This window comes from Corythoichthys intestinalis, chromosome 9 (genome assembly GCF_030265065.1).
Source record: "Corythoichthys intestinalis isolate RoL2023-P3 chromosome 9, ASM3026506v1, whole genome shotgun sequence".
NCBI lineage: Eukaryota > Metazoa > Chordata > Actinopteri > Syngnathiformes > Syngnathidae > Corythoichthys > Corythoichthys intestinalis.
Window position 1 is genome coordinate 31,563,680 of NC_080403.1, and position 288,358 is coordinate 31,852,037.

A 288,358-nucleotide genomic window follows, 5' to 3' on the forward strand; every position below is an offset into this window, starting at 1 on the left:
CGATAAATATTTTCACGTGATTAATTTTAAAAAAAATAATCACCGCCCGTTAACGCGAGAAATTTGACAGCCCTACAGTTGACAAAACAAAATAAATGCATTCATTTGGGATGAAATCCATAACTGATGCTATAACAATCTAACGATATACTGGCAAGCGGGGTGGCCAGTGGGGTGACCAACCAATTTATTTCTGGCCACCCCCTGGTGGCGCCACTGCGTGCGCGCGGGTTAGAGTCCTGGTCAGAACGTCTTGAATGGATCGCGTCGTATGGCACGGCTCCAAAACTTTTTATTATACTATCAAAATTATTTTTTTTTGCAGGTGAAATGTCGCATTTGTACTTTGTATATGACTAACCTGTCATATACAAACAGTTGCCACCTCCTCAATGCTGAAGCATTATTGGGCCAAGCATGAGAATGAAGTTTCTGATAATCCCAAAATAAATACAGGTATAGAGCCATTCCTTTACTTTCCCACAGTGTTTTTTTGGTAATTTATTAGAAATCTATAATTAAGCTATAATTTATTTTTTGTCCACTTCAATTTCTTTCTGATAGGCTATGGTAACACTTTGATGATGAAGTGGGGAGTCAAGTAGGCAATGCAACTGTAGATGAAATTGCAAAAGTGCAACGATGCATGGCTGAGCCGAACATACCACGCAATGCCGATTTTCTTCAACACTGGAGGAGCCAATGGACATCTTATCCAAACCTCTTTCAACTGGAAATTCTTGTGCATGCTGGCATCGTTGGTTCCATGCGAGTGTGTTGTCCACAGCAGGCTTGTTTAAAAAAAAAAAAAAAAAAAAAAATGTAACCAACTAAATTTTAAACATTAAAAAAAAACTATGTTTTTGAAAAAAATGTTATCAGAACAAAAAGTCCACAAGAATCCTCATTCACCCATTCATTATTACTTACATTTTCACATTATAATATATGTTCACATAATTTAAAGATATGGAATAATGCAATATGAATGCAAAGACTTAAATGATTTGATTTTACATGCTATGTCATCAATTCAGTGTCAGTCTGTCAAGTGGGTTGCATGTAAGGATTTTTTATGTCCAGCATGTGTCATTATTCAATGACACAGTATCCACACTGTGTCAACACAGTGTGTCACTGTGTCGACATGCTTCATGAGGTCTCACGGACCCATCGCTACTAGAATCTGACAGGGAGGGCACAGAAGACAGGACCTGGGGCGAGAGCAAAGTAGTCGTGAGCCGGGAATCAGTGATATCATATAAAAAAGGCGAGAAGCAACTGATGGCGAAACCAGACGAGTTGATCGGGCGACGAGTGGCGGCGTCCACTGGCTTTTAAGGATGGTTGATTGCTATAGACCCTACCCACCGACGTCACAAAATCACGTGCTCGCTGTATGGTTCCGCCCCCTTGTCCGTCATTTTGTGTCTGTATTATCAATGGTCTCAATTGATCGAGCAATTTATAATGCATTTCATGGAAGACTCGGTGCTTTCGGATGCCGTAAACTCACTTGATGCGTTGCATAAAAGGCATTATGTGGAAAAGCTTCAGTTTATCCATTCGCCAGATCAATATTTGATGCCTAAATCGATGTTTTTCGACCCGCTGTCTCTGCCGTATTTGCCTGACATCTGCTAGCAACCCTGATATGTACAACTATCTTGTCCACACAAAATCAGCCTATTCTCACGAAAGTTTGAAAAACTTTAAGAGCTTGGAGGCTTATAAATACTTCGTTGCTGGTTGGGTGAAACAGGTCCTCGTCCACGAAAATTTGGCAGGAATCTATCTTGTGCTTGGAAAGGTGAGTTACGAAATTTTCAATTCAAAATCTTTTGTTATTGCTAACATCCACTGTCAAGTCTAATGTATTTCATGTCGTTTGTCAATGGAGTTAGGGCTTTTAATGTTTATATGGTTTAGCGATAGCACTCTCACTACATACATACATGTATGTTGTCGGCGATTAGCCTAGCAATCATCTTAATTGTGGTTGTCAGCCCAAAAACCTCTAAATATATATTAAATGCATCTTACCAGATATAAAATGACTACTACACAATCTGTGGTAATCGTTTGGAGACCAGTTTTCTCGTCGAATTGCAGCAGCCCATCTCGCTCTCTTCTCTCCGGGTCTCTCGGAATCCGGTAGAACTTCAAGTCTCTCCGTCTTCTCCGTCTATCTTCTCTGTTATTGCAACCGACCGCCACACACGCCTTCACCATTTTGATTATTAATGTTAACGAGCAGAAAAATACGTCGTAAATAGGAGGAATGTACGTAGCCGTAACAGGTAAACATGATGTGTTGACGGACAAGTGGGCGGCACCAGTCAGGAGGAAGGAGTTGTGACGTCACGTGGGTAGGGTCTATAGCCAGCACCTGTCGCCGCTCCACCTGTCTGTCGTCCAACCTGCAAATCATTAAAAACATGCACAGGGGAAGAGGCCGTAACATTTTCTCCCTCAACATAAGAAGGACAACAGAAAAATGTCATCGCTTGTAAATTAATTTTACGCATAAGTCTTAATCTTCGGGTTAGCGGGGATTTAATTAGTCGATGGAGTCTATTTTAACCACCATTGACTCGCGCTAGCTTAGCCACTGCAGGGCCCTGAAACTAACAAATATATGACAAACTGCATGGAATTTGTTCAAATCAACTCCAATGACTAAATTATACCCCCGCTAACGCAAAGATTAAGCCTATTGTCAAAAATTCTGAACTTCGGGTTAGGGTTAACAGCAAATCATTGCCAATGTAAAAAAATGCAAATCGACTGCACGATAATCAACAACACACAAATGTGCGAGCACAACCCGGAAGTACGCCGTGCACACATGCGGTCAACTCAGTCGGACTTTCAACACATCCCAATTAAGCTAAGAGAACACGTTACTGTACGGCATCAATGTACAACACGAATAGATGTTAACAATGCTTGCCAACTGCCCGCAGTAGCAACGGCAGAGCTACGAAACGGCCGTGCATGTAGCAGCTCCAACGTGTCACTGGAACCCTCCAGAATGAAGGAAAAATACGGCCATTCATGGATGCACACAAATCAACATTCCCCCAAATGAAGACTTAACTGTTAAATGTTGTCTATAAAAGTTGTAAAGCAATAAAACAACAAAAATGAACATATAGGGCTGTCAAAAGATTAAAATTTTTAATCGAGTTAATTACAGCTTAAAAATTAATTAATCGTAATTAATTGCAATTCAAACCATCTATAAAATATGCCATATTTTTCTGTAAATTATTGTTGGAATGGAAAGATAAGACACAATATGGATATATATATTCAACATACGGTACATAAGTACTGTATCTGTTTATTATAACAAATCAACAAGATGGCATTAACATTATTAACATTCTGTTAAAGCGATCCATGGATAGAAAGACTTGTAGTTTTTAAAAGATAAATGTTAGTACAAGTTATAGAAATTTTATATTAAAACCTCTCTTAATGTTTTCGTTTTAATAAAATTTGTAAAATTTTCAATCAAAAAATAAACTAGTGGCCCACCATTGTTGATGTCAATAATTACACAATGCTCATGGGTGCTTAAGCCCATAAAATCAGTCGCACCCAAGCGCCAGCAGAGGGCGACAAAACTCCAAAAAACACAGGTAACAAGTGGAGATTGCACTGTGCTGTCATTTTAATCTGTTTGAGCGGGGCATGTGCGTTAATTGCGTCAAATATTTTAACGTGATTAATTAAAAAAATTAATTACCGCCCGTTAACGTGATAATTTTGACAGCCCTAATTTCATAATGGGTCCAAATTATTTTTTTGAACAGATCATGTAACTACTATTTTAGAGGCGGTTCTTTGCTCAGCCAAAACTGTGCAGTACAGGCCAAAAGGCAACAAATTCCACTTATTTACCCTGATAAGGCATACCTATGAAGTGAAAACCTTTTCAGGTGTCTGCATCTTTAACCTCATTGAGAGAGTGGCAAAAGTGTGCAACAAAGTAATATGAGCAAAGGGTGGATACTTTGAAGTAGAATATAAAACCTGTTTCAGTTATATCGCTTTTTTTGCCAAGTACATAATCCCACATGTTCTTTCATAGTTTTGATATCTTCAGTGAGAATTTACAATGTAAATAGTAGTGAAAATATAGAAAACACACAAATCATGAGGTGTGTCCAAACATTTGACTTTTGTTTCAGGGTCATCAACATGTTTTCTCCCCCTCCCACAAAAGTCAAAATCTGCCTATGGTTACAAACTGTAACTCTAAAATGTACTTAAAGACTGGTTGCAAACTGCATATAGAAGTGCTGGCTGTCTTGTAACCTGTAGGCTTTGTTTCGAGTTTTGTCACGTTGTGCTGTAATTCTAAGTGGTTCCTTGAATTGGATGCAGAGTTTTTAGTGGTCGACAGTCTTTTTGAGCCAATGCAAAGTTTGCAATGCACGGAGATATTTTTGTAACCGTCACTGGACAAAAATGTAAAGTAATGGCTGTATTTCCAGCGAGAAAATGCAGCCGTTCGTGGTATCTCTCCTGCCTCTTTCCCTGTTCGCGTCCTGACGAGGTAGCAAGGCTAAGTTGGCCACAGCCTCACATAGCATGGCGTGAACCGCTTTTTCTTTTTTTTGGCCTCCGATTATGACATGTGATGTCACTCCCAAACTCAAGTACAACGTTACTATTCGAAATGTTGTTCGTGCATGACTACAGTATTCTTCATTCTACATACATTATGACTACATACATACATACACTATTAAACAGCATAGACACCATATTTTTCACATTTGCAGATTCACTTTCAAAAAACATTTTTATATGTGAATATGGATGATTTCTCGTGGCACACCAGACACTACGCCACGGCACACCGTGGTACACTGGTTGAAAAAAACTGCTCTGTAGTAGCAAAAAAGAAAGGAATTCTCAAATGGTTTGCACTGCGGTCATTACATCAATATATAGCCGTGTTTCTGTTCAAAACGGCAAAGAATGTGAAGTGTCAAAACTACATTGGACTGCCAGCAGCCATCTCGTAAATTTTATGAAGTGGTGCGTGGGCTTCCAGTGGCTTTTGGGAAAAATTGGATTGGGGTTGTGATCTGAGGCCCTGCTGTCTGTCAAGCCTGGAGGAGTTAGAGTGTGCTGGTCTCAAGGTGACTAATAGACTGCCCATTAAGGGGTCGGGGGGAGTGTGTATATTTAGTATCTTTGTAGCATAGCCTGTCAAGGTCAGACTTGCTAATGTCAGGAACTCAAAAAATTTTTTGGGAATTCCAAGACAATGATGTAGCCTGTCTGCGGTGGCAAAATTATTGTTTAAGACCTTTAAACACTTCAAAACCTAACATAGTCAATCCTACCTGAAATTGCTTGTACCCTAAACCTTTTTTCAAATAATATTTCTCTACTGCGTCATTCATATTATTACACAGTGTACTCCTGTCAGCCAGCTACTTCAACTAACAGGAGACATTTAATTTCATATGAAGGCATTGTTTGAATTTTAGCTCTCAACTGTGGCCAAAAGCAGATGAAATGATGCACTTCCTCAAAGCATTGAAATACTACATTATAACATATGATAGTGCTTGCCCTCATATCTGGAATCACATTGTGCTTTGGAACAGTGGAACTTTCTGTGTGCTTCCACGACTCTTTATGCCATGCACATGATGTCACTAACAACAGAGGAGCCAACCATGACAACATAATGTCACCAGTATGGTGCTGCTTAAATGTATATACAGTGCTTTTTGAACTACTTGGCTGTATGTTTTTTCTTTTTTTTCTTTTGTTTGTTTTTAAGAGGCAGAAAATTGAATAGATATTTTTTTAGGCCAGAGAATAAGCAAGGTGCCTTAAGCTGTATCTGTTTTTGTGGAAGACAAAGTAGTAGATTGTATCCAGCTCCTTGTTAGCTCATCCTTCCAAGTTGTGCACGTCCTTTTAAAAGGTTTGTTGTCATCACAATAAGACCAAACAAAAGTTATCTGTTTTCCATGATAACAGGCCAGACCAACGTTCAGTGTCCCCATAGAGTTGGAAGAATGACATCTTTCTAATCAACGCGGGCATCTTGATGGCAAGCGTTGAGCAGCACAAAACAAAACGTCTAACCAGTATGAACCATTTTAAAAACCCTTACCTCGTTGTCTCTGAAAATTGTTTTGAGTCTATTTTGGGGTTGGTAGCTGATAATAAAGACACAAAAACTTCACAGTAACATGTGGCAACATTGTAAAATCCTCTTTTCTGTACAACTTTAATATTTGAGAGCTTGTTTTTGATTAAACAGAGGTTAAGGAGACTTAAAGGGTATGAAAACACTAAGGGGCTGTGAGATATCAATAGAACATTTATGTGGCAAGATAACAAATATTAATTAAGATAACAAAAAAATAAATCGCATTCATGAGCAATTATCGAAAATAGATCGAAAATTAAGAGCATTTCCGAAAGTATTCCGGAAACAGCCGAATGGGGCAGAGACGTCATAACAAGGAAACACAGGGTCGAGGCAGGTGCCATCGTTGTTTATCGAAGAGAGAGTTGCGTTCGTGTTTTATCAAAAAATCGCTAAAATGGTTCAAAGCTGTCATGCTATGTGGTTTACAAATAGTCATTTGTCGCAATGTAGTACCCATGAGTTCCCGAACGCGAGAAAAAGAGCTGGACTACGCAGACTATGAGTAAAGTTCGTCAGTGCTAAGAGGGCTAATTTTGCAGACCCAGCCTCCGGCACGGTTTTGTTGGGTGCGCATTTTACACCTGAAAGCTATACGAACTATGGACAAATGAAATCAGGTTTTGCTAAGAAATTGCTGCTGAAAGCAGATGCGGTGCCCACCTACACGCGCAGCCACCTAAATGTCCCGAGATAACAAGAAAGAGGACGATGACTGGCTCTGATGAGACCACCCCACCACCCCAGGCAAAGCAAAGGAGGGAAATGGCCAGGGTGAGTACTCTTTTATAATAAAAAACATATCACGCATTGGATATAGGACTGGACACATGTATAAATTATCGCTCGTAAAATATATAGAACAAATCCTCTAATCCCATTCATATTTGTGTCGGTTGGCAGAGCGAAAACCGATGATAGTACATTAAATGATAATTATTCTATACATCACTTTATTTTGCAGTCACGGTGTTTCAGCTTCACAAAAAGAAATGCAAAACAAACCATTCGGTGTTTCTGTTGCCGCCGGTGTGTCATCAGTGTGATTGCTCCCCTCAATGATCGTTTTATTAGGCTGCATTGGCTTTCGTTTGGGGTTAAAATTGATAACCCAAAACACCAAAGAAAGGTTCATAACTCTCCTCGTCACCATTAGAAGAATGTTCGTTACTTCGGATTCGTCGCTGCAACTAGAAACAGAATTGTCCGCCATCATTGCCGCCATTCAGTACTAAGCACTGAGCCGGGTGTTTCTTAGTTGTGACGTCACGCACACAATATGCTAGATTTCCGGCATCTCGTGGACGGGTCGTTTTAGTTTGACAACCGACCTAATTTCTATCATTTTCTTGGTGTTGCGATGTGTGTAATTACACGAAGTGGCATGATATGAATTCAAAAAGCATGCGTTGATGGATAAATGATGGAATATTAGCATTTCCCCAGGTGTTGTCATACCCTTTAAAACGGTCCCCCTTTTTTTTCCAACTAAAATACAGACGTTACCATAAAATAATACATTTATCCACATTGAAAATCTCAAGGCCCAACCATCAAATGCCCAAATCTTTTTAAATCAACATGTTACAAGACAACCATTTACGACTGAGTATACATTTGCAAGATGATAATAGCATAAGCATAATAGCATACATTTATTAAAATTACTACCAGAACTTATTTTCATTTATGGTGTGGTGATTTTTATTCAATTCACTTCCATTCTGGCCCGTAGACTTTATAATTTACTGTATTGACATGACACATTTAACATTCACTGATATTGACCTTACCGTAGGGGGCCGTCACACACTCCATTTATTAGCAGTCGGTCACATGCAGCAATGTAACGCTGGAATTATGTTGAAAAAGAATGAAAGCTGTATTGCATACAAACAGAAAGGATTGTCTCAGGAGTGATTTGTTAGATGATTCAAGGTAATTATTATATTTTTCGTACCATGCGTGCATTTTGAAACGTGAGAAAAATCAATGGGAGAAATTAGCCACTCTGGCATTGGAATTATACTTCGCAATATTTACGTAAAATAACTGCTAACTGCCAGTTTTTTTTTGTTTTTGTTTTTTTTTGCTTTTAACCAAGAATCGAGACTGTTTACATCCACATCTACAAAGAATTCATGGATTTAAGCATTTATTTACAAGAATTTTCAACACGAAAAGCTCTTTATTGAACTAAGTTGGCCGCCCAAGTGACCTCACTAGCAGCACATTCAACATATTTACGTAAAATAAATACTAACTGCCCATTTTTTTTTCTTCTTTAATAGGAATCGAGACTGTTTTACGCCCATATCTATAAAGAATTCAGAGATTTAAACATTTTTTTACAAGAATTTTTAGCGGAAAAAGCTCTTTGTTGTACTAAGGGGGCCGCCACAGTGACTTAGCTAGCAGCACATTCGACATATTTATGTAATATATATATATATATATATATATATATATATATATATATATATATATATATATTTTTTTTTTGCTTTTAACCAAAAATCGAGACTGTTTATATCCATATCCATAAAGAATTAGGATTTAGAAGATTTAGGCATTAATTCACAAGAATTTTCAGCGGGAAAAAGTCTTTGTTGTACTAAAGGGGCCGCCACAGTGGCTTAACTAGCAGCACATTTGACATATTTACGTAAAATAAACACTTACTGCCCATTTTTTTCCCTTTTTAACAAAGAATTGAGACTGTTTTATATCCATATCTGTAAAGAATTCATAGATTTAAGCATTTATTCCCAAGAATTTTCAGCGAAAAAAAGTCATTGTTGTATTAAGGGGGCCGCCACAGTGACTTAACTAGCAGCACATTCGACATATTTACTTAAGATAAATACAAACATAAATAAATAAAAACTAAAAAAATTTAGTTACTATTTTGGGTAAAAACTTATGTATGTTAAATTTTGCTATTGATCCTGAAAATATAGGTGATTATCTCTGCATTCTGTGATTTTTGTGCATCCAATGTAAAATCAAAGAATTTTATAGCCATTTTAAGTTTTGTTATACTTAAAAAAAAATAATAATAATCAGGATTTTATAAGGGAAGGACTTTGAATTATTTTATGCCGCTGCTCATGGAGACCCATATATGCCAAGGGTAAGTGCCTGTTTTGGTTTTAGGTTGGTAGTAGCTTTGGTTTTGAAAATATTTGAATTTGAAGTTTTTGAAAATAGGGCCCCTACGGATTGGCCCTGTGTCATGTCAATATATTATGAAGTCTATGACTGGCCATACTGTATGTGTTCCCAGCAAGTGACTGTGCAAATGCGAACATGAACGGTTGCTTGTTGCAGAGTTCCTTTTTGTTGAAATATGAGGAGTATATGGAAATACAGTGGGGAGAACAAGTATTTGATACACTGCCAATTTTGCTGGTTTTCCCACTTGCAAGCCATGTAGAGGTCTGTAATTTACATTGCCAACTAGTAAATATTTCGGCTCTTAGTTCTTTTTTAAGAACCCCTCCTGTTCTCCACTCATTACCGGAAGTAACTGCACCTGTTTGAACTTGTTACCTGTATAAAAGACACCTATTCACATGTTCAAACAAACTCCAACCTCTCCACAATGGCCAAGACCAAAGAGCTGTGTAAGGACATTAGGGATAAAATAATAGACCTGCACAAGGCTGGGATAGGCTACAGGAAAATAAGCAAGCAGCTTGGAGAGAAGGTAACAACTGTTGGAGCGATTATTAGAAAATGGAAGAAGTTCAAGTTGACTGTCAATCTGCCTCGTTCTGGGGCTCCATGCAAGAGCTCACCTCGTGGTAGGGATGGGAATTGATACGATTTTTATGATTCCGATTCCATTATCGATATTGCTTAACGATTCGATTCTTTATCGATTCTCTTATCGATTCTAATTTCGGAAAAAAGAAGAACTAACATTTTGATTGGCATCAAGTTTGTTTAATCAGAAGTCACAACCTTACAAACTCACAATGAGGTCAAAAGAGGCCCAAAGCCTCAATGTTAACTGTGGTAATAAGAGGCAAATGCACAAGAATGTGTAACATTTTAGTGAAACATTTTTCTAATAGAAATAAAAAATATTGGTATATTTTGGCATATAGGTCGTTGTTCTGTCTTTGGCAATGTCCCCAAACTTTTTCCTGTGAGGGCCAAATATCTTTTCCCTTCTCTGATGAGAGGCCGTAGTCAGTTTGTAACAGAAAAAGTGTGACGATTGCAGGAGTGCGTAAATGTAAATAAATTATTATTTTTCAGAAAGCCACAATCAAATAACCCTCTGTGGATTCTTCACGGAACAAAAGTAAATAAAATAAAAATAATAATATAATAATAATAAATAATAATAGCACTATTAATTAAATAGATAATAATCAGATAACCCTCTCTGAGTTATTCACTGAAAAAGGCCAGGAAATAAATAACACTACTGATGGAGAAAAAAAAAAAATTCAAAATGCTCTCTGGAATTGTTCAGGGGGCCGGACCAAATATGGAGCCGCAGGCCGTAGTTTGGGGACCCCTGTTTTTATTTACCAGTATATTGAAATGCATGCCTTTTAGTTTTTATGGTGCTTTCATGCTCAAGTGGTGGCGCCCTTGCGCTTCCTCACATGAAGAAGAGCGCGCTCACGTGAAGAAGAGCGTGCTTACACCGAAGAATAAGAAATGCCGCATCTAAGCGAGTGAGCGAGTTAGTGAGAAAGGGAAACACTGCCACGAGCCTACGTTCTTTGTTAATGTTTGTAAAATATCTACAGAGCCAACACCTGTATGTATCATCTTCTTTGTTGTTGTTGTGTGTTTCCACTCGCGATCGGACACTTAAATCTAGTTGTGTAGTGGTTTAAACGATGTGCTAATGCTAGCGAACGCATGCTAACTGTTTGTTATTACTGTGTTAGCAGCTAATCATCGCTGATTTACGTTGATGCAAACCTGTTTGTTATTGGGGATGAAATTGATTTGTTTCATTTCTATTTTTAGTTTCAAGTGATGGTTGAATAAAGTCAGCAAATTATACCAACGTCTTCTGCATCGTCATTTGGGAGTTTAGCTAGCTGTATAGCCAGGACTGAGCCTTAGCGTCTCAGTGAGGACAGTGCAGTCTATTCCCTCCCGATGCAGTTATTTCCATCTCGCAATGACTGCAAGTCGCTTTGTTGTAATTTTTCCTCGTGAAGTGAAGACACACTTTCGAGCGTTCGAACCTACGTGCTGTCATTGTTATGTTTACGGCGGCAATGCTCGTGCTAAACTATCGTAACCTTTCATTTTCACCCTTTTTCCTGGTGAAGTGTAGCCAAACTTTGGAGCGAGTGGTTCTTGGCGCCATGCTAGTTTGATGCGTCTGGACAACAAGACACGTCACGACGCAATATGTGTCTTTAGGGATCGTTAAAGGGATCGTTAAGGCTTTTTCATTGTGATGTCGAGGCCTCGAAACACTCGGAACCGGTTCCGAATTGGAATCGGATTTCGATTCCCATCCCTACCTCGTGGGGCATCACTGATTGTAAGGAAGGTAAGGGATCAGCCCAGAACTACACGGCAGGACCTGGTCAATGAGCTGAAGAGAGCTGGAACCACAGTCTCGAAGAAAACCATCGGAAACACATTACGCCGTCATGGATTAAAATCCTACAGCGCACGCAAGGTCCCGCTGCTGAAGCCAGCGCATGTCCAGACACGTCTGAAGTTTGCCACTGACCATCTGGATGATCCAGAGGAGCAATGGGAGAAGGTCATGTGGTCGGATGAGACCAAAATTGAACTTTTTGGTCTAAACTCGGCTCGTCATGTTTGGAGGAAAAAGAAGGATGAGTACAACCCCAAGAACACCATCCCAACCATGAAACATGGAGGAGGAAACTTCCTTTTTTGGGGCTGCTTCTCTGCCAAGGGTACAGGACGTCTGCACCGTATTGAGGGGAGGATGGATGGGGCTATGTATCGGCAGATCTTGGCTGACAACCTCCTTCCTTCAGTGAGAGCCCTGAAGATGGGTCGTGGCTGGGTCTTCCAGCATGACAACGACCCAAAGCACACAGCCAAGGCAACTAAAGAGTGGCTCCGCAAGAAGCATCTTAAGGTCCTGGAGTGGCCAAGCCAGTCACCAGATCTTAACCCGATAGAAAATCTATGGAGGGAGCTGAAAGTCCTTGTTGCCCGGCAGCAGCCCCAAAACCTGAAGGCTCTGGAGAAGATCTGCATGGAGGAGTGGGCCAAAATCCCTGCTGCAGTGTGTGCAAACCTTGTCAAGAATTACAGGAAACGTTTGGTATCTGTAATAGCAAACAAAGGTTTCTGTACCAAATATTAAGTTCGATTTTTGTGATGTATCAAATACTTATTTCATGCAATTAAATGCAAATTTATTATTTAAAAATCATACAACGTGATTTTCTGTTTTTTGTATGAGATTCCGTCCCTCACAGTTGAAGAGAACTTATGATACAAATTACAGACCTCTACATGCTTTGCAAGTGGGAAAACCAGCAAAATCGGCAGTGTATCAAATACTTGTTCTCCCAACTGTAATTACGAGCAATGTGATTTATAAGATTTGAGATGAATTGCGCCAGCCTATTTTGATTCGTTAAATAACTTGTCTGAATGGTAGGTGCAAACCACGTGAAAAAGGGCCATTTTAAAAAGTGAGGAAAAAATATTCCAACAAATTGAATCCCAAGCAAGGTCAGATATACTGATTTAAATTTACCCAGCAAAAGTGGATGCAAATTGTTACCATATAGTTATTGATGCAAATTGTTTTCATACAGTTATTGATGAGAATCTACTGACTGTGACCTTTGACCTTCCTCCTTTACTTTTTCCAAGACGACAGCCCTCTCAAACTAACTTTGTGTGCTCTTTTCATCTACTGTACCTTTGGCTCAACCTGAAAAGGCTTTGAGACCTCCTCGCCACATGAGTGTATCCCTGCTTCACTGAGAAAAAAACTCACTTATTTCTGATCTCTTCAGCTGTCCCCCAGAGATTAGGTTTTCATCTCTATTCCCAATGAATTTATGAACAAAAACAAAAGACTCTTCAAAGCTGGCTGAGAAGATCTATAACTTGTCAGGGTAGAGGCTCTCATTCATATCACATGAGTATCTGCCTGGATGTGAAAAACACAAGGAGGTTTATATTCTGACCCAGAAGGAAAGGTTTTTGTACTGGTTATGTATAGGAATTGAATCCACAGACCCACTAGTCCATGGTCTATTGATTGACGTTATATAAAAACAAACAAACAAACAAAAAAACATAATAAAACCATATTAGTAACATGGCTTAAAGAGCTAAGAGGAACATCTTGTTAGTTATTACAATAATGATGCGTTACTCATCTTGTAGTGGTCACCAAAAGTCTGCCTGTTGATTCTTGAGGGATTAAAATACCATGCAGCAATTTGTTTATGTTGTCCTCTGTCCTAGTAACTGTCCAGCCTTCTGGGAGCTCAAGCCTTTACGGGACATAAAGCAACAATAGGTAACTTTTCAACCTTTATAAAGTATTTTCATAACATTTGTGATAATATGTCAACTGACAACTAGTTGACTGACACTTCTTTTATTTCTTGAGGGGGTCTGTATGGCTTTCACCGACACGAATTAACTTTGAGGAGGGTGGCAGGCACCTTGCCACACACAAAACCACCCCCCCACAAATGTGATGACCTCTTTATGGCATACGTCACTTCCCCCTTTCCTCATTCATTATAAAGACGGAAGTCCATGTGAACGCTTTTGCACGAATTCTATAAAGATGGCAAAGCAACAAAAGAGACAAAAAGTTTTGTCTCAGGAGGATAAAAGGAAGGCTACCATGACATACAGAATAAACATTGGCCTGGCTTTCACTCGCTGGTGTAAACCCAGCCCCCCTTCCCCTCAACCGAACTCATTACCACTGACAAGTTCGGGTGGGGTGGGTTTTGTAGCCACACTAAGCCACACGGTTGCTAACCATCATATGGTATTGTTAGGTGACCATATTTTGATTTACAAAAAAGAGGACACTCGGCCCGGCCTCGAGATACTTGGATTTTACTAGAAGTTCACTCAAAGATGGCTATATCACTTTAATATATTTAAAGTGTGCTTCCTCTGTCTGGATAGAAAAATTCAGTTTAATAAAAAAAAAAAAAAAAAAAAAAAGTCATATAGTACTGGACTGTCTCAGAAAATTAGAATACACAATATTCTAATTTTCTGAGACAGTCCTGTATATTGTTCTATGTAAAGGACGTCAGCCAAGGTCGGCCCCCCACATTTTTACCACGCCAAATCTGGTCCCCTTTGCAAAAAGTTTGGACACCCCTGCTTTAAATGGTGGATTAATGTACAGGACTGTCTCAGAAAATTAGAATATTGTGTATTCTAATTTTCTGAGACAGTCCAGTATATCTTATATAATATATACTGTAGATTTTTTTTTCTCAACAGGTTACATGTTACTCAACACACTTTATTCTTCCTAAAAAATAATCAAACAATAAAAAAGAAAAAAAAAGAAAAAAAAAAGAAAAAAAAAAAGAATTAGCCACAACTGGATTCACTACTTCATTACTTTTCATCCTTCACACAGCCGCTGGAAACAGAAATGTTGTTTAATCCATCTGCAGGTGACCGGGAGATTGATTTTTGATTGATTGATGATTTTACCACTATGCGGGTGTGAACACTATCGCTTTTGTTCACCGGCGTCGCTGAAATCAAACAAAACTGAAACTTACCAAGTGTAGCTTTAACATTTTGACTTATTTGACTACTGTTGCTACAAATGTTTTACTAGTTATTCTGGACCTACTGTTCAACTACCCATTTATTTTCAAGGATGTGGCTGTTGCGTTGTTGTTTTGTAACATTGTTTTGCTGCATTCGGTCAACTTTATGAACGATGACCAATTTATTATTATTACTTTTTTATTTTTTAGTTTTCTTCCCTACGTGAATGGTTATTTTAGTATATCGGAGGTTTGCAACCTGGGGGTGTTATACTATCAGCCAAAGTGTAAGAACGTCATATATAGATTAACTAGGGTTGCCAACCATCCCTTGAAAAACGGAATCGTTCCGTATTCAGAAACAAAAGTACGCATGTATGATGCTTGCCGACTACCCGCCATTGCAAAAGCAACGCTATGAAACGGGTACACATGTAGCAGCTCCAACCTATCGCTGGAACCCTTCAGAATGAAGGAAAAATACTCAGGTTCATTCATGGATGTGCGAAGGAATGTTGATCTGTGTGCATCCATGAATGAGCCCCTGTACTCGGCTCAAATGTGCTCCCGCACTGGCACACGCCTTTCTTAGTCCCAAAACACTTAGCACACGTGACTCAAGACCAAAACGGGAAGTAACTATGAGCGGTTACCATGGAAACAAATGTGTAGTCTGACCCTTTCTAACATGTTCTGTTCAAAATGCTCTTCGGACATGACTACAATGTACTTCATTCTACACACATTATGATGCAATAACAAAATAGTAATGCACAGACACTAAACAAACTAACTTTAATCAGATTACTGGTTTGGAAAAATGACTCCGTTACAGTAAAGCGTTTGTGAAAACACTGTTATCTAGTTGATACATAAAACAAAGCCAATGCTCCAAACCATCCCTTCAAATGGGAGGCAACAAAAAAGAAGGATTCTGATTATTAGCTGTTTCGGGATTGATACTATTCACGCTAGTCAAGAAATCGAGAAACTTTCAGGTTAATAAAAAAAACGATGTTTTGCTGCTTCAGGTTTTTCTTGTGCCAGTGGAAATTAGGTTCCTTTAATCCTGCTGCTTCAGAGCACTTCCTACCAGAATCTTCACGCTCTGCTTTGCACATTGTCATCTAGCAGATTAAGCATGGTAAGAAAAATAGCAGCTGGCATACTGTATCACTCTTGTTTTTCTTGGTGCGACCATACTATTGTCTCCGCTGAGTGGTGAGGCAAGGTCAGTGGAGTGTGCTGGTTCTGGTTTGGATGAACAGAGCTGGTATGTGTAGAATTTGCACAGTGGTTTCTATGCCTCAGCAGTGGCTTGACCTCACTCTGGGTCTCATTAAGCATCTCTTGGTCTGAGACAAGGAGGCATGGAGGGGGAGGCAGAGGAAATGAAAGAAGCAAAGTCACTGTTACCCACCATCCTTTCTCATTGTCACTAAGAATAATCTCAGAGTGCATGACTATGCCATGGATTTCTGTCAAAGAGACCTCTTAACCATGAAATCCTCATTTAAACAAAACCCAGGCTTTCTAATTAGCTATGAGAATGTCTGCTATTCTATCAGGGTGAGCATTTCCACTCACCGTCTAACACATGACAACACCTGGCTGAGACAAAACAGACGTTGTAGTCTTTTTTACTGCTATAGAATATTTAAAAGTCAAAACATTGCTTGCAACAGTATATGACTACACGTTCATCATTTGAGTTGAGACACATCCCAGCCAAATGTGGACAAAAGTCAGCGCTATGAACTTGATACCAGAATGTCTGGCGACCAGTCCACACATGTTACTAGAGGCAATGGCAGATTTAGTTGCCAGAAGAGTGCCATTGTAATTATGCCATATTTTTTCCATCATTTTCATGTCTTGCTAAGTTTTCTCATGGCCTAAAATAATGTGGTGACAGCCCGTATTGGTCCCAGACAATTAATGGTGGACTGCAATTCAGTCCGGTTTACCACAATTGCCAGTACTTTGCCTCGCAACCTTCCATGTTTTGAAATGATTACACAAGTTACTTATGTTCGGTCAAAGCCATCATGTTTTGTAGCATTCACCCTAACTTAATACAGGTGACTTGGTTTCTCATCAGCAATGAACTGCTTCTCCAATTTGTTTGGCATTTCAAACCTTTGTTGTTCCTTTTCTTGCCAGGATTTCGTTTTGTCCACGGCGGACTGAAATCCGGCCACCATGGAAGTCAGGAACATGGTACACACTGCTGGCCAAAAGTATTGGCACCCCTGAAATTCTGTCAGAAAATGCTCAATTTCTCCCATAAAATGATTGGAATTACAAATGCTTTGATAGAAATATCTTCATTTATTTTGCTTGCCATGAAAAAACACAAAAAGAGAATGAAAAAAAATTAAATCATTATGATTTTACACAAAACTCCAAAAATGGGCTAGACAAAAGTACTGGCACCCTCAGCCTGATACTTGGTAGCACAACCTTTAGACAAAATAACTGCGAACAATCGCTTCCGGTATCCATCAATGAGATTTTTGCAATGCTCTGCTGGACTTTTAGATCATTCTTCTTTGGCCAACTGCTCCAGGCCTCTGAGAAGTGTGCCTTCTCCAAACTGGCATTTTCAGATCGCTCCACAGGTGTTCTATGGGATTTAGGTCTGGACTCATTGCTGGCTACTTTAGAAGTCTCTAGTGCTATCTCTCAAACCATTTTCTAATGTTTTTTGAAGTGTGTTTAGGGTTATTGTCCTGCTGGAAGACCCATGACCTCTGAGGGAGACCCAGCTATCTCACTCTGGGCCCTACATTATGCTGCAAAATGTGTTGGTAGTCTTCAGACTTCATAATGCCATGCACACAGTCAAGCAGTTCAGTGCCAGAGGCAGCAAAGCAATCCCTAAACATCAGGGAACCTCCGCCATGTTTGACTGTGGGAACCGTGTTCTTTTCTTTGAAGGCCTCATTTTCCCCCTGTAAACTCTATGTTGATGCCTTTTCCTCAAAAAGCTCTACTTTTTGTCTCATCTGACCAGAGAACATTCTTCCAAACTCCAGCCTGACTTCTTCTGTCTCTGGGTCAGAAGTTGGCATCTTCCTGGGTAGCCTACCATTGAGTCCCTTTTCATTCAGACGCCGATGGATAGTACGGGTTGACACTGTTGTACCCTCGGACTGCAGGACAGCTTGAACTTGTTTGGATGTTAGTTCTTTCGTTGAAATCTCTCGTTAATTTTTCTTTTCAGTCCACATCTAGGGAGGTTAGCCACAGTGCCATGGGCTTTACAATTATTGATGACACTGCGCACGGTAGACACAGGAACATTAAGGTCTTTGAAGAGTGACATGTAGCCTTGAGATTACCCATACTTCCTCACAATTTTGCTTCTCACGTCCTCAGACAGTTCTTTGGTCTTCTTTCTTTTCTCCATGCTCAATGTGGTACACACAAGGACACAGGATAGAGATTGAGTCAACTTTAATCCATTTTAACTGGCTGCAAGTGTGATTTAGTTATTGCCAACACCTGTTATGTGACACAGGTAAGTAACAGGTGCTGTTAATTACACAAATTAGAGAAGCATCACATGATTTTTCAAAGGGTGCCAACACTTTTGTCTGGCCCATTTTTGGAGTTTTATGTAAAATGATAATCATCAATTTTTTTTTTGTCCATTCTCTTTTGTTTCTTCAGTGCAAGCAAAATAAATGAAGATATTACTACCAAAGCATTTGTAATAGCAATCATTTTCTGGGAGAAATTGAGCATTAACTGACAGAATTGCAGGGATGCCAATACTTTTGGCCAGGAGTGTAAATGTGTAAATGTAAATGTGTGCATTATATAAAATAAAAATAAAGGTAAATTAAAACTTTTTAGAAAGCATCGCTCAATCAGTTTATCCATGATTCTGAAAATAACCATCAAAAAGAACTAAATGGCTGGACGGAGTATATCAACTCAACTCAACTCTGAAATGCCCCTTATGACAATAATTTTTTTTTTCAAATTGGTGAATTTTATAATTACGGTTAGGTTTTGAGTTGGTTACCTCCTAGTGCAGGGGTGCTCAAGTCCAGTCCTCGAGAGCCCCTATCCAGCTTGTTTTCCATTTCTCCTTCCTGCAACACACCTGACTCAAATAATCAGGATCATTATCAGGCTCCTGATGCTCCTTGCTGATGAGCTGATCATTTGATTCAGGTGTGTTTAAGGAGGGAGGCATGGAAAACAAGCTGGATAGGGGCTCTCGAGGACCGGACTTGGGCACCCCTGTCCTAGTGTGTCAGTGTGATTGCCCATTGATTTCACCTATTCTGCCTGCTCCTGTATCCTCCAATCTGCATCCTCCTGTGCCACCCACCTGTTCCTCATTGCCAGTTTTTTTTCACTCCTTGTCGCGACATTTTCAATGTGCATGTCCACGTTCATGTCAGCGTTTTCCTCCAGTTCCTCGTGTATCTAGTCCCGCTTTGAAAGTAAGTTGATTTGTTCGCCTGATTTTTGTTTGTTAAGAGTATTTGGATCCCCTGGTCGTTTTGTTGGTACTTTGTTTTTTTTGTTGGCTTTAATTAAAACATTATTGTTATTAAACCGCTTTTTCTGCCTCACCTCTATATTCCTGCACTTGGGTCCATAAACCACCTGCCTGCCCGCATTCCCTGACACTTACAGGAATATTAACATCTTAATGAAAGAAATAGCATGATTAGAATAACACAAAAAAATCATAATGTATAGAATTCAGAAAATATTGTAATTTAGTTGACACGGTGAAAATGTGAATGGTTAAGTTGAGGACTGAAAAGTTTCTTTTTTTTTTTTTCTTTTTCTTTATACATCATCATTATATATAGACATTTTGTGATTAAACAAATATTTCCATCTGTTCATAGTAAGAAATGCAGAAATGGTTTCTTTTGGCAGGAGCCAGATGTCTTTTCAAAACACTTTTAATTAAGACTATCTCAGGACACTGTTGCCGGTCTAAGACTGTTGCATTTGGGTTGTGTGAGAATTATTGCTTTCACTTGATGATGTTCATTTTATTACAATAATATTATGCCTCTGAATCATGTATTTTTGGAATAATATTACAGCAAGATGAGGTAAGGTTTGCTGTCGACAAACAGGAAAGTCAAACTTATACATATTATAATGTAAAAATCAACACAATGTCCAAAAAGCAAAATTACCTTTTAAAAATTCCTCTTTTTTTTAATTATTTACAGTGATGACGCACTTAATTTTTGTTCAAATGTACATACGTATATAACATCATGAGTAAGTTTGTATTGCAATGTTGCTGCGTGTGTCACTCCTAGTCAACAGCCATGACCTCCTTTTTGCATTTGCAGGCCTCATCACCTTCATAATCATGATGAACAGTCTGTCTTGAGATATCAACTAAGGTTACTCCCAAAAAGTTCGATTTACACCAGAGGAAATCTTTGAATTTAGCGTTAGTATTGACAAATTTCAATGGGTTTTTAAGTATCTCAATGGCAAAGCGGCACATTGCTGAGCAAACACATGACATTGATTAATGCGCAGTAAGAATGGTTTTATGGGGTTCACTGTAATTCTACACCATAAGTTGGAGAGCATTAACTGTGCTTGTTTGACTTAAATAGAAATGAGGGATAGGGGAGCCTCACCTTTGCAAGCTTCCACTTCACCAGTTTGTTACGCTGCAGATCCCCTAAAATTTTCCTCCTGTCCTTACAAAAGTCATCCATTTCCACTCCATATCCCATAAGCCTGACTTTTATAAGTTGGAGTTAACTTTCTACACATTGCTATGCACAGAAACAAACGATACATTGTTTGGAAATCAGTAATGAGATGTGAGATGCACAGAATGTATTCAGGTGGTTAGGTACAGAGACCTGAAATATATGAGTGCTTTCCATATTAGAATCTTAATTGAACTCTCTAAAATTGTCTGTAGGAGTGAATTTGAGTGGTCGATTTGCCCATATTTGAGAAGTTTCCGCATGCAGACTACCTTTTGCATCTAAATGATCACCAATTCACTTTAACAGTGAAGTAAAATGGGATATTGAGTAACATATCCAATAAAAACAAGGTAATAACACTCTGACCTGATCCTGTGAGCAGTGGCAAGAGCTCATTAGGCTCCACATGAGGTAAGGTCTCACTATGACTCATAAAAAAAAAAACATGGCCACAGCTGTGGGCACTGGTTATATATACAGTGATGTTGTGCTAGGGTGCACGGAGACTCCTGGAGGGGTCTAATCTGGTTGACTTGGAGTTTTGTGTTGCCCTTACGCTGGCATAGAAAAGTACCATAACCATCGGGTAATTTGATTATTTTCATGGTGTATGAGCGAATGACTAGAAGGGGTATCGGCAGAGGTGGATAGTGTAGCCAAAAAATGTATTCAAGTAAGAGTAGTGCTATTTCAAAATAATATCACCTAATAATTATATTACATTAAAGAATGTTTTTTCTCAGTACAAAAGTATCTATATACTGTAAACGTTAGGGATGGGAATCGAAATCCGATTCCAATTCGGAACCGGTTCCGAGTGTTTCGAGGCCTCGACATCACAATGAAAAAGCCTTAACGATCCCTTTAACGATCCCTAAAGACGCATATTGCGTCGTGACGTGTCTTGTTGTCCAGACGCATCAAACTAGCATGGCGCCAAGAACCAGTCGCTCCAAAGTTTGGCTACACTTCACCAGGAAAAAGGGTGAAAATGAAAGGTTACGATAGTTTAGCACGAGCATTGCCGCCGTAAACATAACAATGACAGCACGTAGGTTTGAACGCTCGAAAGTGTGTCTTCACTTCACGAGGAAAAATTACAACAAAGCGACTTGCAGTCATTGCGAGATGGAAATAACTGCATCGGGAGGGAATAGACTGTCGGGAGGGAATAGACAGCACTGTCCTCACAGAGACACCTATACAGCTAGCTAAACTCCGAAATGACGATACAGAAGACGTTGGTATAATTTGCTGACTTTATTCAACCATCACTTGAAACTAAAAATAGAAATGAAACAAATCAATTTCGTCCCCAATAACAAACAGGTTTGCATCAACGTAAATCAGCGATGATTAGCTGCTAACACAGTAATAACAAACAGTTAGCATGCGTTCGCTAGCATTAGCACATCGTTTAAACCACTACACAACTAGATTTAAGTGTCCGATCGTGAGTGGAAACACACAATAACAACAAAGAAGATAATACATACAGGTGTTGGCGCTGTAGATATTTTACAAACATTAACAAAGAACGTAGGCTCGTGGCAGTGTTTCCCTTTCTCACTAACTCGCTCTCTCGCTTGGATGCGGCATTTCTTCTTCTTCGCATTAAGCGCGCTCTTCTTCACGTAAGCGCGCTCTTCTTCGCGTGAGGAAGCGCAAGGGCGCCACCACTTGAGCGTGAAAGCACCATAAAAACTAAAAGGCATGCATTTCAATATACTGGTAAATAAAAACAGGGGTCCCCAAACTACGGCCTGCGGCTCCATATTTGGTCCGGCCCCCTGAACAATTCCAGAGAGCATTTTGAATTTTTTTTGTTTTTTTTTCCTCCCTCAGTAGTGTTATTTATTTCCTGGCCTTTTTCAGTGAATAACTCAGAGAGTGTTATTTGATTATTATCTACTTAATTAATAGTGCTATTATTATTTATTATTATTATATTATATTATATTATTATTTTTATTTTATTTACTTTTGTTCCGTGAAGAATCCACAGAGGGTTATTTGATTGTGGCTTTCTGAAAAACAATGTTTTTTTTACATTTACGCACTCCTGCAATCGTCACACTTTTTCTGTTACAAACTGACCCCGGCCTCTCATCAGAGAAGGGAAAAGTTATTTGGCCCTCACAGGAAAAAGTTTGAGGACACTGCCAAAGGCAGAACAACGACCTATATGCCAAAATATACCAATATTTTTTATTTCTATTAGAAAAATGTTTCAGTAAAATGTTACACATTCTTGTGCATTTGCCACTTATTGCCACAGTTAACATTGAGGCTTTGGGCCTCTTTTGACCTCGTTGTGAGTTTGTAAGGTTGTGACTCCTGATTAAACAAACTTGATGCCAATCAAAATGTTTGTTCTTCTTTTTCCCGAAATTGGAATCGATAAGAGAATCGATAAAGAATCGAATCATTAAGCAATATCGATAATGGAATCGGAATCGTAAAAATCGTATCAATTCCCATCCCTAGTAAACGTATTATTTTACTGCACTATAACATAACCACATTAAGCCAAAGGAATACAAAAAAATAAAATAAAATAAAAAACAACAACATTGAATTCCGGCGAGAGAAAAAAATCTACAGAAATAAAGCATAATTTGTCCAAACAGCATAAGTGCCCTCTCGTGGAGAAAACATATTTCAGATTATGAAATTAAAAGGATCATATTTCCGTTTTTTTTTTCGTGGTCAAGCGATGCCAAATAAATACTGGGAGAGAGGTTAAAATCCGCGCTTTCGACAGCAGCGCTCTATGTCAAATACCAATTTTTTTTTTTTACGATGCTCTAAAGACGCCACATTATCGGCATGATCATAGAACGGCAAGCCTGGGTCTGATTGGTACACTTAAAGCAACACTAGGTAACTTTTCAACCCTTATAAAATATTTTCATAAAATTTGTTAGAATATGTCAACTGACAACCAGTTGAATGACACCTCTTTTATAGCTGTACCGGGTCTGTATTGCTTTCACCGGCACTAATTAACTTTGAGGAGGGTGGCAGGAACCCTGCCACATAAGAAAAACTACAAATGTGCTGACTGCTTCACGGCATATGTCACTTCCCTCTTTCCCCATTCATTATAACGATGGAAGTCGATGCCAATGCTTTTACGCAAATGCTGCAAAGATGGCAGAGCAACAAGAGACAAAAAGTTTTGTCTGAAGAGGAAAAAAAGAGAGGCCACCAGGATATACAGAATAACCATTACTTGCTGGCGTGACAAACCCCACATGCAAACCGAACAGTGAAGAGTTCGGGTGGGTTGTGGGGATGTGCTATACTAAGCCACACGGTTGCGAAACGTCATATGCTATTGTTTAGCCACAACTGGATTCATTACTATTCGTCCTTCACACAGCCGCTGTAAACAGAAATGTTTTTTAATCCATCTGCCGGCGACCGGGAGATTGATTTTTGATTCAGTGATAATTTCACGACACTGTTCCGGTGTGCACTAGTACTCATGAGAAGCGCAGCGCTGGTTCTCATGGGAAAACACTACTGCTTTTGTCGTCGGCGTTGCTAAAATCGACCAAACTGAAAAGTTGCAAAGTGTTTAAGTCAGGTGATTATTATTGCGACGCCTCATTGGTGAAACTAATAAAACTCTTGTCTAATATATAGACTAGAGAGGAAAAATGTAGCGACTAGTGTAGCCCAAAGTCGTGGAGCAGAAGTTTCCTCTTCATAAATTTACACAATTAAAAGTAAACATTATGGCTTAGTAAAACTACTCTTAGAAGTACATTTTTCTCAAAAAGTTACTCAAGTAAATGTAACGGAGTAAATGCAACACATTACTACCAACCAATTTGAGCTGGATCTTGCCGGAACAAGATCCGGCATTTCTTGTTTTTGGCCTCCCAGTGTTCTGGGACTTATTTGGGCAGATCTGGCACCTCTTGTGCATATAAAATAATAATAATATAAAAACGTTGAGGGAAAGAAGGAGAAGAGTCGTTGATGGCTTTCTCCACTTTTTTGTGGCAACAATCAGAAAACAATAAACAAAATAATAGCGGACTGCCGCCACATTCGACCGCAAACTTTTACGTCTCGGTCGTCTCCCCCTCGCTTCCTACTACTCACGGCTCTCCAGTTCCAGCGTCTCTTAAACAAATCGTGCATAGTCTCTTGTTTTGGGCTTTTTGTTGACAAAGGTATCAAACACGACGTGCTGACAACTTTGTTTCTTTATTAACACAAGGAGCTAACAGTACGAACACAGCTTGGGGATCTCGGCAGGCAGTGCCTCTCTATCGCACTCCCGCATCACGTGACCAAAATAACCATAACGTTGCGTGCACTTCAGGGTGCCTCGGAAAACATATAAGAATATTACATACAGTTACGGACATTACAGTATAAAATAAAATAATAATATGCATACATTTATTTACACAACAAATCCCAAGAATTGCATGTTGTTTATGAAAATTTAACGTAATTTGAAAGAGTTTGTTGATGCACTGAAAAGCCGGACCAACAAATCACGCCCCCGACATAAAAAAATAAAATTAAAAAATTGCGGCATCTGGGGAGCAAGCAGCCAGGATCAAACGGAATTTCAACATGCCAAAAAGACATTTACTGTCTTCAACTGTCTTTTTTCAAAAAGAAGGAAGATGGTTCAAAACGAGTCAGAAAAGCACAAAGAGAAGAAAGGGAAAAAAAGTCCCACAGCATGGCAAGTGGGCATTTGCGTTTTGTTTTCAGCACAATTTTCTGCATATGTTCCGGGACCTGTCCCCGTGTCGTCATCCTTGTGCTGTCATATGTACTTTGCGTTCCGGCACCTTACGATTAACAAATTAAGCACTGCTACCAACCCCTGGGTGTCGGACATCATGACCTTTGTATGCACTCATGCACGTGCACACTGACACACTACATAACTACATTCACTCATTGCTCAGAGACCACAATTTCAAAGCTTGAGTGTTAAATATTATGGTTTCCCGGTATAAAACACTCCAATACATGATGTGGACTAAAGAACGTAACATACGTATTAATCATCTGTTACTATAGATGTTCAGAATGTGTACAAACTTAGTCACAGGATGACGTGTGTACTGCAAATAAAGACTCAGTGGTATAAATTGGTCTTAAGTATGAACATCACATTAGTTTCGGCACCTGAATCATTATTTGATTTTTCATGAATAATCTGTGACCAAATTTATGGAGTGTGTCGAATTTATTATGTTTGTGTTTCGATGGATTTTTGGATAGTACAGATTTGCTTTAAGAATGAGAGATAATGATTGTTTGCTCTATTATACAATAACATATACATTATAATGAGGCACTGCTTTTTCTTTAGGCTGTATAAGTCGCAGTCCGTTTTGACTGACTTCTTGACGGTCATTCAGAGCCCACCATTCTATTAGCCAATCATAACCTGCCCACTTCAGTGAGACTCCCACTGTAGTACTGTATTTAAGGCTTTGTTTTGATGCAATATTTGTTGGATTGTAACTCATGCTTGATTAATACACTTCTGTTTGGAATTATATTCTATCGAAAACTAATTGCGAGTTCTCTATTCTGTCCTCCGTGATCTGTAGATTAAGGCAACACGTTCACCAACTCGTGATCTGTTACCAGTGGAATATAAAGTTTGAAGACTTTGTCAACCTAAAATTCAAAAGTAACTGCTACTGTGGATACCAGAATCTTCAAAGACATTTCCAATCTGATCTGTGAACATACACACCTTGTTTCTATAAGAGTATATAAATAAACTGTGTAGTGAATTTGAATGAACACTGCTCTCTTTTTAAATAGTTTAGATTATGCAAGTTATAAATCATTAATCATTTATTATATTTATATTAAAATGCTGTACTGCACTATAATAACAACGTTCAGTTAACTCATTAATTCTTGAAAAGAAAATTTTACACATGTTCTTTGTCTGTATTGTTTTTCGCTAATCCTGCCAAGTGCCACTTATCCCCTGCCCTAAATAACCAAGACATCCCATGAGGTTTGAATTCATCTGTGTTGCATCATGCCTTGGCATCTGGGACCATTTGTTTGTGGCATTTAAAGCTTTCCGATGAGCGGATGGAACCTGAGACTCAGTTATATTCCCATGAGTTCAGGATGTGCACCATCTCCCCTGCTCCACTATGCCGCTAAGCACAAACCATAGCAGATGTTATTGAGTGCGCATTTGTAAATATTTACTCAAGTGAGCAGTCTAAGGATAGAGATACTCAGTCAATGGGGATGCAGACAGAGCAGCGAATATTCTTCCCTAAATTAAACTTTATTTTTACCCCAAAACTCTCCAGTGTCCTCTCAAGACAAATGCCCTCTTTTTCCCAACATGACGTCCTGCTGGCAGCTGACGTGTCTCATAGGAGACAAGAATTTTTCATTTGTTTTTTTGCCTTCTTTCTAATGAAGATAAAACAGGCATGCTGACTCTAGCATGCTTGGATGCAAACCATTACCAGAGGTAATTACAAGATTAATCAGTAAAAAGAAATACCTTCAAGGCTTTTTTTCCCCTAAAAGTTGTCCAAGGTTAGAATGAAAATCTTGTCATGCCTGGATTGATTACATAACTGTTACATCCTGTTCTTGTTTGTGCTCACACTTGTTGTCTTATCTCACTCAACACACATTAGTAAACGTGATTTATCAACTGTGTCTCTAATACGCAATTACCTATTAATTAAGCTAGGACAAACACGAAATAATTTAAAAAAGATTTTTTTATCTAGTACTGTACAGAGATTGTGAGCGAACCCTTCTTTTAAACTCAACATCAGTGACATCTGTCTTCAAAAATGAATGCACAACAGAGATAAACTCTGAGGTCTTGTAGGAAGTCTTGGCAAAGTGACTCGTGTTCAGTGTTGTTAATCTTACTAAGTAGTTAATTACAGTTACAAATTACTTCTCCCAAAAAGTAATTGAGTTCGTAACTCAGTAAGAGTAATTAGTTACTCGGCAAAGTAACTGACGTTACTTTTCATGTTCTACACGTTATTTCATGATCCATTCTATAACGTCTTTCACATCAAATATGTTTATATTAACTGATTGAATTGAACTGTCTTTTTCACTCCGAAAAAAAAGAAAACGAAAACGGGTAACCCTTTTTACATTATTTAAAATTAGACCTATATAAGAGCGTAATGGTGTACAAACTTTAACTTTCAAATGCTGTGAGAAAGAAAGCCTTTTCCTGTTGTACTGAACCGTGACTTATGTGGACCGTCACAGCCCCAATATTTATTAATATATTTTTCAATATGCAGGTGAGGCTTGAATCTCTTCCCTCTTTTATCTTTACTCTAGTTGTTTTGATTAAAAAATAAAATAAATAAATAAACGGTTTATTTTAACGTCATTCAAGAAATGTTTAGGGCAAGTCACTATTTTTGGTAATAAAAAACAAAAAAAAATTATTATTACATTGTAGCATTTACAAGGACAACGACCACTTGGTGATGATAATGCATACTGAACAGGAAAACAGCCCGTTATTTTCAATTAATTGTAGCCACCTGAACGCCACGAACTGTATGTTAAAAGTTTCTCGAGCGTTTAACATGACGCTTGCCGCGCTAATTGCTAATGCTAGCGAGAACCCGAATGCTATGCTAACGCTTCGAGCCACCTAGCGTCGCGTTTGCAATGGCGTCACAACCCTGTTCCCTCCTCCCCCCTCCTGCTCTGCTCTGTCCTTGTCTCCCGCATCATTCAACCAAATTGTAGTAACAGGAGCCTTCACATCTTTAGTAACGGTAATGGCGTTCCAAACATAGGAAAAGAAATTAATTAGATTACTTACTACTGACAAAAATAATGCCGTTAATAACGCCGTTAAACTCTAACGACATTATTAACAACACTACTCGTGTTGACCATGGGAATCTGAGAGTGGTGGTTATCTGTTTCTCTATGTGGCCTGAAAAAGATTGACCAATCCAAGATTTAGACAGTTTTCCTGCTTGAAGCCAGCTTGATAGGCTTCAGCTACAGTACAAGTGGCCCTGAACAGCAAAAGTGATTTTAAAAAGAAAAATGGAAAGAAGAACTAATCAATATTTCGTTCCATTTACTAGACTAGAGCTTTGGGGGCTAAATGTCTCGATACCTAAAGTATATCCCGAATTTTTAAAATATGCTTTAAAACAGGGGTCCCCAACGACCGGGCCGCGGACCGGTACCGGTCCGTGGCACATTTGGTACCGGGCCGCACAGAAATAATAAATAATTTATTAATGACTGCATTCTGGCCGATTTACTTTGGCCTGTGCCGCTTAACACACCAATATCCCTGTCTACTCTAAATATAGAACTACAGGATAGGAGGTCATCATAGAAATGCATTGATTGGACTGTTAGTAGTACATCTTGTTTTGTATATCTATGTACGCTTGGCCTCGATAATAACGTATGACGTAGGGATGGTGCATCACATTTGTTCCCAGAAATGATTAGCCCCCACACTAAAATGACCGAAAAACAGACGTCTTTGGACAGCTTTTTTACGGGGAAAAGGGAACCTGACGGGCCAGAAGATGAGCCTACAACCTCGAAGAAAAATTTGTGACCCATATGTGAATAGACTGAGTGACTCGAGCATGTCTGTGCAACAGGAGTATCAGCTTGTAGAGATCGCAAATGACGGCGACCTTAAACGTACATTTGAGACAACAACTCTACCGAGGTTCTGGAATAAAGTCATTTCGGAATATCCTGACATCGCTAGGAGCGCACTAAAAACTGTGCTATAATTTCCAACATCATATCTTTGAGAAGCTAGCATCTCTCACTCTCCCATCTCGGGACCATCTCGTCACAACGAAACAAGCTCAGGCCTCCCACTGATTCAGCGGGTGAGTTGTATTTTCCCTGCACTTAACACGACGGGGCTAAAAACAAATGTTATTTTATATTTGCTGTATTTTTCTGCGGCACTTTGCCGGTGTTCTGACAAATTTGTCATTCGCGTAACGTTAAAAATGACCGCGAATGCAACGATTCCAAAGTACACACAACAAACTTTCTTTAAAGAAAGGAATATTAACTTACGTTTGCCATGTTAATTGCACACAACTGCTCGCAGCTCTCTAAGATAACGACTTCGCCGTGTCATTAAGCATTAACTTACGCCATTTTCGTGTTGCACATGTATGTTTATGATGTAAATAGTTTTTTAGCACCGTTGGATAACATTGAGAGTCCAACTGAATATAAAAGAGGGCTTTTCTCACCGCCACAAAAGCTTTGTGAGCAAAATTTTATAAGGGTTAAAAATTTGACAGGACACCGGTCCGTGAAAAAAAGACCCAAATCACACCGGTCCGTGGTGCAAAAAAGGTTGGGGACCCCTGCTTTAAAACATCATGCAATGTTCAACTAAATCTGCCCCAAAGAGGAGTGACTAATTGGTTATTCATTCACAGAAATATATAGCGCAGGCAAGCACGTTGGTCTTCTGTGTTGCAATAACAGCCCATGTATGATACAACATTTCTCATTAGCCTCAATCCCACAGCTGAAGGAATGGACTAAAAAAAGATAGCTGGCGTTCACTCTTTAATTGGTTCCTCTGGTACGCCACATTCCCTGCTTGGAGCACAGACCTGGGCCTTAAAACCAGGGCCTTGCTTGATAGTGGCATGCTGGGTCAGGGCGTGTGTTATATGGGAGTTATTGATTGTACTTCTGTAATGATAAATTCTCTTTGTGGAAGCCAGTTAGTGAGGTCTGCGGTCATGGACGGGGCTTCTCTCTGTGAAAGTATTCTTTGAATGTTTTGAATTGACCTCAGCCTCTGAGCCAGCACACATAATGCGGAAGGTCGTAAGAAGGGATACATTTCTATTTAAATACTGATATGTATGCATCCAGTTGGAAACTCTCAGGGCCTTCTAAGCCTTCAGAGAAGGACTAAAAATATTCTGGACCATTAAAAAAAATAGGTTTTACGAGTACTGTAATTTTTGCACTATGAGGCGCACATGACTTTAAGCCGCCACCCAACAAATTTGTCACGAAAACAGCATTTGTTTATAGCGGAAAACACAGACAAGACTGAAAAAGCAGTTTCTGCTCTTGCACTCCTCTTTAAAAGAAACTGCTGTATTTTAAGCGAAAAGAACTGTTGTGTTTGATAGAACAATATGTCTATATGCTGCCATAGCAGATTCATGGCTCATTAAACCCCCGATATTTTTAATTTGTCCGTTTTACCCTGAAAACCCCGTTTACAGACGTCGCGCAACCGCTTGTGTTTCAACCCAGCCATGAATCGAAAGTAATTTATTATATTTATTCTTGAAAATGTCTGTCGTTTTTAGCTTAGAATCATTAATTGATGTCTAATATTTCTTTTGAAAAAAATTTTTTTTTTAAATTATTCACTCGTATATTTTAAACTTTTAAACAAATGACGTGACAATGAAAAAAATGGTGTCGGGTAAAAGAGTAACGGATATCTACCTCATAACTATCACTTAATTGTATTTTTTTTTTGTTACAGTCGCATTTTTTCCCGACATGTTAGATGATAAATAATCGATCCAAACAAAGAAAAAAAAAAAAAAATGAAAAGGGTAAATATATGAAAAAGAAAATCTCGACCACTCTTCGATGTCTGCGATTTCTGCTTCGCGACGCTTGTTATATTACCATGTTTCACCCATAAAATCCCTAAAAAATCTAGCTGTGACCATTCACAGCTGTGTCTTGACACTCGGTTATACATGCTACATGGAGTTTTTGGATCGAAAAGGGGTAAGTACGCAATACAATCTCGTTAAAGTCATGGCGTCTGTAATTCTGTTCTCGTGTGCTCTCACCTTCAGATAAAGTTTTGCTGTTTAAATTTTTTTTTTTTTTTTTTTTAAATGCCCTCCTGTTCAAAATTTTTCTTCCCCCAGAAAATTGAGATTTTAAGCTTTCCTATGATGTATCACACATGCATATTGGACAATTTTGAAATTTGGCCAAATTGGGAGTTTCAGAGCGGAACTTCAAGTCACCTGAGTGTTTTCCGCCTTATAGATAAGCCACAGTTGTTCTCACTATATTATGGGACATTCACTCCAAAAGATATTTACCGGTAACACTTTATTGGACAGCAGCATCATACGACTGTCATAAGACTAAATGAACCACCATGAAGCTTTGAACCAATTGGCTGCAAAGCTTCATTGCTTCAAGAAGCTTAATTTGGCCATTACTGCTCCCTTGGGGGAGACAGTGAACCTCTGCTGGCACCTGTTGTCAAAACTGTTGTTATCCAACATGCCTCCTAGCATGCATTGCAGCGCTACAGATGTAAATAACAATCAAAATTCATTTTCTGTAATAATTATTTCTTCAGTTACTGTTACATTTGTTTTATTAATTGCTAGTTATGCACTTTATGTGACAGCGGCACCATAACACTGTCGTAATCGGCACCATAACACTGTCATAATTATGATATTACACTATCATGAGCATTAATGAATGCCTATAACAGATGTCATTCAGTGTTATCTGTCAAATGTTTTCACTTTTGAATGGATGTAAAACATCTGAGCTGGACAAAAATGGAGATAGTGACATAATTTGCCGGATGTTACTGAATGACATCTGTCATAATAATTCAGTAATGCCCAGGATAGTGTCATGTCATAATTATGACTGTCTTATTATGACAGTCTTATCAAGCTACTGTCAAATAAAGTATTACGTATCAACCTAAATAAATCAACAAATAAGCCGCAGGATTCAAAATGAAGGAAAAAAGTAGCGGCTTATAGTCCAAAAATTACGGTAATGCATATTATTTAATTTAAAAAAAAACAAACAATTTTATTCAATTCAATCATCAACACATTACCTCTTCACTATGTGTTACTGTGTTATCTGTGGTAACTTCATCACAAGGGACAAAATTGGTTACAAAAATATATATCCGTGTACAAAATTGTTTGAACTGATTTTTTAGTTGCCTACATTTTGGAATGAAGTAGCAAGACTTTTGGTCTTATTGAGGTTAGAATAGGGGTGGGATTAAATAATATTTCTTGGCATGACCGATTATAGTCATTTTTGAGCATTTTTGGATGAAAATACACCCACGGACCTCCAGGCATTGCACATTGCTCTTGCAGACGGCCGAGATGCAAAGACTGACAGGCGCAAAATCCCCAGGGTGTTCGGTGTTGTCCAGTTGTGACAATTAATGCGATTTATTAAATTGATACGTATACATATAAACAAAAACTATACATTGAAGGAGAATGGATTTTGTGTTGAAATAAGTGCTTTGAAAGGACAGCCAATTTGATGAGTTCAAACATTTTATCTAATCTTTCATATTTAATTTTATTTAGTAAATATACTGTATATGAATATGAAATTACTATATGAAATTACATTTTATAGATACAGTATGTAAATGTAAAGTACAGTATATAAAGTAAAGATACTGGTAATATAAAATAAGAAAAGTGTTTTTCGATAGTACACAAAACAGTTGAGAAGAACAGTTGAAAAGATGGATGGCTTATTAACGACCCACCTCCACAATGCACAGTTCGTCACTGTATACACTGTATATTTGTAAAATGTCTCCACAAAACATGCCAACATTTGTTTTTCAGGTCTTATTCAGTTGTACGGACAACATGATCTCTTCTGTGAAAGGTCTCCCCTCTCAATCCTCATGGCGTCTCTCATCTCTCTGGTCTTTGTTCCCTCACATGAATCCTCACTTAAGTGACGTGGGGTGCCCCTCATAGCTGTACATGTAGGCTAAGCCATTACCTCTCATGTTACACAGGGTGGGGACTACTCTGTGATGACCCAAGGGCAGATGCAAAACTATGCGTTCACTTGTGAGGGAGTTAGTCTATTATGTTCCAGTACTGGTCGTTTAAATACAGCAGAGAAAAAAGGAGTACACTCTTAATATTGGCTCTGTTTTAAGTGCCTTCTGGATTCAGTTATTCAGATTATATATCTGATATGGGTGGTTTTAAATCAATATTTTGCTATGTGTTACCATGTTAATCTAAGATGCCAAGGGCATTCAGAATAGGTTGTGCTGGCAATTTAAACTACATCAGCAATGGGGATATTTTCTTCAACCGATCAGTCATCAATGTCTTTAGCATTTTTCTGTCCTCTGATTGGTTCAGTGCAAAGCAGCCAATTTTTACAATATCAACCAATGAGTCAAGTTAAACAATTCTATATTATAGGATATTCATTGTGTTCATGCCTTGAAGAAAAAATCCTACCACAAGGTGTGTATAATATGGATGTCATTATCACTAACTTCCACTGCATAATAAATATGGCGGAAAACACTCAGGTGACTTGAAGTTCCGCTCTAAGACCCCCAATTTGGCCAAATTTCAAAATTGTCTGATATGCATGTGTGATACATCATAGGAAAGCTTAAAATCTCAATTTTCTGGGGGACGAAAAGTTTTTAACAGGAGGGCATTAATAAAAAAATAAACAAATAAAATATAACAGCAAAACCCTATCTGGAGGTGAGAGCACGCGAGAGCAGAATTACAGACGCCATGACTTTAATGAGATATTATCATGTACTTATCTTGTTTCGATCCAAAAACTCCATGAAGCATGTATCACCAAGTGTCAAGACACAACTGTGAATGGCCATAGCTGGATTTTTGGGGGATTTTATGGGTGAAACATGGCAATATAACAAGGGTCACGATGCAGAAATCGCAGACACCAAGGAGTGGTCGAGATTTTGTTTTTCATATATTTACCCTTTTAAACTTTTTTTTTCAATGTTTCTTTGTTTGGATTGATTATTTATCATCTAAAATATTGGGGAAAATGCAACAGTAATGAAAAAAAAAATACAAGGTAGGTAGATATCCGTGACTTTTTTACAGACGCCAATTTTTCATTGTGACATAATTTGTTTAAAAGTTTAAAATATGTGAGTGAATAATTTTTTAAAGTCTTTTTTTTTTTAAACTAAATGTTAGACATCAATTAATGATTCTAAGCTAAAATGACAGACATTTCGAATAATAAATACGATTACTTAAGCTCTTTTTATGGCTAGGTTAAAACAAAAGCGGTTGCGCGACGTCTGGAAACAGGGGTTTCCAGGGTAAAACAGACAAATTAAAATTAATTCGGGGGCTTATTGCACCATGAATCTGCTACGGCAGCATACAGACATATTGTTCTATCAAAGACAACAGTTGTTTTGGCTTTACATACAGCAGTTTCTTTTAAAGAGGAGTGCAAGAACAGAAACTGCTTTTTTCAGTCTTGTCTGCATTTTCCGCCTCATACGACACGAGTGCATGTGCATAAATCTTTATCTAAAACATTTAAAAATTCTCTTGCATGTTTTGGGGCTATTACATTTTAAAAAAGCCATTAGTTCATTAATTTCCTATTTTGAAAGGTGATTTGGAAATGTCATCTCGTCTCAGCTCATTCTTGTTGGGCCAAAATTGTGTATTTTTTCGTCTTGTGATTAGGGTCTATTGTCACACCTCTAGTGTTGAGGAAATAATATAAGACAGGGTTTATATTGGATGTCTTTGCAATGTGCAGGAATGTCACATATTGTTAGCCTAACAGCATATTGCCTTTGTCATATTTTTGACAAATTGAGATTTATGCATAATGTTATTCTCCTAACATTGCTGCATCATCTTGCCTTACTGCTTTTCTCCTAAGCAAATCAGAACTGTTGAAAAAGACTTTCTGCCTTAGTCATAAAAATGTCAATGTGTTTGCAATGCCCCACCCCCATTTCCCGATAACGTTAAAATATCCTTTGAGCAAATATGCTATTAGGCTAATGATATGAAATGTGTGTTTAATGAAAAGACCACACTAGAACCTGAGCAGGAAAGATATTTTCGCGCAATATCTTACAGCTCAAATATTATGTCACCTGTATTTTTATATGTATAATAATAATTGCAGAGAAAACATGCCATGAGTTATAAATGAGTCAGATGTAACTGCGATATTACTCACACAACAGATTTCAGAGCAAAAACCACACACATGTATAATTGTACTTGATATTTTTTAATTGCCCCAAGACCTCATCCTTGGATCAAGCTGATTTCTGATGAAAAGCAGATTTTGCAGAACAAACCAGAGTAAACTAAAGATGACATAGTATGTGTGAAATCCTGTGGGGCCAGATCACCCTTATGGCTGATATGTATTGAGGAGTTCACAGATAGATAACTGAGGGACTATGAGGTTACATACTTTTGTGTGTCCTGCTTGGTCAAAGAGAATCCACCGGGAAAAGATAAGATTCATATAATTCCAACAAAAAGCTTGTAACACATCATTCTCTTTTGGGAGATGAACAGTATCAGTAATGCCAAGGTCATGTCCTGAATGTGATAGTCAGCTATAGGCCATTGTCAACTCTAATTTCATCTGGATTTCCAAGACAAATGATATAAGTTAAATAAAAACTATGTATTTACTTAAGTTATACTGCTATTCTTAAATTTACTCGTAAACTAAACCGAGTCTTTGCCTTATCTCACCAGTTGTTTTCAAAGTGTTATTAGGACTAATTTGGCAATAAAAAAGATCAAAAAGACCATTTTTTAGTCCCCATGGTGAAATAGTCGACTTCAACATCAACAAAATCAGTTAATGACCGTTGAAATTTCACAAAGGTCTTGCTATGTTTGTTTAAATTGTTTATTATTCCTTCATCAGCCTTTCCTAATATTCAGATGTGCTCAATGGGGCATCAACCTAAGTAGAAAAGCCCAGTCTTCTCTTTCCCCATCCACAGACACATAGCGGAAAACACAGACAAGACTGAAAAGCACTTTCTGCTTTTGCACTCCTCTTTAAAAGAAAATGCTGTATTTTAAGACAAAACAACTGTTATGTTTGCTAGAACAATATGTCTATATGCTGCTGTAGCAGATTCATGGCACATTAAGCCCCTAACTATTTTTAGTTTGCCAGTTTTACCCTGAAAACCCCCGCTTACAGACGTCGCGCAGCCGCTTTTGTTTCAACGCAGCCATAAAACGAAGGTAATTAGTTATATTTATAATTCAAAATGTCTGTCATTTTTAGCTTAGAATCATTAATTGATGTCTAATATTTCGTTAAAAAAAAAACACACAACCTTAAAAAATTCTTCACTGGCATATTTTAAGCTTTTAAACAAATGTCACAATGAAAAAAATGGTGTCTGTAAAAAAGTCATGTATATTTAACTCATAACTATTGCTTAATTGTATTTTTTTGTTTGGTTCTGTCACATTTTTCCAGATATGTTAGATGATGAATAATCGATCCAAACAAAGAAAAATGGGATTTTTTTTTTTAAAAAAGGTAAATATATGAAAAACAAAATCTCGACCACTCCTTGATGTCTGCGATTTCTGCATCGTGACCCTTGTTATATTACCATGTTTCACCCATAAAATCCCCCCCAAATTCAGCTGTGACCATTCACAGCTGTGTCTTGACACTTGGTGATGCATGCTAAATGGAGTTTTTGGATCGAAACAAGGTCAGTACATGATAATATCTCGTTAAAGTCATGGCGTCTGTAATTCTGCTCTCGCGTGCTCTCAGCTCCAGATAGGGTTTTGCTGTTTAAAACATTTTTTTTTTTTTTAGAAAACGCCCTCCTGTTCAAAATTTTTCTTTCCCCAGATAACTGAGATTTTAAGCATTCCAATGATGTATCACACATGCATATCGGACAATTTTGAAAGTTGGCCAAATTGGGGGTCTCAGAGCGGAACTTCAAGTCACCTGAGTGTTTTCCGCCACATACTAATAGACACTGCAAGTCCTGGGTCTTCACTGAGGCCTCCTTCAAGTGAGACATGCACAGGAGACTTGACCAAGGAGGGGTATGAGAGGCATGCTAACAAGATGTACGTACCACCTAATTTGGAGACAGAGGATGTTTTTTTTTTGTTTTTTTTTTTGGGGGGGGGGGCTTAATCTGTATAAAAATGGGTTTCCTAGACAGCAAAAAATGTTTTTCAAAGCGAGTCTTTGTGTTGACATCACAATTTTGTAACACCTTTGTCATTGTTTTTGTGAGATCACGCAATATCTCTGCCTCGATGGACTTGTTTCAAGATTGGTGGTGAAAACGATGAGATTAATGAATCACACCTCATATCTTGGCTGATCTTTTTGTGTGGGGTCTGTCACAGATACAGTGATATGAAAAAGTATCTGAAACGTTTGGAATTTCTCACATTTCTGCATGAAATCACCATCAAATGTGATCTGATCTTTGTCAAAAGTCACACAGATGAACAAACAGTGTTTGCTTTAACTGAAACCACTCAAGCATTTATAGGTTTTCATATTTTAATGAGGATAGTATGCAAACAATGACAGAAAGGGGGAAAAAAGTAAGTGAACAATCACATTTAGTATTTTGTGGGGCCCCCCATTGGCAGCAATAACTTCAACCAGACGCTTCCTGTAGCTGCAGATCAGTCTGGCAATTCGATCAAGACTAATCTTGGCCCATTCTTCTCTACAAAACTGCTGTAGTTCAGTCAGATTCCTGGGATGTCTGGCATGAACCGCTGTCTTTATGTCATGCCACAGCATCTCAATTGGGTTCATGTCTGGGCTTTGACTTGGTCACTCCAGAATGTGTTTTTTGTTCTTCTGAAACCATTCTGAAGTTGATTTACTTCTGTTTTTTGGATCATTGTCTTGTTGCAGCATCCATCGTCTTTTTAGCTTCAACTGTCTGAATGACGGCCTCAGGTTTTTCTGCAAAACATCCTGATAAACTTTTGAATTTATTCTTCCATTAATAATTGCAAGTTGTCCAGCCCCTGAGGCAGCAAAACAGCCCCAAATCATGATGCTCCTTCCACCATGCTTCACGGTGGTGATGAGGTGTTGATGTTGGTGAGCTGTTCAATTTTTCCTCTACACATGACCTTGGGTGTTACTCCCAAACATTTCAACTTTGGTTTCATTTGTTCACAAAATATTTTGCCAAAACCTCTGTGGAGTGTCCAAGTGCTTTTTCGAGAACATTGAAGGAGCATTTTAGACAGCAGTGGCTTTCTCCGTGTAGTCCTCCCATGAACACCATTCTTGGCCATAGTTTTACAAATAGTTGATGTGTGCACAGAGATATTGGACTGTGCTAGTGATTTCTGTAAGTCTTTAGCAGACGTGCTTGGGTTCTTTTTTTTACCTTTCTGAGCATTCTGCGCTGTTGGCGTCTTCTTTGATGGACGGCCACTTCTTGGGAGAGATGCAACAGAGTCAAACTCTATCCATTTGTAGACAACTTCTCTGACTGTCGATGTGTGAATGTCCAGACTTTTAGAGAAGGCTTTGTATCCCTTCCCAGCCTTATACAAAACAGCAATCCTTGATCACAGGTCGTCAGACAGCTCTTTAGCTGAGCCATGATGCACATCAGACAATGCTTCTCATCAAGACATTTCTTACCAGGTGTGTGTTTTAATGTGGGCAGGGCAACTTTAAACCACTCATCAGTGATTGGGCACACACCTGACTTAAAATGTTTGGTAAAAATTGGTTTGCTCTTTAAGTACCTTTACGCAGAGGGTCCATTGACTTATTTTTACACCTTCTGTCATTGTTTGCACACTATGCTCATCAAAATAATAACATCTATAAATATTTGGGTGGTTTTAGTTAAAGCAGATACTGTATTTTCATCTGTGTGATTTTGACAAAGATTAAATCACATTTGATGGTGATTTTATGCAGAAATGTGAGAAATTGCAAAGGGTTCAGGTGCTTTTTCATACCAATGTATGATATTAAAAAAAAAAAAAAAAATCCTTCCACTAGCGAAAGGTTTAACGACAAACACATTATTTTATATTCTGTATTCGCATGTAGAGTCAATTTGATAAAATTTTTAACAAACATGAAAAAAAAAAATCCCCCAAAGTACAAAACAGTTTTTTAATAGTTCCATAAGCTCTCGATTAATGACATAGAAAATTCTGCATATCACCTCTGCACCAAGAAAAAAAAAAAAATTCTCCTGCTGGCAAGATTTTTTTAACTATTGTTGTGAAAAAAATGTTAAAAGGAATGCTGGTATGTTCATTCCACTGTAGTCTGGTTTTAAAAGGAGCAATCATAGCCATCTTCACTAAGTCAAATACCCCTATTTTCTATCGTAGCACAACAAAGGTTTAACCAGCAGCAGCTACTTGGTATTCCGTGTGGATAACTTGAGTGAAGACATCTGGGCCCACAGCAAGGAGGGGGTCTTTTCATATCATGGCATGGTTTTACATCTGTCTCCTTTTGTTTTGATGTCCAAAGATTAATTTGCACAAAAGACTGCTAGTCTTCAAAGCAATTAAGGCAGATAACATCAAGTCATGAAATGTTGTTGTTTGATGCCAGTTACAACGAGGGATGTGCCAGAAGTCTCCAGAGACGTACAAGTAATTAACAGAGTATGATAAGTCTAAACACTGTGTGACCACATGGGAAACACATTCAGACAGGGATCATATTAATTTACATGTAAAGGAGTCACAGCTATTTTACTTTAGAGTTTCAATTTTAATACCATTTTCAACTTTGTGCCTGATTGTTAATTTATTGTCTGCTTCACATTAGACTAACACCAAATAATAAACAATACCCAAAACATATATAACACAGTTTTCATAGATTCTAAAATGACAGTGACAATACAGAATTCTGCATAATTAACGATTACCATGTGAAATCCTTTCAGTGAAAAACATCCTATAAAAAAGAATAAAACCAAAATCTGTCAATCACTACAAGAAGAAAACATTGTTATATGATCCCACCGACCAGTCTCCTCATCAGACTTGCCTGGCATCACTCACACACTGACATAATGCTTTAGTGAACCATAAAGAAATCCCCAGCAATAAAGATCTACTCGAAACATATGTTTGCATTGTGCCTCTGGAGCCTTAATCACATAAACTGACAGCATTACAAGACCTGTGCAAGGAGAACACGAGCCAATGTTCAATTTTCCTTTAAAAAAAAAAAAACATTGGCCTGATTAACATGCTGTATTGCTGAAAGCCCAATCCAGCACCTAAATGTGACCCAGTGAGTGTATGTCATGTGTAATTGAAAAAGACAGCCAATATTGTTGACTGTTTTATGTATGAATCTGCATTGAAGTTTCTATTTACTGTACTTACAAACCAGCTGTGGATGTTTCATATAATAACAAGACAACTGCATTACAAAATTAATTGTTTCTGGAAGTAGTTTCTTAACCTGATAATTCTGTAAGTAGAGACGCGTTTTCCATGTAAGTGCCCTAACTGTTCCAAGCCCTCAGAAATTCAGACATAAATCTTTTATAAGGAATAAAAATGCATTAACACATGTAATACATGTTGCAATTAGATTATTGCGCAATAAACATAAAATCTGAGTTGTGCATAATGTAAAAAAATAACAATAGGCTAAAGAAAAAAAGTTAACACACTCATGTAAAGCTGTCGGAACGAGCGAATGAAAAGGATGCTAGGATACACACATACAGTAGCCAATTGGATGCCAGGAATGCTAGGCAATGGCAGAGCAGCTATAAGTATGTTATGTTCAGTAAACTCTGGGAGCTTCAAGTATGAGCCATACTGTATTTTTGCCTTTTGTATCCTGAAATTTCTTCCTTAACTAAGTAGTAAGTAGCTAAGTAGTGAACTAAGTAGTGAAGTAGTTTTGTGTGTGTTCACTGTATTTATTCAGATTTAGCATATATATATATAAGACATGTTTTCACTTTTTTTCCCCATAAACCTTAAGGCTTGGTCTTTTCTTGCTTTTATGGGAAGACACTTGTCTTAATATTGTGAAACTATAACAAACAAACAAACAAACAAACAAAAAACCATACACAAATTAAATTCTCAATATTCAACAAACTGCACAATACACTTATATACTAACTATAATATGGATAGCACACATGCTTGAGCTACTAGCCTTAAGCATTGGCTGGCCTCTACACCACAACAACTTAATACGTTTTGTACATATGACCCTTCACCACATGGTATACATACACGATTTATCTGGGGGCACACATACACAACACACCTTTATCCACTTTTTATCCTTCAAAAAAAGGCAGTTAGGATTATTCATAAAGCACCGTTCAGAGCGCACACAAATGAACTCTACATCAAGTCCAAGCTATTAAAATTTTATGACTTGATTAACTTCAAAACTGCTCAAATGATGTACAAAGCCCACGCAAACAGTCTCCCGCCTAACCTTCAAGCTCTATTCCAACTAAGGGAATCAAACTACGACCTAAGAGGAACCAGATTGTTTTCCTATCGGGCAACTAGGACAACATTAAAATCTTTCTCGATTACGAACATTGGGGCTCGCCTATGGAATACTGTACATGTGATGCAGCGCTTACGAGTATAAAATCATTGAGTTACTTCAAAAAGATGTACAAAGAAACTATACTAAATCGTTACATGGACCAAAATGAGACATAGCTGCACTGCACATACACATTAACAAATTGTTCCCACAACAAAAAGGTAAACAAAGGATGATTAAATGTCAGGGACAGAGACTAAGACATAACATTGCATGCTGAAGATATGCCCGCCAACAAAATTAGATCACTGATCTGCTATTGCAACGTGCGCGCTGTGTTTAACCTGCTGTGAGATGGAGCTCCTTGACTGGACACTTAGCTCATTGGACAAAATGTTTTCTACAATGATCAACCTATCCAATGAACCTACTCAAATTGACAATATTGCGAAATGCCATGGCAATCAATGACTTTTGGAAAGATATATGAGTAAAAAAATGGACTATGCAACACTAACATGCTAGACTGTGCATCCCGGGCTGTTGGGGGACGGGTATCGATAAACATATGCTTTTTTCCCATCTTCCTTTGTCTGTCATCGACTTTTCGGGCAAATTACTATATTCTGTGTCAATGTTTCTCTTTCTTGGCCAAACTATCCCACACTCTGTAACTGTCAATGATACTGATGACGATGACGATGACGATGACGATGACAATGACAATGACAATGACAATGACAATGACAATGACAATGACAATGACAATGACAATCAATTCATTCATTCATTCATTCATTCATTCATTCATTCATTCATTCATTCATTCATTCATACATACACTGCCCATCCATATGTTATTATCAACGTTAAATACTTACAGACGTATATTTCCGAGGCAGAAACGGAACAGAAAGCATTCACGAATGCCAATGCTACCTCTAGACACCGCACTGTGTAAGTGAATGAGCTTGTGAGCTAAACCATGACACAAAATAGATTCTGACCGACAGGTGGCAGCAATGCCCCACAAATGGTCAAGTGATTTCCCATACTGGTGCGTAAAGCCAGCACAATATATATATTTTATGTATATTATATTTTTTTAATTTAAAAATGTGTTTATGTATATTATATTTTTTTCATTCAAAAATGTTTTTAAGCATTTCAAACGTAATAATTATGGTAAGTTTTAAACATGTTACTGTCCCACCAAATTATTTTTAAACAAGGATAAAGCAGAAAAATGCTTGGCTTTATTAAATGCTTCATTGAGTGAGTCCACTCCAATCCGCCGAGCTGCTCACGTAAACACAATGACTTGCCGCAGCAACAGTTTAACAGGTTAAATGATGATTGACACATGCGGTGCTTTGATCTTGCCAGAGAACCGAACTTCTAACATTTAACGTCTTTCAATCATCGTTTACCTTAACAAGAAACTCCAGTGCACTCACTGTCTGACGAACAAAGAGCAGGGAGAGGAGGAAGAGAGGTAGGGAGAGTGAGACTACGTGATCGCTTGAGACAGCTCATCTGGATTTTTTTTTTTTCTTTTTTTTTTTTTAAGTGAAAAAAAAATCCGCGATGGACTGAGGGCGCGAAGTTTGAAGCGTGAAATAGCAAGGGATCACTGTATTTCTAAAACTGGAGTGCACATGCAATTTATTTTCAAAAAATGATGTAACTAATCCTTCTTAAATTTAAACTGATCACATTGTTTGCCCTGACGAAGTTATGCCCGTAACGATGTTGACATACATACTTTGAAGAATGGCAGTCTTTTTGCATCAATTCACAAAAATAGTGCCAGATTTTCTGACATTTGAATGGTTTGAAAATGTTATGTTACCCCAAAAATGCTATAATTTGAAATAAGTTTCAACTTGTTATGTTTCAAGTGGTTCTTCATGAAAATTTATTCAATTCTGTTGTCATTTTTCAGGGACAGGGGAGGGCTGACACCTATACCAGAAAGAGAGTGTTTTTCAGTGGTCAGAATTAAGGGAGTGAAAAAACTGTGCTGACATTTTACAAGTTGATTATAGAGGAAATATATTTTAATTAGGGATTTGTAATTGTTGAATGGTATTGATTGCAAAAATTCACTTTTACTTTTCACTTTATTAATACAACTCAAATACTCTGTGCTCACATTGTCAGTAAAGCCAACTATACAGCAAGCATACAGTAACACAGAATTAATTACCCTAAAAGAATGTGACCAAGTTCACAGTGAATCTAAAGCCAGAAATGTGCTTCAGGTCATCTTTACAACAGCAGAGAGTGCACGTCACGGTGATTCCCTGATGACAAGAGACAAAAAGGACCAACTCATTTAAATGCTCGGTCAGGCCTTCCCATCAGGGCAGTTTTTCCACCCGCGCCGTCACTGCGGCTCAACCTTTTCTCCTACATGACCTGTTAAAAAAAAAAAAAAAAAACACTCAGTTGAATTTATGCTGGGATAGAGCTTTTGGACATCTAACTCAAAAAATTCATTGCATCTTGTTACCTTCCTTTTTTTCATGCATCATTGAACTGGAATACAGAGTGTCTGTTGTAGGATACCAGGACACTTAAAATCACGTTGTGTTGCGCAAACAGTGTTCTTCTACATCTGTTTTGGATTTCTAGAGTGTGGTAGGCAGACAAATGCTTTTTCTATAGCTCAAGATTTAATGGGGATATGGCGATTTAAAGGACTGCGCAAAAAAGATTACTCAGAGTGAAGAAAGAGCTTACAGGATCTACATATTGGAAATTTAACAAAAGCATTCAACTATCTGATGATTTCCAATTAAATTGAGTATTATGTATTTCTGGTACACTAGAATGTAAATTTTAATATAAACTGTCTTCTAAACAGAAGTGGGTTGAGTAGCCAATAATTTTACTCAAGTAAGAGTAGCATTACATCAAAATATTACACAAGTAAAAGTAGTCATCCAAAAAATGTACTCAAGTACAAGTAAAAAAGTGGCAAAAGAAAATTCAAGTAATAAGTAACACTGTGAGTAGCTGCTTAAGTTTATTATTATTTTTTTTTAACAATAGTATTTTTATAGTATTTTTTTTTCTTATCACAAAGATACCTATATGAACTGTTATTATTATACTGTACACATTACATAACCACATTGAGCCAACCCCCCCCCCCTAAAAAAACCCCCAAAAAACATTGAATTCCAGCGAGAGAAAAACAGCTACAGAAATTAAAGCATTATTCGTCCAACGAACATGAGTGCCCTCCAGTGGAGAAAGAATAGTTCCTGTTATGAAACTAAAACGATCATATCTCTGGTTTTCCATGGTCAATCTGTGCCAGATAAAAACTGGGAGAGAGATTAAAATCCGTGCTTTCGAGTCATGTTGATGGTGCCGCTCTATGTCAAATACTTTAAAGAGGCCAAGGGATTGAACAGGCCGGCGTGATCATAGAACGGCAAGCTTGAGTCTGATTGGTATAATGGAGTCATGTGATTATTGTTGCGACATCTTAGTGGTGAAATTGGTAGAGTTGCTCTTGTCATTGTTGGCAAAAAAAAAATGAAATAAATCTAATTCGTAGAATAAAGAGGAAAAACGTAACGACTAGTGTAGTCCAAAGTAGCCGAGTAAAGCCTAATATATGCTTCTGCGTTGCGGTGAGGGAGTACCAACGGCTTAGACCCTACGTCGTCAACGAGCATTCAAAGTTCTGCGTCAGAGCGTCTTGCTCTGTAATTCACCGCCAAGCCACTAGAGGGGTGTTGCATTGTGTTTGTGCGGTTTTGGAGGACTTTTGACGAATTCCTTGAGTTTTCTTTGGGTTAGACAAGAATGGCAAAGGAGATGGAACGCTTGAATATGGATCTTCAGCTCATTAACATTGAAAAACAAATACTGATCATAAAAATGACGCAGAAGACGGTTGCAGAGGTGGTCTGTCCAACTCTTGATGCTGCACAGAGACTAGCAGTCACATTACGAATTCTAGCATCGGGTGGACGCCAGCAAGCTGTGGCGGCTAGCTACAAACTGGCGTAGACCAATGTGTCCACCGTTTTGTCTGATTTCTTTGCCGTGTCCTACAACCAGCCAGTGGGAAGCCATAGCAGATTTCTGGCTGCTATGAAACTTCCCAAACTGCATTGGAAGCCTTGATAGTAAATACGTTATCATAAAACCACTGAGGCACTCTTAATCAGTGATGATGTATCAAGTGTGTAAACTGTCTGTTGTTGAAAATAAACATCAAAACAACTCTTTTGACACCAAGCCTGTGCTTTAGTCTTCATATACATGAAGTGTAAAATGTAAATAAGTCACAGAATAACAACAACTATATGTACAAAATAAATGATAAAGTACACCAACCAAAAATATGACATAAACTGATATAAAGCTGGCAATATTTGGTCAGCTGGGTCACTGCTATGTGTGGCCATTCGCTTCCGAACACACACATACTTGTGTCGGAGGTTCTTTCATTTTTTATGCAATCGCTGACCTCCAGCCCTGTATTTTCAGCAATCTCCTTCCACATTTGTTTGCTATTTGGCAATCTTTATAATGCTTTGACAAAACATTGTACAGGTGGCCATACTTGCGAACCTCTACGATGATCCTCTCATCGGCTTGGTCAATTTTTTAGTGTAGTGCAAGAATGTTTGTAAATGACAGTGATTTCACGCTGAACCACAAACAATAGTCTTCGCGGACCAATCACAGTCCATTTGCATCATGTCACCACACGTTGACGTGACGCATAGTCAGGATTTTGTGGAGGTGCACGTCAGGCTACGGCGGAGGGTGGTAAATGAGGTTTTCCTTGACGGCGTAGGTCCGCCACAGAACAATAAACCAGCCTTAAGAATAGCGTTTCTTCTTCACAAATCTAATCAAGTATAATGTATGGCTTAGTAAACCTACTTTTGGAGGTACATTTTTCTCAAAAAGTTACTCAAGTAAATGTAACACGTTACTACCTACCTGTTTCTAAATGATCGCCCAAGGCAACCACAATAGTCCACTTGGAACCCATTCTATGCTCAGACAAAACTGAAAAATAATGGCTAGTATCGTCTGATTACCATTTGGGCACGCAACCGATAACAGTCTTTTAACCGATAACAGTCTTTTAACTCGCGAAATGTCTTCTAATTCTGGAATGACCCATTTATGCACAGCATCATTAGTTACGAGTTACTGAAAACATAAAGTAGACAAAATGCCACATACGCACAATGCTAATGGCATTTCTGACTTGTGTGAGTCTCATTGAGCACATGGGTACTGGACAATGAGGTGATTCATGTGCTGATGAGAATCCAGTGATGCCATGTTGATTGAGTTGTTATCAAATGCCAGGATCTATGAATCATTTGAGGAACAGGTGCTTTATTCTTATCATTAGCACACAGGCCTGTGGCCTGCTTATCATGAAACGTTTATATTGTAAGGCTTGACATTTAATACTGGTGTTTCTGCTTATTACGAAATAATTATGGTATATGCGTCAACAGAACCCATTGATATATTTTCTGCAGTATATTGTGTATTGCATCTTTGCAGAGAAAAAAATAGATTTAACATGAGTGCCACACCTGTGTTCGGGTTAAAAAAAAAAGAAGTTTAAAAATTGCTTCCTATAAAGAACAGATGCCATGGTAAGCTGTCTTCAATCAAATTTGACCTCAGTTTGAGACTAAGAAATGTTATCATTTTTATACAGATGAGGTATTGCAGACAGATATAAGCTAACTTGAAAACAAGAATAGTTAGACTCCTAAAATAAATTATAGTTATTAGGGTCATGTTGACCTCATATCACAAATGATGTCATACTACCAATTCTGGATGATTTATACATTTATTAAAATAGTGCTCTCCTTCTTGTTTGCCCATTACGACACTATTACTGAGATTACTGAGTGATGAAGGATGACAGTTTATGTGAAAGACAAATAAGACTTGAATGACTCCTGTAGTAAATCAGAAATACCAGGAGAACTTCATGGTTTCCTTGTTCAGATCTTACTAAGTCAATAATTTACAAGTACCTGTTAATTTTGGCAATTACAATATTTATTCACTGTTGTTAGTAAATGTGACCCAGATATTACCATTAGGTGGTTGTGGCATAATTGTTGCCACTCATGTCAAAGCCTGAAGCATCATCCACAGTCTCCAGTTGCTATAGTAACCTGACAATTAAAATGAGCCGGAGTTGAGAGGCAATGTCAATATGGCACAGATCTAACCCACGAAAATAGGCGTGCCAGACGCTCTTCAGCCTCACCCAACTGCTGAATGCTTACTTGGTCTAGACTCTTAATACTCCACTTTGACTGCACCGTGGTCACCATGGTTACCACATACTCACCATCGATGTCTTCCACTCTGTGAAGGCCATGCTGCTTCAGGAATGCAACTCCGAAGCATCCAAAAATTAAAGCATTGACTCTTGGCCGACGCACTGCTTCAGAGATCAATATCAATCTAGCTTTCTCTTTCAATGTGATGAACATTTATTGGCAAAACAGGATTATCTTTTGGGTTTGATTAGAGGTCTAGTGTCTATGTAATAAGGTACAGATCATGATAGTATATAAGATTTCTCAAATAGATTTGCATTCGAACATAGAAGCAGAGACCACAGTGAAACCTCAGAGTAACTTATGAATTCAAAACTCGAAGTTTTATCTGCCCTCTTCCTTCTTCTCTTTTATCTGATATTCTGTTTGTTTGGTTACTCTCCTGGGAAGGAAAGTGCTTGGATGGAGAAATCCATTCATTACATGGTGCTGTCAGTGTAGATCAAATAGTTTTCTTCCCATCCAGTTCATCCAACCGTTCATGGTCGGTATCAGTTCAAAACATAGCTTGTTAAAAATATGACTTTTGGGTTTTTATTTTTTGCTTTTGTTTTGGAAACCCAGCATATTTTTAAAATAATCAACCAAAACCAAAACTACTACATTCATAATCACCTAAGTATCACTGAGATCTCAAAATGTATGAGAAGGAGAGTGTTGAAGTGAATTTCATTGTGTTTTACATAGGTCTGTCAAAATTATGGTGTTAACGGGCGGTAATTAATTTTTAAAATTAATCACGCTAAAATATTTGACGTATTTAACACACATCCCCCGCTCAAACAAATTAAAATGACAGCACAGTGTAATGTCCACTTGTTACTTGTGTTTTTCGGTGTTTTGTTGCCCTCTGCTGGCGCTTGGGTGTGACTGATTGTATGTGTTTCAGCTCCATGAGCATTGTGTGATTATTGACATCAACAATGGCAAGCTACTAGTTTAGTTTTTGATTGAAAATTTTACAAATTTTATTATAACGAAAACATTAAGAGGGATTTTAATATAAAATGTCTATAACTTGTACGAACATTTATCTTTTAAGAACTACAAGTCTTTCTATCCATGGATCACTTTAAGAGAATGTTAATAATGTTAATGCCATCTTGTTGATTTATTGTTATAATAAACAAATACAGTACTTATGTACCGTATGTTGAATGTATATATCCGTCTTGTGTCTTATCCTTCCATTCCAACAATAATTTACAGAAAAATATGGCATATTTTATAGATGGTCTGAATTGCGATTAATTACGATTAATTAATTTTTAAGCTGTAATTAACTCGATTAAAAATGTTAATCGTTTGACAGCCCTAGTTTTACATACTAGAATAAAACAACTGTTTTTCCTGCCATCCTTTTGGAGCAATGGGATGCCTCGGCTGGTAGAGTCAAGATTTAACTAAGGTCTTAGTTGAAGTATTAACAAACACCTGAGGCCTTCTCATCAAGAAAAAATGCTGGCCCCCGAAAGCAAATTGCAGCACCTTTGTATGCTTCTGTAAATAATACACCACAGTTACCAATGATGCCATTTCCTTGTCAATGGACACCCAGTGCCCCTCTGTATGCTTGTGATGTAAATTTCTGCTCAGCAGGAAACCTCTAGGTTGAAGGTACAGGTAGTATTCAACTGACAATGCATGTGCGTGCGTGCATGTCCTGGAAGGGGGTCTCTATTTGCAGAGCAATGCATAAGAAAAGGGAGACCAAGGGAAGAGCGAGACGTTATGGGTCAAAGGGACAGAAGGAGAAAAGAAAATTCTTCAAGCATGAGTCAAAACGGCTCACGATTTCTAATGATGTTTCTTTGCTTGAAACCCCAAATTAGTGAAGAGATTGTTAACTTTGGGCAGAGATTACAATAACAATATGAAATATATTGTTGGTCATTTGTTTTATTCCCCTCACTCTTTATATGAGAACGACATAGGCCAAGAAAGAATCTAGTTGCATTTAGGACGGATTGCAGCCAGGATTTTTTCACTCAAATTTTATGTTCCTATTTTTTTTCTTTAACTTTCTCAGGGAATAGTGCATGAAATTGGAAGCAAAAGCACATTATGGCTTCTAAAACACATTATTTAAATATATACGTACATCTCGTGACCTGGTGACCAAAGTTATGACTATATACTATGCCAAATAATATACCTTACAAACTGCAAATCGCGGTACTGTTAAAAATATAAATGTAAAGCAAAATGTGATAATAGTTGGTCCATTCAACAGTCGATAACTCACTATTGCTAAAACTATCTATTATTTACAGGAAGTAAAGATTTAAACCAAAAATTAAAACAGTTTACATGATGATTAGGGGTTACATATTTTTGGGGAAAATGCTTTCATCCTTGGTAACTCATTAGATGAAGGGCACTGGGTTTAATCTCTCATCTCTTATCTGTGCTCAACTATCCAGGACTCCATCAGCGAGGTGAATCCAGTGTTGAGATAGAGGGATTATCTGATCACCTGTTCCATGCTTTATTCCCTTATTCTCTAAAATACACAACTGTAGGTCTAAATTGCAGGTGTCTATGTATCTATCCGCCTTCCCCATAGTAAGGTCTTCATGTTTTTGCTTTTTACCTTATCTTCACCTGCGTAGAATCCTACGATGACTTAAAAATTGGAGTAAGGTGGCTGACTACCATATATTCGCTTTTCACTGCAAGTATTTGTCACGGCAAAACGTGAAACGTGTTTTACGATGTAAGGAACCGTGAGTTTAGAGTCCCCTCTCTGTTGAAACTTAGGATTCTTTAAACCATTCTTATTTAGTGCATGTACCCTGGAGACAATAATGAGTTTGTCTCTGTTTTTTTCCCTATTTTTTTCCTGAAATCATGACAATTTAAAAATAATGGGGAAGTCTCAATGCAGCATTAAGGATTACTGTAATTTTCAGACTATAAACTGCCTTAAGCCCACCCCAACATAAACCCTGTGGTTTATAATCTAGTGCGACATATTCATATATTTTTATAGGGTAATAAAATACATCTTGTTTGGTGTAAATACAACTAAGGATTATAGTCCAGTAGGTCATATACTGTATATGAGAAATATAGTTTTCTTGTAAAATTTGCTAAGTGATGGTTATAGTCAGGAGCTTTTGGTTTTTTGTTTTTTATTCCAGCTACTCTTATTTATAGGTGAAATTTACTTTACAGTACACTGACTGTGGTAAACAGAAATCATATGTTGTAAATATCAAATTTGCAATTTGTGAAGGTAACGTTTGAGGTTAAGAATGGCAACATATTTTCAATTTATTGAACTACGTTTTTTAAATCAGCCAGATTTCACCCTGACTAAATACATACGTAAGCACTTCAGACGAAATTATTATTATTTTAGTAGGGTTTTTTTTTTTTTTTTTTTTTTACTTTCATTACCATCGGCGCTTTATTGTGATATACATGTAATGCGTCTTGTTTTTGACGCAGTGTATATGCTTGTCATTGTGCTGTGAGTTTTTTTTTGTAATCCTGTCTTAATAAAGTTCGGGAATCACTGTTCAAGGTTAGAGTCTATATCAGTCATGGGTCATTGGAATCACCGTTGTCATTTTGCCTCCTCACAGCGCCCCTTCTCACATCCATCTGTCTTATTGAGCTACCTATCAATTATAGAATCACTTAAATCTGCCAGATTGCTGTTTTCCATTTTCCCCAGGGCATCATGTAATCTCATTTATACTCTGTCATAAATCACTTTTGCATAATATTGAGTTTTATAATTTATTTTTCTCGTATTTTTCAAACATTTTTCATACAGAAAACCTACATACTGTTTCGCTAAGGGGGGAGTACAGTCTCCAATTTAAGATGTTTACTGAGTGCTGCAAGAACATTAAAAGACATAAAGACAATAAAATCTCAAATGTCATTTTGATACATCAAGCTTGCAAAACTTAAAAGACAAAATAAAAACCCTCCCTGTAATGCATGTAGATTCAAAATTTCACTGTTGTGTTGAATGAATTATCCAGCCCTTGTTTTGATGAGAAGAAAGTCAATGTCATTTCAAGCAGTGCTACTGTGGCAACAATGCCGTGTTAATACCCAAGCGAAAATGACTGAAGGATATAACAGATGGTGTTTTTAAAAAATATGTGAGACCTTCTGACAGAGGCGTTCACGTTACCTGCTCCTATATATTATTAGTTGTATAAAAACTTTGGTTGGAAAAGGGTGGAGAGCCCGCCCTAAGTGTGTTTGGGTCATGTTAACGAATGAGGGAAGAATTGGGTGGGAGATCAACGAGCAGGTTGATGCAAAATCTGCAGTGATGTGGCCTTTGCATCCATCTGTATTGGTGGAAAAAGAACTGAATCTATTGTCAAAGCTCTACATTTACCCGCCCATGTCCCCACCCTCATCTATGGTCACAAGCTGTAGGTCAGGACCAAAGGAGCAAGATCACGGAAGCAAAAGTGAGTTTCCTCTGCACCGTGACGCATTGTCATCAGATCCCACTGGAAGAGCTACATGAAGTGGCTGGGTGGAGAAGGAAGTGGGTGCTTCTGTGCTTAGTTTGCCGCAACTCCTGTATTTATATTGACTTCCGCAAACTCAATATTACCAATACAGTCATTTGGCACATGGAGTTAGCTCCATTGATCTTTTAGTCATGATTATGATCGTTCTGTAGCATTTATTATTCTTTACAGTGGTACCTCTACATACGAAGTTAATTTATTCCAGGTAAGTCAAAATGGTCGTATGTCAAGCAGGATTTTCCCATAAGAATACATTATAATTCCATTAATTTGTTCCACAGCCCGAACCTGCACTGGTTCTATTGCAAATAGCAATTACGCAGAGCAAAACAAATAAATTATAAATAAAAATTGGAATAATAACATAATAATAGAAGTAATAATACTAATAATATGAAGGACATCGCATAATAATACAGAGTGTAAAGATAATTATCAAGGGTTTATTAAATATCTGCTTATTCTCATTTAGTCCTACAATTATATAATCAATATAATAAAGGTTAATGATTAATGCTTGCTAGAATAGATAAGGTGCTAGAATAATAATACAGTACCTGTTATAATTTAACGAATCGGGTCCTAATGTAGCGGATGTGTTTTGCGAGTGTACCTGAACGCACTGCGTGGCTGACGTGACAGAGGTGCATTAGTTTTTATTTTCACTTTTCATGTTTTGTTGTTAGTGTCAGCTGAGGCGGTCAGTAAGCCTAACCCTAACCTGACGAAGCTGGCCATTTCTTTGGCAATGTTGCAATAATAATAATTTGTCACCATAACGACTGGCAAACGGAGGTCGTAGGAGGACTGACATTCTACGGCTGTATTATTTCCATCTTCATTTCAATGGTAAGCATCACCTTCTTCCTTTTTTCACCACCTGCACGAACATTCTTGGAACCCATGTTGATTTCTCTGACAAAACAAAATCCGCCGTGCCTCCGTCTTGCAGAAAAACAAAGAAACTGTGGCGCTCTTGTCGGATTTAGAAACAAATGGCGAGTCAAATTTTACGTCAGGTGTCGAAAAAATTGTGTGTCGAAGCGATCGTATGTCGAGGTACCACTGTATATTGTTTGTTTGCTTGTTTTACATTCCCAATAGGATTTAATCATAGCACATCTGTGTTAGAACCAGGAAAGCCTTGTTTGATGTCATCCTGAATGTGTTTATATGTCAAACTCAGAAGTTAATATCTTTTTACAGTTTTGGCAACATTGGTCCTTTCTCCAAAAAGTTAATACATTCCGGGCCTTGTTTTTTTGTTGCACTGGCCCTGTGTAGTCTATAAACTGTGAGGCAGCACAGCCTGGAAGAGTCAGACCTGACATGCGAGCTCCTCCACCACTTGTTATACTATACAGCAAAAGTAGCTCACAATAACCAAAAAGGTTTTCACAGTCCTTAATAAAATGGATACAAAATGCTGTATACTAGTAGTATTGTTTCCACCTCTGTCAATGTAGAGTTTTTGTACTATTGTATGAAAGGAATAACCCAAGTGAGATTTTGAGAATGAGAACTAAATAAATGCATTTGTTACAATTTGGCTTGACCTTAATAAAAAAAAAAAAAAAAAAAAAAAAGTCGTACAGACAAAAACAGTCAGTGTTACTTCAGTTTCATATATTGTTTGGTGGTATCCTTGACAGTAAAGTAACACACCTCAAAATACACTATGGCTTGGGCACACCTTGAACTATTGCGAAAGTAACCATAGCACCCAAATTTCATACACTTATAAAGAGGAAAGAGGCAGACGTCAGCATAGAGGGGAAACACTTCAGCTTATTTCCTCTCTGGCTCCAGCGAAAATAGTAGTCATCCCTGTACTTGGTCCAAGACACCAATGCTAGGTGAAATGGTTGCGTTATTTGACCCTATGTCAATTGCACTATATTTTTGTCAGGTTGTAAACGTGGATTAAAACAAAAATCAATGAAATTTATTTCAACAGTAAGCAAAAAAAAAAACAAATTTGCGTTGTTTTTTGTTAAATGGGAGAAGCTGTTGGATAAGGGAGGGCGTATCCTGTCTTTCCGGATACAGAACTTGGAGAGGCTTAAGTTAAAGGTTTGTGTGATTGCAAGATAACGTCAAACATCTCTGCTCCTCTCAGACCTGTTGAAATTCACAGCATGTTTTTTTTAGGTCATTAAGCTTTGCTTCACCAAATGGGGTATTCCAAAACAAACGCAAATGCAACTTTTTCAATAAATGATTAAAGACTTTTTAACAAAAATCCTCAATTCAGGTGTAATGTGATTCAGTTAAAAACAATAAAAGTGGTGCCAAAAAGCGTCTTTGAGCATTGGCAAAAGCGCTCTACAAATAAAATGTATTATTATTATTATTAATAAAAAGTATAAAGTCTGTCTCAATTTAGGTTTCCGCTCATCCTCATTGAGGTCACAATCATTGTGCAAATTTATCGCAGTCACATCTTTGACTCTAAATTTTAGTCTCAATTTAACTGAAATGCACTCTTCTAATTGAACCTACACACCATCAGAAAGGCAATTCATTGCCTTATTACTGACTGTTTTGGTTTGCCTTCTTGCTGTGTCGACATAGAGCCCTATTTTCATCCACCACACTGGTGCGCCTCGCCATACAATCCGGCAAACAAAAGAAAACCACTCAGCACGGGCACTTTTTAGAACAATCTGCCCTAAACTGAGCGTACCGACATAGCTGGGTTGTGTCCACACAGACACATTTGGTGCAAGTATTTTGTCAATGAGAATTAATTTTTTATTATGCAGAAGAGAGTTTCAATTCAAAGGTGTACCATATGTTAAAGTAAATTTAGGTAAGCCTGCTAGACCAATATGCAGCTTCGCAGACGTGTGAAATGGATGTCAGCATATTTTGATTCATAAATATGTGAACAGCATGCAGCAAATCCTCTGAATCGTTGTAGAAATCAATTCATATAATGAAGAATTGATGTTATCACTGCTCTATTTTTATAATCCCTCCACTCTGTGGCTGGAGGTCGAGGAGGCGAGGCTAAATTACCACTGCAAGTCAATTCACATTTTTTGCCTAAATGCAACATGAATCTGATTTGTTTTCATGGAATGTGAGCAGTATAATTAAGGTTTTTCAAATTTTATCTAGGTCACTTTTGTATGTATGGCTAAGTTCACATCACAGGGCATAAAGTTCAATCCGCAGTTTTTTTGTTAATTACGATATTTTTGTGTAGCTGTTCATATTGCAAAAACATAGGCAATCCGCAGTGTAAAGGGAATATGTCCGTGATGTCACACGCATACACGTCGCCACGTGTCACAGTGTTCACGGGTGTAAAAATAGTCCGTTCGGGAAGTCTCAGTGTTACAGCACGAGGGTGTAGTCTTTTTCATTTTGTATAGACAAATTTCCGAGGTACTTCCCCTTTACTTCCTTATGTCTGCAAGCAACTTCCGTTTTAGAATTTCTCCATCCAAAACAACAGTGGAGCTGGAGTAACATTACTCATCAAAATCCCTTAAAAAAGACCATTTGGAAATACCGCATCCATCTGCCATCATCACAGCAGAGGAGGACAACATGTTCAAGAAGGAAGATGTGGAACCGAGCTCGTTCCACCTCAAGGAACGGGTGTTTTTATAATAATAATAATAATAATAATAATAATGTTTTATTTGAAGGTGCCTTTCTGGCACTCAAGATCGCCTTACATTCATTTAAAAAAACAATTACACAAATTAAAGACTAAAACCAGTAAAAATTAAATAAGTATAGAACATTTAAAGTACTAATAGAAAAACTAATTAGCAAAAAAAAAGAAAGAAACACAAAGAAATTAGATTATGGATAGGCGAGTGAATAGGTGAGTTTTGAGTTTGGATTGAAAAAGGGGGAGTGAGTCTGTGTTCCTGAAGTCGAGGGGTAGTGAATTCCAAAGCCGGGAGCAGAGCAGGTTTTTGTAGCCATGTTGCCGCTGTGTTATGGAAGGTATGTTCTTGCTATCCCTGCATTTTCATGTGTCCGGTGCTCAAAAAAAAAAAAAAAGAAAAAGGAAAAAAAATACTAAAATTAAAATCTTGTGCATGAAACAACTTGTTGCCTTTGATATTGTTATTACGATGATAATTGTTATTATGATGATCTTTAATATTATTTACCACAACTACTGTATCGGCTGCTAGCTTATTGCTAACCAGTACACGTAGACGGCACAATTATGTCAATACATTAATGCAAGTTTTTTGCTCATCTATCAATCGATACCTCACGTGAACACAGGCTGACAGGATGTTATAATTTTGGCCACGAATGATCAACGAAGTGATAAGAACAATCATACAATCTCATCTATGTCTCATCTACAGTATGTCGTGCTAAATCCATTTTTGGAGATTCCGTGGGTTTCTCTGGCTTGATTTTGATGTTTTACCTTTGTCAACACACTGCTTACTTCTACCGCTATTCATGTTGTTCTTTCAAAACTGGAGAAAAGTTCGGAGCAGACATTTTCCAAGATGGCGCCGCCCATATTTCGCTCAGGAAACTTGTCAATTTATTCTCCCTCATTTTCTCCACCCAAATCACCCAACTAGGCCTAATCATCATCAGCCTGCCCGGCCAGTCTTATAAGCAAGGCTGATGATGACCAGCGGTTCCTTTTGCCGACAGCTGATCACATTAGTTCAGCTATGTTTTTGTTAGACTTAGCCTACTGTATGTTACCAGTTTTTCTATAATCAGGTGCTTTAGCGCTTTTTGATTTTTGTTTATAATAAATTGTTGTCTTTTTTTTTTTTTTTTTTTTAAACATTTTTCTTGCAGCCTGCTGTCATCACCTTAATTTTTACCACACCCAGATTTTTTTTCATTTCAAATCTGATCTGGGTCACTTTCGTATGTGGTTCAAATCCAATCTGGGCCACATTTTTCCAGACTGTCGCGGCGGTCTGTACTGTCCAGTCTCTCAAATCGGAATTCATGCAGCAATTACGGCATCAAAAAGCGAGAGAGACGCAACGGTAGCAGTGCAGCTGTGCGTTATTAGCGCCTAGCTTGCCTTGAACACGGCTTTTTAGGAAGGGTCGGACTTGACAACAGTCATAAAAAAAATAAAAATGGGTTGAGGATAAGCCTGAGAATGATCGGTTTTCTGTCTGCTCCATATAAGCAATATTTCAACACTGCTTACTTGCTTGCTGAGAGTCAGGGCAAACTGCGCGTATGTGAGTGTGACATGCACGGACAGTGTGTGCATGCTATTGATCCATATACTTTGAATATAAACCTAAACTGGGATTATTTATGTCTGTTATTTGTGTCCTCTTTTTAAAAAGCAAAATATGATATCCCTTGAATGACGGATGACAGCCAGCATGTGTGGTCATTTGTTTTGATGCTTCTGCGCATGCGGGTCGTCTTGCTCAGCGCTTGTCGGACTGCGAATTAGTGCGCATGCGTAATACTTGAATGGTCTCAACGGACAAAGGCAGTCTGAACGGGCATGCCAAAAAAACAGATATGACAAAAAACTGGATTCGTGCATTAAGACCTGTAGTATGAATGTAGCCTTAGTTTAAGATGACGCTCGCCACTGTAAATGCTAATGCTAACAAGAACGCGAATATCATGCTAACGCTCCTAGCCACCTAGCGAATCATCATCGGGTTTGCAACGGCATCACCACCCTCTTCTCTCCTCCCCCCTCCCGCTCTGGACTCTCCAGGGCTGGCAGGTAGGCAGGCAGGCAGGCAGGCAGGCAGGCAGGCAGGCAGGCAGGCAGGCAGGCAGGCAGGCAGGCAGGCAGGCAGGCAGGCAGGCAGGCAGATGTGTGACAAAATCAGACAACTTGCGCTTCATTCAACCAAATTGTAGTAATGCGCCTCTTCAGACCCTTAGTAATGGTAACGACGTTGCAAAGATGGGGAAAGTAAATAATTAGATAACTCACGACTGGAAAAAAAAAAAAAAAAAAAAAACGCTGCTCAAAACGCTGTTATACTCTAAAACCATTATCAACAATACTGGTTATAACTAGTTTAGTGTTTTTGTACATATGCCAAATGCCAGGTGTCAATGTTTTTTTTTTTTTTTTAATGTTTTCTCCTGACCATTTTTAAATGTTGGTTCGTCCATATTTTGCTAACTAGGCCCATATGTGACACATTATATTTTAGAGATGTTTTGGGACTACTGTATTGTCTGTTTTCAAAGCTTAACCTGTACGAACATTACAGGAGTCATATTGTCATGCCACCTTATAGAAGTATGCCTCTAAACCCTAGCCCAAAACCCTAATTATCCAGCATGTAGGCAAATTATTGGCATCTCTGCCTCAAAGGTTTAGAGTTTGAATCTCAGCTAGGGCCTTCCAGATACTCCTGTTCTATAAGTGTGAATGTGAGTGTCAATGGTTGTCTATATGTTCTCTGCAGTTTGCCTACAAGTCCAGGGGGTTCCATCGAGATTGATTTAAAAAAAAAGAAAAATCAGATGAAGACTCTAGCCGAAAAGGCTCTTGCCTAAAAGGATTGCCAGCATCTTGGAACAGAGGGCTATTGAGAACCGAAACGTCGTGGCTTCCTCTGTGGTTGATGGCGTGGTTTGTGATGTTATACATGTTGAGAGTATTTACCTTTCACACAATGTCAACACTGATTCAGAGCAGTGAAGGGCTAAAATGAAGTCACCTGCTTCTCAAAATACCCATTATATCGTGCCCAATACATTCACAATTTAAATGACATAGCAAGCGTTCACACACGCGCACATACTGTGGCATTAGTTTGTTTATACAGCTTGTTTGAGACAGAATGTGGTCCTATTTCCCTTACTCATTTGATGTGTGAAAAGTGGAAGGAAATCAAAGCCATTTCCTTCATTTTGGCTGCTGTGGCTTGTGGTTCCCAAGGGTTAGTGGGGTGCGGGTGGTTACAGAGTGGCAGTAAGCCTGAAAAAGTGAATGAAGCCACACAAGTTGCCAAGAAAAATAGAAGACACTGTTACTCGAAGGCACCAAGCACGCTGCAGATGAAAATGTATTTGGTCCAAGTATGAACACTCTTGCTTCCAGCAAGGAAAGACTCACCCTATTTTGAGTGGGCCTGAATACTTATCTTACTTACATATACTTACCTTATCACTTGCTGCATTTTTTTTTTTTTCTTTCGGCTTTTAAACTAGTTTAAAACAACATTATTAGTCATTTAACTTTTGCATTAAACATGGATTAAAATATGATTGAAACACTGTTTTTTTAACTAACTTTCTAAGATGACAAAGCTTTTTATTGTAAATGAATTATTTTTTTTCTTGTTATCTAGATGTGCTGCTTTTTCCCCTTATATAAATCCTAATAACTTGTTGCCAATAAAACTTCTCCTATTGACAAAAAAAGATCAATATTTTCCTGCTTCATTTCAGTGTTTAAATGTTGTTTATCTCAATGTTTTAATTAGACTGCAACTCGGCAGCTAGAGTTTTGTACGCAGAGCTCAATGTGATGGAGAGACCGCATGAGCAGAAATCAATTCATTTCAATAATATTAAAAAAAATAAATTAAAAAAATTGACCAGATACTTAGTGATTTCATTCTGTGTCTTCTAAAATGACATTGTTCAGTACTTACCATACATGCCTGAAAGATATATGGACAACTGATATGGTGAAAACATTTCTATGGGAGAGCTCAACAATTCTGTACTAAATTTTTATCAGTCTTTGCATGTTTAAAGTACCGTATTTTTCAGACTACAAGTCGCACCTGAGTATAAGTCGCACCAGCCATAAAATCCCCAACGAAGAGAGAAAAAAGAACATTTATAAGTCACATCGGAGTATAAGTCGCATTTTGGGGGGAAATTTACTTGATAAAATCCAATATATAGAACAGATATGTCATCTTGAAAGGCAATTTAATATAGAAATACAAAAGAGAACAACAAGCTGAATAAGTGTACAGTGTACAGTGCATGAACAACGAAATGCGAATATACTGTCATCACCAGAACGCTACGGCTCGGTCCTGGCTATACAGCGAGCTAAACTCCCAAATGACGATGCTGGACGTCCGTATAATTTGCTGAATCAATTTCGTGCACGATACCAAACAGGTCCGCATCAACGTAAATAAATGATAATTAGGTGCTATAACAGCAATGACACAAATGGTTAACATGCATTCGCTAGCATTAGCACATCGTTCAAACAAACAAACAAATCCAAAAACAAACAACCACACAACTGGCTCTAAGTGTCCGATCGCGGGTGGAAAACACACAACAACAACAGAAAAGACAGGCGTTGCCTCTGTAGCGATATTTTACAAGCATAAACAATGAACGTAGGTTCGCAGCCGTGTCTCTCTCTCTTTCTCGCCCACTCGCTCAGACACACTGCGTAGCTGTCCGTCTTCTTCTGGCGTGTGAACGCTCTTCTTCGCGTAAACAAGTGCGAGTGCGCCCCCACGTGGGCGTGAAAGCGCCACAAACTAAAAGCATGCATTTCAATATAAAAAAGTCAATAATACAATTGAACACACATTGACAAAGGCAGAACGTGAACGTGGCCATAGCTATTAAGAGTTATTCAGATAACTATAGCATAAAGAACATGCTAACAAGCTTGCCGAACCATCAGTGTCACTCCAAAACACCAAAATAACATGTGAAATGATTTCATAATGTGTTAATAATTTCACCCATAAATCGCTCCTGAGTATAAGTCGCACCCCCAGCCAAACTATGAGATGAACTGCGACTTATAGTCCGAAAAATTCGGTACTTCTAACATACTACGAATGTGAATCAAGCATTGGGAAACAAATACATAAAATCAATTGAAAAGATCTATAACGGTCACCTAATAGCTGCATTTTAAATGTCTGACCCATGGTTTATTCTCAAACATGCACAAGCATGTCCAGTATTTTATCTATTATTAATTTATTCATTTATACTTCAGTTGAAGATGGTACCTTTCTTAAGTGTTGTGATTTGCTATGCATTAAGGCTAGCTGATGTTCACCGAAATGGACACTTAACTCCCCCATTATGTTTCTTCTTATTTATGATTGTGTGTGGGAGCAGGGGCGTTAAGGCACTTTTGACATGACTCACAAAAGTAACAAACTACAAATACCAACTCTTTGTTCACGTATTCAAGGCTAAAAACCATTTAAAACAACATTTTGCACATGACAGAGGAGTAAAGAGGGCTAAAAAAGAACCTGACAAAGAAGGTTCAAATGACAGGTATGACTCAAACCACTTCGAAACAGAAGTGGGTGGCTACCCAGTGCTCTCAGGAGGAAATCAACACCAAGTGGTCTGCTGTATTTAATGCAGTAGCTAGGCGTTTAGCTTCACCAACCCAATGCTTTATGTGGAGATTATGTTGTCATTGGCGTGTCAGTGACTTTATTTTCCAAACTTTCTTGTTCAGCTGCTGTTAAACTGGATAGCCAGAATGGTAGCAATCAATGCTTTAATGATGAAACTGTTTCACTGTACCCAAGGGGAGTTTCAAATACTCCATTTGGGATTGTTCATTCAAAAATGTTGCTACACCAAAAATGGTGTAAAAAGACATACAAAAGGAACAAACGTGGGGAATAGTGACATAAAAACACCTGAATACACATTCCGTATATGCTACATGGCTATAGGTAGCATTAAAACGTGATCAGAAATTCATTTACTGAGGGGACACTCTGAAAAAGAGAGACCAGGTAACTTTTAGGACAGGGAAAAGTAGAACAGAAAAGACCAGGGTTGGTAACCCACAGCAGTGTAGAGCATTGATGTCCAAATATTCACTGTATCATTGTTAGTTCCAGCGCAAATAGGTCCCAATTTGTGTGTTATTATGCTCTTTCACAAGTGTAACAAATCTTTCATACATGTTAGTCATGCGGTTGAGTGGAACTGCTTACTTCATGATGCTTACTATTGTACTTGCAAGGTTTTAGCTTTTCTTTTGTTCAACTGAAGTTTTTTTTGTTCTCCACAGTAAGAGTGATGTTCTCTCGCTCACAGAGGACAAATACTTTCTCTGAATAATAGAAAATCGAAAAACCATATATGCTGAAAGAAGACAAGATGAACAATACATAGCTTTTGTAGTTGCAGTTTGCAGTGATAAATACAGTAGAGTTGCACTTCATCATGCATGAAGGAATATCTACCATAATTCTGCTGCTACTGTAATTTTATTACCTTATTCAGTATACAGGAAAATAGTAAAATATTAAAGCCACATTCAAAATGATGTACACGATGTGTGAATAATAGTTAACTTGATTAAATCAAAGTAAAACAACATTTTTGCAGCCCAGCCTACCATAATAAAACCTGAAGCTCAGCACAACACAAATCTTCAACCAGCCTTTACTGAACCTTTTAGTCACTAAAATAGGGATTTTGTTTCAAGTGATCTCTTGAACTCAGCAATAATCCAAAATGCTGATTTAACACCTGCCATCCCCTCATACCCTGCAGGCAAGGACCCTTAGAAATCACAGTTCCCATCTCAGGAGGAATGTGCGTTTCTCTATGCAACATTAAAACAGTTTCGTACACTGTGTCAAAAGATGTCAACAGTCGGGGTAAAACATGCACTGACAAGATTTCTATCGCAAATATTATCGTGCAAGCCCACTTAAGCATATTGAGTGTTTTAGGGTAATGTACACAACTCTCCTTGATTTGCATCAACCTGAACGTGCATGCATGTGTCTAAACTGTAAATGCTGTCAAAGCTGACAGTTGACAGTTTGGATCATTTCAAAGGGCGTGAATGAAGCTGAAATGTGGAATGACATGGCTTTGGGGAGGCTAAAGGCCTTTTCACTGAAAAAAATCTACCATTTATGTCAAGTACAAAAGTTGCTCGGATGCGGAAGGTGTCTACTTGCCGGAACAGGACTGATTCCTTTTTGGGCCAAGTCACTCGGAAACAAATTCTTTATGCTGGGTCACTTTATAGAATGAGGATGTTGGAGTTAGCATCCTGTCTCTTTATGGCGCAAAGGATGAGCAGGACAGGTTCTTTTGACCCTATTGAGCTAATAGCTGAACACCTGACAAACTTGATTCCCAGCTTAAATGGGCTTGATTCTGAATCATGTGAATAATAAAGAAATAGGTTGAATAAAGTACATATAGTCTGATCGAGGATCTAGGATAGATTGTGAAAAAGAAAAAAGAGGCACAATCTTATTCTGTCTGAGCTTCAGTACTGTAACTGTCACTAGGTGTGCAATTATGGTGCGAATAAAAGAACAAATTAAACATTTTATCATAAATTTCAGTCTATCATCTATAATGAATTCCATTTCTTCCCCTTTTGTTAACCCAGATAAGACTTTAAATTTCTGACAAATTAAAGCAATATTAATCGTATTGTCTGTGCTCTAATTCGATCTATAATTAACTTTTAATAACCTAATACTGAGATAACCTTTTGAAAAATACAGTCCACTTAGGTTTTGTCTTTATATGCAGAGCCTTGCGTAAGCAATAAATGTCAAACTCAAGATTTGGCCTATGAATTCATATAAAACGTTTATGGTTATGGGTTTACATTCTCTTTTATCGTGTTTCATTCTGTTTTTCTCAGTGGCACGTGATGGCTGGGTAGCGCATCTGCCTCCCAGTTCGAAGATCAAGGGTTCAATCACAGACTCTGTGTGGAGTGTGCATGTTCTCCCCATGCCTGAATGTGTTTCCTCCAGGTACTCCGGTTTCCTCCTGCCTCACAAAAACACAGTTGATTGGTTAAATATGCAGTTGTCTGTTTGTGTCAATATGAAATGTGAAATGTGAGTGATTCATTTTTGTTTGCCTTGCAATTGGCTGGCATACAATTCATTCCCTAGTCTTACTCACCACCCAGCAGACCAGTGAGCTACATGGAGGTGCTATTTTTAGCCTCCGCAATTGAGCGACGTTAAGGTGACCAGTCAACGTCGTGAAAAGACAAAATCCCTCTGGGTCGCATTTTAGAGAGTAGAATAAGAAACAACAGGAGCATGAGCGTGAAGAAAGACAGAGGTTTGTTGTGATGAAAAAAAAAAAGCTTTTTTCAACAACATAAGCACGTACACTTAGCGCAACTGCAAGCTAGCGGTTATTTACATCGAGTTTATATGAGATACTGCTAAAGCTAAATTATACTGTATAATTAGCCAGGCTGTTGTTTTTGAAATATTTCCAGTATTCAGGCTGTTGTGGATTAGTTTCAGTTAAATTTACTCCCCCTCTTATTTTAGAGAAAGTTGGACAAAGTGTATGGGGGACTAAAATTTTCTTGGTTATTTTCATGAGTTGTGAAGCACTTTTACCTGTTGGTAAATTGTGCTTTTCAAATAAATTTGCCTTGTTTAAAAGTGCCAAGGTTAATTAAATAAATACACCATTAAATGCGATTAATAATTTGAAAGTTCTGTAGTATGGGGGACTAAAAGTGCTATGGATTTAAATGCAAACATTTGTTATTAATTGTGTCATTAATTCATTAAAATGGCGATCACGTTCATGTAAAAAAATATTCAATATTTTTTTTTTGCTATCATATGTTATTGAATTCATTATTATTGGATAGTCCTGTGTAGTTGCAGTGCTTCAAGAATTTATTGTATTTCAACTACGCCCATCAAAGATGGTGGCCGGATCCAGTACAGTAGACTGAAAGAATTTCGGCGCTATTATGGTTATGTCATGCTGGTTTCACAATCAACCGCTGTTTGACTAATATAAGGTAACATTTCACTTTCTTTTCTTTGTAGATGCTCCTCTGAAATATTTTTCTTCCACCTCTGTACATCCTGGGTCATCTTTTACAGCCAACTTATCCACATCAGCACCAAGTCCAAGCCCACCAAGTCCAATACCTTCCCACACACCAACTGCCAGTGGTGAAAGAAGTGCACTTTCCAAAACAACTGCCATATGATAGATGCAACAGATGCTTTTGCATCAGTGAAGACATGGTGAGTAAGGTCAAGGTCATGGTCAAGGTGAAAAGATGGTTGCATTTTCAAGTGTTCTGTGTGTCTCTATATAGGTTTGTGCAGGTGGGTGTTAATCATATTGTAATAACGATTGTCATTTATTTTTTTTAAGTGTTTTTGAATAGCTATTAAAGCATTTTTCTTTCAATTTCTGCACTTGTCCGTTGTTGTCTTTTTGTATAGACATTATTTTCCTAGACCTCACAGCAGCATTTGATACAGTCGACCACACATTCCTTGTATCTCGTTTAAAACACTTTATAGGTGTCCGTGGTAATGCTCTACAATGGTTTAAATCGTACCTGGAACATAGGACCTTCTCGGTAATGATTGAGGAATTTTACTCCTCACAAACTTCTCTGTCTTGCGGGGTGCCACAAGGCTCTATTTTAGGGCCTATTCTCTTTGCACTTTTATCTCCTACCTTTAGGATCAATTATAAAAAACATAATATTTCTTTTCATTTTTATGCTGATGACCTGCAGCTGTATCTGCCCCTGAGACCCAACGAACAAACTGCTCTCACTAAATAATGGAATGCATATCCGATGTGAAGCAGTGGCTAGCACAAAACTTTTTACATTTTAACAATAGCAAAACTGAATATATTACTTTTGGCACACTTTCGATGTTGAATGCCCTTGAGCCCAACTCTGGTACTCTGGCTCCCTTTTTTAAGACATGTTAAAAATCTCGGAGTGATATTTGAGTGAGTGATATTAGCAGGCTCAACTTTGAAAAACAGATTAGTTCTGTTGTAAGAGCAGGCTTTTTCCAGCTCCGTCTCTTGGCCAAAGTGAAGCCTTTTCTAAGTCACCACGACCTTGAAAAAGCAATTCACGCTTTTATAAGCTCATGGCTGGACTACTGCAACGCACTTTATGTTGGTCTTCCCAAGTTCTCAATTTCTCGTCTCCAACTTGTTCAAAATGCTGCTGCTCGATTTTTAACAGATTCACCTAGACGTGAACATATTACCCCCGTGCTATCATCGCTCCACTGGCTTCCAGTCCATTTTAGAATTTATTTCAAACTTTTACTGTTCGTTTTTAATTCTATTAATGGCCAAGCTCCTTCTTATTTATCGGAAATTTTAACCATCGTCATTCTGGCAGGACTCTTCGTTTTACCGGCCAACTTCATTCGCACGTTCCGAGGTCCAAACGTAAACAGTGGGGAGACCGATCTTTTGCGGTTGCTGCCCCCAGGTTGTGGAATAGTCTTCTCCCTGAAATCCGCTACCACTACGAATTTAGGCCTTTTTAAATCTCTGTTAAATACGCACCTTTTAAGACTCGCCTTTCCTCCATATTAGTGTAGCCTGGTTTTATTTCTTAAGGGTTTTTAATGTTTTCGGATTTTATCTGTTTTATTGTTTTATTTGCTGTCTGACTTTTATCGTGATGCGTTGTTTTGTTTCTTTTCATTTTACTCTTAATGTCGTTCTATAATACTTTCCTGCCTTTTATTTACTATGAGCAGTGTTGTTACTAACGGCGTTAAAATATAACGGCGTTACTAATGGCGTTATTTTCTTCAGTAGTGAGTAATCTAATTAATTACTTTTCTCATCTTGGCAACGCCGTTACCGTTACTGAGGCGGGAAAGGCTTGCGTTACTATGCGTTACGATGTTGGTTGACTGCCGCGAGAAAAGTCTGGAAAAAGATGGACTCACGGAGACAAGAGAGCAGAGCAGGAACGGGGAGGAGGCAAGGGAGTGTGACGCCGTTGCAAACGCGATGCTACTGTGCTAGGTGGCTCCAATAATAGCTTACCGTAGCCGATAGCCTTCAAACTACGCCCACATGATGCTTCGGTAGATATCACATATATACAGAACTAGATGCAAATAACAGACACGGCGGCATTAGCAACATAAATGATAAAGAAGTAGATGGGTCAGTAAACAGCTGCCATCTTAAAACAGTAGACTTCTCATGAAGGCTCTGTTGTAGAGAACATTCCTGGCGAACCTAAGTCCCTTTTTATCTAAAATGCTCCTAAATCAGCAAAACTTAACTGAAATCTATCTTTAAATGATGAAACTGTTTTAAAACTTACACATGTCGAAAATAGATGGAAGGGAACTAATGCAATAACAGGAGCAATTTCAACAACTTTAACGGTTGATTCACAACATTAAATGACTTCCACACATAGCAAAGGTTATTATCTAGTTATCGCAATATCTGCAATACCCCTGTGTCTAGTTAAGTTTAGGGTAAAGAATTGGGCTAGGGCCAATTGTCCCAAAAACCCTTTAAACTTCAGATTGTGTAACCAGTTTTTTTTAGTTTTTTTTTTTTTTTTAGAAAAAAAAAAACATGAAAATTATCACCAGTTACTTTGTCAATTAACTAATTACTTTTACATTCAGGTAACTGAGTTACTAACGCAATTACTTTTTGGGAGAAGTAATTTGTAACTGCAATTAATTACTTTTACTAAACTAAAGTTAGTTTAACAACACTGACTATGAGCCATGTTTGTCTTTGTTCTAAAGCACTTTGGGGACCTTTCAGGTTTTGTAAAGGGCTATATAAATAAATTTGATTTGAATTTGATTTGATATAATAAATTACAAAGAGATAATGTGCTTTTTCAGTGTGAATATTTGAATATATGTGGTGAAAATAAGGGGGGGGCGCCAACAAATATATTGCCTAGGGTAGCAAATTGGTCAGGAACTGCCCTGTTTCTGCCACACATTGCCGGTCCGTGAGAAAAAAAAAAGCCCACATAACATCAGTCCGTGGTGCAAAAAAGGTTGTGGACCACTGCTGTACAGTATCTCCCCCAACAGGCGTAGGGGCGGCTCGCCTTGGTGTTTCCCGCCCCGTGGGTGTGTTCAGCAGCAGCCGGCCTCCGCATCCACCTGCTCCCGCCCTGCCTCTCTCCAGTCAGGAGTGGCCAACTTTTAGTGAGGAGCCCACGCTGCGTGCCTGGACCTCTTCCACCTCGGGGACTTAGTTTCACGCTGCTTTTCACCCTGCTAATAGATGTGGATTGTCAAGCTCGCCTTTCGTGCTCTGTCAAGGCTCAAGTAATAAAAAAAACCCCGACAACAACATTTTACCTTGAGACTACGCTGAGGACGCACAGGTACACCGTTGCTTCTGAGCAAGGACCGTTGAGAAGCAGCATTGGATTTATTTATTGTTGAGCTCAACTTCAAAGTTTGGAAGCGGAAGTGATCGATATTGGATTTTGACTGGCTAAATTTGGTCTTTAATCTCTAGACGCTGTGATAGCCAGGTAAGTGTTTTTCGCTGTGTTGTTTTCCCTCCCATAAGATTATTTGACTGCAGTTGCAACACAAATGAATTTATTCTCTGTTATTTTCTAGTAGTTTGTGTATTTCCATTTAAGTAAAATAACATTTTAAAGATACTTTTAACTAATTAATGAAATACTGTAGTGTAGTTTTTCAGTTTAGCTTGAGCTCTAATACCTCTCCAGATTGTTTACTGTTCTGACACCCATGTGTAGCCAAGATTGCCAATCTGTCACAAACACGTCTCGGTCTGGATCTCATTCCAGCAACATTTCCATCGCACCCTTATTGTTTTCACTTCTATTCTTTTATATTTTCACGTGGTTGTATAAGAATAGATCTAGTAGCAACTTGGGAGATTGATTTGTTTGTCCACAAAGTGGCATAATGAGTTTACATACAGTAATGAATGATTTATTAGATTCAAGCCTTAAAAGGTTTTTTTGTTGTTAGATGTTCTCAATTTATACTTATAGTGAATACATTCAAACATAGTACTGTATAGCAAATAGGAGGTGACATGTTTACCTTTTAATGCACAGCTTTTGGATCCTCTTCCACTCTCCTCATTGTCATCTGCTCTCAGTGCCTTGTTTGATTTCATCTAATGGTGTGAATGACTTGGCTTCTGTTTTAGAGTAAACAGCTGGCTGGTTAACAAATTCTCAGTAAAAAGCAGGGGTTTAAACAGCTGGTTTTGCCCGTAAATTCACTCAATTGCAAAGCAATTTGGGAGCCCTTTGTTTGAACACTTTTGAAAAGTCCAATTGCAGAGTATATGTAGTGGAAGGAACATTGTAAATACTAGTAGAATCATCCCTGTTTAGGGTTCAGGCACTTGGGTCAATTTTGGTTTATTTACTTATTTATTATTATTATTATTTTTAATCAAACATTTCACTTGAAACTTTCATTTGCTCATCTTTGGCCCATTGTTAATCAGTCAAATGTTGATTTTAGTATACAAATGTTAGCAAAATGTTATTTTCACTTTTGATAGCCATACATTCATTGTAATGATTCCTGTAAGCATCTGATTACATGGCATAAGGTGAATCCATTGTTAAACATTAAAATTTTGTTATTGGAGAGGAATGTGCTTTTATTTTGTGGGGTTGAAAATAAAACAATTGTACTCTTATTTGTTATTATCATCATTTTGTTACTGCATTGGAAATTCTCCAAAAAGCTTGATTCACTTCCATAAGAATTCTTTTACTCTGTGAGGCATTTAGTTTAAATTCAGAGTTGTGTTTCAAAACCTGCATGGGTGAGTCTGTCGGGAGCTACTTGGTTGTCATTTCACATAAATGAATAAACAAAAACGGGGAAAATCTGTTAGATTTATAATACAGTATGGAGTATTTTTCCTCATGGGCTCAGTTTTGTTCCTGCAGATTGTTTTGTTTGTTTGTTTGTTTGTTTTGCTAAATCACTCATTCTGTGCTACTGGAAGTTGATCAGCCATGCAGATGCACAGTCTATGGACAGTCCACACCCTCCTGGCGCTGTGCAGCTTTGCTCTGGGGAACCTGATGAGCAATGAACCACTGGCTGCACCTCGTGTCTTCGTCTCCTTCAAAGGTAAAACCTGATCATGTTCAACTGCATTACATTTTTTGCATTTAAATTCCCTGATCTGTTGTGGATAGTTGTTTATGTAGCTGACTAACTGAAAAGCTATCAATGTCCTAATTATTATGATTGACAATTTAACAGGTGAAAAGTTGGGGATGTACACACAAATGTGAACATAATAAGCTGTGTAGGAATTTGATGGAATATGATTGATATTTCACACCTTTGCCAAGTCCCGTTGGACAGTCGCTCTGTTGTTTGTATTTGGACTTTACTTGGATTCAACCAATTTTTTCACTGCTGCATGTTTCCTTTCAAAAAACCTGCTAATTTCTGCATAATTGGAGCGATTAGGATTTAACTGTGAAATTAAATAGAAATGTAAAGCATACGCTGTGTAATGTCACTGTGGCCTGGAAGGCAGAATTTTTAGGGTGCATATTTTTGATGTACAATGTACTTTGTACTTTTTCTTGATTTGTTGCCTATTATTTGCCTATTGCTAAAAAAAAAAAAAAAAAAAAAAAAAAAAAAAAAATGGAAAAAGAAGAAAATAACATCACAATCTCCCATTCACACATCAATGGGTGGTTGCTGCCAAACTGCTGGGAGCCAATTTGATTTCAGTGTCTTGCTCAGAGAATCAGAGACTACAGTGGGAAGTCATAGACAGGAATTGAAACGCTGACCCTTAGGTCCCAGGATGACTTGCGTTACTATCTGACCACAATTTAAAATTAAAAAACAAAATAATACGCTTTATTTTTTTGTTGTTGTATGTTTTTTTTCTGTTAACCTGTTCTGTTCAGCTTTTTAGACACGGAGAACGGGAATCTGAGTGTCGTTAGAGACTGATGTTTATGTTGAGTAGTTGTTGTTTTTTGTGTGTGTATGTGCCACAAAAATGCTTTTATTTTCCCTGCTCGCTTGTTGTCCGCACTTTTTGGTTCTACTTTTATCAAGTACAATCAACCGGCCTGATGCAATGCTGTTGAACTGTGTGGAAAATGAAAAATATCAAAATACAAACTAGAGATCGACCGATATATTTTTTTCAGGACCGATACTGATTATTATTTGTTAAGGGGCCAAAAACCGATTTTTGGAGTCGATATTCATTTGCAAGGCGGCACGGTGGCTGAGTGGTTAGCACGTCTGCCTCACAGTTCTGAGATCAAGGGTTCAATCCCGGGCTTCGGCCTTCCTGTGTGGAGTTTGCACTAAATTGTCCGTAGGTACGAGTGTGTGCGTGAATGGTTGTATGTCTCCTTGTGCCCTGCGATTGGCTGGCAACCAGTTCAGGGTGTCCCCTGCCTACTGCCCGTAGTTAGCTGGGATAGGCTCCAGCACCTCCGCGACCCTCGTGAGGAAAAGCGGCATGGAAAATGAATGAATGAATGAATATTAATTTGCAGTAAAAGTCTAAAAAATGGTGTAAGAAAGTGAGTTGTTGTTCCCGAACCCAGAGGTTGTGGGTTCGATTCTCCGCCTTGATGACCTCATCTAAGTATCCTTGAGCAACCCCACGTTGCTCCTGGGGCTGCATCACTAGTAGGTAGATGAAAATATTGTGAGCTTTGAGGGCCTTGAAAAGGTGCAAAGGCACAATACAAGTGTAACTATTTACCTTTACCATTTCATCGGAGGACGGAGTGAATACTAGGAATACAAGAGAGAGGCGCGGCTGCATCTGAGCCGAAAAAACCCAGTTTTAAATATTTTTTTTTCATATTGGCCATTCATCAAATATACATCAAATTTCCAAATATCGGTGCCGATAATCGGTCTATCTCTAATACAAACACGTGCAAATTTATGTCTTGTCTGTTAGAGACAATTTTTTAAAACATGCGCAAGTCCCAGGTAATTCCATCACATTTGTTACACTTCCTCATTCAATTAAGTGGGATAATATGGTGCATATAATAACTTGTTGGCCATTATGTGATCATTCCCTGGTGATGTGTATTTTGTGGTTTGCGTTTGTGTGTTTGTGGCTGTACAGATTAGGTGAGATGGATTCCGTAAGGGTCAGAGTTGTAGACTAACCATAATATCAAAAGCAAATTGCCAGATTCAGTCAAGCACAGCGACGTCCCTGAGGCCCGTCCAGCTCGGAGATCAAGCCTTTGATTAGCATGAAGAGAAAAGCGGAGGAAGCGAGCAGCAGCACCCCGTTTGCTTTGCTTTCCATTTCCCAATGCTCCCTCGAACAAGTTGACTTAATTAAGTGGACCAGCACCGGTCATTGTTGAAGTCGTTTCCCTTCTTTAATCAAGGAGGATTTAACACATCAGTGAACACATCCAGAGCCCAGCTTTTTTTCATTTTACATTTCAAATTTCATTTTCGTCAGCTTTTTCCGCATAGCTTGTAATTTTTTTTGACAGTTGTTTATTTGTGTGCTTACTTTTTTCTTTCTGATCTGTAAGAAGTGCTTCATAGTGAAGCTTCTTATTGGGTGCTTGAAAATGGGCATGTGTTTGATGGATAAACTCAACTCAGAAAATTTGCAGTCTGAGACAGGCACTACACCTTGCTTTTTGTAAAAAAAAAAAAAAAAAAAAAAGTCTGGACTGCCTTGCCTACCTGCTTATGTTTGGCTCTCCAGTCAATATAAATTTCACAGTCTACTGAAGCTGCTTGTCTCTGAGGGATGCACCCCCTATATTCAATATCGTGACTCTATCTCCTTTAATTGCTTTTTGAGAGGCCCGTGTAGTCCTCACCTTGGCAAGCTGGAGGCACTCTTCTGATGCATCGTGATGTGCACTTTTGGCTTAAGCGATTTAGAAGGTGCTGCAGCTCGATAAGAATGGTGGTGTAAATTTGTCTTGTAATTTTCTTTTTAATTTAGCATCAAATTGCTGCTTTAAGCATCTGAACAACATGCTTGTTATCTAATAACGCGATAACTGTTAAAGATAATTATAAGTATACTGTGTATATACCGCTATATTTTTTGGCAGTGAATGGGCACTAATGGCTTTCTAATGTTTCTAGTGGTGCATGCTGCACTGTTTTTATGACTGGGCAATCAAGGCATGTCGGCGTTGTAAAACAAATGTGAAACTCATCTTAGTATATACAGTTGTATGAAAAAGTATCTGAACCTTTTAGAATTTCTCACATTTCTGCATAAAATCGCCAGCAAATCTGATCTGATATTTGTCAAAATCACACAAATGAAAAAACAGTGTCTGCTTTAACAAAAACCACCCAACCACCCATTTAATATTTTGTTCCCCCCGCCCCTCACCCCACCCCCTCGGGCAGCAATAACGTCAACCAGACTCTTCCTGTAGCTGCAGATCAGTCTGGCACATCGATCATGACTAATCTTGGCCCATTCTACTCTACAAAACTGCCGTAGTTCAGTCAGATTTCTGGAATGTCTGGAATGAGTCATTCTCTTTAGGTCATGCCACAGCATCTCAATGGTGTTTTAGTCTGGACTTTGACTTGGCCACTCCAGAAAGTGAATTTGTTCTTCTGAAACCATTCTGAAGTTGATTTACGTCTGTGTTTTGGATCATTGTCTTGTTGCAGCATCCATCCTCTCTTTAGCTTCAACTGTCTGACAGACCGTCTCAGGTTTTCCTACAAAACATCCTAATAAACATTTGAATTAATTATTCCATTAAGAATTTAATTAGATTAATTAGATTGCAAGTTGTCCAGGCCCTGAGGCAGCAAAACAGCCCCAAATCATGATGCTCTCTTCACCATGTTTCACAGTGGGGATGAGGTGTTGGTGTTGGTGAGCTGTTCCAATTTTCCTCCACACATGACGTTGTGTGTTACTCCCAAACAATTAGACTTTGGTTTCATCAGTCCACAAAATATTTTGCCACAACTTGTGTGGAGTGTCCAAGTGCCTTTTTGCGAACATTAAATGAGCAACAATGTTTTTTTAGACAGCAGTGGCTTCCTCCGTGGAGTCCTCCCATGAACACCATTCATGGCCATAGTTTTACATATAGTTGATGTGTGCACAGAGATATCGGACTGTGCCAGTGATTTCTGTAAGTCTGTAGCAGACACTCTGGTTCTTTTTTTCCTCTCTGAGTATTCTGTGCTGAACTCTTGCCGTCATCTTTGGGGGACGGCCACTCCTTGGGAGAGAAGCAACAGTGGAAAACTCTCTCCATTTTTAGACAACTTCTATGACTGTCGATTGATGAACATCCAGACTTTTAGAGGTTTTGTATCCTTTCCCAGCTTTATACAAATCAGCAATCCTTGATCGCAGGTCTTCAGACAGCTCTTTTGACCGAGCCATGATGCCCATCAGACAATGCTTCTCATGAAGACATTTCTCACCAGGTGTCTGTTTTATAGTGGGCAGGGCAGCTTTAAACCACTCATCAGTGATTAGGCACACACCTGACTTAAAATGTTTGGTAAAAATTGGTTTCAATTGCTCTTAAAGTCTCCTTAGGCAGAGGGTTCACTTACTCATTTTCCCCCTTCTGTCATTGTTTGCATGCTATCCTCATTAAAATATGAAAACCTATAAATGTTTGGATGGTTTTTGTTCAAGCAGACACTGTGTTTTCATGTGTGTGATTTTGACAAAGATCAGATCCCGTTTGATGGTGATTTTATGCAGAAATGTGAGAAATTCCAAAAGGTTCAGATACTTTTTCATACCACTGTATGTTTGAAAATGTATGATGACAAGACAATAAGGTCTGAGGGAGAACCTTTAGACAGAGCAGACAAAGAACTTTGTCCAAGCTTATCATGTCTTTCTCGCCAGTAAACTGAGGAGAAAGGGCAGCGCATGAAGCCTGCCAGTTTAGACAGGAAAGGTGTAATCAATGTCAGATGAGCAACCTGTTTTCAATGAGGGAGGCGCAGGAGGGAAACAAATCATATAATCAGTTGACTTTCTGGGTAAATTTTAGTTGAAACAAGACTGCTGCCTTCAGTAAGTCCAGAGATGCATATTTTATCAAAAAAGTCAAAGTTGAACTTCTAAAAATCTGCAAGTTTGAGGTAATACTCGAATAAGTATGGTTTGGTAAGCAATCATAGGCAATTTACATTGTAAAAACAAACAGTCCATCTTAATAACGATGAAAAAAAAAAGAAAACTTTGCAAAACTCTTACGATCGCTCATACCCCCAAAATTACCTCATTCAAAAAAATATATATATATTTTTTGTAGGATTCGTAACTTAATTGTTATAAGTTCAATAAAATTTTGGAGCATTTGAAGTTGGCTGACCGATATTTCATTTTTTTTTATACTCCTTTGATTTTAATGCTACTGTATTAATGTTAGTACTTTAAAGGTTTAAAAGTACTGTACAATTCAAGTGAAAAGCCATTTACCATTTTATTCATACTATTTTTTTGTTTTTTTTTAGTTAGACGTGAAATTTTATTTTGTTACTTAAACATTTCCATATGTGAGTTGTTTGTTGTCAAATATCCCCCCCCCCCCAACTACTTTAAGTTGTCATTAACATGTGAAATGATTGTGTGAGAGCGGTGGACCCCCACAAGACTCCAGTCATGCAATCGCATTTGTAATTTAAACCCCTAAAAGATGTCAACTCCATATGCCCAGTTTCTCCCCTCTAGTGCAATAATCTGAGAGCACTAAAAGCTGTACCTTTTCTGGATGGACAAGTACCCTGATCAAGCTTGCTGATTTTGGCCCACATTACCTTCTGACAGATCTGAGTTCATGCATTAAGTAGATACAAAGCCAAGTCCATCATTATGGGTCTATTTCAGTCCTTTAAACCATCCATAAACCTCTGCCACATCTGGACTGCAATGCCGTCCTTAACTCAGGTTGACACTTGACATCTCAACTCCACCCTGTACATGTTCACTTTGAAAAGTAGATTTAGTAGGCTTGGAATGTAAACACTTTGCGACAATCCTATCTGTACAGTATAGCTACAACCTTCATGAAATTTACGATTCTAGGGATAACGAAAATATTATCAGCTACACCTGTACACTTACTACAGCTGAAGAAAATAAAATACTAAGGGTGTAACGGTACATGTATTTGTATTGAACCGTTTCGGTTCGGGGTCCTCAGTTCGGTCCGAGGGCGTACCGAACGAGTTTCTGACGAAATGTAAAGTGCTGTCAAATTTAACGCGTTAACGGGCGGTAATTAATTTTTTTGAATTAATCACGTTAAAATATTTGACGCATTTAACGCAAGCGCGGAATGCCCGCTCATGCTTCTCATAATCCCACTGTTACATCCCACAAACGGCTGCTAAGGGCGTAACATAAAACGAGATACACACACAAGTTGCAAGTGGACACAAATTTATTCACACAAGTCGAACTCGCAATGAACAAAATATACAAAATGCGGAAGAAGCTGGCTTCAGCGTAAGCCCAGGCCAAAACAAACAAAATGAAACTACACTTGAACCCCACCCGCTAAGTAAACCCTGATCGTAAAAAAGAAAAAACAATACAGCCACTAACCTGGCTTCTACACTATACAAAACGGGTTGAACGAAAACGGCAGTTTACCTCTACTGCTGCGGTGCTCTTATTTACAGTGGTGAACAAAAACGATCCGATAACGAACACAAAATACCTCACCGAAAGAGCGGGAGTGTAACAAATTAGCGATCAAATGCACAGGTGAATGAATAGCGAGCAAACAGCTGGCGAGGAGGTACGCGGCACGTATGCTGTCAAATGCGAAGTTGCGAACTCTGAGTGTTGACTGTAAAATGACAAGCGGTCAGATGACTTTTGTTAACGCTGCCTTTATTTGGTTAACAAGACTCAGGCACAATACAACACACACGCAGGTATGAAAGCTCAAACAACGGCCTAATAGTATTACCCAGAGCCATATTACCGTGTATCGGATTAGCTGCCGTAAAGCAAGTGTTGTTATTGCCGCAAATGTAAACAGAGCGCTGCATAATGGATACATGTCAGACAGCGGCTAGTTCGGGTGGCCCGTCAGCTGCGGTGACGTCGTCAGCCCGTCCGGCTTCAATCAGAGTACGCCACGTTGGGAGGGGACGCAGCCAGCTGGCGGACGCGGCGATCAGATGACTGACAGTCTCAAAAAAGATAACAATTAAACGGCCAGGGCTGTCGCACCACTCAGAAGTGCAGTGAGCAGCGTGGTAACGGTTAAATGTTAACATGGAAGATGGTTGGCCCTCTGGGTGGGGAATTCAAATTAAAAAAGAATATAGATGGAACAACTCTTCACTTCAGTGTTGCAACTGTTCAATTTTGCACATCAGATATTTATTTTAAAGAAAAAGTCTTAGCCAAAGTTATTTTTATTTTGTTTTTCAAAATATCTACATTTCAGAATATTGTATTTTCTATTTTTGAGCAGAATTCTAGCTTTGTATAGGCTAATGTTCCTATTGTTGAAAGCACAAAAGTGTGTAATAAACAACTAGCACATTTATATTTTGCATTTTGTTTTCTTACTGTACCGAAAATGAAATGAACCGTGACCTCAAAACCGAGGTACGTACCGAACCGAGATTTTTGTGTACCGTTACACCCCTATAAAATACTATTGAATTGTAACCATAATGTACTCTTCAGCTGCCCCTCCCTTTTGAGTTGAAATCAAGGCCAAATCTACTGGGACTACAGGATATGGGTCACCTTTGCCACAATGCATAAGCTTACCATTGGCTTTGCAGGTTGCAGTGCTCACTTGTTTACTGGAAATACAACTCACCTGCATGTTTTCATTCATCTTCTGAACCGCTTATCCTCACAAGGGTTGCAGGGGTGCTAAGGCCTGTCCCAACTAACGGGTAGAAGGTAGGGTTCACCATTAACTGGTTGCCAGCCAGTCACAGGGCACATGGAGACAAACAACCATTCATGCACACACTCACCCGCTACGGACAATTTGGAGTGATCAGTCAGCCTACCATGCATATTTTTGGGATGTAGGACAAAGCAGGAATACCCGGAGACAACCTGCGCAGGCACAGCGAGAACATGCAAACTCCACCCTGGGAGGATGGAGCTGGGATTGAACCAACAATACTAGAACTGTGAGGCGGACATCATATCTTTTCAGTACCGGACCTTCTTTTTCAGAGTGACAAAGAAAGCTTTAACTTCAGGTAGCTGTCTAACTGTATCAGTGTTGTTTTTGGTAGCCATTTTTTATTTTCGTCTTAGTCTTTGTCTTTTGGACAAAAATACTTATTGGTCTTTGTCATATTTTAGTAATTTCAAAATGTGTTCGTCTTTGTTGAATTTTGGTCAGCGAAAACTCAAATTTCGTCTGGTTTTAGTCGACAATTCTCAAAATATTTTCGTCTATAATCTTCAAAAGTTTTAGTCCATGAATAAATAAATAAATAAATAAATAAAAGGTTTCCCAACAATTTTGAATGAACATGACAGACAAGTACATAACTGTAGAATCTACGATATCACCATTTTCTTGATGATAATACATACTCAGCAGGAAAACACATTATTTGCAATTCATAAAACTCACCTGGATGCCCTGAACTGTATGTAAAATGTTTTCCAATAGTTTAACCGAGTCACTGTACTAAATGCAGATGCTAATGCGAACACTATGCTAACGCTACAAGTTAGTTTAGTGTGATCACATAACACAGACTTTTAAAGGCTAAAAGCAACATGGCATATCTAACCAAGATGAAAGCAAAATTTACCAAGCAGCACCTGACACAGGTTTCACAAAAGAAGCCTGGAATGGGCACAGACCAGTAAGTAAGCATGTGTGTAAGGCTAGGCGGGAGTCTGGCGGGAGGCGCAGAACATCACATGAGTGACACGACCAAACAATACTAAATGCGTGCTAACTACACATACAATAATAAAATATCACACATTGTGAATTTATGACGGAAACTATGGCGAATTTAATCTCGTTCTGGTGTTATCAGACGACAACTGGTATCGTCATGAAAAAAATTGATCAATGCCGAAATATTTTCGTAGTCGTCATCGTTGACGAAAACAACAGTGATATGTCGTTCTCTTTTAACACTGAGTCATTTTCATTGCGCTTTCAGTCAACCAGCATAAATATCCTTGTATATTAAAAAAAAAAAAAAATCACAAAAATAAAAAAAAGTTCTGCCGTGCATCCATTCTGACTTCTTGTCAGCAGTTCACTGTTTATCTCTGGGAGTGTCTTTTTACTACCGCTTCGTCACTTAATCTAGTCAATGTTTGAAGGGTTATTACAGTAGTTCACACCACACATTCCAGTGGTTACATTCTATCCACTCAACTGATGTCACTTTAATTAGTCAATTTGCTGTGATCAAGATGTAGATTGCATCACATGATTGTGTGTCACTAGCTGGCAAAAATCTTAAAGCAAAACCAAAAGCACTGAATATTCAAGTCTGTGAGGTGAGGTCTGACGTTAATCTTTGATTATTAGCCTCTTCTCAAATTGTGTACGTGTGGGTGTTCTCTCATGAGAAAACCAACAGAAGCACCATTGTGATAGAGGTGTGCTATGTTGAAAACCAGACTACGGGTACATTGATATTAAACTGACAGAGTGAGGAAATGGACATGAGTGAGTTGGATGTCTGTGAACACCTCTAACCTAATTATCAAATTCCAGAGCAACACCATCGAACTGTTACGGTTGCTGTATTTCTCCGATGAGTAACCTTACATCATACTATGTTAGATAACTCTTTGAACCTATTTTGTCCAATTAGTCACAAACTGTTTACACTTCGGAATGTATTCAAGACATACTGTATGCTGAACTCCGGTAAAATGCCAGGATTTAAATGGTTAGCCCTTATCAGTGTTGGGAGTAACGCCGTTATAAATAACGCCCTTACGTAACGGCGTTATTTTTTCAGTAACGGGGTAATCTAACTAATTACTTTTTCCGCCGTTACAACGCCGTTACCGTTACTGACGGTCAAAAGTGGTGCGTTACTTACTCTAAATAAATTGAAGAAACTACCAGCCGTGTCGAGTCGACTCTCTGCTCTGTTGATTTGTCATCCAAGACTTGGGGTGCGTTCAGGTTCGAGAATAGCGCACGTACTTCTGACTCCAAGCTGTTTGTCTCTGCTCATTCAATTAGACAATGCTTTCCAAAGTTTGGTAACGTTTCTGTGTTTGCTACACCTGATGCTAGCCTCGTTCCCATCTCCCACTGTCAGCCAGCAATAATTCTGCTTCTATCTTGAGGACGGCAGGCGCTTTGAAGGTGACGTGAATTGTCGGGAAACGAGCCTACCTAAATGCAGCCCCTCGAGAGATGCGATGGAAGTGATATGATTGGCTGAGGGTTAGAGTCATGTGTCGTGGTAAGCCAATCAGAGCCGGTGATTTCACAAGCAAACCGGAACAGCGCGTGCGGCAAACACACATACGCAAAACGGATGCACAGGGTCGGGATGGCATTCAGAAGAAAAATTGTCCTTTAAGAGGTGGAGATATAGACACTATTTCAAGTTTGTCGAAATTAAAGGAAAGAACCTGCATGTAATGTGTAATTTATGTCCCGGGGCAAAGCTTTTGTCGACATCTGTGGTAAGCAATTCAAATCTGCTGAAGCACCTAACAAGTTAACTACCTGTCTGTTCTTCTCTATTCCACTGACTCGAACACTGCTCACAAAATTTCAAATTCTTTGACATACAACAAGTTCTTTTTAAAGTAACGGAAATAGTTACTTTCCCTGGTAACTAGTTACTTTTACTATAGAGTAATTCAGTTACTAACTCAGTTACTTTTTGGAAGAAGTAGTGAGTAATGTAACTAATTACTTTTTTAAAGTAACATGCCCAACACTGGCTCTTATGTCTGAGAGCAATTTCCTGGGTCGCCAACACAGGACAAGTCTGAAAGTGTACAACCCGGGTAATTCCCGGTACATCTCCCCATGTCTGTAAGCCATGACACAGGCAAATCCCGAGTCACATTACATGTGAATTTAGCGGGATTTTCATCTACAAGGGGCTATAGTGTATGTATTCCTCCAGTGCCTACTCATGCGCATTTGTTAAATGTAAATTAAGGCATCAAAGAATACTCACTTATATATTTGGCATAACTGTATTTTTGTCCTCTCACTATAACCCATCAGCCACATTAGTAAGACAGAAGTTTAATAATAAAAAAAATCCTATCATCACATATCCTGCTTGAATAATTTTAAAAGAATAACGGCATCAATTCAAAATGGCTTGAGACATCATTTTGCTCTTGACTCTCACTCCTATATTATGCTATGCATCATTGTCTTTGGAAAAATATGCTCCCACCTTAATTGCAATTCTTCAATCTGTGACTACAATCTTTACAATTGATAGAAATAGCATGGATAGTATATAAAATGTGCTTGTTATGTGGTTCTCCTGTATTTACCATTCGGCTTAGTGGGGTTCAAAGGGAATCAACTGCTGATTGGGTGGTCCTATGTTTGATAACGTCAAAGTAGTATGTGTGATTCTGTAACATATGCCACCTGTATTTAATGCATATGTAAAGGTGATTAAAAGTGTGCTTCTATTATTTTCACAGTTCAGACAAAATTGAGAGTGACAGAATTGCCTACCATCAATAAGAGTTAAACCCTCTTGGAATTCTCAGTTTCCTAAAGCAGTTAAGGCTCTTTACCCTTTCACACTGAAACAGTTAAATCACAGGATCACAGTGTTTGGGATTCCTGGCATGGCAGTAAGACTCTATATTAGAATGTGCTGAAATCAGTCTTGACTGCACTTTGCGGCCCCTTCTGACGGGGTTACACCTGTACAGCATCCCGAGTCAGGTTACAAGCCTGGCTCGCCAAAAGACTGAGGACATAGTGTTGTCTGTCCGTCTTGTGTTTCATGAACATGTTGTTGCATCTGTTGCTTCATCCAAAGCGCTCTTCACAAGGCTTAAAATACAAGATGAGATGAATTTCTTTCTCCCTGCCAGTGTATTATCTTCTCTTATGGACTTACAGTATATTTACAACATCGGTGCTTATCTTAAGCCCCCCCCCAAAAGTGTGTATAAATGATTCCACATGTTAAACCCATGTAAAACTAAATTGCACCTCACCAGGGAAAAAGAGGACTTAGATCTATAGATTATTTCTGACATGCTTGGGAGACTCATCAGTTTTATGAACATTTTCGTGAATGTATAGAAAGTTTGTCAAGCAGGCAATGAAACTACAAACCTGGCAATGTTTTATAAATTGTGTGTGAAAAAAAGAAATTGTGAGACAGTATATGCATGTATAGAAATCACATTTCCTTTTTCTGGACTGCTGTTTGAGCTGAACTGAAAATATTCTTTGATGTTGCAAAGTCACAAGTCAAATAATGGTCCAGATAGAAGTTTGTTGATGCAATTCAAACCACAGTTTCATAAGCCATATGCAATTTACAGAGCACTAACTGTATTTTTCTCTCATCTGTCAAATGATGGTGAAGCGGCAGTATCTCATATATGCATTTAAGATAGATTTGGGACAAAATATTGTTAACGATATATCAAGATACGAAACGTCACAATACGCATCAAGTTTGAAAAAAATGGATCCCGTTATAATTAAGGGAGTCCCAAAAAAAAATCACCTTTAACGGACAAACGCTCAACGTTATAATGGTTACTGAGCGAGAGATTTACCCCTCTTCAAAAGACTGGAAAATAAATGTGTGTATGAGACAGGCAGGTACCTGGCGGTTGCTCTTCTGTGTGCTAGTTATTTTTTAGAGCGAGAGGGGAAGAGAGATAGTTTGTTGCTCCTTGTCTTTCAGTTGTCCAGCAATAGTTTTATGTCATGTCAATTGAAAAATGTCCTGGGTGTGTTGCCAAGTCCTGTGTGCGTCTATAAGAGATGACTACACGAACCCTCTTGTACTGTTTAGCCTTTTTTTGTTGTTTTTGAGATGTTAACGGTTATGGCTGAGCGCTAAGCTAATTAGCGAATTCGCTAACGTGTATTTCCATGTCCATTTGTCCGTTGTTTGTTGGTGTACAAAAGTTACTCCATATGCAGAATGTGTAAAACCATGATTAAGTACAGCGGTAACACTACAAACGTGCGAAATAATACAGAAATCTGTGAGAGCAAAGTATATTGGTTAAAAGAAGCCTTATATCTAAAGGCACTTTGTTTCCAGAAAATATGGAATTCATTCCACCTATGTAAATGTTATTGTATTGTTGAGGGGCATAAGTACTGCCTTTAAAATGGTTAATGTTTTTGCACTTTCTTGTAAAAAGAAAAAGAAAAAAAGAACCAGTTTCAGAGTGCTTTTTGTTGTATGGGCATGTTTCCATCATTGCTGTTGAATCATTAGGACATTTTAAACAAATAATGGACGCAAATTTGTTTGGCTACTTTATTAATTAGTAATGCACAATGCATCGGTAACCGTGATAATCATCAATACCGTGATCATCGTTCAGTAATCGAATTGTAGCACCCTGAATTGTAATCGAATCGAATAGTGGGGTGCTTAAGATGGCACACCCCTAGTTATAATGCATAAATGCACTGCCACATGTTTTGAGCTGTAAAGTCCAAAAATACTTTAGTCAAATTGAAAGTTATTTGCAACCTCAGGGCTACATTGCATGCTGGGAGGCATGAGGCGCGAGTTGCCAATATTTTAGGACAACAACAGTATTGACAGTTGGTGGCAGCAGCGATTGTCTGTCTCTTCCAAGGGAAGTGAGAGATTGAGCAGTGAAGGCCAAATGAAGCTTCTTGATGAGTGTTCATTCTCTCTCAAGTGGTCTTGAAGCCCAAGAGGTCAACAGTGTTTAGAATTCTTTGGCTATTTGTTTAAGAAAATATGAATGTGCTTGTGCTACTTGCTATATGAACAACAACTGATATAAGGATTAAAAAAAAAAAATCATCGTTAGGCTTTAAGCGATTTTTATTTTTTTCTTGGAAAGTGTTTCACTAGCTCTAGATGACATCCGTTCACAGCCCGAAATCCACAAAATGTGAGATGAAAGGCAATCACCATTGCGTTTTGCGGCCGGTTTATACTGCATGTGCAACTGAAACAAAAATTAGTTTTAATTGCAATTTTTTAAACAATTTTTGATATCATATCATGATGTATTGTATCGCGACCCTGGCATATCGAGGTGCATCGTGTAGTGAGTTTAGCTCTGTCATCATATACCAAATGTAAGCAATGGTTAACTTATCAAGGTGCTCTTCTTAGGAGTTTGAACTACTTTGCTCATTCCCTTAATAGCTTTCTGTTTCCTCTTCACTCCATTGATAGACTTTGTAGCAACTTGTAACTAATTCAAATACTATTGTTACCATGTAATACTGTATTTAAACAGTTATGAACAAACTTTCTTTCCATGAGTATTTAACTAATTTGGCACAAATCCTGGACTGCTTTTGTGCTACTTGAAAAAAACGATGCTTGGTTTTAGCAAACTGCAAAAACTGTCACATTTTCATTCCTGTCATGAGGTTTTGCCAATGCTTGCGTATATTGTGTAGGTGTGTTAAAGGAGGGAGATATGGAAAACAAGCTAGATAGGGGCTCTCGAGGACCGGGATTGGGCACCCCTGGTGTAGATAGTAGGGCTGTAACAAAGCAAAATCTTACAATACGATTGGCGTCACTGTTCTTGAGTCACAATTCAATACACAACACGATTTTTTAAAATATGAAAAATATTTTATTTAAATTACATTAATACTAACATTTAATGGAAAAAAACACCTGAAAATTTAACACTAATCTGCAAAATAAATAAATACAACTACAGTGGTACCCCAACATATGAACACATCGACATACGATTCTTTCGACATCTGATGTAAAATTTGACTCGTCGTTTTTCTCGAAATAGGACGACATGCTCGAAATACGACGATTTGCAACAACATTGCAATTTCATTTTTTTTCTGCAAGACGGCCACACGACAAATTATCTTGTGAGAGAAATAAACATGAGTCCCAAGAGGGTTAGTGCAGGTGGTGAAAAAGGAAAAAGGTGACGCTTACCATTAAAATTATGTTGGAAATTATAGAAAATATGAACTTGCTGTGCGCATCAGTGAATGGTCTCGACAATAGGGCCGGAACATGTCTACGATCTCAACGTTCCTTCTCTGACTTCTGTTCGCCAGTCTTTATAAGTTAAGGTGACAATTATTATTATTGTAATATCGGCAAGGGGGTCACCAGCCTCGTCAGGTTTTTATTCATATGTTTCAGAACTTGTGCAACACAACACGGTTACTGTCCGCCATAACCGACACTTACAACAACAGAACATAAAAAGTAAAAACTTCCACTCTTCAACACCTCTCTCGTCAGTCACATGGTGCGTTCCGGAACAGCATGCAAAACACAACCACCACATTAGAACCCGATTCATTACACTATTATTATTATTCTGATTTAAAGTCATAATTTGTTTGTTTTGATATTTTTAATTGCTATTTGTAATTTTACCTGGAGTATTTATGAAGGATATAGCGTAGGTTTTTGGGCTGTGGAAGAATTAATCGAATTAGAATGTATTCTTATGGGAGAAAATCGCGCTCGACATACAACCACTTAGACTTACAAACCGGGTCCTGGAATGAATTAAATTCGTATGTAGAGGTACCACTGTAAAACAATTCTCTACACCCCCACTCATTAAAAAAAAAAAAAATAATAAACAAGAATAATGCTTTGGAGTCAAGTTTATATTCCCCTGGGTGCAAATTACCACTTCAGGGCAGATTTAGAAAATAAATTCAAAATATATCAAGAAAATGTCAAGAAATATGCATGACATTTTATGACAACATGTTCAGCCATTGTGCATGTAAAGACTTATGCAATGAACTAATGCCTAAATATTGTGGGGCGGAGGGGGTGAGGGACTATTCAATAGAGACTAATACATTTTTAATTAATTTGAAATAAGCAATCGATAATGTGGGAAACATAACGGAACTGTACAAAGTAATTTGCATGGATCGACCAATGCATTGGCAACTTGTTCAAAGAAACGAGAAACTGCTTTTTTGATGTGCCCAAGTGACACATTCTTGTGAAAGTTAAAGGAGTAGTTTTGAGAACTTCAGTTCTGATCTGTGAAATGTACTGAAGCGACTGAGAACATTTTAACGGTGCACAGAGGATTTTCAATTTTAGGCTAACCTGAATCAGCCATCTTTCTCATTACTGCCTTGACGTAATGTTGGCTTGTGTCATCGACTCACAGGATGTAAACAGAGCTGTATGTGCGCGAGCCAAAGTGGGCAGTATGCATGCGCATGACAAGAGACAAGGCTGTGGGTTTAGTGAAGGCAAAAGTGCACATAAGCGGTTGCGGGAGAGAAGTATTGATGATCCCAGAAGAAACTGGCGAGTGATAACTGGCATTTGTTGTTGAAAATAAGTCACATGGCTAACAAAATCCCTCCCTTTTTAGTGAATCCACATGGCTGTCATTTCATTTACCGTTGTGCATAACCCTTGCAAAATGAAATTAAGGGTATTACTACCCGAATAACTATAACTCTTTTCTTTTGAGAGTCTATTTCAATGCAGGAAGGCAGTTGCCAGCTTCGAACTAGAAAACACTTGGTTTGAAGGTCTTGAAGGTGTGTCACAATTTTATCGTCTCACGCCACGAAACTGAATCGTTACTCCGAGATTCACAATTTCCGATTTTGATACACGTATCGTTACAGGCTAGTAGATATGTATATGAAATGCGTGAAAGTGGGTCAAAAAGATCAATTGGGATGTTGCAAACCTGACTGGGCAGTTCAAGGCCATATCATCCCACTCTGATTTACAACATGAATATAATCTATTACCCTGTTTGTGTCAGTGGGGAATTTGAGTTACAGTTATGGCATTCAGCACTCACTCTGGACTTAATGCTTTGAACTATATTAATGACTCGGAAAAACATGTTTCCTTCTATAACACTTGCATATATATATACAGTGGGGAGAACAAGTATTTGATACACTGCCAAGTGTATCAAATACTTGTTCTCCCCACTGTATATATATATATATATATATATATATATATATATATATGTATATATAGTTAATGCAACAATAATAATAACAATATTTTTTATTTTTGTTGTTGACTGAAAACATCTGTACTATATTAAATCTGTTACAATTTGTTTTACTTTATAAAATGTGGTGTTTCATTACAAATGAATAATCAAATTGGTTTTCCAAGTTGGAAAAAATGTCTAATACACGCTTTAAAAAAATCTCATTTGGTTATCAGCTCCAAATGTCATTACCAGGAAATAAAACTTAATAAAAATGTTGTCTGATATAAATTTATTGATGTTTATATTTTTCTTCATTTTGGCATTTGAAGATGGAGGCTTTTGCTTAGCTACATATCAGAATGTTTTATCTTTGAATAAATAAATTTCTACATTAATTATTTAATGGGCATTTCATACTGAGAAAAAACATACGGAACTACCATCCGAGGACATTCAAAAGCAGAAGAGTCAGTTACTTCATTATTTATTTAGATATAACTCATTAGTATGGCAACATGAAGAAAAAAAAGAGACCTTGTATTCAACTTAATTCAACAGTTCATTCCTGTTAATCATTTTAGCAGGTTTGTGTCCCCGATTTCTCATAGGGTCATGAAGAAGACGGTGATGAGTTTGTACATTTTCTCATGAGGAAATGAGGCTGTTTGGATGACGCTGAAGAATTAAGCCAATAGGAGCACTAGAGCAATACAACACACACACTTTGATGTCTTTGTGGTCTTGTGGTTTTGAAATGCTGATTTGTAGATTTCCCTTTTCCTTCTGATGGCCTGTTTTGGGAGTAGGTGTTAATTGTAATGTGTGGTGGATGAACTAAAGTTAACATCCATTGAAAGTTGGCTGGAGCCAGCATTGACCCCCTGGAAGGCTGTTTTTGTGAATGACCCATCCTTTTTGACTCTCCCGTAGCGGTGCCTCCTCATGATTGGTGACGGAGTGAAACAGGGGAACTCTGGCATGCAGTTCCCCTTGTTGTTGTTGTTTGGCTTCACCCACATACTTTTCCCATATGAAGGACCTAAAGCTGCAGGGGTGCATGTGTAGGTTTGGGTCTTATTCAGAGAAGTTCATTCACGCTCTGGGAGACCTGGGTATGGGGGGCCGTTAGGGACATAATTCAGGATTACCTTTCACACACACTTATCAAACGTTCTCACACACTCTATTGAAACATTTTCTGCGCACGTATAGATGTGAGATTCTCGCACGCATACATGTGATATTCACGCACACATACATACGAGACGCGTGCACGAATACATGTGAAATATTTTTTGCGCACGCATATATATGAAATCCTTGCACGCTTACATGTGAGACCCGCGCGCGCATATATATGAAATCCTTTCACGCTTACATGTGAGACCTGCGCGCGCATGTATATGAAATCCTTTCACGCTTACATGTGAGACCAGCGCGCGCGCGCGCATATATATGAAATCCTTTCACGCTTACATGTGAGACCAGCGCGCGCGCATATATATGAAATCCTTTCACGCTTACATGTGAGACCAGCGCGCGCGCATATATATGAAATCCTTTCACGCTTACATGTGAGACCAGCGCGCGCGCATATATATGAAATCCTTTCACGCTTACATGTGAGACCAGCGCGCGCGCATATATATGAAATCCTTTCACGCTTACATGTGAGACCAGCGCGCGCGCATATATATGAAATCCTTTCACGCTTACATGTGAGACCAGCGCGCGCGCATATATATGAAATCCTTTCACGCTTACATGTGAGACCAGCGCGCGCGCATATATATGAAATCCTTTCACGCTTACATGTGAGACCAGCGCGCGCGCATATATATGAAATCCTTTCACGCTTACATGTGAGACCAGCGCGCGCGCATATATATGAAATCCTTTCACGCTTACATGTGAGACCAGCGCGCGCGCATATATATGAAATCCTTTCACGCTTACATGTGAGACCAGCGCGCGCGCATATATATGAAATCCTTTCACGCTTACATGTGAGACCAGCGCGCGCGCATATATATGAAATCCTTTCACGCTTACATGTGAGACCAGCGCACGCGCATATATATGAAATCCTTTCACGCTTACATGTGAGACACTCACGCGCATGAATGTGAAATCTTTGCGCTTATACATGTGAGACACTTACGCGCATACATGTGGAATACTTTTTGCGCACGCACACATGTGAAACAATATTTTGGGTGCCATGTTTGTACTACATGTCGAATCCATTTTGACTGGGAGTGGATGGAAAGGAAGATCGGATGTCTAACACTGTCATTACCAGCCGTGAAGTTAAAGCTGGCAGTATTTTTATGCTCCTAAATGTTTCCCATTCAGGAACAGCTCTAACTGTCAACACGTTGCAAAAATGAAACCTGGGTGGCTCAGGGTGCGTCATTGAGATTCGGCGTCTGTTGTTGTACGGCTGGCGCTGCATTAACTTACCATCACTTCCAGCGAATGTCGACGGAACGCGGGTCCAGAGCATAGCTGCAATCAGCACGAAGTACCGCAAAATATTTGCATAAATATATAGAAATAATGTATATATATACACATACATATATACACACATACACTATACAGGGTGATGAAAAAAAGAATGGGCCAAAACCATTGCGGTAAATTGGGGGGGCAATAACTACATTGACACAAGTATTGTATATTTTTGTTTTTATTTCATGCTTTACAAGTGCTCAATGTGACCACCAGCAGCATCACGGACAATCAAGCTGATATGACTAAATTTGTTAACTTACTTGATAAAGAGACTTTCTTATCAAATTAACAATTTAATTAATCATTTCAGTCTATGTCAATGATTTTGAAAGGAATAAATGTGTGATTTTGGCACATTGTTTTTGAATCACCCTGCACATACACACATACATCATATGTACAAACATAAATTATATATACAAACATTCCTTATATATAATTATATTATGTACATATAATATGTGGTCAATAAACCTTACTGCGACATTTTATTCTTATACTTTAACACTGTCTTGCATCTGTGAATAAACACAATTTGCACTTCAGTCTACAAGGCATATATATTTGGCAATTGGAAACAAGGTGGGATGGTTTTTTTTATTTCAAAACAGTTCCAATGGACTTCTTCAAATCTGAAATTTTACCTTTTTCATCAGTCATATGCAAACTGATATTGACAATCAAACCACACTCGGTATAGTAGCTTAAGATCCATTTTTATATACATATTCAGTAACTTAAGTACTGTGGAGGGGGGGGACAAGTTAGTCCCTCACATGCCGTTTTACTGAATTCTCATCCCACATGCAAAACAAACATTATTTCTTTTACACATTTTAAACAACGAACCAACCACAACAATATTGCACTCAAACCAGTGTGGATAAACTAATGATTTGTTGTAGTGTGGGACATTTCCAACACCGTATATCCTGGTCTGCTCGCGTTGTCGTAGCGGAACTGTTGCCCCGATGCGAGGCTAGCTGCAAAGGCTACCCCAAGATGCATCGGCGTGCCCGGGCATCAGTCTCGGGGTTCCCGCGCAGCGTGCGAAAACTCTACCACCGAGCCACCAATACTTGCAATGGAAGACGGGCAGCACGCTGAAATGATTAATCACAGGGTACACAAAGAGACAGACGACCATTGGCACCCACATTCATACCGTCACTGAGTGGCAATTTATCCTGTGCTTCTCTTTGTCGATATCAGCAGGTAACCTGGACTCGTCCGGATACTGGCCTCCATTTAAATGTGCCAAAAGCCGGAGGAACAGTTGACGCCCACTTCAATTGTGTCATAAGCTACAATGTAGCTTATTGGTCAAACTAACGTCTTTTCCTCCACGACCTTAGAAAATAAAAGCAGGCAAATTAGGTTAAAGAGGAAAAAAGGTGATTATACAAAAATAAACAGGTCCATGACCCATATTTATATTATATATGTATTTATACTTTTAAGAATATTGCCAAACTTGACTGATCCTTCATACAAGTAAATACACTGCCAATGGGAAAACCCATTGGCAGTGTATCAAATACTTGTTCTCCCCACTGTATATATCCCTTCTGTCGCACTAACGTATTATTTGGAAAAGGCCCAATAATGAATCGTAATATGCAGCCCTTTTACACTGTCTACTAAAATACCGTGTACACTCATAACTGAGAACCTCACACAACTACACAAGTCTTTTTTTTTTTTCCGAAAGTAATGCTAAAAATAATAGAATTTTCCAAAAATTACATTTCGGTATAAAAAATGATAGAGAAATACACACTATTATTTCTAGATTCATTTAACAGTTTTATCCAGGAAAAAAATGATTGGAAAGATTTGGTGTTATACATTGCTGCACACTTTTTAAAAGATAATACATTTCCTATGAATATTCAGAAACATTTTCAAAAAGGTAAGGCCACTTAGAACCCCAGAGGTATTGATATGTTGGTGAAAAAAACAAAAACTTGTAAAGACATAACATGATTTTTTTTTTTTTTTTTTTTTAAGGGTTGGAAAGGATATTTTTAACGTTTAATTTTTTAAAACCAAAGACAGAGACTTGTCACAGATAGCTTTGTTACAATGTAATAAAAAAAAAAAAAGCAAGTCTGGTAGTTTTCAGATAAATTGCTATCGTTATTAATGCATGTGATAGAATATTTTATCCAAGCAATAATTTGCTCATCCCACTAGTAATTTCTTTTGCTTATGTGAACAAGAATTTTGTTTTGATGTTACTAAGTATGGAATAGTAATATACACAGGTTCAACTCAAGGAGCAAGGGCAGCTAGTAAGAAAATACAACAACAACATTTATTCAAAGTACTACAGAACTCACAAAATCATATAATCCCCAAAATATACACAAACTATCTAAATAAAAAATATTGAATTTGAACAGTCCCTTCAAAGTCTTTTGCTGCTGTGCCTCAATGTCTGTTGTACTATTCAGTGTATGTGTGTACTATCGGGATAGTGTGACTGTATATTGTGTGAAGAATTTTGTAGTGAAGGTGACCTTATCTGCTTTGGGTGATGCTCCAACAGTTGGCTGAAGTTGAAAAAAATTGGTCCTCAATCCCTCATTGAATCAGGCCGAATCCTCCTTGACATCAATTCTGTCTGTCAGATGTAGATCCAGCAATTAAAAACAAACAATCTGCATATCAAGAACTTAATTTTCAACCAACCATAGAATGTACAGCATGGCAAGTATAACCTACAATACTGGTCAAAATTGGTCGTTTCCCACATTTTCTTCCCACTATTTGTTCATGAATTGTACAGTGACTGATACTAGCCCACCTATCGATAATACTTTCCAAAAATGCATCAACATACAACATTAACTTATTTGTATTTGAAAAAATAACATCTTACTATATTTCCAATTTCCTCCAATTGTTTTTTAGACAAAGAAAAGACACAATATCTTGTAACTCAACTCTACAGGAAAACGTGTCTATGACATATCCTCTTGCATAGTAGCATAAAGCATAGCAACTCACCAGACACTTGTATCACACAGAACTCAGATGTAATTCGCTGATTAGAGCAGTCTGGAACTCGTCTGCAACAAAATCAACCTTTTATGGTTTCGCGTACATGAAATTGAAATATGTTTTTTCGAAACCATTACCAGTTTTTCTTTGGTTTGAAAGAGGTCGCGCTAGCGTTAGCGTTTTCTCCATTAGCGTTCATAGCATCTTCATTTCCCAAAATGCAACGCTCATATACCTGGTTTTAGTGCAATGCAAGATCATATAATGCCATCTAGTGGACGTTTTAACTAACAGCAGTCATCAAAAATACAGTTTTAAATAAAAACCATAAACTATACCTTTATCAGTGTTCCACTTCATTATAGAATGTAGGCTAGTACTGAATGTGTGTGAATATGTAGTTCGATTTCATCCCTGCTGACCCTTATATCGATTATAATTTGATGCTGATGAGGCCGCACAATACTTTGGACTTCCTTACAATCTCAGCCAAGTAACATCTTGAAACATATTTATTCAGACAGGCTTTCTTCCTCATAATTCCATTATTCTTTTTAATTTAACATTGTTGTGGGTTTTATCTGTATGTGTGTATTTTAACTTATTTTTTACCTTTTACCTTGTACGGCAATCTTGAGTGTCCTGAAAGACACCTAAAAATAAAATGTAATATTATTGTTGTTGTTTTTTAATGCCACGTTTAAAACACACAATATAATTTATTCAATAATGCTAAAAAAATCTTAAACTTTATTTAGATCTATCTTTATCAAGCTTAAAATATATGTGCTAATGAAAATATCTTGCTTTCTTGATTATTCAACCATTCAATTTATTATAATTCAATGGCATGCATCAATGTGGATACTTATAATTACCCCCATACTTATAATTACCGAGACTTATGTCTGATAGCTTTTTAAGTCATACGTATCTGTACAGATGTTTTCACATGCATTTATACGAACGTTTGACCAAGGAATGTGAGATATTTTTCAGTCTTATGTGTGAGAGGTTATTCACTTGTGTGTATAAGAGGCTCTCAGTAATGAGACTGCACAGAATCTCACTTGTGTGTAGAAGAGCATCTCACAAATGACAGTGCACGGCATTTCAGTAGATAGTATACGAGGCATTTTATAGTAGGAAGCTGTACTGGTCCTTTTCAAAATAAAAGTATTTACGGCGGAAGCGATATATTTTTACTTGTATAAAGCATCATTCAAGCTTGGCAACATTCTTAATAGAATAAATACATATATATCATCTAAATATGTGTCGTGGACCTTTTTTTGGTGTGTAAAATCACCCTTTTCCTATTTAACATAATGTGCCTGCTTTTATTTTGTAAAATCGTGAGGGGGTGACGTTAGTTTGACCAATAAGCTACATTGTAGCTTCTGACGCAATTGACGTGGGCGTCGACTGTTCCTCCGGTGTTTGGCCCATTGAAATGGAGGCCTCGGGACGCTATTGTGGACGAATCCAGGTTTCTTATCGATTTCGACCAAGGAAGCGCGGGATGAATTGTCACTCAATGACGGTATGAATACGATGTGGGTGCCAATGCTCGTCTGTTTCTTTGTGTTCCCTTTGATTATTCATTTCAGCGTGCCGCCCGTCTTCCATTGCAAGTATTGGTGGCTCGGTGGTATAGTTCTCGCACGCCGCGCGGGCACTCCGAGACAGATGCCCGGGCACGCCGATGTATCGTGGGGTAGCCTTTGCAGCTAGCCTAGCATCGTGGAACCAGTTCTTCAACGACAACGCGAGCAGACCTGGATATACGGTGTTGGAAATGTCCCACACAACAACAAATAATTTTTATTATATTTATTTATACCACACTGGTTTGAGCGCAGTATTGTTTTGGTTGGTTTGTTGTTTAAAATGTGTAAAAGAAATAATGTTTGTTTCGCTTCTGAGATGAGAATTCAGTAAACAACATGTGAGCTACTAACTTGCCCCATCCCCAGTACTTAAGTTAATGAGTATGTATATAAAAATGTATCTTTAACTTTAACTACTACACCGAGTATGGTTTGATAGTCAATATCAGTTTGCATATGATTGATGAAAAAGGTAAAATTTCAAATTTGAAGAAGTCCATTGGAACTGTATTTTGAAATATTAAAAAAAATAAAAGTGTTGCACCCCCCACCTCGTTTCCAATTGCCAAATAAATATGCCTTGGAGGCTGAAGTGCAAATTGTGTGTTTATTCACAGATGCAAGACAGTATTACAGTTTATGAATAAAATGTCGCAGTATAGTTTATTGACCGCATATTATGTGTACATAATTTTATATAGTGAATATGTATATAATATGTTTATATATATATATATATGATGTATGTGCAGGGTGATTAAAAATCAATGTGCCAAAATCATCACGCATTTATTCATTTCAAAATTATTGAAATAGACTGAAATTATTACATTTTTAATTAAATAAAGTACTTACTTTTTTTTTTTTTTTTTTTTTTACTTTAACAAGTAAGTAATCTTAACGAATTAAGTCATATCGGCTTGATTGTCTGTGATGCTGCTGGTGGTCACATTGAGCACTTGTAAAGCATGAAATAAAAACAAAAATATACAATACTTGTGTCAATGTAGTTATTGCCCCCCCAATTTACCACAATGGTTTTGGCCCATTCTTTTTTTCATCACCCTGTATAGTGTATGTGTGTATATATGTATGTGTATATATATACATTATTTCTATATATTTATGCAAATATTTTGCGGTACTTCGTGCTGATTGCAGCTATGCTCTGGACCCACGTTCCGTCGACATTCGCTGGAAGTGATGGTAAGTTAATGCAGCGCCAGCCGTACAACAACAGACGCCGAATCTCAATGACGCACCCTGAGCCACCTAGGTTTCATTTTTGCAACGTGTTGACAGTTAGAGCTGTTTCTGAATGGGAAACATTTAGGAGCATAAAAATACTGCCAGCTTTAACTTCACGGCTGGTAATGACAGTGTTAGACATCCGATCTTCCTTTCCATCCACTCCCAGTCAAAATGGATTCGACATGTAGTACAAACATGGCACCCAAAATATTGTTTCACATGTGTGCGTGCGCAAAAAGTATTCCACATGTATGCGCGTAAGTGTCTCACATGTATAAGCGCAAAGATTTCACATTCATGCGCGTGAGTGTCTCACATGTAAGCGTGAAAGGATTTCATATATATGCGCGCGCGCTGGTCTCACATGTAAGCGTGAAAGGATTTCATATATATGCGCGCGCGCTGGTCTCACATGTAAGCGTGAAAGGATTTCATATATATGCGCGCGCGCTGGTCTCACATGTAAGCGTGAAAGGATTTCATATATATGCGCGCGCGCTGGTCTCACATGTAAGCGTGAAAGGATTTCATATATATGCGCGCGCGCTGGTCTCACATGTAAGCGTGAAAGGATTTCATATATATGCGCGCGCGCTGGTCTCACATGTAAGCGTGAAAGGATTTCATATATATGCGCGCGCGCTGGTCTCACATGTAAGCGTGAAAGGATTTCATATATATGCGCGCGCGCTGGTCTCACATGTAAGCGTGAAAGGATTTCATATATATGCGCGCGCGCTGGTCTCACATGTAAGCGTGAAAGGATTTCATATATATGCGCGCGCGCTGGTCTCACATGTAAGCGTGAAAGGATTTCATATATATGCGCGCGCGCTGGTCTCACATGTAAGCGTGAAAGGATTTCATATATATGCGCGCGCGCTGGTCTCACATGTAAGCGTGAAAGGATTTCATATATATGCGCGCGCGCGCGCTGGTCTCACATGTAAGCGTGAAAGGATTTCATATACATGCGCGCGCAGGTCTCACATGTAAGCGTGAAAGGATTTCATATATATGCGCGCGCGGGTCTCACATGTAAGCGTGCAAGGATTTCATATATATGCGTGCGCAAAAAATATTTCACATGTATTCGTGCACGCGTCTCGTATGTATGTGTGCGTGAATATCACATGTATGCGTGCGAGAATCTCACATCTATACGTGCGCAGAAAATGTTTCAATAGAGTGTGTGAGAACGTTTGATAAGTGTGTGTGAAAGGTAATCCTGAATTATGTCCCTAACGGCCCCCCATACCTGGGGGTGGCCATCAAACTGGCATCAGACTTTTTTTGGTCAATGAATGTGGTGCACAACCTCCCGCTGGACCTCCTCTGTGAATCTTATAGATTCCCCAGTCCACGTTCAAAAAGCACACTGTGAAGCTGTAAAGAAAAGACAGCAGGTTAGAATAGATGTGAAAAATGAGGTCCTTACATCGAAAGAAAAAGAAGTAGCGGTTTAAATACTCGACCCATTCTGACATTGTGCTGAACCGAACACGGATGACATGTTGCAAAGATAAAATAACAAAGGAATATCACGGGGGACTCGGGGGGAGTGTTGGTAAAACTATTTGGTAATATCCTAATGTTGCTTATTATTTTTTGAGTCACACCTTATTTTGATTGTCTCATTTTATTGCTTGTTTGAGCAAGATGCTAAGCTCTCAGCTGTGAGAACCCTCATCGTTTTGTAAATCTTTGAGAGAAGAAGCTGGTACATAAGTAGTAAAGACAATGTTTGACTCCACAACTGCTTGTTTTTTGACTTAACCATTCAATGGAAAGGTAATGAATATTTTATTGCCACTTTACCACGTGGCCATCAGTGTCCATTTAATATCCCCCCAGGGAAGTCCTGTGGTGTTTCCCAGAGTTCCCAAGTTGCCAGTTTTGCATTTCCTCTCTGAAAGACAAACGACCTGGAGTCCAAGATGAACTACTCTGACCGATTGAGGCAGAGACAGATAAATGTGCACAGAAAAAGAAGGCAGCCAGGATAGGTGTTGTGAAGCCATCTAACCTCCTTGTTTCTCCCTATTTTGCCATCAAACCTCCTTGTTTTTCCCTAAGTCTTTCCCCTGTGCCATAGCTTGGTTCAAGTTCCACTCCCTCTCTCTTCATACCCTATTTACAGTGGGGCAAATAAGTATTTAGTCAACCACTAATTGTGCAAGTTCTCCCACTTGAAAATATTAGAGAGGCCTGTAATTGTCAACGTGGGTAAACCTCAACCATGAGAGACAGAATGTGGAAAAAAAACTAGAAAATCAAATTGTTTGATTTTTAAAGAATTAATTTACAAATCATGGTGGAAAATAAGTATTTGGTCAATACCAAAAGTTCATCTCAATACTTGGTTATGTACCCTTTGTTGGCAAAAACGGAGGCCAAATGTTTTCTGTAACTCTTCACAAGCTTTTCACACACTGTTGCTGGTATTTTGACCCATTCCTCCATGCAGATCTCCTCTAGAGCATTGATGTTTTGGGGCTGTCGTTGGGCAATGCGGACTTTCAACTCCCTCCACAGATTTTCTATGGGGTTGAGATCTGGAAATGCTTGAAATCCTTGAAATGCTTCTTACGAAGCCACCCCTTTGTTGCCCTGGCTGTGTGTTTCGGATCATTGTCATGCTGAAAGACCCAGCCACGTCTCATCTTCAATGCCCTTGCTGATGGAAGGAGATTTTCACTCAAAATCTCTCGATACATGGCCCCATTCATTCTTTCTTTTACACAGATCAGTCGTCCTGGTCCCTTTGCAGAAAAACAGCCCCAAAGCATGAGGTTTCCACCCCCATGCTTCACAGTGGGTTTGGTGTTCTTCGGATGCAATTCTGTATTCTTTCTCCTCCAAACACGAGAGCCTGTGTTTCTACCAAAAAGTTCTATTTTGGTTTCATCTGACCATAACACATTCTCCCAGTCCTCTTCTGGATCATCCAAATGCTGTCTAGCGAACCGCAGACGGGCCTGGACGTGTACTGGATTCGGCAGGGGGACACGTCTGGCAGTGCAGGATTTGAGTCCCTGGCGGTGCATTGTGTTACTGATAGTAGCCTTTGTTACTGTGGTCCCAGCTCTCTGTAGGTCATTCACAAGTTACCCCCTTGTGGTTCTGGGATTTTTGCTCACCGTTCTTGTTATCATTTTGACGCCACGGGTTGAGATCTTGCATGGAGCCCCAGATCGAGGGAGATTATCTGTGGTCTTGTATGTCTTCCATTTTGTAATAATTGCTCCCACAGTTGATTTCTTTACACCAAGCGTTTTACCTATTTCAGTCTTCCCAGCCTGGTGCGGGTCTACAATTTTGTCTCTGGTGTCCTTCGACAGCTCTTTGGTCTTGGCCAAAGTGGAGTTTGGAGTGTGACTGACTGAAGTTGTCGACAGGTGTCTTTTATACCGATAATGGGTTAAAACAGGTGCCATTAGTACAGGTAACAAGTGGAGCCTTGTTAGACCTCGTTAGAAGAAGTTAGACCTCTTTGACAGCCAGAAATCTTGCTTGTTTGTAGGTGACCAAATACTTATTTTTCACCATGATTTGCAGATAAATTCTTTAAAAATCAAACAGTGTGATTTTCAGGTTGTTGTTTTTTTCCACATTGTCTCTCATGGTTGAAGTTTACCCGTGTTGACAATTACAGGCCTCTCTAATATTTTCAAGTGGGAGAACTTGCACAATTAGTGGTTGACTAAGTACTTATTTGCCCCACTGTACATGCATTTTTTTCTTCTTACTTTAAATCTCCTGGAAAGAGTGCATACGAAAGAGTCAGTCTGGTACATTGGATTTGTCTATACTTGTTTCTCCTGGGAATATGTTGCTGATGACATACTCACATTTCTCATCTTTAGGTGGTAGTTGTGTGATCATGTTCTATTATTGAACTCTATTCACCAGGCTTGTCGTGATTGTTACAACATGTGTTGCTTTATCACGCACAGTGCTAATGTCATAAACATGGACCTTGTGGTAAGCAATGGGTTTTCAATGAAGGCAAACCTACTAAGAAGAAGAAAAAGTGGAGCCAAATCGAGAAAGACAGGCAAAGGAGCATGCACGAGTGAATAAGGAGCTCTTCCTTTTTCTAAATCTGTAAGAGGCATTGAGGAAAGGTAATTGATTGGAATTAATTGGTTCCAAGAGATAAATGATGGTTAGGTGAGATGTGACACTTCTAATGGCACATGTAGGGATAGAATGTCCAAAGGATTTAACCCTTCATTAAGTCAGTTGAGACTACATGCCCACAGTAAAGCTAACTCCTGTGTTTGTGGGCAATCTCACAAGCATGTTCAGACTCAAATCATCATATTTGGCCAATGTGTGCCAGTAAATTGCACAAACCTTTTTTTACACAACCAGACACATTTTTGATGACATGAATTATACATAGTTAAATGGTCAAAATGTATGTATTTATTTATTTATTTATTTATGCAACATGAATGTACCTTGTAGGTAGACATTCAAGGAAAGTATAATCTGTATAGTTATAGTCCACATGGTTGTCCATTTATATATAGTATGATGAATACTGTATGTTTACAGTTATTTCTGTAAGGTGAAGTTAACATCCTTTCATATACATAGTTAAAAGCAGGAAGAAGATCGAGTCCTGACATGTTCTATACTAAAGAAGGCAGCAGGATTAGTATAGATGCAACGACAAGCCATTCACTCCTGGGGCTAACCTCTGCCTCCTCATTGTTTTTTTTTTTTTTTTTTTTTAACGTCCCTGATCTCTCTTAGCAACATGAACTGGCGGCTTGGCAATGGCCTCTTGAGGTGAGAAGGAAATTCACTTTCATCACAGGGCAAGTCTGAACCATCTATGAATAGAGCTGTCATGACTGTGGATCAAGGTTCGAGTTATGTGGGAGCCAAGCGCACACAAAGCTCACTCGAGCTCCTGAAAAGCCCACCACGAAGAGCCCCACAACCCCATAAAGAGAGACAATCAGGGCTGTAGCTCTGTATTTATAAACCGAACACTGTTTTTGACTGCATCTGATTTTTACTCTTCAAATTGTTTCCCCAGTCATTTTATCTTCATCACTTAATCTAATTTTCCATGATATGGTTAGTTTACGGAGCTTTGCTTTGATTCCTTTTGAAGTCGTGTCAATATTATGATCTTTTTGTTTTGGTGGTTCATTGAAATCCAGTGTTAGTCCTAAATTGATAGAATACAATTACATTACTTTAAAAAAAAATCACTGACATTTCTAACACCTATCATGATCGTATGAATTGTAAAATACATAAATTCTCACTGATCATTTTTTAGATACACAGCAGGTAATTTAGAAAAAAGGAAAGAAAAAAAATTACAGAATTCTAAGTAAAGAAGCAGTCTGGTTTTTTTCCCCATTTCACTATTGAGTTGAGCGGCGGCACGGTGGCTCAGTGGTTAGCACGTCTGCCTCACAGTTCTGAGATCAAGGGTTCAATCCCGGGCGTTGGCCTTCCTGTGTGGAGTTTGCATGTTCTCCCCGTGCCTGCGTGGGTTTTCTCCGGGAACTCCGGTTTCCTCCCACATCCCAAAAACATGCATGGTAGGCTGATTGAACACTTTAAATTGACCATAAGTATGAGTGTGTGCGTGAATGGTTGTATGTCTCCTTGTGCCCTGTGATTGGCTGGCAACCAGTTCAGGGTGTACCCTGCCTACTGCCCGTAGTTAGCTGGGATAGGCTCCAGCACCTCCGTGACCCTCGTGAGTAAGAAGCGGCATGGAAAATGAATGAATGAATTATTGAGTTGAGATTAAAAGACTTAATTATTGCTTACTAAATACTGGGTTTTTTGCCTTAAAGGAAGGCTTCAGTTACCGTAATTTTCGGACTATAAGCCACTACTTTTTTCCCTGATTTTGAGTCCTGCGGCTTGTAGTCCAGTGCGGCTTATTTGTTGATTTATTTGGCTATGTAACACTTTGACAGCGGATGGGCATAAATAACATTATGAATTATGTCACTCACTCCATTTATGTCCAGCTTGAATCTTGACATCCATTCAAAATTGAGATAATTTTATCAGATGACGCAAACATTTCTGTCCGTCTTAAGCATTCACTAAGGCTCATGGCAGTGTCATGTCATAATTATGATGGTCTTATGACAGCCTTATGGCGCCACTGTCAAATAATGTGTTACCAATCACCATAACTAGCAATTAATGAAACAACTGGGCCAGTAAATGAAGAAATAATTAGCACAGAACATGAATTTTGATTGTTATTTACCTTTGTAGCGCTGCAGCGCATGTTCAGAAGCATGTTGGCGACAACAGTGTTGACAGCAGGTGGCAGCAGAGGTTGATTGTCTCCCCCAAGGGAGCAGCGATAGGCTAATGAAGCTTCTTGAAGCAATGAAGCAATGGTGGTTCATTTGAGCTTATGACAATCTTGTGATGCCGCTGTCAAATATAGTGTTACCGGTTAATATCTTGGGTGACAGCCATGCACACCAATTTGATGTAGAGTGCGGTGTATGTTTTGAGCACTAACAGGCTGACCCCCCACCTCTTCAATCTCTGCAGCAATGCTTACAGCACTCCTGTAACAAGTCACAAGACATTTTGGAGGAAAATGACAAGCAGTACTCAATTTGGACATTTAGGGATGTACGTAGTTTTCTAAGGGCTGTACCGGTACTCACTTTTAGTGCCAGGGGTTTATATATTAATGGCTATATTTTGTGGGGAAAATAAATTAACTCCATTATATAAGCTGCACTCAGACTACTTTTCTTTGTGTCAAAGTGTCATTTTGTCAGTGTCGTCCCATGAAAAGATATACTTAAATATCTGCAGAAATGCGAGGGGTGTACTCACTTTTGTGATACACTGTATATCGCAATGTTCATTTTTTTCTAATGTCGTTCAGGCCTATCCCAAACAGAGCTATTCAGGTTATCTGGTGAAAATTCTTCTAGTTTTAATATTGCAATATATAATATCGCAATACGTGGCAAACCCCCCCAAAAATCACAATGATAGTTTTTTCCAATATTGTTCTGGCCCAATCCAGACTTTAAATGTATCTTCAAAGTACATCAAGGTATTTTGATTTAGATTGTTTTCCACATGTTGTATTTTTTGGCAAAGATGTGTGATTGCTTGGTCATGTCAGAAAATCATTAAAATAAAAAACCTTTCAGACTTGTAGCTCATTAGCCCTGCTGAAATCGCTCATGCCGAGGTCACAATGAGGATATTCAGCCTGTCAGTTAAATGTCAAGTCTGGCAGGTTTGTCTCTCTGTTTTGAATTACAAGTCAAGTATGGAGAGATTGACTGGCCATTAAAATTTTGATTCTGTCATACCTCAATAATACATTTCCCCAGCTGTCAAACTGTCTAAGTCTGTTACCTCGTGTGGTTGTCACCTCAGGCAAAACTGAAATGAGACAAACTGTTTTCCTCTTGGCTAATGGGGAAGAACAATAGTAATGAGACGTATGGGGGGCACAGATGGCATTAATTGAGCTTCCATAAATAATTTTTATTGAATTACCTGTACTAGGGGTGTGTGGTAAATTTGGTAGCGGATTAAAATTTTGGACTCTAAGAGCTGGTCAAATGAACAGCGAATCAATATCTATCACTACCCACTTTTTTATCGGCTGCTTGAGAACTACCAGAAGAATAAACTAAACCTAACTTGGTCCGTGCCATTACCAGTCTGCTGCTGACTAGCTGTTGTAGCTAAACAAAGTCCTTTCACGTTACGGATCCAAATCTATAAACGACTAATTTTTGCTTCTATGTTAGAAAAAAAAAAACATACTCCCGACAAGTAGCACAATTGGTAAAGGAAGGCAAGGAGTAACTAACTAAGCATGCGGCACACAGAGCAAGCAGAGAACACTGAGAAACCAAGCTAAATGCTTGGCTAATATAAAGAAATTGAGTAATAGTGAAGCTCAATCAATATTAAACAGCAAATAAATTACCAAATTAGTGGTCAATTGGCTGGTGACCAGCTCAGGGTACCTCACCGCTCACCCAAGGTCTGCTGGAGTGATGTCTAACACACCTGCGACCCTAGTGAGTTGTTAATAGAAAACAACTGTGCTGTCAAAATACCTCACCATGCCTAACCCTGAAACCATAAACGGTAGGAAAACAGGAAACAGATCAGCAATTATTTCAAAATAAGACAAGAAAGACAATGTGTTATGTTTTATTGTGTCTTGCACCATGGAGTGTTGGGTTTTACATTTGTTTTGGAAATCTAAAATTGTTTTGCAGACTTGGTAAAAATGACATTACAGGTTATAGAATGATAATGTAAGAAAAAAAAATTGAAGCTCACGCTTAAATTTTCTCTGGACTGAAAACATTCAGTTAACATACAGTAAAACGGATGAATATGGCACAAAATTTCTATGCCATATTAACAGCTTTGAAGTGGACACACAATTAGAGTATGTCCTCAATGGTCTCCCATTTAGTGTACATTAAAAATAGTCATCATTGCACCCAATTTTATTTTTGTAATAACTACAGTAAACCCTGTGACACATAATGATCACAACACCCTCTAGTTCTCGTCCTGATTTTCATTGGTAGTGAAAGCCGTACCCTGCATTGGCCCTGCAGTATAGAGCAGTGGAATAGCATTGCCTCATTGGCATGAGACAGACCTCCCCACCAAAAAACCAACAACAACAAAAAACCAAGAGATTTCTATGGAGCCTTTCATTTGTTTGAACAAGGGAGGTTCATTGTATGTATCAATTGCTTGGGGTCAAAATAAGGCTATCATGCTGAAACGAATTATGGAGTTTTAAAGTGCAATTTCGTCATTGTGGTTATAAAAAGAAGTCTTAGCAATGTGTAGACTTTTTGAGATGGTGAAGGAAAATTTATCAACCATCACCCCACCTGGCTATAGTCTGATTGTGGATTGGATAGCAATCAATTACCTTACCTCAATGACCTCTGAATGCACTTATTCTCTTGTTACCATTTTGGCTTCTGACAGACCATGATGCTGCCCCAATAGCCGTGATTTAGCAGATTGGGATTGGAGCTCACTAACATCAGTCATTATCAGGAGTGCCAAGCTTCGGCCTTCTGAAATCATATAGCCTGACAGCAATGTTTACAGCAATCTCTTAATCTCTTCCCACTGAATTGAAATTTCATTTAAAATCTTCGACCTTAGATTGATGACAGCATCAACCACTTCATCATTTTTTTCCTGACTGCCAGAAAATGTGGCAGGTTTATAGGGTTTGTTTATTTGAGTTAACAAATATAAATAGTCTACACACCTGTGTTCTGATGCCACAGCATTTTTTTGTAATATGGCAATAATGAAATAAGATCAGATGAATAATTTCAAAACATTTTTCAACATTAAGTGCATGTTCAATAAGATGAACAGGAAATGATTAATAAAATAAATAAATTAAATAAACAAACATAATGATGAGTTGAATTTGTAATATCCTATGATAAAACACACTTATCTCACTGCAAAGGCTTCTTTTTCACAAGGTCTTGAGAAAAATAGAGTTCGGTATAATTTACCTCACAATGTAACAAAAATCCAGCTGCCATGTGCAGGTTGCTTACATTGTATCTCCGTTCGAATTAAGTTCATTAACGAAGGTTCTTCTACTGTATTCAGAATCAATTGATGTTGTGGGACTATAGTTGAGTGGTTACTTATTGAAGAACATGCTAAACTGAAAAGTGCTCCTGTTTCTGTCATTGTGAATTTCCACAAAATGGGGCTACCTGTAAGAACATTGTTTTCTTTATTTTCTTAGTCCCTTCATTATGGAACGACACAAGGAAACAAAATTACAAGCAATGACAAAATCCACACTTTCTATTTTAAAGTGCCTATTTAACAAACATTTTGTGCTTTGGTTGTTGAAGGTAAACAGTATAGTGTGCTGGGACAAATCCCTCCTCACATTCTCCTGCATGGGTATTTTCAAGGCTGTGTCCTCCCTGAGGCTTTGTTTGTTCCTTTCATACCCACTCATCTGTTACTTTCTTACTACATTTTGTCTGATATTGATCAAACTTGAAAATGGAGCCCTTCAGTGAATGTGTAAAGCCTCCTGGTAATCAATGATTGACAGTTGCTATTTCAACTTGCTATTCGAGGTTACTTTGATTAGTTCTGTGGGAAGCAGAGCAGCAGGGCAAAGCAGTGACAAATGATGGAGAAGGCTTGTTTTGTCTCTTTAGCTTCTGATTCAACACCGGGAGGCTGGACTGAGACTTGCTGAGCCTGACTATTGAACAAAACTAACACCTCTGAAAGGACAAATTGGAAACTACTTAAGTGTGCAATTGACAAATGCTGTCAGCAAAGCTAAAAACTACCTCAGTGCGGCAGTAAAATGCTGTCAGAATGATTAATTGTGCATTTCAGTGTGTTTTCTTTACCATCTTATTTGTGTTATAAAGAAGGCATATGTTGCATGAGTTGGACTTTATCCAAAGTCACAGGTGGGAGTTGAGTTCAACCCGAAAAGTTTATTATGCACACCAGTAGTAGTATTAGCTATTTTTTATGTCCCAAAAATTAATGGAGAAATCCGTCGCTTGCAGCTGTAAGGCTCAACCCTCCCCCACCGGTTGTTGCCCAGTGTCAGTGAGTCAGCTGTTCCACACGATGTCTAGAGGAGGTTAAACTCCTGAACTTTTTCCCCAACGAAGAAAACGAAATCGCTGGTATGGGAATATTTTGGCTATAGCAAAGTGACAAACGGCTGCAGCTTAGAGGTGGAGGGCCAACCGACATGTAAAACGTGTCAGCGGAGAGTGGCTGCAGAGGAGGCAACCTTCAACATAATTTCGCAATTGTACAAAATTAAAGGTTAGTAAACACTGCCATGAACGTTTCCTACCAGCTACGAGAGTTAACTCCAGCGTGTTTAGTGTGTCTAGTGGTGTAAAACATTGTGTATTTTTCTCTTTGGCAACTCTCTCTGTTGTGTGTGTATAATTTAAACATGATACGAGTCATCACACACACGTTTTTTATGGAAAATAATTATTTTATTTGTGATGGTAATAATGTTGAACTGTGCTGTGGGTTTAGGCTCACCTACTTTAATTTTAATTAAAATATCTCAGTTGTTTTTTAAAAAAATTTAACTTAACATTTTAATAAAAAATATGTTAATGCTATGCTAATATGTTTTGAAAAATAAAAATACTATTCAATGGAAAAAAAGTTGTTTTATTTATTTATTTATTTGAACTAGGGCCGTCAAAATTATCATGTTAACGAGCGGTAATTAATTTTTTTAAATTAATCCCGTTAAAATATTTGACGCAATTAACGCACAAATGCCCCGCTCAAACAGATTAAAATGAGAGCACAGTGAAAGGTGTACTTGTTGTGTTTTTCGGAGTTTTTCCGCCCTCTGCTGGCGCTTGGGTGAGACTGATTTTATAGGCTTCAGCACCCATGAGCATTGTGTAAGTAATTATTGACATCAGCAATGGCGGGCTACTAGTTTATTTTTTGATTGAACATTTTACAAATTTTATTAAAACGAAAACATGAAGAGGGGTTTTGTAGATCTCTGCAGTTCATCCAGAGTGATCATGGGCCTCTTGGCTGCATCTCTGATCAGTTTTCTCCTTGTTTGGAAAGGAGAAAGTTTGGAAGGACGGCCGGGTCTTGGTAGATTTGCAGTGGTCTGATGCTCCTTCCATTTCAATATGATGGCTTGCACAGTGCTCCTTGAGATGTTTAAAGCTTGGGAAATCTTTTTGTATCCAAATCCGGCTTTAAACTTCTCCACAACAGTATCTCGGACCTGCCTGGTGTGTTCCTTGGTTTTCATAATGCTCTCTGCACTTCAAACAGAACCCTGTGACTATCACAGAGCAGGTGCATTTATACGGAGACTTGATTACACACCGGTGGATTCTATTTATCATCATCGGTCATTTAGGACAACATTGGATCATTCAGAGATCCTCACTGAACTTCTGGAGTGAGTTTGCTGCACTGAAAGTAAAGGGGCCGAATAATATTGCACGCCCCACTTTTCAGTTTTTTATTTGTTAAAAAAGTTTAAATTATCCAATAAATGTTGTTCCACTTCACGATTGTGTCCCACTTGTTGTTGATTCTTGACAAAAAAAAATAAATTTCATATCTTTATGTTTGAAGCCTGAAATGTGGCGAAAGGTTGCAAGATTCAAGGGGGCCGAATACTTTTGCAAGGCACTGTTTATTGTGACCAATATAAATGATTTCAAAACTTTCCTACATTAATGTGACCTGTACAACTGAATTGTACAGAGGGGTAAACAAAATTAAATGAATGTGGTTTCAGTTTTGTACATCCACTTAACAGGGATGGGTTTAGAAGTAACCGTATTCAAACTCATGTTAAAATGGAGTCCAAAAACATAACACATGACACAATTTCAATGTGTTTCTTGAATAAACAGTCATGACGAAAATGTTCCAGTGGAAATACATGGAAATAAACTGCTATCACCCTCCTGTCGGAATAATACACTTGGAGTGCAGTGCAAATCCAGCCTAAAAGAGCTATTAAATGCTTCTGGTCAGGTGGGGACAACTCCTCCCACCGGATTGATTAGTAACTTATTTCAAGAACCAATTATCTCGCTCTGTCTCAGAATCAGGATAAGAGTCTTAGAATGCTTTTATAAACAGCTATGATTTAGGAACAACGTGCTTATACCGTCACAGTGCATGTTGAAATTAAGGGCTTTTGCTCTTTGCCGTTTTGTGACCTCAGCACCAGCAGCCTGCAGTGATTGTTGAACAGTGCTGTATGCACAAGGGGTCAATACTTTGACCCTGTGGGTGTTGCTGCCCAGTTTGGACTTCCTTTGGTTGAATGCTCCTGGGAGACAGTAGTAACCAGAAACACAGAGCTGTTTGTACAAGACTAATCACATTTATTTCAGATCAGTGCTCTTTGAATAGAGCCAGAAAGTGATGAGGCAAAATGTAATGAGTGTGGTGACATAGACTTTGAAATTTGGGATTTGTTTTCTAATCCCACTTCCTGTATCGAGGGTCTGGGAATGTGAAGCACATGCAAACGTAACTGTGTAGCACTAAAAATTCAGTAGACAAAAAAGGCTTTCACCAAACTCTTTGTAGGCCTACTTTGTGTTTGTTGGAAAGGTGGCCAGTATAGCAGGAATAACCTTTTTGTTTTGATTAAAACTCACTTTTTTTAGGGAAAGCAGCAGGCAGAAGCTGTGGGATGATTATAGGAATATGTGTATATTCCGGGTTAGACGTATTTAAGAAGCCCTAGGAGGAATTAAACTGCTGAATTAGTTCTGCGTGATAAGGAAAACAAAAACAATCTATCCTGATGTGGGCCTTTTTTATATCACGATAACGATCTGTCACTAGGGATGGGAATTGATAAGATTTTTACGGTTCCTATTCCATTATCGATATTGCTTAACGATTTGATTCTTTATCGATTCTCTTATTCATTCTAATTTGGGGGAAAAAGAAGAACAAACGTTTTGATTGGCATCGAGTTTGTTTAATCAGAAGTCACAACGTTACAAACTCACGACGAGATCAAAAGAGGCCCAAATCCTGTTAACTGTGGCAATAAGTGGCATATACACAATAATGTAACATTTTACTGAAACAGTTTTCCAATTGAAATAAAAAATATTGGTATATATTGGCATATAGGTTGTTGTTCTGCCTTTGGCAATTTGTGTTAAATAGTATTATTTACTATTATATTGAAATGCATGCCTTTTAGTTTTTATGGTGCTTTCACGCTCAAGTAGGGGCGCCCTTGCGCTTCCTCACGCGAAGAAGAACACGCTCACGTGAAGAAGAGCGTGTTTACACGCGAAGAAGTGCAGCTAGTCAGAGAGGGAAGCACTGCTACGAGCCTACGTTCTTTGTTAATGTTTGTAAAATATCTACATAGGCAACGCCTTGATGTATCATCTTTTGTGATTTTGTTATGTGTTTTCACTCGCGATCGGACACTAAAATCCAGTTGTGTAGTTGTTTGAACGATGTGCTAATGCTAGCGAACGTATACTAACCGTTTGTTATTACTCTATTAGCAGCTAATCATCGCTGATTTACGTTGATGCGAACCTGTTTGTTATTGGGGACGAAACTGATTTGTTTCATTTCTATTTTTGGTTTCACTCTTCAAGTGATGGTGTCATAAAGACGGCTGAATAAAGTCAGCAAATTATACCAACGTCTTCTGCACCGTCATTTGGGGGTTTAGCTTATGTATAGCCAGGACTGAGCCTTAGTGTCTTGGTGAGGACAGTACAGTACACGTACAGTGCATGTGCCAAACCAGCGTAATGTAATCACGTAGTAGTACTTCCTGAATCTAGCGTGCGTGACATGTGTAAGTTATGTGTCGTAATTCGTGCTGGTTGGAATCGATTAGAGAATCGTTAGATAAACTGCCATACAATTCCATGGAATTGAAACACACGAAACCGGTTCTTTATAGGAACCGGTTCTCGATTCTCATCTCTATCTGTCACAATGTCGTATAATAAAGTTTTAATAATTTTGGTGAAAAATTACACATTATTATGACAGATTTTTCCCCTACTCACTGAATTGATGTTAAACTGACCCGTCACAAATGTTAAAAGCACCAAGTAGTGTTGCAACTTAAAACAATTCAGATTAAAAGGGAGCAGCACAGCAGCATACATATTTTTGCTCAAATGTAAAGATATCTTAATATCTACTAATACTTGTGAGTGGTTAGGAATTTTAAGACCGCTGTATATTAATTTCGCATAATATCATTCGTAATATCATTATTTTAAGATGTACCAAATTTCCATTTCTTAGATTATTCGCGATTCGGCCGTGGAAGATTCGAGAACGATTCACAAACATCCAAATTCTGATTATTGAAATATGTCAAGTAAAGCGGAACTAAAACACAGTCAGTGTGGTCTTCGGGACGCAATGAGAAACGGACCAAGAATAAACATTACCCGGGTAATGACAATGCTCAGCTCACGGCTCTGGCTCAACTCATGCCGCTAGATAAAAAAAAAAAACCAATAATACCTGACTGGTGCCGACAGCCGCTACAAACAACTTCCACATAATGCTACAGTAGATATCACATGTATAAAGAACTAGATGCGAAATGACAGACTCGGCGGCGTTAGCAGCATATGCATAGAAAACTAGATGCAAGAAGACAGATTTGACGGCGTTATTAAACAGCCTCCATCTTAAAGCAGTAGACTTCCCTGGAAGGCTGCTGTAGCGAACCTTCTATGCGAACCTATTTAACTTTTTATCTAAAATACTCCAAAATCGGCAAAATCTTGACTTGAATCTATCTTTAAAACAGTTTTAAAACTTCCATGTGTCGAAAGTAGACAGAAATGATGGAATAACGGGAGCAATTTTAACAACTTTAACAGTTGATTCACAACCTTAAATTAATTAAATTTAATTTAAAGCTGTTGATACAGAATGGGGGCTTGAGTATTTTATTTACTGTTTTGAACTGTTAACTTGATACTGAAATAGTCATTTATTCAAGCCCTTTGAGGATTTTTGTACAATTTTTGTAACTAATGTACGAAAAATTAAAAGCAGCTAATAGCTGGGTTGAATCAATAATAATTGATTTATAATCGAATCGCAGCCTCTGAATCGTAATTGATTCCCACCTCTAATCATTTTGGCGATATACATTGTCATATCGTACGGCACTAAACTGAATAATTATAGTTACTTAACGGTTTGCTTTCTCAGCAAACATTGTTGCGGTCTGCAAATGCGAAAAACAAGAAAGGGCCCAAGATTAGACAACTGAGGGGAAGCGTTCAATGATTGATTAAACAAAACAAAACAAACAAAACGTTCGCGGAAAAGAGGGAATAACAAAAGGAGTCGGTGACAATAGGTCGACGGGTATTAATAACGTGAAACGAAGCGGTGGGCAGAGAGCCAAAATGACAACAAAAATACACTCAATACCTGCACAAGGTAGAGGATCACAAAACAAAGACACCTGATGAACAAGATGGCAAAATACAAAGCGACTCGAAAGTTGTATGGGGTATCGAATGGTGACCAGAAAACTAATATATCGGCACCGTTTTGCTGACGTTTATAATACAGTGGTACCTCTACATACAAAGTTAATTCGTTCCAGGACCTAATTTGTTAGTCGAAATGGTCGTATATCGAGCAGGATTTTCCCATAAGAATACATTAGAATTCCATTAATTAGTTCCACTGCCCGAAAACCTACACTACATCCTTAATATAAATACTGCTGGTACTATTGCAAATAGCATTTACACATAGCAAAACAAGTAAATTGTGAATACAAATTTGAATATTAATATATTAATAGTAATAATTATTTAACACATAATGTAACGAATCGGGTCGAGGTAGCGTTGTACTACTGTTGAATAGCTGGAATTCGCTGCAGGTGCGATGTCGGGAATAGTCCCACAGTAACCAGACAAAATCTAACCAGTAGCAGAATGTGACAAACATTTTCCATTCATTTTCTTGAGCTTGAGTATTCTGTTCAGTGTCACAATCTGACTGCAGCATACATCCTTGCCAATCAGGACACAAAAACATTCGTTCTGACAATCAGGTCCATTGGGAATTTAAAATCTAAAATTTTTTCCCTCTTGGAACTTTTTTTTTTGTCACAAACCAGATAATTGTGGAAGAGAACTTGGACTTACAGGGAAAATTTCAACCACCCCAAAAAAATAACATTCCTTTTTCATCCAAATCGCTTATGACCAACTACAGCTTAATGATAATCTAATTTTATAATAAATAAGATTCACTATTTTAACCAGACATTCGTATTACTACTTATTCATTTGGCTCTGCGTAAGAATAGTATGATGGCACCACATGGTGAGGGAGCAGCTGGAGCATACTGAGAGGAGGAAACCTGGACCACAGCCACAATAGTTGCTGTCACAATCTTTCCCGCTTTCCTGTCATTCTGAGGAAGGGGCTGGAACAACTGGACTCCACATTGTGACCCCAAACTGCGTCAACTAATAAAGCATTCACAGCTATGGGGTATGCCAGTGGGTGTCACATCCAAAAGCTGCTGTATCCTGTGTCTGTCTACTTGTAAATCTCACAGTGACTTTTCAGGATGCACCTGAGGCAGTGATTGTCTCATTAAGACATTTTGTGTCCCCCACAGGTTTCTTAGCTGAAATGCCTCTTTTTTTCAATGAGTAGAACCATTGTGTGCTTGTAATTGCAATGTAGAAAAGAGTGTATATTAGAGATTCAGTCTTTGAGCTCTCCTGATGGATGTTGTGTATTTTAACAGTTAATGAGGTGAGAATAACATGATAATTGCTCACATAGTGGCCACTGCTCAATAGAGGGTGCTAAGGTGCCGCCCCATCATTTATGTTTGTCATCACGTTACGTTGAATAATAGTTTTCATTGCCTTGGATAATCATAAAATGGTTCATGCTGAGTAATGTTGTGTTCCTTATTTTTGGTTGGATTATTCAGCATTTAGTCTGGGCTGTACAAATATTTTTATCATTGACTAAAGTTAAAAGTATTATAGCTACAATAAAAGATAGGAGCACAGTGGGTGCATAGCTTTGAAGCGCGCATAGCTGACTGATGTCATGCCGAACAAATAATGACTTAGACTTTTTATGCATGTACACAGCTTTTCTGCATATGGCGCTGATGTGCATTGTGCAGTTCAAAGTCAAACTTGTGAAGGTAGTTCACTTCCTATCTTGCATCTACTGAAAGTCACTAACGCACAAAGCCCAGCACTGTGTGTACTACTTCCTTGAGTAAACTAGCTTCCTCTCAGGTGAAGTTTCAACAAACACACACATACTGTCACCACTCAGCTTTTGTATGTTTAACAACAAAACCATGTGAACACAACAAATACTTTCTTAAAGTTTCTATTTCGTGTGAAACGAACAGGTTTTATTTGGTTTTTGGTTGTTATGGCCAGACTGAGATGGTTTGAACATGCCCAGAGGAGAGATAATGAGTACAGTATATTGGCAAAAGAATGCTGAATTTCCATATGCCAGGCAGGATGTCTTGAGGGCAACCAAATAGGAGTTTTATGGATGTAGTTAACTCATTTGCTCCCAAAAACGTATAAATATGTTCTGTTTTTAATTGCTTCAGTGTCCCAAAAACGTATTTATACGTCTTTTGCATTTTTTTGTTTGTTTTTTTGACAAGAGGCATCTATAGGTTCCTATGTATCTAAGATACAATGCACAAACCTCAAAACCCATTTTAAAGCAATAAAACGGGCCACTGGAGGTCAGTAGTGCATTTGGTAAGAACTCATCTCGGGCCAAGAAAGGAAGTGAAGCAAAATAGTCAGGAAACGGAAGTTGGAAGGATCTTGTGAAGACGTGTGAGAATTTGAAAAAAATGTGGAGAACGATAGGGGAAAAAAAGGCAAACAACACTTGAGGAGTGTTTTGAAAAGAAAACGAAACCATCATCAAAAAAGGATTTAACAAATCTATCTTGAGGAGACAGACGGTGACGTCCACAACAGCGTCAGGTTCCACACGCCTTCCGCGGAGCTCACGTTGCGTTACTCCTTAGCCCGAGGTTGAAACCAACGATGAAGATGATGAAAAAAGTAAGACCGATCTTGATCCGGACTCATCATAGCCACCTCATTCAACCGGGAGCAGCCGAGAGCCTTCCCCATTGTTATGTGCGCAAATAGTTCAACAGTTCAATAGTTTAGTTATGTGTAAAATAAATTGTTGCTTTGCGAGTAAAAGCTCTATTTGTCTTGTTTATTTTTGTTATTTTGTAGAACGAAAACATTATTCAGATGTTTGAGATGTCAAATAAGCGAAAGATAGCTGTGTTAAAGTCAAAGTTATGTTTGAAATGTATGCTTTCACAAAAAGCTCAATTTATCTGTTTTTTCATCAGAAATTGGAAAATTGCTCAAACTAAGCTATTTTCTAATGCTGATTTGTAAAGAATGGAAAAAGATATGAACTTTTTTTTCTGCTGAAAGAAGAGAGTCTAATCTTTCTTTTGGTGGGTTCCATGTTTATATAGCAATAGAAGAGAATTTTCTGTGGGCCTTGCAAAATCAGTCAAAATCCAGTAAACGGCCGGGAGCGAAGGGGCTTGCTCCGGTGAAAATGACTGGGAGTGAATGAGTTAATAAGGACATGAAGGTAGTTGGTGTGAGAGCAGAGGATGCAGAGGACAGGGTTAGATGGAAACAACTGATTGCTATGGTGACTCCTGAAGGGAAAAGCCGAAAGGAAAAGAAGAAGAAAATTAATAACAATGGATGTTTGAGGTAGCAGCTGGATGTCTTATGGATATTGGGTTGTGTCGATCTTTTTGTTGTAAAATTTGTCCATTTATTATAAACACGCTAATGAAATGGGTTTGCAAGGTCTGTAAGAGGACATACAATACTGAGGTAGAATGGGTTCTATCTTTATTCCAGAAAAACAGTTTGAAACTCCAAGCTTTGTCAATTTCAGAGACACAATGAGATGTGGAGTCTGTCTCTCCCTTTAGAGTGTCCAGAAAGTGGGGATTATATTTTGACATGAGGCTGAGATATGCCAAGATAAAGTGTGAAGGTAGTCTTTGCGCATTCGGGCATCTCTTATAGTTAGTCTTCTCACAATTCTTCTGCTTTCTTTCATATGTTGTCTCTTTCTGGTACGGACCATTCTTTGATATGGTCTCAACTGTATGTTTGCTAAATGTGTAATAAAATAATTTACCGTGCAAACTGTAGTCAGGGAATGTATGCACAAATGTGGCTAGACAAATACAAAATCCCAGTGAGTCATGGTTCATTGAGTGCAGTAATTCACGGCCTATAAGCACGTGACTTGGTGCCGAGGTGGAACACATGGGCAGGAATTGTTAGAGTTGAGAGGATTCAACCTCGTGTTCATTGAGATAGACACAATTTGTCAATCAGTGTCCATCAGGACTGTCAAACACATGTTCACTGTGATTCTCTACAGGCTGACCTATAATGCCACTTTACCCCAGGCAATCCCTGGTTCCTGATTCCTCTAGATTCCTGAGCTAATCCCAGATTAAACCAGAACATAAAGCATTGCCACTGCTTCTTAATGACCTGTGACCTCCTCATGTCTCAGAGCCACAGTAACCCTGCTGATCAGCATTCATGAAAGACAGATGACATCAATAAATTGTTTTTTGGACTCTAAACACCACCACAATTGGTTTGTATTAAACCGTCAAAGCTTCAGAAATACAAATTTAATTTGTGGGTAGTTAAAGGCAAATCAAGTGTGTGTAAATAGTTAAAATCTATATTTACTTATTTATTTATGTTTTTACATGTGACTCCCACATTTGAAGCACTTGGACAAAGTAATCGACAAAAAACAAACTTTTACTTTTTAATTGCTCGTTACAAATCCAATGCAGCCAATTATATTGCCAGATGCTAGATTTGATCCCTGGTAATGACATGCACCTCATTGTTGTCTTTACCAAGTGCAATGCATGCACAATCAGATTCAGACAAGGTGACTGACATAGTCATTGCAAAACAGTTGTTTGAACAAAATGTGTGTGCAAGAAAATATTATTTAAAGGTGTTTTACAAGAGAACGATTATGTAAAAACTTGTTTACATTTTGGTCAGTTTAAGCTTCACTAACAGAAGAAAACATTGTTCCAACAGTTATAGATAAAATGGTTGAATCCGTACCGTATTTTTCGTACTACAAGTCGCACCTGAGTATAAGTCGCACCAGCCATTAAATGCCCAACGAAGAGGGAAAAAAAACATATACAAGTCGTACCGGAGTATAAGTCGCATTTTTGGGGGGAAATTTATTATTTATTTCATAATATCCAATACATAGAGCAGATATGTCATCTTGAAAGGCAATTTAACATAAAAATACAATAGAGAACAACATGCTGAATAAGTGTACAGTATGAAGTTACATGATGCATGAACAATGAAATGCGAATATACTGTCCTCACCAGGACGCTACGGCTCAGTCCTGGCTATACAGCGTGCTCCCAAATGACGATGCTGGACGTCCGTATAATTTGCGGAATGAATTTCGTCCTCGATACCAAACAGGTTCGCATCAACGTAAATAAATGATAATTAGGTGCTATTACAGTAGGGTGACCAAACGTCCTCTTTTGCCCTTTCACGTCTTGCCGGGTTTTATAAATTCATGAAAATGTCCGGTTTTTATGATCTTCCACGGGAACAGTTTGAAGAGAATCCCTCCGGCCGCTGGGGGGCAGCGCTTGCCTGCGTCGTCGTGGCTCCTACTAGTAGGGGCGGGAGAAGGAGTACAGTTTACCCCTTGTATTATGGGGCATTACCGCCATCTACTGGGTTGGTGGTTTGGCTAGAAAACAGGCAGTTACAGACTACAATAAGGAGTAGTTGTAAGAGACGTTTATAGTGCTTCGTACACCTTTCTGTAAGTTCATCTTCTGTTAATGTCGCTCATGTGTCTTCTGTTATATACTATACAATATATGGGTACAAAGAGATGCAGTATGTTGTATTAGTCTTGTATTAATTGTTCTGCATTCGTGTATTTGGTTGAATGTTAGTATTATATTCTAAGTGGGAGCGCCTGCACAGTTGTTAAGTTTTTTACGATAAATACGTGTATAATGACAACGGTTGACTTCTGTTGGAGTTTTGTACTAGCGTGATCTGAAAAATCCCGCTTGGTGTCGCATCGTTGTGCTACAGATGATTGTGAACTTATATAGCAAAGTTTGATTTTGCCTCGTCTCCCGGTACTCGCTAATAGGGTAGCTATCAGTGAGCTAACTAAGCCGCACTACACATTATGGGAAACGTAGTTTTGAACTGCTGCGTTTGGAAACATGCCGGTTGAATAGTTTGTCAGGTTGAATAGTTTGTCAGTTTATTTTAGTTATTGTTTGCGTGCAATCTAGAACATTGAATGAGAATAAAAATTGAGTGGGAATAACAATTTCTCAACGACAATTGTCGGGATAATAATTTATAGAAATATTTATGTGGCACAAGCCTACTGTGTGGCTGTATTGACTGTACTATATTTCCACGGGTCTGCATGATATTTTTTTGGTCATTATTTAATTTTTTTTTTTTTTTTTTTTGCGTTTCTTTTTTTGTTTGTTTGTTTATGTTTTAGTGAAAATAAAGCCTGTTGAGCAAAAAAACTTATTTCCATATAGTATGTAATATATACTATTTGGCTTTTTTTTTTTTTTTATAAAACTGAATTTTTCTGTCCAGACGGAGGAGGCACACTTTAAACATATTAAAGTGATATAGGCATCTTTGAGTAAGTATCTCGAGGCTGGGCAAAGTGTCCTCTTTTTTGGAAATCAAAATATGGTCACCCTATATTACAGCAATGACACAAACGGTTAACATGCGTTCACTAGCATTAGCACATCGTTCAGACAACCACACAACTGGCTCTAAGTGTCCGATCGTGGGTGGACAACACACAGCAACAACAGAAAAGATGATACACACAGGCGTTGCCTCTGCAGATATATTTTACAAGCATAAACAATGAACATAAGTTCGCAGCCGTTTCTCTCTCCAGACTTGCCCTCTCACTCAGAGCTACGTAGCTCTCCGTCTTCTTCTGGCGTGTGAGCGCGCTTCTTTGAGTAAACAAGTGTGAGTGCGCCCCCATGTGGGTGTGATAGCGCCACAAACTAAAAGCATGCATTTCAATATAAAAAAGTCAATAATACAATTGAACACACATTGCCAAAGGCAGAACGCGAACGTGGCCATAGCTATTAAGAGTTATTCAGATAACTATAGCATAAAGAACATGCTGACAAGTTTATCAAACCATCAGTGTCACTCCAAAACACCAAAATAACATGTGAAATGATATCATATTGTGTTAATAATTTCACACATAAGTCCCTCCTGAGTATAAGTCGCACCCCCAGCCAAACTATGAAAAAAAAAAAAACTGTGACTTATAACCCGAAAAATACGGTATATATTTTTACACTACATAAAATTAGTTTTTTTTTTTGCCATTTTGCTTTGTTGCTTGTAAAACTTAATTGAATATTCAAAAACAACACTATCAGCACTATTAACAATTTTGCCTATTTATCAGCATTTTTGGGTTTGGCAAAGATCAGTGGGGATCAGGTGATGCAGCCCTGTGATAAGGCTATCTTTTAGCATTAGAGCTCATCAAAGCTCACAGTGAATACAAATTGGTGCCATTAGCAAAGGAGTGACTGGGGATAGGCAAGGGATGGGGTTTACAGGGTCTCCTAATTATAGAGCGGATGAGCATCCCGGGTCTGCACGAGAGCGTCAGGACACAAAGGGAATATGGTGTTAACAAGGTGCGTGTGGTGGTAAACAAGAAATGTCGTACCCTAAAAGGACGCATATTATAATAGTGCAACTGTAGAACCCTGTGGTCATGAGTGATATTAATAAACACTGTTGACTATTCGAGTGGTACCATATCTATAAGTCATTATGAAGGTTCACATATAACTTGTTGAGACGAGACGGTCACACCTTCTCCCATGTGAAAGAGCACACAGCAACACAATGCAATCATGTCCTATTTGAGTAGTCTGACTTTATTCAGCTTCTCTAACCACTTGTGCAATTTATAAACACTCAAACTAGACATAGAATTCACTGGCATAGCTGATGTCAGGATGTTAAATTACTGTGTTATTGAATGAATGTCACATATTTGATGTGATGCTGTTGTCTCGCTTCTGGCTGCTCGATTGTTCTTCAGTCCATAGTGTGACTAAATAGCAAAAAACAGGTGTTGTGCTCAGACGGTGTTCCTTTTCATTTAATGGCAAAGCACAGCAAACCTCAAACACAGAAATCACATACTAAAACTCTGGCGTCATCTCCTTTGTTGCCTTTGAAGTGTTTAAGTGACATAGCGCTAAACAACCTACGTGCATGTTTGACACAAACACAAACAGTGCAGAAGGATTCTGTTTTAGAATGGGAATGTACTGGGGTTTAACCGATTAGAGCTTTGATTTTGTGGCGAAAAACAGTCACATCCAGTGGATACACACAAAGTGCAGGAGTGTGTTGCCTAATCTTCCTGATTATGTGTTCACTGATTGTCATTATATTGTAGTACGTATTTCCTTATCCTGCTAATACTGGTTATCACTGTGAGAAACTTGAGCTAGATAGATAACAGGGGAAACCGCAACTCCTTCTGATTAAGGATGCTAGACAGGAGCTAATCCTTATAGTTTGGAATCATAATATTTAATTTTGTTTAGTCATACATTTAATTTCTTGTTTTAATGCTTTGCAATGTATGTTTAAGACCGAGATTATCAACATACACTGTAAACTGAAGAAATTGTTTGGGTCCAATAAAACCAAGGTTTAACTTTTTGCCCACAATTCCTAAACATATAGCCTTCTGTTTACTTTAAGTTGGCAGAACATCACATTTTGTCAAAACTAATCCCAGAAACTGTACAACATTGTGTAGCTACTTGCAGTTAAAGAATGCATTTCAAATAATTCCCTTTGTCAGGAGAACTTGTTTCTGTCCGTCTGACTGACTGATACATGAAAACAACAAACTATTTCACCAACGACCATTGGCTTTTGTGATTCCTTAGCTATTAACGTTTTCGAGGTAATGCTGGTACATTAGGCTTTTTAAGAAAAAAAAAAGATTTGTTATGGATATTTTTGTTTTCACCACCAAACATATTTTGGGGAAGCCCTTGACACAAGCTTCTTTGATGTCTGAAAAGCATGACACAGTTCCCACCCATCTTAAACACCCTAATTATTGCTCCTGCCCATTTACTGTGTGATCCAACACTCCTCTAACAGTTGGGAATTGCCTCAGGAAACAGCTTAGCTAGGCCAACATGTATGTCATGTGATGTGCTTTGGGTTAGTAGGTTATTTCACATGCTTCACTTGTGTGGTGGTTAAGAATAATTTGAGATCATTACACAGTAAACAACATAATGGTTTTATCGTCGTGTATTTTTTTTAAGATGTTAGCTTGTAAAATAATCCTAACTGTTTCATTCCAAATGCGTGAAACAACTGTGACATAAATGGGAGGCCAGTAGCTGGCCCTCAAGAAATAAAGCACACCAACTAGTTATTTGAGGTTATCTTCTGTACCTTTCTGAAATCCTACTTTCATGCCCAGGTCCTATTGAGTGGAATAATTCAGACCACAGTGGTTGTGCCATCACATGGACCTTTTTGGCTGTACATCAACATATGACATAGCAAAGTGGAATTAATAGAAAGAAAAATGAGCTGGTTATTGCGCCACTCTTGGCTCCTAATCACTCATTGTCACACCTTCCAACTTAAATGTAGTCAAGCTGTTTGGCTGCTTACTTTTGATATCTCTCCCTCATCATCTTATTAAACTATCAGCCTTAAAGAGGAAAAATGCCCAAATATTCTATTGGCTGGGATGTGTGCTTTTATTTTAGTTTTTGAAATATGATCACCACGTACTCGATTCCCATATCAATGTCTTGTAGTGAATGTGAGCTGCATGGCTTTATGCCGGCCCCACCCTCCAAACCTTCACTCTTTTTACTCTCATTTTTCACAGGCTGACCACAAAAGAGATTCCACCTTTTTGTGAACATAAAAGACTTATTTTGTTCAAACTTTGGTCACCATTTTTTCTAAATCCATTTAAGCGAACACTTCTCTTTTGACGAACAAATTTGTCTACCTCGCAAATGTAACCTTTGGAAATACTGACTGTTGCGATTGAATTTGAATTGTATTGCAACCTAAAGATTTAAAATGGATTTAATTGTGAGTTCCTAAACAATACTCAGGGGAATATGCTGTAAAAACATGGTTTAGGAAGTAGCAGGTTGCACTAAGAGATGTGGGTCAGAAAGATGGAAAAAAAGTCGATATGCTACATGTACCTAGTGTGCTTCCTACACTGGCCGCACACATTTAGTCGACAGACTGCACGCAACGCTGTTCCATCTGCAATGCAGTGCATTGAAGAATTAATCATTCCTCTCAAACCGAATGGTAAAGTCAATACACAACTTGTCTAGACATTCACTTCTACTTTACAAAATATTTTCTTTGAACTTCATATCGGGAAACGTCTCATTTTTTCAGCAGTTGACATGAAACCACTATGTGTTCAGCAATCATCTTTCTAAACTGCACTTTGCATCTAGAAATGGTTTATGAAAGAACTTTTGTCTGTGTTCAGTAGACTGAGAGGTTTGGATGCTCTTTTTTTGTCTAAGGATGTATTATATTCTTGGTTGCCCACCTGCACTCCACACAACGGTGTGCAGGTGCATGACTTGTAATGTTGTTACTGAGTGTAAGGATCTTATTCCCTCTCTGGTTTACTTTCACTGCTAATAACACTATTGCCATTTCATTGAGAGAATTGGTCAGTTCATGAGACAAAGACACCTGTATATACCCAACGGAGTTAACCGAATCATAAACTGATTAAGAGACTCTTTCGAATGAGACATTTTTGGACTATTTTCTACATGTTAATAGATTGCTGGTTTCTAACCTATTTGACATGCAGCATGCATGAATCCGAGTTGGAAAATAAGTAGCATCGGTTAATCCCAATTGGGCATAGAGGAAGCATGGGGGGGACTACGTTGGTGGCTGCTTGAATCACATTAACGTCCAAGTAAAAATTCAAAATTTATATTCTCGCACATAGTCAACTGCACAGTCAAAACTATCCATTGTAACACTCTTCACAATGAATCAATCTATACAGAAAGTTACTTGTCTCACCCAAAAGCATGCCTTGAAGACTCTTCTTTGGCATATATGAATTTTGAATTTACAGATTATGTGATGGGAATATCACTGACACACTGATTGTTTAGTAACTGTTGTGTTGCTAAACAGTTTCATCCATTTTCATTAGAAGATTTTGCTATATTCCTGGAACTTTTATGGATGTATTCAAAGCCTCATTTAGAATCCTTTTGAAACAAGCATGACAGGTCCAGTTCTGGTATTTAAAATCGCAGTTCTGTCTTTGCACGTAAAACATAAGTGATGTCAGTGTTTATTTTTATAGAGCAGGGTAGTGACACCTAATAACAAGTGGTCACTAGAGGCACATCTTTAATCACACTCAAATGCCAGGCGTGAGCTAACATGTCCACTTGTTATCGGATGCACATTAATGTCAGGTCTGTGCAGTGCCAAAGACTTGATCTAAGTTCTGAGTCATTCAATGTAATGAAAGACCTGTGGGCTTAGCATTTCTGAACAAGTCCATCACCTCATACTCTAGGTGTTCAATTCCTGTAGCCTTTAATAGAGGCAATATTTCATCCAGTAATAGGCTATGCTATCCACAACATTTAGACCACACCATATACTGTTTATTTACCGGATAATTTTGTGCTGGGGGTTGCACATGTGTGCATTGTGTATTGTGTAATTCTTATGCTGAGTTGTTCTTATGCTGTTCACTTACTCGCTTCCCATCCAGCTACGTACAACAAATATACTGAAGAGTTGCTGAAAAATAAGGGCTTGGACTGGCTCTCGGAATGTGTGTGCATGTGCAACACGTGTCGGCTCGTTGTGTTTTTAGTCATATACACACAACAGCTCTGCTGAGTGTGTGGGGACTCATCATTCAACTTAAGTCTCCAAACACAAATAATCACAGGATCAGGCCACATGTTGTAGTTCCACTGCTCAATGGTTTGACAGCTGTCCATCACTTGGCTCATGTAAACATTCTCTTGGTGGGCAATGCTATGAACTCAAACTTCCCAAATATAGCAATTGTGTATTTTTTTTAATTAGTTACTTGTTGGTGTAACCTCTTTAAATATACTTCTGGCTAAAAAGATGAGAGTTGTCAGCAAAGTCTCGCAATGGTTTTGATTTTGGGCCACAAAGATTGACATAATGCTTCCCTGATTCAGTTATCTGATGACAAAACACAGTCTCTGTTTTAAAAAATCATGAAAATCATTATAATAGATCAAATTGGAGCTATTAAATTGTGTATACGTCACATATACAAATTTGGTAGTATCTCTCTTTTACACACACTTCTACCACATGTGCAACTCATAATTCAACATTCTGGATAACTTCAGTATGGTTCGCTCTTTCAGTTTGTTGTTGTAAGTAGATTGAGAACGAAATAGATATAGAGATTTCTCCTACTTTAAGTCGAACCTCTGTGTTTGTCCAACAGTATGCACATTGTAGCCACAAATGCCTCTCCCTTATTGTTTGTATTGGAGTGTGTTTGCCCATGGTGCGTCATGGACTCCCTCCTTGGTTTGTTGGACATTGCTGAACCCAGAAGACCGTATCTAGCAAACACTCGAGCTCGTAGTTGTTGGAAGATTGGGTTATTCTTAGACTGAGAAAACATGTTTACTGCACAAAGTAAAAAATAAATAAATAAATAAATAAATCAAATATTCATCAGGCAGAACTTTTTTCTGAATTATTTTATTAAATGATGTATAAAAATTTAATTTAATTTATTGATGTAAAATAATTGAACTTTGAAAGGCTTTTATTACTGTTGCTACTGTGTCTTCGTGTAAGAGAGTACCATAATTTTCGGAATATAAGCGTCTACTTTTTTCTTTCATTTTGAATCCTGCGGTTTATAGTCCAGTGCGGCTGATTTGTTGACTTATTTGGGTTAAGAGGTAACACTTTACTTGACAGCGGCATCATAAGACCGTCATAATTGTGACATGACACTATCATTGGCTCGTTCATGTCCAGCTCGGGTCGTTTACATCCATTCAAAAGTGAGCTAATTTGCCAGATAACACTAAATGGCATCTGTTCTAAACCTTCATTAATGGTCATGACAGTGTCATGTCATAATTATGATTCTCTAATGACAGTCTTATGGTGCCACTGCCAAATAAAGTGTTACCAAATACCATAACTAGCAATTAAAGAAACAATTGGAACTAACTGAAGAAATAATTAGCACAGAACATGAATTTCGATTGGTATTTAAATCTGTTGCGCTGAAATGCATGCTAGGAGGCATGTTGGTCAACAACAGTGTTGAATGCAGGTGGCAGCAGAGGTCGATTGTCTCCCCCAAGGGAGTGGTGATGGTCAAATGAAGTTTCTTCAAGCAATGAAGCTTTGCAGCCAATTGGTTCAAAGCATCATGGTGGCTCATTTTGTTTTATGACAGTCGTGTGATGCCGCTGTCAAATAAAGTGTTACCAGTTAAAATGGTGTAAACATCCCATAATACAGTGAGGACAGCTATGGATTATAGTCCAGTGCGGCTTATCTATAAACAAATGTCGTTTTCATGTCAAATTTGGTGGGTGGCAGCTTATAGTCAGGTGTGCCTTATCGTGCGAAAATTATGGTGTATTATTATTACGAGTTTTTAATCAACTAGTGGGCCACATATTATTGGGGATGGGCCACTAGTTGCCCTAACACTGTACTCGTAATTAGAGAGCTACAAAGACAAGTAATGCTTCTGTGCAGTGAGTCTCAGATTTTAAATTCCCAATTTTTCTTACACACTGCCGTTTTTAGGCCACTGATACTACATCAGAAGAGGTAGTATCATATTTGTGGGTCTACTTTAGATGCGTATTGCACATTGGTATTAATACTCAGAGAGAATGTTTAGATGATCTGTGTGCCAGTCGCTTTTACTGTATATTTGTTGTATCGTGGTAGGATTTTATTTGACAATGTCTCTTTCTTGGGAGTCATATAGGCAAGCTTTGAAAGGCTTTCCAGCGCTTCAGTTCCACTCAGGTGGTATTAAGCTATCAGCACCTTGTGACACACGCCCAGTAGCACTTCTTTTTAATGCGTGGGGTTAAATTACTTCAGTGTTAGCAGAAAACCATCAAAGAACTCCAAACAGAGTGCTGCGAAGAATTTTTAGCTGCACAAGTGAATGTTTGAACCATCTGAACTACATTAAAACAACAACAAAACAGATAAAATAACAAGAACATTTCTTTCTTTGTACAGAGCTGAGATCTACTGGTACGGCTCATCATTTTGCCTACCTCCTCAACACTTCTGATTACCGGATCCTGCGAATGGATGAGGATTATGATCGCATGTACATTGGTAGCAAAGATCACATTCTGTCCCTGGATCTCCATGATATCAACAAGGATCCTCATATTGTAAGAGCTGTTTTTACTGTTAGGCATTTCACTCTTTTACTCTGAAATGAAGCAAGTGACATTATTTCAACACCTTCAGCTGCCCTCAGGGCAAAATATTCCATTGGAATGTATCAGCAAGCTGTTTGGGATTAGTCAAATTGTCTTTTTTGCCATAGCGAGTCATTTACGCTGTTATAGGGTTAGAACAATTTGGAAAGACTAACATTTTCAGTGGTGGACATCCATTACAAATTTAGACTGAAACGCCCATTAATGCAAGTGATGTAAAACTGGCTGCGCATATTATATGTTTTTCTGCTCGTAGATTCACTGGCCTGTGTCTGAACGAAGAAAGATGGAATGCCTCGTAAGTGGGAAAGATGCCAATGTAAGTATATGCCTCTTGACAGAAAACCTATAGTCCTGGTACAAGTTATTAGATTTAGATTATTTATAATAAAAACAGCTTTTTTTTTTGCATAGACGGAGTAATATTAAAGGTTTTGTTTTGACAAAATTCTGGTCTGTTTTTAATCCCTCCAGGAAGAGTGCGCTAACTTTATCCGTCTGATTGAGCCATGGAACAGGACACAGCTGTACGTCTGTGGGACAGGCGCTTACAACCCAGTCTGTACCTTTGTAAACCGGGGACGTAAATCTCAGGTAAGAAATTACTAATAGAAGCCATTGTCCAGGAATGCACCAACAAAAAAAAACTTCCTCCAGTCGTAGTCTTTTTTTTCATCTTACCTCGACTGTTCTCTGTACGCAACGGGTGTTAGGTAACATATATGATATCTAATGATTTTCCAACAGTATATTTTTGTGGTCCACCGCCTGTTAGCAGGTACCACAGATTTACTCACACTCAGCTGTTGTCCCAAATGAGCTTTTAAAGCCACTCTGCTTAGCCTCAGGATTTAATGGTGCCACTTGAATTTCCGAAACCAAGCCAGGAGTCATAACCTTCCTCTTCAGTCACATTAAAACCTCAATGTTCTTTAAGTATTGCTCTTGTTTCCCAATGATAACAACAAGACATTAATAGAAAGGAAATATTATAGGTAATTCACTACTAAGCTATCCCTTGAGATTTTATTAGAAACTGTGACGAAAATATGAAGCTGTTAATGTGTTTTCTTTCTTGCATCTGGTTTCTAGCTGACCTCTTCTAACAAAGGTCTACCATCTTTTCAGTCACCAATATATTCCCCTCAACACTCCATCCAGGGCTTGTATGTGAGAAATTGTATAATTGAAGGTGTTAGCTCCCACTATTGTGAGCCACCGGAAAGTTATTGGTTTTTTTATAATGAGAAATGTGTTATTTTATGTTATATTGTACACATATCTTAGCTTTCCTATGAGCACATTTTGTTATCCAAGTGAGGATATCAAATACTTTTTTTTTTTCTGGGGCTGCTAACGGTTATTTTTATAATCAATTAATCAGACGATTAAATAAACTAATAATTGATTAATGGGATGAATGCCGCTTTTTTCAATTACCTTCACAATTTAACTTGAAGTTGTTTTAGGCATATTGTAAGTAACAATGAAGACAAAATGGGTGACGGCTTCCTTCAAAAATAATATTTTATTACAGCTTCCTGACCTAACTGCAGTCTACATCTGTACTGTTTTAAATACATAAAACTTGGTAAAGTTAATAAGGGTTCTGAGTATGTAACATAAAAAAAAAATAATCTCAGTGCACAAATCAAACGTCCTGTTCATTCAAATTAAAAAAAAAAAAAAAATGCTGCTGATAGACCTTTTTTTCGTTGTGGGCAAAGCACTGATATAAATTGTGTCAATGATTCATTTGTTTTCTTCAATCGAACTAAACAACAAAATTGAATAAGGAGGAGGCAGACTGTAATGAATCAGTTTTTTTTTTTTTTTTTTTTCATCAAACAGTTGTTCATAAATACAATCCATATTTTAAAGTAAACCCTTATGTATGACAATTTAGTTTGAATGGGAGTTTGTGTTGAAAGGAGGCTAAGCTGTCATATGAATGACTTTATGTTTTTGGTGTCTTTTCAAAAAGAAATGAGACAACTTTACTATTTGACAACAACTCAAGTGCTCATATGCTCCTCCAAAACACAATACAAACGGATACTTATGACACTGATTCGCATAATCGCTAACTACTGGAGCTTAGCACTCCATGCTAAGTAGTAACATCTCATCAACAAAGAATACAAACAATACAATTTGCTTCATTTGCTCACCACTGACAGAGGAACATTGGATCTAACAACTAAAGGTGTGTGAAATTTCCGATTCTTTGAATATTCGCGATTCGGCCACTGAAGATTCAAGAAAGATTCACAAACATCCATATTCCGATTATTTAAATATGCTAAGTAAAGCGGGACTAAAACACACGTAGCGAGGTCTTCATGACGCAAAGTGGAACGAACCAAGAGTAAACATCCACATTCCACAACTCATGCCTCTAGATAAAAACCGCAGAGATCCGCTACAAACAACACCCAATTGCTACAAACTTCGCCCACGTTGCTACAAACTATGCCCACATAATGCTACGGTAGATATCACGTTTATCACATGTATATAGAATTAGATGCGAGTTGACAGACTCGGCGGCGTTAGCACGTGTATAGACAACTCGATGTGAAATGACAGACTCGCCGGCATTAGTAAACAGCCGCCATCTTAAAGCAGGAGACTTCTCTGGAAGGCTCTGTTGTAGCGAACCTAATTTTTTTTTCCTAAAATACTCCTAAATCAGCAAGTGTTTTATTTACCGTTTTGAACTGTTAACTTGATACTGAAATAGTAGTTTATTTTAGCCTGAGAGGATTTTTGTACTATTTTTGTAACTAATGTACAAAACATTAAAAGCAGCTAGCAGCTGGGGGTGGGGATGTGCATCCATAATCGATTTATAATCAAATCGTAGCCTCTGAATCGTAATCGTAGTCGTGAGGTGCCCCAGGATTCTCACCTCTACCATCAACACACAAGACAATCTAACTCTCGATACTTCGTAATACTATTGATTCAACAGCCTATCCTGAGTGTAGCAGTGAACTCTCTCGCTCTCTTACTCTAATCACTGGCGTGCGCACCCTCACATTACACACAAACAAGATCCCAAACAGGACTGTTCATAGCTGCTGGCAAAAATCGATTATCAGATTCGTTGCAACTAATTTATTAATTGATTTAAATCAGTTTTATTGGTTAGTTGTTACAGCCTTATTTTTTTAACACTTTGCTCAGTTGTTAGTATTTTATTCATCAGTTTACCAACAAACATTTCTTGACAGAGGATTGTTCTGTAATAAGGCACATTGCTTGGCATTTAACAGCTTTCAAGTTTTCTGATCGCCATCCAAGTAATTAGCGAAACATACAACCGTTTTTAGATGTAAACTTTTGAGTGCAAGTAGATTAATGTAACTTATAATGAAGGAAGCCACAAACAGTCTCAAAACCGTTTCTAGCTCGGTGGCGTAACCCCAAGATTGTGTTGCTATCTCCTGTTTTAGACATCCTTGTATCTACAGATGGCCCAGGCCAAAGGAAGGGCTAACCGTGCAGCTGAACCCAACGCGGTGCATGAGACACTTGGAATAAAGGTGTGATGTCGGTCCTGTTTGCAGGCCTGCATATTGCTTGGGCTCATTATCATGAACTGCATGTGCCATTTCTTTGATTCTGGCCAGCGCGTGTTAATATTTTCAACCTCAAGCATGATTTTTGTTTTTTTTTATCATTTTGTGCAATTTGTTTCATCAAGTTTAGATTTTTTTTTTGTCTCCATGCTAACCTTATCATCTCATTCTTTCCTCCACATTCTCTCATTGTTTTCATGAAAAACCCGAGGTTGGGTTGATGTAAACTGTTAACTCAAATTGGCCAGCTGAAAGCTAAAAATTATATTGGCAGGAAAGGTTGCATTTTTATTTATGAAAAGTGTTAATTAAGTGTGATTGCTTGACTGATTGGCTCCAGCAGCATTGTTGCCTTGAAATCACAGGTGCAACATACAATACCCGGGAGACGAAATTAGTCTGACTAAAATTATTTTCTTTTTAATAGACATTAGACAATAAATGTCCTTCTCCCTTACACTCCTTAACTTTCAACAGGATTGTTTTTCAGTCCCACCCTCAGAGGAGTTTCAGGTTTCATCAGAATCTTTTACCCACTCACCCAGCAGGCTACATTAGCCTAGAGCAAACACCAGTCATCTGTAGCTGTAACTTGCTGTGAAGGAAAGAAATGAAATGAGCTGCATATTTGAATGTCTTCCCAAATTCAAGTTCTCAAAGGACTTTTATAATTTGACAAGCGGCTTGATTCAAAACATTTTTTTCATCATATCATTTGTTGGAGCTTGGCATACCATAAATAAAAGTGGGGCAATAATTAGATTTAGAGCATGCGTCCTTCTAGAACATTTTTTTTAATATGTCAAATGGTGGCATGATTGAGATTGAGCTTCCAGCATGTTTTTGTTTGCACGAGTGGTGATTTTAATCCAATTTGATTTTGAATATGTAGAGTGCTGTATATCATAACTGAGTTTAGGATTGTGCCACGGTCTGTCCTTCACTTTGGTACTGATGGGCCATGACAGACATTTCTGTTCCCCACAGGGCATTGAAAAGTGGATTTGACATGATTTGCTGGTCTTGGAGGGACTGCTACAGGCCATGCCACTGCATGCCACTGGTTCAGATATTCTCTCCCATAAATTCCTCACAATCATTTTTCAGTGTTGGCATCCTTGGATGCATAAGGCATCCAGCAAAGAACATCTAGCTTTGGCTTGTTTTGACTTTGCTGGATTGCAGGTGTCAAGAGTAGACCTGCACCACCGTAAGCACCAAGAAACTGAGAAATATTTGGCATAGACTAGATTATGCTAAGAGAAGCAGCACACAGCACGTTGTTCTGTATACAGTAGTGTTAAGAATGGATTTAAAATGCCTCCTTCACCCTACATTGCATGTTTTGTGTGAATGCACACTCATTATTCTAATACTTCATCCCCCATCAGGCCCCAAAGGTCCCACAGGAGTCAGAGGGAGCCTCATTTTCCTTCCCACAGGGGAATTTCTGTGACAAGATCAAGAGAGCAGAATTTATTGTCATATCCATCTGATTTTCCAATTGCAGGAAGACATTTTCCATTTGGAGCCAGGCAAAGTGGAGTCTGGGAAGGGAAAATGCTCCTATGACCCTAAACTCAACAGTGTTTCAGCTTTAATTAGTGAGTATCTTAATGCCATTTTTTTTTGTCATCATCATATGTATGTGTGACTCGTCACCATTTAATTGTCAGTTATTGATTGAAATCATATCACAGCTATTGTAGGTCACAGCTCCAAAACGTATTATTTTGAAAGGTCTATCTAAATGTGCTCCTCCTCCCAATGAGGTCAATTTATTTTAAGCAAATCTTTAAAAAGAAATAATATTAATACAACAGTCAAAGTACTTATTGTAGTTCTCCAAAAAATGTAATTTTAGTGCCAAAACTAACTGATGTTTTCATGCCAGTTTGCTATTCTTAATTATATTTTACCAATTTTTAAACAGTCCAGCTCACTAGCTGGTTACCAACATTAATTGCAAGACAGCAACAAATTGAGAAATACATAATTGCATTGAATTGGTCAAAACATGAAAAGTGGTTCTCTTGTAAATATACAGAGGTACCTCTACATACAAAGTTAATTCGTTCCAGGACCTTGTTTGTAAGTCAGAGTGGTCGTATGTCTAGCAGGATTTTCGTCATAAAAATACATTATAATTCAATTAATTTGTTCCACAATTCGAAAACATGCACTAATTAATTACTAAATGCTGCTGGTACTTTTAAAAAATGGCAATTACACATAACAAAACAAATAAATTATGAATAAAAAACCGTAATAGTAAAATAGTAATTCCTGTAATAATGTAACGAATTGGGTTCTAATGTGTTTGTGTGTATGTTTCCACCCCCAAGCTTCACAGTGGGTATGGTGTTCTTCGGATGCAATTCAGTATTCTTTCTCCTTCAAACACGAGAACCTGTGTTTGTACCAAAAAGTTCTATTTTGGTTTCATCTGACCATAACACATTCTCCCAGTCCTCTTCTGGATCATCCAAATGCTCTCTAGCGAACCGCAGACGGGCCTGGACGTGTGCTGGCTTCAGCAGGGGGACACGTCTGGCAGTGCAGGATTTGAGTCCCTGGCGGCGCATTGTGTTACCGATAGTAGCCTTTATTACTGTGTCCAGCTCTCTGTAGGTCATTCACTGGGTCCCCCCGTGTGGTTCAGGGATTTTTACTCACCGTTCTTGTTATCATTTTGACGCCACCGTGTGAGCTCTTGCATGGAGCCCCAGATCGAGGGAGATTAACAGTGGTCTTGTATGTCTTCCATTTTCTAATAATTGCTCCCACAGTTGATTTCTTTACACAAAGCGTTTTAGCTATGGCAGATTCAGTCTTCCCAGTATGGTGCAGGTCTATAATTTTGTCTCTGGTGTCCTTCGACAGCTCTTTGGTCTTGGCCATAGTGGAGTTTGGAGTGTGACTGACTGAGGTTGCGGACAGGTGTCTTTAATACCGATAATGAGTTAAAACAGGTGCCATTAATACAGATAACGAGTGGAGCCTCGTTAGACCTCGTTAGAAGAAGTTAGACCTCTTTGACAGCCAGAAATCTTGCTTGTTTGTAGGTGACCAAATACTTATTTTCCACTCTAATTTGGAAATAAATTCTTTAAAAATCAAACAGTGTGATTTTCTGTTTGTTTCCCCACATTCTGTCTCTCATGGTTGAGGTTTACCCATGTTGACAATTACAGGTCTCTCTAATCTTTTCATGTAGGAGAACTTGCACAATTGGTGGTTGACTAAATACTTATTTGCCCCACTGTATGTTTTTAAACCACAATGCAGGAACCAATTTTTAGGAAATACAATTTTAAAATTAAGATTGAAAGCACTGCGCAAATAGCTCTTTCAGAAAATATATTGTTCATATGTTGTGTGGCATCTATAGTGGTGAAATTTTATCAAACGGAATTATTTGACTTCTTTTTCAGATGGTGAACTCTATGCTGGAGTCTATGTCGATTTTATGGGGACAGACTCGGCAATTTTCAGGACTTTGGGGACAAAGACTGCCATGCGAACTGATCAGTACAACTCCAGATGGCTGAATGGTAAATTTCTCATTTCTTCAAGAAATTACTAACAAATTGTTGACTATTCAACTCATTTTTCCAACATGTGATAAACAGGAAATGTCTTCAGTTTATAAAATATGTCAGCCACTTCTACCCACAGATCCCACTTTCGTCCATGTGCACCTCATCCCTGACAGTGCAGAAAAAAATGACGACAAGCTGTATTTCTTCTTCCGGGAGACATCCTCTGAAATGGGCCAGAGCCCTGTGACTCAGTCTCGCATTGGACGCATTTGCCTGGTGTGTACACTATGCGGTGTCTTTCTTTGGGCATGTAAACATAATGAAACTTCAATATAAAAACAGTCTCCTGACTCACCCACTGTGTTTAAGTGTTTATGTGCTGAGCTCGTATTTGGCCAACACTGATGTGCTGGAATCCAAATGTCTTTAACCTTCCTGTCTACAATGCATGCCTCTGTCTGTTAGACTGCCCTTTACCCTCTCACCTTTTGACCTTATGGCCTGGCCTTTTCTGTCAGATCGTCCCTCGTTTACAGTGTAAAAAAAGGCTAACAAAGTATGACTTCATTATAGGGCTGTCCCAAACGACTAATTTCCTCCCGATTAGTTAGCCGACTATTTTTACGATTAGTCGACTAATCTAATAATTTTATTTTATTTTTATTTTTTTTTTACTACTTTAATAATGAATTTATTGTTCAAGCTTATTTACAAAAACATTTTGGAACACCTAAATTATTTATTAACGTATAAATAAATAACATAAATACCAATAATAAATCACAAACAATGAGGTCAAATGCTGCTGACATTAACTTGTGCAAAAAAATGTAAACGGAAACACTGTGACTTCATCTCTTTAACAGGAGTCAAAACAATTCTTACTCTTTTTGTGGTATGTCATTGTCTATATATTTCTAAATGTTAAAATGAATTGCAATGTCCCGGACAACCATTTTCAGAATACTTTGTGTGAGTTCAGATGCTTTTTCTGGTGTGCATGCCGCATTTTTGGGGGATGGGAAAAACTGTTCAACTTTTGTTTTAACCTGAAAATAGATCAAGTAGAGGGCACACTGAAATATTACCACAATTATTTTGAATGAAAGGCACACATACCCACAGTAACAAAAATATATAGTATGAATTTTATAGTATACTACTATATGTAAAACTTTATAATATTAAATAACTAACATTAGTGCAGTCATGGATTACAGTAAGCAGGCCAGTGGTGTTTCCATATATATTTTTATTATATTATGTATCAGGATATATGTATATATTTTCCCCTAGTGGGAGCTTCCATGATCCTGATAAATTTAATAATAATTTTAAAAAATGTATATAATTATATTAATTAAATAAAAATGCACGTTGATACGACGCACATAAAGGCAACTTCCATTTTAAAAAATCGTTAGAAAGTTGTATGGACTTACAATCCGCTAGCTTGTTTTTTCATGTTGTCTTCGAAAATTACACTTGTGTGTCGGCGCTTCAGGTGTTCGTTCATAGCCGACGTGCTACCGTGGTATGCGAGCTCAGCTTAGCAAAGAGTACACAAAGTGGCACCCTCCATATTTTCCTTGAAATAATTCCAGGCTCTGGCTATTCTGGTCCGCTTTTTTGGCTTTATGCCGCTTTCACGTGTTACCAACTCTGCCCTTTTTGGAAATTAGTGGTGTTTTCAACTCCTCACTGGCGATTCACTTGGCTCGTTGCCGTCGGTTCGTCCGAATTCCTCCTCAGGAAGGTGGCGGCGTGCATAAAAACACCGAGAGGCGTCGGATGGCTCTTTAAGGATACTTTTATTGACCAAAACAAAAACATGGGGGATAAAGCCACTCAACTCGGCGCTACTCGCGCACTTTTCCAACTCACCGATCTCGCTCCCTCTCTCTCGCTCGCTCGCCCACTTTATTCCTCTTCCTTGCTCAATCTGACAACGCCGGTCACATTGCAATGACAGCGCCCGCTTGGGGGTGCCAGTAAAAACCGCTTGTATCGCGAGCGCCCACCATTCTAAACTTTATCCGCATGTAATTTTTTTTAACCCGTCATTACCCGTCGATGGTATGTTTTGCCCGTCGACGCATTTACGTCATCGATGACGTCGACAACGTCGACTAGTCGGGACAGCTCTAGTGTTAATAGCTATGTTACGTTTACATACCGGCCACGTTCGCATGTCGTTGTTCATAAATCATGTAACATTATCATACCGTACACTTATTCAGTATGTTGTTTTATATTATATTTTTATTTTAAATCGCCTTTCAAGAAGACATATCTGATCTATGTGTTGGACTTTATCAAGTAAATTTGCCCCAAAAATGCAACTGATACTCTGGTGCGACTTATAGGTTGTTTTTTTTTTTTTCCTCTTCATTGCGCGTTTTTGGGCTGATGAGACTTATACTCGGGTGCGACTTATAGTCCGAAATCTTAATTCTTGCATGTAAGGGTTAAATTGTATCTTTGTTCTGGCATGGAACAATAATTTGAAATGTGCTCTCACACCACAGTGTATTGTATTTAAGGAAAGCTGCTGACTAAAATCATACTGCTCTCATTCGACTGTTTACTACAACACAGATGGAAAAGTATAAATACTGTACAAGGAGGCTGTGTTTATCTTCCCCACGTCCATCCTCTGTTTAGCTTCCTCATAATGCAAGGCAACATGTTGAGTTTTGTGTGGGAGACTTCACCTGTGGTTTGTTTTCAATAGAGTAAAAAGATAAGTAGGCGTATCGGATGTGCTTATGGCCAAACGATGGAAAAACATTTTTTATCCTCACCTTTTTCCACAGAATGACGATGGTGGTCATTGCTGTCTTGTCAACAAGTGGAGCACCTTCCTGAAAGCCAGGCTCATCTGTTCGGTGCCAGGAACAGATGGCATGGAGACACACTTTGATGAACTCCGTGAGTACAATATACACTATTTGCATTGTAAATTAACATTTCTATCAACACATAATATTTACCTAAATATTACAGAGATACAAGTTTTTACCTCACATTTAATAGATACATTTTCAAAATAAATACTTGAGCAACCCTTGTGATTACCTCTAATGATATGCAAAAATTATACAATTTCACAGAATAAAAGTAAAAAAAAATGCCTAGATGTACTAAAAGAATTTTGAACTCCAAGTAGCTGTCAAGATTGATTACACCTGAAATGCTAAAAGAAAAACTATCGGCTCTGTTTCCAATTCAGCACCTGCCAAAACTGTCCCTTATGTACAAGTGCTTGGTCTGTGGCCTATACTGTCACTTTCTTACTTCTACTTTATAACCCATCAGGGTTCTGTAATGGGACACAAGAATCCCCTGCCCACATATCATGTCCTTTTAAGATGTCTTGCGCAAGTTTCTTTCTTTTTGTATTTGTGTGAAAAGGGGGGACTAATGGTCTCCAGATCAGATCACCAAATAGGAATGTGTGTGACTGTGAGAATAGTAGCCTCTCTAGTTGAGGGGGTAGGTATGTCCCTGGGTGTCTCATTGGTTTAAAATAGAGGCACGCTGTGACTTGGGAATGATGTAGAAGCTCACCAATGCTCTTGAACTAATGCCAAGAAGGAAAAGTGCCATGCTTGGAGTGTCTGATTTGAGTTTAGCTCACTTTATCATGATGACCCATTTCTTTCTTTTGTTCCAACCTTGCTGTTGTCTGGAAGAATAGTTTGCTTTTCACAGTCGACAATTATTCTAACCTATTTCAACAACTGGGCAACCACCCTCCGGGGGTGGGGTGTTCTTAAAGGGCAAAGTTACCAATATACAGTGGTATGAAAAAGTATCTGAACCTTTTAGAATTCCTCACATTTCTGCAGAAAATCACCATCAAATGTGATCTGATCTTTGTCAAAACCACACAGATGTAAAAACAGTGTCTACTTTAACTAAAACAACCCAAACATTTATATGTTTTCATATTTTAATGAGGATAGCATGCAAACAATCACAGAAGGGGGAAAAATAAATAAGTGAACCCTCTGCCTAAGGAGACTTAAAGAGCAATTGAAACCAATTTTTACCCAACAATTTAAAGTCAGGTGTGTGCCCAATTACTCGGGAGTGGTATAAAGCTGTCCTGCCCACTATAAAACACTCACCTGGTAAGAATTGTCTTGATGAGAAGCATTGTCTGATGTTCATCGTGGCTCGGTCAAAAGAGCTGTCTGAAGACATGCGATCAAGGATTGTTGATTTGTATAAGACTGGGAAAGAATACATAACCATCTCTAAAAGTCTGGATGTTCATCAATCGACAGTCAGAGAAGTTGTCTGAAAATGGAGAGAGTTTGGCACTGTTGCTTGTCTCCCAAGGAGTGGCCGTCCACCAAAGATGGCGCCAAGAGTTCAGTGCAGAATACTCAAATAGGTAGAAAAAAACCCTAGAGTGTCTGCTAAAGACTTACAGAAATCACTGGCACAGTCCAATATCTCTGTGGACACATCAACTGTATGTAAAACTATGGCCAAGAATGGTGTTCATGGGAGGACTCCATGGAGGAAGCCACTGCTGTCTGAAAAAAATATTGTTGCTCATTTAATGTTCACAATAAGGCACTTTGACACTCCACAGAAGTTTTGGCAAATATTTTGTGGACTGATGAAACCAAAGTTGAATTGTTTGGGAGTAAGACACAACATCATGTTTGGAGGAAAAATGGAACAGCTCACCATCATCAACACATCATCCCCACCGTGAAGCATGGTGGAGGGAGCATTATGATTTGGGGCTGTTTTGCTGCCTCAGGGCCTGGATAACTTGCAATCATTAATGGAAGAATGAATTCAAAAGTTTATCAGGATGTTTTCCAGGAAAACCCGAGGCCGTCTGTTAACAGTTGAGGCTAAAAAGAGGATGGATGCTCCAAAAGCGCTATACAAGTGTAACACCACCAACACCACCAACAAGACAATGATCCAAAACACAGAAGTAAATCAACTTCAGGATGGTTACAGACGAACAAAATACACGTTCTGGAGTGGCCAAGTCAAAGTCCAGACTTGAACCCCATTGAGATGATGTGGCATGACCTAAAGACACCGATTCATGCCAGACATGCCAGGAATCTGACTGAACTACAGCAGTTTTGTCGAGAAGAATGGGCCAAGAATAGTCCTTATAGATGTGCCAGACTGATCTGCAGCTACAGGAAGTGTCTGGTTGAAGTTATTGCTGCCAAAGTGGGGGCCACAAAATATTAAATATGATTTTTCAGTTACCGTATTTTTCGGACTATAAGGCGCGTTTTTTTTCTTCATATTTTGGCTGGGGGTGCGACTCATACTCAGGAGCGACTTATGTGTGAAATTATTAACACATTATGATATCATTTCACATGTTATTTTGGTGTTTTGGAGTGACACTGATGGTTTGGTAAACTTTTTAGCATGTTCTTTATGCTATAGTTATCTGAATAACTCTTAATAGCTATGGCCACTTTCGCGTTCTGCCTTTGGCAATGTGTGTTCAATTGTATTATTGACTTTTTTACTGTATATTGAAATGCATGCTTTTAGTTTGTGGCGCTTTCACGCCCACGTGGGGGCGCACTCGCACTTGTTTACGTGAAGAAGAGCACTCACACGCCAGAGGAAGACTGACAGCTACGTAGCTGTGAGTGAGCACTGTACACTGTACATTTATTCAGCATGTTGTTCTCTATTGTATTTTTATATTAAATTGCCTTTCAAGATGACATATCTGTTCTATGTGTTGGATTTTATCAAGTAAATTTCCCCCAAAAATGCGACTTATACTCCGGTGCGGCTTATATATGTTTTTTTTTTCTCTTCGTTGGGCACTTTATGGCTGTTGCGACTTACACTCAGGTGCGACTTGTAGTCTGAAAAATATGGTACTCATTTTCCCTCTTCTGTCAATGTTAGCATGATATCCTCATTAAAATATGAAAACCTATAAATGTTTGGGTTGTTTTGGTTAAAGCAGACACGTTTTTTTCATCTGTGTGATTTTGACAAAGATCAGATCACATTTGATGATGATTTTATGCAGAAATGTGAGGAATTCCAGAAAGTTCAGATACTTTTTCATACCACTGTATATGCACATACCCTTAATTTTTTGCTGATATTATGGATTGTAGATGATGAAATCCCTGAACTCATTGCACTTTGAGAAACATTCTGAAACCATAGGACAATTTGCTCACGCAGTAGCTCACAGAGTGGGGAACCTAACCCCCAACTCAACTGACTATGACTGCTGTTAGATTTGTGATTGGTTTGATAATGATTTACCCTTAATGTTCGTTTTGCCGCTTGTGTGTCATTCTTAGCCTGTTTGAGCTATATTTACAAAGTTTAAGACAAGATTTTTTGGCAGAAAATATATGCGTCATTGTATTTTGGCTGTTTATCTACAATGCTGCAACCATTCGTTTCAAGTGCTTCATAAATAAAGTTGAGTTAAGTGTGAGCCTCATACTAAGAAATATAGTGAGTTCTTTTTTTTCCCCCTTCAGAATGAACTCACATTTCATTCATGTCCCAAGAGGAATGAAACACTGTACAGACACTTCATTGTTGATAGGAACTGCACATTTGCCTTTTCAGATTTGAGGATTGTATTTAAACACCCTCCATGCATCATTCTGTTTGCTCAGTGCTCTGACAGTTAATTTCCCATGCTGATCTTTGTGGGACAAGTGCTTTTCTTTTTTCTAACCCTTTTCTGTCTTGTTTTTGGAGCTCTTAACATTTATATTTTTAGTAGCCTTACATCCCTTGCTTGTCTCATGCGACTATATTTTGCTACCATTTTGCATAAAAGCACCAGTCTCATTGCACACCCTCAGTTTTGTGACTTAAACTGTTGTTGCTTCTGTTCACAGAGGACATTTTAAAATTCAGGGTGTAGACTTCCTCTTGCCCAAAGTCTTCTCAAACATGCTTTAGCTTACCCAACAATCATCATTAGCACGTTTTTCCAAAAAAAGATTAAAAATTCAGTACCTTTTGCACATTATTCCAGGAATAGGGGTTCTACACATAAACATAAATATTAATTAATGTAAGCATTCTTTCCTGTTAAGTTATGTGAATTCTTTCTCTTGTCTTCCAGGTAATGTTTACATACAGCCGACACAGGACACCAAAAATCCTGTTCTATATGGAGTCTTTTCAGTCTCTGGGTTCGTTTTCTCTCTGCTTATTAGGAATCAGTTAAAGCGTTCATGAATTATATTGATATATGTAATTTTACAGTGTTCTGCCTCCTTTTCAAATTTTTATATATATATACTGTGTATATTTTTGGCATAATTTTCCTACTTTCATTTTTAAAGACTATAAGTTTATGAGTTCACAAGGCTATTTCTTGGCAATGGTGAGAGTCATTATCCACAAATGGTGAAAATATAGAACATTGGTGAACCTTCTCTCCAAAATCTAACCCAGAAGCACAGTGACAACTCATCCAAGAGGTCATAAACATAACCAGGAAAACATCTATAGAACTAATGACATCCCTCACCTAAATTAAGATCCATTTCATGAGTCAATGATAAGGAAGAAACTGTAGACAAATTACATCCACGGCCAGAAAAACCCCATAAAGGCTCCTGTACCTTCAGCAAATATAAAAAATATAAACATTATCTAAATTGTGCCCAAGGATTTTGGAAAAATGTTTATGGGTTAATGAGATGAAAGTTTAAGCTTTTGGAAAGTGAGTCTCCCATTCAACTGGTGCAAATGTAACCCAGCGTGTCAGAAAAAGAACAGTAGCAACACTTAAACATACTGGTGTTGGTGTGGTGGACTGGGGCAACTATGCTCCTTCAGGACCTGGACGGCTTGCAGTGAATGATAGAGCCATGAATTCTGCTTTTTACTACAAAATGCTAAGGGGAAATGTTCGGCCATCAACTGGTGATGTCAAGCTAAGCACATATGGGTTTTGCAGAAAGATGAATTGAATTGAATGGAATTGATCCCAAACAACCCAGATAGTCAACTTCTGAATTACTTAAAAAAATAAAATAAAATAAAACATTTAGAGAAGCCTAGTCAAAGTCGAGATTTGAATCCGATTGAAATGCTGTGCCAAGACCTTAAAAGTCCGTTCATGCTCATAAACCCTCCAGTGTTGCTGAATTACAATACTGCAAGTAAGTTTGAACCAAAATCTTTCTTAAGAGATGTGAAAGACTCATTGCTGGTTATAGAAAAAGCTTCATTTCAGGTGTTTCTACTGAGGGGTAGTCCAACTAGATGTTAGGTGGGGGCAATTACTTTTTCACACAGGTCCATGTAGCTTAGAAAAATGTTTTTTTCCAGAGTACTGTAAATAAAAACACCATTCAAAAACTGCATTTTATGTTTCATGTCTTAAACATCAAGGTGGACAAACTAGTAGTATATATAAAATAATAATAATAATTTGAAAAGTGGGCAAACACTTTTTTACGGCACGGTATGTTTTCACCTTATCTAATTTTTTGTTGTTGTTGTCATAGTTCTGTTTTTAAAGGCTCAGCTGTTTGCGTTTACTCCATGGCTGACATTCGCATGGTCTTCAACGGACCTTTTGCCCACAAGGAGGGTCCAAATTACCAGTGGGTGGCCTACACTGGGAAGATCCCTTATCCCCGCCCAGGAACAGTAAGTCTCACCTATGGAAAGAAGCTAGTCTAACCCTGCAAGGACCCCACACATGAATCCTACAGCAAGCTGGCATAACATTGATTTTTCTTTAACCCAAACTACAAATAGAAACCGTGTTATCAAAACACTGTCAGTCCAACAAAACTGTTTAAAACAGGTCTTTATAAATATTTTTCCTCACCAGAGATTTCTGAATGTTGATGATTCACTTCTTTCTGTAGTGCCCAGGAGGTACATTCACCCCCAACATGAAGTCCACTAAGGACTATCCCGATGAAGTGATAAACTTCATGAGGAATCATCCTGCCATGTACAACTCAATCTACCCAGTACACAAGCGCCCCCTAGTGGTGCGGACTAACGTGGACTATGAGTTTACCACCATAGCAGTGGACCAGGTGACTGCTGCAGATGGCAACTATGAAGTGCTTTTCTTAGGAACTGGTGAGTTGGGGGTCTCTTTTTGTTTTTTTACCTTTTACAGAAATACTCAGAGGATTTTTTTTTTTTTTAATTCCCTCACTTAACCTTTAAGTGGCTGTAATGATAATTTAAAGGCAAAGGCTCTTTGATCACTCTGAATAGGATAGATAATGCCAGTGTCAGTGTGGAGGGGTTCTCCCCCATAAGCATCTCTCATTTGACAGAACACATTCTTTCCTTTTGTTTTCATGTGGAAAACAGGTGATTTAACCTATTTAAGTTGTTTCTAACCCATTCGTCTTACAAAAACAACTGTGGATTTTTACCTGGAGGGCAACGGAAGATTAACATCAGGGAGGAGAGGAAGATGCGGGGGCTAAAAAGAGGGGGTAACATGCATAATGACAACAGTCATTACACAAGAAACCCCCACATTCAGCATGCTGTCACTTCCCGACTGGCGTCTTTGTTCATCTGTGCATTATGGGGAGGAAACTAATGGCTTAGTGTGTGATGCTGGGCGTGCCGGAGGAATGTGTTGGCTTTCAGCTGCTGTCAGACACAACCATTCAACCCACCATTCAAGACTCCCTACACAAGTCATAACAATAAATTATGTATCCTGCTCTCAGGAATGCCAACAGAAATCAAGCGTACTATTGAAGTCTAATGACGAGGGTGGGGGAATCCGAAAGTTATTTTAGAGTAATGGTGTCCAGAGTTATTAAATGTCAAGGGCTGCATAGAGAGAGAAAAAAGTCAAGAATGAGGGGGCATTTTGACATTAAATGGCTCTCAATCAACTGTTGGGAGGAGAGGGTTGCGCAATTGTAGGTATTTAACTGACATGCACGTGCGTGTTTGTGTCTCTGTGTTTTGGGCCACAGATAAGGGGACAGTTCAGAAAGTTATCGTTCTTCCCAGAGATGACCTGCTGACTGAGGAGCTGGTGCTGGAGGAGGTTGAAGTGTTCAGGGTAGGCATTTTTTTGTTAAATCTTCATTTCAAACTTTTTTTCCCACAGTTTACTTTTTATATTCTGCAGCTCAGGTATTATAATTGTTACCTGTCCTGCCTTCAATCATTTGGTTGACAGTTTCCATAGAAGACTAGCAAACTATGCACTGCATTAACTTATTTTCCTTTTTTTAAATTTAAGGTTCCAACGCCAATTACAACAATGAAGGTATCCTCTAAAAGGGTGAGCATGTTGGATTTGTTCAGCGCTAACAAATGTGTAAATGAAACAAAACATTATATCATCACATTTTTTCTTAGTTGATACATGTCACTCACAGTTGGTAAAACTTTTTTGTAAATAACTGAATTCCAATATGATATTTTTATGGTGAAATGTGCTTAAATATGAGATAAAATAATGAAGTGTTGAAATATTACTCGTGATATTCCATAGCGGTGCCTACCTGATCTAGCCATGCTATCAGCAATCATTTAGTTGTCTAAACCTATTCCTGAAAAGATGAGTTTACCTCAAATTTGTTCTCCTTTCTCTGCAATTGAACACATCAAATACACTTTTAACATAATGTGCATATACTACAATTGTTAGAAATTAATCAAACATTTCCACAGAAAAGTTTAAACCCGTTAATAATAGATTTGGAGTTTGCATTAACATTTTAGCACTATAATTTATTGTATTGCTTTGACATTTTAACAACAATTTTTTTCCCCGCTCCTCACTCTTTTTCTCAACAGCAACAGCTGTATGTTTCATCTGCAGTCGGGCTGACCCAGCTAGCGCTTCACCGCTGTGATGTTTATGGAGAAGCGTGTGCCGATTGCTGTTTGGCCAGAGATCCATACTGCGCCTGGGACGGCAAGTCGTGCTCCCGCTACTCCGCTTCCCAGAAGAGGTATACACCAGAACTGACTGACTTCAGGGTGCATTTAATTGCTTTTTATAGTACGTTGTTTTGGTCTGATATTTAACAATACTCAAAGGCATATGAACTGCATTATTTATCCTAAGTGAAAAAACCTGATATTACCGTGGTACTATAAACCTTAGGGAGGGCTCTAAGACTCCAGTGCAGTTTATCTGTTTTGTACTGCCACCGGATGGCCAAGGTGCATGTACCAAAATGACCATCATAACACATAACACCCACTGAAAAAAATGTGACCAAACTGTTTCTTTTAAATTCTATTAAATTATCCCATTAATGCATGTTTTTATAAATGTAATAAAGTATTGTAGACTGAAATACCTCTCCTGAAAAAGGAATACAGAAATGTGTTTTTTGGCAGGGAGTTCAAACTGATTAATGTCATTTCTATTCATTTCAGTAGGGAAAGATGATTTGAGATGTTTTTTGCTGATGTTGTTTTAAATTATGAGCACGATCACAGAACCTGTATTGTAAGGCACCACTGTATACAGTAAATCCTTAACATAAAACCTTGACCTTATTCTATAAACACTTGGTTCACTGTACTTAAATGTTGTTTGTTATAACACAACTTGAAAAGCTATTTTCTAAGAATGTACTGCATTAGCTCAGGGGTGGCCAACCGTGGTCCTCGAGAGCCGCAATCCAGCTTGTTTTCCATGTCTCCCTCCTCCAACACATCTGAATCAAATTATCAGGATTGTTATCAGGCAACTGCAGAGCATGCTGATGAGCTGATCATTTGATTCAGGTATGTTAAAGGAGGGAGACATGGAAAACAAGCTGGATTGCAGCTCTCGAGGACCAGGGTTGGCCACCCCTGTATTAGCTATAAAAAGTTCAAGAACAGCCATCTTTCAAAATGATCACTGAAATAAATTGGCTAAAAGATAAAATTGTTCAACTCTTGAATAAGATGGAAGGTTAATTTGCTGTGAGATGTGACATATTGCACCGCCATAGACTTCATAATATATTGACGGGACATGGGGCGCGTGGCCGATAAATAGGGAGCCTGCATTGTTGGCGAGGCCGTCAAAGCTGACTGAGTGGAATCACAGACAAAGAACTTTTTTTGTTGAAAATTCTTGTAAATAAATGCTTAAATCCCCCATTTTTTTCTAGATATGGATGTAAAACAGTCTCGATTCTTGGTTAAAAGCAGGAAAAAAAAAAAGTACAGCTAGGATTTATTTTACGTAAATATGTCGACGTACAATGGTAGTCTGTTAGTGAATGTAGGGAGCGGCCGCCTGATGTAAACAGAGTTTTTTCGGTGAAAATTCTTGTGAATAAATGCTTACATCCCTGAATTCTTTATAGATATGGACATAAAACAGTCTGAATTCTTGGTTAAAAGCAAAAAAAAAAAAAAAAACGCCAAGTTAGCGTTTATTTTATGTAAATATGTCCAAGTACAATGCTAGTCTGTTAGTAAATGTACCTAATGGCTGCCTGATGTAAACAGAACTTTTCCAGTGAAAATTCTTGTGAATAGATGCTTAACAAATTCTTAATAGGTATGGACGTAAAACAGTCCCAATTCTTGGTTAAAAGCAAAAAAAAAAAAAAACAACAACAACAAAAAACGCGCAGTTAGCGTTTATTTTACGTAAATATGTCGAAGTACAACGTTAGTCTGTTAGTGAATATAGCTAGCGGCCGCCTGATGTAAACAGAGCTTTTCCGGTGAAAATTCTTGTGAATCAATGCTTAAATCCCCGAAATCTTTATAGACATGGACGCAAAACAGTCTCGATTCTTGGTTAACAGCAAAAAAAAAATAAATAATCGTGCAATTACTGTTTATTTTACATAAATATTGCAAACTATGATGCCAATACACTAGCGGCTAATTAAATCCCATTGATTTTTTTTCACAACGTTTCAAAATGTATGCATGGTATGAAAAATATAATAATTACCTTGAATCCTCGAACAAATCACTCCTGAGATGATCCTTCCTATTTGTATGCGGTACAGCTTTCGTACTTTTTCAACAAAAATCCAGCGTTAGATCGCTGCGTGCGTGTGTTTGTGAATAGTTCCTCTTGATGACCGATCTGAGCCTTCAATACATTATGAAGTCTATATGGCACTGCTTCGTGGCTACCTTGTGGAATTTGACATATTTATTAAATGCTTTGAATGGCTTTCAGTTGCTTTATGCCTTTTATGTTTTCTTTTTCTTCCGCAATACTGGTCTGACCCCTTTAGACGCAGCCGGAGACAGGACGTTAAGTACGGGAACCCGATTCGCCAGTGTCGAGGCTTCAATTCCAACAGTGAGTCACTTATTAGTCAAGTTCATGTTACCGACTTTGTTGACATTTTTTGGTTATTTTTTATTTCAACGATATCTTTGGTACTTAAAAACGGTCTCGGTACTCATTGTAATGGGCCTTAATGGTTATATTCTGTCAGTTTTATGGTAATCTGTGGAAGCCAAGTGCTTTGATTTGCCACTCCCAAGATTTCGGGTGATGGGAGCTCATGCTAATGAGTGTTTTGTTACCATGGTAACACTTCTCTCCTGTTGCCCTGCAGCTAATAAGAATACTCTTGAGATGATACAATATGGGGTGGAGGGAAGCAGTACCTTTCTAGAGTGTCAGGCCCGATCCCCACATGCTGTCATCAAATGGCATGTACAACGAGATAACAGCGATCGCAGGAAGGAGGTGAGATGCAAGAAGATGCAAAGATGCTGTTCGTTGGTTGGATGACATTTTTTTTAACTGTTATAACAGCTAGCTCTGAACTTAGAGAAGATCAAATCCAGTCTTTTGTGACATGGTGACAGACAGAGGTCATGAGTTCAAATCCTGGCTTTGGCCTGTTGTTGACTAAAAAAGGTCTGGTTACTGGGTAGTTAAAGAACAGGTAAAAAGCTTTTCGGATTTTGGTGTAATTTTATTAAATATAAACTTTGGTCGAGTTCGTCAGAATAACTATGTCATTTTTAAAGCGTAACATCGAGGATAATTCGAGTTTTTTAAAGTTTTTTAGCACTCCATCAATACTGCATTCCCAAACCTGGAAGTGCAGCGTAAATTCCCGATTGCAACAGAAGACTATCCACACCGAGCATAGCATAGATATTTCCACCGAAAGTAACCATTCAGGATCGCTCTTTCGTGACGCTAACGATGGGAAAGGCTCCCAGGAAAGATTATCAACAATTAATCCCTACATGTTGGGGTCACACTTTACAATAAGGGTCCCTCAATTAACATTAGTTAATGCATTTTTAGACAATAACTAATGTTTAAGTAAAATGACAATATTTCGTTTAATCCCTTATCTAACATTTATTAATATATTGATTAACATGAGCTAATGCATTAAGTTAATGCATTTTAAGACAATAACTAATGTTTAAGTAACATTACAATAAGTCATATAATCCCTTATTTAACATTTAGTGATATATTAATTAACATTAGTTAATGCATTAGTTAATGCATGACCAGACAGTAACTAAGTTTGGTAAAATTAAAGCATTAAGCATTTATAATTTCTTAGTTAAGGGACATATGTGCTACACTTTACAATAAGGGTCCAAAAAACATTCAGGAATGGTAATAAAGGTTAAGTAATACTTATGACGTACGTTCACGTGAAATAATACCATACTTAAGGTTAGGTTAGCAGCACCCAAGGACTCACAGAGCAATGTTTCTCATTTAAAATAATATAATCACTTACAAGTGCCAGTATACATGAATAACTATTTATTAATTCCCTAATGTACAGTATATGTGAATTAATGTTAAGTAATGTATTATTTATCATAACCTAACCTTTATTAACCATTACTGAATGCTTTTTGGACCCTTATTGTAAAGTGTAGCACATGTGTCCCTTAACTAAGAAATTATAAATGCTTGAGTTAACAAAAGCTAACCCTAAACCCTAACCCTTTATAGGCCTATACCTATACTATATTCCCTAACGAAAGGAAGAGTGGTAGGCACATGTCTAGCATCGTGATTTCTCTCTGAACCTTTCTTACCCACCAGCCATTCTGAGATATAATTATCAGTAATTGCAATAACAGACGAGTAGCTATATAGATCTAGTAATAAAAGTATCAAATTGACATGAATAGACAAACTGTCAGCTGTCTTATGACAGGCAAGCAACAACAACAAAAAAACAGCTCACGATCAAGCAATAAACGTATCAAATTGACATGAATAGACAACCTGTAAGTTGTCTTATGACAGGCAAGCAACAAAACAAAACACAAAAAAAAAAACAGGCAGTTGGTTTTTCCCCTCATACAGTATATCAATAAAATTGCATCAAAATTTAGAATTAAAAACGCCAGTTAGGGTTTACTTCCATTAATAGACTTCATAATTATTGACGGACAAAGGGTGCTGACCGAGTGGAATCACAGACAAAGAGCTTTTCCCGTTGAAAATTCTTGTGAATAAATGCTTAAATCCCTGAATTATTTATAGATATGGACGTAAAACAGTCTCGATTCTTGGTTTAAAGCAGAAAAAAAACCAACAACGTGCAGTTAGCATTTATTTTACGTATCTATTGCGAACTCCCGGCGGGAGGCCCCGGGGAAGACCCAGGACACGCTGGAAAGACTATGTCTCTCGGCTGGCCTGGGAACGCCTTGGGATCCCGCCGGAGGAGCTGGTTGAAGTGGCTCGGGAGAGGGAAGTCTGGGCTTCCCTGCTAAAACTGCTGTCCCCGCGACCCGACCTCGGAGCAAGCGGAAGATGATGGGATGGGATGGGATGGCGAACTACGATGCTCGTCAGTAAGGAAATGTAGCGGCGGCCTAATGTAAACAAAGAGCTTTTATGTTGAGAATTCTTGTGAATAAATGCTTAAATCCCTGAATTCTTTATTGATATGGACGTAAAACAGTCTTGATTCTTGGTTTAAAGCAGAAAAAAATGTGCAGTTAGCATTTATTTTATGTACATAAATACTGTGAACTATGACGCCAATGCCATAGCGGCTAATTTCTCCCACTGATTTTTTTCCACAACGTTTCAAAATGCATGCATGGTACGAAAAACATCATAATTACCTTGAATCCTTGAACAAATCACTCCTGAGACAATCCTTCCTGTTTGTATGCCGTACAGCTTTAATACTTTTTCAATCTAAATCTGGTGTTGGATCGCTGCATATGTAGCCGTCTGCGAATCGGAGTGTGGGATGGCCCCCTACTTGAAGGCTTGGCGCAGTGCCTGTTGATTGTGACCCGTCAATAATAATTATGAAAACTATGTTGCGTCTTTGAAAAACTAAGGTTGTATCCTCCTAGGCTTTTAAAGCTGTCGTCACTGAAATGTTGAAAACAAAGACGCGATCGAGGAGCCGGGTGGAAGGTTATCCGCTTGACTCTCACAACAGATGTCCAAATCCTTGCAATAGAAGGTTTTTTGGGCCAATGATTGTCTCGAGCCTTCGTGTGAGCAATTCATCGCTACACATCGAGATGGCATGATGAATCTTGCGAGAAAACCCAAAAAATGTTCGCAATATATGGCGAGGATAGCGTGGTGCTATACTTTCGTATTAGAGTCCTGACAAGGTCTTCAGGAATTGACGTCATCAGGTCGCGGCCGGCAGCGAGACACGTCCCTCGTTGCTTAGGTGTTTCTATGGCAATAACTAAAAAACTATGTAGTCAATTCAAAAAGATGTTTTGGTAATGAGAGTTGTGAGTAGGGGTGTGACAAAATATCGAAATGGTGATATATATGGTGATACTTTGTATCCCAAAAGGTTATCGATATGCTCCTGCCAAGAATCGAGATATCGTTTTGAAAAGGTGTCAGTGTTAAAAAAAAAAAAAAAAAAGGAACCAACAAGTTGCTATCAAAATCTTCCACCATAGTAGTGACTCAGTTAACTCTAAGGCTGCCATTGACGGTGCTCGACACCCAATCCATTTAGACTTGGAACGTTCGTTAATTCAAAACCAGAGCCTTCACAATCATTTGGTCCGATTTTCAGGGCATTTACAGGTCACTTGCTGTTTATTTTAGGGCATTTACAGGTCATTTCCTGTTGAGTTTGAGTCACTGCCTATTAATTTAGGTGATTCCCAGGTCACTTCCTGTTCTGTAACTCAAACAGGAAGTGACCCATAAAATAACCCAAAATTAACAGGACGTACTGTAACTGAAAATCAACAGTTAAATGATCTTAAATGGCCCAAAATTACTTCATTGCCTGGCATTGGCTGCCACTGACGGCCATTTAAACTGGGAGGGTTCAAACGAATTGAACGTCTACCAGTGATAAACTAATTCCAATTCACAGCAGAAGCTTGTTATTCTGTTTATTAGTTGTTTGTAGAATATCCAAGAATAATTTCCTGACCAATGTATCGATAATTGTTGTATCGATATCGTCAGATCATCATTATCGTGAGCTTCATATGGCAAATCGTATCGTATCGTGAGGTACCAAGAGGTTTCCACTCCTACACAGCACTGTTAAAAATTTTAAAAGATTTAAAATTTTAAAGAAATTACAGATGCCATTCATCATGATCCTCCAAGAGATATCAGTGGTTGTGGTTTGTTCTCGCTATATTATGTGCAGGTACAAAATTTGCAGCAGATTTATATTCTATAGCAACGTTACACAGAAAAGGTGTCGCTTTTTAATGAATAACTTAAACAGTATTTTTTTCTATTTTGAAATATCTTGTTTTTTGTTTCAACAGTTGTATTGTAGAAAATCATATATCATTTTTCTGACCAATATATCGATAATCGCTGTATCGCGATACCGTGAGACAATCGTTATTGTGAGCCTTGTATCGTGAATGGTATCGTATCGTGAGGTGCCCCGAGGTTCCCACTCCTAGTTGTGAGACATCGAATGATGCATTCAATACAATTTAACTGAGTAAAACGCTCATGAATTGAAGTCTTCACCTGCCCTTTAAAGGAAAAGAGGACAAAAACTAGTTCCCAACTGCTTGAAATTACAGCTCTTGTGTTTTTTTTTTTTTTTTTCAAAAGATGTTTTTGTTTTCTTTCGTAGATACGTTCCGACAGTCGGATCTTAAAAACAGAGCAAGGTCTGCTCCTGCGGTCTCTGCATCCCTCTGACTCTGGCATGTACCAGTGCACTGCCACAGAAAAGAACTTCAAGCACACCCTCGTTAAGATGCAGTTGGTGGTGCTGTCAAACCGTGCCGTCAATAACGCCCTGGTGGAAAGCGGGGGAGCCTTTCAGCCATCACTCCACTCTAGCACCCAGTGGACTCCCAGCGCAGGCCAGTACAAGGATCTGCTCACCATTCTCAGCCAACCAGAAATGAGCCTCATAAATCAGTATTGCCAGGACTACTGGCAGTTTGGAGACCCCATGCAAGGTGCCCTTAAAGTCAAAGACCTGAAAGAGTTCAAAGAGCAGAAGAAACCCCGCAACCGCCGGCATCATGGGGAGGTAGCAGAGGGAGAAGAGCAGGTGGATGTAGAGACATGAGGAAGCCAATTATGTTACCAAACAGCCTCAACCACCCCCGCCACCCCTCACCATGACAGCTGGGAGAGACTCATCGAGTAAATCAACAACAACAAAAATACACAACCCCCACAAATATTAAAAGAAACTGAGACAAAGAGGCTTAGACACACACTCCAACATCCAATGTTTCAAAGCATAACACATTCAATATGCTACTCAGTATTTATTGTAGGTTGTATATAGTAGGCCTATCATTCTGTGGATTTATTTGTACTTAAAAGATAACAGGCTCTTCGTGTATAGGTAACTTTGGGGCAAATGTTGTTAAATTTATTGTTGCTGTTACTGCCATTACCAAACTCGTCTGGCATATAACTTTAGAGACAGTTTGTACTTTTAAGTGCGTAAGCTGTATAGAGCCCAGCTAGGAAGCTCTTTATGTGACAGGGGAAAATGTATGGCTGATAAGAGGTGACGGGATCGCTGTTGTTTCTTGACTGTTTTGATGTGTTACCAGGACATTTGCAGGAACGGCTGGTGCACAACCGCAACATGGATGCATGTGGATTCTAAGGGGACCATGGACATGAAGAATGCCCCCAATTGTTGAGGAGGAACAATTTTTTTCACCAAATAATTATTCAGTTTTAAGCAGGGCATATTAAAAAAAAACAAAACGGGATATTCTTGTCTAATTCATTCTGCTGTGTGACACTCCTAGAAGAACAATACAGTAGGTTAAAATAGATAACATAATGGTGGGGCTTAACCAAATTCAAACTACATATATACTGAGACTGTGGTGCAATAAATAGTCCAAATTTTGTACAAAGGGCATTCTTGTCATTTTAAAAGCCGGCAGTTGGGGCCAAATGCAACAAGCACACTTGTGGACGTCTGTGAATACTGTATTACAAAAAAAAAAAGTTGTTTATGTTGGCAATAGATGCATAGGCCATGTCTTCTGTCTTCTGACATCCATGTTTGGAAAGGAAATGTCAATTTACAGTATGCACAACTGAGCATTGTAACAATTTTTGTGACACTAACCAAATATTGGGAAGCTGGCTTTCTTTGTGTGCATGAAAATGTATTTGTACTGTATTTCTGATAAGACGTACTGTATGTGTGGTCAATTTTATTTTATTTTTTTTCCTGTTCATCGCCCTAACGGATGGCAAATAGGTTATGAGAGTCATTGCTAGTACAGTGCACCTGGTAGAACAAATGTAAATGTGCTGCAGCTCCAAACATACTATAAGAAAAGATTTTAACAAAACAGATGTTAAATGTGTTAAAATGACTTTGCTCCTATTTGTGGACGGACCATGTAATTTGTATTTTCCATGTAAATTTTTTATACTGTATATGGTTATTGACAGTTATAATTCAGTTAAAAGTGAAACAGACAAATTGGGCCTCAAACACTTTATTGTCACTTGTGGTCAAGAAAAACTGTCCTGTATACATCTGAATATACTTTAGCTGCTCCTCAATTCATGTATTTTTTTTTTTTCCACAGACCTGAATTAGAGCACAAATTGAGCAAATATAACGATTTTTAAAAACTGTCCTAAGTTTACGCATTCTTTTTACAGTATCAGATTTTATGAAAAATAATGAAATAAAAAGAGGTGATTTTATTGTACTGACCTAGCTGTGTCAAGTTCTTGTACCATCCAGTTCCATTGTTGTTGCTAACTTCATAAATTAAAGCTCTATATTTTATAAAAATGGAATGTTCCCCCCACTCATTGTGATTAACTTGATAATGGATGTTTTCTATGTTCTGCCCACACCTTTCTGGAATAAAGTTGTATCTGTTGAAGTGTTATGTATGAGCGTTTGTGTAACTTCTCTTTATTGCAGTAATTATGGGAAAAATCTTATTCGTCACCCTTTAAAGAAACTATTCAGTAACAAACATCTTAAGCCAATGTACAGTGGGGAGAACAAGTATTTGATACACTGCCAATGGGTTTTCCCATTGACTGTGTATCAAATACTTGTTCTCCCCACTGTAATGTACCCTAATCGACGACACAACAGATAGGCCTACTCACTGTGCAGTCTAAAAATCAGTTCGAAGGGACTCAGCCCAGGATAACTAAACATATTTTTTACATGTCATACATGTACCATTTAATTAGGTGCAATGTGTACATATTTGCATGTGTGTATAATCTTTGCAAAATGTAAGCGCAGTCGAATGTGTCAATTTGAAATTTGCATGCAAAAAGGAAAAAAAAAAAAAAAAACTGCACAGTAGCACCTGAAGTGCAATTACATAAGGAGGGAAAGAGAGCTGACACTAGAGGGAACCATCAGCATGTAGAAGGCCGTTCTCTCAGATGCAGAAGACATTCAGTGAATGGCGTCCCTATCTAAGGTGGGCAACACATCAAAGAATGATGATGAAAGCTATGTTCACTGCAAAAATATAGCTCATTTAATACCATCAAGGAGCACAAATTGTCATTGTTTATTACCTTACATGGAAGTCACTTTTACATGTTAATGTGTTCATTATATCTCTAAAAACTGTACAGTACATTCTGATGTCATTACAAGTATTTGAATGGCTTAACTCTATATTGCCAAAATCTATCACATTTGATACATAATACAGGCATTTCTGGAGCTCATTGCTTTTATATCTAAAATTTTTCTTCATGATTTCTGGGTTTAGGCATTATCGGGTAAAATACTACTGCTTTGGTATCGGTGTTGTTTTTGGCAGCCCTTTTAATTTCGTCTTAGTCTTTTGGACGATATACTGTACTTATTAAGGCCGAGTTATACTTCCGCGTCAGACCTACGCCGTCAAGGAAGAATCGAGTTACGACCCTACGCCGTAGCCTGACGCGCACCTCTCGATTTTTCTAACCTTCGCGTTGCGTAGACGCGTAGACGTAGCGAAAACGGACTGTGATTGGTCCGCTCAGACTGTTGTTTCCGGGCGAAAACACCGCCATTGTAGAATAGAATCAAACATTATTTTCTACACGCAAAAATGCACCAAGCCGACGGGAGTATCATCGAAGAGCAAGTCTCGTCAAGAAATTATTATTGTGACTGCCAAATGGCAAGGTCGGCGATCGAAAAAATAAATAAATGGAAGAACCACCGAGACGTGGGTGGTCGGAATCGAGTGGCCACACGAAGCGGTGACACAGTCGGCCAAAAACTGCCAACTTTTTATCACTTTATGTCATATTTTTGGTTGGTGCACTTCATCATTTACTGTGTACATATGTTTCAAGTATATGAAGAATAAAGCACAGATTTGGTGTCAAAAGAGTTGTTTTGATCTTTAATTTTCAATAACAGACAGTTCACACACACAATACATCATCACTGATTGAGAGTGCCTCGGTGCTTTTTATGATAACCTTAAAATCAAGCCTCCCAACGCAGTTTGGGAAGTTCCCTAGACGCCAGAAATCTGCTATGGCTTCCCACTGGCTGGTTGTAGAACACGGCAAACAAATCAGGCTGGAGGGCTTTGCAGACCTTGAACGCAGTGCTCGATGTCAGTTTGAAGCTAGCCGCCACAGCTAGCTCTCTCCACCCGAGTCTAAAACTCTCTGTGCGGCATCAAAAGTCGGCCAGACCGCCTCGAAACCGTCTTCTGCGTCGCCTGCCCGTCAACATTTGTATGTTCAATATTTATTCAGTGTTGATGAGCAGAATATTTACTTTCAAGAGTTCCATCTTGCATTGTTTATTTTTTCTCCGACTAGCGGAAGTAAACAAGCATGCCCCAAAACCGTACAAACATAACGCCACATCCCTCTAGTGGCTTGGCGGTGAATTACAGAGCAACGCGTCCCCTCACCGCAGAACTATCGAATGTCGAATGACGCCGTAGTCGCTACGCCGTCACCGCAACGCGGGAGTATAACTCAGGCTTTAGTCTTAGGGTGACCAAACGTCCTCTTTTGCCCGGACAAGTCCAATGTTCATGCCCTCTCCGTAGCATCCGGCCGAGTTTTATAAAATCATGAAAATGTCTGGTTTTTTTTTTATTTTTCACAGGACCAATTTTTTGAAAAGAATCCCTCTGGCCACAGTTGACCCCTTGAATCATGGGGCATTACCATCATCTACTGGGTTGACGGTTTGGCAAGAGATCAGGCTGTTACAGACTACAATAAGGAGTAGTTCTAAGAGACTTAGATTTATGCTGTGGTAATTTATAAAAATGTTTAGTTGGCACATAGCCAATTGTGTGTGTGTGTGTGTGTGTATTGACTGGACTACATTTCCATGGGTCTGCATTTTATATATATATATATATATATATATATATATATATATATATATATATATATATATATATATATATATATATTAATTATTATTTATTTATTTTTTTTTTTTCTTGCATTTTTGTCTGATTATTTTGTTTGGGAGAATAAAGCCTGTTGAGTAATCTGTAACCTGTTGAGTGAAAACATTTTTTCCATATAGTATAAATACTATATCGCAATATACTGTATATATACAGTGTATCACAAAAGTGAGTACACCTCTTGCATTTCTGCAGATATTTAAGTATATCTTTTCATGGGACAACACTGGCAGAATGACACTTTGACACAATGAAAAGTAGTCTGTGTGCAGCTTATATGCTGGAGTTAATTTATTTTCCCCTCAAAATAACTAAAAATATAGCCATTAATATCTAAACTCCTGGCAACAAAAGTGAGTACACCGCATGGGAACTATGTACATCCCTAAATGTCCAAATTGAGTAATTGAGGGGGTCAGCCTGTTACTGCTCAGACCATACGCCGTACTCTACATCAAATTGGTGTGCATGGCTGTCACCCCAGGAGGAAGCCTCTTCTGAAGACGGTACACAAGAAAGCCCACAAACAGTTTGCTGGAGACATGTCAACAAAGCACATGGATTACTGGAACCATGTCCTATGGTCTGACGAGACGAAGATTAATTTGTTTGGTTCCGATGGTCTCAAGCATGTGTGGCGGTGACCAGGTGAGGAGTACAAAGATAAGTGTGTCATGCCTACAGTCAAGCATGGTGGTGGGAATGACCCCCCCCTTCAATCTCTGCAGCAATGCTGACAGCACTCCTGTAACGAGTCGGATGACATTTTGGAGGGAAAATGACAAGCAGTACTCAATTTGGACATTTAGGGATGTACGTAGTTCCCATGCGGTGTACTCACTTTTGTTGCCGGGGTTTAGATATTAATAGCTATATTTCAGTTATTTTGGGGGGGAAATAAATTAACTCTATTATATAAGCTGCACACAGATAAATTTTCATTGTGCCAAAGTGTCATTTTGTCAGTTTTGTCCCATGAAAAGATATACTTAAATATCTGCAGAAATGTGAGGGGTGTACTCACTTTTGTGATACACTAAATTTTTCTATCCAGACTGAGGAAGCACACTTTAAATATATTAAAGTGATATAGGCATCTATGAATGAACTTAAAATATGGTCACTTAGTCTTAGTCATACTTTAGTCATCTCAAAATGTGTTTGTCTTCATCTTTTCGTTGAAAAAAAAAAAAACTCGACTAATTTTGTCTAGTGTTGGTTGACGTTTACTAAAAAAAATTTCGTCTGTAAAACTAAAAAATTTTACTCCCAAAAAAAATAAAGGTCTCCAACTCTTATTTTGAACAAACATTCACAGACGAGCACATATCGTAGCGTGTACATGGATGCCAATTTGGTGATTATACACACTCAGCAGGAAAACAGTACATTATTTTCAGTTAACTATACCCACCTGGACGCCTTGAACTGTATGTAAAAAAAAAAAAAGTTGTCCGAGAGTTTAAGAGGAGGCTTGCTGTTAGCATTAGCCTAATGGTAACGCAAATGCTATATTTAGTGTGTGATGATCACTCAGCACAGAGCTTTACATGCTAAAGAAACATTGCATATTCTCTAGCTAAGATCAGAAAACAAATTTTCCCATGTGGTGTGTGTGCAAGCCTTGAGAGCGGAAAAGACACTGCACAGGTGAGTTGGAGGTGCTACGATGCAGGCTAACTACACATAAAATGTCACATATTGTAAACATGTCGGGCACTTTTGCGCGTCTCGTCTAGTCAGACAAAAACTGGCATTAGGCTCGTTATGTTTTAGTCACCCAAAACACGTTTTTAGTTCGTTATCGTCTTGTCATCATCATAGAAAAAGTGTTCATTGACGAAGTATATTTGTTATCATTATTGTTGACAAAAACAACAGTTTGGTATTCATTTTTTGTTCTGTTTTTAGTTTTGTTTTGTAGATGTTCTAATTGACATTGAAAAAATTGTGGAAAATTACATTTTTGGACAAAAATTCTAGTTAGCGTGATCAACTTTGCAATAATCTGGGAATGCAACACGAGCAATGCCAAACTATCTACAGATTTAAAAGGTTATACAAACTTATGGTCTGTTCACAGTATACTGATATAAGGTCTTAATTACATCAATAAATTGTCTTGGTATGAGTGCTGGTTGTTTCTTACCATTGCTGGTATATTGTCCGTGACAGTTGTTGGTATAGTTATTGTTGCCATTTATAATTTGTTGTCCTGTGTGTTTGGCCTTTACCATTGTTGGTATGGTTTTACTTTCATTTACCATGTTGGTATGAAATTGTTTTTGTTTTTTTTTTTTCGTGTTACCTGTGGTAACTTCATCACAAGGGACAAAATTTGTTACAAAAATGTGTATGTGCAAAACTGTTTGGACTGATTTTTTGGTGGCCTACATTTTTGGAAGGAAGTAGCAAGACTTTTTTTGTTCTTAATTAGATAAGAATAGGGGTGGGATTAAATAAATTTTCTTCTTCCCAGTCCTTTTCAGGCATGTAGTTGATGTTGCAATGTTACTTAGCTTTGCTGCTCTTTTTGCTACTTGATTATATGAGCTGTATATATTTGTTGTCTTGACAAGGAATAATGGCCTGAAATAAACGAATGAAATGAAATGAAAAAATGAAAAAAAAAAATTGGGTGTTTATTAAAGGTTTCCTTGAAAGTATGAAAAAATGCCATAATTTCAAGAAATTTGCCAATCTCACCATGCACATCCCCAAGTAACACGCTGTGACAGGTTTCTGGGTGATACTGTCCTACTGTAATACCACACACACAGGAAGTGCACACTATGGCAACAGCAGTGTGACATAAATATGTTACAGCGAGGGACCCAAGCACAGAGAAGGAAGGCAAGGTGGCAGTGGTAACAATTGTTTATTGCTGTGGAAGCAGTCTTGTCCAAATAGTCAGGCGGGCAGTTGGTGTCTAAACAGGTGAGCTGTGAAGTCAGGCGAGCAATGCAGGATCTGTGAACAAAGGTAAAATGAGCTAAAGTAAGACAGTACAGATTTCTGGAATTATCAAAGGCAAGTGTCACAAACTCTTGGAGCTGCGTTGTTGATCTGGAAAAGAGGTGAGGCCAGTGGCTGGCTTAAGTAGGCTGTTAACGATGATTGACTGCACCTGGTTCCAGGCTCACCCATCTGTCCAATTCTGCAATCAAGACACACACACGCACACACAAGGAGGAGGAGGAGCAAGGGCCTTAACAGGTACCATGAAGGTTATATGCATTGCTAAGGTAATGTTTCCCAGATAAAACTTGCCAACAATTACAAGAACCTCAGGCATCTTTCTTGGGGAGGTGTTTTCCTCCCATCTGCACTGAAAAACACATCACAGAATGACCAAGAGAAAGGATCACTGAGATCAGATAAATTACATTTTATTACCACCAAAGTAATCACCTCAGTCAAGTAATACATTACAGAGCCCACAAATGCAAGATAGGACCTTACAGGTGACCACTGGTCGTGGAAAACATCACAACTACAAAACACACCTGTGAATATATGACAAATAGGGTGAACAGACATTGAATACTACAGTGAGAAGTGTAATTGGGAGAAAGGATTACTTAAAACAGTGTGACAGTGTTCAAACTGTATTCACGGTATCGGTCGTCTAAACAAACAGTAGGACGACATCAAATCATCTATTCATAAAAAAACATTTTTGAAATTCTGAAATAACCTTTTATCAAAGACACAATATGAAATAATAATGAAATCAGCTTAAGCACAAATAATGGATATTTTGAATTCCAGCAAAACGCAAACAAACAAAAACATTTTGAAATGTATGAATGCATGTTATGGTTACAAATCTTTACATAAGTCTTATTTTGATTAAAATACATATCGTGTGTCAATGTCACCATCGGGAGCTCAATCATGGACATACTGTAAGTATTACAACAGATTTGCACAGACACATTAATTGTATCACATCGACCAAGTGGCCTTGTTGCACCTTGCAGCAACGGAAAGATGGACAGTTAAAAGCCAAGAACAGCAAGAATCACAGTTTTTGAAGCCCGTCAATTATTGCTCAAGTTCCTTCAGGACGCCTTTTGTGGATCATTATTATTAACTGAATAAAAAACAATAACTTTTTAGTATAGGTTATCAAGATGAGCATCTCAAGAATCAACTAACGCATTACATGTTTAAAAAAACATTTAATAAAGATAAGCAAAATGAATGTTAATTTTTTTTTTTGCCATGGTGTGACAATGATGTGTGTCTAGCTACGAAAGAATGACGCTAATAAATGTACCTGTAGCTAAGACATGGCGACACAAGAGTGTAGACCAAGGCATACTGAGCAGTAGCAAACAATAACTGCAATAGGATCAATTTTAATGTAATAAAGTCTATCGTGGTGCTTTTAGCAAAGAAAAGCTACAAATTAATTAGATGCATAGAAGTGCCATGGGATCAAGACCTATTCTTTTAGACAAACACATATGAATTGGGGCAAAAAATACCTTTAAAACAGTTTCAACACACCTTGTGTCAAGTGTAAAACTGGACCAAATGCATCTTAATCCAACAAATGGCTGTGTACAGTGAGTACAAAATGTTTACACACCCTTGATCGGATTGTGTGATAGAAATGATGAAAACTGAGAAAAATTAGCTCTATCCTTTGGAAATATACTTTAAATACATTTATGTAAATACATAAATTTTTCAACCTGGATTTCCAAAAACTGTTATTGTAGTTGTAATTTGTGTTAATCAGATCTATGTGGTACGTTACAAGTTCTTTTTAACTTTTGCCGCCCCATCAAGATGTTTACTTTTACCTTCTCTCTCATAAAGATTTTTTTTTAATGGTTTGTACCAGTTGTAGATCATATTAATGATGGGAAAAGTTTGAAATAGGATTAGCATGATGTTCACAAAAAACAGATATTCGAATAGGGATATATATACAGTATATGGCGGAAAACACAGGAAAGGCTGAAAAAGCAGTCTCTGCTCTTACACCCCTCTTTAAAATAAACTGCTGTATTTTAAGACAAAATAATTATTGTGTTTGATAGAACAATGTGTCTATATGCTGCCATAGCAGATTGATGGCACATTGAGCCTCCGAACTATTTTCCGTTTTACCCTGGAGACCCGCCTTTACAGATGTCGCGCGACCATTTTTGTTTCAACCCAGCCATAAAAAGAAGGTAAGTAATTATATTTATTATTCGAAATGTCTGTCATTTATAGCTTAGAATACTTAATTGATGTCTAATATTTAGCTAAAAAAAATAAAATAAAAAATTTTTCACTCGCATATTTTAAACTTTTCAACAAATTACGTCACAATGAAAAAAAATAGTGTCTGTAAATAAGTCACGGATATCTACCTTGTAACTATCACTTAATTATATATTTTTTTTGTTACTGTCGTATTTCCCCCGATATTTTAGATGATAAATAATCGATCCAAACAAAGAAAAATTGAGAAAAAAATGTTTAAAAGGGTAGATATATGAAAAAGAAAATCTCGATCACTCATTGATGTCTGTGATTTCTGCATTGCGACCCTTGTTATATTACCATATTTCACCCATAAAATCCCCTAAAAATCCGGCTGTGGCCATTCACAGCTGTGTCTTGACACTCGGTGATACATGCTACACGAAGTTTTTGGATCAAAAAGAGGTAAGTACGGGATAATATCTCGTTAAAATCATGGCGTCTTTAATTATGCTCTCTCATGCTCTCACCTCCAGTTAGGGTTTCACCGTTTGATTTTTTTTTAATTTTATTATTTTTTTTTTTATATAAATGCCCTCCTGTTTAAAGTTTTTCTTCCCCCAGAAAATTGAGATTTAAAGCTTTCCAATGATGTATCACACATGCATTTAGGACAATTCTGAAATTTGGCTAAATTGGGGGTCTCAGAGTGGAACTCCAAGCCACTGAATGTTTTCCGCCATATATATTTATTTATAGCTGAAAACACAGACAAGGCTGAAAAAGCACTTTCTGCTCTTGCAGCCCTCTTTAAAATAAACAGGTGTATTTAAAGCCAAAAGAACTCGAACTTGTAAATATATGAAAAAGAAAAATCTCTACCACTCCTTGATGTCTGCGATTTCTGCATTGCGACGCTTGTTATATTACGGTGTTTCACCCATAAAATCTCCAAATAGTCCGGCTGTGCCATTCACTACGGTGTTTTAACACTCATTGAGACATGCTACACACAGTTTTTGGATTGAAAGAAGGTAAGTATGCAATCATACTTCGTTAAAATCATGGTGTCTTTTAATTATGCTCTCTAATGCTCTCACCTCGAGTTAGGGTTTCGGGGTTTAAGGTTTTATTTTTTATTTTTCTAAATGCCCCCCTGTTCAAAATTTTCCTTCCCCCAGAAAAATGAGATTTTAAGCTTTCCAATGATGTATCACACATGCACATAAGACAGTTTTGAAATTTGGCCAAATTGGGGTTCTCAGAGCTAAACTTCAAGTCACCTGAGTGTTTTCCGCTATATATATATATCTCGGTATATTTATATGAAATGTAAATGTACAGCAGAAGATGAAAACGCATGCTCTTTTAGCTACTTCTACAAAGTTTTCTATGTACAAAATCTTCAGACTTACAACTATGAAGTTCTTTCCTGAGGAGGGAAAAAGCAAACTAAAAAAACTTTGTTCTTCTGTGCTTATGTGTGATATATACAGTAACTGTTTGTTACTGTACCTATGACAAGAAAAACATGTTTGGGCCACGAAGGTATACAAAGTAAACATTTTCACATCAAAACTATCCTCTGATTTATAGAACTGGCTAAGAAGGATTTCCCAAGTCATCTTTCAAAAAAGGAATCAAGACTGATCCGGACGTCTTTAGTTTTCTTCTTGTGACTGAGAGACATCCTTTTAAAACTACAGCTTGACAACCAATCTGTTCTTCACCTCAAAAGTCAAGCAAATATTTAATAGAATCGGTTGTACGCCGAGCCTAGTAAGCGGAAATGCGATTCATATAAATAGAATGCCAATATAATGCAGAGCACGCAGGAAAGCTAGTACACAGCCTTATAATAATGCTGCAAGTGAGAGAGAAACAGAGTCATTGTCACCATGCTAGCAGCTAATGTACAGTGTGCAGGAGTTGGCGGGTGTGCAGAGGTCACAGCAATAAACGTAAAAGGGGGCCTAGCCTTGCTCATCTCTTGCATCATCACCTACATGGAGTGGAGCCACAGTATCTCCATTGCAGCGAGAGGTGGGCTCGGCTTCCTGTGCCTGTGGCTCTGTCCCATGAGTGTCTTCCACAACTGGCTTGTTTATCACTGTGACCACTTCCTGTACAGCAGGTGAAGGTGCACCTGGGTCCGCAGTGGCCTCGGGAGGTGCAGGGTCCAATGCTGCGGTCGCTGCTGGACTGGAGGTCTTTGCATTACTTTGGTCAGTTGCTCTCAGTCTCTTCATGATGGTGGTGACCCGCACAGCTTTCTGTGAGAAGAGAATATGAAAAGCAGACTGCAGTTTGGTCGGTAAAACGAGGTGATTTTTTTTCTTCAGTATGTCAATATTCTTACCACAATGTGCTGCTAAAGTTTAAATAAAAGTACTTACCCGGAAGAGGGCATTTGGGGCTTACCTTCCATTTGGCCCGAGCGAAGTTCTTCTCTATTTGCGCGCATACGTTTTCCTTGATGTTTTTATCTGAAGCTGCACCACCTGAGATCCTGTTTTTAAAAAAATGAGGACAGGGAACTTAAAAATTGTCTGTTGTTATTCAATTTCTCTGCTCATGTTTACAAAGAATGAGGTTCATTTGGTCTACACCACCTACCATTCATGATTTATAGCCTCCTGGGCTGTCAATCTCTGGTCTTGATCCACCTCCATCAAACGTGTAACCAGATTCTTTGCTGTCAGGGGGAAATGAATGAAAACTTCAACAAAGGGTTTATTCCTCTGGTGGATGTCAGGATTGATCTTGGAGTTATTTTTCATTCTATTTTTTTACAGGAAAGAATTGCTCACATGGGGTTTTGTGTCTTCAGTATTAAAGTACCTGAATCTGAGATCTCATCCCAGTATGGAGAGTCAAACTCGTAATCGCCTGCAAGGATCTTTCGGAATAGGTTCTTGTCATGATTTTCATAGTCATCTTCATCACTTTCATCATAGAAAGGAGGGTTACCTGACAGTCTAGAGTTGCAAAGACAAAAGAAATTGAAAGTAGTAAGGTGTAAAATTTACATTTATTAATACCTGTTATGTGCGATTAGCAGGCAACCAGTTCAGGGTGTACCCCGTCTCCTGCCCAAAGTCAGCTGGGATAGGCTCCAGCACCATTTGCGTGAGGATAAGCACCACGGGTGATGGATAAAAGGATATATGTGTAACATTTATCTGAGTTGTCCAATAGTGACTTTTTAACCAATATCATGATATTGTCCAACTCCAACAATCTGATACCGATATCAAACCGATACCGATATATGCGGTCTTTCATTTAATGTATCTTTGCTAATTGTATTGTGATGCCCCAATGGATGCTTTAATAATGATAAATGTAACAATTTCAAGGTTTTCCAAATAAATAAACATTCGGTGAAAAATAAGAGAACCACCTCAACTGAAGTTGAGAAATGAAAATAAATGTCCTCTATAAATAATATAAACTTCATTGAGCCTAAATGTTCATAATTAAATAAAAGGAATCATTCACAATTAAATCACGTTTACAATAGTTCCCCCAAAAAGTAACTAGGGGGCGACCTTAGCATTACATATAAAGGCAGGCAATCGTAGTACATGCCAAAGAAATGACAATTCTCAACATGTATTTTACTGGGCTTTATCCCATATTTTTTGTATTTTATTACTTTTCTAGTTTTCTTAGTGACTATTTCTTACTGGTAACGCAGTATTTATATGTATTGACTTTATAATTAATTAAATTTCAGTCAGTTATTGTTTATTTAATTTGTGCCCCATGAATGCAATTGGTCTGCTCACATCCCAAGCATCTTGATTTGGAGAGATCTTGAGGTCAATAAGCATAATTGTTGTGCTAAACTGTGATCAGCTTTGTACGGCAGAAGAATTCTACATTCACTTTGACAGCAACATGCATTTCGGCCCACAACTGATAACGAAAACCCAATGCCGATATTATCCGATAGTGCAGTGGTCCCCAACCGTTTTTACACTGTCTGATGTGGGCCTTTTTTTCACGGACTGGCAATGTGTAGCAGAAAATGACAGTAAATATGAAATAACACGATGGGGTTAAAAACAAACATTAAGTGCTGGAAACATGTAACTCACCATATGCTGAATCAACCTATTTTAAGTCATTCACTCCCAGCCATTTTCACCTGAGCAACGCCCTTCGCTCCCGGCCGTTTTACTGGATTTTGACTGATTTTGCAAGGCCCACAGAAAATTCTGTTCTATTGCTATATACAAACGGAACCCACCAAAAGAAAGATTAGACTCTCTTCTTGCAGCAGAAAAAAAGGTTCATATCTTTTTCCATTCTTTAGAAATCAGCATTAGAAAATAGCTTAATTTGAGCAATTTTCCAATTCCTGATGAAAAAACTGAGACATTGAGCTTTTTGTGAAAGCATACATTTCAAACATAACTTTGACTTATACACAGCTATTTTTTGCTTAATTACATCCCAAACATCTGAATAATGTTTTCCTTTTACAAAATAAGATTAAAAAAAACAAAAAAAACATGACAAATAGAGCTTTTGATCGCAAAGTAACAATTTATTTACACATAACTAAACTATTGAACTGTTGAACTATTTGCGCACATAACAACGAGGAAGGCTCTCGGCTGCTCCCGTGGCTAATCTGATGAGTCCGGAACAAGATCGGTCTCACTTTTTTCATCATGTTCATCATCTCGATCGTTGGTTTCAACCTCTGGCTAAGGAGTAACGCAACGTGAGCTCCGCAGAACGAGTGTGGAACCTGACACTGTTGTGGACGTCACCGTCTGTCTCATCAAGATAGATTTTTTAAAAATCCTTCTTTGACTATGGTTTCGTTTTCTTTTCAAAACACTCCTCCAGTGTCGTTTACTTTTTTTTTTCCCGATCGTTCTCCATATTTTTCTCAAATTCTCAGGCGTCTTCACAAAATCCCTCCAACTTCCGTTTCCGGACTATTTTTCTTCACTTCCTTTCTTGGCCCGAGATGAGTTCTTACCAAATGCGCTACTGACCTCCAGTGGCCAGTTTTATTGCTTTAAAATGGGTTTTGAGCTTTGTGCATTATATTTTAGATAGATTAGAACCTATAGATGCCTCTTGTCAAAAAAATGCAAAAAGGGGATGTGACATATTTATGTCACACTGCTGTTGCCATAGTGTGCACTTCCTGTGGGTGTGGTATTACAGTATAAAAGGAATCTCTGTGATGTTTCGGTGACATATATGCTGAGAAGCACACTGAATAAAGAAGTGTTGTTCCATGCAAGTCTCGGCCTTATATGTACTTAGATTAAGGAAAAAGACATAAAAATACGTTTTTGGGACACTGAAGCAATTAAAAATAGAACGTATTTATATGTTTTTGGGAGCATATGAGTTAACAGCGACTTCTTCTAAAAGTTGACGGCACATATCCTTGATCGCAGGCATAATGAGTTCTTCTCCAAACATGAAAGGTTTCTTGGCTTTAGCGATACAGTTCGCCACGAGGTATGAGGCTCTGAGTGCATTCACTTTTGTTGCCTCGTTTTCTAGCTTTTAGCCACATTTTATGCAGAATGAACTTGGATGTCTTCTCGCTCAGCAGGTGGCCTTTTCACCGTAAAAAAAAAAAAAAAAAAAAAAGACGTCGCTGCCCGCAGCACACAGTCAACAGCAGCTAACGTTACTGTTTACATTAACTGACGCTAGGCTGCTATAGGTGTGCAAACACCCCAGTAATCGCGGCCAACCACTAGAGGGCGAGGTGGTTGGCGAGGACACAAATTTCTACTCATATTAGTCAATAGAGTAGACAGGCATACTGATGTTTCAAGAGGCACAGCCCTTTTTGCGGTCGTTAACAAATTATTTATTACTTCTCTGCGACCCGCTAGCAAATGCGCCACGGAACGGTACTAGTCCCCGGCCCGGTGGTTGGAGATCACTATGAAAGTGGGCTACCCAATAATATTGGACAACTCTAATATTTATCATGGAATGGAAATTCTCTACATTTTGCAGCACTGAACAAGTACTGTAGTGTTATTCTATCACACAGTCCTTCACAAGTAATTCATGAATGTCATAACTCACAGAATGTACATAATGACACCTGTTGCCCAGCAGTCTACAGGTCGACCATATCGCTGTCTGCCGACTACTTCAGGTGCTGGAGAAGAACAAAGAAACTGGATTATGTATTGCCAATAAATGAAAAAAAAAAGTTGTTTTATTTGCCTCTTTATAATCTCACCCAAATACTCTGGTGTCCCACAGGGGTCTTTGATTAATCCATTTTCCAACTTGGCAAGATGAAAGTCACTGATGACTATTTTAGAGTGCTTCAAGCGGTTGTAATAAACCAAGTTCTCCAACTTTAACAGATATAAACGGTGAATATCAGAATCGTGTTAAAAGTGATAGTCAAGGTCAATTTAAAAAAAAGCCATAGGCACTCCCAAAAGTCAAGAAATGCAATCTGCTGGACAGCTCTACATCCTTTTTTCTAACAGTAACACAAAAATCAATCCACTGAAATTTGTTGGATGCAAGGGAGTATGTTTGGTCTTAATATTGGTAGGGACGATATAACAGTATAACCTGCATGTACATTTTTTTGCTGGGGCCGGGACATTACTAAGACCAAATGTATTTGGTGAATGGGGGTCAGGGCTACATTTCTAACCAATATGAACCTCATTCATTGATAGGCTAAATTATTAATGCAAAATAAATCTGTATTGACCTATACTAACTTTCACACTGCAAATTGATAACGTTTTAATCTGATAATTTTTGTTAAATCTAGTCAAATAATTTGTCCATCTTTTTCTTTGAGTGTTAAACGCTAGTTAACGGATTAATGTGTTGGATTCTTCCACTTACTTTAAGTAAACATACATCTAAAAGTTGGTCATTTTTCATCTAAATCAAGAAAAAAAATATTTTAAATAATGTTTTGAACAATATTGTTGAATTAAGAACATTTTTGACAAACAAGTTTTTCTTTAAAGATTAAATATATGAATTTTTTGCTTAAAATAAGTCTGTTAAGCTTATTTTCAGCTAGCTGTTTTTCTTATTTCAAGAAATCTAAGTGAGTATAATCGACTTGTAACAGTAGCAAAATTAGTGGCGTGTCCCCCACCTCCACAACATTGACGTCTTTTTACATTACTTACAGTGGCTGCTGCTGGCGGAAAAAAAAAAACTTCTAATATCTGTCGTTTTTGAAGGGGTTGGGGGAGGCGGCATCTGTTGGGCTGTGAATGCGTGTGTGTGGGGGGGGGGGGTTAAAGTCATCAGCCAATCAAAAGTGTGCTTGAGGGGAAAAATGGACTGGCACATTCAGCGAGTGAAAAGGAGTCAGTGTAAGTCTGAACATAATGAAAGTACTGTAATTCACTTAATGATGGTAGGATTAATTCCATCCTTACAACATATAGGAAGACAATCTATATGACCTATATAACTGAAGTCTTTAAATAATGCAAATAAGGCTGCTTAAAAGTTGGTGGGGATAATTTGATCATCCTGAAAAGTTGGTAGTGTTATGTCCCAACCGTCCCTATGCAAAGCTACGCCCTTGGTTGGATGTCTCCTGATGGTTAAAAATGAATGATTTTAATCTCAACGAGAAGCTCTCAAAGAGAGTTGTGTGTTACCTTGAGATTTCTGTGAACAATGTGCAGAGAGTGGAGGTACGCGACAGCTTCCAAGACCTGGCGCACCACATTGCTGGTGTCCCGCTCTGAGTAATAGCCTTGATCCAAGATCCAGTCAAACACTTCTCTACCTGTTGCACTGAAAGAGGAGATAGATTCTATTAGTATGTAGCACATTTATGACAAGTGTGTATAAATGTAGTACACTAAATTAAACATATATAAAAATTGTGATATTACCATAAAAAAATGGTAAACTATGCGATTAATAAAGATGCTACCCATGAGTACAGTGCAGTTAAAGAATGACAAAAGCCACTAGTATTCCCTTCTGCTCTTCAGACTTACAGTTCAAGAAAAAGGAAGTATTCCTTTTTAGTCTCAAAGACGTCCACCAGCTGGAGAATATTAGGATGCTTCACCCTGAAGGGATCAGTGGTCAGAGTGAGAAACTGTTGGAGGTTATCATCTTTCACTCATTTGATGACAAACAAACTGTGGTTAAATAATGTTACATTTACAAAACTCCATATGCAGAACCAAGCCACATGGAAAAGAAATAGGCTGTGGGAAAACTAGTTTTTTTTTTTTAAAAAAGATCGTTGCTTCAAGTTTATGTTTAATGTACTAAGTAGGTTTGCTATTACATTTTACTACTAAGCAAGCATATTGAATACAACATCACTGTCATTTATAGTTCTGATAAATACCTAAACTATATAAGCTTTTTCAAATTCACTTAGGATCTTATATCTGGTTTACACAAGTTTCAGAAAAATAAGATAAATTATTACAAAATTTGTATGTACAGTATGTTTATCATTTCCATGTAGGAGTATATAATCAATTTTAATATTTTAATCAAAAATAGCTCATGAGAAAAACTTGACAAATTGAAAACTCCAAATAAAGTCAGGACTCAATGATTAGCAGCATGCTTTACAATCAGCAGGATTAAAAAGCTCCTGCTTGTCAGGAGCACAATTGTGCTTTCAACTAATGATTAACAATATTAAATTAGATTTGAATGAGGGACTCCTCAGCTCACTAATTGCATTTTCCAGCAATTAGTCTTTTCCTATCATAATAATAAACTGCATGTTACTTTCTTGCTGCCGATTAAAATGTAAACAAATATGAGCGAGTGAGAGGTACTAACTCTAAAGTTGTCAGTTATAGGGGATATATTCATAAACGCGCTATGATATTTTTCACTAAACAGCAGGGGTTGGCGCATGTTCCTTCCCCAATCTTGTAGTTACGCATCACCATTTTCTAAGTCTAATTACACTACAAGTTCAAGGGGGTATTTAAAAAAAAAAAAAAAAAAAAAAGCAGTACAGTTTAAGCAGAGACAATGAATACAAAACAGTAGTTAGTTAAAATATAGGAACTCACATCTTCAAAATGAGGATTTCATTTTTGGCAGCTTTGCGCACCTTTCTTCCATCCTTCTTCAGAAACTTTTTACATGTGTACATTCTGGTTGAATTTTTGTCCTTGGCCCTGAATAGCTCACAGAACTCTTCCCTGTAAACAATTAGTTCATGGAGATGAGAAAGAACGTGGCACAGTAGAACTTGTAAAGATGAAAACCACTGAATTTTAAAATTTGAATTTTGTCCTAAATGTTAGGAAACAGTTGACTTATCATGCATGACAATCTTGAGAGACACTTCAGCTCATTGAGCACCTAACGCATTACCTTCCTGGGTTTTATTTTGTATATGGTACAGATGCGAATGCAGGTGCATACAGCAGACTTCATAATCATATTGACGGGACGTGGGAAGTAGGGGGCCGTCCCACACTCCACTTCACTCGATTGAAGTCGGTCGCAGTTATTCTCAAACACATGCAGTGATCCAACGTCGGATTTAGGTTGAAAAAGTACTAAAGCTGTACCGCATACAAGTAGGAAGGATTGTCTTTGGAGTTATTTGTTCGAGGATTAAAGATAATTATTATACTTTTTGTACCATGCATGCATTTTGAAACGTTGTGAAAAAAATCAATGGGAGAAATTAACCACTACGGCATTGGCGTCATAATTCGCAATATTTGCGTAAAATAAATGCTAACTGCCCGTGTTTTTTGCTTTTAACCAAGTTTCGAGACTGTTTTACATCCATATCTATAAAGAATTCAGGGATTTAAGCATTTTTTGACAAAAATATTCAACATAAAAAGCTCTTTGTTATGATAAGGCGGCGCCATAGTGGCTTATAGACAAGCAGCACATTCGACATATTTACATAAAATAAATGCTAACTGCCGTTTTTTTTTTTTTTTTTTGCTTTTAACCAAGACCCGAGACTGTTTTACGTCCATATCTATAAATAATTCAGGCAATTAAGCATTTATTCATAAGAATTTTCAACATAAAAAGCTTTTTGTCTGTGTTTCCACTTGGTCAGCTTTGACCGAGACAGGCCCCCTATTAATCGGCCCCGCGCCCCGTGTCCCATCAGTATATTATGAAGTCTATGGCAGGTGTATCCTGATTGTCATGCATTTCTTTGTTCGAGGAATTTAACAGACATTAATATTAATTAACCAGACACATTAAACGTACTAGTCTGGCACAAAATATTACTATCAGATTGTTATCACCAATAAAATGTTGAGATTTACTCAGAATCAGATTGCAAAGGAAATTGTGGTATTATAAAACAGGTTTGTAAGGTTTTTAGTGAAGAGCTTTTTGAACAACAAATAGACAAATTTGTATATGATATGGAAACAGATTAGCTATGAATAAATTAAAATTATTTCGCAGGAGGGAAAAAAAACTAAAAATAAATCCTGTCAGAGCTGAGTGTCCACTTCACAGTATTCAAAGATGTCACAAAAATAATATTGTACATATTTACAGTACTCACGATTTAACAATTTGACCCATGTCATATTTGTCTGTCACGTCTGAAGGACTGTGGTAATCCTTCTTTTCTCCAATTGTTAAACAGCCGAAGGGCATGGCCACTCCTGACCTGTATTAACAAATAAAGACAGGAGAAAATAATCGGGAAAAAAAAGTATGCGGTGAACTCTTTTCTCATCTGCGGCAAGGATATGTTCACTGTACTTAATGTGAGTGGGTGACCTTTGCTGGGTCTGCATCTCTTCGTGTCACTTTCACTATAGCATCCATGTGATAAATGCAAACTCAGCAAACTCGTTTAAAAAGAGCAAAAGAGCATTTTTACAATGTTTCTGACAGAGGATGCAAGGAAATAAAGTCTACAGGAAGGAAAAATCATTATATCAACAGTAAACTATAACGGTGCATGGATAGTATCATTTTCTTCAAGAGGGCAAATATAAAACAAAAATCTGCTTTGTGAAAAGGTCAAGTACAGATATATCAAAGTTCAGTCCAAATTTAATTTGTCCCTTTTGCGAGTGAAGTCAGCAAAAGCCAGATTCTCGGATGTTTCAATGAGATTATCCTGAGTGGTTATTTTGTGGGATGGGATTTGTAAACTGATTTTTCTTCCAACATCAGAAAACAATTGAGGTCAAAAATCTTAATTGGTTTTTCAAATTTTGTGCTTTTCTAAAGCACTTGAAGAAAAAAATATGTTTCCGATTGTATACGGGCAACACCGGGGTCGACAGAGCCACAAACTATGTGACTGTGACATGAATTGAAACACGACCAGTAAGTGACCTGTAATTTGCACAGATAATAGAGGCAAAGCATTTAAAACCTATGTGTATCACCGAGGCCGGCCCAGCCTATATGCAGACTATGCAGCTGCTTAGGGCCACCACTAGGGGGCCCCCAATCTGGCAACCTCATTTTATACGTTGTTAATAGAGCATTGTGAATAATGTAGCGCGCATTGCCGTTTATCCATGCAAACATCCTTTTTCTTGTCATTAAAATCTGGCAACCTGGGGAGTGACGTTGAACCTGCTTTGCGATGATTGGTGCTCAAACTTGCTTGGAAAATTGATGCGCAAATACGTGAAGAGAATTTATCCTTCTGAAGCAGAGAAACGAATGAAAGAAGAAAATTGGAGAAGAAAAGAAACAACAGTATCAAGGTAATAGAGCATGTTGTTGTTGTTTTTGTGCAAGACACTCCGACTTTAACGTTGTTGTCAGCTGAGCTTGTCAATATGTTGTACTGGTAATTGCCATTAGCCGTGGGGCGAAGGCCCGGAGCGAATCAAGTAAAGCGAGCAAGTTGTCACATGTCGGCAACGGCAAATGTATGGCTTCCACTGATTGTAGTAAAACGAAATATTGACATAATATGTATTTGGACTGGAGAGCGATGATATAGGCTACATCTACACTAGGACGGATAGTTGCCTTAAACATGTATTTTATTTGTACTATACCACACATCGGCTACATTAGTATGCCTATTATTCGGATTAGTTGTTAGACTGCTAATGTAGGCGGTTAATGTTACCCGCCGCCTACGCGCCACTTAATATGGACTGCTGTCACCGTACAACATTCAGATACTCAGCAAGGGACGTCATGCCGTCGCTGTTTTTAGTGCGGCATGACAGCATTGTAAACAATGGAGGCCGACAATCACGTCGTGGCATTCCTGCTCTTTTCTTTTCCACACATTTTTCTTGAACCTTCAAACTACGTCTCAATAATATGCTTCAATTCAGTGCCCATTTGGGGTCCTCCCATCACGGATGAGGTGGAGATGAGCGTTTTCTCCAGAGCTCATCTCCCGAGTTGTCTACGATCAGCCAGCTGTTGCCACTTCCGGGATCGCCACTTTTATGCACAAGCAGTACAGTCCTGGTTGCTGCTTCCAGGAAATATACTCAGCGCCACACCATATGCTTCTATTTGTTATTTTCCAAGTGGTGAGAGCACAACTGAGCATCCATCGTAACATCCCAAGTAATGATGTCAGGCTTCGGTTGTTTTATAATGATTTATTTCAATCACAAGCCCTTGTGTATCACCTAACATGAAGCAGAATTCTGCTAAGTCCCCTAAAGGCATCATGAAAGGCTTTTTTTTTTTTTTTTTAATGACGCTCTGCCAACATGGGGTTACCATTATGGCACCATTTGCGCTAAAAATTCTCGGTTCCCTTTAAGCATTATCACCCCCTCATTCTGTTATGGACCAACAACAATCAATAGCTGGCAGTGCTTTAATACTTTGTGTGACCTACCTACTACAGTAGACCTACATAAGTGTAGCATTTTAAAATTAACGAGTGTTCAATTAATATAAAATATGGGGTCTATACATCAAAGACACCTCCCTTCCTCATGACTTTTACTTTTGGGAATTGTAAATAACGTACCGCACGAATGCTATTTTTAGACCACAAGGCTGCGTGACGTCACCATCGTAAACCGGAAGGGGGTCAACATAAAAGCACGCTCGCATACAACCCATGCTAGTATTGCTTGTTTTCTGCCGGTAATCTTTCAAAAAAGAACATGCGGAGTAAACACTGCTGCTATGGAACTTGTAGAAACGACTCTAGATATTAAGACATTTGAAGGATGTTTTCTTCATACGTTTCCCGAAGCAAAAAAACTCAGAGGAAAAATATGTACAATGGATCCTCTTGTGCGGACGCTCAAAAGACCAATTTAACGACAGCAAGGTGAAGCCATTCACCTTCATATGTAGTAAACGTTTTGTTGAGGGCCATGGTCCTACAGATGACAATGCTGATCCATTGCCTACCACAGCCTGCCCTGAAGAGTTAAGCAATAGATATTTTTACTTATTTTTTTAGCGTGGCGTTTTGCTGTGCTGCTTCTGCCTGCTAATGACCTGAAAAAAATTAAAATGGTATATTACTGCCACTGTTGTTACCTTTTCTGTTGTAAAGAAACAACTTTAGTAAGGGGGAAGGTAAAATAAATTAATAGAATTCATATTTGTTATCAATGAAAAAATTAAAAGTGTTCGTTGGCTGTCGCTGAGTAACATTTGCGATCGCTAAGATAGCCAGAGATGTAAGACAACCAGAGGATATAATATATAACAAAGACAGGGCATATGGTGGTAAATGATAGCTTGTTGAAACAGGAGAATGTCTTTTGTCAGGGGCGTAAGGCAATCCACACAAGAAAAAGGTGTTGATTAAAAAGCAACCTCTTAATCAGGTCGTCTCTTTTTCCTGTCTTTTTCAGCCCTCGACACTCAAGCCATCTCTTTACCAGCTAATTTGGCACCAGGTACATCATTTTCAGACAGAACTGGTAGGTTTAGCTCAGTAAACATCTCGTTCATACACTATTTACATGCATCTAGCATCAGGGACAAATGCAAGGTTGACCCCTCTAGCAACAGCTGATAACTTCATGAATATTAATGAGCAAAGGTGACGTGTTACGTGCGGTACGCTATAAAACAGTAATTCAGAGTTAAAGTTAACTTGAGGCTAACTTCAGCTTTTGTTTGTACTCTGTCAATATATTTAAAGCTTTAGGATTATTTCTCCTGCTCCAAATATTGAACTACATCTTCAGGAACAATTCAATATCATTGCGGTACTCTAACTAGTGAAATTATCAAATTATTAGCTCGATGCAATAAATCAACATCAGTGACTTTTAGAAAACATTCATTTAATGTTATTTTTCAAAACCCATTCCTTCGACCCGCCTCCATCTCCACACTCTTCCTGGCTCAGCAACTCACTGAACTGCTGACTACTAGAAGCCATAGCTGATTTACTGAAGTGAAGTTAAACATTGCTGAGCCTCAGCATTTACAAACGACATTTTATACAAACCTTTGCCCATGAGCAAGATGAAAAGCCTTTTTATCCATGTTTACGATAGCAAAGGAAACAAAACATTTTAGCCGCAAAAGGTCAAAGTAAATTTCACCAAACTAATACTGACATTTTGCTTCAGTTAGGTTTTATTTTTTGTGAATGGTGTTTTAAGCTGAAGGTTGAGTTTCTGCTATAGAAAAGAAGAGCAGACTCACAGGAAATGACCAAATATAAAGTTTTAATTCCAATGCACTTGGAGATCTTTGACTGTCAACTTCTGGTAAAGTGTAAAACAGTTTTTCACTCATTTACTGCACCATGTACAGTATGGGGCGCCGTTTGTAAAGCAGCACGTGCTGATAATTACAGCAACATTTTCTCATATTTAGCGCCACACATTTTTGAAAACGTGATGTGAAATTTTTAGAATCACTTTTTTTTGCACATTTACAAAATTATTTTGCAACTTAAATATTCATTTTTAAATAAGAGGTTTTGTACCTGAATGTTTAAATCCAGAACCAGATATTTAATAATTTAAATCCTAAATTTATATGCTATATCCTAAACGCTAAATCTGGAGACAGTTGGAACTAAATATTTAGCTTAATATGCAAATTCACGCAACTGGAGACCGGAAGTAACAAAATAGAAGCTGGAGCACACAAAATACTCTTTAAATAGTTTCGCCTAAATGTGTATTTTACCTATATATTGTTATTATCGCAATGACTCATGTCTAAAAGCGGTAACACACCAGCAACGTGAACGTCGCGTCAACGATCCCGCCGCAATAACGCACCAGTGACGCTCGGCGTCAATTTCTATAGGACGCGTTTCACGAGCAGCGCGTCTGTGGAGCGGCTCGATCGGTTCACGCGAGGATTGCAAATCGCGCGAGAATAGCGGGTATTTAAAGGTAATAAAACAACAACACTTTACCTTTCAGACCCCGCATATTGGCCAGCTTTCTTTTTGATAGAAAGAAGAAAAAATAAGTCATGTGCTAAAGCAAAAAACAATCCCAATGACAAAGATTCTAACATGTATTTTACAAATTAAATGCCTCAATCATTTTTTTTTTCCTTATGAACATTTTTCTAAGCTTTATTGATGTTTTTTCTAAAGTTAAAGCACCATGCAGAAATTAATAAATTTAATTGTGTAGCAGGATTTGTGTATTATTTGTATTAATTACAGGTGTTTTAGCTCATTTCAATTTATTTTATTTATATAGTTAGTTACGATTGCATATTATTTTGAAAATCGACCGGATCCACCGTATTTTTACATGAGTGACTTCCGGCCTGCCCGATCCTACCTAGTAGTATTGACGCAGGGGGGGCGCGTCACGCGTCAAATAAGAAACTCTGCTGTTCTTTTCGCGCGCGACGCGTTGAGCGCTTCTGGGACGCGTCCGACACGTGGCCGCACTGCGACTCGTGTGCATTGGCTGATTGGCTTTAACGGCCGTGTTTCACTGCGTTATCGCGGCGGGATCGTTGACGCGACGTTGACGTTTCTAGTGTGTTACCGCCTTCAGAGCAGACTGCCACCGTTGAGTAGGTTCTATTCATTTTAAAGCAACGTAAACAGACAGTCTGAGCTGCTCCACCAGCTTTTATTTTGTTACTTCCGGTCTCCAGTCATGTGAATTTGCGTATTAAGCTACATATTTATTTCCGAACGTTACCTAATTTAACATTTAGGATATAGGATATGAATTTAAGATTTAAATTGAATATTTCGTTCTGGATTGAAAGAAGCAGGTAAAAATACATATTTAAGTTGCGAAATAATGTTGTGAATGTGCAAAAAAAAAAATGTGACTGTAAAAATTTTGCACCATCTTAAACACTGTGTGGCGCTAAATGTGAGAAAATGTCATAATTTTCAGCATGTACTGCTTTACAAACGGCGCACCATTGTACAGTTCCCTTTGATCTGTTCCCTGCGGTTTGGGAACCTCACTTAAGATGGCCGTATACATTGCACAGTCCTCTTTGCAGGGCACTTCAAGGCAATCGGAACACAGCTCTAATTGAACTTCCTGGCTGGGTCTTCATCAGGTGTGTCATCTGGGTTAATAGCCTGAGTGGGGGCACCTGGTACTCCCTGGCTGCTTTTCACATTGAATTTTTGCAAGACTCCCAGGAGTTGACAACAAACCCACACATGTGAAAACATCGTTCAATCATTGAACAAAACGGTCTGGGCGACGTAACGTGTTAAAATACTGTTCATAATGATTTCTTTTATCCAATTACAAGCGTTCACAGGAAATTTGGAGCATTAGAGGCTTCTGAAGCAACAATGATTTCATCAGAACATTTTTGCCATTGTACAGGAATTAAGATGACTTAGCAAGAAGGCTATACGTCGGAGAGCTATACGCGTCCATAGCTATACAAAGACTATGATGCTAACCAGACAACATTTCCCATAATGCCTTTGGCTACGGAAGCCCGTTACGTGCACAAAGGTGTGTGATTTCAAAATGGCGTACCGTACGTATGCTATTTTTAGACCGTGACGTCGCATCGTAAAGCGGAAGTAAAGCAGAAGTGGGACATTATAGACCTCGCATAGAAACCATGTTAATTCTGCTACTTTTCTCCGGTAAACTTTCAAAAACAAACATACCGATTGTGGCATGTAACCACAGCCACAGGGTAATGTTACGACGGCGTGACGTCATGGCCGTAAAGTGTGTTTCTGGAGGGAAGAGTGCTGCGTTAGGATAACGGCGACTTACAATAAACAGCAGTGAGCACACAGTCAGTTTCCGAGCGTTTTATTGAACATAACATTGGCGACGAAGATGGAGCTTCCACTCTCTCCTCTTCCTCCGTTCCTCGCCCTGCCTGGCGAGCCGCCAATCCCGTGGCCCCGCTGGTTGGAGTCCTTCGAGATTTTTATTGAAGCCATCGGGCTAGCCGGCGCTAGCGATGCGCGGAGGCGGGCAATGCTTATCCATAGCCTGGGCGGCGAGGGCCAACGCATCTTTCGGACCCTCGGACCGGCCACGACATTTACGGACTGTATTGCGCTGCTCTCCGGCCACTTCGCTGCTCCACAGAGCGTCATGGTGCGGCGGATTATTTTCCGACAGCGTCGCCAGCGGCCCGGTGAGTCGGTCCACCATTACGTCGCCGACCTCCGGGGCCTGGCCAGCGTCTGCAGGTTCGGAGATTTGGAGGACGAGATGATTAGAGACCAGCTAGCCGAACACACGACGGACCTTAAACTGCGGGAGAAGCTGTTTTTATCGCCAGACGACACGTCGCTGTCTAGAGCCGTGGAAATGGCCTTCCAACTTGAGTCAGCGGCCCTGCTAGCGTCCCAGCTAGCCGCCTCGGGCCCGGCTCCAGCCCTTCCCCACCTCGCCCCACATCTTTCTCCTTCTCATACGGTTGCTCTCGCGGCCCCACTCCCCGACACCGCCGCCCCTCTCGACGAGCTGGAGGTTAATGTCGCGGGACGTCGGGGCGCCACGACAGGACAACATTGTGGAAACTGCGGCTCCTCGTCACACCGCACACGTGCGCCCACGTGCCCGGCACTTGGTCAAAGATGCCAACGTTGTGGTAAGATGAACCACTTTTCTAGAGTCTGCCGCTCTGCTCCTGCACCTGCGAACCCCGGGCCCCGTCCACCCAACGCATCTGGCTCCACCACTATCCACTCGGTGGGCGCCATCACCAGGCCGTTCAAGTGGTGCACAGTCGAGCTGGACGGCGTGTGCCTGTCGCTGCTGCTGGACACCGCAGCCTCCAAGTCGCTCCTAAATGAGTCCACAGTCCGGCGACTCTTCCCTCGAATGACTGTTAAACCAGGTACAGAGGACCTATTTGGTTATGGACACACCAAGATCGACATGGTTGGCACTGCAACTTTTTCGGTGCGCTATGGCGCTAGGACCCTCCCGGCTTTCACCTTCCAGGTGTCCCGCAAGGGCGCCAACCTCCTCGGTTTCGACCTGTTCTGTGCTCTAGGCTTCTCCATTACAGACAACCTGGGTGCCACCATTCTAACCGTCGCCACACCCTGGTTGCACCGCTGGCCATCGCTGTTCACTGGGCTGGGCTGCCTCACTGCCTTCAACCACCAGCCACTCCTGAACCCAGAGGTGACCCCAGTCATCCAGCCTCTCCGGCGTCTGCCCCTCGCTCTACGTGATGATGTTTCAGCCGAGCTGCAGAAACTTCTGGACGCTGGCGTCATTGAACGGGTGGACGCTTCACCATGGATCTCCAACCTGGTGGTGGCACGGAAGAAGACGGGTGGCTTGCGCCCCTGCATCGACCTCAGGCAGGTGAACAAAGCCGTAATTCCTGATAAATATCCTCTGCCCACTTCAGAAGAGCTCTCCGCCAAGTTTCACGGCTCCTCAGTTTTCTCCAAGCTTGACCTCCGCCAGGGTTACCTGCAGGTTCCGCTGCATCCAGAAAGCCGCAACCTCACCGCTTTTGTGTCGCACATGGGCGTTTTCAGGTACACCCGCATGCCTTTTGGTCTTAGCTCCGCCCCCAGCTGCTTCCAAAAAATCATGACCACCATCTTTGCCGGCATCCCTGGCGTTGTCGTGTACCTGGATGACATAGTGGTGCACGGTGCGACAGCAGCTTCACACGACGACCGCCTCTCCAGGGTGCTTGAGGTGCTCACCCGCCACAACCTCACGTTGAACGGGGAGAAATGCATCTTCTCCGCGCCTGTCATCGAGTTTGTGGGGTTTCGCCTGAACGCCGACGGCCTCAGCCCACTCCACTCAAACGTGGAAGCCATCCTGAGTCTGCCTGAGCCCTCCTGCCCTGCACAGTTGTCCTCATTCCTGGGCATGACTGCGTTCTACCTGCGTTTCCTTCCACACTACTCTGAGACCACGGCACCGCTACGCGCCCTCCTCAAGCAGGATGCTCCCTGGTCCTGGACACCCACGTGCTCCGCAGCAGTCCGCCTGCTGAAGACGCAGCTCACCTCCCCTCCAGTACTCGCGCACTTCGACCTCCGGAGCCCTACGCTGGTGACCTGTGACGCGTCCAACACGGCGATAGGGGCAGTCCTGTCCCAGCTGCACGTGGGGACCGAACGTCCCGTGGCGTTTGCCTCACGATCCCTGACTCCCACGGAGCAGAGGTATTCTGTAGGGGAGAGGGAAGCGCTAGCCTGCGTCTGGGCGTGCGAGCGGTGGCACATGTACCTTTACGGGCGGCACTTCACACTCCGGACCGACCATCAAGCACTCACAGCCCTCCTGGCCACGACAGGGTCGGGACACAAACCGCTGCGCCTGTACCGGTGGTCGGAGAGACTACAAGCCTACAACTTCACGACGGTGTTCACGCCCGGTAGAGATAATGTTGTGGCTGATCTGCTCTCCAGGGCCACGCCCAGCTCACCTACTGACATCGCCCCGGACGGCTCGGAGTCAGAGCTAATCCTCATGCTGCACGAGCCCCTCCAAACAACTGTCTCCCTGCAGGAGCTCCAGGCGGCCTCCGCACAGGACCCTGTGCTCGTACAGCTCCGCACATTTATCCGGGAGGGCTGGCCTGCAAAGGTGCCAGAGGAGCTGGCGCCCTTCCACCGGGTCAGAGACGACCTTTCCTGCTGGAACGATGACTGCGTCGCCCGGGGGCTGTGCACGGTGATCCCCAGCTCCCTACGACAACGCATCCTGAATATGGCACACGACGGTCACCTGGGCATCGTGAGGGTGAAGCAGCGCTGCAGGAGCCTGGTTTGGTGGCCAGGCATAGATAGAGATATTGAAACGATGGTGAAGGACTGCACCGCCTGCCTTATCAGCGGTAAGACGGGCCCGCCCCCTACGCCGCCTTTGCAGCCCCTCCAATGGCCTGCGACGCCGTGGTCCCACATCCAGGTGGACATCTGTGGGGAGTTCCATGGCACTCCTCATCACCAGCGGTTCCTGTTGGTGGCCTACGACCTCCACTCCAAGTGGCCGGAGGTCCTCCCGGTGAGTTCTGTAACCACACAGCAAATCACTGACTTTCTTTCCTCCCTGTTTGCACGCTGGGGTGTTCCTGACGCCGTTACCACCGACAACGGGCCCCAGTTCATCTCATCTGACTTCGCTGCCTTCACGGGGGAGAAAGGAATTAAACACATCAGGACGGCCCTGTACCACCCGCAGGCCAATGGTGGGGTAGAGAGGTTTAACCAGACCCTCAAGAACGGCCTGCGAGCGCATCTGGCCGAAGGTCTCCCATTCAGCACGGCACTGCAGAACACAGTACTGCACTACAGAGCTACGCCACATGCCACGACAGGTAGCTCCCCAGCCTTCCTGATGCTAGGACGGGAACTCCAACTTCCCATGGATCGACTGCGTCCTCCCAAGAGAGATTCTCCAGGCCCTCCAGCAGCAGGAACCTCTGTCGGCGACAAGGTGGCAGAGAATCAACGCCGTATGAAGCACCGCTACGACATGGCACGTCGGGTGAGAGGACACACACTGAAGGTGTCGGACTGGGTCCGTATCCGCCGGCCCCATCGGTCCCACAAGCTACTGTCTTTCTGGTCCTCACCCCAACAGATATTAGCACAGTTGGGCCCAGCTACGTTCCGCCTGGCTGACGGCTCCCGTTGGCATGCCAGCCGCCTTAGGCGCGTCAACCTGCCATCAGCACAAGAACTGGCCGCCGCGGCTGATCCTCGCCACACTGCGGGGGACTGGGATTTCCCTCCAGTAGCCCCGGGAATTCCACCCGAACCCGAGGCGCCGGGTGACGCCCTCGGACCGAGGCCCCGCCCTATTCGGGCTCGGCGTAAGCCCCCGTATCTCAGAGACTATGTTCTTCACTCACGTTTAGGTTAGCGCATAGCCTGTTATGTGGCAGAATAAACCACTTGGCTATGCGGGTAAACAGGTAGTCTACCCTGTTTACCCAGATAGGTTGGCCACGTTCCGGCCTTAATGTCGTGTTCTGTTAATATGTTTGAATGTTTTTGCACTTTGAAAAAAGGGGGGGTGAATGTGGCATGTAACCACAGCCACAGGGTAATGTTACGACGGCGTGACGTCATGGCCGTAAAGTGTGTTTCTGGAGGGAAGAGTGCTGCGTTAGGATAACGGCGACTTACAATAAACAGCAGTGAGCACACAGTCAGTTTCCGAGCGTTTTATTGAACATAACACCGATCACACATTTCCTTTTTTGGAACTTTTTTAGAAACGACTGTAGACATTATGACATATGAAGGATGTTTTCTTCATATGTTTCCCGACACCAAAAACTCGGACGAAAAAAATGAATTAACTTGCGCGGACTTCTAACGACAGCTCGGTGAATCCATTCACATTTCATATGTAGTCAACATTTTGTTGACATACAGCCACTGAGTTCTATCTCCTTTTTCTCACTCTACCTACCACTTATCTTACTTTATTTCTATTTTCCAATGTTAATATCTAGTTGTCTAGTCTCTTCATCACTAATCACCCAGTGTCCCCTTTCCCCCCTCCCCTCTGGGGAGGGGCTATTTTTCAGCTGCAGCCTCCTGACTGTCCGGACCCCAAGCTGGATGGACGTCCTCGTTGCTACCCCCGTCTCATCTGGCTAGATGGACCTCTTCTTGTTCCTTTACTCCACTGCATCTTTACAGACTGTAACTTCGCCTGCTAATTCCCATTAGCGGTCCTGGGGCTTCCCGTCTATCCGTCCTGGGAGTGGATCTCTCCTGACTGTGGTACTCCTCAAGGTTTCTCATTTTCTCCCGAAGACTCTGGAGTTCTTGGAGTTTTTCCTTGCTGACATGGAGGGTCTAAGGATGGGGGATACCCAGGACTTGAATTTATTTATTCATCTTTGTTGCTTCATTTGCTGTTTCTGATTGTGTATCATATTGCCTCTGCAAAGCCCTTTGAGACAACATTGTTGTGATCCGGTTCTATACAAATAAAATTGAATTGAATTGAATTGGGTTGGCGTGGTCTTTCAGAGGACAAAGAGAAAAGCCATATTGATATTTTTAACTTATTTTTTAGTGTGGCGTTGTGCCGTGCTGCTTCTGTCTGACAATGAATTACCTGAAAAGAATTAAAATGGTATCTGACTGCCACTGTTACCTTTTCTGTTGTAAAAAAAAAAAAAAACTTTAGTAAGGGGGAAGTGTAAATAAATTATAGAATTAAGATTTGTTATCAATGAAAAAATTAAAAGTGTTCGTTGGCTGTCACTGAGTAGAATTTGCGATCGCTACACAAAACAATATAAATTACCCCCAAGAACGGTCAGAGACGTAGGACAACCAGAGGATAAAATATATAAGAAAGACAGGGCTAGTGGTAAAGAATAGCTTGTTGAAACAGGAGAATTTCATTGTCAGTCAAGCAAGAAAAAGGTGCCGATAAAAAAGCTAAGGCTATGCTATGGTCGGCTTGTTTTTTTTCCTCTTTTTTAGCCTTTGACACTCAAGCCATCTCTTTAACTGAAAATTTTTATGTTCTTCCACATCTTTGCAAGTGAATTTGGCACCAGGGACATCATTTTCGGAGAGAATTGATAGGTTTAGCTCTGTGAACATCTCCATCGTACACGATTTCCAGTCATTTCCTATTGGGAACAAACGGTGGCGTGTCTCCCTTAGCAACAGTAGCTAATGTCATGAATATTAATGAGCGGAAGTGGCGTGTTGCTTGCGGTACACCATTGGTTCGAACCACGGTGCAGTCACTTTCACGCATATTGTGAACCGCACCACGGTGATGTCTCAGACCGGCTCTTTGCTACGCAACAGAGTTCGCTGGTTTGTATTTACACCAGCCCAAAAGGTGTACACCACAAACTTTTTGGGTTTAGTCCGAACCAAACAGGGCAGGTGTGAGTATGCCCTAAGTCACTCATACCCAGTCCTTTGTGCCAGATTGTCTTGTGTGTGCATTACTTTAAGTGTTTTTGTGTTTGGGTTCCCATGTGTTCTCACCTGTTTCCTGGTTTTTGTTCTTTAGTTTATTGCCTGTCGATTTTCAACAACTTTTCAAGTTACTATTAAAAAAGGACAAGTGAATTCTTCTTATGCATCAGTTTTCTGCAATGTCAAGACGGCAGTGCGACATCTTGAGACACACCCTAGTGTGTTGAAAAGCAATTTTATCGCACCATCTGTTGTCCAGGCACTCTGTTTAAAAGACACAGGAGGTTTTGTAAGGATGCATAATCTTTTAGAGAAACACCACCATGCTCAGATTCTTGCTGGACATTAAGAAGACGTCTGATCAGTGTATTACCACTATTCTTTTGCATTTGACTAAGGAAAAATGGCAATGATAAACTCTTCAGGGTTTCACTGCACTAATTAGAGTAGCACTAACCGTAAGCATCAGAAGGCCATAACAATGAGGAATATTAAGCAAGAGGGAAATACCGTAGCGGGATATCACATCAAAGATCAATTAAGAGATGGAGAGTGGAAAAAAATTAGAAAGCTGCTCAAATCTGAAAAAAGATAGTGTAGTTTAAGAGTGACCATGCATACACAATTGATTAAATTATTAATAAGAGTGTCCTTGTCTACAATATGTTTCACAAGGCCCACGATTCATGTTGCACTTATATTCAGAATATCTGTGTCCTGAAGCCCTTTATTTTACAGTATGCAGGGAACACAGACATGTTAACTCTGCTATCTTTTTCAATGATATTGATCACGCTTCTCCATCCTCTAATACCATATTAATTTGCTGCATATTTTATCTCAGATTACCAATACAGTAATTCCTCGTGACTTAGCACTTCAAACTTCGCGCCCTCAGTCCATCGTGGATTTTTTTTTTCCAATTAAAAAATACTAATAAACTATATTTTATTTAAAAATGTTAAGATATATGCATGTATACATGTACAAATCACAACACTTATTAATATATGGCGGCAAACACTCAGGTGACTTGAAGTTCTGCTCTGAGAACCCCAATTTGGCCAACTTTCAAAATTGTTCGATATGCATGTGTGATACATCATTGGAAAGCTTAAAATCTCAATTTTCTGGGGGAAGAAAAAATTTGAACAGGAGGGCATTTTTTAAAAAAAACAGCAAACCCTATCTGAAGGTGAGAGCACGCGAGAGCAGAATTACAGACGCCATGATTTTAACGAGATATTATCGTGAACTTACGATGTTTCGGTCCTCCAAGACACAGCTGTGAATGGCCACAGCTGGATTTTTGGGGGATTTTATGGGTCAAACATGGTAATAGTGCTGCAAAGATTAATCGATTAACTCGAGTACTCGATTAGAAAAAAAAAAATTCAAATTCAATTTTATTGCTTTGAGTATTCGTTTAAAGTGGCGTTCTAATGGTTTATTTTGAAAGTGTTTGCATAGTTTTATTGATTTAGGGTGGATACACTGCCCTCTGGTCTGACTCATTTCACATGGCTGAATCCAACTGCTCTCTGTTAAGACCAACATAAGCTAGGTTTTTGTTTGAGCGAGCTCATTTTTTTTAATGCATTCGTAATTTCGTTTATAGATATATTTAGCTGTTTTTTGTGGGAATATGTGTTCGAACCTTTTGTTAAGAGCATTGTAAAAAACAAAAACAAAAATTAAAAAAAAAAAAAAAACTGAGCATTTTATAGAATTTAAGCTAGCAGACTTTTGCTATGTAAGTTAACCAATTGTTCTTTTCTTGTACATAGATCCTCATTTATTTTCTTTTTAAATACAGTTTGAGGCTCGGCTCCGGTGTTTTAATTTGTCATGTTCCTTATCCTATTACTCGATTATTCGAACTAACTAGTTCATCGATGAATCGACTACTAAAATAATCGATAGCTGTAGCTCTACATGGTTATATAACAAGGGTCATGATGCAGAAAATCGCAGACATCAAGGTGTGGTTGAGATTTTTTTTTTTTCAAATATTTACCCTTTTAAATGTTTTTTTCTTCCCATTTTTCTTTATTTAGATCGATTATTTATCATCTAACATATAAAAAAAATGCGACAGACACAAAAAAATACAATTAAGCGACAGTTATTAGGTAGATATCCGTGACTTTTTTACAGACGCCATTTTTTTCATTGTGACATAATTAGTTTTTTTAACGAAATATGAGACATCAATTAATGATTCAAAGCTAAAACAGACACATTTTGAATAATAAATATAATTAATTACCTTCGTTTTATGGCTGGGTTGAAACAAAAGCGGTTGCACGACGTCTGTAAATGAGGGTTTTCAGGGTAAAATGGACAAATTAAAAATAGTTTGGGGGCTTAATGCACCATGAATCTGCTATGGCAGCATATGGACATATTGTTCTATCAAACACAACAGTTATTTTGGCTTAAAATACAGCAGTTTATCTTAAAGAGGAGTACAAGAGCAGAAACTGCTTTTTCAGTCTTGTCTGTGTTTTCCGCCATATACATATACATACTATATAATGGTTTATTTCTTTGTTTTTGTTTTGTTTGTTTTTTCCTTGATTATACTTTGGGGGAAAAAGGAAAGCCACGTTCTATCTGTATCTCTTTCCAATTCTGTTAAATCTGAATAAATACATTTGACACCCCCCCCCCCCCCCCCCCAAAAAAAATTAATTTTTTAAAATGTAGCTAACCTCCGCCTCTACTTCACAGATTTTTGATTTTCACAGGGGGTGACGTTCCCCATTAACAGCAAAAAACAGGGAATCACTGTACTCAAGAACCTATTTTCTTGTTTGTTTGTACACAAAATGATATGTACCTGAGTAACACTTTTCAATTTCAGGATCCTATTGAAGGCCGTAGACAAGATTACCGGTAGTTATCTGCTGTCATACATATGCACAGTACGTCCTGTTGGGTAACAGCTAGTGAAAAGAAGGATTTGCTCCCCTCACTCAGAAGCATCTAATGGGCAAGTCGCAACCTGTCCTTGCAAACAGCTTTCCAAGACAAGGTGGGAAACTAAGAACATGTCAGAAAAATACAAGTTGAATTTCTGTACATGCACCACCTCCTAAAATTATACTTCTTTTTCACTACCCACCTGAACCATACCGTTCTGCTTCAGTGCAGGGAATCAAAAGCACAGCCTCCATAGATGCAAAACAACTTAAATCACGTTTATGTAATTGCCAAGCCAGTGAACAGCAACTCATGACAGACAGAATATCATACACGAATGCTTGTTTCTGCTCGAAACAGTCTTTAAAGCTGAGATACAACTGATTCTAATTTGTTGTTTTACACAAATACATCTTGAAACAGAAAGATCTATGGTTGTGTTCCATCAATTATTAAACTGATTTATTATGCTGACGCTGCTTATGGTGCTTGCATTGGTTTGCCAGCGGCAAGGTTTCATTTCCTGCATTTACATTCTTGAATATGATTTTTTATGATTCCACTTCCTTTAACCTCTACGCTTTCTAAGCTCTAGGGTTTAAATTTCAAAATCAATTAGCAGTAGTGAGGGTAAAACCTGGACTGGCTGGCTTTTAATCACACTATTATAGACAAAAATTCACACTCAGAATTTTGTGATTATTATTTTTTTTTCTCAGCAATTTTTTAAAAAAATTTTTAATCGGGAAAAAAAAATCTTTGAAAAGCAGACAAAAGCATGGGAACACACGCAAAAATGTAAAAGCCGAGAACTGAGCCCCCATTTCTTATGCTGTTAGGCAAACTGGCTAATCATTTTCCACATTGCTATCTGCAGCTACAATCATTTAATTGAAAAAAATGTTTACTGCAACATAAAGCACCAGAAATCTACACAGATCTATGGCTTCAAAGATGTTGCAAATGTTCACTGATATACATGTATTTAAAGTATTTATATGTCGAAGTAGAATTCTGTAGCCTTATGAACCTGATGAAGAAATCTGTAATTCATTGTCATCAAGCACAAAGGAAGTATACAATGTGCAAGTAAATGGCACAAGCTGTAATGTAACAAAACGTAATGTTTATGGTGCTATCATGTTCCATTAACTGTTCTTTAATGCAATTAAAATAGTCTAAATAGCGGTAAAATACGAACACTCAACATGTGTGTCCATGCCCACATAATACTACGGAAATGCAATTTTTAGTTGATTAAAAAATCCATCCATTCATTTATCCCGCTTATCCGAGGTCGGGTCACAGGGGCAGCAGCTTCAGAAGGGAACCCCAGACTTCCCTCTCCTCAGCCACTTCAGGCAGCTCTTCTTGGGGGATCCAAAGGCATTCCCAGGCCAGCAGGGAGACATAGTCTCCCCAGCGTGGCTGGGGTCAGCCTCGCAGCCTCCTCCCCGTGGGAGGACACCCAGAACACCTCACCATGGACGCGCCTGGACACCCTACGAAGGAGACTCATTTCGGCCGCTTGTATTCCGGATCTTGTTCTTTCGGTCACGACCCACAGCTCGTGACCATAGGTGAGGGTAGGAACGTAGATCGACCGGTAAATGGAGAGCTTCACCTTTCGGCTCGGCTCCCACTACACCACGATGGACCGATGCCGAGTCCACATCACTGCAGAAGCAGCACCGATCCACCTGTCAATCTCCCGTTCCATTTTTCCAACACTTGTGAACAAGACCCCGAGATGAATTCCTCCACTTGGGGAGGGACCTCATCCCTGACCCGGAGAGGGAATTCCACCTTTTCCCACCTGAGGACCATCGTCTCGGACTTGGAGGTGCTGATTCTCCAGACCGCTTCACAGTCGGCTGCGAACCGTTTCAGTGACAGTTGCAGGTCACGGCTTGATGAAGCCAACAACACTACATTATCCGCAAAAAGCAGAGATGCAATACTAAAACCACCAAACCTGACCCCTCAGTGCCTTGGTTGCACCTAGATATTCTGTCCATAAAGGTGATGAACAGAACCAGTGACATAGGGCAGCCCTTGCGGAGTCCAACTCTCACGGAAAATGGATCCGACTTAAAAACGGCTTCACGGACCAAATTCTTGACACCGGTCATACAGGGACCGGACCCGCCATATCAGGGATTCCGATACCCCATACTCCCGGAGCACCCCCCACAGGACTCCCCGGGGAACATGGTCGAATGCGTTCTCCAAGACCACAAAACACATGTAGACAGCTTGGGTGAATTCCCATAACCTCCGAGAACCCTGCTGAGGGTATAGAGCAGATCCACTGTTCCGCGGCCCGGACAAAAACCACACTGCTCCTCTTGAATCCGAGATTTGACTTTCCGACGGACCCTCCGCTCCAGTTCCACTGAGTAGACCTTTACAAGGGAGGCTGTGGAGTGTGATCCCCCTATTGTTGGAACACACCCTTTGGTCCCCCTTTTTAAAAAGAGGGACCACCACCCCGGTCTGCCAATCCAGAGGCACTGTCCCCGATGTCCAAACGATGTTGAAGAGGCGTGTCAACCAACACAACCCCACAACATCCAGAGCCTTTAGAAACTCTGGGTGGATCTCATCCACCCCGTAGCTTTGCCACTGAGAAGCTGATTAAAAAAATCTTAATAAAAATATATGGCGGAAAACACTAGTTGACTTGAGGTTCCACTCTGAGACCCCCAATTTGGGCAACATTCAAAATTGTCCGATATGCATGAGTGATACATCATTGTAAAGGTTAAAATCTCAATTTTCTGGGGGAAGAAAAATTTTGAACAGGAGGGCACTTAAAAAAAAAAAAATTAAACAGCAAAACCCTATCTGGAGGCGAAAGCACGCGAGAGCAGAATTACAGACGCCATGACTTTAATGAGATATTATCGCGTACTTACCTTGTTGCGATCCAAAAACTCCATGTAGCATGTAGGGTTTCAAGACACAGCTGTGAATGGCCACAGCTGGATTTTTTGGGGGATTTTATGGGGAATTATATAGCATTTTATAGCATTTAAGCTAGCGGACTTTTGCTATGTAAGTTAGTCAATTGTTTTTTTGTTGTACATAGATTTTTTTTTTTTTTTCGGCTTCGGTATTTTAATTTTTCATGATCCTTATTCGATTACTCGATTATTCGAACTAGTTCATGGCTTAATCGTCTACTAACATAATCGATAGCTGCAGCCCTACATGGTAATATAACAAGGGTCACGATGTAGAAATCGCAGTCATCAAGGAGTGGTCGAGAGTTTGTTTTTCATATATTTACCCTTTTAAACGTTTTACATATCGGAGAAAATGAGACAGTAACAAAAAAAATACAATTAAGCGATAGTTATGAGGTAGATGTTCGTGACTTTTTTACAGACACCATTTTTTTTCATTGTGACGTAATTTGTTTAAAAGTAAAATATGCGAGTGAATAATTTTTTATAGCCTTTTTTTTTTTTTTTAACGAAATATCAGACATCAATTAATGATTCTATGCTAAAAATGACAGACATTCTGATAATAAATATAATGAATTACCTTCATTTTATGGCTGGGTCGAAACAAAAGCGGTTGCGCAACGTCTGTAAACGGGGGTTTCCAGGGTAAAACGGACACATTAAAAACAGTTTGGGGGCTTAATGCACTATGAATCTGCTATCGCAGCATCTAGACATATTGTTCAAAAACAACAGTTGTTTTGGCTTAAAATACAGCAGTTTCTTTTAAAGAGGAGTGCAAGAGCAGAAACTGCTTTTTCTGTCTTGTCTGTGTTTTCCGCAAAATTTATTGTTTGCATTGTCACATTGTAATGACTGTAAACCTGTAGGTTCAACAAACACACACTATCTTTGGGTCTGTTGTGTGCATTGGGGGGCACAACTCCTGAGTAAATCCTATGAGAATTCAGTCCCACTAGGTTGCCTTTGTGTACAGAAATTTTTAATTGACCACATAAACACATTACATGAGTGAGCACAACCAAACGGCTGTTGTAAATAAAGCTGACGCATTTTAAAGCTTTCATTAATCGAAATGCTCCCTCAAATGTTGACGTTGCCAATTATTAGTTGTGAATTTAACAGCGCAGAAAAGGAAGCTGAGAAGCTGTAAACTAACAACATCAAAAATCGACAAGACTACATCATGTTGAATGCCTTCTCATTGTTTATAAACTTGATCAAGAGGTAGCCTCGGGCTCCAGTGGAATAGACTGTGTGTATGATGCTTAACTCTACTGATTTTCATGACATTTCAGTTATACGTGAGTTGAAAAACTGTGTTACATCATCTGACTGTAAAATAATTTCCTTTAATACTGTGATAACCAGCGGGAGACCTTATTTCGTACTGTGTCTGTGCGTAGGTGGTAAGATGCATAATCAAATTAAATTAAATTAAATGCCAAGCATGTTATCCTAAGTTGATTACTCAGTTTTCAGTCCTTACCTGCAGTGACTGCCACCTCTTACTTTAATCTTCTCTGATCTAAAGCTGCTTTCGCCAACAGCAAAGTTAAAGATACAGAAGGGCAAAAAAAGAAAAAAAAACTGTAGGTCGTTGTACCTGTGCTCCCTTGTATATTTTGAAGTTGTTGCTTGGAGCGTACACAATCCTTACATCACAAGCTCTCTTGCTCAGGTTCCTGACAGTGAAGCCCTAAGGTCAAGCGCAAACCTCAGTAAGTTTTAACGGGAAAATGTATTACACATTTTCTGCCAGTGTTTAACAGCCATGTTGTAATGCCCAAATTACTAATTAGTGTACAATTTGTCATTTAGCATTAACTAAAATATGACTTGGTGAGAGAGAGATTGCATACTTCATACAGTTTTCCTATAATTTGTAGCGTGTTGTGACTTACTTATTTGAAAAGAAAAAAAAAGGGAGTTGGGACGGGGCTTTACAGTCCCGGCCCGGCTCCCCCCTGTTTTTAATGCACCACACACCAAGGTTGTGGGATGGTTGGGACCTGTTGGGGGTGGGGGTACCTCACGGCTGCCTCCTCACCACAGGCCCCGCCATCTCTGCACCTTTTTTAAATGCACCACACATCATACTCCACAGGAGAGCTCTGGCAAAGGACGGTGGGACGGGCGACTGGGCAGAAGCTCCATGCTGCGGTCCCACTGCCCCAAGCCAAGCTCTCCTATTTTAATGCATACATTGCACTACCCTCCCCTCACACCCCCATCACGGTGCTGGGTGATGGCTGCCAGTCGGGAACCTGGCAGCCACAGTAATAGGGTGGTAGGTGGGTCCCACACTTTTTTATATGGCGTGGCTCCTGGGGTGTGGCCTCCCCTCTGCCTCGGCTGCCGGCCGCGGGAGTAGGTTGGGGGGTCGGGTCTCCGATCTTGCATCGCCCCGTGGCAGTTCCTGGGCGTTCTCCTGCCTCCGCCTTCCCCTCTCTTCTCTGGCTGGGCATCCGCCCTGCGCTCCGTCGCGGGTCGCTGACCGGGCGCCGGTGTATCAGCGGGGTGTCGCCTGCACCGGCGGGGGACCCTGCCTTGCCTGGGGCTTGGTGGGCCGCTGGGGGTCCCGTGGCGTGCCGTGCCGGTTGGGGGGCTGCGGCTGTGGCTCGTGGCCCGGGTGGGCGGGCGGGGGTGGGTGTAGGCGTGGGGTTGGTGATGCGTCCCCTCCTGCCATCCCCGAAGGCCGGTTGATGGGTGCGCGGGTGGCCCGGGGGACCACCCTGGGTCCCGGGGGGGGGACGATGGCTCCTTTGCTGGGCTGCGGGAGGAGGGATGGGCTGCGCGTGGCCCCCCGCGCCCGCCCTCCCTCCCTCCCCGGGCTGGCTGGGTGGGGGCTGTGGCCCTGGGTTGGCGCCCGCGCGGCTTCTCCGCCCGTTTGCGTGGCTGTCGCGCGCCCGGTGGGGCCTGCGTGCTGCTGGATGTGGTAGGGCATTCTCGGGTCGGGGGTCCCGGTGCCGGGATTGGCGATGCGGCGGCGTAGGGTTGGTCGCCAACGGGCTTACTCATAAGAGATTCACACGATTACTGGGTTCTAGATCACAGAACTGATTTGTGTACACTCTACCCCTTTCAATCACTTAGCTTATAGGCTTATAGACACCCCCACCCCCATTCTCCTCTTTCACTGGCCAATAGGCCCCCACATGGTGTAAACCGGAAATACATCTCGCTGACGATAGCACCAGCATATTAGTAACTAGTTTAGATGTTCAATGTATTTCTAGTTGTTGTTTGTGTATGTGTTTCTTTTCCTTCTTCTCTTGTATTTCTTTTCTTCTGTCCCCCCATAATCCCTTCCTGTTCGCTGCTTTGTCATAATAAAAAGGTATTTTGAATGATCACAATGGGAGTATGTCAGACTAACAATGTGAAACATTAAAACTGTTCAGAATCTGGGCACTTAGACTTCCATTCTCTGTGTCAAACAGCTGAACAGGACAGGTTTAAAAAAAAAAAAAAAAAAAAAAAAAAATGAAAAAAAAACCAGTGCCTGGCAAAGTTGTAATGATAACTACATAGCATAGTGCAAAAGCTCCATGTTTATTTTCTTGTTGAGCATGAACTCCTCTGTTTTTAAAGATAAGAATAAATGCCGTACTCCTTCAGCAATCAGTAAAAAGGAAGGTAAATAGTACGGTTCTTCCGATCATGTTTTTTTGCGCCCGATCCGATCCCGATCGTTTTAGTTTGAGTATCTGCCGATCCCGATATTTCCCGATCCAATTGCTTTTTTTTTTTTTTGCTCCCGATTCAATTCCAATCATTCCCGATAATTTTTCCCGATCATATACATTTTGGCAATGCATTAAGAAAAAAATGAATAAAACTCGGCCGAATATATACATTCAACATACAGTACATAAGTACTGTATTTGTTTATCATGACAATAAATCCTCAAGATGGCATTTACATTATTAACATTCTTTGTGTGAGAGGGATCCACGGATAGAAAGACTTGTGACTTTGTATATTTTGACTGAATATTGCCATCTAGCGTATTTGTTGAGCTTTCAGTAAATGATACTGTGGCCATCCCAAATGCATGATGGGAAGTGGAACCATGACTGTGCGTCGTGCTACCAATTGATATATCTTCTCTGCGTTGGAAAATAACTTAAGGTGTTAAGACAAAGATCAATTGCCACCTTGCTTCCCCACATTGCTTCCCATGATATATCTAATCACAGGGAGAGGGATTGCAAGGCTTTAGCCAATTAAATAAAGGCTCCAAAGGCTGCCAAAATTCACTCTACTCATTTTGCGCTGCGTTTTATCTCTCTATATAGGTAAAACGGCGTCATTACAGTTTGAGCGCGACAATGAGTGAGAGGGTCGTGCAGCGCATACATTAATTGCATTAAATATTTTAACATGACACATTTTTTAATAAATTAATTGCCGCCGTTATCGGGATATTTTTGATAACCCTACCGTAAGCCTAAACAAAAGACTCTGGATGAGTGTAACATATTGTGTCTGTAACGTTAAATACAATTAGAAAACGATTTAATTTATATATATATATATATATATATATATATTTAAAGGCATGACCGATATTTTTTTGCCGATTCTGATACTTTGAAAATGACGTGATCGGTACGTACGATCGGGACGTGATGGTCCCGATCGATCGGGACATCTCTAGTAAATAGCATGAAAATGACTTTGAGCTTGGTGGATGGGTTGGCTGGTCGGACAAGTCGCTAAGCATGTGTGACACACCAAACTTAGGTGGTTGGTACCGTTTTCACAGAAGCCTCGCAGTCACACTGTATGTTTCCACAAGAATGCAAAATGTAAAGAATAAAAAGAAATATAATAAATCGAATAAAACTAATTTGTGCATTGTGCCCTTTTTTAATTTCACTTCAAGAATGACCCATTTAGAAATACAGTCCTTCCATTATAATTTTACACTGAAATTTGTCATATATTAAAATGTATTGCATATCATTACTATTAATGATTTATTTTAGGCCATATCACTTTGCTCTCAGACTCTAAGCAGTTAGTCTAGACCTAAAAAATCTGAAAAAGCCATTAATTGTTTACCTACGGTATTACACATAATTACATATTTGCATTTGTATGAAAGCTAACAGTATTTTTTGCTTTACTGAGCCAATTAAACAAAATAAAACAATAAATAAAAACAATAAAAATAAAATGGCTGCCCCTTTCGTGTCCTTTCATTGTTACAATATCATCTTAAATTGTTATGATGTACTGTATTTCCTGTCATGTCACCGCTTTCTAAACCGCAATGCTGTGGTACCTCGAGATACAAAAGATCTTAAATTGTTATGATGTACTGTATTTCCTGTCATGTCATCGCTTTCTAAACAGCAATGCAATGGTACCTCAAGATACGAAAGCTTTGGTACACGCAATTCAAACCATCTCTAAAATATGCCATATTTTTCTGTAAATTATTGTTGTAATGGAAAGATAAGACGGATATATACATTCAACATACTGTACATAAGTACTGTATTTGTTTATTATAACAATAAATACATAAGATGGCATTAACATTCTTTCTGTGAAAGGGAACCACGGATAGAAAGACTTGTAATACTTAAAAGATAAATGTGAGTACAAGTTATAGTAATTTTATATTAAAACCCCTCTGTATGTTTTCATTTTAATAAAATTTGTAAAATTTTCCAAAAAAACCCAAAACTAATAGCTCGCCATTGTAGAAGGTAGTGATTGAAATACAACACAAGGTGTCAAGGGCGAGTTTTAGATTAAGATCTTGCCAAGTTTTTCTAGTGCGTTTTGCTCCTCGACTGACGCCGTAGTTTCCTGGTTCATTGTACCTTACGTTCATTTGAGTGTTGTTTCACAACGTACGAGACCTCTGATAGTTTGTATATTGTGACTAAATATTGCCATCTAGTGTATTTGTTGAGCTAAACAAAATGTTTGGATAGAGTTTGACCAAAGTCTAAGTATTATTTTGCATAGCTATTTTGGCTGGGAATTCCTGTTTTGTTGTGCTTTCAGTAAATGATACTGTGGCGACATAACTGTTCTGCCCAAATGCATGATGGGAAATTGTGAAACCATGACTGTCAGTGGTGGCTGCAAATTGTATATCTTCTCTGCGTTGTGTTCAATACAGGGTGGTAAGAAAAAGATTATCTCCTGTCATTCTTCCCCACGTCGCTAGTCACAATAGTTATAACTGATGTGGAAGAGATGCCAAAGTTTATGACAAAAAATAACGAATAACAAATGCCTGTGTCCACTCATTCGCTTGTCTCTGGCTCTTAGCTCTCAGTGTACATAAAACGACATCATTGTAGTCTGTTTGCGGCAATGCATGAGTGGGTCGTTCCGCGTATGCGTAAATGCGTTAAATATTTTAACGTGATTAATTTAAAAAATTAATTATCGTCCGTTGACGCGATAAATTTGACAGCCCTAATATAAAACAAAAAAGAATATAATTTACAAGCGATACTTTATTAAGGCACAAACAGCGAGATGAAATAACAAGCAGTGGCTGCCGAACTTAGCTCGTCTTCGTGTTTGCTGCGAGCCTGAGTAGTCATGTGATAACATCTGTGGAAGGAGCTGGAACCTTATAAACTAGTTACACTTAAGCACCACCATTGACAACACATTACAAATAAAGACAGGCAATGAGACGACATGACAGCAAATTTAAAGTGCCGTTTTAGGATAGCTTGAAATGAATTGGGCGATTTATATGAAAAACATGATTCATTACAGAAAAAATCATTATACGAAAACCTCTCCGGAATGAGTTAATTTCATATCTTTCTGTGTCTATGCATCTATCATGCATTTGGATTATAGAGAGATGCCAGTTTGCAGTCAAGCGGAGCAACTGTGTTTGTGGGTCTGCTTCTGTTCAGGTAAACAATTGTTAGTGACCTCGCTGATGGCTTTCCAACCATTGGAGTCACAAAATCATGTAACTTAAAAGCCCATGTTGAGTAGAAAAGCAGGATATGAGCCCCGTCGCCATGGTGACACTGGTGAGTTAGCAGCAAAAGAATGTCGCTATCCACCGGAGAAAACATATTCTTTAATATAAACAAATTCAGCCTGCTGCTGTCCACTCATCCAACTAGGGTGAGCACATGTGCTACTGTGACCAAAGAACTGATAAGGGTTGGCAAGAAGATCTGCATATGTCCTTTACAAAGCCCTAAAGAATACATCGCCTGCATGGAACCAACACACAAAATAATCCTGTTCATTTTTACCTGCAAGACACACGTAACAAAAACACCCTCCCTCCCGACAAAAAAAAAAAAAAAAAAAATTATATGAGACAGAGACAAACTAAATTGTCATTCAAAGTCAACGAAGTGACTACCGTAGTCTATATTAGGGGCAAGAAGGTACTAGGTAAATAACCCCAGCCTCCATTTGTAAAATGAATGAGTTTTTAATAGGTGGAATGTAATAATAATAATTTGATATTAACTCAGACAAAAATTCAAAAACTTCATACTTTAAAGAGGACTCCTAGTGCTGCTCCCATGACTCCGTATGGGTCCACTCTTTTTTACTTGCACTTTGGGTAAACACCACTGTAGTTATGGCTCACACCCACAGTAAATGGGTATTATGCACTTTGGGAGATGACAAGCCCTTTAAAATTTGTTAATATCACAGTAGGAAAAATAAGGGGTTAAAAGTACTGTAGGCCTACTGTAATCTGGAAAATTCCATTACCACAGTCATTAAAATAATATATCATAATCTCTAAACTACATAAATCCTAAAGTAGCAGGTTGTAAAAGCAGATCATAGCCCCTTGATGCCTATATATTAATGATATTCCAAATCAAATCAGCTTCAATGCATTTTTTACCGTAAATGCCTGTTGTCGCTAATTTGCACATACTGTACACAAACTTATATTCTATTATTGTTTTTACTTTTTATGTATTCTTTTATTTTATTATTATTATTATTATTATTATGTATTTTACTTAAAGCAACACAATAACTTTTCGTCGATTTTAGCGACGCTGGTGGACAAACGCGGTAGTGTTTTGCTTTAAGGAAGACTACGTTTCCAATGAAGACCAGCTCTCCATTTCCAATGAGGACCAGCGCACACCCGCGCAGTGTTGTAAAATCATCAATCATTCAAAAATCAATCTGCCGGTCACCTGCAGAAGGATTAAACAACATTTCTGTTTCAGCCGCTGTGTCAAGGATGAATAGTAATAAGGTAATTAATCCAGTTGTGGCTAAACAATAGCATATAACGGTTAGTAACCGTTTGGCTTTGTGTGGCTAACTCCCCACCTGAACTCGTTGGGGGTGGGGTGGGGGGGGGGGGGGGTTATTCTGTATATCCTGGTAGCCTCTCTTTTTTTTCCTCCTCCGAGAAAACTATTTGTCTCTTTTGTTGCTCTGCCCTCTTTGCAGCATTTGCGCGAAAGCGTTCGCATTGCGTTCGCGTTCCCTCTTTATAAGAAATGGGGAAGGGGGAGGTGATGTATGCCGTAAAGCAGTCAGCACATTTGTAGCTTTTTTTTTGCAGGTTCCTGCCACCCTCCTCAAAGTTAATTAGTGCCAGTGAACACGATACAGACCCCCTCAAGATATAAAAGAGGTCATTTAACTAGTTGTCAGTCAACATACTATCACAAATGATATGAAAAAAATGTATAAAGGTTGAAAAGTCACCTAGTGTTGCTTTAACTTTGTCAATGGGATTTAGCATCTAGTTCAGTGGTTCTTAACCTGGGTTCGATCAAACCCCAGGGGTTCGGTGAGTCAGCCTTAGGGGTTCAGTGAAGGTTAAGACTTGCAGGGCCCTATTTTTGGATGCTGACTAAATCCAGGCAAAGTGGCGTTTTAGACTAGGTTTTGGACTGGTTAGTCCCCAATTTACAGGCTTTATTCCAATTCTTTCACTTGCTCGTGCTCTATCTGATTGGAGAAGAAATGGGTTTGCTAAGTGGAAGGTTGACTCTCACTTGTATGAGGAAGTACAACAGATCTTCGGATAACGTGCACTGCGTTAACATACAAAAAAACATTTGCGTCACATTTTCCGACATTAGTATGTGCGGCAAGGTCATGACAGAATGAAAATGTCGACATGAAAACAAAAATAGAAACAGCGTGAAATGAATTGGGCTTCATTGCATTTTCCAATGTTTTTTTCCCAATTTTTCCAAAAAGCAAAGGCAAAATTATTTGTTGTAAATTCACACTGTTTATTGGATTTGTAAGAAGATTCGCGTTTATTCTCAACCCTATTCCTCCAAATTTGAATTAAAGATATGCGCATTGGGCCAGTCTTGGTTTAGTGGTCTGATGATGCTGTAGGCTTAAAGATTAAACATACATTTTGGACAGTTTAAAAACATGCTGTGTAAATATGAAGAAATTTGAATGGAAATTCACTTGGGTTTAGCTAAATCGATTTTGAATTTGAAAAAGAAAGCTCTTTGTAATTCCAAAGGGTTCGGTTGATGCACGTGTGAAACTCATGGGGTTCAGTACCTTTAGCTGTCACGTCTGGGTGAGGGTGGTCTCTTCCTGCTTTATTTTGAAGCCTCACCCTCCAGTGTCCACCACTCACCCTTCCTGCAGTCTCACCTGTCTATGATTATGATTACCTATTGTTCCCACCTGTGCCCCATTTCTCGTGTGCTTAAATTGTTTGTCTCTCCCTAGTCTCGTGCCAAAGTGTCTTTGTTGTCACTACAGCCCGTATTCATAGTACAAGATATTCTACGTTGTGAGTTTATTCATAGTGTTCTACAGTTTGTTCTTTTATGCCTAGTGCCAAGTCTTTTGTAATAGTATTCTACTCCAGTGCATTTTGCCTGGCTCTCTTGTTTCCCGTTTGTACCATTTTATTTCATAGCTCGTTATTTCCTCCTTCTGGAACGCCCTCAGTTTGTTACTGCTTCTGATTATCTGTGTTCAATAAAGACTGAATTCTGCACGTGAGTCCGCTCCATTCCGTCCAAGTGTGATATTAGAAAGGTTAAGAACCACTGATCTAGTTGTAAGCAAAAACACTAGGGAAAGATTTTTTAAATGTTAACTCATTGACAGTGATAGAACTTTCAATTGGGATGGCTGGCATTGAACGATTGTTTCACTGCCATTGACGGCAATAGACGTCCAATCCAATTTGACTGTCCAACCCTTCCAATCAAAATGGATTGGATGACTATTACAGTCATCCGATCAAATATATTGCTTGTTATTACGGAGCAAATGAAATGGTTTTGGTCAAAATGTTGGATGCAAATTCAAACAAATTACTGCGACATGATGAAATGCTCAAAAACAGTATGACTATGACTGGCTAAACGACAATTATCTATTTTTTAACATACTGTTCTTCCTCTTAGGCGAGGACTAATGCATTTCAAAGAGCTCATTACAATTCTGTTTCCACTTAAAATATAACTTGTCCTCTTCTGTGACAACACTGGCGCAAATGAAATGCACCTCTGCGGGCAAAATACAGCCAATTTTAACTAACTGACTCATCTAAAGCAAACAAGTGGCTGCAGCACAATGTGTGCAGGGAAAACTGGAGACATAAGACTAAAAGCCCATGGGGTTGGTCCTCTGATGCGTGCTTGGCCTTTCTCATATAAACTAATGGGGCTCGAAGAGCAGACTCGGCACACTACAAAAATCTTCTATCGACCAAAAGGCTGGACTCAAGCTTCTTTTCCACCCACGTGAATGAGTAATTGTAATCTCAGAGGCCTTTCGCAAGTCAATAGTAGCAGTCTGTACCTAAATATACTTCCCTCTGTTTTTCTGCCTCCTGTCGGCAGTGATGCAGTTAATCTGTTTTGTTGTAATGTGGTGTGTGGCGGTGCTCAATGAGGAGCACACGTTACATGCTGAGAGAACAATCCAGCAATGAAGGAATATGGTGCAGGTGGTCAGTTTAGCGGGAGCTGGTAAAATGCATGAGCATCCACCTCAGCAAGGTTCATACCCAAATCCTACACTTTGCTCATCTAGAATGTCGGAATGCTTTTGAACTGGAAGCTTGGCATTACTCTTCAAATGATTTATTAAAACCAATTTTATACTTGCATCTTCAGATCTGGTTGTAATTTTGTAATTCAAGTCATAAAAACTATACTACGTACAATCGGCTTAGTTGTTACTGTTTTACATAATAGTAGTAATGCGAAACAAGCTTGGCTATTTAGCTTCACGTAAAATTGGAATTGGTTCCTCTTCACACCTCAGTAGCTAATCTGACCATTCTGTAGCTGTTGTTGGTTGCCATGGTTACAAAATCCTTGCGTGTAGTATGGCAGTACTGTACTGTTACTGCACCATTCAATTGAAATGCAGGGGAGTGGGTTCATGTTTTATGCTGGAGAAATGTAGGGCATACTTAGTTTCACTGTTGTTGTTTATATTTTGAAGGTGCAATGGGAGATAAATTATTAAGGACTGGACATCGTGGTTTTATCTAATTTATTCCCGACTCGCTGTTTGCGCCAAAGCATGATGAGTATTGTAAAGTATAATACTGGCATGTCAACTCATCTAACAGGATTTGAGTTGGATACTATATTTACACGGCACCCAGTTCAGGGTGTACTACACCTCCTGCCTATAGCTAACAACCTAGTGAGGGTAAGTGGCACAGAAGATGAATGAATGAGGCCTATTTCAACAGCACAGAATAAGGAAAACATTTACATCGTGTTATAGATTATATTGCATGTATTTCTTTCAATAGTATAGAGGGACAGAGATGTTAATGATATGTAAACACGGTAAAACGTATCCCTAGAAGTGTTTTTAAAACCTGAGTACCCAAGATTGCTACCAGAGTCTGGCTTCAAAACAGAGCAATCCCTTTTTAACCTGCATTATGTTCGATTTCATCGTACAACTTTTGAATTATTCTACATGGCGACACCATTTCTTCATGACAATTGAATGCGAGGTGTTTTTTTTTCCTCACCACAATCATTAAATCATAATCTCTTTTTAATTTCAAAATTATCGAGTGGACTGGGCTATCGTCACGTGTTTTGGAAAACACTTTTTTTCCCTTTTGCACATTTTTCTTGGCACTGGTCATCAGCACATTAACAGTACCCAAATCTCAGTTGTAATCTTGAACTAAAAGAGAACTCTGAAGGCAGAAAATTCCGCCTAAGCAGCCAAATTTAAAGCATCACCATATTTGGTAGAGTGAGCACTCCCTTGATGTATGAACATTCCTCTCCTCATCATATCACCTACCCTGTAAATGTAAGAGCTAAATAACTAATCATATTTAGCATTTTAGTGTTAACTAGGGCTGTCAAACAATTAAAATTTTTAATCGAGTTAATCACAGCTTAAAATTAATTAATCGTAATTCATCGCAATTCAAACCATCTATAAAATATACCATATTTTTCTGTAAATTATTGTTGGAATGGAAAGATAAGACACAAGACGGAAATATACATTCAACATACTGTACATAAGTACTGTATTTGTTTATTATGACAATAAATCAACAAGATGGACTTAACATTCTGTTAAAGCGATCCATGGATAGAAAGACTTGTAGTTTTTAAAAGATAAATGTTAGTACAAGTTATAGAAATTTTATATTAAAACCCCTCTTAATGTTTTCGTTTTAATAAATTTTGTAAAATTTTCAATCAAAAAATAAACTATTAGCTCGCCATTGTTAATGTCAATACACAATGCTCATGGTGCTGAACCCCATGAAATTAGTCGCACCCAAGCACCAGCAGAGGGTGACAAAACATCAAAAACACAAGTAACAAGTGGACATGACACTGTGCTGTCATTTTAATCTGTTTGAGCGGGGCATGTGCGTTAATTGCGTCAAATATTTTAACGTGATTAATTTAAAAAATTAATTACCGCCCGTTAACGCGATAATTTTGACAGCCCTAGTCTTAACATGTTAGCAAAAATACTATTTCCCTTCAATAATCAGACGTTCCTGCTTTTTTTGTTGTTGTTTTAGTACATGATAAAGATATTAAAACCATACAATAAAGATATTAAAACCAACAATAAAATACATCTAAAATATGCATGCATGAAAAAGAAAGTTTGTGTGGGCAGACAAAAGAGCCCCTGTATTACTGGTGCACGATAATTATTGGTCCGATAATAGGAATTATGACGTCATCCCGATAAATCCAATAACGTTTATAATAGGACCGATAATATGTACTGTCCTGGCTTTGCAGTGGTATGGGAAATCAGTTGACCATTTGTGGGGGCATTGCTCCCACCTGCTGGTCAGAATAATTCAATGCATCTATTTTTTGTTACAGTAGTTTGGTTCAATCACTTACACATTGTGGTGTCTAGCGGTAGCATTGACAGTCGTGAATGCTTTCTGTTACGTTTCCGCCTTGGAATAAATGTATTTTATGTTTACTATAACATATGGATGTGCAATATATGTTTACTTCTGTGGTGAAGGGTCATATTTACAGAACCTAATAAGTTGTTGTGTTATAGAAGCCAGCCAATGCTTTAGTAGCTCAAGCTAGTGTGCTATGCTATACGTATAATAGTTGTGTATATAAGTGTATTGTGCAGTTTGTTGTATATTGAATATGTGTATTTTTCTGTTGTACTTTCACAATATTAAGACGAGTGTCTTCCCATAAAAGCAAGAAAAGACCAAGCCTTGTGGTTTACGGAAGTGCATTCATTCTTAGCTGGCTGTCGGGCAGTGCAGAAGTGAAACGCACTGTTTTGTTCTTGTCATTATGAAAAATCTGATGAGATCAAAGGCAACTCTATGTTGAATCCAACACTAGTTTAAAAAAAAATAAAATAAAAAATTTAAACCTCCAGGTGTTCAAAAGGTTATACATTTAAATAATATGTATTTATTATCGGTTTTCGATATCGGTATAGGCTTTGAGGAGCAGGAAGTTATCGGTATCGGTTTCAAAAAATGGATATCGTGCACCCCTACCCTGTATGCAAGAAATGAGTGATGAAGTGATAACAGGCCAATGCGCTGACAGTTGATAAACCACGTCACACCCATATGGCATAGCCAAATGATAACCAATGGATATAACGTTCTAAGATGACATCGTGCGCCCAATCAGCCAGCCCGCCCATTCCCGGCTGACGTTGACAGAAGATCATCAGCGTTGCCCTGATCGCAAAGACACATGAACTCTTTTGCCCAATCCAAGACTGACGCAGCTCTTAGATGACGCCCCGCCTCCTGGCCCCCTTTAAAAAGTGGAACAAATTCTCCGGACATCGTCAATTCTCTGGAAGCCTAGGGGCATGCTGCTAAAATGGGACCCTAAGCCCAATTGTTTCCCCCCTGGTTTTGTCGCTCGTTCCTTGTTATTTTTGACTGTTCTCGACTCTCGGAATAAATTGTCAACATTTTGGAAAGTCATTATAGAATCTTTTCTTCAGATTATCAAAGTGAGTGTTCTTGGCGTTTAGCTATGAGGTCAATCAACAACATCCATTATCAGGACATCTGACATCTGTGACCTTTGATGTTTGACCTTATTACCCCAAAATTTAATCACCTCTTCTACTCCATATTACAAACATATCCTGCGAGTTTTATTTGTTCTTGCGTTATCTTAAACACAATCATACAGAAAAACAAACATACGGTACTGAACACATCACCTGCTTTCTGCAGGTTTTACATACTGGCAGAGGTAATTATTGTACTGTAGTAAACCTTAGTCTAAATAAATGTGGCTTGCTCCTCAGTTGACTGTAATTAAAGATCCTAAAAGGTTTTTTTTTATTCAAGTAAGGCCGTGTTTCTTTGACTATGCCATTTTTGAGAGAGAACATCAACAGCAATGAAGAATATATCATTTGCAAGAACATCCAGAGTGCAGCTAGAGTTACGCTGACAATAACAACAATGATCACTATAGCATGTTGATCATTTTGCAAGATGTTGGGACAATATCAATTCAATTGTAAACACGTATACATTTTCATAAACTATGAATTCAGTCTCAGGGTGAATCAATGCCAAGGTGAAATATTAATAAATTTTCATTTAGAATTCCCCTTCAAACATTCTATTTGTGGATAGAGGGTGGCCCTTTGAAGCTCTGTGATAAGACTTGAGGGCAGACAATCACCTCCATTTAGATTTCTTGGCATTTACAGTAAATGGTACTTAAAGCAATTGAAATCCACTCGATAAATCAGTCTCAATTTTTGATTGGTGTACAATTTGTGTAATAAAAAGAACAAGCATGCATGTGTCATTAAAGTAAACCATTATTGATTGAGAGAATGATTTTTCTAGCCAGTCTACCTAAAGTAGGCAAGATAGTTGCCATCAGAAGGCATAGATCTCAGTCTTTAGGCTAATATTTATATTTGCAATCAGGAATCTTAATATGTGTAGTTGAGAGAGACAATGACAAGAGACAAGCCATTATTCACTGAGAAGATAAAAAAAAAAAAAAAAAGAACTTTAACAAAAGCTTTTCCTAATAAAAATGACTTGTTCAATATACAATGGGTGTAAAAAGTCTACCATCTAATAACCTTAACCCTAAAACGTTTTTGTAATGTTATTCACAAAAAAGAGCATAAGATATATTTAAAAACATTTTTCCAATTAATGTGATTTACAGTATAAACTGTAAAACACAATTTCAAATAATAATAATACTACCCTCTTATAACTGCGCTCATTAGCTCATAACACACACTCCATGCTGAAAAGGGCTTTTTATATCCACTGTAATTGGCCTGTTATAGATGTGACTCAGTTTTCCAATGCCTTTTGACAGCACAGAAACAGGGATGCAAACTGTTCCATCTGTTTTGTATCACTCATACTGTGTTTGGATTTCTGAATTCTCCGCTTTTGATTTGGGTGTGCCTGAAAATGAGCTGCAAGCCACTCTGCTAACAGATGAATTTCCAAATCCCTGTCAAATTTCATTGTCACCCATCTGGTGAGCAAGATATTTTTCACACCAACTTGAGTGTCCAATAGTCATCTTGAGCGCAAATCTCTGGCTCATGCCGGCAGAGATTCTTTATTTGAAAAAAAGAAAATAACATAAACTGCATATTGGTTTCACTGTGTAAAATGTTGCAATAACAATATTGATATAAAAAAAAGCTGTGAAACTGAATAGTGTTTTGTCTAGAAACACAAATGGAGCATACAGGTATGTGATTAATACTTTGCATGTAAGAAGACACAGTATGTGTGCATGAACAGCTCTTTAAGCAAAATGGGATTTCAAGGATATTCTATCAGTAATGCCCATCAAACACAGCTACAAAAATAATCATAATGAGTAGCTATTACTTACTGTTTGCCTCGTTGTTGAACAATCTTTTTAATAGAAAAAAAAAAAAAACTTGGTGAAAAATTAACTACGACCACCTGACTCGCACCCTAAACGTCTCATCAGTCCAGAGACATGATAAGCACACCCACATAGCGCGCATGCCCTTTGCTGGCGAACTCCAAACCTGCAAGCAACAATACTCACCAGCCCAGAGAATGTGCACGCCCTAAACTGGTTAACATGGAATTTACAGGCAACAATAAGTCTGCAATTAATTAATCAAATCAGTGGTTCGTGAGACAAATAACTCTGGCTCATAGGATTGATGAGTACAGTGATCCCTCATTTTTCGCGGTTAATCGGGAAACCCCAACACAAAAATCGAAAATCCATGATGTAGAAGTAGTCTATTTACATAAATGTAGATTTTTATAAATGTTTTTAAGCACAGCAAATATAAAACTTAAAAGAGCTAAAAAAAGAGCTATATCAAAAGAAAACAATGATTTGTACATGTATACATGCATATAGCTTAACATTTTTAAATAAATTAACGCATTAGATTGCAACGGCTCCTTCCTTCACTGACAATAATGATGATGATTATGAAAAAAATGATGATGATTAAGAATGATTAAGAAGATGACACAACGCATAAGTGTGAAGGGAGCCTTACACAATACTTCAATAATTCGTGAAAAACTGAAACTGCAAAATTCGAAGTGCAAATTTGGCGAGAGATCTCTGTATACATTCCAAGAATACAGTGGTCCCTCGCTACTTCGCGCTTCAAACTTCGCGTCCTCAGTCCATTGCGGATTTTTTGTCAATTAAAAAAAAAAAAAAAAAAGAATATATACAGATGAGCTGTCCCGAGCCAATCGCGTAATCTCACTCTCCCTCCCTCCCTCTCCCTGCTCTCTGTTTATCAGGCAGTGCACTGGAGTTGCTTTTTAAAGTTAAAGATGATTGACAGATGTTTAATGTTTGGTCTTGCCACAGATGCCTGGAACCTGAAGCTTCAAAGCGCTGCATGCATCAATCATCGTTTAACGTTTTAAGTTTTAAACAGTTGTGGTGGCAACTCATTGTGTGGAAGTGAGGCGCTTGAGTGGTTTGAGTAGACTCACTCAATGAAGCATTTAATAAAGACAAGCATTTTTATACTTCATTCGTGCTTAAAAATAATTCAGTGGCACAGTAACATGTTTAAAACCTATGATTGTTACATTTGAAGTGCTTAAAAACATTTATTAATATACAGTATATAGTCACAAACCTTATATGTATCTCTTTCCAGTGCTAAATATGAATAAATACATTGAACAGACACACACAAAAAAATGACTTTTTTTTGGGGGGGGGGGCGCGCTACATCCGCCGCGTTATGGTCCCTGTTAACCACGAAAAACGAGGATTTACTGCATACCTATCAAATTTCATGCTGATGTGTTCGCGCATACCAAAGGAGTAGAAAATTTAGAATGTGTCCTTACCAAGAAGAACAAAAAGAAAGCAAATGGCTTTTTGAGACCTCTCTTCGAGTCGTCTTAAAAACGCTGGTCCATTTTGGTAGTTGATACTCGAGCTTTACGTACGCGTCTGGTGTGTTTTATTTCATTTATAAATATGAATGATATGCATCAAACTTTGTGAATCATTGTATGAATCAGGTTATTGAATGCATTATTGTAAACCTATTATTGACTGTAATAGAGTTAATGATACTATAACATAGTTTTTAAATCAACGTAGTAGGCAGGGAGGTCACATAAGGACAAGATCGATCAGGATGGATGACGATCTTCAAATGCGCTTTTCAAAGCGCAGATCTGTGATCTCCTTAACCCAACTTCGGGTCATCAGTCAGTGACGTTTGATGACTTTTTTTCAAGCCAAACACGGGACGTGAAGAAACCTGTTTCTTCTCCTGTCATTGTCTGACACAAAGTGTGCCACAAGTGCAAATAAGGTACAGGAAAAAGCCCATAAATGATGCAAAAGGGGTCCGAGAAGTGAGCACCTCAAACAATGTAAAGAATAGAATAAAATTTGCCCAACTTTATATGTCCACAATAATGCCAAAGTCCATTCTGACACGTCTACCCGTTGAGCACGACAACGGACAAGTCGAGGGCTGCGCGTTACAAAAAAACATAGTGCCCACAGTGTTTATTTGCTCAGTGATTTTTGAACAGGTTGCCTTCAGGGTTGCCAAGGGCCATAATCCAATTTTACTAATTATTTCATAAAGGTATTATTTATTAATTACAAGTATTTCTTTTTTCAACTTTCTATGCGAAAAATGAAACGTGAAAAGCAAAATAAGTTGAACAATTTACCTTGAAATGGAAGAGTGCACGATAGACCTGTTACAGGAAATACATTAAACGAGTTAAACAATGTGTGATAAATGAACGTTGCATTTGCTGTTGTTTGTGTCAGTGTAGTTTGTTTATATTTGAACCATGACAGTGGTCTGTTAGCAAAGCGGTATCAACAGTAGAAAAATTATTGCTGAGGGAATCTTATAAGGCCTCATTCATGATCAGTGACATTCATTATTCTCTTTTGCAGTCACTGCTGTGTTGAACAATAGCAATCTGTTTACATTACTCCAGAACAATTGCATATTTGAAATGGTGTGAACCTGGTAAAGGCAACTGTTTTTTTCCAATCTACTGTGGCTAAGATGCTTGTTCGAATCTGCATCAGTTTGGGCATGGGTTACATTTCAACAACATTAAAGTCATATATAAGGTAAGCTCTTGTTGCGTTATTTACGGTAAAGGTGCACAATGTACGATTTTCTCTTCAATTATATATGAAATGGCCATAATATATGAAATATATCTATATTTTTTAAATTTTATTTGTATATTTTTCGACTATAAGTCGCACCTTAGTATAAGTCGCACAAGCCATAAAATGCCCAACGAAGAGGAAAAATCATATAAGTCGCACTGGAGTATAAGTTGCATTTTAGGGGAAATTTTCCAACACATAGAACAGATCTGTCATCTTGAAAGGCAATATAATATAAAAATTCAATAGAGAACAACATGCTGAATAAGTGTACAGTGCATGAACAACGAAATGCGAATATACTGTCCTCACCAGGACGCTACGGCTCGGTCCTGGCTATACAGTGAGCTAAACTCCCAAGTGACGATGCTGGACGTCCGTATAATTTGCTGAATCAATTTGGTCCTCGATACCAAACAGGTTCGCATCAACGAAAATAAATGATAATTAGCTGCTATTACAGCAATGACAAAAACGGTTAAAATACACACGGGTGGAAAATAGACACAGGCGTTGCCTCTGTAGAGATATTTTACAAGCATAAACAATGAACATAGGTTCGCAGCCGTGTTTCTCTCTTTCTCTCGCCCACTCGCTCAGAGACTCTGCGTAGCTGTCAGTCTTCTGGCATGTGAGCGCTCTTCTTCACGTAAACAAGTGCGAGTGCACCCCCACTTGGGCGTGAAAGCGCCACAAACTAGAAGCATACATTTCAGTTAAAAAAAAAAATCAATAATACAATTGAACACACATTGCCAAAGGCGGAACGCATACGTGGCCATAGCTATTAAGAATTATTCAAATAACTATAGCATAAAGAACCTGCTAACAAGTTCACCAAACAATCAGTGTCACTCCAAAACACCAAAATAACATGTGAAATGATATCATAATGTGTTGATAATTTCACACATAAGTTGCTCCTGAGTATAAGTCGCACCCCCAGCCAAACTATGAAGAAAAAACTGCGACTTATTGTCCGATAAATACAGGATGTATATATTAGGGTTGTTCCGATCATGTTTTTTTTGCTCCCGATCCGATCCTAATCGTTTTAGTTTGAGTATCCACCGATCCGATTGCTTTTTTTTGCTCCCGATTCAATTCCAATCATTCCCGATAATTTTTCCCGATCATATACATTTTGGCAATGCATTAAGAAAAAAAATGAATAAAACTCGGACGAATATATACATTCAACATATAGTACATAAGTACTGTATTTGTTTATTATGACAGTAAATCCTCAAGATGGCATTTACATTATTAACATTCTTTCTGTGAGTGGGATCCACGGATAGAAAGACTTGTGACTTTGTAAATTGTGACTAAATATTGCCATCTAGTGTATTTCAGTAAATGATACTGTGGCCATCCCAAATGCATGATGGGAAGTGGAACCATGACAGTGCGTAGTGCTACCAATTGATATATCTTCTCTGCGTTGGGAAATAACTTAAGGTGTTAAGACAAAGATCAATTGCCACCTTGCTTCCCCACATTGCTTCCTAGGATATTTCTAATCATAGGGAGAAGGGATTGCAAGGCTTTAGCCAATTAATGAATGGCTCCAAAGGCTGCCAAAATTCACTCTACTCATTTTGCGCTGCCTTTTATCTCTCTATATAGGTAAAATGGCGTCATTACAGATTGAGCACGACAATGAGTGAGAGGGTCGTGCAGCGCATGCATTAATTGCGTTAAATATTTTAACGTGACACATTTTTTTTTTAATTAATTGCCGCCGTTATCGGGATAAATTTGATAACCCTACCTTAAGCCTAAACTAAAGACTCTGGATGAGTGTAACATATTATGTCTGTAACGTTAAATACAATTAGAAAATGATTTAATTAAAAAAAAAAATATATATATATATATATATATGTATTTAAAAAAGGCATGGCCGATATTTTTTTGCTGATTCCGATACTTTGAAAATGACGTGATCGGACCCGATCGATCGGCATCTCTAATATATATTATGAAATACTTCTAAAACGTTTCGTAATGGTTAAGCGGAGATGTTCCCATTTTAAAATAGGATTAAGGCTTCGCAATTTTTGTGTGTGTTTTGCTTCTGTGTTCATCATCAGCCAATTACAAGACCAGTTTCCTGTCTTTGTCCAGGTTGCCACAGCTCTGTACGCCCTGTAAAGAAAGGCTGCGCCAACTTTGACAATCTGAATTATGTCTACCATGCACTCAAGCAAAAAAAAAGTTGTTACGAATCTCAAAGGATTCAAGACAACAAGAGAAGCAAAACAAGCATATGCAATTATGTGGCGTGGTTGTGCTATGTTATTTAGCATGTGGATCCACTGACCAATGCTAAGCTATTTAGCATGAAGATCCATTGACCAGAGCAACGATAGTCTTTACGCGAGTCTATATTTAGTCGGTAATTGAAATCAAAATGGATGGAGCAATCTTTGTGGATTCTGCCAATGCATTACCAAATTATATACTGTATGTCTTTACCAGTGTGCTTACATTGAGAAAAGCAGCCCTCCCTCAGTTTGGTCATGGTGACATAAATTAACTTGGACCTCGTATTACTGCTCTTTTAATCGTCAATATTAAATATTTAAATTATTACACTGACAAAATCTTGCATGAAAAATAAAATTAAAATATAACGTCTGAAGAGGACTTGTCACATGCCACTTCTTTTTCTGCAGGTTCTCCAACGTGAAGCAGCATTCTGGCATTCCGAGGGTGAGGACATTTTGTGCTAGTCAATATTTTGATCGAGTTGCAGTACCACTTTCGGCCATCAATTCTACCTTGTGCACCTTTAAATTTTCATGCAAGGCAGGTTTAGCTCATTATGTAAAATAATGTGTTTCACATTGAATTATTACATATGGTTGAGCTAAGAGATGTCCCCTACACATTCTTTGCATGACAGTAATCCCCCAGCCTCTCAGGACACTTTACACCTAATTCTCAGAAGTCTCTCCCATAATGCATAAGACGTATTAATCATAGGCGGAGTTCGACTTTTTGGCCAGGGGGGGCACAACATGTTGATGAACCCAAAACGCAGTGTCAGCAATAATATTAACTTACAAGAATATGTATAATAATAAGTTGAAAATTAACGGTTTTTGTTTCCCATCATTCTTGAGGGGAATTCTAAATCCGGCTGCTTAGGACAGATATGCTTTTCGCCAAGATAGTCATCCATTGAATATGGTACGCCCGCCGGTGTCGTGCCAATGTAGTTACCCCAGTCAAAAATTGTATCCCTTGGGCGGAGCCATATGGAGGTAGATTTGAGTCTTCATTTTTCGATCAAAAAAAAAAAAATAGTGTCTGAATGCAAAAATAAATTTGAAACTCAAAAAAATGCATTTATCATTCTCTGCCCCAATAGTAGCTAATCCGGCTTTTCAACCATCCATATACGATGATGCTTTCAATTCCTGGGCTACTAGAGGTATTTGCAGGCTTAGGGACCTTTACATCGATAATACATTCGCGACATTTGAACAACTGGTGACAAAATTTGGTATTCCTCGGAATAATTTCTTTAGATTTTTGCAAGTGCGCAGTTTTGTTAGCAGTTTGAACACCTGTTTCCCTGCTTTGCCAGAGGAGAATGCTTTGGATACCTTTCTAACGCCTTTACCTTCACTTAAAGGCAGTTTATCGAATATTTACGGCCAAATTTGTGGTCTACAAAATGTCTCATTGGCACCAACTAAAGCACTGTGGGAGCAAGAAATGGGTGTTATGATTTCGGAGGAAGTATGGGAGGCTGCACTGAAAAGAGTTCATTCGTCATCAATTTGTGCACGGCATGGTCTTATTCAGTGCAAAATTATTCACAGAGCACACTGGACTAAGGACAGGTTATCCAGGATTTATGAAGATGTTGCCCCTACCTGTGCACGATGTAACCGTTCACCAGCTAATCATACCCACATGTTCTGGTCCTGCCCGTCTTTATATAAGTTTTGGCTGGAGGTTTTTAACACAATTTCAGCAATATGCAGCGCACAAATAACTCCTGACCCCAGCATAGCGCTGTTTGGAACATCCTTGTCTGTTTTAAAATTATCCAAGATGGACCAGGATAGAATTGCCTTTGTCACTCTTTTGGCAAGACGACTGATTCTACTTGCGTGGAAATCTCCCAGCTCACCCTCTCACACACTCTGGATAAAATCAATTTTAAATTGTGTCCATCTAGAAAAAATCTGGTGTACGCTGGGCGGCTACGAAAACCAATTTTATGCAAGGTGGACCCCTTTTCTGGTGTATGTGGGAGCCTTGAATTTCCCTCAGATTCCAGAATGATGTTTAGCTTATTTTTGCTGTTGTGTGCATGATATAAAAAAATAATAATAATCCCCTTTCGGTTAGTGATGTACAGTATGAGACTGCTCCTCCCGCTGGACCCAAAGGTTCATTTATTTCTATGTATACAGCATTGGATTCTGATTTTTGGGGAGCACTGTGTGGGATTAATTGCTGCTGCTGAACTGCGGAGACAGGATGCTAATATACAGTATATCTTAAGACCGACGAGGTACTGTTTGTGTGTTTAAGTTTTTTTTTGTGTGTTTGCCTGTATGGTTTGATTTGTATTTTCTGTTTTGGGGGGGTATTGTTTTTTATACATTGTCACATAGTTTGTTAGTTTGATTCCACTGCTGAGGAATGGATGCTCAATTTGACATGTGACTGGAAAACAATAAAAAAAAAAAAAAAAAAAAAAAAAAAAAAAAATGCATTTGAAAGCTATTTTTCTTTGAATTTTTGTATATTTGAAGTCAATTTTTTTTTTTTTTTTTTTTTTTGATTGAAGTACTGTTGTTTTGTGTTTGGGCCACATTTTGGCTAGGACATTTGTGTCTTTATTATTCAATCAAAAAATAAGTTGCTTCAAACAAAAAAATATATTTTCAAACAAAAAATCACTTCAATCAAAAAAAAGAAAAAATCAATCATAGAAAATATTCGCATTTGAACACTTAAATTTTTAATTTAAAAAGTTTTCTTTGATTTTAGCAAGCCTTTTTGTTTTTGGCCCATATCATAGGAAGGACATATGTGTCTAAATCATTCATCCCCCAAAAAGTGGCTTCAATCCCCGAAAAATATTTTCAAACAAAGAAAAAAATCATTTGAAAAATAAAGTTGCCCTCCCCAATTTTTTTTTTTTAATATGCAAAGCAAATGACCGTCTAAGGTGCTAGTCACATGATCTGTTCGAAAAATAATTTTGACCCATTATAAAAATCTTTTTTCTTTGTTCGTTTCATTCATTTTTGTTGTTTGTTTTAATGCTTTTACAACTTTTATACATATATAGGAAAGTCAACTGCATGCAATGACACTTTTTGGCCACCGGGGGGGCCTGACCCCCTGCCCCCACCTTAAACTCCGCTTATGATGTTAATAGTTGTTTAAGCAAATAAAAAATTAGCCTGTCGATAACAATATAATCAAACACCACATTTTTGTTTGTTTGTTTGTTTTTCAAGGCTAATCATTTTATTGTCAGTATTTGTGCTATAAAGTGGATAAATGAAAATGACAAAACACAAATTCAACTTTAATAGTAACAAGCATTTGATAACTAGACCATTTCATCACACATGGTGTCGACCTGGATTCATAGTTGCCCTCTTGCAGTGTTTTGATATGAACATTCAGCACTGTTCCTTCAGAACTCACAGGTTGCCAATAGTTTGCTGCATAGGGTCTTGCACAGGACCCTTAATGGTTGAGGACTCACTAAGGAACCATTCAATTTTTAATCAGTATATAAATATTACAAATGCATTCAGCATAGAGCTAGTTAATGTATACACATTTTAAACAGGGATAGGAAGGTTCAGTGCACCTGTATGCATAATAATAAAGGTGCAACGAAAGTGTAGAGTACTTTCGCTGACAAATCTTTGGATTTACTCTTTCACGATTAATTTTGAAGTCTGATGCTTCATTTGCAAAGCAATCCTTCCAACTCCACCAGACTCTACCATGCCAGAAGCGCAAAGAATCAAGAACACTCAAAGCAGCTCTTTCTCCCTATGGATCTAATTTCATACAAACTGCCGTATAGACCATAAGCATGGACTTCTGATAGGGCTGAGCAAATCTTTACATTCGGCGCACCTGTGCTCCAGTGGGACTTCCTCATCTAAAAGGGACATATAATACTGTACATGGATGAAACATTTCAACTCCCATGCAGCAGAAATGTTTCTGCAATATTCATGTGTAAATAATTCCATCTCAAATTGAGAACTGAAGTTACAAACACAGTACAGGAAAATGATTTTTTGTTTCAAAGCAATGCAGATGGTGGCTATGGTTACAGTAAGGAAGCCAGTGTAAGAATGCGCAATGTCCCCAAGCTAATATTCCACCGTTGCAGAGAACATGAACGAGTCAGACAGATTAGTGTCAGTGTGGCACAGGCAGCAATAGTTTTTTTAAGGGAGGGAGAAAAAAAAGTGTGAGCTCCAGCATCGCGACGGCAGCAGGATTTGATTTGTTGTAATCTCCATAAACTCACATCTACTCAAAGCACAATGCTTGGCTTCCCAAAACAAAATTATGTAATGTTCATGAACTCATCATATCCATTCAGAACATAACTTCCAAAAAAATTTACATCAACGTCCTTAAAGGGGGGACGACAAAAAAAAAAAAAAAAAAAAAGTAAAATTTAGATTTAGTAAATTATGTTTTACATTAACTTTATTTGGGCAGTGTTACCACAACCTTTCTGACAAGCATAGTAATTACAGTGATTTACAGTATGACATTTAAGACACAAAGAATTTACAGTGACAGCTGTCACTGTCTCTAATGCTGAATTACACAAAACTTGCCCAAGTCGCAGTTAATGATCATTTGGAGCAACGGGATTGCAGCATCAGCATTGATGAATGAAAACAGCATGTGTCGAGGACTTTGTAAGTAACATATTTGGTAACATCCGAGTGCAATCGCATGCGTTCTCAACTTGATTGTAATTTATACTCTGAACCCGTTTCTTTTTTCTTTTTTTTTTTTTTTTACTTTCTTTTGTTTTTAAGCAAGATTAAAAACCTCGAATTTTCACGTTATTTTCACATTTTAAAAAAATGTGAGTATAACACCAGCTTACCTTAACACCAATATTCCTTCTTGAAATGACCTCGAGTAGAAAGTTGAATTTTTCCTCGCAATGAAGTTTTCTTTATGTTTGATCTGTGTATTTTGGTGCGCGCAAAGCTGAGCCGAAGCGAAAATCTGCTATAGTAGTGTATATAGCGCACCGTCAGTTGTGCCGCTGTGCGTCGAGCACGCTGGAGGATGAGGAGGGGAGCGCGCACACACACACACGCAAGACTACGTCACCTTCTCAGTGCATTTTCAGCAACCGAAGAATAACATCACATCGAAATTATGCCCCCGTTATTTTGTCACTGCTGAAGGTTAACGTGCTTTTCAAGTTCCCCACGCAATAATTCTCTAAAACTATAAAAACTTGTTTGAGTATTTCTGGCACATTATTCTTGAATGAAATGTTTTGCAATTGAGAAAGAAGGCGTCAAAGCTACACTATTTTCAATATTTATATCAAGGGCGTAGGTTTGCATATAGGAACGGTAGGGACATACAGTGGGGCAAATACGTATTTAGTCAACCACCAATTGTGCAAGTTCTCCTACTTGAAAAGATTAGAGAGGCTTGTAATTGTCAACATCGGTAATCCTCAACTATGAGAGACAGAATGAAAAAAACAGAAAATCACTTTGTTTGATTTTTAAAGAATTTTATTTCCAAATTAGAGTGGAAAACAAGTATTTGGTCACCTACAAACCAGCAAGATTTCTGGCTGTCAAAGAGGTCTAACTTCTTCTAACGAGGTCTAACGAGGCTCCACTCATTACATGTATTAATGGCACCTGTTTTAACTCATTATCGGTATAAAAGACACCTGTCCACAACTCAGTCAGTCACACTCCAAACTCCACTATGGCCAAGACCAAAGAGCTGTCGAAGGACACCACAGACAAAATTGTAGACCTGCACCAGGCAGGGAAGACTGAATCTGCAATAGCTAAAACACTTAGTGTAAAGAAATCAACTGTGGGAGCAATTATTAGAAAATGGAAGACATACAAGACCACTGTTAATCTCCCTCAATCTGGGGCTCCGTGCAAGATCTCACCCCGTGGCGTCAAAATGATAACAAGAACGGTGAGCAAAAATCCCAGAACCGCACGGGGGGACCTAGTGAATGACCTACAGAGAGCTGGGACCACAGTAACAAAGGCTACTAAAAGTAACACAATGCACCGCCAGAGACTCAAATCCTGCACTGCCAGACGTGTCCCACTGCTGAAGCCAGTACACATCCAGGCCCGTCTGCGGTTCGCTAGAGAGCATTTGGATGATCCAGAAGAGGACTGGGAGAATGTGTTATGGTCAGATGAAACCAAAATAGAACTTTTTGGTAGAAACACAGGTTCTCGTGTTTGGAGGAGAAAGAATACTGAATTGCATCTGAAGAACACCATACCCACTGTGAAGCATGGGGGTGGAAACATCATGCTATGGGGCTGTTTTTCTGCAAAGGGACCAGGACGACTAATCTGTGTAAAGGAAAGAATGAATGGGGTCAAGTAGAGATTTTCTGTCAAAATCTCCTTCCATCAGCAAGGGCATTGAAGATGAGACGTGGCTGGGTCTTTCAGCATGACAATGATCCCAAACACACAGCCAGGGCAACAAAGGAGTGGCTTCGTAAGAAGCATTTCAAGGTCCTGGAGTGGCCTAGCCAGTCTCCAGATCTCAACGCCATAGAAAATCTGTGGAGGGAGTTGAAAGTCCATGTTGCCCAACAACAGCCCCAAAAAAATCACTGCTCTAGAGGAGATCTGCATGGAGGAATGGGCCAAAATACCAGCAACAGTGTGTGAAAAGCTTGTGAAGAGTTACAGAAACGTTTGGCCTCCGTTATTGCCAACAAAGGTGTCCTCCTGGGGTGACAGCCATGCACACCAATCTAATGTAGAGTGCGGCGTATGGTCTGAGCACTAACAGGCTGACCACCCACCTCCTCAATCTGCAGCAATGCTGACAGCACTGATTGGCTAATGACTTGTATTTAATTCAAATGTATTCATTTATTTTCTGCATTATTGATTTAAAAAAATAATAATTTGCAGGTTATGCAGATATTTTTTCAGATAATCATATGCTGCTGGCCAAAAGTATTGGCACCCCAGCAATTCTGTCGGATAATGCTTCAATTTTGATTGCAATTACAAGTGCTTTGGTAGGAATATCTTTTTATTTTGCTTGCAATGAAAATATATAAAAGAGAATGGGAAAAAAATAATAAATCATTATCATTTTACACAAAACTCCAAAAATGGGCCAAACAAAAGTATTGGCACCTTTTTGAAAAATCATATGATGCTTCTCTAATTTGTGGAATTAAAAGCTTCTGTTACTTACCTGTGGCACATAACAGGTAGTGGCAATAACTAGCAGCCAATTAAAATGAATTCATGTTAACTCAACCTCCTTCCTGTGTCCTTGTGTGTATCACATTGGGCATGGAGAAAAGAAAGAAAACCAAATAACTTGTCTGAGGACTTGAGAAGCAAAATTGTGGGGAAGCATGGGCAATCTCAAGGTTACAAGTCCATCTCCAAAGACCTGAATGTTCCGGTGTCCACCGTGCGCAGTATCATCAATAAATGTAAAGCCCATGGCATTGTGGCTAACTTCCGTAGTTGTGGACAGAAAAGAAAAATTGACGAGATATTTCAACATAAGATTGTGTGGATAGTGTATAAAGGACCTCGACTAACATCCAAACAAGTTCAAGCTGTCCTGCAGTCCGAGGGTACAACAGTGTCAACTTGTACATATCCGTCGGCGTCTGAATGCAAAGGGACTCTATGGTAGGTTACCCAGGAAGACCCCACTTCTGACCAAGAGACATAAAAAGCCAGACTGGAGTTTGCCAAAACTTACCTGAGAAAGCCAAAAACGTTTTGCAAGAATGTTCTCTGGTCAGATGAGACAAGAGTAGAGTTTTTGTGGAAAAGGCATTAACATACAATTTACAGGGGAAAAGAATGAGGCCTTCAAACAAAATAACACGTTCCCCACAATCAAACATGGCGGAGGTTCCCTGATGTTTTGGGGTTGCTTTGGTGCCTCTGGCACTGGACTGATTCACAGTGTGCATGGCATTATGAAGTCTGTAAACTACCAGCAAATTTTGCAGCATAATGTAGGGCCCAGTTTGAGAAAGCTGGGTCTCCCTCATAGGTCATGGGTCTTCAAGCAGGACAATGACCCAAAACACATTTCAAAAAGCACTTGACAATGGTTTGAGAGAAAGCAGTGAGTCCAGACCTGAATCCCATAGAACACCTGTAGAGAGATTTGAAAATGGCAGTTTGGAGAAGGGATCCTTCAAATCTCAGACACCTGGAGCATTTGACCAAAGAAGAATGGTCTAATTCCAGCAGAGCATTGTAAGAAACTAATTGATGGATACAAGAAGCGGTTATTCGCATTTATTTTAGTCTAAAGGTTGTGCTACCAAGTATTAGGCTGAGGGTGCCAATGCTTCTGTCCAGCCCATTTTTGGAGTTTTGTATAAAATTATAATGATTTAATTTATTTTTTTCATTCTCTTTTGTGTTTTATCATTGCAAGCAAAATACTAAATGAAGCTATTACTAGCAAAGCATTTGTAATTTTCCAGGAGAAATTAAGCATTATCTGACAGAATTGCAGGGGTGCCAATACTTTTGGTCAGCAGTGTTTGCTTCTTTTAACTATTGCTAAATGATCACATTTATAAATGAATTACATTTTATTTAAAACTAAATTTATATATATAAAAATGAAAAAAAAAAAAAAAAACTGAAATACACTGGTTATGGCTCTCAATTACAATTTTTATTGAAAATAGTATTAATGCAAGAAGACTGGCTCTTTCCTGCCATTGATGGTGCAAGATGTTCGATCCATTTTGATTGGGAGGGTCCAATTGTCCACATTGACTGGCCGTCAAGCTCCATCAATGGTGCCCGATGAGTTCATTGAGTCCCCAAAAAAGGGTTAAATTGACGTGCCGTTGTTTTGCTTTTGGTAAGGATCAAATAAAAGTTGACCTAAGGTTCACTCAAGTTGTTGTTTCTGTTTGAGTAAATTGTATCTACTACAAAGGAATATATAACTTAATATACATGGTACAAATATGATAGAGGTTTGTAGATGGAGTAATTTGGGGGTTAAACCCATTAAAAAAAAATTGGGGTCACAAAAAGCTAATGTTAGTACTAGTATTTAAATTTGATACAGTATTTGTGTTAGTTATACAGTATATTGCTATGGACATCAGTGTTGTTACTGCTTTGTGTTGACCAAAAAGATTAACTTGCAATTTGTCATCTTTAAACACAATGCTCATTTGGGGTTTTGGTTGTTGGTTATGGGCCGCTTTGAATTTACACATTAAAAGATAAAAATTCAGATCTCAGAATTTGGCACTTTGCCTTGCTCTGCAAATCCGTACAGTAATTCACTGGCATCAGCTCATACTTCAATGTAGCATATGCAGCAAAGAGAACAGCCAGGAAATAAAAATTGGAAATCTAATTTAAAATTTAATGACGTGAGAAAGGAGAAAACTGCAGAAACTTAAAATGACATACTGTACATCTCACCTACACTCAAGGGTTCATTTGTGGGTCCGTTCATATAGGAACCCATCTGTGTAAGATATTGTTTTCCTTCATTGGGATAGAATTGTAGGAGAATTGTCAACAAAGAAATCTGATGCCTCTATTCTAAAGGGTTCACTGTGCTGGCCAAACTTATGTACAGTGCCCAAAGGGTCTGCTCATAGACCGTTACGTGCAGTGAGATTCATGGCTGGGCAGCCACTGACATCATCTATCAGATTTACAAACGTATATGATCCCTCCAGAGCAGGTTTTTCACCATTTCACTGGCAGCAGTTAACTGTTTGTTTAAAATCTCATAGCTGCATTCTTAACGCATACAAAATGAAGCACACAAAAGAAGCACTTTTTTTTTTTTTTTTTATGTCATTACGGTTTTACCTTTACTTATAAATGAAATCCATGCACAGTTCCCTCTGGACGAACGCATTGATGACTTATTTGAAGTCTCCCTTTTGTGCCTTGAGTTTTGAAGTCTCTCTGCCTCAATAGAGATCAGTGCCAGGGAAGAAAGTTGTCCTTGGTCAGTCCGAAAAATGATCTGACCTGTAAATTGTTCATTCCACTGACAATCCTCCAATCATCATTAGTGCTCCCTAACTGGAGAAGTGTTTGGCTCCCTTGGCACAATTTACAGAAATATAGCTGTTGAAAATAACACGGCTCATTATATAAATCAGCGAAATTGTGAAAATTTAATTCATATAGTATTTGTATTTGAACACATAAAAAGAGAGCACCACATTCATCTGAGGCCCAGTCAAATCTGGCCACCGGATATAGGCTGTGCAGAGCTGTGCTGCACTTTGTCATGCTGTTTCCTTTACATCGTCTCTTCTATTTTAATGGTAAAATTCAAAATTAAATGCTAATATATAAACAGCGATGTTAAATTGATAAGTAGTTTTAACAAAATCAACGTAAGAATACAACCAAATAATTTAATTTTTCATTTATTTTTTTTTCTTTCCATGACAGCAGACCTGGATTCCTCAGACCTCCTTTGACTGCACTTCACCGCCCATAGTTCATACTTCTTAGGGGTTCTACCGTTAGTGCCCTCCCACGGACACGCTCTGCCCACCCCAAGAAAACTGGATGTAGTACAAACGGCAGTCTGGGCATATTTTGTTGTTGTTGTTTTTTTTTTTTTTTTTTACATTTTATCTAAGTTTTCAGCAGTGTTCACCTGGCTGTTGTGTTTGGTGAGTTTTGAAACTCTGAGGGGGTCAAAGTAGGGCTCAAAGCTTCGGCGGGACAAAGAATGACTGCTAGGGGGCGCTACATAGTGTATTTGGGAATTGTCTTTACACGGTATCAAAGATTGCACCTATCTTGATCTGTCTGCCGATTTTGGTGCAGTTTCAAGCATTCTAAGGGGGTCAAATTGAGCTCAAAGGGGCTGCGGAACAATGAATAGCTATAATAATAATAATAATAATAATAATCATAATAAAACCGAGGAACCACAAAAGGTTACCTAAAAAAAACATTGTCAACTGCATGTCCATACTGTTCAGTTATGGATGTGTTCTAAGTCAAATAAACTTTTATTTGTTTAGACTAGGGCTGTCAAACGATTAAAATTTTTAATCGAGATAATTACAGCTTAAAAATCAATGAATCGTAATTAATCGTAATTAATCGCAATTTAAACCATCTATAAAATATGCCATATTTTTCTGTAAATTATTGTTGGAATGGAAAGATAAGACACAAGATGGATATATACATTCAACATACTGTACATAAGTACTGTATTTGTTTATTATAACATTAAATCAACAAGATGGCATTAACATTATTAACATTCTGTTAAAGCGATCCATGGATAGAAAGACTTGTAGTTCTTAAAAGATAAAGGTTAGTACAAGTTATGGAAATTTTATATTAAAACCCCTCTTAATGTTTTCGTTTTAATAAAATGTGTAAAATTTTCAGTCAAAATATAAACTAGTAGCCCGCCATTGTTGATGTCAATAATTAATTACACAATGCTCATAGGTGCTTAAGCCCATAAAATCAGTCGCACCAAGCGCCAGCAGAGGGTGACAAAACTAAAAAAAACACCACAAGTAACAAGTTGGCATTGCCCTGTGCTGTCATTTTAAGCTGTTTGAGCGGGGCATGTGCGTTAATTGCATCAAATATTTTAATGTGATTAATTTAAAAAATTAATTAGCGCCCGTTAACGCGATAATTTTGACAGCCCTCGTTTAGACCAAATGACAACAACAGTTATCTCAAGGAGAAAAAAAAAACATGTTTAAGGTGCAGTAGCTTTACGCTGGATTTTGACCTACTTGAGCATTGTAGCTTTTTTTTTTTTTATTTTATTTTTTTTTTGACAACACCCCCCCCCCCCCCCCCCCCAGGTAAGACTAATGCCTACCCACACCTGGCATCCTGGTAACACCACTGATACTTCGTCATACCAAGTGCATGTGAACTTCCCATTGAGTAATACAGTTTCTCCTTCTGTGAGGTAGAGCAGTGGTTCCCAACCCTTTTTGCCCTACAGACCGGTCTGATGTGGGCCTTTTTTTCACGGACTGACAATGTGTAGCAGAAAATGACAGTAAATATGAAATAACACAACGAGGATAAAACCGAACATTAAGTACTGGGGAAATGCAACTCACCATACGCTGAATCAACCTATTTCAACAGCAACCTCTCCTAAAAGTTGACGGCAAATATCCTTGATCACAGGCATAGTGAGTTCTTCTCCAAACATGAAAGGTTTCTTGGCTTTAGCAATACAGTTCGCCACGAGGTATGAGGCTCTCAGTGCATTCGCTTTTGTTGCCTCGTTTGCTAGCTTTTTGCCACATATTATCCAGAATGGACTTGGATGTCTTCTGGCTCAGCAGGTGGCCTTTTCCCCGTAAAAAAAAAAAAAAAAAACTGTCCAAAGACGTCGCCACCCGCAGCACACAGTCAACAGCAGCTAAAGTTACTGTTAACATTAACTGACACTGGGCTGCTATAGATGTGCAAACATACCAGTAATGGCGGCCAACCACTAGAGGGCGACATACACAAATCTGTTCTCAGATTAGTCAATTGAGTAGATAGGCATATTTATGTGTCTAGAGGCACAGGCCTTATTGCGGTCGTTAACAAATTATTTATTAATTGTTTGCGGCCTGTTAACAAATGCGCCAGGGATCGGTACCGGTCCCCAGCCCGGTGGTTGGAGATCACTGAGGTAGAGGACGTTGAATGTGCAAATGTGGTGCTGTTAAAGGGAAATAGAAAGAAATAATTTGGGGGGCAGGTTTCAATCCCGTATCCAGCACATCCCGTCCTCTTTCCGAAGTGCAGGCTTGTGTCTGTCCACTTGATTACCAATATCTGGATTAAAACTAGGGCTGAAATATATCGGGGGAAAAAAAACTGACATTGTCACTTTTGGGGGGGGTTGCGATATATTGCGATATTAAAGCTAGAAGAATTTTCACCAAATGACTTGAATAGCTCTGTTTGGGAAGACTTTGGTTGACTCACATTGTATTCATTAGCGATGTCCCGATCCGATTACGTGATCAGAAATCAGGCCGATCACGACATTATTTCAGAGGATCGAAATCGGATGAAAATGATAGGGTTTTTAATTAAAAAAATATATATTATTTTTGTTTTCAGCGGAATGTTGCTTCCATAAATCAGCACAGGAGTCTAGCTCACTTTTCAGTCTTTATTTTTCTCCGCACCCACCCAGGTCATGCACCTCACAACTGTATACAATCCTGGTGTAGTAACCCACCAATGGGAGCGTCGCGTTGCCATATCGAATGCACCAATAAGAGCATCGCGTTGGCGCATGGAACGCACCAATGGGAGCGTCGCCTTGCCGTATCGAACGGGAGTGTCGTGCAGCGGCGCCGACAGTAGTCCTAGTGACACTGCAATACGTTTATGTTGACTTTTGTGCGCTGCATCGATTTTCTTGTGCGCCGAGTTTGTGCAAGCAGTGTGCAATTGCGCACCCGCGCAGCTTAGAGGGAATATTGTCCATGTCTCTGCGAAATTGCTGATTTTATAAAGCAAAAAAAGTCTACATTAAACAAAAAAATTTTTTAAAAAACAATCCCACACAATCGGGACTATTGAGCATGCACATATTGCGATGGCGATGTTCAAATGATATATTGTGCATGCCTAATTAAAACTCCCTTTCATATTCCATCCTTAATATACTGTACTTTGCATCACAAGTCAGTAATGTATTCTTTAATTCATACCCTGACCGTCGATTTTTATTATTTATTTTTTTTTTTTTTATAAAATACAGAATTGTTTCCATAATTATTTCAAGGTATCTTGAAAATGTAAAAATGGAATGAGTATTTCATAGTTTTAACGTTCAAAGCAGGATTGTTGGGTTCCTAAAAAATGTCGATGGGTTATGTCCAGTGGAGTTAAGTATCCATCCATCCAGCGCTTTGAAAATGCCCTTAGCTTCATTCAACTCTCCTTTCTGTCTGCAAACTCTTGAAGGTTGTTGAAATCAAAAGAATGGGAAATGAGCCACAGTGTGTTTTGTGGGGGGTCATGAATTAAACAAGATTTGTGTCACTTGATGAACTTCATAGACAGACTAATTGTTTTCTTGCCTTATGGCATCTGTTAAAATAAAATTTGAAAATGGTGTTGAAATATTCAAAGTCTTGATTATTGAGCCCTCAATGTCATTTCTCTTCTTATGTTTTTTAATGAGGTTTTAGCTCACTGAATGACTTGTTGTTACACATTTCAACTGATGGTATTGCAAAATGAAATTTTACAATAAAAACGTCATCTGTTATTTATATCGTACTTGAGCATTCTGAATTCTTACAATAATGATACAAGGCAGGAACATAGGATGTATAAGAAAAGTGAAACAATGCCAAATCATTCAAGAGAACCTCAAAAGTGGGCGTAGCTTCACAGTGTGTCTGATAGGTTTAGCATTTGAAGTGAGTCATTGTATTTCCTAAATTCCTATCATGATTATCAGTGTGGTAATGATGAAAAGCTGCATTTTCTTTTTCGCTTTTGTTTTCTTTCAAAAAGAAGAACGCACAGCTGTTATTTCTCAGTTCTGCAACAAAAAGGACAGCTGGCAATATGTCAACAGTATGGTGATATCAATAGGGGACAACTCAGTGGTTCTGATCATAGTGCAGACTTCCTTCCAGTGAGAGGCAACTCGAAATCAGATTTTATCATCTTGGTTCAGCACGAAGAGTACCATTAAGGTCACGGTGGTTCTCAACTAATTATTGGAGACATCCGGTCCTCCTTCCACTGTTTCGCTTGCAAGCCTTGTACTTCTAGTCACAGAGCGACCTGCTGTTTTCTCTGCATGTGCCTGATATCACAACGGCAGCCGTGGCCCTGTAGTACCACAGTGTTCGTGCTGAAGTTGCTATAGCAACGGATAATCGGAAGCTTTATTTTTCTTCTTTGTGTGCATATTAATGCATTGATGAGGGAAATCTGATACTATAATCTGTCTCCAACATGATAGCGCCACTAGAGCAATACGTGCCTTCCTACTATTATCCTTCAATAGGGAATTGTACAGAAACACAAAAAGTGATGTAATGACTGTAATGTATGCCTCGTTGTTGGTAACCATGCATGACTGATGTTTCCTCTGGCAGAAAAAGTGTGGCGTGGCAGGATCGCGCCAAACATGCTCTTCAACAGGATGTGAAATCACAAAGGACACAGCATGATGTGATATCCCTGTCTTTAGAGGGAGATACTGCATGCTGACACTTTAGTAACTCTATGAAAGGTCACAGCCAAAGGCATCATGCATTTTAAAATAAATGTGCGTATTGCAGGTGAATTGCTTACGGCTAAGACTGCGAATTACTAATTGCTCCATTTTCTATTTTAAAAAAAAAAATCCCTGGAAATTAAGAGGATCCAATCCAATGTGGTTATCACAATAAATTAACAATTATAAAATACATAAATGTCACGTCAGCCATAAGAGAAACGCATTTAATTTAACAACTCAAGAAACACAAAACTTCCCTGTCCTCACCCACATCGTGAAGACAATTGATAAAAGGTTTCTGGTTGGGAGGAAAATCTCTTTGTGGCAAAGATAAATGTTTCCCCATCATATCTTTCTAATTCTTTGTCTAACCAAATCAAGTTGCCTGGAGTAGAAATGGTTCTTTACGGGTTTTAGGACTTGATTTTTTTTTTTTTTTTTGCTCGTTAACTCCAATGTGATCTGTTGGGGGGTAAAAGCTGAGTGCCTTCTCTCCTTATTTGGGGTAATTTTATAAATGTAATATAATATATAAATATAATATAAAATATAAAGCCTAACCCTAGGGTTATGTATTTGAACTTGACATTTAATTGGTCCTTCGAGCCGGATTGCAAAGTTGCAAGGAGAACGGAAGGGAGCTATACAGTGCAATACTAGTCTACACAACACAGTCCCTAAACATCGTTCTAACCTAGGCCTTCTGTCTCCTTTCTTTTAATTTGTGATGGCCCATACAACAGATGGGTTTCTTGACCTAAAAGGAAATTGGGGAAGCAAGCTGGCAACACCCCTTGAACTAGTTTTGCTATTTGTGTGCATGTCGGTGGAATTAGTTCATGCATAGACTTCATAATATTTTGGTGGGACATGGGACGCGGGGCCGATTAATAGGGGGCCTGCATTGTTGGCGTTGCCATCAAAGCTGACCAAGTGGAATTTAGACAAAGAGCTTTTTTCATTGAAAATTATGGTGAATAAATGCTTAAATCCCTGAATTCTTTTAGATATGGATGTAAAACAGTCTTGATTCTTGGTTAAAAGCAAAAAAAAACCATGCACATAGCATTTATTGTACGTAAATATTGCGAACTATGATGCTAGTCAGTAAGCAAATGTAGTGGCCGCCTTATGAAAACAAAGCTTTTTTCATTGAAAATTGTTGTAATTGCTTAAATCCCTGAATTCTTCATTGATATGGACGTAAAACAGTCTCGATTCTTGGTTAAAAGCAAAAAAAAAAAAAAAAAAAAAAAAAAACAACGTGCAGTTAGCAATTATTCTACGTAAATATTGCGAACTATGATGCTAGTCAGTATGCAAATGTAGTTGCGACCTTATGAAAACCGCTTTTTCAGTTGAAAATGATTGTGAATAAATGCTTAAATCCCTAAATTCTTTATAAATACGGGCGTAAAACAGTCTCAATTCTTGGTTTAAAACAAACAAAAAAAAACGTGCAGTTAGCATTTATTTTACGTAAATATTGCGAATTATGACGCCTATGCCGTAGCGGCTAATTTCTTCCACTGAGTTTCAAAATGCTCGCATGGTACGAAAAATATAATAATTACCTTGTATCCTCGAACAAATCCCTCCTGAGACAATCCTTCCTTTTTGTATGCAGTAAAGCTTTGGTACTTTTTCAACCTAAATCTGATATTGGATCGCTGCATGTGATTTGAGAATAACTGCGACCGACTTCAACCGACTGAAGCGGAGTGTAGGACGGCCCCCTACTTGAAGGCGTGGATCGCTGCATGTGATTTGAGAATAACTGCGACCGACTTCAACCGACTGAAGCAGAGTGTAGGATGGCCCCCTACTTGAAGGCGTGGCACAGTGTCTGTGGAATCTGTCTCATCAATATGATTAGGACGTCTATGGTTCATGTGTGACAAATCATCTTCATTTAGCAAGAAGCATTTAGCAATGGATTAAATATGTTTAATTTCTTGATGTCTGGGGCTTGTCTCAAGGTTGACCTGTGGAATGAAGGCCGTTTGAACTGGTGTTATGACAAGGCAGTTTAGATAAGAGTTAAGGATATTTTTATATTCTTATTGTAAGCAATCACCAAAGCATATATTTATTGTAAACGATCATTTATTTGAGTAAATATTCAAAAAGCATAAAGATAATTATCTTAGCATCATAATAATTATTTCATCATTGGTTATGCTTTCTCATTATTTAGACTTGAATACATTAAATAACCCTAAAAAAAAATAAAATAATTTTAACATGCTGAAAGCCATTGTGTGCATGTTTTAATAATTAAATTGAATGCTAATCAACATGAGTACTCCTACTGTTTATCAGGTAAATTAGTTCATGCCAGGCCTTGGGATGTTTCCAGTGCAGGCATCCATCCAAGTCAAAGGGCTGTCCAACATTCAGATGTCTTCATGCCTAATTATCTATGGCAACCAGTGTGTATCAAGACTTGCCAAGATGATCCAAGCTAATTCTGTCTTCCCTAAAATAAAACAGTGCTATTTTTTTGTCCAATAACAAAGACAAGCAATGAATCTTCTTGGCATTTTTTTTTTTTTTTTTTTTGCTTGTTTGTTTATGTTCTTGTTCCTCGTGCAAGAATAGTATTTTAAAGTTACATTTTCACATGACCTTGAGCCAAAGATTCTTTTGTCGATAAAAAGAAAAGGGAGTGAGGGGATATAAGCGGAGAGACAATTGGCAAGGTTTGGATCTAGCCTTTTTTTTTAAATGTGAAAAATAGATACTACAGGGTTGGGAAAAGTCACCAAATATAGCAACAAAGGCTCCATATTGGCAACACTAGGGCAAAAAATTTGGAGCAACTTTGTTTGGCACCCATCTATAAAAAAGGCTCAATCCTGTGGCTACAGCACATTCTGAGTTTTACTCACATCTCATTAAAGAAAGAACCATTAGGGAATTGACATTTTACAGTTAAGTCCATAAATATTGTGACACTGACGATATTCTGGTCTTTTTGGCTCTAAACACCAACACAATTGAATTGAAATGTAACTAATGAGATGTGCTTTAACAGCAGGCAGTCAGCTTTAATTTGAGAGTATGTATTCAATTCAGTTTAACGCTGTGGGGAATTACAGTAGTTTGTGCTCCTGTATATGCTTCCACTTTATACATGACCAAAGGTCATAGGGATAGTTAGCTGCTCAGCTTTTCCAGGGTCAATTGGACATGTATGACTGTCAATTGAATTGGTTTCCTTGTGTGTATCGATGAAGTGACTCCTTCAAAAACCGCAGGTTTTTACTCTTTTACTATTTACATGAAGAATATTTAAATGTTGGTTTTAAAATATCAACAAGTGCCAGTAAAATTAAGCATCGGCTGTTAAAGTTACACTGCTGGCCAAAAGTATTGGTCACCTGCAATTTTGTCAAATAATGCTCAATATCTCCCTGAAAATGATTGCGTTAAATGCTTTGGGAGTAATATCTGTATTTATTTTGCTTGCAATGAAAAAACACAAAAGAGCGTGGGGAAAAAAACTAAATCATTATCATTTTACACAAAACTCCAAATATGGGCCGGACAAAAGTATTGGCACCCTTTGAAAAATCATGTGATGCTTCTCTAATTAACAGCGCCTGTTACTTACCTGTGGCACATAACAGGTGGTGGCAATAACTAAATCACACTTGCAGCAAGTTAAAATGGATTAAGGTTGACTCAACCTCTGTCCTGTGTCCTTGTGTGTACCACATTGAGCATGGAGAAAAGAAAGAACACCAAAGAACTGTCTGAGGACTTGAGAAGCAAAATTGTGAGGAAGCATGGGCGGTCTCAAGGCTACAAGTCCATCTCAAAAGACCTGAATGTTCCTGTGTCTACCGTGCGCTGTGTCATCAATAAATGTAAATCCAATGGCACTGTGGCTAACCTCCCTAGATGTGGACGGAAAAGAAAAATTGATGAGCGATTTCAACGAAAAATTGTGCAGATGGTGGATATAGAACCTTAACTAACATTCAAACAAATTTAAGCTGTCCTGCAGTCTGAGGGTACAATAGTGTCAACCCGTACTATCCATCAGCGTCTGAATGAAAAGGGACTCCATGGTAGAAAACCCAGGAAGACCCCATTTCTGACCCAGAGACATAAAAAAAGCCAGGCTTTGGAAGAATGTTCTCTAGTCAGATGAGATAAAAGTAGAGCTTTGTTTTTAACATAGAGCTTACAGGAAAAAAAACGAGGCCTTCAAAGAAAAGAGCATGGTCCCCACAGTCAAACATGGCGGAGGTTCCTTGATGTTTTGGGGTTGCTCTGCTGCCTCTGGCACTGGACTGCTTGACCGTGTGCATGGCATTATGAAGTCTGAAGACTACCAACAAATTTTGCTACATAATGTAGAGCCCTGTGGTCTGTACTACGAACGGAGTTCAACCTCCCCAGAAGTAATCCTGCCTACCAGGGGGTAACCGGAGTTGACAAAACCTGGTTACCTAGTTTGTGGTCAATCGGTGCTACGACGCTGATTATGAGGTTGATTAGTTGAACCTGTGTCAACCCAATCAGAGTTACCGCACGTTCACGTAAAAGGGGGCAGAGAACAGAGTCAAACACTACTTGTGACGATGGCACGGCCACCTTACTTCACGGAGGAGGAATGCGTGATAATCATGCGGTGTTATGAGGAATTAAAATCGACTCTCACCGCGAAATCAAACATTCAGCAAATCGGCCGCGACAGGTCTGTTGGCAGCAAATTAAAGAACGCATGAATGCGTAAATATACCGGTTTACTTATGTCCATGAAAAGAAATAAAGCCTGCTGTCAGGACAATAAAATAAGATTTGGTACATTAACTGTAACAAAATAATTTATCGTATGTGCATCACCACATGAAGCAGGATGATTTTATGTTTAGTCCCACTAAAACTCAGTTCCATGAGTATATATGTCCTTTGAACATCTTCAGAGTAAAGGTTAGATCGGGCCTAAAAAATCCAGCCCGATCCGGCCCGAGCCCGATCAATTAACTCGATTTGCAGGTCCGAGCCCGAAAACTGACTGAAATTTTATGTTATAATTGTGAGGACTCAGGAGAAGAAGCAAATGCGTGGTTGCGTTTTGTGTGATCACATTTGTGACGATTCCTGTGCATAATGAAGATATATTAAAGGCCATCCGTCTTTTGTAATGAATTCTCACAGTTAAACAAGACTGTAAGATGCATATTCAATAAATATTTACATCTTTTATATTTGTGTGTCTATATTCTATCAGGCGGATAGTGGATTTGTCATTTATTGTAATCTCTTTAAATTGGCAGAAAAAACGCTTTCATTGAAAAAAAGTTTTCTCAGTGTTTAAATAGTCAACATATTTTTATGATTATTACAAATGCATTTACACAATGATATAAGGCTGGAAAAGTTTGTTAAATATATTTCTTGTATGCAAGCAAAGCTCCACATTGGTTTAAATTCAGCGAAGCCGACACAGGTTTCTGTTTAGCATTTTCAACAATCAATTTGAAGCGTTTCCATACCTACCACTTTCCGAATCGCACGGCATACAGAGCTCATACTCAGATATTCAGCATCACCGATGGAAGACATATATTGTCCGCTGGTGAAATAGCGCAAGGACAGGCACGCATTCTGCTCAATTGTGAGGGCCTGACTTCAGCAGGTTACGTTATAGACGTCCGCCCCGATCAGATGGCGCAGGTAATGAATTCCCTCAGCTGAAGATCTATGTCTTTAATGGAGAACATCGTCCGGGGCTCTAAATACCCGTGCCCTCCGAAGAAAGTCCCTCACAATCTGCGCGCCAATGTCGTACGGGTCGTCCAGGTACGCTGTCATTGTCAAGAGGACACGTCCACGGAGGAGTGCTTTTTAAATAGAGCATGGATAATCGGAAAGCTGGGGTTAAGCAAGATTTAACTCTGAGACGACCAAGTTTGACGTGTGGCATGTGTTGCCATGGCAACATTCCCCGGTTTCAACATATTCATCTTTCGTAGTCCCAGTTAGCCGGGAAATTAGGCTGCACGTGATGAAGTTACTCTCGAAGTTTCCCTGCTATGCCAGAATGCTTCGGTTTTGTAGTACAGGCCACAGTGTGAGAAAGCTGGATCTCCCTCAGAGGTCATGGGTTTTCCAGCAGGACAATGACCCAAAACACTTTTCAAAATTCACTATAAAATGGTTTGAGAGAAAGCACTGGAGAATTTCAAAGTGGTCAGCAATGAGTCCAGACCTGAATCCCATAAAACACCTATGGAGAGATCTTAAAATAGCAGTTTGGAGAAAGCACCCTTCAAATCTCAGAGACCTGGAGCAGTTGGCCAAAGAAGAATGGTCTAAAATTCCAGCAGAGCATTGTAAGAAACTCATTGAAGGTTGTTTGCAGTTATCCTGTCTAAAGGTTGTGCTACCAAGTATTAGGCTGAGATTGCCAATACTTTTGTCCGACCCATTTTTTGAGTTTTGTGTAATATGATCATGATTTATTTATCTAATTATTTATTTTTTATTCTCATTTGTGTTTGGGTTTTTTTTCATTGCAAGCAAAATAAATGAAGATATTACTACCAAAGCATTTGTAATTGCAATCATTTTCTGGGAGAAATTGAGCATTATCTGACAGAAATTCAAGGGTGCCAATACTTTTGGCCAGCAGTGTAATTTCCTTTTCAGTCATTTCTTTGACGAGAAACCAAAAAAACTGTTTTGTTTAGTTTTTTTGATTGTTTTTTTACCACCAAAATGTATTATTCGTTATTGTCCTTTTCAGTCATTTTGTGATGACGCATGTTGAACAGTATTCTGAAAAATCTGCTAAGCTACAGTATAAGTCCCCAGCAGCTTTTCATGCAGTGCTCTTCAGCTCCATCTGTCAGACTGACATCACACCAATGGATCGGACATATACCCACAATGTGATTATCCTGTTGTGCAGGAGGAAGTGAGATGGCACTCTCCCACTGTGCCAAATCATTGCAGTTTAAAATGCACTTGAGGTGGATCGCACTGACTACCAAATTGACAACTGAAACAATCATCAACAAAAGATAGAGCAGAGATCGACCGTTTTTTTAATTTGTTATAATAAAAAAATAAAATAAAATAAAAAAGATGATAATTCATACATTTAAATTAAGAAATAAATGAAAGAGTACCATTACAACAAACAAAGCCTGATGTCAGTAGGATGTGGTCTAAGGAGGTATTGGTGTTGATTCCTGCATACCATATGTATCTGTTAGGCTCAAAAACCAGGTCACCCATGTGGTAACGTCTGTTCCTTATTGCCATCCTCCTCATATACAGCTCCAGGCAGGAGAAGCATGTGTCAAAGAGACTTCATGACAGCATGCTTTCATTCAGTTACTGTGAAGCAAAAAGGAAATGGCAGATTATCCTACGGTCTCCCAGGTTGAGCTTTTGGCGAAGTTTTCCTCGAGCTTGATTTTGTTCTCACAGCTGTGAACCCATTTGACATCATATCAGTCACACCTCTGTGTGCTTCTCTGCCTGCTTGCTGGCTCTAGAGATAATAGTAGAATATGGGGTGGATGATGTTGATGTGTAGAGTCTTGCAAATTTACACTAGTACTAGTACTACTAGTTCAAGTAATTAGATTAAAGTCTTCCATTTGAGATAATGTCAGCTCATGTCAGCGTCAAGAAAGGAACATATAAAATCCAATACCCGTAGATGAATCAAAGAACAGTAAAATTAAATTAAATAGTCAATGAAGTTACCTTTAAATGTAATTGTGTTAGAACTCTTTTTGCTTGTGGGGTAAATAAACCTCCTATTTTCCCATCAGCAGTTTCTATCAGAAAAGGGAGTGATATGCCAGAACAGGACACTCAATGTCAACTCTGCATTCAGTACACACAACAATCACAGTGCAACTCTCCATGTGAGCCATCTGAAAGAAATACATACAAAGGCCACAAAAATAAGAACACTTGCGCAATGACATTAAATACACATGTATATGTATCATTCAGAAGCTTAAAATGTTTTATTCTTATTTATTTTTTGCCCCACAGGTAAGATGTGTTGAAAATTATGTTCACCTGATTACCTTTTCATTTACTGTATGTACAATCCTATTCCCACAATATACTGTATGTATGTATAAACTGCAAGTTTTCGACTATAAGGCGAACATAAGTGTAAGACCCACCCACCAAATTTTACAAGAAAACATTATTTATGCACATACAGTGGGGCAAATAAGTATTTAGTCAACCACCAACTGTGCCAGTTCTTCTTCTTGAAAAGATTAGAGAGGCCTGTAATTGTCAACATGAGTAAACCTCAACCATGAGAGACAGAATGTGGAAAAAAACAGAAAATCACATTGTTTGATTTTTAAAGAATTTATTTCCAAATTAGAGTGGAAAATAAGTATTTGGTCACCTACAAACAAGCAAGATTTCTGGCTGTCAATGAGGTCTGAATTCTTCTAACGAGGCTCCACTCGTTACCTGTATTAATTGCACCTGTTTTAACTCATTATCGGTATAAAAGACACCTGTCCACAATCTCAGTCAGTCACACTCCACTATGGCGAAGACCAAAGAGCTGTCGAAGGACACCAGAGACAAAATTGTAGACCTGCACCAGGCTGGGAAGACCGAATCTGCAATAGGTAAAACGCTTGGTGTAAAGAAATCAACTGTGGGAGCAATGATTAGAAAATGGAAGACATACAAGACCACTGATAATCTCCCTCGATCTGGGACTCCATGCAAGATCTCACCCCGTATGATAAAAGATAACAATAAAATAATGGTGAGCAAAAATCCCAGAACCACACAGGGGGTCCTAGTGAATGACCTACAGAGAGCTGGGACCACAGTAACAAAGGCTACTATCAGTAACACAATGCGCCACCAGGGACTCAAATCCTGCACTGCCAGACGTGTCCCACTGCTGAAACCAGTACACTTCCAGGCCCGTCTGCGGTTCGCTAGAGAGCATTTGGATGATCCAGAAGAGGACTGGGAGAATGTGTTATGGTCAGATGAAACCAAAATAGAACTTTTTGATAGAAACACACGTTCTCATTTTTGGAGGAGAAAGAATACTGAATTGCATCCAAAGAACACCATACCAACTGTAAAGCATGGGGGTGGAAACATCATGCTTTGGGGCGGTTTTTCTGCAAAGGGACCAGGACGACTGATCTGTGTAAAGGAAAGAATGAATGGGGCCATGTATCAAGAGATTTTGAGTGAAAATCTCCTTCCATCGGCAAAGGGCATTGAAGATGAGACGTGGCCGGGTCTTTCAGCATGACAATGATCCCAAACACACAGCCAGGGCCACAAAGGAGTGGCTTCGTAAGAAGCATTTCAAGGTCCTGGAGTGGCCTAGCCAGTCTCCTGATCTCAACCCCAGAGAAAATCTGTGGAGGGAGTTGAAAGTCCGTGTTGCCCAACGACAGCCCCAAAACATCACTGCTCTAGAGGAGATCTGCATGGAGGAATGGGCCAAAATACCAGCAACAGTGTGTGAAAAGCTTGTGAAGAGTTACAGAAAATGTTTGGCCTCCGTTATTGTCAACAATGGATACATAACAAAGTATTGAGATGAACTTTTGGTATTGCCCTAATAATTATTTTCCACCATGATATGCAGATATTTTTTTTTTAAATCAAGCAATGTGATTTTCTGTTTTTTTTCCACATTCTGTCTCTCATGGTTGAGGTTAACCCATTTTGAAAATTACATGCTTCTCTAATATTTTCAAGTGGGAGAATTTGCACAATTAGTGGTTGACTAAATACTTATTTGCCCCACTGTATAAGCTGCACTGGACAATAAGCCGCAGGGATAATAAAAATAAATACACGATACCATTTTCGATATGAAATTGAAAAAAAATATATATATTACAACTCTTTAGTTTCTCTCTCCCCAACTCGTTCAATTCATTTGAAGTGGGAGGCCTGGCAGCTATTTCTCTTTAATTTTTCATGTGTTTGAGCAGACACACAAGCTCCCTGAGCACACTGCGTACCACAGTGAGCAACATCAGATGTGAACAGAGTGGCCACACACCAGTATCACACCTTTTCAAAACCTTGGATCAGAACAAGGTACATGGCTTATTTAAAGAATTAAATTACAGCAGCATTTTTCATTAGTTTACTTTTAATTTAATTGATTTGGCCCACCTAAAATGAAAAACACCAAAATCCCTTTGTTAATGAGATGTGTACTATGTTATATGTGAGAGTCCTGCTTTAAACCTGGGAAAAGTCCTGCTTTGCCCTGGGTAAGGTCCAGTTGTGGCATGGGTAAGTTAATAAATGAAACTTAATGAACAACCACAATGGCAGAACAGTATATCAAACTCAAACATTAGAACTGTTCAGACAATAAGCACACTCAAGATTCCTATTCTCTGTGTCTGAGCAGCAACACTGCAAAAACACATCTCCTGAAAACTAGTTAAATTCCCTTGTTTTCAATTGTAAATAGATAATAGTAGATAACGGATAATAACCATCTGAGTGTTTGAAAAAGACCCAGATAGTGTTATTCTGTTTTTTGTTTTTTTTAAATGGGATTTCTTTGGCGCGCCACACAGCCTGAACCGTTTGACTGATCGGCACTGTTCGAATATTGAAACGACCGGAATTTTCACTCAACTCAGGGAATTTTTTCGAACCTCCCCGAAAAATTTTCCGTCTGCCCGTTAACGCCGATTTTTCACTGATTTTTCGGGGAAAAAAACGTATTTTTAAAATGTACGTAGTCCTACAATTTTTGACCAAATTACATAATTTTGACATAAAAAATTCCAGGAAGGTGAGGGGCATAAAAGTTGTATACAGAATTTGGAAAAAAATTACAGTTCCCCGGAAATTTGCCAAAATCTTTCCCTTTCATTTTTAATGGGATGCAACGTTAGTTCAAATTTCCCATTCACTTCCAATTGAATTTCCAATGGGATTTACAGTGCACTGATGCCATTGACGGCCATGTATGTCGAATCTATTGATGACGATGTACTTGGATTCCATTGACATATATGTAAGTCGATGCCATTGACGGCCATGGACGTCCAAATTTCCCATTCATTTTCAATGGCATTTACTTTGTTTAATGCCAATGACGGCCATGCTTGTCGATTCTATTGATGCCAATGTACTTGGATTTCCATTGCCGCGAATGTAAGTCATTGCCATTGACAGCCGTGAACGTCCAAATTACCCATTCATTTTCAATGGCAAAAAACAAATGTTCCAAAATAAACAGGAAATGAGCAGATATGACTAAGACGCCCCCCAAATGACCTGTAATGACCAGAACACCCCCCCCAAATCTCCCCAAATGAACTGATATGACTAGGACACGCTCCCCAAAAGTCCCTCTAAAGCACAGGTGTCAAACCGATTCCAGAAAGGGCCAAGTGGGTGCAGGTTTGCTTTCCAACCAATGAAAAGGACACCTTTTCACCAATTAGATCTTTTACATGTGTAATCAGTTAAACTTTGTCAGGTGCTGCTTGTTTCAGCAGGAAGTTCATTGGTTAAACTCTCTGCGCGTTATCGGTTGGAACAAAATCCAGCACCCACTTGGCCCTTTCTGGAATCTGTTTGACACCTGTGCTCTAAAGACTTGAAAATACCAGGCCACAACCCCCAAATGTCCCCAAATTATCTGATATGACCAGGCCACGCCCCCCAAATGCCCTTAAATGACCTGATATGACCACGACACGCCCCCCAAATGTCCCAAACCAACCTGGGCTGGGCTAAGATCTGTATCTCCACACAGCAAAGACCCAGTGTAATTTCTCCAGAAATTGCGGTTTCTAGTTATTACTGTTGTGCTTGCAAGGATTGGCAGAGGAATGTTGCTTTAGTAAATCAGCACAGGAGTGAAGCTCACTTTTCTCCACCAATGGGAGCGTTGCGTTGCTGTATCGAATGCATTAATAGGAGTGTCGCGTTGCCGTATCGAGCGCACCAATAGAAGTGTTGCTTTGCCATATCAAGCGCACCAATAGGAGTGTCGCGTTGTCCTATCGAACGCACCAAAAAGAGTGTTGCGCTGACACATCACTGCAGCGCTGACAGACAGTAGTCCTATTGACGGTACAAAATGTTTCTGTTGAATTTCATTTCATGCGCTGCATAGATTTTCATGTGCGCTGAATATATGCAAGCAGTGCGTGATTGCACACACACACAGCTTAGAGGGAACATTGTCTGGCAGCAAATGAGCAAAATGTCATTCCACTCCAATTTTAAATGAATATGATGTCAATAATCGTCAATGGCACGGGTTAAAAAGGTAAATAAATTAAATAAATAACTGAATATGGATACTTTTGCAATCAAATATTGCATCCGGGTAAAACGTTTCAGTACCGAAACTTGGATACTTTTGACAACCCTACTAAAGACATACAGTTCATCGGCAAATAAAAATCCATATATAAGCCACACTGGTCTATCAACCACAGGGTTCAAAGTGGAGGAAAAAAGCTTAGTCTGAAATATATTCAGTATCTATGTTTTTTACCACAACATCTCACACATCTCCATGGTTAAGTAACCATCAGTTTTACTTGATCATTTACTTGCAATGTTGCATATAATTTCTTGAAATAATTATTTTTCATCATTTTTTGTTGCTGATGAGGTGCTTCTTTTAATTTTTGTGCAATTGAATATTGGGGGCTGAAAAAGAACATTCAACTGCAAAAGTACAGTTTCATGAATTACGTAACTCTATAAAAGGACTCATCTCGGTGAAAATGTGTTTGCAGGTTTTTATAAAGGTGATTCATCATTCAGAAATGGAATACATTGATTGCAGATAAACTAATGTAACCATGGTAACCTGTTATCCAGCATGATGACAGGGTGTTGATGTGATGATGCGACTAAAGCCTGGTTGTGTAATCCTCTAAGCCTTGACGCCTATATTCATGTGGCACACTTAACATCTTCATACCTGTTAAGATGTGATGGAGCGTGTGATTTCTTTTGGATGAAGAATATGATTAAAACATTCATTTAACGGAGACGAGTTGATAAGCACTGATGTATTTACTGTTAGTGCACAGAGTATCCTTGCCATTTAATTTGGTGATAGATATGTATATATTTATGTATGTGTGTGCGTGTGTGTGCGCTATGAGCTGATGGCAGTGGTGGGTGGGTGCAGTGTTATGGGGGTGCAACGAGATAACACGAATGCCACTTTAACATGCAGTATTTATTTATATTTTTTTTGCTCATCCTTGCTGTTCCCCTATTTGTAAAAAAAAATGTGATTTTCTCACTCTAATATAATCTTTCCTTTTTAGAAACACTGCATTGATTCATACTCTGATACAGAATGTCAGGTTTTTCAATGAATAATGAATTTGGCTATGGGTAATAGACTCTATTAGAGACTGACTTGAAAGTACATTAAGCACTTTTACAACTACTCATCACTGCTTGAGAGGACGGACCTGATCGGAACATTCACTTCAAGATCGTGTGTCCAGGATAGATGAGGAAAGAAAATTCAGTATAAAAGAAACTGTTGATAAGTGACTTCAGTCACAGGAAAGAGTAAGCCAAAAAGATTCACACATGCAGAGTGAGATTATTGCTGACATTGTCTTTAGCCACCCACTGTGCCTGGTAGGTGCATTTAAAATCCTATCTAGGACAAAAATGCACAACCGTTTCTATGATTGTCAGATCTCAGCATGAGTGTTCCCTGAAGTGATGACCTTATCTTGACTTGTAGTTTATACTTAAGCATGATATGCTTTTTGTAAAGGATTAGTGTGTTGATCTTTTACTAGCACTATTCACTTCAATCTAAAAATGCATTCTCAAGTTAAACCCTATCTTGATTACAGAGTGTTCCATACAAGAAGCACAGGTAATCCTCTATTATATTCCCATAGAGCTGAGAAAAAAATGATTTATTTTATGTGAACAAGTAGCTGTTCATCCATCCATCTCAAAAAGGATGCTCGAAATGGATTTTCAATCTATGGTTGCACATCTCCAAAAGCAGTGCACTGTGCTGAGATGTGTCAAGTGTCAATGCTCTATCGATAAACCTTTGTTCGACAGTTAATCCCAAGCACATAGAGCTGAGATGTCAGCAGGAAACAAGAAAAAAAACATTGCAAGCATAGTCCTTGATGGGAATAGTATCCTTTCCTTTATTTACTGGTTGACTGTTTGTATTACTCGAACACATCCAATATAAAATACCGGTTAGTAGCATTTAATCATAGTTTAGGAAAACATGTACAGTGGGGCAAATAAGTATTTAGTCAACCACCAATCGTGCAAGTTCTCCTACTTGAAAAGATTAGAGAGGCCTGTAATTGTCAACATGGGTCAACCTCAACCATGAGAGACAGAATGTGGAACATTGTTTGATTTTTAAAGAATTAATTTCCAGATTAGAGTGGAAAATAAGTATTTTGGTCACCTACAAACAAGTAAGATTTCTGGCTGTCAAAGAGGTCTAACCTCTTCTAACGAGGTCTAACGAGGCTCCACTCGTTATCTGTATTAATGGCACCTGCACCAGGCTGGGAAGACTGATTCTGCAATAGGTAAAATGCTTGGTGTAAAGAAATCAACTGTGGGAGCAATGATGAGAAAATGGAAGACATACAAGACCACTGATAATCTCCCTCGATCTGGGGCTCCATGCAAGATGTCACCCACGTCAAAATGATAACAAGAACGGTGAGCAAAAATCTCAGAACCACACGGGGGGACCTAGTGAATGACCTACAGAGAGCTGGGACCACGATAACAAAGGCTACTATCAGTAACACAATGTGCCGCCAGGGACTCAAGTCCTGCACTGCCAGACGTGTCCCCCTGCTGAAGAAAGTACACGTCCAGGCCCGTCTGCGGTTTGCTAAAGAGCATTTGGATGATCCAGAAGAGGACTGGGAGAATGTGTTATGGTCAGATGAACCAAAATAGAACTTTTTGGTAGAAACACAGGATCTCGTGTTTGGAGGAGAAAGAATACTGAATTGCATCCGAAGAACACCATACCCACTGTGTGGGTATGAGGAATGGGCCAAAATACCAGCAACAGTGTGTGAAAAGCTTGTGAAGAGTTACAGAAAACGTTTGGCCTCCGTTATTGCCAACAAAGGGTACATAACAAAGAATTGAGGTGAACTTTTGATATTGACCAAATACTTATTTTCCACCATGATTTGCAAATAAATTCTTTAAAAATCAAACAATGTGATTTTCTGCTTGTTTTTTTTTTCCACATTCTGTCTCTCATGGTTGAGGTTTACCCATGTTGACAATTACAATCCTCTCTAATATTTTCAAGTGGGAGAACTTGCACAATTAGTGGTTGACTAAATACTTATTTGCCCCACTGTAGACTATATTCGTTGTATAAATGATGTGAGAAGGCAGACAACATAGCCCGTATGTGAATGACTGAGAGTTGCAGGGTCCGTCAGCGTAACGTTCTTGATGTTTGTCTTCTCCGGATATGATAAGGCTTATCATATCCGGAGAAGACAAACATCAAGAACGTTACGCTGACGGAGGGGCTCTACGTGCGCGTCATGAAGCTGACTGAGCGAGATTGACGCTGACGGAGCGAGACAAGTAGGGAATGGCCAAGACATCTGGACCACCAAATCCCACCATCAGCTCTTTTGGTTACCAACAATGGACAGTCCAGAACAATGAAAGGACATCCACTCCTCACACAAGGAACATCTGTTAATGGAGGAACAGAAAAGGTGACACTTAGCACATACGTGGGGCTGAGGCTGGCAAAATCCTAAACTCTCGTTGCCCTGACAACAGTAACACCTGAACTCTCCTGCCCAATCCACAACAGACAATAACCCTAAACAACGCCCAAACACACCCTTCTTCCGGACCACAGCCCGCCTCACCAGAGCATTTAAAAGACTGAATGTTTAACTATTCCTTGGAATTTTTCTCGGGAATATTTTGTTGACCTGTGATATGATGACAAACAACAGAGGGACGCGTTCAAGGGTTTATCAAATACAAACAAAAATACATGCGATTGCGGAAAACGGGGAATAACACAATGGGTCCGTGACAGTAGTTCGACAGGGATCGATAATACTAACCGAAGCTGTAGGCAGAGAGCCCGATAAGACAACAAAACAAATACACTCAAATACCAGCACAACGCAGGAGATTTCAAAACAAGGGCTGCAGAGGTGTCGAATGGTGCCCAGCAAGTTAATATCCCCGCACCCTTCACTTGGATCACCTGGGCTTGAATACAGTCTTGATGAGCTTGATTTGACCAACATTGTGACAGCTGATGCCGACCAAAAAGGACATAATGTCCAGGTTATAAAATCATGCCAGCAGCCCTCCGTGCACAGAGAGCGCCAGTGGAAAACACGGGACAAGTCTGTGAAAGTGTCCAACCCATGTCATTCTCGGGACATCTCTACATGCGTGAAAGCAATGACATGGGTAAATCCCGCGTCACCTTACATGGGAATTCACCGGGATATGTTTGTGAAAGGGGCTTGAGGTGAACGCACGGAGTTCGGCCTTTTGGCCGAGTTGTTGAGTTTGCACCGGCCAGGGTCGTTTGAATTGCACTTGCGCAGTTCTAGTGGTTTGGGTGGTGTGATTCCCGCAAACTGGATAAAAGGTCAAATTCCAAAGTTTGCCAAATGGATTTTTCATTCATTCATACTAGCATATATGAATACCTGTCGCAAAATTAGGACTCTTTATTTCATTAGACTTTGACAATATATTGTATTCATGACTTTAAACAGCATACACTAACAAAATAATATTTTAATAGATATGTTTCCTTTTACAGATTAAATATATTTTTGACTTGCTTGTAAAAACAAAGACGACATCTTTAAATTAGATTTAAACCAGTCTTACATTCTCCTGGAGCAAAACTCTCTTGAGACAACAAGAACACAAAATAGCTCAGAAATGCCTTTAGGTTTAGGTAGATACTAACTCCCTACAGAGCCCCTCCACGAATCAGACCCAATGGGGACAAAGAAATAGCACAGTACATAGTATTACAAATATGTTGTCCCTTTACCTTGCAATAACTAACATTTCCTGATCTTTTAAGTTGGCTGAGTGCAGACCTACACTGTAGCCTACAAATAATTTGTTGTGCACATTTTAATACAGTAGATTAAAAAATAACATTGAACATAACCACTGATATCTTATTTTAGGAATGCAATGTCATAAAAGAAGCTTGGGGAGAGTGTAACACGCTTATCCAACTCAAGCTTTCACACTTGCATACACACTTGCATTGCCTCATGTGACTTCAGGGAGGATTTATCTTCAGAATCATAACATAACCATTTTCAAATAATCAGAACTGTAATGTTGGTGTTTTGACCTAGTTATTGCTGGCTTTGTGCCTTTGTACCCATTTATGCTTAAGGGTGTCCAGCTAATAAAGTAGCTGGTGTTGGTTGGAGATGGATTGTCTCCTAAAATATTAGGTAAAAGTACTGTTAATAATTTTTATTCTCTGTCTCGCATGTTGTTTATCACAAAAAAAAACAAAAAAAAAAAAAACTGACCTTCTACCCAGACTGCCGGATTCACGCCAGCCGAACCGCCAGACCCGCGCTGGTGCAGCTCCAGCAACCCGGGCCGGCGGGACACCGACATCCTGGCCAAAAGGCTAAACTCCGTGCGTTCACCTTAGCCTTAACCCTTTATACTGACTCCATTTAGAAAGCTGGAAAAAGGCTTCGAAGCACAAGCTGAAAATTTATTCGGGTCGACATAGATCAAACGGCAAGGCGGAACAGAAACAGGCTCAGGCAAGGAGGCAGACTCACTCCAAGGTCACCATATCACACATCAACAAGATGTTCCCGAGAAAAACGACAACGCTTAGTTAAACAGTCTTTTGAAGGCTCTCGGTGCCAACGAGAAAAGGTACTATCTCCTTCAAGGTACAGCATAAGTAGTAGTAAAATAATGATAATAATGTCTGATTTAATATTTATTAGAAATATGACGCCGACTCAACCACAATTAAATGATAGCTATTATTATGTAACCTTTAAATATGATGATTTTACCGCATTATCTTTTGAGCAAATTATTTATACAGCGTTACCTTAAGAGCTAAATTAATTCACTCCAGAGTGGCTTTCATAATTCATATCATGATTTTTTTGTATAAATAAGCGCGTTTTACATGTGACTCTCCTAATTTGTTCCAAGTTCTACTAAAACCCCACATTAAATTTTAGAATAGAACATAAAAAGAAGAAAAAATACAAAAATATGGAACCCTGCCTTTCGAGTGAGACGATGTCCGAAAGCAAAAGTGATACCAATGTAGCGGACCCTGAATGGACATAAAAACACTCTTCGTGAGACAGGAACATGAGGAGACTTGTGCTCTGGCGAATACAACGTTTAACACTTCTCTTCTTGCATTTCCCAGTCATGCCTGTGCACGTCATCCCACTAATGCCACCAATGTACCAGACTGTGTGAGCATATAAAAACTCTTTGTGAGAAAAAAAAAGGAGGACACTTGTGCTCGTCAGCCCACCAGAACAATAACACCATCGCGTCTGTGCACGTCATCAGACTGCGACACCCAAATTGAAACGTCATCAATAATCAATGCCAAAAGGCATGCAGAATCATGTTAAGCATCGTTTATAGAAAGTATTAGCTTCCCTAAACTAAATAATTCATTGTATTGTGAGGCGAAAAAAAATACAAATAATTTTTTTGTGTACTGAACCTTTCAGACCTTGAGGTGCCAATGTAGTTTATTTCAAAGTTTGATGAATTTGGTCAAGTCAATCCAAACACAGAAACCTACCAATGCAAAAATATCAACTGCATGAAGTCTTGTCTCAAGATACAGCCGAGTTCATAGGCAGAATTTGGAAGGGTCTTTGGTAACATTATGCATCAAAACTTTTTTTTTTTTTTTTTTTTTTTTTTTAAACCTGTCCTGTTCAGCTGTTTGACACAGAGAATGGAAGTCTAAGTGCCCGGATTCTGAACAGTTTTAATGTTTCACATTGAGAGTCTGACATACTCCCATTGTGATCATTCAAAATACCTTTTTATTATGACAAAGCAGCGAACAGGAAGGGATTATGGGGGGACAGAAGAAAAGAAATACAAGAGAAGAAAGAAAAGAAACACATACACAAACAACAACAAGAAATACATTGAACATCTAAACTAGTTACTAATATGCTGGTGCTATCGTCAGCGAGATGTATTTCCGGTTTACACCATGTGGGGGCCTATTGGCCAGTGAAAGAGGAGAATGGGGGTGGGGGTGTCTATAAGACTATAAACTAAGTGATTGAAAGGGGTAGAGTGTACACAAATCAGTTCTGTGATCTAGAACCCAGTAATCGTGTGAATCTCTTATGAGTGAAAGCCCGTTGGCGACCAACCCTACGCCGCCGCATCGCCAATCCCGGCACCGGAACCCCCAACCCGAGCATGCCCTACCACATCCAGCAGCACGCAAGCCCCACCGGGCGCGCGACAGCCACGCAGACGGGCGGAGAGACCGCGCGGGCACCAACCCAGGGCCACGGCCCACACCCAGCCAGCCCGGGGAGGGAGGGCGGGCGGGGGGGCGGGGGGATCCATGCGCAGCCCATCCCTCCTCCACATTATGCATCAAAACTTCATTCAGCAATTCTTCATTGCTTATATCAGAATAATTGTCATCTTTATGAAATTTCAAAAACCATCCCACTCTCCACTGCTTGGGGGATGGGTGAAGGGGAGATTTACTCATGCACACAAGCCATTTGAGTGGAAAGTGGTTTCTAAGTCCCTATTCCGCTGCACAGATCTCCCTTCTACCAAGCAAATCAATTCCTCCTTCCATCAGGCAGCAGAGATATATACAGTGGGTCAAATAAGTATTTAGTCAACCACCAATTGTGCAAGTTCTCCTACTTGAAAAGATTAGAGAGGCCTGGAATTGTCAACATGGGTACACCTCAACCATGAGAGACAGAATGTGGGGGAAAAAAAGAAATTCACATTGTTTGATTTTTAAAGAATTTCTTTCCAAATTAGAGTGGAAAATAAGTATTTGATCACCTACAAACAAGCAAGATTTCTGGCTGTCAAAGAGGTCTAACTTCTTCTAACAAGGTCTAACGAGGCTCCAATCGTTACCTGTATTAATGGCACCTGTTTTAACTCCTTATCGGTATAAAAGACACCGGTCCACAACTCAGTCAGTCACACTCCAAACTCCACTGTGGCCAAGACCAAAGAGCTGTCGAAGGAAACCAGAGACAAAATTGTGACCTGCACCAGGCTGGGAAGACTGAATCTGCATTAGGTAAAACACTTGGTGTAAAGAAATCAACTGTGGGAGCAATGATGAGAAAATGGAAGACATACAAGACCACTGATAATCTCCCTCGATCTGGGGCTCCATGCAAGATCTCACCCCTTGGCGTCAAAATGATAACAAGAACGGTGAGCAAAAATCCCAGAACCACACGGGGGTACCTAGTGAATGACCTACAGAGAGCTGGTACCACAGTAACAAAGGCTACTATCAGCAACACAATGCGCCGCCAGGGACTCAAATCCTGCACTGCCAGACGTGTCCCCCTGCTGAAGCCAGTACACGTCCAGGCCCGTCTGCAGTTCGCTAAAGAGCATTTGGATGATCAAGAAGAGGACTGGGAGAATGTGTTATGGTCAGATGAAACCAAAATAGAACTTTTTGGTAGAAACACAGGTTCTCATGTTTGGAGGAGAAAGAATACTGAATTGCATCCAAAGAACACCATACCCACTGTCAAGCATGGGGGTGGAAACATCATGCTTTGGGGCTCTTTTTCTGCATAGGGACCAGGACGACTAATCTGTGTAAAGGAAAGAATGAATGGGGCCATGTATCTAGAGATTTTGAGTGAAAATCTCCTTCCATCAGCAAGGGCATTGAAGATGAGACGTGGCTCGGTCTTTCAGCATGACAATGATCCCAAACACACAGCCAGGGCAACAAATGAGTGGCTTCGTAAGAAGCATTTCAAGGTCCTGGAGTGGCTTAGCCAGTCTCCAGATCTCAACCCATTAGAAAATCTGTGGTGGAAGTTGAAAAAAAAAAGTATATATACAGTATATACATTTTATTTTTTATTTTTTTTAACAATGTGTCATTGTTAAATGGAATGTAACGTAGCCTGCTTATTGGTTAGAAGGAACGGGCAATGTTCCTGCCACTATGCAATGCATTGCACCCTATTTTTAAAGCGCATGCTTGCTCCTGTCTATGGAATTACCAAAACCTGGTCCTAAACACCCGATGTCGACTTGTGCTTGTGTAGATATAGACAGCATAAAAAGGCAGCAGCAAATAATGACCCATGATTCAAAATGGGCACACACTATGCAAAAACAGATACTTCACCTTTTTTGAAAAGTGGTTGTCAGCATGATCGGTCATAGTTTTAGAAAATATGCAAAGAAATACTGCACATCCAATGGCAAGCCTCCAATTTGGATCCTGGGAGAACGTCTGTGAGCTTGGACTCAAGGGCACAACTGCAGACACACAAATTTAACCATGAGCTACTGTATAATGGGTCACTACGCAAGTGAATGCACATTGATAGCTGAAAGTCATGTAACCATGTGCTGAGAGCGTGCAAGATGCTCCATTGAACTGAGGGACTAGAAAATTTGAGAATATGTGGAGAGAAATGCATTGTAACAGTGAACTTATGAATTAAACTTGCAAACCCCCACACAGAGTCTGCATTACAAGCAGCTAGTAGGTGGTGGGTCGTGGTCTTGTGCTTGTGGGTAGATTGTAAATTCTCTTCAGGAAGAGCAGAGCGTTTCCATTGACTGGGAAGAAATATGGTCTGCATTTGCCCAGACAAAAGTTTACATAAAAGACAATATGCTGTCAGAAAAGGACTTATTCCTTACAAAAGACAAAGATGTGGGATTTATTTGCCATTAGTACTAATTCTCACATGATACTTTTTAACCAATTTCTCTTTTGCCTTTAAGAGTTGATAGTATTTAGATCGTCCTCAAATAGACAACAACTTAAAAAATATATACATTAAAAACCTTTTAGCTTTTAGATACCATTTGTGATTTACATCATGAAATTGTGTGTGAGCCTGTCTGTCTGTTGCAGTGAAAGAAAACAAACACAATGCATCTTAAAATTATTGGCACCATTTCCAGCGGTATCCTCAATCCAAAATTCACAATGGCACGATTTGCTTACTGTCAGTCCCAATCCTTTTCCTTGTCTTCAGGTTTATGTACTAAAAGTGTTAGTTTTGGAAGCTATTGTACTATATTTGAACCTCAACAACAATGGTGCATTCGGCTAAATCCTCTTTTCACAGTTTGGGTGTTTGATATGGTAGCATTATGCTAAGCCGAATGTGGACAAATAAAGTATCTTTTTTTCAGTGCAGGCTTTATCAGTGCAAAATATTAGTCCTTTCTAGTTATAAATATGTTTAGAGGGAGAGACAAAATGCTATTTTTGCAGTCATGACAAAGACAAATATAAAGGTGTTAATCAAGTGAGTGTCAATCAATACAGTATAAACTGAACTTAAGCATTAGCATTACGATCATGTACCAATAAGACCTTTGAGCAGAAGTGGGTCATATATTTCATAATATATTGACGGCACACGGGGCGTGGGTCCGATTAATAGGGGACCAAGTGGAAACACAGACAAAGAGCTTTTTCCATTGAAAATTATTGTGAATAAATGCTTAAATCCTTGAATTCTCTATAGATATGGATGTCTTGATTCTTGGTTAAAAGCAAACAAACCGGGCAGTTAGCAATTATTTTATGTGCTGCTAGTCTTTAAGCCACTGTGGCGCCGCCTTATCACCAAAATGAGCTTTTTGCGTAAAAAAATCTTGTGAATAAATGCTTAAATCCTTGAATTCTCTATAGATATGGATGTAAAACAGTCTTGATTCTTGGTTAAAAGGGGAAAACAAATGAACGGGCAGTTAGCATTTGTTTTACATAAATATGTTGAATGTGCTGCTAGTCTTTAAGCCACTGTGGTGCCGCTTTATCACCACAAAGAGCTTTTTATGTTGAAAATCCTTGTAAATAAATGCTTAAATCCTTGAATTCTTTATAGATATAGATGTAAAACAGACTCGATTCTTGGTTAAAAGCAAAAAAAACCAGGCAGTTAGCGTTCATTTTACGTAAATATTGTGAATTATTATTAATTATTAATCATTTCTCCCATTGATTTTTAAAACTTTTTTTTTTCACGTTTCAAAATCCATGCATGGTAGAGTTGCAAAAAGTTCTACTCAAGTAAGAATAGCATAACTTATTAAATAATATCTCATAAGTGGAAGTAAAATTAGTCATCCAAAATTCATTTATTAAATTAGAGGTAAACATGTATTCAGTTAAAAGAATACTTAATTATTGGGTAAAGGCACTTTCATATTAGACCAAGAGGACCAGGGTCCAGTTGGCGATCTACCTTGCAACAACACTTGCAAATGACTTGTTGAAAAAGTTCAGTATTCACACTGCGCCAACCGATTTTACGAGTGCCATCACGTGGACGAAAGGCACACTCAGTGATTGGACTAATTTAGAAGAGGAAACGTTGGGAAGGGGGGGCGTGGAGTGTCACACTACGCTGCACGTAATGTAACATAAGCGCACCGTGCTCCGCTTTCATTCACAAGCAAAGCAGGGAGCGCTTAAAGCGGACCGAGACCCACGATTTTTGAGCGGACCAGAGTTCGTTGTTTGGTCCAAACTACAGTTTGGATGCACGTTCACATTTACAAAATGAAGCGGACTATCTGAGAAAAAGAACTCTGGCCCGTTTAAAAAGGACCAAGCAGTGCTAGTGTGAAAGCGTCCTAACATTGTGAGTAACTTCTTAGAGTGATGGTATTTTTTTAAACAATGGAATATTTTTTTTCTCAGTACATCATCTGTCTTCCAATACAGTATTACATGACCATATTGGGCCAAAGAAAATACACATAAATCATCAAATTTAGACGGGAAAAAACATTACCGTCAAAAGAGCATGAATGCCCTCTAATTGAGGAAATATATTTCTGACTATGAAATTAAAGCAATCGTATCTCCGGTTTTTAATGGTCGGTGCCAAATAAAAACTGGGAGAGAGGTTGAAATTCGCTTTTCAAGTAATGTTGGCTCTATCAAATAGTTTAATTTTTACTGCGCTTTAAAAACACTACGTGATTGAACAGGCCAGCTTGATCAAAGGACTTCCGACTGCAAGTTTGTGTGTGGTCATGTGACAGTATTATTACCTCTGATTGGTAATTCGAGTGATTCGAGTCATGTGATTATTGTTGGGACATCTCTTTGGTGAAACAACTGCTGGAAAAAAAAAGTAAAATCTAATATGAAGAATAAAGAGGAAAATTGTAACGACGTTAGTGTAGCCCAAAATAAGTAAGTACTAGTAGCGGAGTAAGAGTAGCGTTTCTTCTTTACAAATCTACTCAAGTAAAAAGTATGACAGGGTAAAACTACTCTTAGAGGTAAATTTTTCTCAAAAAATGTCTTAAGTAAATGTAACTGAGTAAATGTAACGTGAGCATGACATAATCCAGCTAACTATGCTGCAAAAGGCAGACGAAAGACTGCTGAAAAAGATGACTGTGAGAAAGAAGGTAATGGGAGTCAATATACTGTAATTGAAAAACAATATTCAACATTTTAGTCACAGGCTTGTAAATATTTCCATGGGAACATAAAAACGTCAGGAGGGTCACAGGTGCACCAGGGTTAGGGTGGGTGGTCAGGTGGGTGGCTTGAAGACTGGTTGGTAGGCAGACCAGTAAAGTGGTACTGATTGTGGCACTAATGGTTTTCAGGAAGGGGGAGGGCTGCTATGAGGGCTCTCCATCGCACTTCTATCAGGGTCGTGATCAATCAGGTTTGCACACAATTGCATAAACCGCCACTTGGCAAAAAATGCTGTGCTTTTTAACTTTGACCAAGGACATGCAGTCAGTGGAGACAGGTGGGGCAGACTCACTTGCATCATAACAAACACGTCAAACACTTTACTTTTCTGGTCTGTACTTCATATGGATCCAATTTGGAGTCAAATTTCAAGTACAGTGGTACCTCGACAAAATTAAATGGTTCTGAGAGTAGTTTCATTCATTCCACAAGCGGAGTTTAAGGGGGGGGCCAGGATTCCCCCGGTGGCCGAAAAGTGTCGTTGCATGCAATTGACTTTCCTATATATGATTTTAAAATTTAGAATTTTCCAGTAAAATATTGTCTATAAAAGTTGTAAAGCAATAAAACAAACAGCAAAAATGAATGAAATGTACAAAAAAAGATATTCGAACGGATCATATGACTGCACCTAAGATGGTCATTGGCTTTGCTTAGCCAAAACCACCTGAGGACCAAAGAGGCAAGATACAGATATACTGTACATAATTTTTTTAAACCTAAGCTTTCAGAAGCGACATCAACTGGTGAGCAAGAACCAAGGATTGAACCACACCTTACTAAAGACGCTAATTATACAACAGAGCCACTACCGGTGTCTTGCCAATGTAGTTACCCCCGACAAAAAATGTGTCCCCTAGCTGCAGGAGCGCACACACACACATAAGTTATGAGTTATGTCGACTTAAACAATTGAAGCCAGAAAAGAACCACAGTTATATATTTTGGACATCGACGTTTATTAAACTGGAGAAACTTCATACAGGACTTGAATTACAGTAAGAACAGTTATAGGTCATCCTACGAGTAACAGTGAAACATTGCCTTTTTTTAAGTTCAGTACATACTAGTATGTGACGTTATGCGACAGAATTTTTTTTTTTTTTTTTAATGGATGGGCCATGTTTTAAAACCTCGTAGATAACTACATCACCAAAGCACAGAAATCAGGCAAATCAGCGCAGTGGCTCTGCTCAGGGGATACAATTTTTGACGGGGATAACTACACTGGCACGACACTGGCAGACGTACCATATTCAATGGATGACGATCTTGGCGAAAAGTATTACGGTCCTGAGCAGCGTAATTTAGAATTCCCCTCAAGAATGATGGTAAACAAAAAACGCTCATTTTCAACTGATTATTGTAAATATTCTCTAAAGTTAATTTTATTGTTCACACTGCATTTCCGGGTCATCAACATGTTGTCCCCCCCTGCCCCAAAAGGGAAACTCCGCCTATGATTCATTCATTCATTCATTTTCCATTATGCTTTTTCCTCACAAGGGTCGTCTGGGCGCTGGAGCCTATCCCAGCTAACTACGGGCAGTAGGCGGGGTACACCCTGAATTGGCACACACTCATACCTATGGACAATTTAGAGTGTTCAAGCAGCCTACCACACATGTTTTTGGGATGTGGGAGGAAACCGGAGTCCCGGGAAAAAAAAACACACAGGCACAGGGAGAGCATGAAAACTCCACACAGGAAGGGCAGAGCCCAGGATTGAACCCTTGATCTCAGAATTGTGAGGCAGATGTGTTAACCACTCGTCCACCGTGCCACCTCAGGAGTACTTTCTTACTTGAAAATTCTGTAAGTAGAGACACGTTTTCCATGTAACTGCCTTAATCCGTTCCAAGACCCCCCAAATTCAGACAAAAATCTTTTATAATGCAATGCATAAAAATTAATCAAAGCATGTAACAAATACATGTTACAAGTAGATTATTAAACATTATTAATTTTTGAACTATAAGGCGCACCTGACTATAAGCCGCCACCCACCAAATGTGACATGAAAACGGCATTTGTTCATAGATAAGCCACACTGAACTATAAACCGCAGCTGTCATCACTATATAATGGGATATTTACATCTGAGGTGTTAACTGGTAACACTTTATTTGACAGCCACATCATATGACTGTCATAAGACCAAATGAACTACCATGAAGCTTTGAACCAATTGGCTGCAAAGCGTCATTGCTTCAAGAAGCTTCATTTGACCATCACTGCTCCCTTGGCGGAGACAGCCAATCTCTGATGACACCTGCAATCAACATTTTTCCAGTTGTTTCATTAATTGCTATTTATGGTATTTGTAAACACTTTATTTGACAGTGGTGCCATAAGACTGTCATTAGACAATCATACTTATGACATGACACTGTCATGAGCATTAAAAAATGCTTATAACAGACATCATTTAGTGTTAACTGGGAAATTATCTCACTTTTGAATGGATATAAACGATCCGAGCTGGACATAAATGGAGTTAGTGAGATAATTTGACACCTAATGGCATCTGTCATAAGCACTGAGTAATGCCCATGATAGTGTCATGTCATAATTATGACGGTGTTATGACAGTCTTATGATGCTGCTGTTAAATGAAGTGTTACCAAATACCATAACTACCAATTATTGAAGCAACTGGAACAGGAACTGAATAAATAATTAGCACAGAACATGAATTTTGATTGTTATTTACATGTGTAGCACTGCAATGCATGCTTGGAGGCATGCATTACCTATTAACCCTTAAAGACCTGCAACATGAAGCAATTATCAGAGAATCCCAAAATTTGAAAAATAAAGTCCTAATGAAACCTTGTTTTCAAATTTGTAAAAAGAAATGTCAAAATGAATATGTGTAATACGCGCTGTAATATCTATAAGCCTAGCTAAATCCTGTTTTTTTTTTTTTCTCATGGACCCTTCAGATGCACGTGTTGACTTGCATCCATCATATATATATTTTTTTTTCAAAAAGAAATGTCAAAATTCTGAATTACTCCTAAAATCATGAAATTTTAGGTGTATCAAATGTGATACATTTGGCAATAAAGGGTTATCCCAAATAAATCAAGCACTGGACTATAAGCCACAGGATTCAAAATGAAGAAAAAAAGTAGCGGCTTATAGTCCGAAAATTAAGGTAAACATAAAATCGGAGTTGTGCATAGTGTAAAAAATAATACACTCATGTAAAGCTGTCGGAACACAAGGTGCGACTAAGAGGACGCTGCGATACACACATACAGGAAAGGTCCCTCTTAGCCAATTGGATGCCAGGAATGCTAGGCAATAGCCAATGGCAGAGCAGCTACAAATATGCTACGTTTAGTAAACTCTGGGACCTGCGAATACAAGCTATATTTTTGCCTTTCGTATCCTGAAATTTCTTTTGTAACAAGAGGCAATATTTTCAAGTTGAGTCATGAAAATTCGGTATGTAGAGACGTTTGTAAGTGGAGGTACCACTGTATTTGCATATTCAGACATAAAGTCTCAAAGACAAGAGACTCACCTCTTGTGTCTTGTAATTGATAAGTGCCTGTTTCATTCTCACTTCTTGTATCTAATATAATGCTTTCAGACACTTTTTCTATGTGCTTTATTTTTTTTCTATACGCTGTATAATCTATTTAATATCTGTGTGTTACATATTTAGTTTTGCTAAACGCATAAACATTGTGGGGGTGGATGGCAGACTGTTTTCCACCTCATTGATGTGAGTGAACGAGAGGACAGAGGTGGAAGTTGCTTTAACTCGTCTTGGCAGAATGTCAGTGCTCAATTATTGTCTGTGCACTTTAAAAAGTACAGTATATCAAATACTCATCCAACTCTTCTCTTTGGTATCTTTCTAATGCTCTTGTTTTATGTGCTGCTTGTCAATGACTGTTGTTTTGATTGCATATATGGAATGCAGTTGTATGTACAGTATGTATTCATGTAGGTCGGGGTTCACCAAACAGTTTTCAAGAGTCGCTGTGGGTCCAGGTTTTTGTTCTAACTGATCAAGAACAGACGGTTTAACCAATTCAGGTTTCGGCTACAACAAGTAACAACTGACTGTAATCAACTGGTTATACTTGTAAGACACCAGATTGGTGCAAAGATGTCATCTTGTTTTGATGGAATGAAATCCTGCACTATGTGGAATTATTTAGATACCACTGCTACAGATACAACGATGTATATGTATTTTTAAATATATATATTTTTGTAGTTAAAATATGGTTGTGACATGTGTTTTTTTTTTGTGTGTGTGTTGTGTGCAGGAAATAAAGAGGACTCATCCGATTCCAAATTAGGGGTGCGACAATACATTGAAAAAGTAATATATTGCGATACTTTGTTGCCCAAAAGGTAGTTGATACGCTCCTGCCAAGAATCGATATATCGTTTTAAGAAAGGTGTCACTGTTAAAAAAAAAAAAAAAAAAAAAAAAAAAAAAAAAGGTAGCAACAGGTTTATTGCTACCTCCAGTTTCACTTTCCATTAAATAGTACATAGATAGAATATATAAAATAGATTAGTCTACGTGAAACTAACTGTCATGATGCTAGAAATCCAAACCATTTTGACTGGATTGGATGTCTAGTGCCGTCAACGGCATTGAAACCAAGGGCCTGTCTTGTGGCCATTTCCAGGTTACCTCCTGTTCATTTTAGGGCATTCACAAGCTACTTCCTGATGATTTTGAGTCACTTCCTGTTCATGAGGAGACATTCCTGAGTCACTTCCTTTTCAGTAACGCAAAGTCAAAAGGAAGTGACCCGTAAATTCCCCAAAATCAACAAATTCCCCAAAACGAAAAATGAAATGACCCAAAATCAACAGGAAATGACGTGAAATGCCTCAAAATGAACTCCATTGCCTGGCATTAGCTGCCACTGATGTCTGAATAAAAATTCCTTCATTCGCTGCCATCCCTCCCACTTCAAGTGGGTTGGACGTCTACTAGTGATAAACTCACAGCAGAAGGATGGAAATAGCTTATTTTTCTTTTTATTAGTTGTATTAGTTTTGTAGAATATCTTAGAATGATTTACTAACTAATGTATTGATCATTGTTGTATCGCCATATCGTGAGATCATCGTTACGTGACCCTTGTATCGCAAATCTTATCGTATCGTGAGGTACCCAAAGATTCCGACTCTATTCCAAAGAGAATTTTGAAAAATACAAGTAAGATGTTTGCGTCATTTACTATATGTTGTTTAACTAGGTAAACTTCAGCCTTGCCCATTTATAAAAAAAAAAATCACATTAGTTGCAAATGAGAAGTTTTGTGATCTCCATTGCATCAGCATCGCTTACAGTAATAGTTTACATTATTTATTAACCAGTTATGTAACATAGTTTAAATTATGCAACCTAGTTTACTCTTTGCTTTTCAATATCGTTTTTTTTCTGTTTAGCTGTTGCATATTGAATATGTAAATCAATTTACCTAACTTTCCATCGCACTCCTCGGACGTCATCCCCTAGGGACTATTTCAATGATATCTGTGAATAGCTCTGAGGAGTGTGTATTACATGAATAAAAGATAAAGCGTGTATAACATCTTACTGGAGTAATACACATTAAAAAAAAATTTTTTTAAAAAGACGAATGAATAACTGGTTGAATGAAAAACAAGCGTGTTAAGATATAGTGATGAAACCATTGTGTCCAATATGGATTTCATTTTTGTGTTTAGAATTGGAAATTTTAAAAATTGCTCAGTTTTGAACTTTAATAGGAGGTACAAATTCAGGGAATTATGGTCTTACAGTAATGGCCTCTATTGTACTTTAATGACTGATGTACAGTAAAATTATTTAAATCCCAGAATTTACTCAGTTATTAATATGGCTAACTAGACTCAAGGCCAATATGCCAATACAATTACTGCAGAGCTATAAGAGTGACCATAGGAGGAAAACTTTGCTCGTTACCCGATGTTATTCCAAAAGTCGCCAATAAGGGCCTCAAAAAGATTCAAGCACACTCCACTCACTTTATTTAAGTCTTCTTTTGTACAAGAGTTAGCAATTAGAGTGGACACTCGACGAGTGCATTTCCCCTGGGAGCCGCCGAAGGGAACTCCCACTCAACCATTAATGTTTAAACTACGCTGACCGAGTTTAATTATTCACTGAATCACTCATGCCGTGCAGGTAAGCAATTCCCAGTTGGCTTGGTTCTCACTGACTCCTCAGGCCATAGTCAACATGACTTATAAAGGGACAGTTGCAGCACTCTGGACTAAGTGGACTGTAAGCCAGCTGAAATACAGTGTATAAAAATCAAGTTGGAGCCGAGACTCATTACTCATCTTTTAGTGACCCCAAATTGACCATGGTAATTTGTCAAATTGACATAACAGAACTAGGGCTGCTATAATGTGTGTGCTTTAAATTTTAAAAAAGCATCACACATTATTCAGGATGTAGCAAACGGTCCATGACAGACATTTGAAACCATATTTCATTATAAACCCTCACATTGCTCTATACTGGATTTCAAATATCTCATTTTGTACACTGAGACATCTAGGCAGTGGTGGAATACTTAAGTACAGTACATTTTTTTGTGTATCTGTACTTTACTTGAATATAAATATGAAGTGGTAGTTTTTACTTTTACTTTATTACATTTTACAGTCTTAATTTTACTTTTTACTCCACTACTTCTCAAATTGTCGCCAGAGTTACATGTTACTTTTGTTTGTTTCTCATTGTGAATTGACTGTTTGTTTTCATGCCTCCAGCGCAATCGATAAGCCCCGTTCAACTGTAACGTAACTGAGCACAAGAGGCAGCAATACGAGTACACGCAAGATTAGGCAGGTGAACAAGATATTGACCACCAATAAAAACCAACCGTGAGAGCCAGTGTTGCCAACTTGGCGACGTCCTTGCTAAATCTGGTGACTTTCTAAAGCCTTTTGGCAATTTTTTTTTTTTTGTCAAAAGCAACTAGCGACAAATCTAGCAAGTTTTCTGATTTTTTTCTTTGTCACTTTTTGTTTCTCCAGCGACATTATTCTTCTCTCCTACAGCGTCCTTTACAATTACATGCAAATAGCCAATAATGCAAATTGAGTGATGACGTCATTTAGCAACTTTTAGCGACTTTTAGGACAGCTAATAACTACTTTCCTGACTGGGCAATAGCGTACCACACGAATGCTATTTTTAAACCGCAAGGCTGCGTGACGTCACCATCGTAAATCAGAAGGGGGTCAACATAGAGGCGCACTCGTATACAACCCATGCTAGTACTGCTTGTTTTCTGCCAGTAATCTTTCAAAAAAGACCATACCGAATAAACACTGCTGCTATGGAACTTGCCAAAAACTCAGAGGAAAAAATGTGAACAATGGATCAACTTGTGCAGACGTCCAAAGTCCAGTTTAACACCAGCAAGATGAAGCCATTCACCTTCATATGCAGTAAACATTTTGTTGGAGGCCATGGTCCTAAAGATTACAATGCTGATCCATTGCCTGCCACAGCCTGCCCCGAAGAGGTAAGCCATTTTGATATTTTTACTTTTTTTTTTTTTTTTTTTTTTTTTTTTTTAAGTGTGGCGTTTTGCCGTGCTGCTTCTGTCTGACAATGAATGACCTGAAAAAAAATAAATGAATAAATATCTGACTGCCACAAAAATTAAAAGTGTTCGTTGGCATTTGTGATCGCTACACAAAAATGGCAATATAAATTACCCTCAAAAACAGTCAAGACAACCAGAGGATATAATATATCAGAAATACAGGGAGTATGGTGGTGAAGGATAGCTTGTTGAAATAGGAAAATGTCATTGTCAGCGGCATAAGGCAATGCACACAAGAAAAAGGTGTCGATAAAAAAGCTTACCATGGATCAGGTCGGCTCAGTCTTTTTCAGCCCTCGACACTCAAGTCAGCTATTTAACTGAACATTTGCATGTTCTTCCACTTCTTTAGTGAATTTTGCACCAGGGACATCATTTTGCGACAGAATTAGTAGGTTTAGCTCATTAAGCATCTAATTCGTACACTATTTACATGCATCTAGCACAGTACTTCTCAAATAGTGGGGCGCGCCCCCCTGGGGGGGCGCAGAGCGATGCCAGGGGGGGCGCATGTGACCTCGGGGAACATGCATTTTTTGTTTTTTTGCCGCACTGGAATAAAGTGTACTTGCACATCCACTCAGTAGGTGGTAGTGGCGCTCTCATTTTCAGAGTACGCGCAGTATTTTTTAACTAAGGAAGAGCACTCAGCACACACAGAAAACAGATATGAAGAGCAGTGTGCCACCGCCGTTTTCGAAAGCCGTTTTGCGACCGGACTCACTCACGCAGCGACCCACTGTCTTGTCCGGTTCTCACGTCGCCGCCCGAGAAGTGCCATTTTCGGCTTGGGATCGGCACGACGACCGCCCTCACCTACGGTTCTACCTCGGCTACCGAGAATGCGCTTTTTTCGTGCCGTTTGCCTTTTAGCTTTGACTTTTAATATAGTGGGTGATGAGGAAAGACCACTGTTTACTGTGTCTAAAAATAATTATAGCGGACAGCCAGAAGCCAAATCAATTAAGACGCCACTTAAAGACATTAGACCCCAATCTCATTGATAAGCCGCTTGATTGTTTTTCAGTGAAAACGTGCCGAATATTGCCAACAATTGTCCTGCTTTGTCAGTGTTATATCAGTAATCCACTGAGCATTGTTAGCATGCTCATTGAAAAATAACTCCACACCATTGCAAAGGAGGTAAATACTGTGAGCCGCAAAAATAAAAGCTGTCCTGTCCAAGGACACTCTTTTTTTCTTCTTCTTTTATTCAGTTTTGTTTTTTCGGTCAATTTTTTTGGCATATTGTCCTCATGAGTGAATGTTTCTAATCAATTTTAATTTATTATTTACTGATTTTATTACATTTTATTTTTCTGTATGGTCAAAAATGTACCTTGAGTGTATTTTTTACAGTTTGGATGTGACTTTTTTTTAAATTCAGGCAAATTGATGCACGTCAAGTCTTCTCTGTTACAAACAAAACAATGTTAATAAAGTTATACTTTATTATAAGTTGATCTATGTTACTTTTTCTCTTTATTAGAAAAAAAGGAAACAATGTTAGGCAGATGCGTATTTATAATAGTAATTTTATAGACATTGGGGGGGCGCGAAACATTTACGTCTTCCTTGGGGAGGCGTGACAGAAAATAATTGAGAAGCACTGATCTAGCATGAGGGACAAACGCAGGTTTGACCCCCCCTAGCGACAGTTGCTAATGTCATGAATATTAATGAGCAAAGGTGCCGTGTTACTGTACGTGCGGTACACTATTGGCAACACTAGCGAGAGCGGCGCCCCTTCAGATGGGTGCTGCACACTCTTGTACAGTAGGTCGGCCTATGCAACTGATAGTTGCTTGCAATCCAACATTAAGCTACGTTTTTTAGTTTGTTTTTTTTTTAAGTATGTTAAGCTTCTGTTTAAAGTGCAGCTTGTTAAGCTTCTGTTTACAGTGCAGTCAATTTTATTGCTTGTTTTATTCTTTCTGAACAGTTTTAAATAAAATTGTTAATGATAATAAAATAGTCAATGAATTTTCTGGTTATTTCTTTCAATAATGGCTCATATAGGTATCTATATCATAATTTTGCATCGGGAGAAAATACTTTTAAATTTTACTTTACAATTAAAATTTAAAGCAAGTACTTTTGTACTTTACTTGAGTAAATTTTTTCTTAGATACTTGTACTTAAGTATTTTCCCCCCAGTAGATTTACTTTTACCTAAGTTTAAAAAAAAAAAAAAAATACTTCAGCCTTTACTGTATCTAATATAAGAGGCATATTTTGGGTTGTAGGTGTAACTAGCTAGCAGGATGCACGCTTTGGTAGAAATGGGCCTTATGATTGAAGTTATTTACAGTTGTACCAAATACAGTGCCTTGCAAAAGTATTCAGCCCCCTTGAACCTTGCAACCTTTCGCCACATTTCAGGCTTCAAACATAAAGATATAAAATTTTAATTTTGTGTCAAGAATCAACAACAAGTGGGACACAATCGTGAAGTGGAACAAAATTTATTGGATAATTTAAACTTTTTTAACAAATAAAAAACTGAAAAGTGGGGCGTGCAATATTATTTGGCCCCCTTGCGTTAATACTTTGTAGCGCCACCTTTTGCTCCAATTACAGCTGCAAGTCGCTTGGGGTATGTTTCTATCAGTTTTGCACATCGAGAGACTGACATTCTTGCCCATTCTTCCTTGCAAAACAGCTCGAGCTCAGTGAGGTTGGATGGAGAGTGTTTGTGAACAGCAGTCTTCAGCTCTTTCCACAGATTCTCGATTGGATTCAGGTCTGGACTTTGACTTGGCCATTCTAACACCTGGATACGTTTATTTTGAACCATTCCACTGTAAATTTGGCTTTATGTTTTGGATCATTGTCCTGTTGGAAGATAAATCTCCGTCTCAGGTCTTGTGCAGATACCAACAGGTTTTCTTCCAGAATGTTCCTGTATTTGGCTGCATCCATCTTCCCGTCAATTTTAACCATCTTCCCTGTCCCTGCTGAAGAAAAGCAGGCCCAAACCATGATGCTGCCACCACCATGTTTGACAGTGGGGGTGGTGTGTTCAGGGTGATGAGCTGTGTTGCTTTTACGCCAAACATATCATTTTGCATTGTGGCCAAAAAGTTCAATTTTGGTTTCATCTGACCAGAGCACCTTCTTCCACATGTTTGGTGTGTCTCCCAGGTGGCTTGTGGCAAACTTTAAACGAGACTTTTTATGGATATCTTTGAGAAATGGCTTTCTTCTTGCCACTCTTCCATAAAGGCCAGATTTGTGCAGTGTACGACTGATTGTTGTCCTATGGACAGACTCTCCCACCTCAGCTGTAGATCTCTGCAGTTCATCCAGAGTGATCATGGGCCTCTCAGCTGCATCTCTGATCAGTTTTCTCCTTGTTTGAGAAGAAAGTTTGGAAGGACAGCCGGGTCTTGGTAGATTTGCAGTGGTCTGATGCTCCTTCCATTTCAATATGATGGCTTGCACAGTGCTCCTTGAGATGTTTAAAGCTTGGGAAATCTTTTTGTTTCCAAATCCGGCTTTAAACTTCTCCACAACAGTATCTCGGACCTGCCTGGTGTGTTCCTTGGTTTTCATAATGCTCTCTGCACTTTAAACAGAACCCTGAGACTATCACAGAGCAGGTGCATTTATACGGAGACTTGATTACACACATTTGGATTCTATTTATCATCATCGGTCATTTAGGACAACATTGGATCATTCAGAGATCCTCACTGAACTTCTGGAGTGAGTTTGCTGCACTGAAAGTAAAGGGGCCGAATAATATTGCACGCCCCACTTTTCAGTTTTGCATTTGTTAAAAAAGTTTAAATTATCCAATAAATGTTGTTCCACTTCACGATTGTGTCCCACTTGTTGTTGATTCTTGACAAAAAAATTAAATTTCATATATTTATGTTTGAAGCCTGAAATGTGGTGAAAGGTTGCAAGATTCAAGGGGGCCGAATACTTTTGCAAGGCACTGTAGCTACTACCGGTAATTGAATAAAGGTGTTCAGTTGTTTTACCGTTCAGGAGGCTCGACTCATGCTCGGGCCAAATAAGCTAGTGGAAGCATTCTTTGCCACGGCTCCAAAACTTCAGGAAAACTATCAACACTTTTCAATCCTTTTTCAGATTTTTGTCTTAACTAATAAAACATTTAAGTTCAGCCGGAATATCAAAAATGTGTTCAGTTTTGTTTTGGTTTGGTTTGACCTTTTCACGAACAAAGATAACAAGAAAAATGGTCTAATTCTACTATTCTTTACACGTTGAGCCTTTTTTGCAATATAATGTTCGACATCTTTGTATTCATTTTTGGGAACTTAGACAATACTGTACCAGACTTTTGCTTCAGTTTTGGACTTTTCAAATCCTCACAATATTCAGTGCAGTATTTTCACATTTTTTAATAATCTCTAAATCACTTCAGTTGTGCTTCTCATAGGGAGCAGGTATTGTTTTTATCAATACGTTTTCGCCTCTTTAAATCGGACACATTTTAATTAATCTGTTTAAATGTGCCACTTATCATAACTAAGCAAAGCATGGATTTACTGCTGCATCCTACACATTCTCATTGTGAAAACAACCGTTACCATGGCAACAAGCATATCACAATGAGTGCACAATAGGAGACAAACAAATCAAACTCTACCTCGGAAACTCGGACTGTGATATTTTTATGTAATCAAGGACATTTACTTCTTAACAGTAGGCCTAATCTTGAAATGCCTTTTTCTTCTTTATCAACCCTTTTCTCCCCTTTGTTGTCAGCTATGCCAGTTCTGTAATACTACGACAACTTAAATGCACAAGCTCATAACATTTGATTGATGCTAGAATAATCCAACATGTCAACACGACCAGAAATGCAGTACATATGTGACTCACATCAGGAATATAAGTCCTAGTGCGCCGTTTTTCAAAAGTTAGGTATTGGAATAATCATAAAGAAAATAATCTTAACTTTCCAATTATTTACAGTACGGTGTACTCTCCTGATATGTGCCCATCACCTAATGAGTTTTTTTTATAATACAAGCATTGTCACGAGAGAAAATGAGAGTCATTACTCAAGTACATTTTCACAATACGAGCGAAATTTAGAAAAAGCCACACTCTCTTGGCATATCCGAGTGCCTCGGCATCCCACCAGGTGGCATGCGATTTCTCTATTTTGGTTTGTCTCCCTGTTTTGACGTCCGTATTTTTACCCGTATTTTTCGGACTATACGTCGCACCTGAGTATGAGTCGCACCAGCCAAAAAATGCACAATGAAAACGAAGGAAAAAAAACATAAGTCGCACCGGAGTATAAGTTTTTTGGGAGAAATTTATTTGATAGAATCCAGCACCAAGAACAGACATGTCATCTTGAAAGGCAATTTAAAATACAATAGAGAACAACAGGCTGAATAGGTGTATGGTATGCTAACATTACATAACGCTCGAAGTTAGATCAGGCCTAAAAAATCCAGCCCGACCCGAATCAATTTACTTGATTTTCTTGCCCAAGCCCAAAAAAACCCGAAATTTTATGTCTTATTTGTAGGCACGAGCCGAAAAAAACCAAAATTTTATGTTTTATTTGTGAGGACTCAGGAGAAGGAGGAAATGCGGGGATGCGATGCGTGTTTGCGTTTTGTGTGATCACGTTTGTGATGATGCCGGTGAATATATGCATAATTATAACAAATTAAAGCCTGTCTTTTGTAACGAATTCTCCCAGTTAAAGAAGTCTGTAAGATGGACATTCAATAAACATTTATTTCTTCTTTATTTGCGTGTCTTTTCTAACAGGCGTATAGTGGATTTGACATTTATTTTAATCTCCACGAGTTATCAGTTTTCTCAATGTTTAAATAACCATGCAGATAAATACGCTATATAAGTACTGACCATTTACCAATTTACCATTACATATTTTTATGATCATTATAAATGCATTTACACAATGAAATAACGCTGGAAAAGTTTTAAAAATATATTTCTCCTAAGAGACCAAAGCGCCACATTCGTTTTCATTCAGCGAAGCCGACACAGGTTTCCGTATAGTACCTTCAACTATCAATTTGAATCCTTTCCATATCCCACTCCTACCGCAGTTGTTTGCTTTTCAATTCCTCTGTCTTTAGTTTGTTTTTCACTCCTATACAGTAGCTGCTCCATATCGAAAAGGAAATACCAGGATGCTCACGGAGGGCGCCGAGGGCGCGGGAGGGGAAGATTGAAAAGAGAGCCACTGCATTCACATGCGCAGGCATGCACAGCACCTTCTTTGTTTTATCCAAATTATTTAGTTTAACATCCATACATCGTATTAGTATAAATATATAAATATATATTTATTTTTAAAAACTTAGCAAGAGACCGTAAATAATCACACATAAGTCATAAGTATAAGACTCTGCCAAACTATGAAAATAAACTGCGACTTATAGTCCGAAAGATACGGTAGTCTCATAGTCTAATTTTGCATCAGAGTAGATATGAATCATTTTTGCATACAAGTGAACATTAACCATGTCCCCCGGGAAAATGGTTACAAAGACAGTGATGAAGAAAAAGAATGCTCAGAATTAAAACAAAGCAAAAAAATAAGAAAACAGCGTGCGCGTGTTAGCGACCTTTGTAAAGAGTATTAGCATTGAAGTTCTAAAATCTAAGTGCTCGTATATAAATAACAATGTTTTGATACTTTTAATGTTTTTTTTCAGATTATTCAGACGTAAAATGATGCCTTGAATTATTATTAAGTGGTCAAATGTGTTGCACGCATTAACTGGAATTCAATTATTTCTCATGGAGAAAATACATTCATGGCACAAGCACATCCAATCATTTATTTTCAATAGATTATGCTCATATCATGAAGGTTCACAGGTTTTTGCTACAAAGTATCATGTCCGAGAAATTATCGCTTCATGTTAGTTGTTCTTTCATCTTGGATAACCAAAATGAGGGGAAAACAGACTCACAATATGGCACTTAAAGGCTTTGCTTGTCCCAAACAACCAGCATGTTAGTCTGGATGGAAAACCAACAAATTTGACACTGAAACGCAGTGCATAATGATGAGTAATTTAAATAATTAATTAGTTTTTTGTTTTTGTTTTTTTTTACTTTGGGAAGCAGTACTAAAGTCCGTGTTTGTGGAAATGTGTCACGGAGGATATTTTTTCCGACCACAGACTCAGTATACCACAATGTACTGTGCAAGAAAAATAGACCAATCTGACCAATATCTTCATATGGAAATGAGGACATGTTTTTCATTGTGGAAAATAGTTAGACCTTCCCTACCAAATTTTATCTCAAAATGAAATTGATTTTTTTTAATGAATATGAAATTAGCTAAAATCTTTAATTTTGCATCTTCATCTGCAACATCATAATAAAATGTAATCATTTTCAATGTGGATATTTATAAAATTGTAAGGCAAGGCAGGTCAAGACAAATTTATTTGTAAAGCACAATTCAACACAAGGCAATTCAAAGTGCTTTATATCACATGAAGGTAATAAAAATTACATTAACTCAAAAGAATGTTAAAACAAAGGCAATCAAAACAGGAAATATAATTATACATAAAAATCATATTAAATTGAAATCAGAAATGGAAATAAAGCAGAAAAGGAATACAAAGCAGATTGCTGAAAGTTTGAAATATGTAGTCAGTTATGGATATACTGTGATAAACATAGTGTAACATAAGCATTTTTAGCCCTGATTTAAAGGATCCAACAGTTTGATCACACTTCAGACCTTCAGGTAATTTGTTCCAGAGGTGAGGAGCATTAAACTAAATGCTGCCTCACCCTGCTTGGTCCTTGTTCTTGGAACATACAGGAGACCAGTTCCATACGACCTTAGGGGTCTAGATGTTTCATAGTGAACATCTCCAGCATGTATTTTGGTCCAAAGCCATTCTGTGATTTGTAGAGGAGCAGTAGTATTTTATAGTCTATCCTTTGACTCACTGGAAGCCAGTGTAACGATTTCAAAACCAGTGTAATGTGGTCCACTTTCCTTGTATTTGTAAGAAATCTGGCAGCAGCATTCTGTATCGGCTGCAGCTTCCTGACTGATTTTTTATCAAGACCTGTAAATATACCGTTGCAATAGTCCAATCTACTGAAAATGAATGTCTGCTTAAGTTTTTCCATGTCTTGCTATATATTTTAGGTGGTAATAGGCAGATTTAGTGACGGACTTTAGATGGCTGTCAAATTTTAGGTGTTAGTCAATAATAACGCCAAGATTTCTGACTTAATTTGTAGCTGTAAGTGTCATTGTTCTAAGGCGTGTGCTTATCTTTTATCTTTCCTTTTTGGCCTGAAAATGATCACTTCTGTCTTCTCCACACTTAGCTGGAGAAAATTCTGGCACATCCATTCATTGATTTGATGAATGCATTTACTCAGTGAGACTAAGGGATTATAACCATGTGGAGAAACAGAAATGTAGAGTTGTGTGTCATCTGCCTGTCATTGGTGTGATAGGAGATGTCATAGTGATCCATGATCTGAGATAGGGGAAGCATATAGATGTTAAATAAGAGTCCAAGAATGGACCCTTGAGGGACTCCACACGTGAATTTGGTTAGTTTTGACTGATGGTTTCCGATTGACACCAAAAAATCCCTATCATGTAAATAAGATGTGAAGCACCGACGAACAGTGTCAGTGAGCTCTGCCCACTGTTTCAGTCTGCTGAGTAGTATGTTGTAATCAACCGTGTCGAATGCGGCACTGAGATCCAATAGTAGCAGAACAGATGATTTGCTTGCATCAGTATTCTGACGAATCTCATTTAAGACTTTTGATAAGTGTCTCAGTGCTGTGTTGTGGCCGAAATCCAGACTGAAATGAGTTAAAAATATTGTTTTGCATCATAAAAACCTGGATCTGTTCGAACACAGCCCTCTTGATAATTTTCCCCAGGAATGCAGATTTGATATTGGCCTATAATTACTAATGGTTAAGGATTCTAGATTAGGTTTTTGAGAAGAGGTTTTATTACTGCACTTCTTAAAGTCTGTGGGAACTCTCCTGTTTGGTGATGAGTATTTATAACCTGAAGTATGTCTGAGGCTATGCAGTGAAAAACAGTTTTGAAAAAGTTTGAAGGAAGGATGTCAGGCAGCATTTTGTGGGCTTTAATTTTGACGCCATTACTGTTAAAGTGGCATAGTCCAAGAGGGTAAACTGTCCAAGATTGACATGGAGGAAATAAGTTGTTTTTATTGTTTTTTGTTTTGTTGTGTGTGTGTGTTTTTTGTTTTTTTTTTTTTTTGTTTTTTTTTTTTATATAAACTATAATTTTTGAAAACTTTATTTATTGAGGAAATGTCAATTTTGAAAATGTTCACTTCGTATTACTGTGATCCTGCCTTATGTTCCATGTTGATGCCTTCTTTCTCCCTGTTACAGGCTGCATGGGTGCGAGAGGGACTGGTCTCCTCAGGGGTGAGGCTAACTGGCAATACTTGTGGTTAATTCATGGAGTCTTTTTAAGCACAGGCCGAGTGCACACCAGTTGCTAGAAGAAGATTCCACTACAAGCATTTAGAAGTCTCACTCATGAGAAGACCACGCTTCTTGAAAACTCATTTTGTAGCACGCTTTTCCCCTTTAGGGTGAATTTTTGTTTTGACACTATGCTCTTGAATAAAAACTTAACCACCTCTGCAACTGGGTCCCCGGCATTTGCTGATTGCCTCACAACACGTATAACCTTTCTGAATCTGTATGGCCTCTGACTCATTTTGATTTGCCAAGTTTAATGTTTATGTCCAATACTTTGTCCCTGAACCATGAAGTTCAGCATCTTGGCTCCAAACAAAATGTTTTTATATCTTCCTCTTTGCGCAGGTAAATTAAAATGTTATATTCCATGAAGTTTCATTGGGAATGCATGAATAAGTAAATAGGTAAATAAATATTACAAATCACAGCAACACACTTTGCAAGAGCTGTTTCAGTACCGGATATTTGACCGAAAAGGATTGCTATTGTACTGTACTGTACTATTGTGCTTTTGCTTTACCAAAGCTCACTCTCTTCTACCACTCCTTAATGATGTTACATTAATTTGATCATTCATTCATGTATGGGGATGGGAATCGAGAACCGGTTCTTAAGGAGAACCAGTTTCGAGTGGTCCAATTCCATGGAATCATTTGGCAATTTATTTAACGATTCTCTTATTGGTTCCAACCAGCACGATTTACGTGTTAAATTTATGCATGTGACACACTTTCGAATTGGCAAACTAGGCAAATGAATTACCATTGGCGAGACTTCTCATCAAGTGTAACCTGGAGAGAGTCGTTGCGGAGTGAATTTGCTTTGCCTTTTACAGGCCATGTCATTCATGCAACTACTCAAAGAAATGGTGATTTTTCCCAAAAAGTCTATTAATGGGTCTGTCGTATTCCTCGTCGAATACTCTATTAGAAAAATATAACATATATGCATCTAAAATAATCCTAAACAATTTTATTAGCAATTTTAATACTCCTGTTAGAAAGAGTCCATGGGTATGTGTTCGTTCCCATAGCAACCAGTTAGTTCCTGTTATTGTTTATGTCAGGCGCGCTGCGTATTCTGGGACCGAGAATAGTCATAAGGTGCGCATTTCGAGCAGAGGACGGCCACCTGTTAGAGGAATGTAAGTATTTCCTCTTCATGCCATAAAGTTCTTATGATAAGTTAGAGCCGTTATCAGCGCGACCGTTTCGTGTTTTTACTGTTACGTCGGCTGGTTGCTCCCTCTCGTTCTCGCTGCGTCGTGGAGAGCGTTGTTTACATTATAATCGCGTTGCACATTTGTGTTAAGAGGGAAAGTGTTAGTTTAGCATCTTAAAATGATGTTGTACATCCATAGGAGTGTAAAGTGCTTATTTTTCGCCACTTATATGGCCAAGATGACCGCACGTGCACGCAGCAGGCTTCCCAGTTGTGCGCGCGCGCTCGCGCCCACCCACCTTTGTGTCATTATAATATTATGAATCATGTATGTGTGTTATTGACTGCTATACAGTCAATTTGCATTGTTTATTGCATCAGCACTAATATGATGTAATTTTCTTTTCTTTCAGAACCACACATACACCCACACATTCCAGTCTTCTTCCACACACATACAAATACATCAACATCTTTCCACGCATGCTCTCATCTGCTCATTGAGTGACTGTCATATTAAGCCATTGTCTGTATATAGTTGTGCCTGTTGTCAAGTTGGATTAAAAGTGCCAAAGACCAACTCCACTCTCCACTCCTTGTGTTCTAACAGACACTCCGAGGAGAATGAACCATAAACATATTAAACCCAGAACCTCAACCAGTCCATTAATCCAAATTAGAATCGAATCGTTAAGCAGTATAATGGAATCGGAATCGTAAAAATCTTATCAATTCCCATTCCTGTTCATGTATTTAGTATTTTGACTAGATTACGGTTTAAATATAAAAACAATTAATGACTATTCGTTTATTTTATTTTTTTACCAGTAACCATTGGACAATTTGCCCGACTATTGTTGATTTATTTGGAACTGAGTAATATCTTACTTTCATAAATCAGGTAGAATAAATAAAGCCAATAAACAAATATGTACACACTGATGTGAAAAATCACATAAACAGAAGAGTCAAATCAATTTTCTTTGGGCAACCAAAAGACGTCACATTTGAATGAATTACACAATTCTAAGCTGTAACTCAATAATCACAGGCTTGCAGCTGGAGAAAGTAAAATGATTCTCAGTCTATGCCCAAGCCCCTGAAGACAAGGATAAATTGGTTTTATGACAGCAAGAATATGTAAAATGACTGTCATACACCAGTCATCTCATAACAGTCACATTAGTGGTGCATAATGTGCCCTGACCATTCTGTATATTTCTTTTTTTTCTGATTTTAATTTGTTGGGAAAATTTTTGTTAGTAACATCCCATACCATTTTCTTTAGCTTTATCCAAGGTCAGGTTGTGGGTCAGAAGCTCCAGCAGAGAAGCCCAGACTTCCCTCTACCATGTTATCTTGGAATCTTTGTAATCTTTGTGATTGATAAGCGGGATGGATGGATGGATGGATGGATGGATGGATGGATGGATGGATGGATGGATGGATGGATGGATGGATGGATGGATGGATGGTCCCAAACAGGCACCCCCCACCCCCATATGTTTTTATTATTTTCAAAAAATGAACAGACAAACAACAACTGAAAATTCAAAACATGATGACCAGGAGGAGGTCATATTTCGCAATCCAATTAAGTTAAAATAATAATAATAATAATACACATTCACACATGCATTCACACAGCTTGCAAATATAAAAATGAAAATTACTTCTTTATATAGAAGACGTAATTACATTCACAGATTTCTTTAGAGTGATGATACAATGTACATATATGTGTCCCATAACGTCACAAATTCTTTTGGTTTTCCTTTAGCGATGTAACCCAGTCTTTCTTTTACCTTTACCTTCTGAAAATTCATTAATCCATTGTCTTAAAGAGGGGGGTTCCATGTTCTTCCAGTTCAAAGTGATCACTATTCGTGCATGCAGTAATCCAAAATCTAACAATGTTTTCATTCTTTTGGTTACTACCACATCTGTTGGATAAATTCCCAAAACACAAAGTTTGGCTGAAGTAGGTACATTCACTTTAAATACAAGTCATAAAGATTTCGTAATGTCTTACCAAAAGTTCTGAATTTTCGAACACTCCCATGCACAGTGTTTGAGAGTACCTTTATAGCTGTTACATTTAAGAACTTGTATCAGGAATTTTGCCAGACGTAGTGCAGTATTTCAGGAGTTTTATACATTCTTGTTAACCACTTGTATTAAGTCAGTTTTAATCTAGTATTTATTGTATTTTGGGGGGCTTTCAAACAGGCTTCATTCCAATAGTTCTCAGCAATATTTTCGTTCAAACCATTTATCCAGACATTCAATTTATCAACAGATGATCCCTTACAGTTAAACATAAGTCAATTGTAGATCTTTCACAGTAGACCATTACCTGGTTGCTTGAGAGTTATTTCCTCGATCTGCGATAGATAGATTAGGAGAGTGTATGGCATTGCCAATATTTGTGTAAATGAAATTCCTTGGTTGCAAACATTTGAAAAAAATGTCTCGAGGGGATTTGGTATTTGTCACATAGAGAGTTAGAGTGCTGGCCAAAAGTATTGCACCCCTGATAATTAGATAATGCTCAATTTCTCCCAGAAAATGATTGCAATTACAAATACTTTGGTAGTAATATCTTCATTTATTTTGCTTGAAATGAAAAAAAAAAAACACAAAAGAGAATGAAAAAAAATTAAATAATTATCATTTTACACAAAACTCCAAAAAAGGCCCGGACAAAATTATTGGCAGCCTTTGAAAAATAATGTGATGCTTCTCTAATCTGTGTAATTAACAGCACCTGTTACTTACCTGTGTCACATAACCGGTGGTGGCAATGACTAAGTCACACTTGCAGCCAGTTAAAATGGATTAAGTTGACTCAACCTGTATCCTGTGTTCTTGTGTGTACCACATTGAGCATGGAGAAAAGAAAGAAGACCAAAGAACTGTCTGAGGACTTGAGAAGCAAAATTGTGAGGAAGCATGGGCAATCTAAAGGCTACATGTCCCTCTCCGAAGACCTGAATATTCCTGTGTCTACCGTGCGCAGTGTCATCAATAAGTGTAAAGCCCATGGCACTGTGGCTAACCTCCCTAGATGTGGACGGAAAAGAAAAATTGACGATTGTTATCAACAAAAGATTGTGCAGATGGTGGATAAAGAACCTCGACTAACATCCAAACAAGTTCAAGCTGTCCTGCTGTCCGAGGGTACAACAGTGTCAACCCCTACTATCCGTCAGCGTCTGAATGAAAAGGGACTCTGGTAGGATACCCAGGAAGACCCCACTTCTACAGTGGCTAAGAGGTGCCAGGCGAAATGCAAAGTCCAAACACTTTGCAAATAGAAAAAAGCACGAACCCCAATTGCAAACGCTTTGCAAAAGAAAAAAAGCACGAATGCAAACTGCCACAATCTCCAATTCCCAAAGCGGGATTGCAAATTGGCAAAAGCAAATAGCTCGCAGCATGAATGCAAAACAGCAAGATTAGACAAAAGTAGAACTTTTTGGGAAAATGCATCAACATAGATTTTACAGGGGGGAAAAAATGAGCCCCTCAAAGAAAAGAACACGGTCCCCACAGTCATACAGGTTCCCTGATGTTTTCGGGTTGCTTTTCTACCTCTGGCACTGGACTATTTGACCGTGTGCATGGCATTATGAAGTCTGAAGACTACCAACAAATTTTGCAGCATAATGTTGGGCTCAGTGTGAGAATGCTGGGTCTCCCTCAGAGGTCATGGGTCTTCCAGTAGGACAATGACTCAAAACACACTTCAAAAAGCACTAGAAAATGGTTTAAGAGAAAGCACTGGAGACTTCTAAAATGGCCAGCAATGAGTCCAGACCTGAATCTCATAGAACACCTGCGGAGAGATCTGAAAATGGCAGTTTGGAGAAGGCACCTTTCAAATCTCAGACAATCTCAGAGCAGTTGGCCAGAGAAGAATGGTCTATAATTCCAGCAGAGCATCGTAAGAATCTCATTGATAGATACCGGAAGCGGTTGTTCACAGTTACAGTATTTTGTCTAAAGGTTGTGCTACCAAGTATTAGGCTGAGGGTGCCAATACTTTGGTGCGGCAATTTTTGGGTTTTGTGTAAAATGATAATGATTTATTTATTTTTCTTCATTCTCTTTTGTATTTTTCATTGCAAGCAAAATAAATGAAGATATTGCTACCAAAGCATTTGTATTTGCAATCATTTTCTGGGAGAAATTGAGCATTATCCGACAGAATTGCAGGGATGCCAATACTTTTTGCCAGCACTGTAAATGTAACCAATATTCCATTTTCATATTAGTCCCCAAATGTTTCGATACCCTTGATTTTCCATAATTTAAAGCCTCCATCCATTTTCCCAGGTGGAAAATTATCATTATTCTGCAAAGGAGAAAAGCGAGATATTGTTATCGGGCTATCATGAGATGGTGTGTCTCGTGCCAGTTGACTAACTTATTATTTAAAAAGGGTTTCTTTGTGTCTTATTTTTAGTTTTTTCAAGTTTGCAAAATATAGATAACTGTGGTTTGGTATGTGTCAGGAAATAAAGCACACAAGTATTCTGTTCAACAGTCACAATGAGAGAAACCTCCCACCTAATCGGGGATTAAACCATTTGCAGTCAGGAATCACTCGAGTCAGCTTCAAAGTTTAACGTGCGCATGGGGTCGGCAGCTGCGAGGCTCCACACAACTGTGTAGAGTCGCAAGGCGTCTCCCAACTGCCGAGTTCCCATGTTGCCTTTTAATTTAGTAGCAATAGTCAAAACATGTCATGTCATGTCAACAGTGGGTGCGTGGTGCGGAATGATTGGTTAGTTCAGAATAGCAACAGTTTGGGAAGTGAGTCAGCTCTAACTGCTTCTCCTTATTTGTTGTTGTTTCTCAAAACTGGATGCTTACTGTGAAACAGAAGTGAAACTTATTACCGCCCATTTTCCACAGAAAAACAGTCTGCGTTATGACCTTGGAAACTAGTTCTGGCTGGTACAAGAGGGAGTCATATCTTGATAAGGCAGTCAACAGGTGTCATTGTGGAAGTTCAAAGGAATAAATGAAGCACACATATTTGGAACGCACGAACATGAATACAGTCTCACATGCAAGCATATAGTTTCAGAGCAGTTAATAATTGTGTTTTATAAGCATGAATAAAATATTCTTTTACAGTATGTTTGGTATTGATTGCTGTTCAATCAGGCACTTTTAATGTGGAAAGCTGAAATGTGATATAGCAAGGCAGACAAGTTACTTGCTGTGCAGGACTGTGTTTGCCTCAGTGCATTTTACAAAGTGACATTTTAACCACCATAGCTCAGTGACATGCCAAAGGGAAACAGGTATTTGTGTGTCAAGCCCTGAGCAATTGGTATCCCAAAATAATACAGCCCCAGTCGCTCATCTACTCTGTGGTTCTTTAGGATGCACAATAAAGAAGGAGCATTGACTTTTGATCTATTACAAGCTCACAAAAAGCACGATCCATAGCTTGTGTTCTTGTCTTTGTGTTCCTCTTGGTTCCCAGAATAACTTCGTGTAGCATGCTTGCATGCTATATGAAACAGATTTCCAGAAAATGGATCCAGGGAGGAAAACTAAAATTCAGATGCAGACTAAAAAGTGGATTATATGATTAAATATTTGTTTTATGTTCCCTCAAAGGCCCTAGTTGTCTTATTAAAAATGACCCGTTTTGCACTTGGCACCGATTTATTGGCCACCAGCCCTTTTTTTTACATCTCCTATTGCCCTGTCTAACCTGGCTTTGGAAATTGCTTCGTCATATTCCGAATAACAATTTGTTTCTACCTTTTTCTATCATGTAAGATTGCATTACAGTACAAGGTCTCCCATATTATAAGATACAGTATAGACAAGTTTAATGTCTGCCTATCACTTCTGTTCCAAATTTTTTACCATTGACTTAAATGGCGCAGAAGTGGCATCACTCACTAAAAACCGTGAAAAACCCCGATTTGGAATTACCGCATCCTTCTGCCATCTCGAAAAGGGAAGACAACATAAAGAAGCGGCCGAGAGTGACCACAAGTAAAATATTATCGTATTTTATTGACTCTACGGCAGTGGATGGAAACGCCATCAGGAAGCTTCGAGGCATTCCAGTACTTGCACAGCCACATACTTCATACACGAAGACGGGAATTTTGTCTTCATGAAGGCGGATGTAGAACCAAGCCAGTGCCTCAATGCTCCATACCACAAACCATGGGTGATGGTAATCATACCTTCAAGTTGTACTGTTTCGGCGTAATTTGTACAAGTGAGCACTGACTTTTAAATGTGTACGCCGTACATTCAAAATCTGTATGTTTTTTCTTGCATTACGTTTTTTTTTCTCTGTTTGGATTTTGTCACTGTTTCGGCAACGAGACAATGTGCGTTACTATGCGTTACCAAGTTGGTTGAGTGATGCGAGAAAAGTCAGACACGGCGAGAGAAGAGTGTTTGTTGTGATGCTGTAGCAAACGCGATTCTAGGCTAGATGAGTCCAATATTTCCTGACATACACCTACATATCACATGCATATGGCGGAAAACACTCGGTGACCTGAAGTTCCGCTCTGAGACCCCCAATTTGGCCAACCTTCAAAATTGTCCGATAGGCACGCGTGATACATCATTGGAAAGCTTAAAATCTTAATTTTCTGGAGGGAGAAAAATTTTGAACAGGAGGGCACTTTTTGAAAAAAAAAAAAAAGTTTTTTAAACAGTAAAACCCTATCTGGAGGTGAGAGCATGCGAGAGCAGAATTACAGACGCCATGACTTTAACGAGATATTATCGCATGCTTGCCTTGTTTCGATCCAAAAACTCCATGTAGCATGTATCACTGAGTGCCAAGACACAGCTGTGAATGTCCACACGTGGATTTTGGGGGGATTTTATGGGTGAAACATGGTAATATAACAAGGGTCGCGATGCAGAAATCGCAGACATCAAAGAGTGGTTGAGATTTTCTTTTTCATATATTTACCCTTTAAAAAAAAATTTCCAATTTTTTTTTTGTTTGGATCAATTATTTATCATCTAAAATATCGGAGAAAATGCGACAGTAAGAAAAAAAAGCTAGGAAACTAACTCAATTACTTTTTGGGAGAAGTAATTTGTAACTAATTACTCTTTCAACCTAAGATTAACAACGCTGATAATAAAGATAAAGTCTGCAGAATGAAAAGTGACGAAAGCGGAGATTTTATTCTGCCAATTTGTTGCCGAACACAATTTGCCTGCAACTATTGCCGATCACTTCTCAATATTAGCAAAGGAAATGTTCCCTGACCCAAAGATTGCATTGGTAAGTTAATTTTATCAATTGACCTTTTTAATTTATAAGTGGACACACTAACGAACTACCTTCAAATCAAACTGAATTGTGAGCTGAAGTGCCATGAAGCGCCGCCATCAAGACATGAAATTGCCAAAAGTGCTACATACAATTATCACAAAAGTCACTGTTAAATTTTAGTAATCATGATGAAGCTGAAGATATTGATTGTTCTTTGATTGCACCATGTTATATGTTACAATATTACCAATAAATCCATATTATTTCAAAAATTGAGTTATATTTTTGTTTCATATTACACGCTATATACACCGTTGTAACTAAGATTAGTCACCAATTTGTAAGGGCATACGTTTTAAATAAAACACAAAATGCTCCAATGTTGTCCAAATGTTTTATGCAATCAATGTCTGCAATAAAAATCAATGACATACTATTTTTGTTCATATGATATGTACATACCTTGTAGTATTTCCTTGTATAAACAAAATCCGTGTCAACCCTTCGGCATTCAGCAAATGTAATATAATTTGTAATTTCACCTCATTTTGGTCACTCAAGTGGCCGGCGTATCAATCTATAGGCCTACCTCACGTCAACACAGGCTGGAAGTTCTTAGAATTTTGTCCAAGAATGATAAGAACAATCATCCAATCTCATCTACGTGTCATCTAGTTCATGCTGAATCCGTTTTTAAAGATTTCGTGGGTTCCTCTGGCTTGATTTCACAGTTTTAACGTCGTCAACACACTGCTAACTTCAACCGCAACTAATGAGGTTTTTTTTAAACCGTAGGTTCGAGGCAGACATTGTCCAAGATGGCGCCGCCCATATTTCGCTCATGAAACTTGTCTATAGACCCCAATCAACTGGAACAGTATTGATAGCAGGTGTCAGCAGAGATTGACTGTCTCCTACAAGGGAGCAGTGATGGCCAAATGAAGCTTCTTGAAGCAATGCCGCTTTACAGCCAATTGGTTCAAAGCTTCATGGTAGTTCATTTTGGTCTTATGACAGTCGTATGATGCCCTTGTCAAATAAGGTGTTACCGGTTAATACCTCTGATGTAAATATCCCATTATACAGTGATGACAGCTGCGGTTTATAGACCCCAATCACCAAGGTCACACAATCACGTGATCGCTGTATTGTGTCGACATATTGTCCATCATTGTGTGTCCGTATTGTCATTGATTGTAGTTTCTAAAGGTGGATTCACCTGCAAATTATGGAAGCCCCGGTGCTTTCAGACACTGTAAACCCATTGGATGAGTTGCATAAAAGCCATTATTTGGAAAAGCTTTCGTCGATCCAGTCGGCAGATCCATATTTGATGCCCAAACCGATGTTTCCTCCCGTCCGGTGCCGTCCCGTGCGTCAGAGCTCGTCCTGAGACCACAAAATTTCCAATCATACTCCAGTTTATGTCACGATGAGGAGTCGAGTACCCAAAATCGGCACCGGCCCGAATATAAACCGACAGACATTTGGTCAGGTGAGCGTCACCGTTGTAACGATTGTAAAATGAAACTTGATCGACAACGGGCTGGTGTGTGCCGAAAAATAGCTGTCCCGCGTGAAATGTCCCCCCTGACGGGAGCGCTTATTTTAAACGTTTTATTGAGGTGAAAACATCAAATGTTTTCATTGACGCATTACAGTAATGGATTTACGACTGTAAAATCTGTTTTAAATAATTAAATTACACAAAATATAAGTACTGTAGTTTAGTAACAAATCATGGACTGGGCCACATAACCATCTTCGAACAGAAATGTATTAGTCTACAGGTTTTCACGACCATATCCCAATGACAATCACACAGGTATGACATTTAGTAGTTCAAGCAGAGTAAAATAGTACATATTCACGGTACAAGAAAGTCGTTTCCGTGTGGGCGCTCTCGTCAGGGGGGACATTTCACGCAGGGCGGCTATTTTTCGGCACAACACCTGTTGTTGCTCTCATCTTCTTGCTGCGCGACCGTGGCGACGAGCTTCGTAGTCTCCGTCTGATGATGTCTGCGATCGTGTTGGCAACATATTGATGTTTTCGCCACTGTCTGACGGCTGTCGACACAAACGCATCATGGACCGAGATAAACAAACCGTGCTGCTTTAGAGATTTGCCCTTTTAACAATGGCCACACAGTAACAACTAAAATGACCGTTTATCTTCTCTGTTACTGCAACCACCCGCCACACATGCCTTCACCATTTTGATTAATCACTGTTAACGATTGTCAGGAAGGTTTTTGGGTTCGTTTACTAGGCGGTGATTCCTTAGACAAGCAGAAAAACACACAGTAATAGGGGGAATGTACGTAGCGGTAATATGTAAACACGATGAGCTGACGTACAATATGGCGGCACCAGTCAGGGGGGCGGAGTTGTGATGTCACGTGATTGGGGTCTATAGTAGTTGGAGAATATTAGGTGTCATAATTCAAAAAGACATTAAAAGAAATAATAGACAAAACTGCCTTGTTATTCACGTCCATTCTCGCTTCTCTTCTGACTGGAGATTTTTTCATTTCTACCAACAAGCTAATAATGCAATATTTTACATCGTGGTTTCAGATCCTGTTTTTCCATTTACACCAAGCATACAGTCATCATCCTGAAATGTAGGGCACAAATCAATGCGTGCAACAGCCTGCCAGAGGAGCATAAAATGTGCTGAATTGTGATTCAGAATGAGCTATCAGCACTATATTGTGGCTTAGAATATTTAAAATCTCCTTAAATTTATTATGTTTCCCTCATAAAACCCTAATGGGCCACACATAATTAAACAAAGAGCAATTTTCACTGACGAGCATAAAACAATTTTACTGACATGACGAAAGTGGGCTTCACTAACTGCAGGCAAATACATGCATTAAGACCAATTAGACCATTAGGTTTGAGGTTAGAACGCACGCGATAGTCGCGCATGCTGGTTGTAACAATAAATGTAAACTGAAAATAATCACATCATTTTTAAATTACATACTGGTTGATTTCAATTTTCAAAGTGCAATAATCAATAATATGTAATATCAATAACAGTGATTTAACAAAGTTAATATACAGCATGGGACCAAAGACTTTATGGACATAGTAAGAACAAAAAATGTCACTTTATTTTAACCAAGCAATTGTTAACAATTGTAAATCACAGACTCCCGAAAGAGTGTGGAATTATTTCCACAGCTGCAGTCTAAGCTGTAAACATTCATTTTCTATTCAGTTTGTGCTCATCGGTGGGCTGATACCATCTTGAGCTGTCTTTGCACAGGAGACAGCATACCTGGGCACGATTATTTAGTCTTACATTAACTTGACTTGCCTGTGTTTGGAATGAGCGAGTGAATATGAGAATAGAAAAAAGCTGCAAATTCAATACAACAATACTAGAGTAAATATTCCCTAGAATCCCAAACCTCAGAACAGAGAGGCAGCACTATGAACCACTACTATGCTGCTTTTGTAATAAACCCATTTTCTATTCCGCTTTTCCTCAGTGATCCAAATTTGGGCAAGAGGTAGCGTACACACTGGATTACTCAACAGTCAAACAATAAACTTCAAATAGGGTTCTTATCTAAACGTGTATTTTTGTGATTTGTATTTTATTTTGTTAAGTTTAACAAGCTGGCACTTTATTCTTTGAGAGATGGGAGGCATATAAAACAGCATTCTCTCAAGACTCTGAAATATCTTTTGAAGGCACTGCTTCCCAGATGAGATCTTCCTCTTGTGAAAAATGTATGGTCTTCAACTCTTTGATTCTTTTTTGCTGGGAGTGCGGGTCTTGGGAATGAATTCTCATGGTAGACGAACCAACAAACAAGTACGACGACAAAAACTAATTTGACTTGATAAAAGAAATTAACACATCGAATATCCTTCATAGGTTAGGACAGGGGTCGGCAACCCAAAATGTTGAAAGAGTCATATTGGACCAAAAAAACAACAACAACAAATGTCTGGAACCCCCCCCCCCAAAAAAATTCCACACATAAGCCTTATAATGAAGGCAACACATTATGTATGTATCTGTATTAGCTATATTAGCCTACTATCAAAATGATTATGTTGGCTAAAAATACACAATGGGCCTTCATGATTTAACGTTTATTTTCCCTTTAGTGCATCCAACGCACTACGTGACTACTTCATTACAATATTACATTGTTTTATTGCTTTTATGAAATTAAATGTAATAAAGAAATCCGATTTTTGATTTGATTTTTATTTTGAGGTTTCAAAAAACAACTAAATGAAATTTGCATAACATGCCCCTTATCTGGGCATTTCTTTGATTTTCTGTATTATCTCGGTTTTGTTTTTGAGGTCTGCTGATAGGTGTTCTGATAAGTACATGAAGAAGACATTCAACAACATACCATCTGTGAACGTTTTTCCACGCTTTATTATCTCCCGGGTTGCAACAAAACTTGCAGCAGTAGTGGAGTTTGGCGATGCAATCCACTTCTTAAATCTATTTTTGCTGTCCTCTAAGTTCTTAAGAAGTGATGGAATCACACAATTTCTCTCACTTCCAACTGAGTACTTGGCCGACGATTTGTTTACAATAGCCACCTGCCTGGCATCTCGCCCTGCTGATAAAAACGTGTGTCGCAGGCCATGACGCACAGAAATGTTGAATGTAATGTTTATTCTACACATTACATTACAAAAATTAAGAATGTTTGTGTCATTTTTGTCCTCCTACAGGAACCATAACAGAACAAAAGAATATATTTCCCTCCCCATCTTTTTCCATTTTCAGACATTTTTTAAAATGTTCCAGGCAGCCACTAGGGCAGCGCTAAACAGCCACATACGGCTCTTAAAACACGGGTGACCAAATGACCTCTTTTGCCCGGACATGTCCACTTTTCACGTCCTGTATGTGGCATTTTATAAATTCGTTTTTTATTATTTTTCAGGGGACCAATTAGCGAGTGTTGAAATTGACTGACACTTTGCACAGAATACTACGGTACTTGTGACGTGTTCCCAGAGAGCCTGCCCAGCTGTTGTGTTTTTTTTTTCTTTTTTTTTTTTTTACAATCAACATGTATATAATCAAATGCTCATGCAGTGTTGGGAATAACGCCGTTACATAACGGCGTTATTTTTTCAGTAACGGCGTAATCTAACTAATTATTTTTTCCGCCGTTACAACGCCGTTAACGTTACTGACGGTCAAAAGCGGTGCGTTACTTACTTTGAATAAATTGAAGAAACTACCAGCCATAGCGAGTCTACTCTGCTCTGTTTATTTGTCATCCAAGATTTGGGGTGCGTTCAGCTTCATGGCAATGAAAATAGTAAACACACATAGCCTACCTTTGCAAGAACGATGGATTTGCCGTTTGATACGGTCACAATGTGCAGGTCCTGCACCCATCCGCAGCAAAACTGTTCGTAGATTTGTAGCGATTTGTAATTTCGGAATCGCTGATGAGTTTAGTAACATACACCAAACAATAAATACAGCAGAATGTCCATTTCGCGTAATTGTGGAAGCCTGTCAATATCTTTATTTCATTTGTCTTCGGCTTGCTCGTAAGGGTCAACATTGTTCACGTCCTTAAGTTTGATCACATATCTGTTCTTCGCCTTAGTAACGAGTTTGTCTCTTTATCGAACTGGCAAGTTAAAGTTTGATGTCCCGCGAGCCAGACCTGCTTCCAATATGGCTGCATTGTTTTCAAATCTCACGTGATCCCCCATTATGTGACATAAACGCTCGAGCCTAATAGCGCACGTACTTCAGAGCCGGTGTTTTCACACACAAACAGTGCATGCGGCAAAGACACACGCAAAACAGATGCAGAGGGATATGATGGCAGAGCATTCAGAGGAAAATTTGTCCTTTACGAGGTGGAGATATAAACACTATTTCAAGTTGGTCGAAATTAAAGGAAAGAACGTGCATGTAAAGTTTAATTTATGTCCCAGGGCAAAGCTTTTGTCGACATCTGTGGTAAACAATTCAAATCTGTTTATTTTTGTTGCACTTCAAGTGTAGGATAAATCTGTTGCTGGTGAGGTGCAATAAATATTATGAAGTTCTATAACACAACTACCTGTCTGTTCTTCTCAATTCAAGTGACTCGAATACTGCTCAGAAATTTTCAAATTCTTTGACATACAACAACTTCTTTTTAAAGTAACGGAAATAGTTACTTTCCGTGGTAACTAGTTACTTTTACCATAGAGTAATTCAGTTACTAACTCAGTTACTTTTTGGAAGAAGTAGTGAGTAACTATAATTACTTTTTTAAAGTAACGTGCCCAACACTGCTCATGTACCCAAAAGAGTAATCAAGTCAAAAACATCTTTATTCTACTTTGGATACAAATTTGCGCATGCTTGCGCAGTCACAGACTGGCTTTATCATGGCGTCAACTGTCAATTCTCCCAAACAAAGCTTCAATACAACAGAAGCTCACAGGCTACAGGTGGCCGAGTGGTTAGCACGTCCGCCTCACAGTTCTGCGATCAAGGGTTCAGTCCTGGGCTCTGGACTTCCTGTGTGGTTTGCATGTTCCCCCCGTGCCTGCGTGGGTTTTCTCTTGGAACTCCGGCATCCCAAAAACATGCGTGGTAGGCAGATTGAAAACTAAATCGTCCGTAGGTATGAGTGCGTGCGTGAATGGTTGCATGTCTCATTGTACCCTGCTATTGCCTGCTAATCAATTCAGGGTTTACCCTGCCTACTGCTCGTAGTTGCCCCTGGATAGGCTCCAGCGCCCCCATGACCCTTGTGAGGAAAAGCGGCATGGAAAATGAATGAATTTTTCTATCCAGACGGAGGAGGCACACTTTAAATATAATAAAGTGATATTAGGCACCTTTGAGTGAACTTTGAGTAAAATTCAAGTATCTCGAGGCCGGGCTGAGTGTCCTCGTTTTTGGAAATCAAAATATTGTGACCATATCCCAGGTAACACCACTCACAGATGACGAACAAATAAAAATCTGACATTTCTTCTGCTGCAAGCTATGCTACGTCATAAAGTGTATCTGAACTATAGCTCAATTTGTTACTGTGCTGTACAGTTTTTATTTTTATGTCTTACCTGTCTGTTATTGTCTGACATGATTGACCAACGTATCTGCTGCATCTTATCCTACACTACTATCCGGACTGCATCACCACTTATTCCCATTCACTTCTAATGCAGCTTGAACAGTTCTCTTTCTGGATTCATTACCAGTTCGTTGATTACCTTCCGCCGACCCTTTTGCTACCTTATATACTTCATGCCTTTTGTTCATTATAGCCGTCTGGTTTTTTTCTGATCTCTGTTTCTAACGATCAGGTTGGAAGGCTATCTCCAAGTCCACATTCCAGATCTGTAAAGTCCATAGTCAAGTTTACATTTTACAATAACTGTCCATGGAAGTCTGCTTGCAGTTCCTCATAGTTTGCATGCTTCACCCTATGGTACTTGAGTCAGTCTAGTGCCTGATGCAACTGATTTAAAGGTGACCAGCAAATTGATCAAATAATCCCTTTTTCAAATTTGACTGATTGTACATATTTGTGAAATTATTGATACTCAGTCTAGACGGATCTTGACAGCAAGTCCCGCCAGACTTGCGCTAGGGCTAAAGGCCAGAATACACCAGTTGTGAGCATGTGGATGTGTTTAATTTCATAGCTATAAAATACATTTAACAACAAAGAATCTTCAGGCACTCATATTAGACGCCCACACCATTCAAAAGATTATTTTTCCATTAATTTGCTGCACTTTCTTCCTATTATTGTGCATGCTATCTGAAAAAGTGGTTGTGGACATGAAAGGATAAGCTTAATGCTTACTTTAAGGCAGTAATGTAATGCGAGTTGTCAGAGTTGTGCGACGTAAAAGTCAGATACAGTAGTTGTCAACGAAGATGTCTATGGATGGATAGAATTACTGATATTAGCATGGTTCTAGGAATGTTGCAGAAAACCGTCCAATGCAGAGAAAACCAACACAATTAGGGAGATGTGCAAGCATCACACATAGATTATCTAGTAAAGATTCTAACAGGCAGGTTAACGATTAGATTTTTATTTTTATTGACTTTTTATTCATATATTGTCTATGAATTATGTGAGAAATGTGCTACTTAAACGTTAAATGTAAATGCTACAAAAACATTAGACAGATAAAATTAGAAATAGATGTTCAAAATCCATCCATCCATCCATTATCTTCCGCTTGTTCCGGGGTCGGGTCGCGGGGGCAGCAGCTTTAACAGGGAAGCCCAGACTTCCCTCTCCCCAGCCACTTCAACCAGCTCCTCTGGCGGGATCCCAAGGCGTTCCCAGGCCAGCCGAGAGACATAGTCTCTCCAGCGTGTCCTGGGTCGTCCCCGGGGCCTCCCGCCGGTGGGACATGCCCGGAACACCTCTCCAGGGAGGCGTCCGGGAGGCATCCGAACCAGATGCCCGAGCCACCTCAGCTGGCTCCTCTCTTCGCGGAGGAGTAGCGGCTCGACGCCGAGTCCCTCCCAGATGACCAAGCTTCTCACCCTATCTCTAAGGGAGAGCCCGGACACCCTGCGGAGGAAACTCATTTCGGCCGCTTGTATCCGGGATCTTGTTCTTTCGGTCACGACCCAAAGCTCGTGACCATAGGTGAGGGTAGGAACGTAGATCGACTGGTAAATCGAGAGCTTTGCCTTTCGGCTCAGCTCCTTCTTCACCACTACGGACCGGTGCAGAGTCCGCATTACTGCAGACGCCGCACCGATTCGCCTGTCGATCTCCCGCTCCCTCCTACCGTCACTCGTGAACAAGACCCCAAGATACTTGAACTCCTCCACTTGGGGCAGGATCTCATCCCCGACCCGGAGAGGGCACTCCACCCTTTTCCGACTGAGGACCATGGTCTCTGATTTGGAGGTGCTGATCTTCATCCCAACCGCTTCACACTCAGCTGCGAACCGCTCCAGTGAGAGTTGGAGGTCACGGCTTGATGAAGCCAACAGCACTAAATCATCTGCAAAAAGCAGAGATTCAATGCTGAGGTCACCAAACCGGACCCCCTCAACGCTTCGGCTGCGCCTAGAAATTCTGTCCATAAAAATTATGAACAAAATCGGTGACAAAGGGCAGCCTTGGCGGAGTCCAACCCTCACTGGGAACGAATTCGACTTACTGCCGGCAATGCGGACCAGACTCTGACACCGGTCGTACAGGGACCGAACAGCCCTTACCAAGGGGCTCGGTACCCCGTACTCCCGCCTTCTCCAAATCCACAAAACACATGTAGACTGGTTGGGCGAACTCCAATGCACCCTCGAGGACCCTGCTGAGGGTGTAGAGCTGGTCCACTGTTCCACGGCTGGGACGAAAACCACACTGCTCCTCCTGAATCCGAGATTCGACTTCCCGACGGACCCTCCTCTCCAGCACCCCTGAATAGACTTTACCGGGGAGGCTGAGGAGTGTGATTCCTCTATAATTGGAACACACCCTCCGGTCCCCCTTTTTAAAAAGGGGGACCACCACCCCGGTCTGCCAATCCAGAGGCACTGTCCCCGATGTCCACGCGATGTTGTAGAGGCGTGTCAGCCATGACAGCCCTACAACATCCAGAGCCTTTAGGAACTCCGGACGGATCTCATCCACCCCCGGGGCCTTGCCACCGAGGAGCTTACCAACCGCCTCAGTGACTTCAACCCCAGAGATCGAAGAGCCCACCTCAGAGTCCCCAGACTCTGCTTCCTCAAAGGAAGGCGTGTCGGTGGAATTGAGGAGGGCTTCAAAGTATTCTCTCCACCGACTCACGACATCCCGAGTCGAGGTCAGCAGTACACCATCTTCACTATACACAGTGTTAATAGTGCACTGCTTTCCTCTCCTCAGACGCCGGATGGTGGACCAGAATTTCCTCGAAGCCGTCCGGAAGTCGTTTTCCATGGCCTCACCGAACTCCTCCCATGTCCGAGTTTTTGCCTCGGCGACCGCCAAGGCCGCAGTCCGCTTGGCCAGCCGGTACCTGTCAGCTGCCTCCGGAGTCCCACAGGCCAAAAAGGCCCGATAGGCCTCCTTCTTCAGCTTGACGGCATCCCTTACCGCTGGTGTCCACCAGCGGGTTCGGGGATTGCCGCCACGACAGGCACCAACCACCTTACGGCCACAGCTCTGATCGGCCGCCTCAACAATGGAGGTGCGGAACATGGCCCACTCGAACTCAATGTCCCCCACCTCCCCCGGGACAAGGGAGAAGTTCTGCCGGAGGTGGGTGTTGAAACTCTTTCTGACAGGGGATTCTGCCAGACGTTCCCAGCAGACCCTCACAATACGTTTGGGCCTGCCAGGTCTGGCCAGCATCTTCCCCCGCCATCGGAGCCAACACACCACCAGGTGGTGATCAGTTGACAGCTCCGCCCCTCTCTTCACCCGAGTGTCCAAAACATGCGGCCGCAAGTCCGATGACACGATTACGAAGTCGATCATCGAACTGCGGCCTAGGGTGTCCTGGTGCCAAGTGCACATATGGACACTCCTATGTTTGAACATGGTGTTCGTTATAGACAAACCGTGACGAGCACAGAAGTCCAATAACAGAGCACCACTCGGGTTCTGATCGGGGGGGCCGTTCCTCCCAATCACGCCCCTCCAGGTCTCACTGTCATTGCCCACGTGAGCGTTGAAGTCCCCCAGTAGAACGAGGGAGTCCCCAGAGGGGGC

General features: G+C 39.0%; 2 protein-coding genes and 1 long non-coding RNA gene across 9 annotated transcripts; 1 reads left to right on the forward strand and 2 right to left on the reverse strand.

Moving 5' to 3' along the window:
* The first annotated feature begins 68,704 nt into the window (after positions 1-68,704).
* LOC130921499 (semaphorin-3F-like) lies at positions 68,705-153,813 on the forward strand. 5 transcript variants are annotated; one of them, XM_057845480.1, is made up of 19 exons: positions 68,705-69,133; positions 70,550-70,736; positions 126,195-126,355; positions 126,663-126,725; positions 126,881-127,000; positions 129,883-129,954; positions 131,501-131,594; positions 133,425-133,544; positions 133,669-133,808; positions 136,349-136,463; positions 140,647-140,716; positions 142,043-142,187; positions 142,412-142,634; positions 143,501-143,589; positions 143,773-143,814; positions 144,333-144,489; positions 146,728-146,811; positions 147,074-147,207; positions 151,562-153,813. In XM_057845480.1, exons 2-19 carry the CDS (start codon positions 70,619-70,621, stop codon positions 152,006-152,008), a joined length of 2,394 nt encoding a protein of 797 aa, XP_057701463.1. In that variant the 5' UTR covers positions 68,705-69,133; positions 70,550-70,618; the 3' UTR covers positions 152,009-153,813. The 5 variants fall into 5 exon arrangements, with proteins under 5 accessions (XP_057701463.1, XP_057701461.1, XP_057701462.1 ...); XM_057845478.1 differs by having other exon boundaries at positions 68,706-69,133; positions 129,865-129,954; XM_057845479.1 differs by having other exon boundaries at positions 68,706-69,133; positions 70,609-70,736; positions 129,865-129,954.
* LOC130921500 (uncharacterized) lies at positions 89,843-93,695 on the reverse strand. 2 transcript variants are annotated; one of them, XR_009064367.1, is made up of 5 exons: positions 93,402-93,695; positions 93,271-93,332; positions 92,781-92,884; positions 91,424-91,608; positions 89,843-91,361 (listed from the first exon to the last, which is right to left on the reverse strand). It is a non-coding gene; the product is annotated as an uncharacterized LOC130921500 (long non-coding RNA). The 2 variants fall into 2 exon arrangements; XR_009064366.1 differs by having other exon boundaries at positions 89,843-91,608.
* Positions 153,814-162,123: 8,310 nt separating the features above from the next.
* Positions 162,124-217,138, reverse strand: camkvb (CaM kinase-like vesicle-associated b). Of its 2 annotated transcripts, XM_057846423.1 has the most exons (12): positions 216,967-217,138; positions 192,313-192,405; positions 172,081-172,188; positions 170,597-170,728; positions 169,547-169,621; positions 169,199-169,337; positions 167,788-167,908; positions 167,628-167,703; positions 164,391-164,527; positions 164,166-164,244; positions 163,971-164,058; positions 162,124-163,822 (listed from the first exon to the last, which is right to left on the reverse strand). In XM_057846423.1, exons 3-12 carry the CDS (start codon positions 172,173-172,175, stop codon positions 163,523-163,525), a joined length of 1,242 nt encoding a protein of 413 aa, XP_057702406.1. In that variant the 5' UTR covers positions 172,176-172,188; positions 192,313-192,405; positions 216,967-217,138; the 3' UTR covers positions 162,124-163,522. The 2 variants fall into 2 exon arrangements, with proteins under 2 accessions (XP_057702406.1, XP_057702405.1); XM_057846422.1 differs by lacking the exon at positions 192,313-192,405.
* Between the last annotated feature and the right edge of the window lie 71,220 nt (positions 217,139-288,358).

Excerpts from the sequence above, each read along its gene's own strand:
- camkvb (XM_057846422.1), bottom strand. The coding sequence starts at position 172,175 with ATGCCCTTCGGCTGTTTAACAATTGGAGAAAAGAAGGATTACCACAGT. Across the intron at positions 164,245-164,390 it reads GGATGAGATCTCAGATTCAG|CAAAGAATCTGGTTACACGT; the intron begins GTACTTTAATAC and ends TCCCCCTGACAG. Across the intron at positions 163,823-163,970 it reads TCGCTCGGGCCAAATGGAAG|AAAGCTGTGCGGGTCACCAC; the intron begins GTAAGCCCCAAA and ends CTCTTCTCACAG.
- LOC130921499 (XM_057845478.1), top strand. The coding sequence starts at position 70,619 with ATGCAGATGCACAGTCTATGGACAGTCCACACCCTCCTGGCGCTGTGC. Across the intron at positions 142,635-143,500 it reads AGTGCTTTTCTTAGGAACTG|ATAAGGGGACAGTTCAGAAA; the intron begins GTGAGTTGGGGG and ends TTTGGGCCACAG. Across the intron at positions 143,590-143,772 it reads AGGAGGTTGAAGTGTTCAGG|GTTCCAACGCCAATTACAAC; the intron begins GTAGGCATTTTT and ends TTTAAATTTAAG.